The sequence below is a fragment of the Molothrus ater genome, chromosome 6 (genome assembly GCF_012460135.2).
Source record: "Molothrus ater isolate BHLD 08-10-18 breed brown headed cowbird chromosome 6, BPBGC_Mater_1.1, whole genome shotgun sequence".
In the NCBI taxonomy this organism is placed as follows: Eukaryota; Metazoa; Chordata; class Aves; order Passeriformes; family Icteridae; genus Molothrus; species Molothrus ater.
In genome coordinates, this window is record NC_050483.2 from 56550556 (window position 1) to 56790315 (window position 239760).

General features: G+C 45.1%; 3 protein-coding genes and 2 long non-coding RNA genes across 11 annotated transcripts; 1 reads left to right on the top strand and 4 right to left on the bottom strand.

Annotated features, from left to right (window-relative positions):
• Nucleotides 1-8222: 8222 nt before the first annotated feature.
• LOC118687093 (uncharacterized) lies at nt 8223-20784 on the bottom strand. Its single transcript, XR_004980291.2, has 4 exons — nt 20608-20784; nt 19272-19394; nt 13769-13885; nt 8223-13313 (listed from the first exon to the last, which is right to left on the bottom strand). It is a non-coding gene; the product is annotated as an uncharacterized LOC118687093 (long non-coding RNA).
• Nucleotides 20785-28657: 7873 nt separating this feature from the next.
• SYT16 (synaptotagmin 16) lies at nt 28658-142937 on the bottom strand. 6 transcript variants are annotated; one of them, XM_036384309.2, is made up of 10 exons: nt 142836-142937; nt 129931-130036; nt 109743-109813; nt 88314-88460; nt 76624-77160; nt 55448-55704; nt 51190-51633; nt 49960-50149; nt 38916-39031; nt 28658-37192 (listed from the first exon to the last, which is right to left on the bottom strand). In XM_036384309.2, the coding sequence occupies exons 5-10, from the start codon at nt 77087-77089 to the stop codon at nt 36995-36997; spliced, it is 1671 nt and encodes a 556-aa protein (XP_036240202.1). In that variant the 5' UTR covers nt 77090-77160; nt 88314-88460; nt 109743-109813; nt 129931-130036; nt 142836-142937; the 3' UTR covers nt 28658-36994. The 6 variants fall into 6 exon arrangements, with proteins under 6 accessions (XP_036240202.1, XP_036240197.1, XP_054371128.1 ...); XM_036384304.2 differs by having other exon boundaries at nt 76534-77160; XM_054515153.1 differs by having other exon boundaries at nt 76534-77160; nt 88314-88494.
• Nucleotides 142938-145621: 2684 nt separating this feature from the next.
• SNAPC1 (small nuclear RNA activating complex polypeptide 1) lies at nt 145622-155899 on the bottom strand. The gene is made up of 10 exons (XM_036384793.1): nt 155741-155899; nt 154839-154998; nt 153682-153822; nt 153115-153219; nt 152031-152189; nt 151563-151637; nt 150883-150945; nt 149816-149954; nt 149053-149133; nt 145622-147700 (listed from the first exon to the last, which is right to left on the bottom strand). Exons 1-10 carry the CDS (start codon nt 155866-155868, stop codon nt 147666-147668), a joined length of 1086 nt encoding a protein of 361 aa, XP_036240686.1. The 5' UTR covers nt 155869-155899; the 3' UTR covers nt 145622-147665.
• Nucleotides 155900-156890: 991 nt separating this feature from the next.
• On the top strand, nt 156891-219548 carry LOC118686882 (uncharacterized). Its single transcript, XR_008508432.1, has 2 exons — nt 156891-156979; nt 216679-219548. It is a non-coding gene; the product is annotated as an uncharacterized LOC118686882 (long non-coding RNA).
• On the bottom strand, nt 159520-194944 carry HIF1A (hypoxia inducible factor 1 subunit alpha). Of its 2 annotated transcripts, XM_036383351.2 has the most exons (15): nt 194738-194944; nt 179311-179501; nt 178221-178366; nt 178042-178126; nt 174689-174801; nt 173453-173655; nt 171714-171820; nt 171381-171528; nt 170276-170496; nt 169811-170091; nt 169166-169288; nt 168526-168947; nt 167605-167713; nt 164776-164902; nt 159520-164616 (listed from the first exon to the last, which is right to left on the bottom strand). In XM_036383351.2, the coding sequence occupies exons 1-15, from the start codon at nt 194770-194772 to the stop codon at nt 164465-164467; spliced, it is 2463 nt and encodes an 820-aa protein (XP_036239244.1). In that variant the 5' UTR covers nt 194773-194944; the 3' UTR covers nt 159520-164464. The 2 variants fall into 2 exon arrangements, 1 of the variants encoding a protein (XP_036239244.1); XR_004980262.2 differs by lacking the exon at nt 167605-167713 and having other exon boundaries at nt 164520-164616.
• Nucleotides 219549-239760: the final 20212 nt, after the last annotated feature.

The following is a 239760-nucleotide window of genomic DNA, read 5'->3' on the forward strand; positions in this document are numbered from 1 at the left end:
AGGGAGCACTTGGGTGGCCAAGCAGTGTCAGATCCCATCAGTGATTCTGAAGCACGCTGCTGTTTGATTTATTTATCAAAGCTTTTATTTTCAAAGGAGTTTAAAGGGAACCCAGTCACCTGGGAGGGGAAGGAGAGAGACACAGAAAGGTGAGTTCACATCTAGAAAGGCCTTTTCAGAATATGAAGTTCCATGAAAGATTTCTTTAAGAAATCCCCAAAAGCTTTCACTGAAGCAGTTACACACTTCCCTGCCCCACTCCTGGCAAGAAGCACAAACACCCAGGTGTAGAGGGATTTGTGTGCACATGCAACACCTGCAATCAATGCAGAAAACTTTTCTCCATGGAGAACTTTCCTGTGGTTTTAACCTGGCAGCCTTTCCTTGCTTGCTCCTCTGTCTTTTTAAGAGAGAGTACATAACTACATGGGGGGAAAAACAACTTTAAATATCACACCATAGTCTGGAAAACACAAAGCACAATTTTCCACCCCAGGTAGCTTCTACTGGCAAACACTTCCTCAGGAGTTTGTGGAGATGAGCCACAGTGCAGCAGCCAGCCTCGGTGAGGAAGGGACCCTGCTGTCACTTGGTCCCTGCACTGGAGCCCCATTCCTCTTGACTGCAGGGAACTTCTCCAGCAGAGCTGCTAAAATACGCATGGGGTGAAGCTTTTTGTATTCTGAACGATTTGCTGCCCTCTGTAGTCCAAGCAGAGCTTTATTCAATCCATGGCAGGAACTCTACTGCTTTTAGCTGAATTTCTCCAGCAGCCCTTGGAAGCGAGAGCCCAGGGTGGAGTGAGAAAAAGGTGATGGGTCCAACTGGACAAACAACAAAGTCACTCTGCCAAGAGTGACTCTTCACCAGGGCAGTCATCCCAAGGGTTTCCCATCCCCAAGGAAGCCCTGCCTGAGAGTCAATCATCAAACTTCACCACCCTGCAGTTAGAAAGGGGACAGGCATGGCCTAAGGCAATGCCTGTCTTGCTGTGTCTCCAAGCTACAGGAGCTCAAAGCTAGAATAGAAATCTGCAAACTCTGTGTGAAGCTGAAAAAACCCCACAACAGTCTGAGCAGAGAACCCTGGAGAGGCACAACTCTTCAGCACACTGTAACACATCTGCAGATAAAATATTTCACTTGTCAAGCTCCTGCTGCCCAACTGCACCTTTCAGTCCTGGGAGTGAAGCAGGAAAAGGGAGTCCAGCCCATTGCCAGGCTCTGCAGAAAGCTGATCCCAAGGAGACTGAGAAAGGCTTGGGTTTGGAGACCAGAGGGGCTGAGCCTCAGGGAACAACAATCCAGCTCAGAAATAGATGGCTGGGAGTAAAATCAGGAGATCAAGGACCTCTTCATCTCCAATGGCACCAGTATTTAATTTATGGAGGGAACACAGCACAAAACAAGCTAAAGCTTTATTTTCACAGTCCTGCTATCCTGAAAAATATTCCCCCCCTTCCCTCCCAACTCCCTCCCTTTATTAGAACTAACCACAAAGCTTCCAACAGGGAAAAAAAGCACTTTCACTGCAAAACAGTGAAGTTTACAGCAGATTTTTCCCAAAAGAAAACAGATTCTGCTTTTCAGTCTTCTCCAATTACACTGGCCCAACACATCTCCTGAAGTGACAGGTGCTCTGGGTTTAGTGTAACCTAAATAGAGCCTGCAGGTAGATGCAGCCCTCCAGTGGTGAAGAGAAAGACAGGCAGATAGGCATCTTGTGTGTGTGTGGATAGAGATAGAGCTATTGTAATGAGCAAAGAATTATTCTCTCTCTTGGTGGCCTTTGGGGGTGCCAATGCAAAGAAAACTGAAAATCCAGACCCAGCTCAAGACATCACTGCCAATTCACCCTAATTGCAGATGGTCTCCCATCACCTTTGCAATGAAACAGAGCCAAAATTGATGGTCAGACAACAGATCTGGGACACCTTGCTCATCCAGGGGTCAGGGAAGGTCATCATTCCCTTCCCGCAGGGTCTAATTCTTACCTGCACAAATTAGGGATCATTTGCTGCTTCTTCAGGTCCTTCAAGAAGTGAAGGGAAGGGAGAGAAGGAGCCCCAAAAAGACAACTTCATTCACAACATTTGGCTCTGGCCACTGCTGTTTTACCTGATGTCAGCACCTGGGCAGAGCCTGGGTCACACTCCATTCCATCTTCTCACTACTAGAGCAAGAAGGGAATTATTCCCTGTAAATTAGAGCAGCTCCCTGCATTTTGTCCTGCTCACATCAGACCTCTGCAGACGTCAGCAAACAACACACAAGTTACAGCTTCTTAAGAGAGCACTGGAGAGAGTTTACACCAATCTAGCAAGCTTCAGACACTCTCTGGGGCCAAAAGCTAAGGAAAAACTCTGGATGATGCTGCAAAGAGACAGCCTTGTTTGGGGGTGGCCTGTCAGTGGGCAACAGGGTCTTTTGAGCCCCAACCCACCACTGCATCCTCACCTGAGCCCCTCTCAGCTGCTCTGCCCGCCTGCTTTCCACGCAGCTCCACGACAGCAACTTTCCAGCAATCCTCCAATGTAGCAGTGCCATCTTCAGGCCCAAAACCCGCCCTGCACCGCTGGGGGAACAGGGATCTCCCGGGGAGGAAGGGACAAGGTGTCCTGGGGGCAGGCTCCGTACCCAGGGTACCAGCATCAGATTTACTACAGCCTTGTGCTGTCTGCAGCTTGACCTCACTTTCCAGGTGATCCCAGCCTTGAGAACTGCAAATTCAAGAGCCATGTGGGCTTTTCCAGCCTCATGACAAGTCTCCCTTCCATCATTGATTTTTTATCCCATGTGGAACCAGAGCAGACAGCTCTGAGCCAGTCCATCAGCCCCTGGTCATGTCTTCACTCAGACCCATTTCCCAGAACACAAACTGTAAGGTAAAACAATCCCAGGAGAAGAGGAACTACTTGGTAGCAAGTGAAAGTGTTCTGGGAATTGAGAACTTCCAGACCAGGTTTTTGTCCTAATTCTGGGGCTCCCAAACCTCTTGTCCTGGTTTAGGGCAAATTTGGGAGAGAATCTCCAAAGGGGTCCTCCAGAAAGCAAACCCACACAGCCCCTCCCTCCAACCGGTTCGGGAAGGATTCCTCAGAGAGAAGTGGAAAGAACCTGTTTATTTAACAGGCACAGCACCCCCCAGCACACAAAATGAACAATACTGGGTGACACCACTGTGTCACTGCTCTGAAAAAGATGACAAATTCAGAAAGTCTCTCTGGGGGTGCTCGCTCTGTTCTCAGTCCCTCCGGCGCTGGGGCAGCTGCTGCCCAGAGTAGGCCCCGCTCGGCCACAAGGGGCAAACTCTCGGTGTTTGCCAGGCCCCAGCCCGGAGCAGGCTCGAGTGGGTCCAAAAAGGGAAAGGAGAAACAGTCCAGGGAAAAATTCAGACTGCTTAGCTAAACTAACTAATGAGCAGAAACAAGAGCAAGCAGAAGCAAGAGCGAAAGAGCAAAGCAAAAAGCAAAAGCAGCACCATATACTGCCCTGTCTGTGTGTCTGCCAGGCTGATAAGAAAACCCAAACAAAACTTTCACTCTTCAGAGCCAGTCTTAAAGGCACAGAACATAATATCCAGCATAAACAGAACATATGAATGGGGATACAAGCATCATAACGTCACCCTAGGACACGTCTGCATTCTGCACCTGTCTGAGCAGCAGCCAGACAATCTCTGGCTCTCCTCCAGGGCAGATTTGTATTCACCACAGCTATCTGCAGATAGACCTGTGCTCCTAAAGGGTACTGAGATGCTCATTAGCCTTAGACACAAAATTTTGCAGAAAAAAAACAGCTATTTACACTAATGCAGTAAGCCAGTGACCCATCTCATCGGGATCATCAGGAACAGCACTCTGATTCCATTACCAAAAGGTGAGATATCCCATGGTGGGATATCACACTCTACACCTGGCCATGCAGGACCTGCATTAATGCCTGCTAACCCAGTGCAGGACCTTATGGCACTGTCACAATGGGTGCATTCACAGAGTCCCACCCTGAAATTCCATCTACCTGCAAAATCCCAATGTTTCCCTGAATAATACCACATTGAGATGCCACCCTTGCCTTCCCAGGAGCTCTGGGAGAGACCCTGTCTGCCTGGGGCATGGTCCATCCAGCCTTTTGGAATATCATCCCACAGTGCATCCAGCCTTTTACAATGCTTTCTGAGTGTGGGATTGATGGTCCCAAAACTCCTGTGGCTCCCCCCAGCATCCCAGCAAGGGCCGTGGGTTTGTCAGGTGCCCAGACTGTGCTGGGCTGCCCTACCCTGGCACTGCCAGGCCAGATTCATGGAGCAGCTGGCACAGAACCCAGGGAGCTCTGTAATGGGATGGTCCCAGCACACCTGAAATGTCTGCATGGCCCTGAGCCTCAAACACAGGAGAGCAATTACAGTTTCCCCACTATGAACAGGTGATTCTGGCACCTTACAGGGAGAAAGACCTGTTCCTCTCCAGCCATCCTTCCTCACTCCTGGCAGCAGATGTTTCACACAAACCTCCTTGCAGCAAATTGGCATTGATTTCCACTGAGCAGTTTATGTCCCAAAAAAAGACTCCTTCAACCAGTAAGAGCTACAATTTGGCACCGCTCAGCCTAAATGGGGACAATTTCCCATCAGTGGCACATCAGCCTGTGGGCAGCAAGGCAGAGCAGAGCCTCCACTGGACTGGGAGGCTGCAGAGCTCTGCTCAGCACTCAAAGCATCACCTGGCTTGGCCAGGCACTGCTTATCTTGGGGCCTGGATTAATTAAGCCCTGAAATGCACCCAGGGTGGGATGTAATGATGAGTTACAGCTCCCAGCTGGGTTCCCCAGGTCCTGTGCCAGGGCTAGCAGTGCCAGGGTAGGGCAGCCCAGCAGCTACTTCAATTCAAAGTGGCTGTAAAGAGCTAAAAAGAAAATAGAGCTGAGTGTAGAGCAAGCCCACAATAGTCTGGCCATGATATTTTCATCAGCTCCTTAAGCAGCAGAGGAATTGGCACAGAGGATCCCACCCTAAGTCTGCAGCTGAATTTGTTTTGTGGCAGGATGATCCACATGACCTTGAAAGGAACCATACCAGGAAAGAGTTTGCCTGTGTTGGACAAGCCAGTGCCTCTGTTCTGGGAGGTGGGAAGCTGCTCCAATGCCTTTGGTTTCCACACTAAGGCAATTCTCCACACAAATGGGCCAAGGAAGCCTCAGCACACCTTACCTGTGTGGCAAATCCTCAGAGGTGGCAGCTCCTACCAAGATGCCCAGGTGTCACAGCTGAGACAGCCACAATACACAGAGCAACGATATGCTCAAACAATTTCAGAAAGCTTCAACTCATACAGAACACCACCACATCACTTCAGAAGGCTGCAAGAACCTGCCCTTCTTGCTCTTTAGCCCAACCTTTTATCCCTCTCCTATTCATGCACTGCACCTGTGTGCCCTCTGTTCCCTTTGGTGGTTGGTCAGTGCCCCTGGGCACTCCATGGCTCGTTGCTGTCAGTGCTCTCACCTGCTGCTCACAGCTGGACCCACTGGGGATGAGGCTGGGCCATAACCCCACTCCCAATTATCAAACTGAGTACCTACATCCAGGAGGAATTTTGGGCATTTGAATATATTTATCTGTGCCAGAGACCCTTGGTCATTCACAGAAAAACAGGTTCAAACTGCTGACATGCAGCAAGCCCCTTCCTCTAAGTCATGCACATCCCCAGACCAAGGTCTAGGTATTGATTTTGGTTAAAAAGAGGAGTGGTTCAGAGAGAGGTAAAGGACTGTGTCTGATAAGGAACACCCCAGGATCTGAGTGGTGGCTGCTAGTCCTGGCAACACCACATTCAACATGAGGCATGTAGGGGGCTCAGGATCAATGGTTTCAGAGCTGCCCTCAGGTTGAAACATCCAGCTCTTGTCTCCTGATGCAACAGCTTCAGAGGAGGCAACTGGTGTGCTGCTGTGCCTATGGCACCTGGTTGGGATGTTCAGAGGAGGTGACTGGTGTGCTGCTGTGCCTATGGCACCTGGTTGGGATGTTCAGAGGTGGTGACTGGTGTGCTGCTGTGCCTATGGCACCTGGTTGGGATGTTCAGAGGTGACTGGTGTGCTGCTGTGCCTATGGCACCTGGTTGGGATGTTCAGAGGTGATTGGTGTGCTGCTGTGCCTATGGCACCTGGTTGGGATGTTCAGAGGTGACTGGTGTGCTGCTGTGCCTATGGCACCTGGTTGGGATGTTCTGTCTTTACAAAACTTGGACCTGGGAGTAACCAAGTTGTAGTTGGACACGGGGGCTGAAGCACCTGGCCCTAGAAGATGTTTCCTTGTGACTGCCTCAAGAGGCTCCTGCCCACAGGGGAAAGCCCATCCTTGTAAATATTTCTCCTTTTCAAGTATCTCTTCAATATGTTCAGTGTTTCACTTCAGCTTCTTCAAGAAAAGAATTCTAAAGAAAATTCCCGAGGGTAAGGAAGATGGTGATCTTTCCATCATAATCAGGATTTTTAGTAAAAAAATCCCATTTTTCTGAAAGGCTCCAAAAGCTAACTATTTTAGCTTTGACCCTTTGGCAGCATCTGGAACATGCCTTGCAGAACATTATTAGGAAAATAATTCCTTGCAGATTTTGGAATAAAATACATGTGGTGGTTTGACAGGAAATGTGTTTTTTGGGATGCTGTGTTTTTGGCCAATGGATATTCAGACTTTAATATTGGCATTTAACCTGACCATTGAGACATGGACACGCCTCTGAGAACACGGAGTTAAAAGCAGAACTCTCCCCTGGGAGGGTCCTCTTGGGTTTCCGGCGGGAAAGAGTTCGGGTCTCTCCCCCGGCCCAGCTGCTGGCTGGGCAGGGGGAGGGGAAAACCATGTGGCCAAGAGAGGTAGGCCTGAGCCCGGGGGTGGAAGGGTGGAAGAGAGAGAAAGAGAGAGAGACACTGGGAGCCATCGGGCAGCCCCCCCCTGAGAGACACAGAGAGAGAGAGAGAGAGAGAGCCGCTGCCTGGGACTGTAACCTTGAGACTTGATAAACATGGGCCTGCGCCGGCAGCACGGCTGGGACGGAGAAGAGGGGGGGGTTCAGCCGGCCGCTTGTAAGAGCTTTTAACCCCTTTTTGGAGAATGAGAACTTTACAGATCATTGACCTCTCCTAGAAGATAGAGTGGAAGATGAGGAAGGAAATGGGCCAGTGTGAGAGAGGTCTGGGCGAGTGAGAGATAGTAAAAGAATAGAGAAGAATCCTAGTGGGAAGAGATGATGGAGTGGCTTTTGCTGGACTCTTTTTGTATAGCCATGGACAGAACCATGTTCCTTGTGATACAGAGACTGCATTCTAGGGGGAGGCAATGGCCTCAGAACCAAGAGGGTTCAGTGTTGGTGCCCCTCGGCCCCAGGGGGTGAAAAATATGGGGGGGACAGGTGTCCCAAAAGGAGAGATTGTGGGGACAGGTGTCCCAAAAGAGAGACTGTGCCTTTTTTGGATCGGGACAGAGCATCCTTAAAAGACAACCCTAGAAGCAGCTCTGGTCCGTGTTCAGTGGTGAGAGCACTGGACATGGAAAGGAAGAAGTCACGACGGCAGATGTACTCCGGGCGGTGCCACAAATGACACAGAAACACACGGGGTTTCGACTGTGTTTCCAGGAGAAGCCCATGGCGCAAGAAGGACTCCTCTCCTCTTGATGAACTCAGGATTGATTGTCTAAAAGGTGCTGCTAGACTGAGAGTTGGTGATTTGAAGAACAAATGTATTGGGTTAGAAATTTGGTGGGGGAGGAGGAAATGCATTTGTGAAGTTTTCACTTTCCCTGTGTGTGTGTTCCTTTTTATCTGTAGTTGTAGAGTAGTTAATAAAGTTCTGGTTCTTTTCTTTCCTAAGTAAGAGCCTGCTTTGCTTATTCCTGGTCACATCTCACAGCAGCTACCAGGGAGAATGTATCTTCATGGAGGCACTGGCATTGTGCCAGTGTCAAACCATGACAATACATAAACAAGGAAAAGAAGAAGGGTCTTGCAAATCCAGAGGCAAGTTGGGATGCAAACAATGGGATCAGGGCAGGACAAGGGAATGACAGAGGAGTTACCCCAGGTTCACTCTCTGATCCAGGTCCTTCAAAGAATCTGTGGGTATAAGTTTTTTAGGAATTGATGGAGTTAGAAACTTTTCTTTAGAAACATTACATGTTAACTTGTAAACCAAACAACACACAACCAACAAGAGTCCATCTGGTTCAATAGAAATAGATCTTTATTAATAACATGCACATCATACGTATATTTAAAATACATATACATTTTTTCTACTATTCACTTTAGAAAACAATTTCATAAAAACCTTCAGTCAGGTCCCAGGTAATTTTAAACATTAAAAAGCTTTTTTTTTTTTTTACAGAACCAGTAGGTATTATTCCAATTATTTGGTGTATAATCACCACGTATTTAACATAATGCAGGCTCATGCATTTCAATAGAAATAGGTGTTCCCTTCTCTGCTTTGTCAATCGTGTCAAATATATGATGATATACTTGACATCACCTGCCACAGTTGCCATATGCAGCTGTGATTCCCTCCTGGGAGCATTCCACAGGTGGTGTTTAAAATCTGGAGACAATTTTTTTACAACTTTCTGAGTTCCTACGAGGGGCTCCTGGTGCTGCAGGTGGCCCAGAGCCCAGCTATGGCAGAAACCAGAAAAACAGAATTTCATGAATGTCGGAGAGGAAAGCAATCTGAATAAAGAAAAGAGGGAATTGGCAAATCCCCTCTTGTGTTCATGGCAAACTGAGGTCAGGGTTGGGTTTCCCAAGGTCCTGCCAAGTACCAAATCAGATCTGGAGAGAGTGCACAGAGATACCAACGATGGACGGTTTGCAGATTTACAGAACATTTACAGAGGCTCGTACGAGGGTGGGACTTTAAGGCACAATAGTCCATATACTCAACACATTCATTGGAAAACAGAAGTTCAATTTACAGTGCAAGAGAGATGTGTTGGAGAGCTGAAGCAGCAGCTCAGGGGTCACTGTCACCGATAACGTGGCGATTGAGGGGATCTGGCAGCCCCAGCCCCGCACAAGCTCATGCACATGCTGAGCATCAAGCACACAAGGAGCCTCTCAGGCTCCAGCAACAGGCTCTGAGTGAGGAAATCGGGTGATAACCCAAGCATTTAAAGGATCAGGACCCTGATGTCACCGAATCATGGAATGGTTTGGGTTGGAAGAGACCTTAAAGACCGTCAGGTTCCAACCCTCCTGCAGTGGGGACACCTGCACTAGGGCAGGATGCTCAAACTCAGTGTTGGGGTTCTGCACCAGACCCCACCCACACCCACACTGTGGACCCCACCCATGTCCAGCCAGAAAAGCAGCACAAAGAAAACTCAACTCATAGAAACACTCATTCCAGCCAAGTGTGCTGCTGTTTCCAGGTGGAAATGAAATGTCCTAAGCCAGTCATTTTCGAAATGATCAGCTCTCCTCACCAAGTCTGTCCTTGTTACCCAGCTCATCTATATTCTCTCTGATGAATATTCCATCTCCAAGGCAACTGAGTCAAAGGGAAGCAAGGACTTTCTTTACATCCAGTGCAAACATAGCCCATATGTAGGAGTTCCTAATGCAGTCATAATATAACATATATATATATATATATATATATATATATATATATATATATATATAAATCCATCTCACTGAAAGTTGACCACCTACGGACAGATTCTCACATCAGAAGCCAGAAGAGCTGAACTGTAGCTACAAACCCAAAAAGGAAAAATCACTGTATGTAGCTGTATTAAAATGCTGGTACCCAGTAACTTGGCAACTAAATGTTAAAATCAATATAAGTGTATAATTCAAAAAGTGTCAAATATTTTGGGAGTCACTTGCAATGTTATTGCACATTTTTACTTCTTTATCACCCCATAAACTATTTTTAAGCATTCAAATCAAAAATTTCAGACCCACTTTTCAGCAGCACCAATCACTGGGCAAAGCAGAAGGCAGTAAAAACTGAAGCAGACTTAAAGCATATAGAATAGTGAACCTTTGATTCAATGCCATATCAAAAAGTCAACCATAAAAAACTCAATTTGTTGTCCGGAAAGAAATAATCCATTTTAACAGCTCCTGGAGCAAGTGAAAATTAAAAAAAAATTAGAGACTATGTGTTTTCTTCAAGAAAACAGCGCATGAGAAAAACATGAGTAAATGATCATCCTCTGTCCTAGGTAGCCCAAGGAGTTTTGGGACCTGATGCAGATTTTTGTCTGTTATATCTGTTCAGTTATCACAATGTCTTCACAGAGAAGCTTTCAATAGGCAAGAAAGTATCTGCCTCTTTCAGCAGGCAAAGAACCTCTTCAAAGGTGAATCTGACAGGGCCAATGTCTTTTTTTGTTCAGGTGAGGTTAAAGACTTTGATCCTACTGAGCTTTTTTCATTTCATTGAAACGTTTCTAACTTTAAGTTAAAAGATTTGTTTATTCAAGTCAGAGCCATCCTATGAATATAAAAAGTCAGTCAGCGAGAGAAAAGAAGCATTTAAGCATTTCCTGTACATGCTGGGATCGTTATGAAATCAAGTGAAAATGGACACGAAGAGGGAAAAAAATGCATAACTCAAACCACTTCAGAGTGGAAAATTACATGGTTTGAAAAATCAGAAGACAGGAGCAATTTTCCTTCACCATTCCCCCAGCCCTGGGGTGGCACAAGGCGTTCCAGTGCCATGGAGGCCACAGAGCTCCTGGGGGATAAATGGCACCTCTGACAACAGCAAATGGGCTTCTTTTCTTCTCTTACTGGTCATACTGGGGCTGTCCCACACCCCTGACCAGCAGCCTGGGCTTTCCTAGCCCCCTGTTGAAGTGGGCATGGCCCCTTCCCATTGGAAATTTCTCAAACCACATTGAAACCATTTCTCAAATCATGCAACTGGACCAGCTGCGTGATTTTGGGCTGGTGCGAGCCCAGGGGCAGCAGGAATCAAACCATGCACAGCCAGGAAGCTCTGAGGCTGAACTGCACTGGCTGAGGATTGAAAGATAGCCTTTTCTAAGAGATAAGTAAATATGACTTGTCTCAAAGCAAAAACAGAGATCTGAACATTCATCATGACTAGCAGCACCTCCCAAACAGCACTGCCCTGTTTTTTCAGCCTTCCCACAGTATCTGAGATGTTTATATTCTCCAGTTTGCAGGTTATCCTTGTTTTGAATTACACTGCTGACATTAATTTTTTTTTAATTAAAAAAAAAAAAAATCTGGATTTTACTGCTTCCTTCTATCTCCTAAACCTGTACTGACTTCTAACTACTGATACCAGAGTTAACTTTGTTCTTCACACCTTTCTGCTTTTGCCTTTTCTCCAGCACAAAGACGTGCCTGGGAGCTATGATGGTATGTGTGACACACACAACCAGGGTGCTCTGAGCAGGGTGACAGGAGGAATCTGACACAAAAAGCACATTCCTGGCAAGCCACAGTATTTGTTCACACTATATAATGCTTCAGAGATAGCATCAGCCACATCTGCAAGAGCAAAGCCTTTCAAAACAAAAAATTTGGGTCTTAGATATATATGTATATATATATGTATATATATATATATCTGCCTCCAGCTGAGTGTGCACTATTATTTACTTTGTTTTAAAGCTTTAAAGTGGTGATAGCCAGCGAGGCAAAGCCAACAGACCTGTAGGACTTTGACAGGCTTTGAACCATCTCGTGTTCAGCAGTTCTGGGATGCAGGTCCCTGACAGCTAATTTACAGGCTCATTAATCACATTCCCCCAGATTATAGTGCAATCTCTGCTTCTGGCCCCATTGCTGGAGCTTCATCCTTTCCCTAATGTTACTCTTTGGTATTTTCATGACGTAGCTTTGGCAGCTGTGAAACTTTCCACTTGTAGTCATTCTGTTTGCTGAACATCCCACATGCCATAGCTTGTGAAACATATATATTTACATATTTTAAAGTTAATTCCCAGATTGAAGTTAGACATTTCACTTAACCTGAAACATTATTACTAATGCTGAGCAGTTTTATCAGGAGAGCCTCTGAGGTCTTACCATCATCTGTCAGATACATTCATTCTCTATCTATGAGAGTTATCATTGTTTTTCTGCCTTTTATAGTCCACATAAAAAGAAATTGCTGTCTATTCCCTAGCACCAGTGTGAACCTCGGGCCAAACAGCAAATTAGCATGCAAAGAAGTATTCAGGGAAACAGCTAGGGAAAGAGGCAAATGAAGTTAAGGGAACACTGATGATGGGCTGAAGAAACAATCTTTCCTGTGAGTCATTCTGGTTTGTATTAAAATAGCAAAGTAGATACCAGCTAAGAGATAATATAAGTAAAAAGTGAATGCAATTATTTTTTAAAAAAACCAACAACCCACAAACCCTTGCAAATCTCAGTACAGAGTGTCTGTAAGTAGCAAGCGAGTTCAGTCTCTGAAAATCCTAAGCTAAAGACTGATTCCTTTGGCACTGACTCCTTCATGGTCAAAGCAATTCTCAAAGAAACTTTCTGTCTATACTTTTACAGCAGATAACTTGTGTTTTGCTCCTCACTGTTAGACTACTCCACTGCTTCGGGGGCTCCCCTTGCACCGGGGATGGCGGAATTTAACTGCGAAAGGGAGTGGGAGCATCCATATCTACACACAGGTAACTTCAAGTGCAGCTCTGTTTCTACAAACCACCTTGCACGCAGTCTCTGCAGGTTTAGGACCTCTGTATTGCACCTCTCTGTGTGCACAGCAAGGGGCTTCACACCGGGGGTTAACAGAGCATTATCCAAAGCACCTTCCACTCAGCTCCCTCTCCGCCTCCCGATGAGCATCGCAAACACCTCTGCAATCAGTGCCTCACCTCAACACCTCAACAAGCAGTCCAAGCATTCAGAAACAAACATCAGTGGGTCTAACAGCTACTTTTTAATTCATTTTATAAATAAGCAACTGAGAATTTTGCTCCAGGTGGCTGCCCGTGTAGCCCATGCCGTAGACGGCGCTCTCTGCGGAGTAAGGCACGATGCGATACGAGTGCAGCTCTTCATAATAGAGCGACTGGGAACAGCACTCCTGCACCATCAGCTTCAGCCGTTTTCGTGCGTCAGAGTAGGCAGTCCTACAGCACGGAGCCTCCTTAAAGTATTCATAGCTCTCCCTCTCTGTCTCTAGGTGGATCTTCCTCAACAGATTGTTAATTAATACAGACCTACGGAGATAGGCCTCGGGGTCGTCCAGGAAGCGCAGTTTCTGCAGAGACAGTTTTAGGATACAAGTCCGGTCCTCTGGAAGTATCAGGTGCTGGGGAGTAAATGGGTGGGTCTTTAGCATCAAGGAATGAAGTTAGGGGGAGGGTGGGGGTCTGGAGTGAGGGAGATACTCACTTTTGGACAATACTCATGGTAATCTTTCAAGGAATGAAATTAGGGGAAGGAGTGAGGGAGATACTCACTTTTGTGCAATACTCATGGTAATCTTTCAAGGAATGAAATTAGGGGAAGAGTTGGGGTCTGGAGTGAGAGAGATACTCACTTTTGGACAGTACTCATGGTAATCTTTCAAGGAATGAAATTAGGGGAAGGAGTGAGGGAGATACTCACTTTTGTGCAATACTCATGGTAATCTTTCAAGGAATGAAATTAGGGGAAGAGTTGAGGTCTGGAGTGAGAGAGATACTTTTGGACAGTACTCACGGTAATCTTTCAAGGAATGAAATTAGGGGAAGAGTTGGGGTCTGGAGAGAGGGAGATACTCACTTTTGGACAATACTCATGGTAATCTTGATGTAAATGTTCTTCTTCTGCATATTTTCTCTTAAAGTAAGCTACTTTCGACGTCGTTAATGTCTTTGGTAGGCCCCGATCAGATCAGCTCTGCACAAAAGAGGAAAAAGAAAGTCAGTATTGGCCAGGGTGGCTGCAGCATCCCAGTCTGGGGTGTGCAGGGCAAGGAGGGATCCAGAGGGCGTCAACACACAGCCTCATCCTGCAGCCCTCAACCCGCTGGAATAACAGTTGAGAGGCTGGCAAATGTGAAGCTGTCTCTGAACCAGCCACCCTGAGGCTTGCCAGCACAGCCAGCCCCTCTCTCCTCTCTGGAGTGACCACCATAGCACTGTGCACAGGCAGGGTCTCCTGATCCTACAGCTGAGTGAGTGTCAGGGCCAGCCACAGCCCCACAGAGCAGGCAGGAGATGCCTGAGATGGGAATGTCCCTGACCGGGATGGGGCCACCTGTGTGCAGGACAGGGGACCCTGTGCCCTGCTGGGGTGTGTGGGCCAAGGATTGGGGTTTGATTTCCACCCATCACACACGGAGCTCCCTGGCTTCCCTGGAAAGCCAATGCAGGGTGCATGCACTAGATGGTGGTGTTGTCTCAGAAGAGCAGGAGAGTTCAGTGGGAAGGTGATGGAGTGGGTTTGTTCCCCGGGTGGCTTCAGTTTTTCAGGGCACAGAGGATGGAGGCTCAACATTTGGGATAAGAAAAGGAATTATTGGGCTTTTGTCCTGTGGCAAGAGCCCAGGGATGTCTGTTCCTCCAGAGCTGAGCCCTGCAGAAGATCAGGGCACTCTGGGCTGCCTGATCTGAGCTTGCTCATCTCCCTGGAAAGGTGACATGGTGCTAATTCAGCATCTTAATGAGGTCCATAATTGCAGTGGTACTCAGCCTGGTGAGCACTGGGTCCCTGTGAGAGCCAGGACTGGGCTTTGCTTGGCTATTCACCAGAAAACACGAGGAGCCCTGTGCCTTTCTGGGAAGCACAATCTCCTCTCAAGCCCTCCTTTTTATAAGAGATTTCTGTTATTTGCTTTTAAATGTACTTTTTTAAAATAAAAATTTAAAAAAAAAACACCAAAACTTTATTATACTGATGTCTAAAGGCAATCCTTTAGACATCAAAGGAGAAGAAAGTATCCAGAGACACTTCACAAAATAACTCAAAGTCAAGTCCTATGGAAAATATTTTATTCCCCAAATTGGGATATCTTTATGGCAGCATTTGAAACTTCGATTTTCTGAAGAAATGAAGGCTTTGGCTCCCTGACACAATAGAAAAGCAATAATGTATTGCACAGCCAGAACACAGACCTCATGTTGCTGGAAGGATCCTTCCATGGGGCATGAGGGGTTCCTTGAGCCTCAGCTGCTGCTGGGGGGTGCTGAGATACCCACAGAACCATTCCAGGCACTGACAACCATTCCTTCACTGGCAGGAAGGAGCAATGTGTCCTCCCTTCCTTATTCTACATCAAAAACCCACAAGAAGGGGCTGAAGAAGAAATCCTTTCAGTCAGAGGACTCCTGCATTTTCTCACTGAATTTTAAGTCTGTGGGGATGGAGGTTTTTCATGAAGGATTCTGCAGGTCTGTGCAGAAAACTGACTGGTGGGGTAAAACCCCATTTGGAGTCAAAACCCCTCAGCCCTGCTCTGGGACCCATCAGGACATGGATTGCACTTCAGAGCAGCATTTCTCCAGGAGCGGGACTATTGCTCTTACAGTGGGACCACACTGCCAAGGCTGCCCTGGACCATCACACACATCAGAGATGCTCCCAACACCCAGCTCAGCTCTCAAGGGCAAGGGCAGGGCTGTGGTCTTCACCACTCCACTGGCATAGCTGCAAACACAGGTTTAAATTCATGTGCAGCAACCTCCTCTGCTTGCAGGTTTCGTTCCAATATTTGAGCTACACCAGAGCCTGGGCAGCCTGGATATTTAATTACTCTGATATCGTGTTCTCCTAGGTGGAAACCCCACTGTGCTGTGTTATCTGAGCACAACAACAAATGCATTCACCTCCCAGTGCCATGGGATGGGAGAACATTTCAGCTTTCCTCACACTGCTCTGAGGAAGACAAAGGTACAGACAGATGAAGTGACATTCCCATAGCCACCCAGGCTGTCAGGGCTGGGAAAGGAGCCAAAGCCAGCACACAGGTAGATCCCTTCCTCAAACCAAACCTCTAAATGCTAAAACACACTCCCTAGTGCTTTTCAGGGAAAAGGCTGGAAGCACAGCCCTATCACTGCCTGTGTGCAGAGGAAGCAGAAAATCACCCTGAGTGCAGGGGCAGCACAGACAACCACAGCATGCAGAGCATCTCAGCTCAGTTCTGCAGCTCCCCCAGCCCCATGCAAAACTCTCCCTTGCTGCTCCAGGCCACAGGAATTCTGCTCCCTGCCCCAGAGATGGAAGGTGATGTGGAATTCAGCATCCCCTTGAGCACAGCTGGTGCAGGAGACATCAGGGAGCCAGGACAAGGGAAGGAGCTCTGGCAGCCTGTGGCTGGGAGGGAAGGAAGGCTGTGGGTTTGCACATGCCACGGGCTGGAGGCTGGTGCTGGCTGGCAGGAGCAGACAGAAAAATTGTATTTTGCTGAGGGACACACATGACCATCCTGGCAGAGGGTTCATTGCACACCCAGCTGGCATCCCCTTTCTGGGGTTAGGTTCAGCACCAGCCTGGGACACACCCCTGGTTGGCTGAATTTAAATTCCTTACATCAGGTAAAGCAGCAAAGTTGTCACGCTCCCCTCACCCCCACACCCACAACTTAGTTTAGGAGCAAGGAAGAGAAACAACAACCAAGCAAACACCAAGAGCATCTCTAGGCTGTAAGTTTGGCTTGAAATGTGTTCCCAGTTTTAAATGAAAGACTACATTTGAGGAGAAAAGTCGCCCCAAGCTGCTCAACACCACACCATCTGTCAGCAAATCCCAGCAGCTCCAAATCTGCAGAGCTTGGAGCACCCACTTGCCCAGCTCAGCAGCTCCCAGGGGCTGTCACAGGTGGCTCAGCTCAGCTCCCCAGGAGGGAAGGGGTGCTGCCTGCACACCTGCAGGGTGAGACAGGGAGCTGGAGGCACCCAAGTCCCATCCCAGGGCTGCTCTAGAGGAGTTCAAGGGCTGCTCTTGTGATCAGTGCAGCTGCCATCCCACCACCACTCATTTCATCACCATCGCCTTTTGTGGCTGCTGCTGGTGCCCACACATCTGTCTGCAGGTTCAGGGGAGCGAGAGCACCAACTGTGCCCTTGCACTGTGCCCTCAACACCAGCAGCGATGCTGAAGCCCTCCAGGGACCCCTCTCCATGCAGGAGGCTCTCAAGGACCCAGCCTTTCTCTAACCCTCGTTGGAAGTCAGCTCTCCACGGCTCTGTGCGTGCCTGGGAGCTGCTTGGCCGGGGTTACAGCCACCCGAGGCTGTAGTAATGCCGCAGTGAATCAGACCCTTGGCGTTTTGTTTAAATATAAACACATTGAATCAGTGCTTTTTGTGTGGAAGGCTATTCTCGCCAGCCAAGTGTTTTGACAGCTCCAGCGAGGTGCTGTGAGTCACTGCCTCTGCCTCACTCAAGCTCAGAGACAGATACATCTTAATCACATTACGTTTTCTCCAGCGCTACACCACAAGTCAAGGCACGGGGCCAAAAACCTCCCCACGGGGACCAACCAGCGCAGCGCTGAGTCCCGAGCCTGAGCTTTGTCCTTCCAGCCTGGATGAGCGTCGGGAAAGCGCATCCAGCATCCCGGCAGCGCTCAGCCCCGAGCTCTCCGCTGCTCCCCGAGGGCTCGGTGCAATTTGCACTGTGGGATCGGCAGGCCCAGGGATGCCCGGTGTCTGCATCCCGCCGGTGCCTGCTCGGAATGCAGGGCACACCGGCTGGAGCTGCCATTAGCGCTAATGGGAGCTCGCAATAGAAATCCCACTCGCGGCAGTGGGGGAATAGATAAAGGGCTACCTCTGTCTCAGGCTGGGAGCTCTCAGGGTCAGCTTCGCCGGGGTTTTAATTGTACTTTCAACAGAACAAAATGCGTCCGTTCCTGTTTGTTTCTCCGGGAATAATTGTGGTGCTCTGCGGTGTGGTACTCGCAGAGTTATTAGGCGTGTTTGGACAAAGGGCTGTCTTATCTAAATTGGGTTGGAAATAGATTTATATGGTGGCAACTTCCCGTTTGAACTGCAAATTGCAGCAAAGTTGCTTCACCTGCGCTCCTGCATCGCCCCGGTGACAGCAGCCCCTCCTCGGCATGAATTAATGCCGGGCGATTTCCACGGGGCTGCAGCCTCGCCGAGAAAGGAGCTCAGACGGAGTTTAAAAAATTATTGAACATCCAGGAAAAAAACACCTGAGCTTGTGCCTTTGCATCTCAAACAACAGAGAGGGATCTGCAAGCCCCGTCACAGAACTTGTTACGTGAGCCCTTGGGAGCATCCCCACACCTGCCTGCTCCTGCATCTCCCCTGCCTTTCCTCGGGAAGAAAATTCCTCCCTGCCTGCTCAGAGCTGCAGAGAAAGGGCTCGTTCGTCGGGATCGATGCTGTTTGGTTGTTGATGCAGACATCTGCAGGGGGTGAGCACGGAGCCGGCCCCGCCGAGCTGGTGACTCAAATGTGCCGCTGCCCTGCAGGGTTCCTATCGCAGCCTGAAGGAGAGCGATCAATATGCGAGCTACGGCTGCCTGAGCCGGAGACCTTCGCTGAGCATCCCTTACGTGCTCGAACACAAAACCTGAGGCTTCTGAGCACACAGAAACCGGCCTTTATCATCAGCAGGAGACGTGACTTTGACATGGCAGGACGCATCATCATGTCCTTGCTTCTGCTGTCAAACTGGGGTGATAAACTCCCCCGTCCCCAACCTTCAGAGCACTCGCAATTAGGGGGTGCTCAGCTGAAACGTGCTCCTGGTTTCACATGCTCCGCTGCTGCTTTTCTCCTCTCCTAGGGCAGCACAAGCAGCTGGTCCCACTGTGGGATTCCCAGCTGATCATGCAAAGCTACCAGACCACGGGCAGATGAACATGTGGATCGAAAACACATGCCAGCCCCGGGATTTCACGCGATGCCAATCGATGGCAGCCCTTCTAAGCATATCGAGCCTTATCAGCCAGAGCAAGCCCCCTTTCATTGCAGCACGGGGAGGTGGGGACCCCCAGCCGCACTCCTGTCTGCTGGCTTTGCACTTTAAAACCGCCTTGTAGTTTGCTGATGGCTCTGCAGACCTCCCTAATTGCAGATTCTCCCTGGGCACACATGTGTACAAGGCACAAGCATCTGAATGGCTCTCGTGAGGGCACGAAGGCATGAGACTTAATGGCTGAGTGACTATTCCTGTCTCCCTCCTCTGAGTCCCACTGCTTTCCCCAACAGAGTAAAACAATAATTCCAGGTTCACCCCCTTTCGACATTAATCCCGGTAAATGCCCTCACTCCGCCCAACCAGCTGAAGTTTGCAAACTTGTTAGTTACCTGAGGGTGCGGAGTCAGTCTGCAAAGGGTCGTTCTGGGGTAACCTCAGCAGTTCTGGTAAGATTTCCCCCTCGCACGGGCTCAGCGAGCATTTCTGGCAGCACGGCAGTGCTGAAGGGTCACCTGCCGTGGTGGATCAAGGAGAAACACTCATGGCTCAGGTGGCAAAATCAGGACAAACACGGCGAGCAGCTGGACCGCAAGAGGACAAAGTGCTATTTCAGCATCCCCACCGGGCTTAGTAACAGGGATAAATAAGAGTTCTGATGTTACACCCAATTCTCTAACTTTGACCTTGCTTTCTGGAGTCCCTTTCACACATCAGGAAAGCAGATAAAACATTAAGAAAAAAAAAACCAAACCAAAACATTTCAGTCTCTCAGTGGTGTAGCTATATTCCACTCAGAGCAAATGCTGCAAAAATACAGCTTGCTCCTCTAAATATCCGGATGTTTCTGGAGCTAGAACAATAATTCTGCCCCAATCACCTCTTAAAATGGCACATTATTTTCTCCATTAATTCTTGTCAACCTCAGAGGAAAGCTAAAGGGCTGCTATTAAAACCATGCCATTACTTTGAGTAGCAGCATTAATTCTCTATCATACACACTCACACTGCCTGCAGAGCAATACAGGTCTGGGGAAAGTCAGATTCCCGTTTCTCTTTAACAGGGTGCACATTTCAGAGTTTGCCTGACATACATTTTCCAGGCTGATGCCTTGCCTTCCGGGTGAAGTATTTGGCACGCTGTAGTAAGAACATCTCCCACTCTCATGGGGAAAAAAAACCCACTACAGATATGTGTGTACACCTAAATTCTGCTCTTTTACACGTGTGTGCCAGAGACACTCAGACTTTTTGAGCACATGAACGAAATTAGACATGTCTAAATGCTGCAAGAGAGAAAGGAAAGGAGAGCTGGTATGTGTGTGTACTCTTGTCTCGCAGCTATAAGACAACTAAATTTAGACAGTTGTGTCATCCCAGAGGATGACAGCATTAACAGGCGATGGAAAGAGGAGCTATGGTTACTTTTCAGAGTTCAGCTCTGACCGTAAAAAGAGGACTCTGATCGAAATGACCTTTTCTAGAGTCCGGCAGAGCAGCAGCACCTCTGCCCGTGGCACTGCGGGACGCGCGGAGCCTCCCCCCCGGCTCTTCCCTCTCCCGCGCTGCAGCAAAGCCACGAGAGCTCCCAAACAAACGCAAAACTTCCTCTCCACGCCAGCAGCCACCTGCTAAACCCTTCGGAGCAGATCCCACCAGCAAAGCCCCACACCACCTCCCTGACACCGGCAACCCCACGGCTCGCTGTCGCTGGGCAGTGTCACTCACCCGGCGAGCCCCGGCTCCAGAGGGAGGGAGGGCTGCTCCGTCCTTCCCTCGCTGCTCCTGGAGGAGGTGGCGGCGGTGCTGCTGGCGGCGGTGGTGGCAGCTCCTGCGGGTCCCTGCAGCCACTGAGGAGCGCATCACCTCCCGGCCGCAGCCCGCGGAGGTGGGTGCCCAGATGTTCCCCGCGCGGATTGGTCCAGCGGGAGCAGATGTTGCCCGGTTGCTAGGAGCGTTGCTAGGAGCGCTGCTAGGAGACGGTGACGCTCTCTCCATCACTGGCGCGACTCGAGGCCGCGGGGAGGGAGGGAGGAGGAAGAGGGGAGGAGGGAGGAGCAGGTCCCCACCGCCACCGGGATGCTCCGCGCCGGGCCGTGCCGTGCCGGGCTGCGGGGTGAGCCGGAGGATGGAGCGGGTGCCGTGGCTCAGAGCGGGACAGGCGGTGAGGAGCTGCAGAGGATGGGGACGTGAAAGGCCAGAACAGGGAGGGGGGAGCAGCCCGGGGAAGGGGGTGGGCAAGGAGGGCCATAAAACCTCCCGCCAGGGCGGGCTGAGGGATGCGCGGAGCGGGCCGGCAGCCGCGGAGGCGTCCGGCGCTCATTGCGGCACTGAGAGGGAGAGAGCTCTGCTCGCTTCAGGGAAAGACCGGGAGAAACACAACCCGGTGCCTGGAAGGGCTGGAGGGAGAGGAGTCAATTCGGTCCTGCTGGCAGAGACCAGCTCTCTTACTGGGTCATGTTCCTTACTGGGTCATGACCTTCTGCTCTCTTACTGGGTCATGTTCCTCTTCCCTCCTGATTTATGATTCTCCCTTTTCCCTCCATCAGATCCTGGCCCACTTTTTCCCCTGAGCTTTTGGGATGTTCCACCACGGTGCCCTGGGTCCCACCCTGGCACTTACACCCATGGTCCCATGGCCAGAAATTGGATGGCTGTAGGATAAAAAGCTGCACAGTAAAACAACCCAGACCTCCTCTCATATAAAAGAGCAGGTCACTGTGGGGTAGCACAACATCTCAGACAGACAGCAGGATTTTACTGCTGACCACAATCCTCAGGGCACTAGGTAGGTTACCAGGCTCAGTCTACCCTCACAACCAAGGGTCCACCCAGAAAAATATTAAAAGGAGTCAGTAAAATCTTACCTGTATAATGGAGTGTGCAGAAAGAGGGGAAAACCCTTCTCCTGAAAGCCTAGCTCTGTATGTAAATACTGGCAGATAGGAAAGTAAAAAAAAAAAAAAGTATTTTTTTTAAATACACCAGCTATGTGTAGGGACCTTCCCTGGAAGAGGTGGGTCACTCCCAGAGTGAAAAGGAGTTGCACAAGATGAGTTTTTCTGGACAGCCAGATTGGTGCCAATGGCTGCAGTGGAGTTACAAATACAGCACTGGCTCAGATCAGCCCCAGCACCAAGCCTGGGCATTGATCAGGACTCCTCTGCAAGGAGAAACATCTCTAGACAATAAATGTTCCTCTGCACCTGCCAGCTGTTGTCCATTTCCTCACAACTACCATGGAGGACACCACTGCTCCTGACAGACTCATGTTCATGGCACAGCCTCCCTATCCAAGCACTCACTCAGTCCAGCCCAGAGAATCTCAGAATGGTTTGGGTTGGAAGGGACCTTAAAGATGATCTTGTTCCACCCTCTGCCGTGGGCAGGGACACTTCCCACTACACCATGTTGCTCAAAGCCCCATCCAGCCTTACCTTGAACACTTCCAAAACAGCCACTCCCACCTCCCATCCTGGTACTAAAGGTGACTCAAAGGCTCAGACAGTGCCAAAAACAAGGCAAGGTGCAATGGGAACACATTCATTTTGACAGCATTCGAAGCTCCTGGGCAGCTCCCTGTTCCCCTGGGGTCTGTAAGATGTCTAATGCATATTCTATCAGGTCATGTCACTACTGGAAGGACACAGGAGTTCCCCTCCCTCTGGTTGCTCCATGAAGGTTCTGTAGAGGATTTTGAGCCAGGCTTTATCCTCTTCCCTCTTAGACAGTGGGAATGGAGACACACTGCACTTGGCATCCACCTGGATCAATATCTCACCCAAATTTTAACAAACTGGGTCTTGGCAAGCCCGAGACTCAGCTAGCACATGTCAATGCAGCAGCCTCAGATCAGTTATTCCCCTGACTTGGATCCCCTGGCTGCATTTGGTACTCATTGTGCACAAACATGGGCACACATGGTTCCCCTGGTCTCTGCAGCTTGAGGAAAGATCACTCAGGGCCACAAATTTACTTCAAATTATCTCTGAATCTCTGCTTCTTTTATTGAGAAGTCAAATGAAACTCCAACTAATTTCGAATTTGAATTTTCCAAGACAATAGGAAGGCACTAGAATTTAATTGATTTTGATTACCTGCCTTATTATTATGCTGTCAGTAGCAGTAGTTCAGGTTGGTGTAATGTTAAATTTACTGTGAGGTGAATCTGACATTTCTCTACTGCTGAATTGAGGACTTGAGCAATTCTTCAGCTCTTCACAAAGATGTTGTAATTAATTCAGTAACATCCCTTCTGTAAGCAGAGATAGAAAAGGAAGACACAGGAGCACCTACTCCATGCCTAAGAGCTGAATGAACGACAGCATCACTCACTCCAATCTCTGTGGAATTTACTGTATTTTTTTTTAACATTCAAGACAATTTCTGCTGCAAAGACATACCTTCCCCTCTCCTGTCAGCACAAAAACAGGACTTACTAGCAGGCAGTAATAACACAGCCAAAAGGTCAGCTGTGTTTCCTCAGCTGGATCCAAGAAGTGTTTCCATCCCCTGATCAGCCCTGAGGAAATTCTTCCACAATCCAAGTGTAGCTGCTTTTCCTTGCCCACTTTCTAAGGGGGCAGAGAGTGCAGGGAAGCAGATCCCCTGCCAGTGTAAACCAGCACTGCTCTGCTGGCTCAAAGGAAACTCCATCAGGAAAAAGAGAAGATGCCCCATCCCATCCCATCCCATCCCATCCCATCCCATCCCATCCCATCCCATCCCATCCCATCCCATCCCATCCCATCCCATCCCATCCCATCCCATCCCATCCCATCCCATCCCATCCCCTTCCTCCTGCCATGGAAGCTCGAGAAATCACCTCTCTCCTTGTCTGGAGAGGAGTTTTCCCCTCTGCCTGGTCAGGAATCACTGCCCAGCTGACTCACACAGTGTTTTAGTGCAGCAGAAATTAAACAGACCCATGAGCTGGGACCAAAGTCTCTATTGACAGGGATATTATTTGAGAAGATAAGATTTTAAATGTGTGCTGCACAAGATAAAGCCTGGACAGGCAGACAATAGAAGAGCAGCTTTTTCCTTTCATTTTAGTTTTTCGAAAGCAGGATTGCCTGACATATTCAGTGCTATAGCAAATACATGTTTTTAAATAATTTAGAGCAGTTGGAAATATAAAACCCTGGAACATTTGCATTTACTTTAACTGTCTCACAGAATTAGAAAAAAAAAAAATCAATTCCTTCATTTCAAAGCAGTTATGTCTTCTCAAGTCAAGTGTTTAAAGAACTGAATTAAATTAATGTGCCGTTTTGAATTCAAGCACCAAACATTCAAAAGATGTGTGTAGAAAAGCACCAGCCACCCCAGGCTGCATATACCTACACAGGTGCTGCATTTCTAAACACAGCATGCAGAAGGCATTTTCAAAAGATAAAATGCACCCAAAATGTTCTGCATTTGTACCTGAGAAGTTTCAGATGTGAGGAGCTGCATCCTGGGCCAGGTTTCATCCTTGGCCTGGCCCACTCAGACACAGACCCTCCAAAGCTCTCCCAGCCATTGGCTTGTCACAGCAAATGAAGATGAGTGGCTCCAGTTTCTGGACCCTGTTCAAGCCTCCCAGTGGTTGCCCAGCCTCAGAAGGACCAGATGCCTTGGGAGGCTAATCCTGCCTCCATCTAAAATGCAGACAGCTCTTTCTCTTTCTGTTCTTTCTGTATAGAACACTATTTTTCACCTCTATCTTCCTACTCATTGTACAAGAAAATATGTTGTTATTTAATTTTTTTTTCTTTTACCCTTTTTACATTTGAGAAAAAACTTTTTAAAGCCTTCTGAAACAAGCTGGGAAAGAGCAGAAAAAATGAAGTTCATTTTCCTACATATCTGTGCTCTTTACCCCCTACACTCTCCCCACATCCCCAGCCAAATTCCATCACATCCCCTTGGGCACCCCCAGCTCAACCAGAGGCAGCTGGAGCTGTCACAATGGGCCAGCTCACCGACCCTTGGCCATCCAACCCACTCCTTTCTGCTTCTCTGGAAATGATCCCCTGCCAGCTGACAAAATCTGTGGAAGCATAGCTGCCTTTGAGACAGTTACCCTGCTCTCAAATGTGATTGAAATTGGCCAACCTGCTAAAAAGTGATGGTGGTGGAAGAGAGACTGGCGAGGAGACAGATGGCAGACAGCTCAGCTTTAGCCTCCACTGAGCTGATTGAGAAGTGGGAATGCTTTCACCCTCTCGTGAAAAATGATATCACTCTTTTGCTGAAATTCAAAACTTAGTTTCCTGACATTAAAAATGTGACTTTTCCAAGTGGTCAAAATTAGGATGAAAAAAAAAAAAAAAAGGATGTCTTGACAAAACAGCACTTGGTGCTTTGCCAAGGGGATGAAGTCATTCTAAAGAATTAAAATGCAGCTGGAGGAAGGACAGGATAATCAGAACGATAAAACATAACACAGCCGGGGCCCACACGTGCTCGTGCTGAGCAGTGCTGTCCCAGCAGGAGCAGCAAGTGGAGTGCTGAGCCCTTGCATTTGCATGGTGTGCTGTACACAGAGCACAAACCTGAGTTTTTGCTCCCAAATTCATGGGCAGCCTCATTTGGGCCAAGCTGACCAAGTGCTGGCACCAAGACCGATGGCCCAGCCGCCTCTCCCCAAATTCAGTGCCAGCAGCTCCATCCTGGTGTGTGCTGGGCTCACATGGGGTCACAGGCAAGTCTGCCTGCAGGAATGAAACCAACCCTGGGCTGGTTAGCCCTGAACTGGGAATCAGCCTGGGAAAACCCTCCTGAGGCTGAGGACACTGCCACAAGGACAGGGTGAGGCTGCAGGAACAGCAATGAGAGCGTGGTGTTCCCAGCAGTGCCCAAATCCTCCAGAGCCATCACCAGCATCCCTCAGCACTGGGATGTGGGATTGACATTCTCTGAACCTGAGAGAAGCAGAGAAAAGAATGATCAAAACAATTCTGACCTCATTTACTGCTCCTGTTGTTTTGTGAACATGTGGAATGTGTTGGAAGATTACTTACCTGAAGGAATTTGGTAATTGGATTCTGGTGTGAGTGTTTTGTTTTCTTGACCAATCTCTGCAAACTGCGTCCTGAAGGTAGGTCAGGAGATTTAGTTGAGTGCTTGTGCAGTTTCAGTTTAGATGTAGTGTAATATAGAATAGAATAATATAGTATAATAAAGTGATTAATTAGCCTTCTGATATCAATGGAGGCAAATGCATCATTTTTCCCTGCCACAGGGGTCACCTTGAATCCCATACTGGGGTTACTGGGGAGGAAGGAGTAGGGTGAGCTGGTGGGAGAGCTGAGGCTGGTTGATTGGGCAGGGAGAATTTTTAGTGGTTTTCAGAAGATGCATGGGGTGAAGCAGTGTTGGGATAACCAAGCCAGGAAAATGATGTCCTGGTAATGGCTCAGACCCTGGCAGCAGCACCCACCTGAGCTCCCAAACCCCTGGGCAGGTTACAGACAGTGCCTGGCTCTGCAGATCCCCCTCTGTGCCTGGAGGAGCTGCTGGGGCACTGCTGCAACCCAGAGCAGACCCAGCCCAGCCTGCAGCCCCTGCCAGCCCTGTCACTGAGCCTGGTCACCCAAGAACAACAGCCCTTAGCAAAGCATGTATTTCATCCCCAGTTCACACCAAGGAGGGTGAGTTTTTCCAAACTCCCTAGTTTCTCTCTGAGCCTCCCATTTCTCCACGGTCTTTAAGATGAAGGGCCCTGGGCTGGGTTTTCTGTGTCCTCAGACATGTCTTGTATCAGCTGCCTTTGCTGAGGTTTCCAAGCACTGAAGCTACCAACTGTTGCCAGAAAAAGAAACTCTATTTCAGGGCTGGTCCTGGAAAGCCAACCCTGTGTGTGCCAGCAGGGCTGCAGAAATCGTGGTTTCTCATGTCTCCCTCAAATCTGGCACTGCTATTCTGAGAGGAACAAACTAACCCCAGTTCAAAGTCACCAATCTGGGAATTTTTTAGTTTCTATCACTCTCCATCTTAATGTGGGCAGGGATTACAACTGCAACCTGCCAGAAGTAAACCACTCACAAGTACATCATGACCAAAGGTAGATGCAAACAAAAGCAGCCACCAGACATTGAAACACCTTTTGTTGGCCCAATTTCACCTCTCCAGCTCATCATTTGAGCTCTTACCTTTGTTTCCACCAAGTGGCCACCCCAGCTTTGATGGGGGGATCCCTCCATGTCAGGAGCCAGGACATCCCTCTGGCTGTCCTGAGCAGCCAGGACCCCTGCCAGGGGGCTCAGAGACCCTGGCACAGAGCCCAAGATGCCCCTGTGGTTTTGATTATGACCCCTGGAGCAAGTTACCAACCTTAGATGAAGATCTGCAGGCCATGACAAATTAAGTAGAATGACAGTGAATTTATCACAAGGTCAAAAAGCAGATTTTGGGGTTTTTAGAATGGGGATTCAGGGGGGCAAGATGGAGGGATCTGGGTGTATCCAGCCTTTCTCCTTCTTCTTGGCCTCCATCTTCTGCTGTGATGTTGGCACTTTTAGATTGGTTTAGAGTAGAAGCTCACTGTCTAACATAGGTGATAGGTATTGGAAAGTAATTGTAAACATTGTACATGTAGTTTTTAGTATAAAGACATAAACACTGCCCTGGGGCAGGCAGAGTGCCTGGAACTGCCCTGCTGAGCTGATCTCGGCAGGACAGGAGAAAGAATTTTATAGATAAGATGCAATAAACAACCTTGAGACTGAGAAATGAAGAGTCCTGACTCCTTCTTCAAGCACCAAGCTGGGAAAAAAAAACTTTCCAACTTTTCTCAGGGTCACTGTGACCAGCGAGAGAGCCCGACACCTCCATGCCCCACACACGCAGCCAGGATGGCAGCAAGGCTGGTGTCTGCACACAGCAGGGACACTGGGGACACTGCCTGGGGACACTGACTCCATGTGCCCACACATCCCTGGTGTGCAGGAGAAATGCTGAGTGCAGGGAACCACCACAGAGGGGCTGGAGGGGCTTCTCCTCCAACTCCTGCCAGGGCTGGGTGGGACAGCAGGGAAGAGCAGATGTCAAAGGCACAGCCAGAGCTTCTCCTTCCCCACACAGAGCTGGCTGAATGGCTCTATGCAGAGGGAAGCAGAGACATGATGGTGATGCCTTAGGATTTAGCTTTCATATTTTTCAGGTCCTGTACTGCATTAGTGTGTAACTCTAAAACTCCACAGCCTGTCAGCTGCTGTTCTCCCATTTTGCTCAGACAAAACAATTCCTCTCTATGCCTGAACCCCAAGGACACCTCATTGTCTCAGGCCCCAAGAGATGCAAACAGCAGTGAAATGGGGGGACAAACTTGGAGTAAATTACTTCATTACCTGAAACTGTAATTGCAGGATTAACCCCTGATATGGGAATGGACCAAACTTGTAACTGTATGAAAAACTTGTGACCATTGTCCATCCTGGGTGTAGCCCCTCAGAGGCTTTCACTGCCCAAGGTGTCCCTAGTGAAGGCCTTCAATAAATACCCACTTTTATTCTCTTAATTTGGTCTAGCCTCTTTCAGACAGCCACTCCAGGGCACCAGTGGGAGATGGGAATCTCTTCAGCCCCTGGAACACCCCATCCTGCTGCCACAGAGCCGCTGTGTCCATGTGGATGGACAGGGGGACCAAGGGCAGGGCAGACACTTCCCATTCCTGCCAGTCCTGCATTATGCACCAGGCACCTGCATCCCTGCTCTGAACAAAGCACATCCCCCTCTCCTGGATGCATATTCACTCCTTTCTGCCACAGAGAGAACAAAAAGGAAGACAGGATGGGTTTGCATGTCTACATGAGCCATCTGCTTCTCTTTTATTGATAAACCTGTAACAGCAGCATTCTCCATGACAAAATAAGGCTGTTTCTAAGGTGTGGACAGCTGTGTGTGCAGGGCTAGTTTCAGCCCAGAATTCTGCAGAAGCTGGGTTCAATGCTGATTTTTTTTTTCCAGTCAGATATCATCCAGACATTAGTATTCCTAACACAGCATATAATTAGCAAGAGGCAATATATTGTATGATCATGCACGTTAGCACTTAAGTAAAATAAAAAATGTTTCATTGTCAAATTCATGAAAAGCTAAGAAATAAACCCATACCAGTTTTCCAGCTGAATATCTAAACATCTTTTCCTTGTACTTTTCATCTCTTTCAATCACATACCCAGCAAGTGAAACAATGCTCACACCATCCCAGTGGCCCCTCACCAGTCAATGCCAACCATTCAGCAATAGATTCAAGGTACAATTTTGAGTGCAAATCTTTGAGCTTTACAAAAATGAAAAGGACATATAAATTTGTTTCTTATAACTTTCACAGTAGGTAAAGTTCTCCCTTTATAGCTTTATTTACCAGAAAAATAATTCATCAATAAATGCAAGCTCTAGAAGCCTTGCCTTTGCACCAACAGAAGTTAAGGATGTGGCATTCATATTAATTTGTCTGTATTGTTATTTTTTCAAGTAAACAATTTATAGATAAATTTTGTGCTTGTCCAGAGTCGTTGTGGATGTGCTCAAGGCCAGGTTGGATGGGGCTCTGAGGAACCTGGTCTAGTGGGATATTACACATGACAGGGGGTTGGAATGAAATGATCTTTAAGGTCCCTCCCAACCCAAACCATTCAGTGCTTCTGAGATCTCAGGCTGGGAAAGGGGAGCTGAGATCTCCATGGTGCTCCCTCAGCCACGGGGCTGAATCACTCCAAACACCAGCCAGCTCTCTGTGCTGAGGAGATGGCAGCAGAGAAAGGAGAAATAGGAAATATTCTACTAAAGACCGGGTGGGGGGTGCAGTGGGAGGCTCACAACTCTGTCCTGTGGCAGCAAACCACAGGAGGGACATCTGTGCACCCACAAAGCTCCTGAGGGGAGCAACTCCCACCTCTTGGAAAACAAGGAGGAAACAGGACAAGGACACACCTCAGTGTCCAGCTGTGCCCACAACAGAGACAACAAAACCCTGCCAGAGATGGTATATTGTTCCAATATAGAAAGAAGTCAATACACACTAAAAATAACTTATTACATACTGTGTATTTAAATCAACAGTCAAATATACATTGAGATGTGCTTCATGCAAACGCCCCGTGGCACTCTGCCATAAAAACCATTTTTTATATATACACACACACATATAAATGTCACACAGTATTTAAATGCTAAGTCTACCAAATGATTACTTCATTTACTCTTCTTGACAAACAAAATTCTCTGCTGGGAAAAGTCAATGAAGTTACAGCTGGGAACAAAGCCCAGCAAGACACAAACCACAGCAATGCCAGCAGAGGAATACAGCAGAGATGTGATACCAGTTTAATTGGAAAACTTGTGCTTGAGGTGCCACAAAGTGACAAGGGATTGGAGGACAGGTTTTATCCTGAGCACCATGAACAAAAAATATTGCTACCAGGCACTGACCTGCCTTGGACCAGAGCTCTGCAGACATTAATGAGAGGGTGGGAGATGCAGTGATGGAGACAGCATGAAGGAAAAACACCTGGAAAGTGCTAACAAGACATAACAGGGATGAGGAAAGCTGGCAAAATTATATTATTTTTTTTCCTGGTTGTTAATGAAGAGAGAAATTTGCAATGTTACCCTAAGAGAAATGAAGAGAGAGGAAGTATTTGGCATGATGAAGTGCCTTCCCTGAAGGTCACAGCTAATTAATGGTTGTGGGGCTCAGGAAGAATCCTGCTTTTGTGTGAACCCTGAATCCTTGTTCCTCACCCATGGCCAATATCAGCTTTTTGTCTCTTGTTTCTCAGTAAGATCAGCCCATACTGGGAATGACTCTACAGGGGACAAACACCTCCAGAGTATTTGGTGTCTATTTGATGTCCCCCTCCAGAGCCAGAGGAAATAGAAAAGCAAGGAGGAAACATCCTTAGCTCCTCACACCTGCAGCTGCCAAAGCAGCTGTGATTTCTGTTACAGCAAAAAAAAATTACTTTCCAATTTCCTTGAGAGATGAGCAAGTAACAGTTCTGAATGGAGTTTCACAGCTCCTGTCTGGCTTTTGTGTTTCTTCCTCAACTATTTCCAACCCCAGCTGCCCAATACTGACTGTGACCCAGTGGCCATACAGGTTTTTGGTGTGTGAGTTCAGACTCTCACAGCCTTCCTGCATCACTACCTGCAGTTTCCTCCTGCTCCACCAGTGATACCTCAGAGGATTCAGGAGTTTATTGTTTTCCCGTGATAGGCAATACCCTAATCCTATGCAGGTTCCCAAATTAAGACCAAAAAAAGTCCCACCACTGGAATTTTGTCTGCCTTCTGCAAGAATTAGGTTTTCCCTGCTCTAGGTGTAAAGACCTGTCTAGTGGCAGAGCTCTGCTAAGGTTGTTCAGCTTTGCAGAGAGATCTCAAAATTCATCCACCCAGGACAAACTCAGGGGGAGCAAAAGAGGGAGAACAATCTCACCTTCAGCCTTCTGTTCTGGAGGAGCAGCACAGGGAGAGCCCAGCCCAGAGCACTCCTCTTATCCCTTCATTTGTATAGAGGGTTTGTGTGGAGAACAGAGGGATTGTAATGCCAAAAGAGATGAATGGCATCTACCAAGTTTTTTATTGAGGCTACAATATTGACCTATATCTGCTTTACAAAGGTGAAAAAACATGGATAGCTGTGTGGGTTGAGCAGGAGCATCTTCCTGCTGCCAGCTGGCAAACAGCTTGGGGATTACAGCATGAGGATTAATAGCCTTTGTCATTTGTAAGTGCAGATGCTAACCTTACTCATATGACAGACTGATCTTCTTTGGATTCTGTGCCTGTTTGCTGTTCCAGAAAGATGACCTTGGGCTGCTGTGAGAGACAAAATATTTACACATTCATTTCTTAGGGCCCACAGCGTAGGCTGCAGGAAGACACAAGCTCACTCTGCACTGAATAAAAAAATCTGTGTGCCTTCAGCAGAGCTGGAGCTCAAGAGTCAGGCAGAGAAACTGGGTTTCAGCTCAAGCTGGATGCCACTGCAGCCTGGCTGTGCTGCTTTCTGGAGTAAGGAGTGAGCAAATTCCCAGCTCTAAGCAGCACAAGCTCACCAAGAGCCTTCCCCTCCTGCCTCTCTCCCCCACCACCACCTTCCCACCACTGCCTGGGGTTTTCATTTCTTGCATGACAGCTTGTTAAATCCTCACCAGATCCCAAATAAACACCCAGACCAGCTCTGTGGAATTATCTTGGATGCCTTTCCAAGCTTTAGGATCTGTCATCTTCTGGCTGCTTGTATCACAGAGGCAGATGAGCTCAGAGCCAGCACTGCTTCCTGGGAGATGAGAATGTATTTGTTGGGGTATCACATGCTGGAGGGAAAAACCTGCTTCATTCAAAGTGTGAGCTTCTCTACAAACCCTGGCTGCTTTGTTTCTTCCCCTCAAACCATAGCTGCAAACATCACACTTAGCACATTTTAAATGGAAAGAGGATGCTCCTGCATACTAATTCCTGCAGGCTCCGTTGTCCTTTTGCAGAGCACAATGCCCATGAGAAAAGGAAGAAAGCAAATACAAACCAGGATCTTTCTTCTGCCATTAACTTGGTCCACACGGAGGTGAACAGGTGTCACTCTGTAAATATTTAAGTGTCACAGCCCAACCAACAAACTTCAAACTCTACAAGTGGACAAGAGAGCAGGAAGGCAAGGTCTTGATCAGGAACATCACAATTTTGGGATGAGATAATATGATGGAGAGGCCATATTCTTTGCTCAGCTTTTCAGTCTAGTTTTCATGCTGAAGGGCAGAAGGCATGAGAGATGAGAGAGAAAAAGGCAGAGAGATGAAGTGCTATGATCACACAGATTAAAAATAATGATAAATATGGGAGTGGAAAGCAAGCACTGCAGGCACACCAGCTCCAAGGTCACTGCCAGCTCCAGCTGAAGGGGAAAATGAAATGCCACCAGAGGAAAAGCCTGCTCCTCTGCCAAGCTGCCACCTTCAGCTTTATGCTGGGAAAATGATCAATAGCAGCTGGCAGCCTTTGGATCTGTGCATCCAGGAACTTCTAAGGCCATCCATGACTGAAGATCAGTCGGCTGTGTAAAGCACCAAATAACTCCTCGGGATCTGCAGCTGCTAAAAATACACCCCAGCATTGTCCACCTACCCGGGAGCTGCACAGCCCTCACTGCCCCTGGAGGGAAAGGAGACAAGGCAGAGCAACAGGAACAGGCAGGCCACAGCAGGGTCCAGCTAATTAAAGACACTGGCAAAAAGGAAACCCAGACAAATCAAAGGTTGTGGAAGATCATCCAGATAAAGCCTTTGCAAATAGGTACTTCACAAAGTGAGCAGCGATTGCTGCAGCTCAGTGGGCTAAAAAAGGAGCTCATTTCTGTGGGCATCAGCTGAAGATCACCGTTATTATGGGGAGTAGAAGCACGGTGAGATCACTCTGTTCTGTTGTCAATAAACATTAAAAAAGAAAAAAGAAAATAGCAGCAGAGAGCTTGGCAGGAGCTCTCTGGCCTGGACTGGGGCATGGTGGCTGGGGAGAGAACAAGGAAAGAACAGGCTGCAATCAGCTGAACAATGCTGTTCAAGATACAGAGATGGATCCAGGGCACTTGCCCATAATACTCTGGGCCAATGCAGTTAATCCCTTTCCATATTTTCAGGCCTCTTTTTTTTTTTTTTTTTTTTAGAAAATTCAAATAAACTATAAAGTGGTGTCAAAAAGGAACAAATTATCTTAGAAAACATGAGGGCATTAGGAAACATCCATAATCTAGACCTGTAAATTCCCAAGCATTCCCAGGACCAAGTTATCCATTCCTCTCCTGCTCCCTGAAATCCTCATGGCCTTCTCAGAGCTCTTCTCCCCACCTGGAACCCCACAGGAACAGAGAGCATCAGCACCCACATGGAGAAGGCCAGGGGAGCACAGGGTCTACAACCTATCTGCAAGTCAAGTGACAGTCAGGATTCCCAAGGAATGGAAAACCTCCTGGAAATTCAGTCTTGTCAGTCACTTCCAAAGGAAACAGGGGGTTAAAGCAGTGACTAAAAGGGCAGTGGTGTTTACATAAGAAAGACCATGAGCACAAGCCCAGCCTGTATCAATATTAGCAATGACTAATTCAATCTGTCAATGGGAAGAATTTACAGGAGCTTTGGAATATGCCAGAGCTGCTGCAAAGCCTCCATTTCACACACAGTCAATAATAGAAGGAAAAATAAAACACAAAAGCAATAAAAATCCCAAAATATAGCTAGCAAACATGAGCACCCCCAGCACCTTGTTCATCCCAAGATTCCTAAATTTCCCCATTGCTTTAGCATGAACATAAAGAACCCCACAAAAGCACTTCTTGGGATGTGGATGTGCCAAGAGTTTTGCTAGTAGCTCTAAAAACCCAATGGTCTCCCTGCCACAGCCCTTGCCCCCTCCCTCCAACATTTTTGACAAAATAGAAGGGTAAAATGTGGCAGCAAGGATGGAGCAACCTGCTTCCCTTGGACAGCCAAGTTTTAACACCTGCTTAGGAATTGACTTACTCTAAGTAAGCCATTTTCACTTGCTTTTCTCTGACTCCAAAAACTCTACAATGAAATTATATATTAAAATTCAATTCCCTTAATGCCATATCTTCAGAAAAGATCTGTGAAAACAGCATGGAAGTCCAAACCCATTGTACTTCATTGTTTTTTTAAATTATCTTTTTCATTAGGGTTTTTTTTTTAATCATGCCGTTATAAATCTGGGTTATCTCCAGTTCACTGCTGAAATGTATTATGAACTTACACTTTTTCCTTAGCTAATCATGAAGCATAGGCAAGGCTTTGCAGGTTCAAGAAGTTCTGAAGAAAATCTCAGTAAGTTTATTACACCCACACATTCCAGGTAATAAAAATTAATTATAAACACTTGCATATACATTTTATGCAGTTCAGGACAAAAAAGATGGAGAGATTGGAAAACAACTAGAATCAGCCTTTTGAATTGGGCTGTTTCCTCTACTTTTTTATTTTTCCCCAGCAGAAAAGTGTATGATAAATGAAATTTTATTCTGCTGGTTACCACTCAGATGTTCACTTTTCTTGCATTGATAATACAGTAGCTTTAACAGTGCAGTCAAGAACACATTTGCTGGATGAGCTGCATTTGGGTTAAACCCTGTCTGATGTTTCAAAGCCCCAGTAGTGCAAAGCAGATGTGCCAGCTTATCTAGACAGTGGAGGAAAACCCTCCTGCATAGGATACCCACCAGTCTCCCTGGAAAAATGATGCTCAGACAGGTGATAAGAAGATACAAGAGTGTGGTCTGTAGAGTAACTTGTATCACCTGTAGCAGAAGTGCTTCTCTGTGCAGATTATTCTGTCTGCCTCCCTGGCCAGACAGAGCCTCTGTGACACCAAGTGATAACCTGTGAGTGCCCTCAGGGCCTGTCTAGCCTGGATGTGACAAAAACCAGCACCAAGGACCAATTTTGGTCAAACAGCCAGTGCCAAAATTTGCATTAGTTAGATTTGCACAGCACCATTGAAGCAAAGGAAGTGGCTGTGGTGCAGGAGGAGGCAGAATTTGGTGCCAGGTCTCTGTAAATGGCAAAAACAAACCATGAAGTGACTCAGTACAGACAAACCTCTTCAGCAAAATATTTCCTGTGTCTTGCTGTCATCAGCAGGAATGGAGAAAAGACAGTCCTCTCCTAGAGAGTGTGGGGAATGGGAGATTGGGCAGCTGATAGCATTTGGAGATCTCAGCAGCTCACTGCCTACATTCCACTGAGGAGGAACATTCTCCTTTGTGTCACACTCAGCACTGCAACAACAACCACTTAGCCAAGCAGCAGACTGAGACACATCCTCCATCCATCATCCCCAGGACTTCAGCTCCCAGAGACAGGAAAAGAGATTAAAATGGAAAAGGACAGCGCAGTCTGAAAAGTAACCACGTGACAGTGTCATCACCTCATCCAGCAAGGCTGCTCCTTGCTTTGCTCTCAGTTGGAGGCAGGAAGCACAACTCTTTTCTCCTGTGCTAGTTCAGCAGAGCCAGCAGCCCCTCTGGAGCCTGTTCCTGGCCTGCAAGAGAGCTCCTTCCCCAGCTTAGGTGACATGGTCTGGCATCCTCTACTGCTCAGCATGCCAAAACCAGACCCTTTCCATATCCCAAGGAGATATTACAGGAGATTTGAAGAAGAGCCCTCAACAAACTGAGTAGTGCTTTGCTGAATCACAGAAAAACCCCAGGTCTGAAGCCCTCTCCTGCAATGCTCACAGGAATGCTTTTCTGAATGAACTTCACTTCTAAAAATCACATTAACACATGGGCAAAACAATGCAGAAAGGAGTGATTCAGGCACAAAGGTGGCTGTGCAGTTTGTTCTGGTCTTTTTTTTTTGGTATTTGTGATGACAGAAGCCATAACTTCAAGTAAACATCTAAACATGCATTGTATAATGCAATATAAAACTGATGCTTGTTATCTCTTGTGCAAACCTATGTCAATGCAGGCTAACAGGTGCACAGGGTGCCTAATTAAAAATACCAGTGGTATTTAGTCCTTATATCAATTGTTAGTACAGGAGAACAGTAGGAATGTCTAGGCACTTAAAAGTTGACAGAGAATTCAAGAGTGCTTTCTCATGCTGCCTGAAAAATATATCATCCAGTCTACAGTGGTATCAAATGCTTTTTTCTAGGACTTAGAAACACGATAATAAAAGGGAGAGGATGTGATCTGCATGCAGGTTAGCTTTTCTGCAAGCTATCTGCGTGGCAAGAATATTTGCAAACATCATTAATACAAATAAGGGAAAAGGGGGAAGTGAGAGTTTACCCCAGAAGAAAACAGCATCACATCAGAATCAGTCTGTGGTGATTAAGCCTATAGAAAAATGAGCAAGACAATGTCCAAGGAAAGGATTTTCCAAGTATTCCTGCTGCTTCTTACTAGGGTTATGTGGATGTAGAAAATGCAGGGCAAGCTGGTAAGGCAAGAACTAAACTTGCTTCCCAGGCCTTGCTATCTTTGATACCCACAGCTGCTGCCACTGGGGGGGCAGATTAAAGCTGTGTGCCCTGCCAGGGCTGGATTCTGCTGGCAGAGATCAAGGAGAGACAGCCCTTTGTGCCAGCACCTGCAGGCTGGTGCCCACTAGGACTCCAGCAGCGTGTGCCACCTGCAGACCTGTGTCCCCTGTGCCTCCCTCATCTCCTGCCAGTGGCTCTGCTCCTCCTCCCCGCTGCTGCTGTGGCCCAGGGAGATCCAGCCCAGCATCTCCTTGCGCTTCAGGCCGCGCCTGCTGTAGATGGAGATCAGCAGGGTGACCTCAGAGAGCTGGAAGAGGGCGACCTGTGGTGGGGAAGATGAAACAGGAAAGCCTTATAAATATGATTGGCTGGCAAAAGACTTTGAGAATATGGAAACTGTAGGTGAGATTGGAATGAAAGCAAGCTTTGAGATACCTCAGTTACTGAACAACTGGAAAACAATGGTGTGGCCAGCTGAAGGTAATCCCCTTTTGATGAAACAATACCCTCTGCCTGCAGACAGGCCCAAGGGTCAGAGCAGACACTACTAGCTTGGCAGAAGGGGTCCAAAGAGTCATTTTTAAGGTTTAAAATGTAACACAGAATGGTAATGTAATGGTTGTTATAGGCTGTTGGAAATGCTATAGGATTTGTATATTGTACTGTCACGGACATATTTTATGAGAAATCCTTTTGCTGGGATTTTTCTCCTGAGAAGCTGAGAGGCTTCAGAAATGAAATGTAAACAATAATTATCTGCTGCTGTGGAGTGCAACAGGTGCATCTTTGATTGGTCTCATGTGGTTGTTTTTAAGTAATGGTCAATCACAGTCCAGCTGTCTTAGACTCTCTGGTCAGTTACAAGATTTTATTATCATTCCATCTCTTTCCTTTCTAGCCTTCTGATGAAATCCTTTCTTCTATTCTTTTAGTATAGTTTTGATATATCATTTTCTTTTAATATAATATATATCATAAAATAATAAATCAGCCTTCTGAAACATGGAGTGAGTCAAGATTCTCATCTCTTCCCTCATCCTGGGACCCCTGCAAACACCACCACATTGTACTACATTGGTTAGTGAAAATTAGAACATTCAACATAGAAGAAGAATTGTTGCATTGTAGCAGGTGCCTTGCTCTCTGATCCTCTCTTTTACTTTCTCATCCCCTTTACCACACTCTTGCCTTCTCTCTCTTTACCACTGTTCCAGTTTGCAAGACAAGATGTGTTCTATTACCATCTGTATGGCAGTTGTCTTTTGTCAGTGGACAGTTTTCCTTATCTCTCTCTATGTGCTCACAATCACTCAGCCCTCTAGGGGGACATCTGCTGATAACAGCTATTGAATGTCACTGCATGGCTGATAAGAACTACAGCATCCCATTGGGAGATGTGAGCCCAGGGGGAGGGGCCAAGCATTCCTGCCTGGATATAATCTGGAGATCCTGGAATAACTGCACAGCTTCTCCACTGGATTTCCCAGAGGAACAGCAGCTGCCTCTTCTTCCACTGGATCTTTAGAGGATGACTACACCATTTTCTACAGGACCCCCTGCTCCATCAGAACCACCCCTGACACTGCAGGAGGGCTGAGCCACATTTCCAATGCCACTGCTACCAACACCCTGACCCACAGGGTGTCAGGTTGAGTTCTGACTCTGTCAGTGTTGTTCCAGTGTACTGCATTGTTTATTTTATCCTTTTATTTTCTTCCCTGTTAAAGAACTGTTATTTCCTGCTCCCATATTTCTTACCTGAGAGCCCCTTAATTTAAAATTTATAGCAATTTGGAGGGGTGGGGAGGGTTTACATTCTCCATTTCAGGGGAGGCTCCTGCCTTCCTTAGCAGACTCCTGTCTTTCCAAACCAAGACAAACACTCTCTTTCCCTCTCTCGGGCCTGCTCCAAGCTGTGGCTGGCAGCTCCCAGCAGTGCCCCTGCACCCAGGTCCTTTGCAATAAACCACAATTTCCATGACCTGGCTTCAGAGATCTCTCATCTCTGTCTGTCCTGACCATCCTACCCCCCAGCTCCTACAGACCTGGAAGATGAAAGTCTCCTTGTAGACAGGGTTGGGCTGTGCCCGGCGGAGGGAGGTCTTGCAGCGGGACATCTCCTGACCCACAGAGTTGCGCAGGCAGAGCTTCCCATAGGTGTCTAAGACAAAAAAATAAGGGAAATTACATGTTTGGGGCAGGTGAGAGGCTAAATGAATGACCCAAGCAGTCAAAAAACACCCCCAAAACCCATCCAAGCAGAGGTGCTTAGTCTGCAGTGAACAGCAGATGAGGGCTGGATGGCGCTCATGGTAAAATCCATGGGATGAGAAGGAGAAGATGAAAGCACCTCTGGGATTTTCTCATATTCAGCTGGGGAGAAAAGAAAACTGATGCATCTTTCAGCCCCACTCTGTTGCAGTATATATCACAGTTGAGACTGCCATGATACACAGAGCCTCACCGTACAATTCCAGAAGGCTTCAAGCATTCCCCCCAAACAGAATAACACCATACTACATCAGAAGGCTTAAGGAGCCTGCCCATACAGAGTAATATCCTATCACTTCAGAAGGCTGCAAGGGTCTACTCTTTCTCGTTCTTCAGCCCAACCTTTTATCCCCCTCATGTTGATGCATTGCCCTTGTGTGCCCTCTGTTCCCTTGGGTGGTTGCTCAGCACACCTGGGCACTCCATGGCTCATTGCTGTCACTGCTGCTCACCTACTGCTCACAGCTGTGCCCACTGGGGATGAGGCTGGGCCACAGACCCATTCCCAATCACCACAAACTTTGTACCTACATCACTCTCTTGGAAAGAATGGGATATCAGGTACCTAGTCCTAGCAAACCTGTGTAACCAAAGCTGTGAGCATCTCTATGGATTCTCCACTTCAAATAGTGTCTCCACCTTCCCTTCCTCTCCCTCACAATCAAGCTTCATTGGGGCTGCCTTACCCAGGCTTCCTTCAGCTGCCCTTGCCTCTCCACCACTATTTATTTTTTGGGATACTAAAAAATAAGGGTCTTGAAAAAGAGGGAAAAACACCCTGCAGAAACAGTGAAATTATTTGATCTCCCATAATAGTTTTCCAAAATCTCATATTACTTTTTTGGTGGACCCAAGTTGAATTTTATTTACAATTTAAGTGTATACAAGTAGTAAAACATGCTTAGCAAATACAAGGAAAGGATGGTCAATTTAGTGCTCCTGTAAATCTGCTCTTTAAATTCCTGCTGCCTCCTGTATTAATCAGTTCTCCTCTATTACATGGTTGCTAACACTGTGGTGTCAGAGCTCCCAGAGCTCCACAGACCCAGCTCAGTGAAAGTTTTCACCTTGCTCTGCACATGACAGTGACAGATTCCCTGGCTAGACAAGTCCTCTGCTAACCTCTTCATAATCTGTGCCTGGGTCCCTGCAAGTGAGTATTATTTCAGAGTGTGCTGAAGATAGGAAATAAATAACAAGCCTCCATCTCTTGTCTGCAGCATTTCTACCCTCTCCTGTTCCCGTTTGATGTGCTATTTTACGCACTTATCTACTGAGCAACACAAGGTGTGAAATTGCACTTCAGGTGTGAAAACACTTCCACGTCTCCAAAGCAGGGCTTCCCGCTCCTCTCAAACTGTTCCCCTGAAAAAGCTGTCAGGAGGCTGACAATCAAGGAGCAAATTGTGAGCCTGCACAGCTGTACAGCTATCGAGTTACTGTGGGGAAAGTTCAGCCCAGTCATTAGCTGGGGGTGCCAGCTTGGCTCCCAGCAGAACGCTGGGGATGGAGAGGATCTTGCCAGCAAAGACCAACTTGTCACACAGAAAGGGAAAGCTCTGATTCAATTTCCTGATTGTGTCTGGGAAGGAAAAAAAACCCACTTTACTGAAAGGTGTAATTTCCACTAATTTCCACTGTAATATTCAGTGTTGAGGGACTGAAATCTGTAACAACTTCAGGCTCATCAGGAACACAAAGCCCGAGAGAGGACCCTCTGTTCCAGCTTGACTCAATGTGAAAGCAGACACAACTCCTACAGTGTTTGTAGGGATGTCACTGTACTTGGCACTGACAAACCACAATGTGCACTGAAGCATTCCTCATGTGTAAGTCCTGGCTGCTGGTCTAGACTGCAGGCAGCTCCCTGAAAGAAAGATAAGTAGGGGTTTTTTGGATTTTTTAAATGTATTCATTGGGGTTTTTTTGTTTTTTCTGAGAAGGGGATTTCAAAATTTTGGAAGAACTCCACCAGACTGATTTTTAAATACAAACAAGCATGTAATTAGTACAATTCTCTGTTTGAACTTCAAAATTTTTCTTTCTTTTCACTACCATCCCAGCATTACCTTCCTATGCTATTTTAGGGAAAGGTGTCCCACACATGCCTGCATCTCTTTTTCTAAGAAGACAGGGAAAGCACTGAGGTCTAGATTTTACTTTCAGTAAACCTTGCTGTCATACTTCCTTCTGACTTTCACCAGTTCTGGCAGCTCAGGTGGGATTCATCACACCTAACTGCAGGCACATCCATCTGAACAGTGCCCAAAGGAGTCAACCAATTCATAATCCAAAAAGCAGATGCCATAATTCAGCACAGATCTAGCAGACAGTGATACCAGCACAGATGATTTAGGTGTTAACACTAAAGCAAGTGCCACAGCTAAAGCACCTCATGGGATACTGTTTCAGCATGTCCCAGTTAATTTTGCAGGCAATGAATGGATGAGAGTCTTACAGCCATAAACTCCAGGATGTCACATCCCTGACCGAGGCCTCAGCTTTTGCAAGTGAGGAATAACACAGCTGGCTTTGAGGAAAAATGACCACCACACCACCAATGAGTTAAAGTCGGAAAAGTTGGCTTTTTCTTTAATATATGTCAGATTTCTACATAATTCTGCACCAAGACCCCGTCTGTTCAGTACCAAGGTAGGTGAGAATTCTGTATGTATCCTCTGGATCAGGCTGGAAGGAGACTGTGCTCAAGGCAGAGCTAATACTAGGAGCCCTATTCACCCCCAAGAAAACACAGGCACAAAACCAGTGCAAGTCACAACTAAATCAGGCTGGAAATTCTCCTCAAGTTTATTCCACTGGGTGTATTTTACCAGCCAAACGAATCAAGCTTGCCTGAACAGAAATAAAAGAGTAGGTGTGGATCATATATTTAGCATCTGAAATTTGCTTTGCAGAGTTGGTACATATGAGGCTGAGCTGTTATTCTGCTTCACTAACTAAATTTTAAGATTGTAGTTTTGCCTTCCTGCATTGTGCTCTTTGCAGCATCTTTTTGGGTATCTCATCAGAAAATACAGCTTTTCTTGTGATCCACTCTGGTCCTCTGGGATGGAAAGCTCTCCCCTCCTGTTGACTTTGCCAAAGAAAATCCATCCCCAGTTACACAGTGAAATTAGTGTTGCTACAGCAAGGATGAACTTGACGATTTACTGAGGAATGTATGTGTAAGAGCATCTATTCATTATGAAGGCAAACATTTTCCACCTAATTACATGCTCAGGTTCAGTAATGGCCTCATTACCGTGTGTCTCAGCACTCTGTGCTCTTCACAGTGTTTACTTTTGTGCCACCTCCATCAAGCACAAAAGGAAAAGAGATTAGGCCTGACACTCTTTAAAGTGCCTAAGTACTCACCTTCTGTTTAGGCACCCGTCTCACTGAGTGAGGAAGAGTGAGACCTCTAAATATCTGGGAGCGTCTGAGACTGCAGCTTGCCCACGGTTACACAGAAGTCTGTGAAGATCCAAGAACAAAGTCTAATTTTGCCAAGACCAATTTTAGCACGGCATCTACCAGGCTCTCCTTTCCATGCAGGTTTTGGAAGAGAAGTTCTTGCTGCATTCAGAGCATTTTTGCTCTGAGCTCATCTTGCCTCTCTGGTATGAGTGGACTGTACGATGTCCACGTATACATAAAATACCAACATCTCAGCATTTAATACCAGACTGAAAAGCACTAAATCAAGAATGCTGTAATAAGCCAGACACATTTTGGGCTAGTGCTGCATCTTCTTACTCCAGAGGGTTGGGCAAACCTCTCCTCGTGCAGACTGCTCTGTCTCCATCAACCATCAAACACCTCTGGAGAGCTCATCTGCAAAGGCAATCAGTTTTTCCAGGATTCTTCTAATGACCCATTTCTGTCATGATTCTTCTGAGGGAACTAACTGATAATGACAACTCAGGGGAATAATCAACTGTAATTTATGCATTCCTGTTTTTGGAGCGGGGACCAGAGCGAGAGCGTTCTGCTTTCACTTACACTAAGCACCACCACTATTAGTAAAGCTGACCCGTGAGCAACAGCACTGCAAATACAAAAGCATCCAACCCCCCTGCTTGAATTTATATTTAGAAAGGAAGTAAACAACCAAAGACTCCTGACCCCTCACGTCTGAGGACTGCAGGGCACCGCACAGCGCCGGGCGGACTTTCCCACCCGCGCTCCAGGCGAGCCAGCTCATTTCCAAAAGCAGGATAACCATGTCAGCATGCTGCAATCCAGACTAATAACAGCCACAGCAGAAGAAAGCCTTGGGCCTGGAGCTTAATTTCCCCCAGCTGGCAAGCCCACGCTCCCAGCCTACATAATGAACGGCAGCGCTGCATGGCAGAGCAGCCCCAGAGCTCCGCTCTGTGCTGCTCTGTACAGGCAGCCCCATGTGAGCTCCGCTCTGTGCTGCTCTGTACAGGCAGCCCCATGTGAGCTCTGCTCTGTGCTGCTCTGTACAGGCAGCCCCATGTGAGCTCTCAGTCCAAGGCCCACAAGTCCATTAGTGCTGCCTTTGCCTCCCCTTTCAACCAGCAGTGGGGCAGAACACTCAACATTCACACTCTGAGCCAGGCTCACTGCAGCTGGATCAGTAAAATAGCCGGGAGGAGGATTAGACCCGAGCTTTTGATCCCAACCCCACGTCATGAAAGTCTGGATTAAGGCAGTTTATGGCCTATACTGTATAAATCATACAAGAGCTGGGAGCTGCCTACTGCGTTGCTGAGAAGCCAGCTTTCCTTTCCCTGTTCCACCAAGCCTCTTCTCAGGTTCCCTCTCCCGGGGCTGGCAGCTCTCTCACAAGGGAGAGGCTGGGAGCTGGCAACCTTCACAACATGTGAGTCATCAGAGAACAGACCAGCAGTGCCTTTAATTTAAAATGCAGTAGAAAAGAATGCCCTGGTCCCTGGAAGCACTGTTCCAGGGCAGGGAAATGCTGGCATCAGTGACATGCAAGAGGGGCAGGAGATGAGGGCTCCCTGGAAGCAACTGCACAGGTCTCTCGGGAAAGAAAGCTTCTCCTGGAGCACCTTGGAGCTCAGTTCTTCAGTAATCTTCCTCTGCTGCCTCAACAGCCCATGTCCACTCATTTCACAGCACCTGGGACACGTGTCAGCTGCAGAGCTGGTTCACCACCTGCCTGCACTCCCAGCCCTGGCGAGGTGCAGCTCCAGCCCAGGCTGACACAGCTACAGCAGAGCACAGGCACCTCTCGGGATGCACAGCATGGCTCTCCTCTAAAAAGGGCATTTCTACTCCTTCCCACATCAGTGCATTGCTGCTGCCTCAGAGAGGGGGCTGGGGCTTTACCAGAGAAAGCAGGGATGCACACCCCAGCAGAGCAGGGAGGACACACACCTGCCCAGCCACGAGAGCAGGATGTAAGGATGCTTAAGCCTGGCTTTTGTCACCTGCAGCAGCAGTGCCCACGAGCATGGCTGGATTACACAGCCTGTGATCAGATCTCCTGCAGCTCGGCAGTGCCACTGCAGATTCCCACTAAACATTGGAGTGAGCTGGTTCCACTCTGGTAGAAATTTGGAATGAGCATGGTTCCACTCTGGTGGAAATGGCTTTTCTCTTCTGCCTGTTTTGGGAGGGGAAGAATTTTTGTGTTCACAGCCATAGGAGTGGGAGAGCATCACCATCCATCCACTTTGTCCTTTGATTCAGAAAGATCTTGATTCCTACATCCAGTAACTGTATCATGGACTGTGCTTTTCACAGACCTTTCAGAAACCTAAAGCTATTGAAAACATTACTGGATAACCACACACTATCCCAGGATGTCTAATTATTATGGAATATCCCCCACAAAAATCTCACAGTTGCTCCTTGAAAGTCCCTTTTTCACTTGTTTTGAGTGTGACATTTGTTCTCCTAAGGCTTCTCAGTCCCAGGTGCCACATGTGGTGGGGAGAGCTGTACACAGCCAGCCCATCCACCCAACAGCACCCAGTACCACACACACATAAATCCATGAAAATATGGCATGTGCTGGTTCTCTCACAAATACTCTCAAATCTCCAGTGATTTGTGATTCAGGAACTTCCTCAGCCAGAGGCTTTGTATTTAACAGTCCTCTGTGGAACTTTCTCTGTGGATTTCTCCTGTGCTGCATAGAATTGAAGCAGGCTTCCAGCATCCATGGCATTCTCTAATTCTAGAGGAATTTGACAGCTCAGGTGAAGAGCGGTCTCCTCTTCAGAACCTGCTCCTTCCTCACTTCCTTTTACCATCCTTTGGTTTTGTATCAGGAGAAGACGGCAAATTTGTGTTGTTAATTCACTTTCTCAATGACACTTAGAGACCTCTGTGAGTCCTCCCCCACCTCCTTTTGCTGGAGCACTGTAGGAGGCACAGTCTATTCAGCTGGAAGCTGCTCCTCTTCCCCCTGATTGTCTCCAACACTCCTCACCACATCTTTCCAGTCCTGGCCATATTCTGTTTGAACAGAGGAAGACAGAACTGTACACGGTGCTCATTTACAATCAAACACCAATTTTCCATTTTGTCCACCTTTACTTTGGGGGTTTTTTCAGTACTATTGGTGACCCTTGAGTTGACATTTTCCTGCAGCTATTTACCATGAGCCTAATATTTCACTCCCAAGAGGCTCTGAGTCCATCCTGCTCACGTTTGAATTCCACCTGTGTCCCCATGCAATATCTTACACTCATCCACACTTCCTCTTCCACCTCACTGCCCAGCTGCTTGTTACTGAGACATCCTCCTGGGGCTCCTTGCATCTGGCCTCATCTTTTCCACCCAGAACAAAGCTTCCTCAGCTGTTCTTATTATAAGCTTATTCCAGCTACATTCATGGATGGGCAACAAGAATGTGCAGAAGGAGAGGTGGTTTTCTGCAATCTTACTGACACTGACTGGCAAGCAGTCGGCAGCAAGAAGCTTCCCAGCACATCTCCTGCTCTGTTATCCAATATCTGGAGGACTGAATCCATCCCAGCTTGCCCTGGCACAGATCCCTCTTCTATTACTGATGACATGGGAACATGAATCACAAAGCTTTAGGAGCTCAAGCAAGTTCCCTGTTCAGAGCAAGATATGCAGGTTAAAAGTTGATTTATTTTATTCAGCTTCCTGGCCTGCTTTGAAGTAATTAAAGGAATTAACCTGTGCCTTTGTTCTCCAGGAATGTAACAGGAATAATAACTTTTCTTCCCTCAAAAATAAGCTGATAAAATAAAATCCACTAATGGCTTTCAAGCACTCTGATCCCAGAGCAAATAGGATCCTAGTTTAAAGATCCTAATTTTCCTATGGGAATATTTTCTCTACTTGTTGACATCGTTACCTGTGGCTCAGGTAGATGTTTGTTTTGAGACAAGTCTTTACTTCAAGAATTTCTCCTGTTCCCCATAGAAATCCTGATAGCTTGTTCTCTCCCCTCCTGTCTTTTCCAGCATCAGTGCTATTGTATTTGTTTAATGGGGTTAATATGCTGCTGGTATAATAATGATCATGCACGGATGCAATTATTATGTGTGATTAATTCTGCAGCTGCCAAAAAGCTTGGAGGACTTTTCTTAGGCAAGGGAATAACTTCACAATAGTTCTTCTCACACTGCATTACACACAGACATAAACCCCAAAAGAAATGCAGAAGGGAACAGAAGGAAGGCTGGATTAGAGGAGACAGAGCTGCCCCCAGCAGAGCAGCAGATGAAGGTTTAGCATCACATGGGCAGACACATTTCTGTGCTTTGTGTTTATGCACTGGCTAGCTCAAATGATTCCTGGTCCATCACTGTGATCCCAAGGTATTACTTCCATGCACATTGTATGTAACCAGTTATAAATTTTTAAAGACATTTCTGCCAGTGGTGTAGCCTTCTCTTGTTTGTCTTGTTTTTTTTTTTAAATAAACATCCTTTAAATGAACACACTGCATTTTGTTCTAAGAAGATACAAGACCACAGACCAAAATATGAACTCCTACAAAATGCTAGCACAGGCTAATGATTTTTACAAGAAGCAAGGAGAATGAGGTGCACAGCACACAGGCCATTAGCACTAAAATACCAACAGTGTCCACATCTGACAAAGCTGTGGATGCTTTTCTGCACGAGGCTTTTTGGCACACCCAGATAATTTACGTTCCAGTGCTGGAGCCACACTCTTGAGTGCTCTTAAGTGCTCTGAGTGATAATGGATCTATTTGTGTGATCAGGGAATGTAAGCTGAGGCCTGTAACTCAGCAGGTTCCCCAGAACAATACCTGGACACTTATCTTTGACCAAACTATTCTTAAATCTCACATATGTGTCCTGAAGAGAAGGCACTGCCTGCACAATTTAGGTTTCTGTAAGCTGCCCAGCTGTTTTCTAACCCATTTATTACCCACATAAGCACCCATGACTTTGACATTTACCTGACTCAGTTGAAAGGCTTAAGTGAAGGAGAAGATGTGCCCAGGAAACACTGAGACATGCACCATCTCCCTTTTCCTCTCTATAAAACCATCTGTTCCAGCCTCTGCAGCCTTTAACACCTAAAATCACCAGTGGCCCAGTCCAGTTCCTTGTTCTGCACACAGAGAAATCCCTGTGCTTGTATGCCAAGAAGGCAGCACACATGGTGTGGGTCTACAGGTGGCAGAGAAGAGGGTCAAGGTGGGCAAAAAGCACAGCTGGAGACTTTGCTGTTGTTCAAAACTCCTTTGCCATTCCTAAAAGCTGACAGGACCACAAATGGGTCCTGCACAGGGTCTGTGTATCCAGGGCTGGGAATGGTGAGGAATTCTGCCCCTTCAGTCTTACCATAAATGGCTGCCCTGAATAGCAGTTTAGGCTGGCTGTTTAAGTGTTCCACAGAGCTATTATATCCAAAATTTCCATGATACTTTAAAGAAATCACTCCCTCTGAGCCTTGAACAGCAGAACTTCAAATAGCACCTATTTAAGAAAACACAAGGGCTCTTTGCTCAGCCTCCAGAAAGGGGCTCAGCAGTTTTAGCTTCACTTTGTGAAGGACTTATTGAGCATCTCATTCAGCCAGCAGCATGTTTGAGACAGTAACAAACTGCTCTGCAGTGCCTGGGGGTTATCAGTGAAGTGCTACTCCAGCACCGAGACAAGGGCTGGTTTCCTTCCTTCTTTTTAATTTCTTTCAGTTTCTGCTTCACTGGGTTTTCTTTTCTCACCACACTACTGGGGGCTTTACAGGCACAGAAGAACAATTCAGAAGGCAGAAGCAACAATGTGACTTGGAATAAAAGAAGTAGATTTTGATAGGTTCAGAGTTTGCCTCTGATAATTTATGGATTTCTGTGTTTCACTTAAAAGTTGATCTAGCAGTGAGAGACATTGGTTTGACACTGGTCTGTATCCTCTGGGTACAGAAAGGATGATATTTCCTGTATGGGAAGAGAAGTGGGCATTACAGTTGCCTGAAAACTTATTTGGACCTATATTGGGACTACTTTAATTTAATTTCTGAGAGTAAAACTTTAGGATGTATCTACTCTGCAGCATATATAAACAGGAGAGCTTTCCTGCTGGGGCATGGTTGCCTTAGTCTACCTTTGTTCTAAATTACTAAAGAAGATCCCAACTTAAAACCTTTTATTAAAACATGTACATGCCAACAAGAACATGCCTTTAAGTAACCCATGTGGAGAGGGATCCTGTCACAGCTAATAAAAGACAGTGAGGGCTGCACAGGCTGGGGTCAGGGGTTTTATTGTGGCACAGAATTTCTTAATTCTCAAGGGACTGACTGATGGCAGATTATTTCTGTAATCTGCTTCAGTATAGTTTAGTGTAAAACCCGAATTTTCACATCCATGTACTGAAATATTTCATCAATATTTTGCTAGATCTGAACCAAAGAGCAGAGCATCTTGCAAAAGCCATTTCAGTGTTCTGCAGCTTGAGATACTCTATCAAACCCAGAGAAGGCAAGGAGCTGCCAAAGGTTTACCTACTTTGACAAGCAGGCACACATCACAGACAGCAAACAAAAAGGTTGTTTCACATTGCCATCATCTGCTGGTTTCAGACAAGAGGCAAAAGGACAGCAGGAGATGAATGAAGCACTCTGTTCAACCCCTGAGTGAGGCAACCAGCAGCAAACTGTGCCTGTGACTCCATCTCTATCATGGACATTACCAGCACCATCCTTCTCCAGGACTTACTGCAGCTCAAGCACCAAGTAAACCTACTTTAGGCAATTTCCATTTTTTCCTTTAGGACAGGAGGAAAGGAACTCAGCTGTTGCAACAACCTTCAAATCTTCTTTCTGCAGAAGATTTCCCTGTGCAGCAGTGGAGGATTCAGAGCTGGAGGGTCCCCAAAGGGCCCAGAGCACCAGCTCACTCAGCACTCAGCAGCACAGCAAGGGGACTAAACCAAGTGTAGCCTTGGGAAACACTTAATGGCACCAGGCAGGGCCTCTGTGGGTCACATGGTAACACATTGGAAAGTGTTTTTTTTTAATAGAAAAACACTTGGAAAGTGGTTTTTTATTCACTTTTTTTATGGATCTGCTGAGAATTCTGTGCTTTGGGTATAGCAGCACTTTTGCCATAATCAGATGTTGTAAAGGTATGAGGACTAAACTAGATATTCAGGGATTATTGTCCCATCAGCTGAGCCTTCAGATGATTCCCTCCAATTGCCCTGTACTATTTATCAGCACATGCATCTGAAATAATACCTAATTTTCAATCAGGTGCTCTGCAAGGGAACCCAGCTCAGAAACGCTCTAGCTGAGTACCTTGAGGAAGAAAATAAAAAAGCAAATTTTGGCTCAAGGGTCCTATTTAATAGCAGTGAAAGTACTTACCAGGTGGCCTATTAATTGCAAGGTTTCTGAAATGGCTGCCTTTGATCATCTCCACTGCCAGCCTCCCTGTAGTGGCATTGTATGACAGTCCCACGAGCAGCTCTGGCACCCCTCCATGCGACAGGGATTGTGTTGAGGAAGCGCTATCACTGTGAGAGATTGCTGACAGACTCAGCTGAGAATCTGCACTCTGCAGGGAAAGAGCACTGAGAGAATCATCAGGACATTCATCACCCCTCCCCCCCCTCCCCTTAATTTGTGTCTCGTGGCCTTGTTCAGTAAGATCTCTGCTAAGAAATTACAATAGCTGAGAATTAATTATGCCGGGGCACCAGAAGAATCAGAGCGTCACTTTTGCAAAAACACATCTCTGAACTTTCTCTTTAAAGATGAGGAACTCTGAGTGAAGTGCTATCACGAGTGTAAATCAAAGCCTCTGAGATAAGCAAACATCCTGCTACACTAATACTCTGTACATCTCCTTGATAATGGCTTTTGGATGGAATACACTTTTCAGTTTGGCAGTTTTTGGCCGTGTACTGTGCATTTCATTACTTTCTTTCTTTGCTACCACAATGCTTTCACTATTCTCCACTTCACCTGAAGTAGGATGTTTTATTCATCTCACGTGCACAACCTCTCTCTGAGCTTTTGTAGACAATGAATCATGACAGAGCTCATCTACAGCAATTGATTGGCATAGCCAGAGCTGGATACAACTGTGATGTGTGTGGAAAATTAAGAAGCAGCACAGCCAGTTCCTCTTCACATGACCCAGCTCTCCACTTCCATCTGTCACGTAGAAGAACATTACTAAGCATTTCTGGCAAGATGGAAACTGCACAGAGGAGATCCACAAGCTGGTATCTAGGGCCAAATGAGGTATCTTCTGCACTGGCAGTACCAACACAGTGGTGCACAAGAACCACTGCCCTTCTTGGAATTAAGACTAATTATGCCTTGGTGGTTCCCAGACCAACCTGGGGTATCTGAATGGCGCGGCATGTGGTGAGTTGTGCAGATCCACACGATTTTGTGTTAATAAAACACAGCTTTGCACAGAGAAGAAATGCCCTGAGCTTCCCCTTCCTGATAACTTTTTAAGTGACAGCAGGTCAGATCCACCAGTCACACACTGACAGCCCTGAATGAATGAAGGACTCCAGGAACACCATATTCACCAAAAACCAAACAATTTTATGGACTCCATCTGTCCTTCACCAAACTTACACTCAGGTTACTCCGTGGCTCCAAGAGTAGTGTCACCTTCACCTCCCCTTCCTGGCTGATGCCCCTCAGGTAGAACAGCTGCTCCCCCATCATCTTCTCCCCAACCACCTTGTGCACGGCGTAGAGGCGGAAGCGAACGGCGTGGCTGCTCAGCTCCTCTGGTTCCAGCTTGCTGAAGGTGATTTTGTCCTGGAAGATGGGGATGGGTCCTCTCTGCACACTGGTCTTGCCCCTCTGCTTCTTGCCCGGCATCAGAACCAGGTGCACCTGCCAGGTGTTGACACCACTGCGGTCCTTGTCTGGGATGTCCCTGGCCTCCAGGACAGTGGCTGTCAGCTTTTGGCTTGAGGATTTGTAGGTGAAGATGACATCCAGGTCACCACATTTGCAGATGGGCTCGTGGGCACAAAGGTGAGCTGGCACACTGTTCACTTCGTTGTGCTCCTGCAAAGGGAAGGAAGGAGTAAAACCTCCAGTGGAGTTCAACTGCCTCTATGGTTCCAATTCCAATTAAAAATAAATTGTTCTCCTCACTTGTGCCTGCAAGTATAGGCAGTTGCTGTGCGAAATATGGATCCAAACTGTTTCTGGAAAGGCCAATGATAGTTAATTGCCTGATTTTGTGTAATAGTCCCCATACGCTCTAGTAAGCAGCAGCACTTGTTGAAACATTTCCAACAAAAAGTTTCATCAATATTTAAGTGTTTTGCAGGAGATGGTTAATTTGGCAAACATTCTACATAGAGAAAAACTAAACAAAGGGATTTTTACATTTAATTCATGTCAATATTGAGGCAAAACAACTTGACCTACTTAACCTGTTACTTTGAACATACACTGGAATTGCTTTTCAAGGTGGATTTTTTTTCATTATTAAAATCAAACAATTCAGCCAAACCTGCTAAATTTTTTGATATTTTGTTCTGCTAGAAATTAAAAAAAAATTAGGCACTATGTTTAATATGAAGAGGAAATCACCATGTCAGAATTTCTTGTGGAATGGAAATTCCATTTCTAGATGCTAACCCATAATTCAATAATTTTCCTGCAGCTAAAGCAATGATAATGGGGATAAGCAGTCTGATTAAATACATATTGATTCTTTATACCCTTCTAAAATCTCCCAAGAGAAGCATCTGTTCCTTCTGTTCAGTTTGGGTACTAATAAATTCAGAATAAAAATTCAATAAACAACCACAACATGTGCAGACCAATTCACACACAATCTTTTACCTACTTTTAAAACAAAAACCATCTTGATAAAGCAAGATAAAACCATGGATGCTCACCTTACCTTTTGCTGAGTGGGTGTGTGGGTTTCTGTTCAACAGTGCTTTTTTATCTTAGAGCTAGAATGTGCTTCATATGATAAAGGGGTTGCTATAGTGATCAATGGTTTGTATTTAAACATGAGTATACACTGTACTAGGGAAAGATTTTCAGTTAATAGCCAGAAGGTGAATTAAGGCCTGTCACCAGCATCTGAGTCACCCTCCTCCTCAAACATTTATCTTCTTTTCACATTTCAAGTAACACTTCTTTCCAGCACAGGAGTCTTTTTGTTCAGGGAACAGATGATGGGCCATGGGACGTCTGGTGTTAAGTCCCTTCAGAAGTGTCTGGGTGTCTCAAACAGGGCCTCGGATAAACATCAAATTTTTTGTTTACTTCCTGTCAATCTACTTTTGAAGTGCCCAGATTCATCTGCCATGACATGCAAAGCTCCAGATTTTCACATTTTCAGAGGTGTTTAAGACTTGAACACAAAAGTCCGAGTGTGCAGATTAGAGACCTGCTGTTGCATGTCTTGCAGAAGTAATGTCAAAGGGAGAACAACACACAAAATTACTTGCTTGGCTACAGAAACACCTTCTGTATAAACAGCAGGCTGCTAAAAACAAAAATGCAAGGCAGGCCAGGTTGCCTGGCGAGAGCATGGTGTTACAAAAATGTTAAGTGCTCCTATGTAGCAGTCAAATTATTTCTCTCTGGTTGATGAAATAATATTCAATATGTGATGGGGTTGGGCTTGACTCATATTTCCCTCCACACTTTTATCTGTGTGTTTGCTGTTGAGGAGATGGAATCAAGGCACATTTAAGGACTGCTGCTAAGGTCTGGAGACAACCGTGCTTGAGGCAAAACTTGGCTTTCATCTACATGTCTGAGCTGGAAAATGTGAACTCTAGTGCATCAGCACAAACCCACAGGAATGAAAATCCAAGAGACACCTTCCTGCCCCAGCAGGGCTGATATCATCACCTTCTGGCAGTGTGTAAGGCAAACTGAAGGTCAGATATCTGCATTTTGACTGAACAGCTAGAGAAGATTTGGATTTCAGGAAAGCTCAAATTGTGCTACTAGAGCAGAGGCCAGACCCACAGCAGAGAAAACTGCATGAGCTGGAGGCAAAGAGGGAAAGAGAAATGCCAAACTCCTTCAGTAAGCTTTCCATGGGAAACCAAGCTTTGGAGACCTCAGAGCCTGGCCCTTTCTGAGAGCACTGTGCTATCGAGGACTCACCCCCATGCAGGTTTGCTACACACCTACAAATCCTCCTTCTGTGGGAGTCATTGACAGAATTCCCCCCTGCTTTCAGAGCCCAGCTGGGCCACAAGTGATTTGTGAATGTGTTGGTTATACAGACACTTGAGCTGAAATCCAAGGAAAGATTGGGGTTTAGGTACTTCATCTGAATTTCTTTCTTTCCCTCTTCCCAGCAGAGTTATTGAGAGGCTAAGCCAAGAATCCTGATTGATACTGCACGTCTAACCCAGTCATTCAGGACAGCCAGCATCCACTTCACTAAGTAAAATAAGTCCATTTCTGCCAGAGAAACCTGAAAGAGCAGCTAATTATGGACAAGGCTTGAAATGGTACTTGTGGTTCCACTGCAGGGGCATAAAATTACCATTTCTGTCTGTAAAGAGAGGTCCTTTGAGTGGAGCATAATAACACTTGGGCATTTCTGGCATGTCAGAACATTTAGTTCCTGCAATAAAAAGTCTTTCATTAATCCACGCAGTACCTTTGAATGAGAAGCTGCTTGTAAGAGATAAACTGTGTCTTGGGCATTTCTGCTCCAGTATGCTGGAACTCTTCTTTGCATTTTTAAAATGTAGACACCAGGAGTAAAATGGGCCATGCATTCTAAAGAAACACAAGAGGACACTGGAGACACTGCAGCACACGTGAACCGTGGCAAAGCAAATCAAACATGGAAAAGGAGAAACGAGCCTCAGAAGGGCAAACAGTGTCAGAAACACAGCAAAGAGAGGGCAGGGCTGCTGCCACACACAGCTCCCATGTGGGGTGTAGTGTTTTGTGGGATTGGGTTGTGCAGAAAGCCAAAATGCTGCTCCAGACACCCCTTAGGGCTGGAGCATCTGCAGCAAGGAGCTGCCCTCCAGCTTTGAACTAGCTGCAGAACCTTCCCTCAAAGCCTTGCTGCTCACAGTCTGATGGAGGTATGGATTTCCACAGCTGTCTTTTAACTCAGGCAGAAGATATGACCTTTGTGCTGTTCTTTTAATATGTCTGATGCAAGCTGATATTTTTCCAGAAATCTAATCCTGCAGTAAGATAATGAAAATCAACACATCATGCAGAGAGGATAGAAAAGGGGGATGCAAAGTCATCGGGTGTTTATAATGCCTTAAAATCCAAAATGTTTCCTTGAGGATTCAAAAAAAAGTGCAGAACTAAAGGAAAGCAGACTCAGGTTCTCTCCTTCCCTAAAAGTTTGCCTGGTATCAATGGGGACATTATGGTCACTTGGGCAGGTCACAGGCCACCCCCAGCAGCTGCCTCCAGCTTTTCAGATTATTCCCATTGTCTAAGTCACAGAAAATACCAGGAGAAAGGACACAGATCTGACCCAGTGACCACATACTCTGTCCTGGGACACACACCCTGCACGTACAGCCAGTGACCAAGCCCTGGGATACCACTGAGAGCTCCTTAATAAATGTCAGTAAATGCTGCTGGGTAGCCAAAGTTCCAATTTCAGTTCAGAGACTGCAGTCAGAAATCAAGCAAGGAAAGCCTTTCTGTGAATTAGTGTTAGTAGCAAGGGGTAAAACACCAGAAAAAAGGGGAAACACAAAGAGGTGTATGGTCATGCACACAAGCACACAGGAATACAATTATCTTGTGCTGTGCTGATCAATTTTTCACTTCATTTCTCCTGTAACCTTTTTTGGCCCCCAATACCCTTCAAAAGCTTTCAGTGTGTGTAATAAATGACAATCCAGCATACCTCAGGGCTCCAAGCCGATGAGCTGTCAGTAGCATCATTTACTTCCAATCCCTGGTTGGCAAATGCTGCCTCCGTTTCCAGGCGTCCTTCCCTGTGTGACTGGCTGACACCATCCCCAGTTCTGGGCTCCATCCTGGGCCCTTTGTGCTGCCCAGTGCCCCTACTCCTGGTTGTTGTTCTTGAATCAACAGATACATGGTCATCTTCACGACAGGAGAGGTTGTCTTGGTAACTCAGTTGGCTTAGTCCATCCAGATCTAACAGTTTTCAGCAAGAAAATAATTTCAGAGGGATTAGAACAAATTCCTCCCCCTTCCAAAATGTGCCTTTCTCTCCTTTCTTTTATTTTTTTTTTAACTTTTCCCTAATCCCCAGAGTTTACAATAGACAGTTTCTGTTTCCTGCAGCTCTGAACCTATAAAGAAACCAATCCTGTTTAAATCAGCATTTGATGGAGGGGACATGGCTGTTTCTTGCCCCTTACTGAACTGAGAAACCCATTGCCTTTACTTGAAAAAGTTATCCACAAAATTCAAGTGGAGTGTCTGGGATATTCAAGTGCAGCCCCAAAGCAATCTATTCCATGAAAACACAAATCAAACCACAGAAAAGCAAGTAGGAATCTCCAAATCCCATGCTTGGGCTGAATTTTCCTCCCAAGGACAACAGAGGGGAGCTGTGTTACCTAATTTTCTAACTGCTTTTATTAGGTTTAATTCATCTTGTCCTACACACTTGTGCTCCATGGGCTAGAGTAAGCTTCATTAATGAGAATAAAATAATTCACACCACAAATTCCTTTCCTACACTACTGAATCTCTGTTATGAACACAGGGTGCTTTTCTCTACTTGAAAGCACCAGTGAGAGCTCTCTGGATGGAGCAGCACAGATAATTACATGTCCAGGGACACAGATGAAAATAACATCATGATTTGGCCTTGGATGTGTTCTGCAAGCACTTTCAGAAGAAAACCAGGGACATTCCTCCTCCTAATGCATCTCATGATGAGCCTTGCTTCAGGAACACGGAAAGAAAATTCTGCCTCCATCTCTTTCAAATAAGCAAAAGGCAGTCACAGTGAAAGAATGAGTTGTGCTTCCAGACAGCTGATGACAGCTATGAAAACATAACAATTCCCTTAGCAAACAGAGCTATTTGGGGTTTGAAGGTTGCACAGAAGGAGGTGAGGTTGGAAAGAGCCTCTGAAGGTCATCTTGTCCACTCCCCTGCTCAAGAAGGGCCACGTCTTTATTCCTACAAAGGTCACTACCAACGAACAAACATTTTTCTCAAATTTGGTCTCAAATTCAAATTTTAAAAGATAGTATTAATTACTGTGTTTAATAGAAAACTATTAGTTTGCTTTTGTTAAATGAATTAATGTTTTTATGCCCTGTCTGATAGATGAGATAGAGAATCTGGTGGCATGGAGGAGGCTGAGGTGCCCAATAACTTTTTCTGTCTCAGTTTTCACTGTCAGCTGCTTGTCTCACATCTCTCAAGTCCATGAATCTCCAGGCAGGGGTCAGAGGAATGAAGTCCCACCCATCTTAGAAGAAGATCAGGTTTGAGACCCTCTGAGGGACTTGAACATCCACAAATCCGTGGCACCTGAAGAATGCAACCCAGGATCTGAATGCAGGGAACTGACTCATGCAGGAGAGACATGGACCTATTAGAGCAGGTCCAAAACAAAAAAAAAAAAAATTGTCTGAGGGCTGAAACACCTTTTGCATGAAGACAGGCTGAGGTTTGAGGTTGTTCATCCTGGAAAAGAGAAGGAAGACCTTATTGCTGCTTTTCAGTACTTGAAGAGGGATTACAAGAAAGATGGAGAGACACTTTTTGCCAAGGCCTGTAGTGACAGGACAAGGGTAATGTTTTGAACTGAAACAGGTGAATTTAAATTGGATATAAGGCAGAAATTCTTTGCTGTGAGGTGGTGAGACCACTGGCACAGGCTGATCAGAGGAGCTGTGGGTACCCCAGCCTTGGATATGTTCAAGGTCAGGCTGGATGGGGCTCTGAATAACTTGATCAAGATAGGGGGATTGGACTAGATAAATTTCAAAAGTCCCTTCCAACCTGAGCCTTTCTATGATCCTCTACACATCGCTCTGTCTTAGAACAAAAAGCCCAAATCTTTCTGAGTAGAAGACATTCTTTGTTTGGCCTTAGCAGCAAATGTACTGTTTCTGATGTTATCTGCTCCACACACACAAAATTCCAATGAGAGGAGTGGGGATTATAGTCAGGAAACATTTCCTGCAGGTGAACAGAAGTCCTTGTTTCTGTCCTTTGCTGCTCTTTCAATTTAAGAACTCAGAAATTAGGAGAATAACTTTATCCCCTCTCTTCAACTAAGAATGATCTCCACTCTCCCTCCCAGTAAAATGCTTCAAGCACAGGCACTTCAACCAACAAGTCTGAGAGCATCTCACAGCTTCGTAATTATGGTCCTCTTCCTCTTGGGAGATGGTCCTTCAGGAGCAAAGAGGGATCCAAACTCATCTCTCTCAAATTCCAGGTGAGTGCTCTTCTCACTCCCTTCTGAAATGCAGAACCCATCTCTTCTCCTGCTCCTCATTCTCCCATCTGGCAGACCTAGTTCTGAACTGAGAGCCCTCATTGTCTCACCTCTGCCCTGAGCAAAAAGTCTTGAGCGAGGGTAGAAAGCAATTTTTTTTTTTTTTTTTGCCATTACTTCCCTTCTTCTCTACAAAGTCAGAAAACAGAAAGAACTCAACTTAGGAGCATAAGCAAGAAATAAAAGAACAGAAATTCCACGCATTTACTGAGACTGAATGGAACCAGGCACTCCTTAAGGCATTTAATTAGCAAGCCAATGTCTAATACACATTTAAACAGTGGGTCATCCATCAAAGCACACACCACACAGCAGGCTTTCAGAATAAAATGCTTCTGTAGTAAGAAATTATCCTCACACAATTGTCTTGTGGGTTTGACTCCTGCTGGGATAATATCTAGATCAATAATAGAGGAATTTTCAAAAACTACATTAAAGCCATAAAAGTCTACCCATAAGAGGAGAACTCCAGAAATATATTAATAGAGCAAGCCATCTCCCTGAGACTCAGGCACAAAATGAATGTGTTAGGAAAGCAAAAAATGTAGTATTCAGGGGAAGTAAAGAAAAAGGTGATTCACCCAAACCAATCAGTGAAACAGTCTGGCTTTTTCTTTAAATTTAAAGCAGTTTTGGTAAGAGATAATCACGTATAAATACCAGTATTAGATGATTATTACAGGTAATAGACCAACCATACAGACTAAAACAACTACACCTCTCCAATTACATCCCTTCCAACATTATATCCACAAAATAAATGTTGAAAACAAAAGTTCCTCCTGTAAAGGAAAAGGTCAGGGCAGTAAAATGCCTGTAATTTACCTGAGAGATCTTTAAGGAAGAAAATGTCAACCGTCTTATGAATACCTGACGTGAATAAACAGCACAGCATCAGGGACAGAGGTTGAGACAGCATTATCTGAACTTTAATTAGCCAAGACTCCCTGCAGAGCAATAGCAGACAGTTCTAAGATTAAGGACAGATAGTACTGTACAATGAAAAATCGGGATTTTTTCCTTAAGAATCCCATGTCCCAAACTTTCCCTTTCAGGTCACATGTTCACAATCCAGGAAGGAGGCAAGGGGGATACTGGGTAGCAGAAATCACCAATAAATCAGAAAAGCCTGTACTCAGGGTTGGAGAACTGGCAGTGAAGGAACTGTCAGATGAAAGGATGAACATGACCTTCCAATAGAACCCTAACAGGAACTGGGATATAGAAGCCTCTCTCCAAAGATACAAGGATACATCAAACACTGAAAACCAGGCTAGAAAAATATTGTGCAGTCCCTTCTCACACTGGCAGGCAAATGTTCTGGCTAATTTACAGTATCTGTCTCTTTTTTTCAATGACACAAAATCTCTCAATTCTATAAATCATTGTATTGTGCCAAAGGAGTGTCCTGAGAGGTCTCAACACTTCCTCCTAAAGCCCACTGCCAGAGTTAAAAGATGGGGACTGGTAGATCTTGCTAAATTAACACCACATAGTTCATTAACCAGCAAGAAACACAGATGAAGAATTTATGTGTGCCTGTTACCTGTGCTGACCAAGGGAGTGTTTGCTATGTGAACTCTAAGGAATGACTTTGCTTCCATGCAAAAAAAAAAAAAACCAAAAAAAATTACAGGAAAAAAAAAAACCAAAACCCATGTCTTTTCATTGAAAGAAATTAGATCCCTCCTTTAAACTGTATAAAAGTCATAATGAAAGTTAAGAACCTGTTTAAATATAGTCCAGGGGAAGAAAGAATCTCAGTATTGCCCTAGGTACTTCTGGACTTGAAATCCTCCTAGCTACAAGCAGTGATTTTTCAAATCCCTCTTCCCAAAAGAAAGCAGAGCTATGACTAAGTAAGCCTGAGGAATATTTGCCCCCCCACAGCAGCAATTCTCTTGCCTGTCCCCTGCTGCAGCCCCAGTTCCAAACCATTCTGCACCCTTGCATGAGATAAACACACAGGGAGACCAGGCAGTGCTCCTGCCCCTGGTAATTTGGAGATTAGCTACCAAAAGAGTGCTAAAAAACTTCCTAGAAGAGCCTCAGAGGAGCAGAATCATTGTGTAATTACAATAAATCTAAACAAAAATGGCCTGTAAATTTTAGGGGTTAAGGAGAAAAAGGATCTTAAATTTCAAGTGACATTATGCAATCAGGCCAAGATTGTTTAATTTACCACATGCTGGGTAATAGCCTGAGAAGGCTCCATGTTTCCAGAGCTGAAATAGGCTCTTTATTAACAGGGTGATTTGCAGAGAGGCTGTGGGCAGAGCTGGCATTCCAGCCCGTTCATCTCCCCAGAGCATCCTCCAAACACTTCCTTCATGCTGTGTGCACTCCAGGATCTATTCAGGTTACTGCAAAGATTTTTTAACAGGTGAAAAGTTAAAGCTAAATGAGTCCAAAGTGCAGACTGTCACAACAGTGAAAACAGAACCAGGGGGTCAAGGAAACTCTCCTGTATGAGCACAGTGTGAGAAGACTCTGCCCCATGCCAAGTCTGAGTGGGAGAGAAGTTCAGGGCTCTCCAAGATGCTCAGCTTTGCTCTGTGCCCCAGTTTGCTATAGATTTTGGATTATATAAGAAATGAAAACTACCAGCAATATGAGCAAAAGGCCTGTTAAGAGTACACAAGGAGAAGAGAAGCCTCAGGCAAAGTCTGAACATGCCATGATCCCAGTCTGGAATCAGCACTTCCTAAAGGTCCTACATCCTTCCCAGGCAGAGGATCTGCTCAGCTGGAGCAGTGTGTGATACACCCTTGGGGCACAGGGATGGCTTTACATCCACAAATCTTTGTTTTGGGATCGTGGCACCAGCTAGGTTCTTCTCAAAATAAAAGAGCAACTCTGCACCATGTTGTACCAGAAGAGCTAGATGGAGAGACAAATATTCAAATGATCTAATTGGAGGGTGCATTAAATTCAAGCAATTATATTTCAAAATTAAAACATTCTGTGGAACTAAAAACAAAGGGCACTTTTATGGCTGTTCCCTCTAATGAACTTCTCTGGGTTTTAGAATGTGTTCAGGCCAATTTTCTAAATAGCTATGTTTTTAAATGCATTTTATCTCTGTTTGTATAAAAGAGTCATTACATTAGTCCATGGAAGATCATAAAACTCTTCCCTTCTGTGCCATAAATTTTCTGTCATTGCCTGACATTTGGTGTATGTGCTGGCAAATGATACAGCATAATTCATCCAATGTTCACCTTGTGTTTGTGAAGTTGTTACAAAAGGAGATATTCAGCTTCTGCTAAAAGGCTTGCTAAAGAGATGACTTATGTGGCACAGATAAAAAATATTTACAACCAAGTCCTGCAGTCTTTACTCTGGAAAAATTTCCAATAAAAATCCATGGGAATCTGTGGGTTAAGGAAAGAGAATTCAATAACAATGTGCAATTAATGGAAAGATCTTAATGGACTTCAGCAAGGCTTGGACCTGGACACTTCCCTCTAAGTATTATAGCTGCAGGTAAAATCAGGAAATCAAGTTTAGTAAGAGAGAATGGAAGAACCAGGACTTGTTCTCCACAGCAAAAGAACATTTCTGTGTTGAGGCTACAGATCTCAGACTCCAGCTTCTTGAACTTTTTCCATACAAGCAGCACCTCTGCATCCAGACACCTCTGTCCTGTGCTCCTCGTGGCTGGAGGGCAGGTGGCTGAATTTGGGTCTGCACTCCACATCTACTTTTTATTCAGATACTTCTGATCAAAAACCATGTCACCATGGCACAGAGGCCTCAAGCTGCCTGACCACATCGTGGTTACTGCCTGAAGATGCTGCTGCCTGTTCATCCTCCCCCCTGTATCTGCTCACTGGGAGAAAAACAGAACTCAGGCTTTAGCCAGCTGCTGCTCCTGGCCAAGATGCCAGAGGGCACTTTTCTGGGGAGAAAAAGTCACCAAGGATTTAGGGAACACTGGGGCATGAACATGAGAATCACCTGCCTCTTCAAACCTCTGGAAAGCTTGATGGTGTCATATTCTATCAGCAACATTTACTTGTTATTAGATGCTGCTCAACTCTGCCTGTTAACCTATTTTTTTTTTTAATGAAGAAATTTAACAGAGCAAAACACAAAGTCACAACACACAGAAGTGTGGTGGTGTTTGAGGGTCCCCAGGACAAGGGAAGAGATGAGAATCTTGACTCCATGTTTCAGAAGGTTGATTTATTATGATATGATATGAAAATTATATGCTAAAACTACACTAAAAGAAATAGAAAGGAGACATCAGAAGGCTAGAAAAGAATGATGATAAAAAACCCGTAACAGACTCAGAGAGTCTGACACAGCTGGCTGTGATTGGCCATTAATTAAAAACAATTCACATGCTGGGTAAACAGTTCTTCAAATCACATTCCAGAGGAGCAAAACATGGAGAAGGTGAAGCTTCCCAGCTTCCCAGGACAAGAAATCCTGGAAAAGGGATTTTTCATAAAAGATGACAGTGACACAGAAGAACCTTGTAAAATCATTTACATGTGCTAAGACAAAGTAGTAAACAAAGACTCTTGAAAACTTTTTCCTGCTTCCATTCCCCTGCAGCCTCTGCTAAGGTGAGGAGAGAACTTTTGTGCAAAAAAAAGCAGCTCAGATGTAACCTGCTCAGGGTAGCACCACAAACACATAAATATGGCACGTGGCTAACAGGCACTGCTGGCTCCATCTGCCAGCAGCAGACAAGCTCTGGAGACCAATGTAAATTATAACCCTTAAAAATGAAGATAATGTACTTGAGCACATCCCTGTACATGGGGCATGGCTGTACCCTCATCAGTGCTCAGCACCCTGCAGGTGGGAGAAGGAGTGTGGTGTTTGTGAGGGTCCCCAGGATGAGGGAAGAGATGAATCTGACTCCATGTCTCAGAAGGCTTATATTATATTATATTATATTATATTATATTATATTTTAATACTATATTATTATATTTTAATACTATATTATTATATTTTAATACTATACTAAAACTATACTAAAGAAAAAGAAAGGATACATCAGAAGGCTTAACAAGAATGAATAATAAAAACTCATGACTGACTCATAGTCTGACACAGCTGGCTGTGATTGGTCATTAAGTAAAAACAATTCACATGGAACCAATCAAAGATGCACCTGTTGGTAAATGATCTCCAGACCACATTCCAAAGCACTCAGATAATGATTGTTTTCATTCTTTTCTGAGGCTTCTCAGCTTCCCAGGAGAAGAAGTCCTGGCAAAGGGATTTTTCAGAAAATATGACAGTGACAAAGGAGGGCTCAGGACATGCTCTGTATTCTTGGTCTGGCTTGGTCAGGATGGAAACACAGAGACATTTTGCTGATGTCCCTGCCAGCAGCACCAGGGGAGCACAGCAGGATGTTGAGGGCAGCAGCAGGGACCCAGCAGTCACTGTGCACACTTGGATTTGTGTGTGAACAGCCCAGCTGGGAGTGGGGTCAGGCCACAGCTCGTTCTGCAGCACCAAGGGCATGATTGGGTTGCCAAGACTCACTCTGATAATCTCCATGGCAAACCCCAGCAGCTGAGCAAACACGGGGAGAGGGAGGCTCTCCTGTTTTGGGAGGGAAAGCACCTTCCTCCACCTCAAACCTAACATCAGCCTCAGGTGAGGAGACAGGGACCTCCTTGTACACACTCTGCTAGATCTATTGAAAATCTGCAGTATAAATGTAATGGCAAGTGCAGTCAGAGCTCCATAAATGTGCCTGCTGCTGCCCAGGAGGCAGCTCTCCCCTCCCAGGACTCAGCACCCGGTCCAGCTGAGCCCAGCAGGAGCCAACTCCTTTCATGCCACCACACTGGTGGGTCTGACCCTCTGCTGTGCCACAGTTTGACCACAAGCCTGCTCTTCCTGCTGGAAAACTGCTCTCAACTGGAGGAAAAAAGCTGTGTTCCTGCTCTGATAGAAGTGTAAAACTTTTAAACGTTAGTTTGTAAATGGTCGGTGAACAGCTGTCATAAAATTTGATTACTTTTATGAAAGCTATTAAAATAACCTTCTTTGAAATTTTCTTGGATAAAAATTATTTCAAGCTGTAACAACCTCATGGCCTAAATGTGATCCCGTCAAATAATCAAAACACATAAAAATAAACATTCCTTTTCAGCCTAATACCTGCATTTCTACCTGCAGCTCATGTAAGCTCTACTAAATGTATCTAATTGCTCAGCAAATGCTATAAAGTTCTATTAATATGTGTATATCTTTTGGGTGATTAGGATAAAAATAAAAAATTACCCCAGTTTAACCAAAAGTCCACATTTCAACTTTCATTCTCCCATTTCAACACATTCTCAACTTTTCTAAAAATCCTGAATAAAGTAACACCTTTAGTAATTAATCCATACCTTTCACCATTTTCAAACAAGTGTAACATTAAAATCCTGCATCCATGGGCATGATACTGTAAATAATCAAAACACATAAAAATAAACATTCCTTTTCAGCCTAATACCTGCATTTCTACCCACAGATCATGTAAGCTCTACAAAATGTATCTAATTGCTCAGCAAATGCTATAAAATTCTATTAATATGTGTATCTCTTTTGGGTGATTAGGATAAAAATAAAAAATTATCCCAGTTTAACCAGAAGTCCACATTTCACTCAACTTTATAAAAATCCTGAGTAATATAACATCTTTAGTAATTAATCCACACCTTTCACCATTTTCAAACAAGTGTAACATTAAAATCCTGCATCCATGGGCGTGAGGCTGTAAACTTAGATAAACGTGGCTTAACAAAATGTGAAATTCTGATTATTACAAGAAATTTTGCAAAGGCCACGTGGATGCAGGACTCCTGGACAGCTCCTGTCGGGGCACTGAGCCACCTGCAGCCCCCTACAAAACACAGCAGAGCCCTTTTGCCAGGAGAGGAGGAGGAGGAGGGTGCAGGGATGGAGGAGAGAAGCCTGGCATGGTGTGATACATTATTGGCTGCTTGACTTTGATTTCAACTTCCCCAATCCCCAAGGCACGAGTGCATCGCTTGTTATGACAGAGGCTGCTATTCCTCACAAACATTTGGAAGCACACAGGCTAATTAAACTGTGGCACTGGGGAATCTGCAGCAAATCTGCCTGATGTGCCTGCTGCTGCTGCTGAATCGCTGCCTGAGCAGCGACAGCTCCCTGTCAACTTAATATCTCTGTATTAATAACAGTAACTTAACCCAGGGGAGAGGAAAACGAACACCATTCAAACACACAAGTGGCCTGATTAGCAAAGGACAAGGGGGAAGCATTTTCTACATCACCATGGAAACTTAAATAAAGGGCCTGTAATTACAATCTAAATTCTGGAAAGATAATGAATACATCTTGAGATCTGCAGATGTTGTGCAGCATATACATATTTCTAGCAACTTCAACTCAATTACTTCTATGCAGCATCTGTTTTACAAATCAACTTCCCACTGCTCATAACGAGGCATGTGGGATTTTTAATTTATTTTTTTTCCCAGAGGAGACAGTGGGGGAAGAAGAAGGGTGACCTCTTTTTTCTGGAAAGGTATTTCAAACCACCACTATTTATTTAGAAATTTCAAACACCCAGTCAGTTACAAAGTTAGCTTACAGGCATCCAAATACACCAAGCTAAAATGCATGAAATAAATAATTCAAGAATTTGCTGCAGTGTTACCAAGTAGAAAGAATAACTTATCATTTGCTCCAAGCTTACCCAAGAAAAAAAGAAATTACTGAATAAAATACATCATGTAGGCGTGAAATACAGAGGTACTGCACACATCCTGTCTGCCTGCTTGTTAAAAAACAACAACAACAAACAAGAGTCATTTTGTCTGAACAATGGAAACTTCCTAAACGCTAAATTTCTGGTTTTCCTATACATTTAATGCTGCCTTTGTGCATCCACTTTTTCTTAGAGACTTTTGATTCTGCTCTATGGAAGTCAGTGAGAGTTTCAATGGGAACATCACCAAGCCCTGAAGGAAGCAGGGGTAGTAACAAAAAAATGCATTTGATCACAAAACCAAGACAATATCAGTACATCTATGCATAATGCAAACACTCAGAGCATCCCAGGAGCACTCACTGCTGTGTTTTTTGCTTCTACAGAAGCAGTCACACAGGCCTGGCCTTAAAATTTTCATGATCAGGATGACAGAGAGGAACAGAGCTCCTACCTCAGCAAAACCCAGAACTGTGCACAGAAAGAAAAGATTTTCTTTGGAAAAATGGAAAGGTCTGTGGCAAACAAGGGACTTGTTAAAGCTTCTCAGAAAAAGGAGGAACATTTTGTACAGGGAGGAACATTTTGTGCAGCAGCACACATGGAGCTGCTCCTATCAATTCCTGGGTGGCTGCAGCTCTGTAGGAGTTTTCAGTCTGGAGCCTTCATCCTGCTCTTGCTGTCAGCCCCTTGAACTGGGAATTCAAATGTACAAAGCATCAACCTGCCTGATTTAGGCTTGAATAAGGAGGAGGGCACCCAATCCAAGCCATTCCCTTAGATCCCAAATGTGTTAAAAAATGCTGGAGCAAACCCAAGCTCCTGCACACTGGCAGGACACCCCTGACAAACACCCAGTGGTCATTTACTGCTGAGAAGGATTGGATTTCTCCTTGCACCATCCCTGTGTGTTCTCAGCCCTTCCTGCCAGGTCTAACAGCCAGGGAATATTTGGTGTCCAGTGCTGAAGGTGAGGATTTCCCCTCTCTGCTGAGTGTCCACAGACAGGGCCCTGCTTCTGCCTCTCCATCTGTCCTCACTCCATGACCAAACCAACTAGGAAGCTCCCCAAGGTGAGTTTATTTGGGTGTTTGCATGTGATAGAGGTGGAGAGCATCACAGCTTGGGAGCCTCTGTACCAGGAGATATCCGCAACAAAAATAATTTTCAAGAAAAGAGAGTGAAACAGCAAAAAAAGAGAGCAATCAGAAAAAAAAAAAAAGAAAAAAAGACATTTTTTGGCTCTAACCACCTCTACAGTGAAACAACACAGCAGTCAGAGCACTACACCCCAATTCTGTGCACAGCTGTGGAAAGAAATAGAGGACTGCCCACAGAAAACAGCATGAAAACCAGCATATTTTCCTGTTGTTTCTTTCCTACTCCCAAAATTGGATTTTAAAAATAGGAACATGGGATTCCACATCAAACTGGCTCTCACTGTGCTGCCTAAGGTTCTTCCATAGCTGTAAGAAATGGCAGCCAAGAGACTGAACCACAATCATCCCTGATTTTCCCAATCACCTACTTTACATCTTACATGTAGAGCAAAAATGAGTCAGGCTTCATTTATTCTACTGGGTTCTATTAGCACAGGCCCAGGATTTGTGCAGAAGTGGAAGAAAAAAAGGAGATTACACACTGCAGGAGACACTGCTAAGCCAGGAAAACTCCTGGTGTGGATGCAGTTACATCCATGAGTCAGCCTGCAGGTCCCTGACAGCTCAGGGTGGGTTGTGTGCAGGAAACATGCAGCTGCAGAGGCAGAAAAAGCACCTTCTGTCAGCAGATGTGCTGCACTGGGGACTCTGCAGGGCACAGGTGGAGCTGAGTGTGCCCTGGGGTGTGGGACTGGAAATGCTCATGGGCTCCGAAACTCAACACGCTGCTGGATGCCAATGGCTGGTGAAGTACAAAGCACTGTCCTTCCAATCCAACAAAAAAAAACTTTCCCCTCACCATTATTATTTCTATAACCATTTTCCTGGTGGTTTTCATACCACAATGGGTTGAATTCCTTCAGGTTACCCATCCATCACTTCTTCATTTTGTTTGTTTGGCTTGGACATGAACTTCCTCTAGTGCAAGGCAGTCAGTTCCTAAACCTCCTCCAGTATGTTTAAGGAAGTTTCTTTGGATTAGGACCCATTGCTTTCAGCTAGCAGAAATCAAACTGGCCAAGGAAACATCCAGAAAACTCAGGCCATTGATTTTGCTCCTCTTTAAAGCAGTTTCACCACTCCACACAAGACCCAGGGTATGCACATAGCATTTAAACCATCAGCTTCACACCCACAGGGCTTTGTTTGCTGATCAACAGTGTGGAAATGAACTCCCTCCAAAAGAGATTTGTTTGGATTTGATACAGAAAACAACTGCACTGCAACAAGGCAGATATTTATTTTCCCACTGATTTTTCTAATGGAAACTTTGTTTGCTGCCAGAGTGTTGATTCACCACAGTCCCCCTTTATTGTAACACCACAGCACTCTTGGGAAAATCACCAGCTTTGGGGGCAGCAGTGGGTGGGGATGTGGTGCAGCAAGGCTCACATGCTCCAGTACTAAAGCTGTCACCCAAAAGGGACAATCCTGTCCTCCTGCCCCTCCCCTCTTCCTTTTATTTTGGTTTCAGCAATCACATTGCCAACTCACCTGGCTCAAAAGTAACAGGGAAGGGGCTGCTGGCCCTTGTTGGAAGCAAGAGGCTGGGTTGAGTCATGGGAAGCAGCTCAGCTGTGTGATAGGGGAAGGATGTTGTATTTCATCTGCAGTTTTACTTCAATAAGTGGCAATTGCAAAACTCAGGCCCAAGGGGTTTGTAGCTCCATTATTTATGGCAGTAATTCTAAGCCCCAAACTGACCTTGAGACACAGAACTCCAGCAAACCACAGGGCTCTCATTAATCCAAACTCAGGGCTTTCTCTCCAGCACCACCAGTCTCATTATTTGCTAGCAAATACTCCCACCACAATTATGCTGTATGGACTGTACAGGTTTGAATCCCTCTCAGCCTGAGGAGGTAAATTCCTCCAAAGACCCAGCTTGGGGGGGCAAGTCCTCATGAGTCCCTCCAGGGAGGCTTCACCTCACAGGGGTTCTGAGTTCTTGAGTCAGAGAAGCACCTGCCTGGACAAGAGGGAACTTTCAGGTGGTGCAGTGATGCCATGAGAGCATCAGCTATTTTCATGGTCATGGGAAGGGATTTTCTGCAGATTTTTGCTATGGACTGATTTAAGATTCAACCCAAGCCGTTCTTGTTGGTCTGCAAATGGGTACTGATGAAGTGTCCCTAAGTCCATCTGTGGAAACTGCATGAGAATCACACAAACAGCATCTGTGGAGGGACAGCCCAGCCACACCTTCCTCATTACCTGCAAGACCCCCAAGCCCAACAGTGACATTCCCTGGCTTTAAAACTACACAGTTTTACCCCCATGACTGTAATCTCCATATTGCAGAAAATTAACTTTCCTCTTGGTTACTAAAATTACTTGAGGAGTCTGTGAGGCCACTCCAGGTCATTACAGCAGCCAAAAATTACCAGGGCACAGGGAAGTCATATCCACACCCCTGTCTGGCAGAGGGTGAAGATAAACACCAGCTCACCTTTTGGCAGAGTGATCCCATTTTATATAAGCTGTATGCCTCTTATTATTAATGTTATTATGAGTGGGTTTTGTGCTGTTAAGCATTGGAAGGAGGGAAGAGGGATGGATTACCTGAGCTTCCACCAAGCCCCTGTATGGTATTCACAATCTCTGAAGAAATCCCTTCACCCAGGATTTTTCTCCTGGGAAGCTGAGAAGCCTCAGAGAAAAGGAGAACAATTCTTATCTCGTTTGCTTCTCCTGTGTTTTGTTCATGTGGAATGTGTTTGGAGATTGTTTACCCACAGGTGATTGTTTCATTGGTTTCTGCTATGAGTTGTTTTTGCTCATTGGCCAATCAGGGCCAAGCTGTGTCAGGACTCTGGAAAGAGTCACGAGTTTTCATTATTATCTTTTTAGCATTCTGTAAGTATCCTTTCTGTATTCTTTAGTATAGTATAGCATTCTTTAATATAATGTAATATCATAAAGTAATAAATTAGCCTTCTGAGAACATGGAGTCAGATTCATCATTCCTCCCTGCAAATACAACACACCCCTGCAGGCCAAGCTGGCAACAACTGCAACAGAAAAGAAAAACCACACACACACACACACAAAAAAAGACAAACAGTAGTACTGTTTGTGTCAGCACACAGAAATACTATGTTCCAGCTCTGCACAGAGTGCTGCTAGTATTGCCTGCATGTCACCTCCACCACAACACAATGAGATCATTCACACCTGCCTCGCCTGTAGTAGGAGAGGGAAGGTGAGGAGGCAGGGTTTCTAGGAGAAAGGCAGCATATCCCAGATGCTGCCAAGATGCTGTTTATTGGTAAATGAAGTCTCTTGAGTCCTAAACAACCTTCCCAGAGGAAGATAGAGTCGCAACTGCCATATGGAGAGTGGGAAGAGGATGTCACTTAGCGAAATGGATCAGAAAATACATGCACAAACACACACGCTCACACACAATTTGTTCTGTAACTGCACAGAATGGCAAAAGCCATTTCATCCTCTCAAATAAATCCTTCTCTATACAGCTTATGCAACCTTCTAGATGACAAGAGCAGATGACAAGTGCTCCTGAGCAGAGCATCCTTCCCCATGCCCCCAGGGAGATGGGCATGAGGAAGCTCTGCCTACCAGACAAGGAACTTGGTGAAAACCCAAACCCCTGATCTCCTGTGGCCTGACAAAGACACTGTGTCTAAAATCAGTGACTGAGGATGAACAGCAAAGCTGACAGGCCCAAGACAGAGCTGGCAATGTTACCACCTTTGAGAAATTGTGGTTTGAACCACTGTTTGGCTTCACTTCCCCAGCTATAAAGCTGATATGCCACAATCCACTCTCCTTCTGGGGCTGTTGTGTTCTCTCATCCCCACTCACATGTGACATCCTGCATGAAGATCCTTCATAATCTGAAAATAAGAGACAGAACTGCAAAGAAATGCTCTAAATACAAGTAGGAACATTGTACCACCTTCTCAAGGACAAAAATCTGTGCACAAACACTTGGAGTGGTTCTGAATTTCCCAGAGAGAAAGAATTCAATGCAAACTCACGTCTGCACTTCACTTCAGAAAGCCAGGGCTTGCATCACATTCTTCAGAGAGCAGATGCTGTCCCCAGTCACGTTTGTGCTTCATCCCACTCAAGCTGCCAGGAGCATTTTCTCTGAAGTGTTTTTGTCCACTGTCTGCCTTTGCTTTCACTCCCTTATTCTTCATGGTGGTATTGATTCAGTGTAGCCTCTTTGAATGTCCTTCTTGGAGTACAGGCAGTGATTTTTATAGGGTTACATTCTGGCTAGGACACTGGCTGGCTCCATACCCAGACAGGTGATAAAATTCATAAACACTTCACTTCTCAATGTGGAGACTAGCCATCTATCTATTTTAGTCTCAAGTTAAAGCAGAAATTTAATTTATCACATAATCAACATCTTCTTCTTAAGGGTATTCTTTGCTATATGGGTTTATAGGAGCTAATGAAAAACTTACTTCTTGCCTAGGATTTCCTGCCTGTATGAAGGGTCATTTACTGAGGTCAGGAGTATTCATATAGAGCAGAAAGAATAATTTCCTTTACTACAGAAATTACTGGCAAAAATCAATGACCCCTGTTAAGCTGGAGGCCAAGGTAAGTAAATGCAATAGTGCTCTCTAGATTTAAAAACTCCCAGAGCCTCAGAGGTGTGCTTCCCCTCACACACGTGCTGAGGAAAACTAGCCAGCCATCCAGACAGGGTCTGTCACACTTCCTAGCATCCCAAGGCCACAAAAAATTATTTTAGTGCAACTGGAATGCAGCCTTCAGCTGGCACTGAGGTTGTCCAGTTGATGGAGGAGAAGAAATCTCTAAGGACTTTTTGCAGTGGAAGTGCTGTGCTCACCTATCCATTACAGCAGGGCTGTGAGCAGTGCCAGACAGCCTGGGAGACTTCCACCCCAGCCAGCACTCACTCCTGCAAAAATAGTTCAGCTCTCACTCAGAAGACTCAGCTCTGCCTGTGCCTTTTTAGGGCAGTTTGGTGAAAATGAGAACTTAATGGTCATTTGGTTTTTGTTTGCACAGGACAACAGCCCTGGGCGAGAAATGGGCTAAAGTCCTTGCTTTCAGTGCACACTCATTGCTGTTCTTCACTTTTTCCATTATTGCTGGTTTTTCCATTTTAGATTCATGCTGGAAAGCAGAAGCACTGGCCACCTCTGCCCTTCTACTTGCAGTGCACTGCTTTCACATGTGGCTTCTTGCTCCTCTGTTTGTTGGTTTGGATTTTTTTTCAATTCTCAAGCCAACTGTGCAATGATGGATCTGGCAGCCACCCCCAGTCAGCTGAGCAGCAGCATCCCAGCCATGGGGGATGCACAGCAAAGGCTGCTCTCTCCCTGCTCTGTTCTGTGAGACAGCTCCTCTGCCACAGACACTGAAGTTAAACAATGGACAAGGCTCTGAGAGACTGAGTTCATCTATTTCTGCAAAATTCACAGCTACAGGATTTGCCACTGGTGGCAGCAATCTGCACACACAGAAGGCTCTGCCTTGCCATCATTAACTTAAGCCAAACATCTGGCACTGCAATAATTCCTGCTGAGCCACCTTCTCAGTATTAAACTGTGGATCAAAAGCATACAAAGTAAAAAAAAAAAAAAAACAACCAAACCCCCCGCCCCAAAAAAAAAAACAAACCACCAAACAAACAAACAAAAAAAAGCCCAAAATTTCCTTGCATTTGTTTGAAAACTGCTACAACTTTACTATCATCATTTAATTCTAGAGCAGCACAGGGCAGCAGCCAAACCTGCACCCTGTGATTAACCTGCCTCATGGTTTCTGATGGACTTTTGACTTCAAAACCCAAGAATTTCATTGCTCAAACAATTCATTAGATCCCTAAGCCTAAAAGAGGTTTTCAGTAATGTATGTGCTGCTTCAGAGCTAAGAAAATCTACTCTGGGAGCCAGGAAACATTTCCTAAGAGGCAAAAATGGGATCAAAAACATATTTGATAAAAAGGAGAAGGAGTAATGATGGTTTTCAACTACAGTGTTATTTTATTTCATCTCAGAAGCATGCTGTCAGTTTAAGAGAAGGGAACATCTATTGGATTTTGTTTGCACCTCTTTTAACAGAAAATTATTCTCACCTAGGGCTGCAGGGCTTTTCCCCCCTAAACCAAATAAACTATATATTGGAATGACCTTGTAACAGGTTTCTGTGGCTCTTTAATCACCAGTGGCTGCTAAATGAAGCATATCTATTTTCTCTGTTACATTACTATTGGCAACCAGGTCTTCAGTAAGTGCCCAGAAATATTTCCATGGCAACAAAAAGCATTCAGCATTGCTACTGTTTTGTGCCAATTTAGCTTTAAAATATTCTATTGTGGAGAGAAATATAGTACATTAAGTGAAATAAAGTCAAGATGCAATGTTCTGAAAAGAATACAAGGATAAACAGGAAATACGTATTTTGCAGAAAGGGGAGGGGGGGGGGAACCTGCCAAATGGAAGGAAAAATGTTCAAAGCTCATTTTGATGCTACTGAACAGCTTTGCTGAATGTCAGCAAGTCCATGTGTCACTTACATTGTCACTTAGGGTTAGGTAAAAAGCTAACAGAAATAAGGATACCTCCAACATCTTCTCTTGATCATTTTAATCCATGACTGAAATTTTAAGTTGCCAGGGTATTACAGCCTCTCTGCATGTCTAGGTTACCATCAGAAGAGTTCACACTCTTGATGTTAGAGAATGAATCTAAAGGAAAAAGAGGAAATAAAGAGCTGAAAAATAAAACACAAAGAGCATGTGTGTTTTGGAAGTGAAAGTTCACTTAGAAGAGCAAAATGAGTTCTTCCACATCAAAGGGTCTATGGAAAATGTTTTCAAATCACAGTTCAGCACTTTCTCTCCCATTATACAACTTAGTTCTGAGAGAAAAAGGTATCAGTTTCCAGCCCTGTAACCCTCAAACAGCCAACTTTTGTGACTATGAAGTCTTGAGACCATTGGCTGGCCCTTTGTGCAGCACATTGCAGAGATAAAAAGATTAAAGTCTGTCTGAGACCATTTGGAATGACATTCCCTAAGGTGCAAAAAGCTGTGCAGTGCTCCCTGAAGTGCCTGGTGTGCAAGCAGAGAGCCCTAGGAAGCAGCACTGTAGGTGCTGGGGGCTCCATGGGGCCAACCTTCCAGCCCACAATGGCTCCAGGAAGGTTAGGAAGAAGGAAAGCCAAAAAATAGGGGGAGAGTCAAACAGCATCTTGACCAGGACCTGCTCTCATCTGGGAGAGATGTCCAGAGGGACCCTCCCTTGAGCTGCAGAGATGGGTCACTCTGGCATCTCAGTCTCTCATCAGGAAACTCCATCTGGTCCATCATCCGTCCCTCAGAACCCTCTTTCTCAGAGGTTCTGCAGGTGACAAAAGCTCTGACCAGGACAGCAGCTCCTTCCTGGGCCCCATTTCCCTGAGAGCTCACCAGCTTTCCTCCAGCCACTGTGAGCAAGGGACAGGGACAGGGAGCTGCCCTGGGAATGCTGCCTTTGGACCTGGCTGAGCCCCAGGATTTGCTGTGAGGCTCCAAGAGCCCCTCCTGAGGCTCAGGGCTGAAGGCTCTGCAGGAGACAGGTTGTGCCCTAGGACAGTGCCACTGTCATATTTTCTGGAAAAATCCCTTCACCAGGATTTCCTCTCCTGGGAAGCTGAGAAGCCTCAGAGAAGAATGAAAAGAATAATTATCTGATTGCTTCTCCTGTGTTTTGCTGCTTTGGAATGTGGTTGGAGGTTGTTTATCCAACATGTGGTTGTTTGATTGGTTTCATGTGAATTGTTATTACTTAATGACCAATCACAGCCAGCTGTGCCAGGACTCTGGAGAGTCACAGGTTTTTCATTAGTGTCTTGTTAAGCCTTCTATTTGTGTCCTTGCTCTATTCTTTAGTATAGTTTTAGTATAGTGTGTATGGTGTAGTATAGTATAATATAATAATAAATTAGCCTTCTAAGAACATGGAGTCAGATTCATCAATTCCTCCTTCATCCTGGGGACCCTGAAAATCCCACAGGACAGCACTTGTCCAGGAGGATCCACAGGCCCAGCACCCCCTGAATGGACACACTGTGCCCTGCTCCATGATTTCTGTGCCCATACTGGTCACACAGTCCAAGCACACACACAAACCAACTCTGCAGCACTGGCTCAGTGCCTATGGACAAACCCTGGGGCAGGATATTGCCCAGGCAATGCACAGAGGTACCAGAAGGGAGGGACTGGGCTCCAAGAGATACAACTCTTGAGATCTTTAACCTGAGAACTGGCAATTTTTCATTTGAAATACGAAACAAGCAGTCCCAGTTTGGGAGGCAGAACAGCTAGACCAAAAGAGCTTTTTAATTATTTACTCCCTGGCCATAACAGAGTGAGAAATAGCAATAAAGAAAAGAGCTAATTTTATAGTCATTAAAGAGCACCATCAAGGTTTATACCCTCAGTCTGATATTCCTGTTAAATACAAAAACAAACAGGCTGATCTTCCACAGTCTGCACAGAAAAGGCTAAATATGTAAGACTACCCTAGAAGCCAAGAGTGAAGAAAAGCTCCTGGTCATAATAAAACAGACATTTTCAAGAGCATTTACCACCTGCTTAAAAAAAAGAAAATTGAAGCCAAATTCTGTAGATCCTCAGTGAATCTCAACCTCTTCATCAGCTCCATATTGCAGAACCCAGTCCCCCCATCCTCTTTCCACCCTCATTCCCATTCCTAGGGTGTTTGTTAAGAGCAGCTTTATGCCAGCAAGACCCAAGGATGGTGTCAGCAGGACTGCAGCTTCCCTGGGTGTAGTCAGGAGCTGTGTCACCATCAAACCTCTGTGCCCCAGGAAATCTCCAGCCACACTTATGGTGACACTGAGAGAGCACAAGTCATGTGGCTGACACTCAGTCCTGGGCACAATCTCCTGAAAACACTCCTGCTGTCATTTAAAGATCAGAAGTCATAGTTAGGCCTATTTAAAACTGAAAATATCAAACTCAGTTCTCCTTCCCATAATCTCCTGCCTGCTGTCTCTTCAGTCTTGTTTGAAAAGCCTGTGGGGGCGGTGGGAGGGGAGGAAAGTGATTTGGGAGCCTTTCATCCATAAAATCATGAGATACGGCTGGCTTTTTAGTACAGCATTTCACAGCACATGGCACAGTAACATCTTGAGATTCCTGGCACAAAGAAACAAGGTTTGAGATTACATATATATATATCAATATATATATATATATATCTTTAATAGCAATGACGCAAAGGCAGATGGTTCTCAAAGCAAAGGCTTAAGGCTAAACATTCCCTTTGAAGGGTCCTGCTACCAGAAACTGAACAGGGAGGGAAGCAAACTCCTTGCTACAGCAGCAGGGCCTGATTGCCTTCTAATACAGAGAATTGTCTCCTAATACACAGCATTTCACCCTGGAGATCTCCAATTCTTTCAATGAGATTAGTCTCACAAACAAGGGAAGGGTTGGAAAGGTTAGATTTTTTTTTTTTTTTTACTTTAGGATTTGGGGAATTTTAGCTGTGGGAAACAGAGACAATACAGAACATACTGAGCAGATTAGCAACTAAATGAAACCAACAGCAGCAAGGAAAGGCCTGGGTGATGCAGTCAGGGTGGTGCCAGCTGCTTACCTGCACAGCCTGCCATGCCATTGGCACTGTGCAAGGAGCCACCCAAGCTGAGGCTGTGCTCGTGGGCTCCCATCCTCCAGGAGGGCTCACCTTCTTCCTCAGCAATGGGAGGAAGCCGATCAGGAGGCTGGAGATCTTCACTCATCCAGTAGGATCCATTGGCTGACAAGGTCCTGCTGCTTTCAGTGCACTGCTCTGGCAAGGTGCTGCTGTTTTTAACCCCTTTGTGCCTCTGGAGACCCGTGTCAGAGCCTTGAGGGAGGTTTTGTGAAGCAAGATCAGGGCCTCCAATGTAGCTGTCATCTCTAGGGTAGAAATAGTCCTCATCCCAAAGGTCCAGGTCTCGTTCATCATCTGATTCCTCAGAATAATCCTCATAAACTCCTCCATTATTCTCCAAGTCCTGGGTCCTTTCTCCTTCTGGTTTCCGACCCACTCCACTCAGATTCAGCAGAGAGGCAGATATGGAGTCTCCTGCTTGCTGGATTGCTTCATATACTTGAGACATCCAAGAAGAGAGTGGCTGGAGGAAATTGTGAGCAGCCTCAGAAGCCATGTTTAACACTATGCCAGTGTCTGGTGATCAGTTGTTCAGCTTTGCCAGCATGTCACTTACAATTCAGGGAGCTACAGAATAAGAAATTACTGTAAGTTTCTTGTCCATCAACACCTGTCGACATACTATCTATGTGCGATGACTAGAACTGAGAAGGAGAAATGGAAAAAGCACTTCTACCCATTCAGAATACTACCAGAAATCCAGAAATGATGGACAAATTGCCCATATTCCTGCAGAGATCTGGAAATCTTTTAGTCAATTGCTAAACCTTAGATAAAAATAAGAACACAGAACCTTGGAACACAAGTAACTTTTTGAAGTGCACACACTCTGGTTACAGCTGTCAACAGACCTGGGGAAAAAAAGGTATAAAACAACCTGTAATCAAAAATCTCAACCTCCTGGCCCAATTTCCTTAGCATTAGCATGAGCAGGTGAGAAAACTGAAGGGAGGAGAATTTGGGGAGAATTATGTTTTGAATGATGAAAATGACAGGCCTAAAGCTTGCAGTAGCAGCCCATGGCAGACAAACATCTCAATGCTTTGCTCCAGAAAAGCTATGAAGAAACTCTCTCTGCCCATAGCTGTTTTGCCATTCACAGAAATTAAAAAAAAAAAAAAGCCAAACAGAGGAGGTGCAATATTACAGGTACAAAATTACTGAGAACAGAAGCAAGTTAACAAAAGCACTGGTGTCATCTCTATATGATACTTTCTCAAAATTCATCTAAACTCTAAATAAAAACATAACTTGCAGAAAGTTAGCATGCCTTTTTGCCCAATATACATCTTCCCACAGTATCACAAGACAGATATTCTTTTAGGAGCTCTGAGAAGGAGAAACCTACAAATAGGATGATGGGTTTAGGAAGAACGAATTAAATAGGTGCAGATTTTAGACCAAAAGGCAACTAAAAGAAGCCTCAAAATAAATATAAATGTCTTGCTGAATTGAGAGGTCTAAAAGCAATCAAAGTATAAAAGGGTAAATACAGTGCGACAGCAAGAAAATAATCTCAGCAGCAATGTGTATTACCTTGTGAAATGATCTCCAGAGAAATGTAGTGGGAATCTCAGTGTTGTGGATTTTATATGTAGCATGGACTAAGGAAATCCCACTTTGCTTGGTGAGCAGCTCCTCTAGACATGACATCAGTGACTTAAGAAGACTTCAGCTTTAAAACACCTGTGCCAAATAATTTTGTTCAGTGATGTTGATTTATGCTGCAGACACTTCCAGCAGGTTTATTGTCAGCTTCAGCTTGTGCTATGAATTGCAGCCCTAACAAGGGCAGTAAATGAATGTGGGTTACTAAAGGCATTTTAAGAGCTGTGGCTGTCACAAATTCCCTGGGCTCAGGGCACACACTGTTCCAGCATCCATCTGGCAGCTCCAGCCCTCAGCTCAGCCCCTGGGATCCAGGTAAAGCTCCCTGCCATGCATTAAATCTTTGGCAAGGAGCAGACAGTGCCACAGCCTCACCTCCCAGGTGAGCTGTTCCCTTCCCTGACTCTCCTCTTTCCAATCCTGCCCTAGGCAAAGCCTCTCTGCTTTGTGCAACTGATTTTCTCACAGACCAAAAGAGATGACAGGCTCCAAACAATCCATTTGCAGCATAATGTGTACTGGCTACTGGTAAATCACAGCACCAAAGAAGTCACTGGGAGGAGATGGTACTTTAAACAAGGAGATTCTCCCAGGCATGGAAGAGCTCGGGTGGGTAAGTGCTAGATACTGGATACATTTTTAACCTGACATTTATTTACAGGCAAGAGCAAATAAATCTCTGGTTTTTGATGAAAGGAGAACTTCACAGTGCTCTCCCTGTGTCTCAGCAGCAAGATCCATGGCAGCAGTGGCCCTCAGAGGATGCAGGCATCCAGAAGTGATGGAGATAAAGCATATGGGTGCTGAAATGAAGTGCTGATCTGTTCTAAAAATCAACAGAACATAGCCTTGTAATATTTGCATGGGGAATAATTAGCTCCTCTTGTTATTAGATTTTGGAGCTAACACCTGATTGGTCCAACAGAGCTACCCCACTTCTTGTTGGCTGCATCACAGACTGACACAGGGAGGTTGGTACCACAGCCATCAAGATGGAGGGAGCTTTCAAGGCAAGATTTTGCTTCAGTAAGGGAAGTAGGGCAGTGATCTAGACCCACCTGCAGGGCTTGGATGTGGCCACTCAGTCATCTGAAGCAGCAAACAGAACTTGAATGTGAAGTTTCATATAGCAAACAGCTGCCTGTAGGTTGTGGGGAAACATGACACATACACATGTACACACATGCACAACTCTACCCAAGCCTGGGACATTTCATTGAATCCTAGGAACCACAACAAGTGGTTTGATTTCAGTTTATAGACAACAGATGTGTATTTCACTAAAAAATCTAAACCATTTTGCAGTAACACCTGCAGCTTGCAATCCAGTGCCTACACTATCTCTAGAGGTAAAAGCAATGTCTTTTCCAGGGTGCCTGACTCTGCTTCACCTTTGCTTTGCTTTTCCTACGTAGCATCCTCTAACTAAAGACTCCACAGTCAGTGATATGCTGAACAACTGGAGTTCAGCTGAATTATAAATGGTTTATTTTTGTTCTTGCAGCAGATGGGTAAAATGTGTAACAAGCTGCAGACAAGTTTAGGCGGGCAACAATTTTACAAATTCACCAGAGGATCAAAGGGGGCTGAGCTGTGTTACAGGCTTGCTGTTTCCCAGGAGCTCTCTCCATTAATTAGGAGACACTGCTCTAACAGCATGCTTATGATATATTTCACAACGTGGCCTTTTCAACATAATGGATTTTTACTTTTGATTTCTCTAACAGTTTTGACTTGCATTAGAAGAAAAAAAAAAACCTAAAAGAACTGAGAGAAGCATAACATGTGGGGGAAATAGGAAAAAAAATCCATTTCTTTTTAAAAGTATTCATCAAACAAGAGAGAGGGAAAAAAGCAGTTTAGCAAATTTACTTCAAGTTCCATCTTCTAAAACCACCCATAAGAATTTTCACACCAAGTCACATGCAAAACTCAAAGTGGTTAGGGTTCTTTTTTTTTCCTCTCCTGGAAAATCAGATAGCTAAAAGGATCAATGTTAAGCCTCTCACAGAAACCATCATAACCTTTACTACAATCTATATTCCCTTGTCTTGATAAGATCATTATTCCTGAGAAGCATTCCCATTGAGAGGTGCAATTACTATATTGCTAAAAAAAGTAGACTATTACCAGAATTTCAGACACGACCACAATGCAGAGGTTTGTAATATTCCCATAGTGTCTTTCAATCTTCTTGATATGTAGGTTCCTAAAAAAGTGCCATCAGTTGTGCATTTCTTAATGTTTCCCTTATTCAAGCTGCTGCAGAGTGTAGGCACAAACTTCCTTTTCTTCCCTCACTTTTGTGTGGCCCTTGGAGAAGTTTTCTACCAAACCCCTCCCTTACAAGCAGAACACAGGCTGAAAATGGGTTATATCCATGAGCAGAAGCTTTATTTGTGTGGATATTGAAGAAGAGCAGTGTGACTGACCCAGCATGAAGCTCTGCCCCAGGTTTAGGGGGAAAACCTAAAACAAGTTGTGAATCTAAGCTGATGCCCAGAACATCAAGGATCTGTGCCAAAGGTAAGGACATTTTGCTGTTCACAGAAGGGGGAAATAAGGAAGCCTTGGAGAGAGGAGTTTTTTTGAGCTACTGAAAACTGCAATTAGCCTGATCTTCCTTTCAGGCTAGAGCCCAATTAAAATACACACATAAAATAGCAGAGGGTAGATTAGAAATGTACTCAGATGAAGGCAGGCAGCAGCAACACTGGGCCAAGAAATCCTCTATCCTGGTTCTGGGAACAATCTGGACTCTGTGCTCCTCTTACAGTTGCCAGAATTGTATCTAACAAGATGCCTGCAAAGCCCTTACACTCTCACCAAACATTACTATGATGAAAATGTATTTCCAGTTGAAATTGTCACAGTGCCAAGCCCAGCCTGTGCACTTGAAACTGTTCAGAGGGTTGGAGCCTCTTGCAGAAGTGTTATGAGAGAAGTTCACAGACAGTGCCCAAGGTTCACATCAGCTGTGAGCATCACTACTGACCAAACTGCCCTAAGGGAAATACAAAACAGAAATGCAGAACATCTGGTACCTTTTTGGCCTATTTTGGGCTATAAAATTGCTATTTATGTGGTTGACTTTAACACACAAAGAAAGAGAAGACAGAGGCACTTTCCAAGTGATTATGTGCTCTGTGATAATAGTTTTCAGCTGGTGAATCAGAAACTCCAGGGCACTGAAGGAAAATCTAATGGTTTATGCCAATAAATTAGACACATCTCATTGGAAACATTCACGGGTTACAAATCAACACAACAATAAAGCCACTGCTGCAGAGCCCTGGTCCTGCAAGCCCCAGGATGGGGAAGGGAAAACAAAGATGAGCTCAGGCAGACAGCAATGTACCCGACTGCACGGGGCTCAGCCCACGCACAGGAAGCCTGCAGACTTATTTCTCACTCCCAAATCATCTCATCTCTTTGCAGGCAGCTCGCTAGTGATGCTGTGCCAAATTAGTTGTAAAAATTGATGCCCAAATGACAAAAGTGGTTTTGATCAGGATATTTAGCCCCACGTTTTCTCCTACTTTCTTTTCGTTCCTTTGTTCAGTGCTCTCCTTTTGTCAATAACAATGGCAAAAATTTACTGATCTTCACTGCTTTAGTGGGATGGGGAGAAGAGGAAAGAGGTAGAAGAAAAAAAGGAATTATGCAAATGTGACATTTATCGTTCAGAATTGTGAAGCTTTTTTTTCATAAACCCAAGTCTCTCCATCATACAGAGTATGTGATGACAAATTCAAGCAAAAAAAAAAAAAGTTTCTGGAAGACCAGGATTCAAATATTGTGCTCAGAAGCTCCTAGAGCAGTGGGGCTGAGGAGCTGATGGTGATTTCCTATGATTTCCTATGCTGACCTCTTCATAACTCTGTTTTGACTAGATTGTAAGAACTACTGAAATCAGAGGTGTTCATCTCATGTAAGTCCAGGACACCCAGAAAGCAGAGGATCTGTGAATGCACAGATAGATATTATTGCCACCAAAATATTAATACAAAACCTGGGGGAATTTCAGGAGAGAAGGTGGCAACACCTCCCTGGCCACAATATTTGGTTTGGATATTCAGGTGAGCCAGATTTTGACTTGGCACTGGTGATAAATCCAGAGTCACTCCATGAAGGTAGTCACATCCTTCAAATCAAAATAAAGCCCTTTGCATTTAAAGAGCTACTTGTCACCAGAGGCACAAAAAAGCCCCTGTTCCATGCCAAATGGCTGCACAAAAAAGCAGCAATGAATAACTTCATTTTTACTTCTCCAGCCGAGGGTTACATAAAGGGCATAAAGAAATTCACAAATCATTGGAGTATTAGGAAAGTGGTGTTAGTAGTGGCAACTGTGCTCTTTCAGGCTGAAAGAGTGAGAAACGTCTGTAATTACTGGATTAGGGGAATGAAAGAAGAAACCTGCAGTCAGAAATTACAGCAAGTTCTGTAATTGAGCTGCTGCCATTCTCCAGCTTGCATGAAGACAGAATAGCCAAAAGGAAATCACAAGTTCAAAGGGCTGGAGAAACACCAATTTACACCAGCACTCCAACCCACTCACCTGTTCTGTCAAGCTGCTCCCTAGAGCAGATCCCATAGACTGCACCTTGCCTGCAATTGTGCTACCCAGTTTGCAGCAAGTGAACAAACCAGGGTCAATCAGAGCAATTACTTGCATGAAAATGAGCAGTGGGAGAGCATGTCTAGCTGTTTAACAAAATGAAGTTATTTTAGAAACATTTAGAGGAGTCACCCAGTTCCTGTTACTCCTTCCCCCACGCACACACTCCATCCTTAGAGAGCCTGTGGGAATTGCTCTGTGTGGACCACCAAGAGCAGTGCAGGCAGTGCTGTTTGGGAGACAAAAACACAGAGGATGATTCCTGGTGATCCATCTTTGTGTGCACACATGGCTGAGTGTCCTAGTTTAGGGCAAATTTGGGGGAAAGCCTCCAAAGGGGCCCCTCCAGAAAGCAAACCCACACAGCTCCTCCCCCCAACCGGTTTGGGAAGGATTCCTCAGAGAGAAGTGGAAAGAACCTGTTTATTTAACAGACACAGCACCCCCCAGCACACAGAATGAACAATACTGGGTGACACCACTCTGTCACTGCTCTGAAAAAGATGACAAATTCAGAAAGTCTCTCTGGGGGTGCTCGCTCTGTTCTCAGTCCCTCCGGCGCTGGGGCAGCTGCTGCCCAGAGTAGGCCCCGCTCGGCCACAAGGGGCAAACTCTCGGTGTTTGCCAGGGCCCAGCCCGGAGCAGGCTCGAGTGGGTCCAAAAAAAGGAAAGGAGAAACAGTCCAGGAAGAAATTCTGACTGTTTAGCTAAACTAGCTAACGAGCAGAAGCAAGAGCAAGCAGAAACAAAGTAGAAGCAAGAGCAAAGCAAAAGCAAAAGCAAAAAGCAAAAGCAGCACCATGTACTGCCCTGTCTCTGTGTCCTGCCAGCCATGGGGGAGTGGCTGATTAGAAACCCAAACAAAACTTTCACTCTTCAGAGCCAGTCTTGAAGGCACAGAACATGATATCCAGCATAAACAGAACACACGAATGGGGATACAAGCATCATAATGTCACCCTAGGACACCGAGTCTGTAGTTTCCACCTCCTCTCACTTCTAAGTCAACCACCAGTCCAGCCAGGAACACTGGGAGGCTGAGGGGTCACTGGGGAAAGCTGAAATTTAAAGGACTTTGGAGCCACAGATCTGAGCAGGCAGTTATCCCTACTGACTTAGGGACTGCTCCCTCAGCTGCTCTAATCCTGCATTTAATTCAGCCTGTTGCAAACCAGGCTCATCCAACATCAGTAGCAGCAATCCCACTGTCCCATGGCCACTCACTCCTCCTATGCACCTCTGTCGAAGCAGTTGAGAGAAAAAGCAATTTAGAAGAGCAGCTTCATGTGGGCACTGAGAAACTTCCCTTTCACAACCTTCTCTCCTTCCTGCCACAGGTTGGTCAAGGAATCTGAGCCACGTACCCCAGCTGGGTGACAGAAACAGCCTCAGGCTCACTCTCAATGTGCCCATGCTGAGGACAGGGGAGCTACTGGTCCATCAGAAAAGGACCAACCACAGTTGTGTTTCTCTGGAGAAGTACACCCCTGGGTTTTCCACAACTTTGGAGGAAGCCAGACTGGTGCTGTCACACTCACCCACGTTTCTTATTTCTAAACATGAATCTCTGCCTCTGCTGCATGTGACAGTCCCACTCACCGCATGTGACAGGTCCCCAGGGCCCGCCTGGCCCCGGGCAGCACTGACAAGGAAAGGCAGCACCCAGGCAGCCCTGCTAACATTCCAGCCCCGGCTGAGTGTTTGAGGTGTTGATGCCTTCCTCAAAGCCTTGGCTAAGGGAGATGAGTGGTTTATATAAGAACTGCATCTCCATTTTTTTATTTAGTCTAAGTGTGCAGCTAGCCCTAAAGGCTGGAACAGTGGCTGTGCAGAACAGCTTGAGAACATGAACTGAAAATGCTCTTGAGGCTGATAAAAGAGAAGGAAAAATGAAAATAAAAAAAAATCTTCCTTCCAACCTCATCATATTTATGCTGTTTTCACACATCAAGAGTATATCTTCAACAAGTGTTCACGGCAAGGCACAATTGGAATATTTTCATATAAAGCACAGTGTACTAAGCTACAATTTCTTTCCCAGTCTCAGGTGACATCATTATGAAAAGATTGCTGTGTAGAACAAAGAGGAACTTTCACTCTCTTGAGCCACAGCACTGAAGCCTGTGGTTGGTTACAGCTCTTTGCATAAAGGTTTGCCCAGCATTGTCACAGGTACCTGTGAAATTCACTTCACCCATGAACCTTTGAAGTAAAGGACTCCCCAACTCTATAAACACCATGTATAGGAACATCACCACCTCCTCTTGGTCCCAAAATCCACACTACACACAGGGACACCAAACCATCACAGCACCAAAAGGTCTCACATGAGACCTCACTGACTCTCTCAAGCCTCTGCTCAAGGGAGGCTCCTCCTTCCTTGTGTGGAGAGATGATTCAAGAGGCAATTTCCCATAAACACTCTCCCAGTGCTTGAAAGACCCCCAGTGCTGTGAAGAACCACTCCAGCTGACTCTAAAGTTAAGGCAGCTAATCTTTCCCTCACCAAGGAGTTCTGCACATGACCTCTATAAAGGCTCTACACCACTCTGGAAAGACCAGGACTGCTTTGTGCCATCACCTCTTCCTTCTGCACATTCTTGTGTGTAGCCAAGCAAGCCTTATATGCCCTGTGCTGCCTTCCTACCTGGTACGTGGTTACCAGCTTCTCTAGCTTTTCAGCCTGCTCTGAGCAGTGCCAAGTGCATCCTAAATACAGGCTGGCTGTGTCCAGATGAGCTCCAGCCCTCCCAGTGAAGGGACTCCTGAAGCTGAGTGAGAAGAAACCAAGGCAGCACATCCCTGCTCCAGAGATGAACTCATCATTGAGATCAATGAACCAGTCAAGAACAGGATTCATAGAAGTCTAAAGTACCAAAAAGCTGCCATCCATTTTGTCCCAGTAATTAAGAGTCTTTGTCCTGAAGTCTCCTAAAAGGTTTTCAATGAAATCTTCATTTTCACAATGATCTTTTCCTTATCTTTCTCCCTCCATAGAGACACAAACTGTGCAATTAAAATCAAATCAGGAACAAACCAGCCAGATGTATCCTAGAGCCACGTTGATGGGAGCACCTATTTCAATCTGTCATTTGCCTTGTTCTGGGGCCAGGCTCTATACAGGAAAGCAAAAACAACAACAAAAAAAGAGGCTCTGACATTTTACAGTAGATTTTCTAAATGTCACCCTACACACCTGCAAAAGTAGACAGATTTCCTCATGTTTCTCTACCAACTCTCTTCTTCATTGGTAGATAACTCAAAACTCAGCTGGATCCAAGGGCAAGAGGGGCAGCTCATGGGCTGAACCCATCCACCCCTTCCCAGGCCACAGACTTCATTCACCTGTGCTATTGCATGTGGGGGTTCATCCTATAGCAGATGTCACAAAAAGTCATGCAAAATGCCTTCTCTCCTAATTAGATAGACATATTCTAAGCACTCTTCATTCCAGATGTGGAGAATGAAAAATCTTTCCACAATTTGAGAGTTTAGGACTGGGAAGAGCAACCCTTAGTGGGCTGCATGTTAAAGAGCAGCAGAGTCCTTGGAATCAGGATCTCCTTGCAACGTACACAGCTCAGAAGAAAAGAGTTGAAAAGAGGAAAAGTGAGTGCTAACCAATGAACTGCATGTTGCAAGTGCTCCCCCATCCTGCTCCTTCCTACCCACCAAAGCCATATTTCCAAATCTGAAGCAAACTCTTGCTTGTCAACACTCCTCTTGGGAGAGCTCCCTGAGGGTGCTGGAAACAGCCTTCCCTGGCTTCCCTGCCCAGGCTCAGCCTCCAGGTTTCTACATTCGCCATATGACACACTGAGTTAGCCCAGGGTTTAATATATTCCCTCATGCTGCCGTCCTTTAAAAGCATTGGCATTTCCTACACACAGATTCCATATTGACTTTACAAGTACCAAGACACCACGGTGAAATTTAAACTAAATATAGAGGTGATATTTTTAAATAACTCTCAGCTCCAACTCGCCAAGCCGATTTTATTCGAAGGGGAAAAGCAGACTCCAGCTTTAAGCTTCCATTATAATTAATGATTACAACACATTCCTCTGCCTTATCAGATTTAGCACCTCATTAAGGTACGTGGTATTTTTCTTGCACTGCACAGCTGTAGTTAAAGTTGACTTAGTGTTTCCATTATAAGCCCATGTTTTCAAAGCTTTATCACTCAGACACATGAGATTTAGTCTGAAATGAAAATTGCCATCGAGAGTGTCAGCTGGGAAGCAATTTCTTGTCCTTCAAAACCTGGAAGCAACAAACACCAAAAAAAAAAGCAAGCCACTCTGTTTATTAATAATTCACATTTTAAAAAGCATTGCAAATACATGTTTACATGATAGCCTGTGACAGCTCCATAGAATGTCAACACCCACACGCTCCTGGGAGATGTGTCATCTTAAAAACTGAAATAAAAGCCACATTTTTACACCACTTGATGGGAGGCGAAGGGAAGGGGAAAAAGACTTTAAAGTAATATTGATGAAGGAAACTTATAAAAAAAACCCCATAGTCTTTGTTTAGAAACACTGAAGTTAGGACTTTCAGTCGAGAGGGGTGTGGGAGGGAATCATTTCAAGTACCACTTGTACCTTTTTGGTGCCTGTCCCTGGCTCACTAATGAATTTCGCAAGAATTAGACCCACTGAGTTCCTGCCACAGATGGCATCAAAGCTTTCAACTGTCCATGAGCCCTGGAGTCTCTAAGTGCAGCCAGATCATGTCCTCAACCAGGCTGAGGCACAAGGCAAAATGAACAGCAAAACAACCTTGTATGAGCTCTATGTTTTGGGATTGTGTTCTTATGCCATTGGAGTTAAGACTGAATCACTGAGAAGCAGACTCCTCAGTTGGGAGACTTCTGAGGCCTCTTCTTGGCTGACTAGCTCAGTGATTGTGCACTTCTGATGTGCAAATTTACAAACAAATACAGGAAGAAATTACCAAATTCACAGTGACCACCATTACCAGAACAGATGCATTTTTGATGGCTGAAAAAAATTAAAATGTTCTTTTTCTAACATAGTAAAATTCCCAGCTGTTCTGACTCCAGGACTTGTGGGTTTACCCAAGACATAACATTTCCAGAACACAACAAACACGTGAAGGAACATGTAATCGCTACAAGGAAAGCAGGACAGGCATATCCTCTGTGAGCAGAAAGGCACAGTTGTTACTCAGAAACACTCACATTTTGCTCCTCACTGGATAAACAAAACACTCCCAAAACAGACAGAGCAGGGAGTGGGCTTCTTTCCCCAGAGTTGACTTTCATTTTTCAAGACATTACTCCAGACAACAAGGATAATGGGAACACAGTAGTAATTGCATATCCTCATGATCAAATTTGGGAGGTTTATTACCCAAAACCCTACGGTTTTCCACACAAACCTAAGAAACAGCAAGTGGGCCTGTGTCTGTCCTCCCAGAAGACCCTGTACACCAAAGGCAGTGTAATAAATACTGTGACACTCACCAAGGCCTTCATGAGCTCTGGACTTTGCTTTCCAGTGTTTTCTTTGCCCTCGTTGTTCCAGGCATGGGAGCTCAGCTCTCTCTTCACAGCAGAGCTTCTTGTTGATCAAGTGAAAGAGGACTGCAGGGAGGATAATGAAGGCTCCCACTGCAGACAAAAAAACCAGTGGCATCAGGAGTAACTAAGGACAGAAAGTCAAAAAAGAAGTCATTGGCACAACCAGGAAAAACTGCCCAGGGAAAGGTGTGGTTTAAGCACACCTGTATCCATGGCTCTGCTTCCCCATCCTCTCCACAGAAGAAATGGAACTGAAATCTAGCATAATTTGGGTTTGGATATAATATCCATTTAACACATTGATCTGGCCTGCTAAGGATGTGCATCACACAGACTTGGTTCCAATTTAGGTCTTCATTTCTGTCACAGGATGAATTCCAACACAGGAAAGACACCAGCTGATTTTAATAAACTTTTGAAGGAATGCAGAATTCCACCAGCTCCAAGAGAGACACTCTCCATCTGTACTGCAACAGGGATCCAGCCAAGAAAGGGTAGTTGGTCATTAAGGCCCCTACACCTCCTTTGCAATTTATGTATTTTCTTTAAAACAATCAGATTACACATAATGGTACTCACTAACTTCATTACATTGACTAAAAACCAGATTAATGTATAGCCTATGATCCTCATTCAACAGCTACTTCACCCTTGAGTAAGAAGTACATTACTGTTCCACATAATTACCATTATTTTCTAGGGGAAAAAAATAATCATCAGCCTCCAGCCCAGGTAATTCAGTTTAGCTCCTTGGGTGTCAGGTTTGGCCACAGGTGATGAGCACAGTGGTTTTGCACTAGCAGATGTCCCAGCTCTGTACATCACCATCTCTATGTCAAACTGTAAAGAAACAGTCTGGATTCAATTTATCATGTTCTGCCTGTACCACTGGGTCTGCAACAAACCACAGGCGCCAGCAAAAAGCTTTTAAAGCCATTTCACCTCTCTCATACATATCAAAATGCCAAAACAAAGGACAAACACTACATACATCACTTGATGTGGATGGCAAGGGCACACATGTCAAAAACTTTCAGTGTCATTTGCAAAAAAAAAAATTGGTTTGTTATTCTGGTAATTACTTCACCAAGAAGGGGTGAAGTTCAGCTGCTCAATTCAAGTCAAAGACCCCATAAAAATGAAACATCAGCAGCATCAGTGGCACACCAGGGATGCCTGTGATTACAAAGCTGCAGCTCACAGATGAGCAGGATGAAAGGATGTAAACAGAGCACTGCCAGTGGAGCATCCAGCAGGGAATTTATAAGACTTGACTCAGCAAAAGACTTGGGCTAGAAGAGCTACACTGACCCCAGTTACAGCCTTGACAGTGCACTGTATGACTGCTATCAAGGAGATTTAAAAAACTTAAATTAATACAAGCCAGCATGTCTCAACTGGAAGCAAAACTCAGCAATGCATAGCAGCAGCCCACATGCAAAACAAACGAGTGGCTGGGAGTGAACCCAGAGGAACACGTGATACACAGACTCTGGAGGTGGCTCTGACCCTCCTCATCCCAGCCTGAGGAAGGAGCAGAAATATTCACTGAATCACAGCAGCTCAAGGGACAACAAGGTGAAGTTTACACTTCCCTTGCTCTATTCTGCATGAGCACAGACAATTCACTGGATGGTTTGGGTTGGAAGGCACTTTAAAGATCTTCTAGTTCCAATCTTCCTGCTATGGACAGGGACACCTTCCTCTAGGATGCTCAGAGCCCCATCCAACCTCTCCTAGGGCCTGCCAGTATTTGGTGCCACAATTTCCCTAGATAATTTGGCCAGCACATTGTGACTGTGTTCACAGGGGTCTGAGGATGAGGGAAGAGACGAGGATCTGACTCCATGTTTCAGAAGGCTTGATTTATTATTTTATGATATATATTATATTAAAACTATACTAAAAGAATAGAAGAAAGGATTTCATCAGAAGGCTGGCTAAGAATAGAAAAGGAAGGAATGATAACAAAGGCTTGTGTGTCTGACCAGAGAGTCCGAGCCAGCCGACTGTGATTGGCTATTAATTAGAAACAACCACATGAGACCAATCACAGATCCACCTGTTGCATTCCACAGTAGCAGAAAACCATTGTTTACATTTTGTTCCTGAGGCCTCTCAGCTTCTCAGGAGAAAAATCCTAAGGAAAGGATTTTTCAGAAAATATCATGGCTACAGCACATCTCAGACCCATTTTCCCCTCACACTTCAACCCAGGGAGCAGGGCTGGGGAGGTGAGAGTGGCTGAGTGAGACATTGACTCTGGCTATTTTCAGCTGCTGAAGTCACCATTAAATGGCTGCTGGAGCCAAGGATAAATAAAAGGAGATGGGTATAAATCAAAGTAGCCATAACCCCAGAATATACATGAAAGCTTGGCTGCATCCCATCACAGACTTGCCCTGTTCTTGAGCATAGAATAAGCAGGAAAAAGGATAATGCTCTACCTTATATATAAAACACATTGGATTCCCCCCCCCCCCCCCCCAGTACATACGAGGGCGTGTGCAGCAAGGACACCACTGTTACCATTTATTTTAGTTCATAAAAACCTCTGTGAGCCCAAGGAGACACCACAGTTTCCCCTTCTCAGACAGGGCACAAGCAAGCCACCAGTATTTTAAAATATAAATTATTCAATACATGCTCTGAAATGCTACACAAGCCCCAGCTAGAGAAAATCCTCAAAGTGCCCCTTTTCCCCAACAGACCTTCAAGTACCTTGCAAAACCACAAAAGAAAAAGCAGATCTTTGACTAGACAAGCATCCTGAAGGAAAGCTTGGAGACAAATAATCACCTGCCATCTATTTGCTCTGAAGTAACTCAGACTGGCACAACAGTGTTATTGCCCTTCTAATTCTTGCTTCCTGGTCAGATACAGAGGAACAAGAGAGTAGTAGCTCAGTGACACAGGACTTGGGACAACTCTTCTGGCTTCACCTACTGCTTGGGGCAAAAATATAAAAGGCACCACCTATCAGAGCTCACCAAAGGTCCAGCATCAACTTCCAGGAGGAAGTTTCCAATGTCAAGTACTAAAAACTGTCCACACAGAGGCAGAGTTTTCGGGAGCACAGGCAAGAAGGGACTGCACAGACTCTTCCTGCATGGAAAAGAGCAACAAGGCCTCAGATCCTTCACCTCCCTTCAACATGGGCCCCAAGCAGCTCTCCTATCCCTCCCAAAGTCAGTCTGTCCACATGCAAGGAGGTGACTGGGACTCCTACAGCACAAGGCAACACAGCTCATGTATCCTGTCCCACAGCTTTATGCACAAATTCCCTCTTTTCTCAGCCACAATATTCGTGCCAGATACCAGAAGTTTGTGCCACAATGTCTGTGAGGGAGGGCTGGGTTTGCACCTGAGCACTGCCTCACACACTGCAGCTGGCTCCAGCTGGAAGCTCAAATCCCTCTGGAGAGGGGGCACATGCTGGCAGTTTGCTTCTCCATCATCAAGAGGAAAACACCCTGCACCTGCCTACAGTCCTGATGATACCTCCCAGCTCGCCTCCCAGCCCTCAGCTGAGGGGCTTTCTCTGCAGATTTGAAATTCTCAACTAAAGCTGCTCCTGGGAAATGGCTGTAAAACTGATTTGGAGCAGAGCTTTGTTCTGGCTTGTGGTGCTGACTGGGCCTGAGTGGTGCTGAGGAGGAAAAGCAGCAGAAATGCACACACATCCCTTGTGCTACAATATTACTGGAATTTTCACAGGTAAAATGTCCATCCTCACACCAGTGCATGACAGACTGTGCCTGGAGTGACAAAATGTGACACAGTAAGGCATTCAGCTCTTGGTCCTAACCCTGGGAGGTGCTGATCACCACATGCTTTGGGACATGAACATTCAGCCAGGATCCTTCCCCATTTACCCATTTTTAAGCCAAGAAATTAATGCCATGGACACCTTTGTGCAGTGCCACAGTGGGTCCTCTCATTCTGCTGCTCTGGTTGAGAGCACAAGGCAAGAAATGGTGTTTGTGCTCCTGGCAGGTTGAGGCCACACACTCTTTGCCCACTGCTCTAGAACAAACCAGAGGTGCAGTGGGAATGGCCCCAAGGTAGAAAAGGGATCAGAAATGGAGGTGAGGTCAACAGAAGAAATCTGAGAGAGGACACAGGGAGCACAAGGCATCATAATGCTGTTCCTGCTCCAACCTTTCCTCAAAGCCACATCCACACTACAAGATGAATTCAGGGAGAGTCTGTCCAGAAGAACAAGAGAGAAGTGCTGGCCACAGCGTTACATCCTTTGAATCCAGCTGGGTTTTGGGCTTGTAGCTGGTTTCACAGCAGTCCTGCTACCAGCGCTGGCCTCTTCTGATGGACTAGGGCCAGGGGAATGAACACAAGAAGCTCTACAGTAGATTCATTTGGACCTGCAAATAGCAAGAACTTAATCCATTCTGCCATGCAAGGGTTAAATTCTGCATAAAAGACTATTCCAGACAATAGTTCTTTAATTTCATTTGATACCAAACTTCCTGAAAAAGGAATGTTTACTGCTACTTTTTAATTACAAAAAATAAAAGAAACCATAAATTGTCTGTTTTGCTGTCTGTGCTAATTACATTTCATTATATATTTGGAGTAAGCTATGATTTTCCTGCTGGTTCCCATGACATTTTTCATTATCAGCCACTAATTGTCTAGCATGCACATTGCATTGTGAACCAAGTAGGCTGGTGGTGCGTGGGCAGAAGTTCCAGCAAAAGCTGCAAGGCAGTACAAGTGTACGTTATTATTATTACTATTATGATGTATGAGAGAGTTTCCACCTACTTGCATATCTACATATCCTCATCCCTATCAGCAGTGTCACAGCAAAGCCCAGGAGTCCATCCTTGTGCTTGGCAAGGCTCAGCAAATACTGAGGGGAAGTTATGTAGGATGGAGTGATGGCAGCAGCCCCACTGCAAGGACAAGTTCCCTGCTGGGTGCAATGGAAACACCAAGCAGCTTTCTCAGTCACTTCCTCTACTCTGTGCCCAAAGCACGTGGGGATCAGAATCTTGTCACTTTGCCCACCCACAAGCTGAGGTTATCAAGGAAAGCAGTGCCTTATGTGGATTCCTAAAGGAGCAGGATAACTTATGGGATCTTTCTGAGACAGCAGGGCAGAAAAAAAAAGTAAGAGGTTTTCAGAAGCCATGGCTAACACTGTGTCCATTATAGAAAAACCTCCAACAAATCCTCATATATGAAAACCCAGAAAGTGCCACAAATGGTGAAGCAACTCCTTGCATGCAGCATTTCGTAAACTCGGGCTGAGGGAGGCTGTAGGTGCCAATTCTTCACACAGCAAACTGCAAGAACATGACCACTGCTTGTCCTTATCAGCCTTGGACAGGTGGCAATTCTATTCATGTGCACCACACACACAATACACAAACACTTCAGAAATAAATGTGTGCTTTCACAGGATTGCAGCTCTCTCCTGATATCTATTTCAAAGGAGACAAAGCCCGACCCTTTCCCACAGCACTGTGAGGGAACAGTTGTATAACTCCCCCTCTTCTCCTCAAGGTGATCCACAAATACATTATCAGAAATGCAATCAGACCACATTCCCTGCTGTAGCAGGAGTGAAATTCCCATCCAAGGCAGGAGGATTTGCCCTGCATAGAGGCTGGGTTTCACGCACTTTATTTTTATATGCTGATTTACAAGATAGCAAGAATGAGGAGGTTCAGCAGTCCTTTTATATAAGGAATATGAAGAACAGAAAGGCACTTGTGACCTGACTATGCCTCTCTCTACTTTCACTGCCAATTTTGTCTGCTCAAAGGGTGGAGGAATGGGCCCACTTGTAGCTGCTGCTGATCTATTTGCAGGTCATCTTCAAAGATTTAAGCTGCCCTTATGGCCTCTGACATAGGCATGCAATTTCAGAGGTCTCAAAGACAGTAAATCAACTTCATTTCCCTCTCTTCTACCACCCCCAGAGCCATCCAAACACCTTGGACTTTTCAATGCATTTATCCCCCCAGCAGGTGTCTGAAGCAGGGAAACACCAACACAACTGCCCCACAGAGCAGGAGCCATGGCACAGGCACAACCCCAAAGGGTGGAAGTCAAGGTCCAAAAGAACAATCAAGAAAAGTTACATCCATCTGTACAAGCATTTCAGTGCTTAGAATTACCTCATGTTTCACCCCAAAGCTCAGGCTTCATCTGGAGATGACACCATGGTGACAGTCACAGGACTCCAGGCATCTCTCCTCAGTCACCCTGGGTCACACAAAAGCTGCAGAATTGGCTTTTTTTCCCCCCAAAACTGGGAGCTGCATCCTCTGATTCTCTAAGGGATGCAATCCAGTAGAAATGCTCAAAACCTTCAGGACAGACTGAATTGAAGGCACAGCAGGAGACACAGAGGCATTTAGCAAGTGCTCTCCCCTTAGAAATGGAAGGCCTGAGATGAATTCTGCCTTAAACTTACATTTTCCTTTTCCCAGTACCATGTCTAAGGTGCAGACTAGAGGAGGGCAGCCTCTGCCCTTCAGGCTCAGCTTAGTTCACTGTGCAGCCTGCACTGGGGCCAGAAGTAGCAGATTTGATTTTTCTCAGCCTGCTCATAAAAGCCAGGCTCAGACTTGAATCCTCAAGATGCAGTCTGGATTTCACTTAGAACCTGCTATAGATAAATGACCAAAACACAGACACTGGGAGGGCAAACCTCAAAGCACCCAGCAGCCAACCTGTGAGAGCCACAGGCCCAATTTCAAAAAGCCTTTCCCTGTGGCCAGATATTCCACCTGACAGAGGCTGCTCTGTGTTTTGCTGAGTATGACCCTGTAGCAGCTCTCTTTTCCCAGCAGCAAAAAACCCATCCTGGCCTTGAGCGGTGCTCTTGATGACATTTGCAACTGAGCACACATGGTTCTGTGAAACATTCTGCCTTCAACAAAAGGCACTTTTCAACTAGAAAAGATGAAGTATTCGTTTTGCTGGGTGTGTTTCAAACGAGTGTGGTGCACTAGTTCAAGTCCACAGTCTCTGCAAACAATGGCACCTGAAATTCTGCATCCTGAAGAGCCCTGGCTCTCTCCTCGTTCCTCCATCTGCGAGCAAACACACCACAAACACAGAGGGAACAAGGGAACAGAAATGTGTCCTGATGGACAGGGACAATTCACAGTGCCTGGTGAAGGTCCAGGGTGATCCAGAGGTTCCACCTTCAGTTTTAGTAATAACCATAAAAATGGCTCCAGTTCACCACAATAGTCAAATTCTTTGAAGTTAACAGGGCCAGGGTGAGAATTTGAGTAGCACAGAACTTGAATTGTCATTCATGAGCTGAAAGCTGGGCCCCTCCATGTTAGGGCTGGACAGATTTGATGGGAACACTGTGAGGAACTTTTGTATTTGCGGCGTTCCCCAGATGAAGAGGAATGATGAATCTGACTCCACATTCTTGAAGGCTAATCTATTATTTTATGATACTATATATTAAAGAATACTAAACTAAACTATACTAAAGAATACAGAAAGAATACTTACAGAAGGCTAAAAAGATAATAATGAAAATTTGTGACTCTTTCCAGAGCCTTGACACATCTTGGCCCTGATTGGCCAAACAATTCACATGAAACCAATGAACCAATCACTTGTGGATAAACAATCTCCAAACACATTCCAAAGCAGCAAAATACAGGAGAAGCAAATGAGATAATTATTGTTTTCCTTTTCCTCTGAGGCCTCTCAGCTTCCCAGGAGAAGAATCCTGGGCAAAGGGATTTTTCCAGTCCTTGTAGGACTGCCACAAGGAACCTCACACCCATCCAAGCCTTGGTCCTCCTGGCCCAAGTTCCCTGCCAGGATTGTTCCCCAGGGCTGGGCCCACAACTGAGGCCATCAAAGTGAAACCCGCAGCCTCACAACTGTTCATCTCAGTTCTTCTCCAGACAGGGGAAGAAAAACTAGAACCAGGTAGAAAATTACTTTCCCAGCCCCCAATCTATGGCCTCAGACTCAAAAGTTTGCTCTGCCATTTCTTCTCCATCTCAATATTCACTCTGATCTCTGAGCTGTGCTAAAATTCTCAGTTTTGCACTCTGGAACTATTTTCCATTATAAGAGCAGCTATCACACAAAGCAGTGAGCTACCTTGGAGGTCAAAGCTTTCACCTAAGGCATAGAAAGGCAAGAAAATGGCTGTGGTGATAATGATAAATACAACTTGAATTAGAGCAAATGAAAGAATCTAGTCCCTAAAAGCCAAACTCCTGCTGCTCAGGGCTCTCATGTTAGAGATGAGACCTGTACTAAAATGCAAATAAATCAAACAGGACAGAGGTCTCAGCTTGCCCCTTCCAGACATCCTTTGACTTTCCAGCCCCTGGAAAAACTACACAGTAGCAGGGGACAGGCTGTTTTTTCCTCACAGGCTGCTCAGAGGAGAATTCCATCCTGAAAGAGGACACAACCTGAGTCTGAGAAAGTTTTTTCAAGATGATGCACTTCTTAGGAAAATTTATAATTTAAACAGAATTTAATTGTCCAACAGGAGCCCCTTTTCTCAGAAGGTTCTCAGCCTGCTCTTCCTGTAGGTTTGTCTTTGATGGTGTCCCAGGTTTGTTTTCAGTTACAGTACAACACAGAGATCACAATCTGATACCTTTTGTCACAGCTGACACCAAGACTGCCTTGCTGGTAGAAAGGGAAGACTGGGGCTGTCAGTCTGCCACCTTTCTTGAACACTGAAGTCACGCCTTTTTTTTTTCCCCTTTTCTTAAAGACAACTTCTTTGTTGCCATGGTATCACTAATGCAGTATTTTGAGACGGGAAAGAAGATAACTGTGCAGCATCACAGTGACACATCTATCAGCTGCCATCCTCTCAAAAAGGATAAATAAATAAGGATGCCAATGCAGACTTTTAAAGGCTCCTCCACCCTTTAAATTTTTCCCCTCTCACATACAAGTCACTGTCTATAAAGTTCATGCCTCAGTTTTATTATAGAGAAGGTCAGAACTTTTCTCACAGCAAGGAGTGTCTAGAGTTATTTTTCAATTCCTTCTCTTCTCCCTATGCTACATGACACCAGCTGAGGTCCACACTCAAGAGAGAACAGCACCTACTTGTTCAGAAAATGCCAGCCTGGCTCCCCATGTTAAACCATGCAGTGGCTCTTTGCAAATCTTGCTTGTACAATGATTTCTCCTTGAGCTAACAGGGTATCCACTGGTGAGAGCAACTCACATTCCTCTCAGCAGTGAGAGAAACAAAAAGGGGCACTCTGGTGGTGTCTCCTACACAACCACCTTTAGCTCCCTGTGATCCTGTTGTTCTTGTAGCCTTCGAGTCTTTCCTATCACTGCCAGAATTATTTCAAAACAGAAACCTTTACTAACTTAGCAAATTAAGGCCTGACACTCAGCACAATGGCACTTCCCTCCTTGGCTTGTGAGAACATTGAATCAGATCCTTTTCAAAACTTCAGAGGTGGCTGTGCCCACCACTGGCACAATTCTGCTGAGTGAGTAATTCCAGGGAACAGCCACAGGGAGAGAGGCCTCCTGTCCCCATGCACTCCCTGATTTGGGATCCAGATCAATTAACAGGCAACAGGAGACACAGTGACTTGATGAGATTTTCATCTCCCAGCTGATACAAAAGGAGGAGTAATGAAATGGAAACTGTCACAAGCTGAATTTACCAGGGCTTCTATAGCAGAGAAGGGAGCAGAGAGCAACAAGCAAAGCAGTGACAAAAGGTCAAACTGGAAGGACCTCTGATATGAGTCAAGAATTAAACAGTGAGCACAGAGTCCTCTAGAGAATAAAAATAAGTATTTTACATTTGGGAGAGAGAGGAAATGGGAGGAGAGGGGGGGAGAAAGGAGGATCTCTGTTGCTGTTTCACTTACTTGGGGGGATAAAAAAGAATAAGTTGTCTCCATTCAGAATTGAAGCGCTCTCACCTCTTCAAAGAGGAACCTAATTGGGACCTTTATGCTCTCATGTTCTTATTTCTCTCATCCACAAAACCTTTCTCTTAGTTTCACCAATTTGACCCAAGGCACAATGACTCATCACAGCAAAAGGCTGGACAGCAGCTTTGGGTTTTTTCCAAAGACCTAAATAAACCCTACTCCATCAACTGTCCAAGGACAGCACCACAGTAAACCTCTCACTGAAGGCTGCGTGTTGCCTTGGCAACCTGTCTGATCTCCACTGCTCCAGGGACTGGAAATGTGCTGCCAACAGGAGAATTTAGCTAATCAAACCAAATCTCTTAATATTTAGATGATTTCCCATCTGTGGAGAGTGGGCCAGGTGCCAATGGAAAGCAGGGCACCCTCTGGACACAGCCCTGGCTCCTCCTTGACCTGTTATTTGTTGGATCCCTGTAGGCCACAGACATCTCCTGGCAGGTACCAAAGGAGCAGAAAGATGGCAAGAGACCACAACCTCACACCTGCACTCAACACATCCAGGCAGGGTGCAGAACCCTCATTATATCCATGTCTCAACCCCTGACCTCGGGAATTAAAACAAATTTTCCAATATTGGCATCACACGCCCCCTTGGTGCTGCTTGTTTTGAGCCTTCTGAAGCTGCTCTGTCCCTTTTCCAGCTCCCATTAAATACACCCAGGCAGCAGCAGTGGCAAACTGCTGACCAAAAAGAAAAAGAGAGACAAGCATGTGCCTCTCAACCTTCCTTGATCAGGGGCTGCTGTCAAACTGCAGCACAGAACACCTACTTTTTTCTAAAACTTCTAATTGGCAGTGCTAAAGGGGCAACTTTGGTGGCTAATTTTGTCTTGAAAGCATGACCAGCCATTGTTTGGTTTTTTTTAAAGGAGTAGCCAGGTCAATCTTTATAAAGTTCCACTAAAGGTTTCTGGCCCCTGCATTTAAACCCAGCAACAAATCCAGATGATCAGTCTGGCATTTAGCAAACCAAAGGGACCCAAAAAGAGGCACGAGCAGCAGGGGGGAGAGAGGAGTGTTCCACAATCCTGCTGAGACAAGAAATTCTGTGTGGTGGTGATGGGATTCACACCCATGAACAACTAAACCAGTTTCCATCTAACAACCACCAGAGCTACATCACCAAAGATGGCCCTGACTGTGACCTTTCCATGCCATTCCCAAAAGAAATCAGGGTGTTTGAGCAGCAGATGTAGCTTTGGCATTCAGGTTCACCTTTCCTTCCTGGATCATTCTTTACAGCACCTCAGAGACACAAATCCACAGCTCTCCAAACCCAAAAGCCAAAGATTCGGTATAGCTGTGCTGAGAAACCCTGACAAAGGAGGAATGATGAGGAGGACTCCATTGATACCAGAAGGCTATTAAATATTTTATTATACTATATTATTCTATACATCTAAAACTGAACTTGCCAAGTACTCAACTCTGCACACACCCTGCTCTGAATCTCATGATTGTCAGCCAACAGTCCCAACACACACACACTCTTGGCCCTGATAGGCCAAGAACACAAAACAAAAACCCATCACTTTGGGTAAACAATCTCCATATTGCATTCTACTTTTACACAAACACAAGCTCAGCAAATGATAAGAATTGTGTTTTCTTTCTCTGAGGTTCAGAGAATGTGAATCCCAGAAATATTATTGAGAAGAATTGTGCCTTGCTTTTCTCTGTGAAGAGAAATGTGGCTACAGTCCTGCCTGGGGCTTCATTCCACACAGGTTATTTGCTGCCAAGTTAACCTCTGGTGTAGCTACAATTGGCATGAGGGATCCTCAGGTGGTATTTGAGCTGGTACAGAGGGTGTAGAGGATGTCTACACAGTAGAAGCTGCCCCACCACAGCTTCCTGGGATGTAGCCACCAGCCTCTGGCTCCTGAGGAGCAGGATGGAGGAATTGTTGGCATTTAACAGGGAGGCCTGAAGCAGAAGGCTGCTGCTCATAAAGCAGGGTGTGATTGCAAAGAGAGAGAGTGCTGTGGAAGACTTCTAGGCCTCTGGTATCAACCAAGTGACCCACACCCTGAGAAAATATGTTCCAACAATAACAAAAGGCATTAAACAAATGCTTGGGGGGGGGGGAATGTCAGCAGTTTCTAGAGTCATGTATTTAATTGAGTGAAGAGCTGAGCAATGACACCTTCTACCATGGCCCTGGGAATATTTCTCATATTTTTCTCTCCACATGGGTATAAACCAGTTAACCAGTTACTAGGGCTGCATGGAGAAAGGGAGGAACTGAAATCATTGCTCAGCTAACCCAGGGCTCTGTGACAAAGGAGAGGCAATGAAATCCTGCAGGCCTAAGGAAGAGGGAAGCAGAGCTCATTTTAAATGGCCAGGAGAACAGCTCATTCCCTGTGTCTGCCTTCCCAGTTTATTCTTTCCTACATCACACCTCCTTCTAGTCCAGTCAGTTTTACTGAGCCTGAGTTCAGCCAAAAACTGGAAAGCTCAGCCAAACTGAATGAAAGATGAACCCTGGTACTTATGCCTGAAATATCTGTCCCTACAGGACATGGAAAATCAAAAGGAGAGTGGTCACTGATTAAATGGGGAGCAGGAATGACCTCAGAGAAAACAGCTGCTGTAAGTCACCCTCCATAATTCCCTTGTAAAAACATGCAGGGCAGGACCCCAGCACTTCAAAACCTGGGAAAGGGCCTTCTCCAGATGGAGGGGCCTTCTCTAGATGGAAGCAGCCACAAAGTTGTTTCAGAGGTTTCATTTGCATCAACAGGTTTCAAAGCATCTACCCAGAGTTCCTTTCAAGCAAAAGTTGGGATGCCATTCTCAGGGATAAATGGAGAGCTGTGCCTCTTCAGAGCCAGGAGAAGGGAAGAGGGGAGGCAGAGCAGCTCTTAGCCAGAAGAGATGCAATGGAGATGGACTAAAATAGATTCTGTGCGCTCCAAGGGCTTCTGCAGCACCGACACTCCAGCCTAGCCCATGTGAGCAAGCATCCACACACACACTCTGCAGAACACTTGACATGAGGGACCACAAGAATAAAGTGCAGCCTGTACCTGGGATATTTTCAGCCACACTGAGCCAAGCTATGGAATCTATTTACTATTTTATTGGGATCCCTTCAGCTGTTTTCTCCCCAGCCACCATTAAGTTCCTTTTTTTTCTTTGAACCTGTCTCATTCACAAACACCTGCCAGCATCCATGGCTTCCCTTGCACAGCAATCAGGTGTGCCCTCTGCTTAACAGGAATGCAAATACTTTGCACTTTTGTTACTCATTATGGATCTAGAATTCCAGTCTACTACTGCCTTAAAATAAAGTCTGGAATGACAGCAGGAAACAGAACAATGTCAAAGTAGAAAACAGAAGAAAAGGCTTACTCCTATTCAATTCCTTGCAATTTCCAAGATCTTTGTATTTTAAGAAAACCAAAGCAGCATGAAAATCCAAAGTTAGAAGTGAGGGTAGCATAGGATTTTCTTTTCAAACTGCAATTGTCTCAAGAGTTACAAACTAGGGAAGCTATCTTCTCACCAAGAAATAGCCCCAAAGCACTCCAAACACGAGACTTACCTAATCACACTTACATAAAGCAGCAAGATGAGTCAAACCAGAAGTGGAATTTCCCAAGAAAGCTTTGAAATGTGTTGTTTATGAGAAAAGTCTTTCCTAGGGCAGTCTGCTAAATCCTTAGAATCTGTAGTACTCACATGAGGTGGGCAAAGCTGGAGAGGCACAGTCCTGAGTCTGAGAAACAGGAGTGGTGCTGGTGTTCTTGCCCTTTTCTCCGCATGTGCTTGTTGATTTAACATCCCAAGGAAGAAGGAACTCTGCTGGCTGGTAAACATGTGACAGCCACCAAAGGAATGTGAGCCAGGGAAACGAGATAAAGCAGCTTATGCCACTTCCTAAAGGGGATATTTAAGTACTACTGCCTCACCTTTCCTACTGCTCTCACCTTATGAGTGCTAGGTCTTTATTCAAACAGTTATCTTGCTGACAAATTTGCCTAAAAGAATAAAAATTATTCATGTGTCAGGAAATCAGAAATTGTAAATTATTTTCTCTCCTGTACAGAGATATCATTTATTACTTGGCTTAAATTCACAGTCTGGTAATAAGTATTCTGGATCCACTTTGGAAATGTACCTTTCCCATCCTGGATTCCCAGAGATTTGCAGTAAAAGGGTAAAGTAAGGATCATTCATCCAAAGCAAAAGGAGCAGCCTGCCCCTTGCCATGCTCAGCCAGCCATTGCTTCCCTGAACCCTGCTCATCCTGGGGCCAGGCCCTGCTCCATCCATCTCTGGGGCATCCCAGGCTGGAAGGGCAAAGCTGTGCCAGCAGCTCTGTGCTTCCCAATGGGTTTTTTCACAGAGGTAAAAGCTGGTTTTGGAGCAAAAGGTGGAAGCACAGCACTGATCCCAATGCATCCCTTGGTAACCTTAATTTTGAGGAAGGCTCTGTGTAAGCCTCATATACCATGAGGGCACATTATCTCTCTTCACTTTCCACACAACTGCTACTTTGGATGTGTATTTTGGATGTAGTTTTGAATCCCAGCATGAGAAGGGTCATTTTCCCCCAACATTCAGGGCAAATCTTCCTTCAGTCTCTGGTTGCAAAAGGTCTTTCTGTAGTGAAATTGAAGTTCTTCCCAACAATTCACTTATTGGCGTAAAAAAATTGTTTCCAGCTTCTGGAATATCTGATGTTCCTCAAAAACAGCATGGAAAAGCTATAAAATAAAACCACACATCTGAATCCAGCTGCTCACAATGCTCAAAACATGAGAAAGGGTGGGGAAGGTGGACAGAAAATGAGGGAAAGGAAGGGAGTACACAGAGGTGGCTGCTCACAGCCAAAAGGCTCCTGGCCTCACTGCCTGCAGCAATTTGTAAACTGGCTCTAATCTGCTCTCAGCAGTATCTTGCCTTTCTAAGGCAAAATGCTCCCTGAGGCAATTTTCTGCAGGTGTTCCTAATGCAGCTCTTTTTTTCCAAAAAAAAAAAAAAAAAAGAAAAAGGTGTTCTGATGATCTTGTGGCTAAAAGCTGCTGCCTGGCAGATCCCCCAAAAGCAGTCCAGACTGGCATCTTCAAAATAAAAGCTACTTAGAAAGAGCTCAAGAGGAGGAAGAAAAGTCCTTGTTGGGCAGACCTCAATCCCCTGGACTTACGTGAGTCTGGCCATGGCAGAATCCCAATGGATCCCAGCTGGAGAGGGTGTCTGGCTCCCTGGGCTGAGCCCTGGTGAGGAGCCACATGTGCCTCCATCAGGGCTGTGCCCAGAGTCTCAGGCTGTCCCCTGTCCCCTGTGGTGACACTGTCAGGCCTGGCTGAGTGGCAGCGCTGATGAGCCAGAGCAGGAGGTGGTGGCCGTGGAGTTGTTATTGGTGATATAATGCCCAAGTCTGGGAAGAATAATTGGTATCTGACTCCATGATATCAGAAGGCTAATTAATTACTATATTATACTATAACTATATTACACTAACCAGAGCTATCACTAAATAACTAAAAAACTCATTACTTTCTGCCTGAGAGTCCCAACACACACACACGGATCAATTGGTCAATGAATCCAAAACACCATCACCAGAGTCCAACCAAGAAATGACCTTGGGTAAACAATCTCCAGAACACTTTCCACATGGGCTCAAACACAGGCACAGCAAACGAGATAAGAATTGTTCTGATCATTCTTTTCTCTGCTTCTCTCTGTTCAGAGGGCATGTGAATACCACAGGTTGGGCTAAAAATATGTGGGAGACACCAAATCTGGTTACGTCAGACTCATCACTGGAGCCAGATGAGTGAGCCACTTCATCTATCCATTGCCCAGGAGGCAGCTGAGTGAGCTCCATCCATCCATCCAGGCCCAGGAGCCTTGTCTCATCTGCTAAGCCAAGGGGAAATTTCCCTGCTGATTTAGAATGAAGATGTGCAGAGCTAGGCTGCCTGCACAGCTGGGCACACAGGTCTGTGGGTGCCTCATTCTCTGTACTTCCAATGCTGCATGATTGAAAATAAGTGTCCACCTAGAAAGTCCAGAAGGGAGGCTGTGAAACGAGTTGCCAAAGAGAAAATAAGGTCTCAAGTTCAATCAGGTTTGCCCAGGTTTACTGCACCAAAGAAGTTGCTTACTCCAGACTTCTTCCCAATGATTGTTCTGTTATTCCCTTACTTTTGAACCCTTCCCTGTGCAACTTTCTATGGAGACCCTAACGTGTTTTCTGTGGAAATAAGATGCTTATCCACTTCCATTCAAATATCTCCAGAATTCATCAGGAGTCATGAATACATCAGGTCACATTTATGGAAGAAAATGAGAGACCATACAAGACTCCCACTCTTGATTCCCATGTACTCAGCTGCCTTTCTCCATCTCCCACATCAAGTTCTTACTCTCCTTTATTCTTGAAACCATCCTTTACAAAGTTGCAATGGGTAAAAACCGTAATCCAGAAATAATAGCACAATGATGTTAAGAGAATAAACTCTCATCCTTGTCACCTCAACACTGCCCTTTCTGTGGTTGTTTTTTTCCAGAACTGTTGTGCTAAAAGAGCTAGAGCACAGTTGGCAGGAATTCAAATACATTTTCAGATGTAGTCAGTTTTTATTATTCTTTGTCAACCACCAGCTAAACTGTAGATATATTCCCTTTATGTCCCACTAAATGTCAAGCTGGTATTTTTAAAACCCAGGAAATGTATTTCACATAAACCTTTACACTATTATTCCAAAGATGAAGCATCCTCTCACCTGGGAGCCACTGGAATGGCTGTTCCTTCAGCAGCAGGATGTGTTTCTGGCTTGGCCAAGCAGTGAAATCCCTTTCAGGCATCTCCTGCCCTAGGCCTGGATGAGAGATCAACCCTGACATAGCCCAGTTATGCCAAGAAAAAGAGGTTTCATGCTGGTGTGGCTGATTTAAGTCCCTCACAGAGCAGCAGCCATGGGATACCTGCCACCTGCCTGATATTTAGCAGGCACCACTCTCATTGTAATTCTTTGCAAAACAATTATTGCTGCAGCATTTACTGGAGGTAAACTTGGCTGAACAAAGCATGAATGTGCAGGGAAGGCAGGATGGCAATAAAACTGCACACAAGCAGCAGCAACTCACACTTCCACTTTGTTCAGTGTCGCAGATATCTTTTGTGAAAATCTATTTCTTTAGGATTTTTTCCCTTCTGAGGAGCTGAGGCCTCAGAAACAAAATGTAAACATTGGTTATCTGCTGCTGTGGAATGCAACAGGTGCATCTGGATTGGTCTCCTGTAGATGTTTGGAATTAGTGACCAGTCACAGCAGGGCTGGCTCTCACTCTCTGTCCGAGACACAGATCTTTGTTATTGATTCCATTCTATTCTTAGCTAGCCTTCTGAGGAAACCTTTCCTTCTATTTCTTTTTAGTATAGTTATAATGTAATATATATATCTATCTCATAAAATAATAAATCAAGCCTTCTGAACATAGAGTCAACATTCTTGTCTCTTGCCTCATCCAAGAACCCCTGTGAACACTGTCACAATTCAGTACATTAAACCTTCCCCAACATTCTCTAGACTTGCAAAAAAACCAAATACATCTCCTACTGCTTGAACTTTATTCTCCCAGTTATTATAGTCCAGTTATTCTCCCTTCTCAGCCCCAAGTCTTATTCAAAAGAAATAAGAGTAAAGAGCAAACTGCATGCAACAGAGTCAGGTCTCTGAGTCAAGAGCCCCAAAACTACAAAAGCTTATGAAACAGAGCTCAGGGCAGTGAACTCCTCTTCCCAAGGCATGAATGTCTGAGTGAAACATCTCTGGCACACCTTGCTGAGGTCAGACAGGGTGTCCCGGTACTCCACTCCTCTGGGCCAGCTGGAAGGAATGTGCTGGAGAGGTGTGGAGGCAGAAGTATTTGCACAGCACATTTCTGCCTAAAGTCACATTCACCTGCTGCCAGGTACAGGTGACAATGCCCTGAACTCCAGAGGAGGATGAAACTGCCTTAGCAGAAGCAGTGTTTCAATTAAACGTTTGTATGGACACCACAGCATTTCCTCACTAAAATTTCCATGAGCAGCACAGACCAAGTGCCTGAAACCACACTTGAAAATCAACTGAAATGAGGCTGTGAGCCATTAGCCAAAAACAAAAGGGTTAGCTTCACCTAGAGTTGAAAATATCCAAAAAATCCATGTAGCCACTAAGCCTGTAGTAGAGAAATCTAACCTGGCTTGTGAAGTGTGCAAAAAAAGAAGTTGTAGATTATCAAGCAGTGATTTGGTCAAATCATTTCCCTGTGACTATTTCAGTAGGTGCTGCCTGATGGCCAGGCAGTCACTGTCCTGTGTTCCTGTACACTTCACAAATGGGTTTTTGGATCCAATTCTGACTTTCACACCAGGCTTGGACCTCACAGCTCACTTATTCCAATCAAACAGCTTCCCACTAATTTAACAACCTCTGAAGTGGATCTGGGAAGTCCAGTTCACAGGAACTTGCAGAAGTTTCAGGAGAACCCCAGGGTCTCTCTTGCAACCTGCATTTATTCTGCTGGTGGGAAGAAGGAAATCCTGGAGCAGCACTCAGTTTAGTGTGATGCCCAGGAATTACAAATTCCTGGCAAATCAGCCCCTACAAACAAAGCAAACAGGCCAATTCAAACTCCACATGAGGCGTATTTCCAAAAAAATATCAGTGTACACAAGGGTGGTTCAAGTCTTCTTAGAAACATCAAAATCAGCGGCAAGGTTTTTGACTTTCTAAGGAAAGCTGGGTGATTATTTTTTATATATATAAAATAAAAATCCAGCATTAAAAGAGATTGTTGACAGAAATGCAACCAAAACCATTACAGTTGCAAAGGAGATGAAGGAAAACTGGAATTCTCCAGGGAAATTGTAGGTTTTGATCAAAAATCAAGGAAGAAATGATCAGTGCTCTTCACCTTGCAGCTGAGCTCACAAACTGCTGTATCAACATCAAGCTAAATAGAAACACTGTGGGTTACACAAGACCAGCTTGCAAGCAAGAGTATGGACAAGAACAAACCTAAATGTCCAAAAATGCAAGCAAAGTCACAGGCAATGGCTGTATTTAGAGCAGGAACCCAACAGGAACACAAATACTGAGTCAGCACATGGGCTTAAGCAATGTAGCTTGAGAGATGTGACAAACAGAGCTAGAATACAGCAAAAGCCACCATGGAGAGTGATACAAGAGGGAAATACCCTCCTGACAGCTCTCTTGACAGAGATGAGGGAGACAGACCCAAATACCCCAGGAACTGAAAAACAAAGGAGGAGCCAGCAAACAGCAACATGTGCACCGATTGGGAACATTACCAAATATGAGAAAAATGCCTCCAGAGTGGCTTTAGCTAATTAGAACCCTTGCCTTGTACAAACACTGCAGCCTAATCCCAGCCACACTGATAAGCAGCAGTATCAGGCTGGAGGAAAAGGAGCAGCTGCTCCAATACACAGTGAAGCCATTTGGAGATGCAGGAGCAAGCACAGGCAGCCAAGAGGGAGCTCAAAGAACCAGGACTGTCATTGCAAAACCCTGACATGGCACAAGCACTGTCACCTGTCCACAGCTCAGCACTCCTGGATGGCAGCCAGGGATCTGCCTGGGGCACACCCTGGGTGCTGGAGCTCTGGATGCTGAGAATTTTACACTCTCTGTGCTGACAGACTGACTCCCAGGAGAGCACTGCATTTGACCTGAGGCTGTGGTGAAGGCTTCAAAAATTGAATGATAGCACTGGGATTGTGGGCGTGGAGTTGACTGGAAGTGTGTAATATCACAGGGTGGAAAACTTAGAGTTTGGGGTTTTAGAATATAGTAATATATATGGAGCAAGATGGAGGTTTTAGGGTAGTGGCTGGTCCTTCTTCTTCACCTTCTTCATGGGTTTGGGTGATTTTGTGGAATAGGACCGTGTAATAGAAAAGTCCAAATCCCAGAGTGGGACATAAGGGATTAGTTATTGAGTTAAAAGTGAAAATAATTTAGGTGTCATTTCTTAATTGGACAGTTTAGCCTTAAGAGACCTTGTAACAAGAGATAGCCATTTTGTGCCTTGTTAGTGAAAGACTGCAGAACTCACTGCTGTGAGACTATAACATAGATAAGAAAAAATAAACATCTAAGCCTGAATGTGAACTATTGTCTCAAGTGCCTCCAATCCCAATCTCGACAGAGGCAGAAAAAAGAAGTGGAAAACTGGAACCTGGGGTGGCGGGGAAAGGAGGATGGCAACCCAGCCCAGCTCCAGCCTGCTCAGGAACAAGACAGGAAGAGAGTAGGGAAATAAATACCTTAACAATGGATTTTAGAAGAATGGTCCTTGAAAACTTTCAGGAATGCTGCAGAGAAACTCAGATGCATTGGGGAATGTTCACATCCCAGAAAATGCAGGGAGTCCTTGTGGCATTCACATTTTATGAAAAATCCCTTTGCCCAGGATTTTCTCCTGGGAAGCTGAGAAACCTCAGAGAAAAAGGAAAACAATTCTTATCTCATTTACTTCTCCTGTGTTTTGCTCACATGGAATGTGTTTGGAGATTTTTTTACCCACAGGTGATTGTTTCATTGGTTTTCTGTGAATTGTTTTGAATCTTTGGCCAATCAGGGTCAAGCTGTGTTGGGACTCTGGAAAGAGTCACGAGTTTCCATAATTATCTTCTTAGCATTCTGTAAGTATCCTTCCTGAATTCTTTACTACAGTATAGTTCAGTATTTGTGCATATAATATAGTATCATAAAATAATAAATTAGCCTTCTGGGAACATGGAGTCAGATTCACCATTCCTTCCTTCATCTGGATGGAACCCAAATACAATAAGTCCTCACTTTAGAGAGACCAACTACTCTTCCAGAGCTGGTGCAATATTATTATCTAACAGCATTGAAAATAAAATAAAACAGTGAAAAGACAGCCACAAGACTAAGAGTGCAGGAAAACATGCAGGGGGGATTCACCACCAGTTGAACAGGTAGTTCAGTTCAGGATTTGACTGGACGGCAAATAAAGGTTGTATTTTCAGTGCTAGCAACATGCTTTAGGTCATTGGAATGACAGAAAGGACACAAAAGTCTTTGAGAGGAAGCTAAGCAAAGCAGGCAGCTTCAACAATACAGGCAGCAAGGATCATAAACAACAAACACAGCAGAGGTGAATGTGTCTGGGCTCCAAATACCCAAACAATATGGAAGCAATAGAAAAGTCAGCAGATGATATCCAGGGTGGTGAGAAAAGGAACTAAAAGAAAGTTGGGGTACATTAAGAGACAGCCAACATTGCCCACAGCAATTTGGTTTATTTAATTGAGTGAACACTGGTAAATAAGAGGTTTGAACATTTGTTACAAGAAAGAGAACAGATGTGATGTTCTGGAGCATCAGAAAAACTCAGCATCAACCAAACAAGCAAAGTGCAGTTTGCTTACCCCCTTCCTGCAGAAAAATGAAGTCAGAATGAGGCTCAGAGGACCAGCAGAGAGCTCATAAATAGGCCTGGCTGGAGAAAAAGAAAAAAACAATCACCCCCATGTCACTCCTGACAGGATGAGAGCAGTGGCTTTGTTGCCCTTGGGACAGTGCCACAGTGTCCAGCTGCATCCCTGCACTGCCCTTTGCTTCAAAACATCCCAGCACAAAACACACTCACTTAAATGAGTTTGGCTGTGCAGGAGGACTAAGTGCTTGCTGATGTTTATTCTGCTTTAATTTCATCTTATTTCACAGTGCATCTTCAATTTAAAGCTCTTAATAGATGTCAGTTTATCAACATCACTGAATGGCTGTTAACTGCTGCAGCTTGGCAAATGAGAACCTCAGCTCAAAAATCAGGTCCTACATTTCAGCAGTATCAAACTTCAGAAGTTATCTAGATCAAAATGAAGCGCTTTGAAAATAAAGTACTTTTAAACACTGAAAAATAAGTTTAAACTCTCTTGTTTAGCCAATCAGTTTTCAAGGTATTTAAATCCAAGGAAAAACAGCAGATTTCAGCTAAATTTTAATGCTACGGTCAAACTCCTGAGTGGAATTAGTTAAAGGAGCTACAAAACTTAGTTTTTAAATTATCATTTAATGTAGCTAAGTAAAGGAATTTTTATTATGTTTCTGAGTTTATAATAATTGAAGTTTACAGTAAATCCACAGAGTTCAATAGAATTAACTGGCTGTAAATCTCAGAGCCTAAAACTGGTTTGCAGAGTAGCATGTAAGTGATTCCCAGACTCTCTGCAAGGTGCCAGCCATGGAGAGAGCTGATTAGTCAGCCTTTGATTAATTGCCTGTTACATTAGAGCCAGGGTCAATCTACTCAATTAGGTGAATGTCTGGTGGAGATCAGAGATGCGAATCAGAACCTGCAGCAAAGGCTTCAGCACAAGAGGAGAATGTTCCAGCAGCTTTTCTTCCCTGCAAGGACCTGTATCCCCCAGGCAGCTGCTCTCCAGCCACAGCTGTGGATCATGGAATCGCAGGCTGGTTTGGGGTTGAAGGGGCATTAAAGATCATCCCATTCCAACCCCCTCCATGGGCAGGGACACCTTGACTAGACCAGGCTGCTCAAAGATCCATCCAGCCTTTAACACTTCCAGGGGTGGGGTGTTGTCTTATACATCAAGAGTTTTATTATCATTATGGTGCAAGGGTTCCTATAGCACCACAGTTTCATACCTCCTCAATGTTTCTCGTAGGCAGCTCCTCTAAGCACTGACTGTTCCTGTCCCTTGCAGCAGTCATCTGACTCCAGCTCCCACCAATCCACTCTTTTACACCACTTGTTCTTATTGGCTACAGGTGTGGCCTGCTAAGATCAGGCCTGCTCCTAATCTTTAGTAATTGGTCCAGCTGCAACTCGTTGGGGGATAAGATTACATTCTATACTACCTTCACTTACCCATACTGTATCCCCCTACAGTGGGGCATCCACATCCTCTCTCAGCAACCTCTGCCAGGACCTCACCACCCTCACAGTCAAGAATTTCTTCCTAAACCTGCTTTCTGCCAGTTTGAAGTCATCCCCCTCCTGTCCTGTCACTACATCCAAGGCTGCACCCACTGTGCTGCCACCTCCAAACAGGAGAGGCTGGAGCTGCTGTGGGATAGGAGAGAAAAAGGGGGGATGCAGCAAGAAGAGGCTAAGTGGAAGACAAAACCCAGTGGGAAGCTGTAAATCCCTGAATATGAGAAGCAATAGAATGTCAGAAATGGTGCAATGTGTTAAAAAAACTCCACAGATTAAGATTAGTTTAAAACCTACCAGATTGTGACACTGTCCACAGGGTGACTGGGTATGGAGACAGAAATAAGGAATGATTTGGAACTAAAGTTATACCACAGAGACTGGGAAACTGTCTTGACAGGGTGCTGAAAACACTGCATTTTTATACATTATAAATAACTAGTTAAAAACCTGTAATTGAAGAGCAACTCGTCCCCAGCAACACATGAGAATGGCTATTCTTCAACACCCTACGGAAAAAAAAAGAAGCCCACACAAATCTAAGTAATAAACCTGGATTTGAAAAAGGAGAACTACATAAAAATCAGTGTAGCGTTACGATGAAGTAGGTGGAAAGGCAGAAACACTTCAGGAGATCATGTACAGGTACTATAGGAAAGCATCAAGACACTTATTAATTCAAAATATTATAAAAGGACCAAAAAAATCAATTTGTTGATTGGGATTGAATGGTTACTTAAGGCAATTACTGGTAGTAATGCCAAAACCAGGGAAAAACTATCTTTCAGAATGTGAACATCATGTTCAGAGGAGGAAAAGAAAAACAGATGGTGAACTTCTGTCAAGTTCAATGTGGAATCATAGGAGGACAGACCAAAAAAACAACTGTGGTCAGCAACTTTCTAGTGGCATAAAAAATTAATTACAGCTCCTTTTCAAGTGTAGCAGAAATTGGACTCTTTTCTGAAAGCTGGTGAGGTCACCAGTGATGTTGGACAAGGAACATTGAAGATGATAAGCCTGGAGTACCAATTTTTGCACCAGTGTTGCCTGCAGAGAAGCTGAAGGATGTAATTCAAGACTATTTTCACCCAGAAAAGGGATCTTGGTGACTGCCCAAATAGTTCCTTGAAAATAGCTCAGTGCTCAGGAACAAGGCAAATAAAGAAACATTATGAAAACTAGTAAGACCACAAAAAGCATTGCCATCACAAATTCACACTGCTCCCCTTTCTTCACTGGAGTGTAGAAGTCTTAAAAGACTTCCTAAAAGACTTAATAGTCACACCACATTATAGCACCATGCTGGTACAGGCAGCTTGGGTAATGAGGGGTCTGCAACAGCTTCTGCTCAAGGAAAAAACTTATTTTTGTCAAATAAAGAGGTAATCATGGGATCAGAGCAGATGGAGGGGTAATAAAACAGGGGAAATAAGTGTTATGGAGGTGGCAAATAAGGAATGAATTGTAGCTACACCTTTCTAGAAAACAGCTAGAGGGCACACAAAATGAACAGGTATCAGGTACAAATCTCAATGCACAGAAATAATGTTTCATGCAACACAGGACTATGGAGCTCACTGCTGCAGGTGCTGCACAGCCTGGAAACAAAAGTATTTCAAAAACCAAACAGATAAATGGGTTCAACATAGGCCATCAAACATGACCTCTGGGTTAGAAAGTCCCAAGCTGCTGATTGGCAGAAACTGGGAGCACAAAGCCAGACTCTGCTCTTAAATATTCTCCCCAGGTACTTGCTACCAGCCAGCATCAGGGATCTCTGCTTGGACACAGCACAACCACTCTTCTGGCACTGCACCACAGATTGCTTTCTTGTTTCACTTTAAAAATTATTTTTAAATTTAAAAATAATCTCAACCCATAGGATTGCGAGCTGTTAACAAACTGTAAAAAATTAACTGCTTGGTTTGAAGCTTTCACTCAATAAATCAAAGAAAATAACTTTCTTCAGTAGCTTTACTTGGCCAATAAGCCTTTCTGATCATTTGCTTTAGGTTCAGGGGCAGTAGTCCCAGCAGGAATGGTATCTGAAAGTTAATTTCCACTGCTAATCACCCAGCAATAAACAGAGGACCACACCACCCAACTTCTGTGCAGTCAGTACCAGTCCCCTGGTCCTGCAACTCACTTTTACAAGTTTATCATGGATATTCCATTGTCACTGTTATATTTTATGAAAAATCCCTTCACCAGGATTTCTTCTCCTGGGAAGCTGGGAAGCTTCAACTTCTCCATGTTTTGCTCCTCTGGAATGTGATTTGGAGAATTGTTTACCCAACATGTGAATTGTTTTTAGTTAACGGCCAATCACAGCCAGCTGTGTCAGACTCTCTCACGTCAGAGTCTGTCACGAGTTTTTATTATTCATTCTTTCCTAACCTTCTGATGTCTCCTTTCTCTGTCTTTAGTATAGTTTTAGTATTTAATTTTCTTTTAATACAATAAAGTAAATCAGCCTTCAGAGAACTTGGAGTCAATTCTCCTCTCTCACCTCATCCTGGGACCCACAACAACACCACAACAATTGGCAACCACATTCCATAATTCCAGATCACCCCTAAACCAGGGTGAGGCATTAATCTGGGGCATTATCTTTATTCATGCTGGTTTTCCTGAGGTGCTCTGAGTTTCTGCCAGGCAGTACAGGGACAGGTCACCACCCTGGTCATGGATCCTCTGCCAGGAGGGCAGAGCCAGCTCTGGGCTCTTCAGCACAGGAGAGACAAGGAGCTGCTGGGGTGGTTACGGCTCCCAGGGAGCTCCTGGGGCTACAAGGATGATTAAGGGACTGGAGCTTCTCCCTTCTGAGGAAAGGCTGAGGGAGCTGGGCCTGCTCAGCCTCAAGAAGAGATGACTGAGAGGAGACCTCACCACTGTACTCAAATATCTTCAGGGTGGGTGCCAAGAGCATGGGCCAGGCTCTTCTCAGAGCTGAGCAACAGGACAGAGGCAACAGGCAGGAACTGATGCACTGGAGTTCCACCTGAACATGAGGAAGAACTTCTCTCCTGTGCAGTGACTGAGCACTGGAACAGGTTGCCCGGAGAGGGTGTGGAGATATTCCAGAACCATCTGGACACAATTCCATGCCCTGTGCTCTGGGATGGCCCTGCTGGAGCAGGAAAGTGGGACAAGATGACCCCCTGAGGTCCCTCCAACCTGACCCATCCTGTGCTCCCATCTACCAGGACACCAGAATCCTCTCCTCCAGTCTGGGTTTCCTCCATCCCAAGGATAAACACTTAATTTGGTTTTTCTTCTGGCCTTTCTTTTGGTCTTTCTTCTTCTTCTGGAAGGTAATTTCACTCCAGCTCTGGCAAAAAAACCTTCCTTCTTTCAGCCCTTCCATGTGCCTGTGAGCACTGGGACACTCAGGAGACACAGAGAGTTTCCTGGATGGGCTTTGCTGCCTGATGGAGAGGTCTGGGAACCAGTTCATGGAGCACCAGCCTGTCAGAACCCAGGACATTCCTCTGGCTGCCCTCGGGGACTCGAGACCCTGGCAAGGTGCTCAGAGACCTTGGCATGGAGTCAAAATCACCTGTGCCTTGGATTTTAGCCCATGGAAACAATTACCAACTTTGTGTGAAGATTTACAAGCCACAAGAGTTTGAGTAGAATGATAGTTAATTTGTCACAAGGTGAAAAAGTATAATTTTGGGGTTTTTAGAATGGGTTTCAGGAGGCAAGATGGAGGAATCTGGGGGAGTCCAGTCTTTCTCTTCTTCTTCTTGTCCTCCATCTTCTGCTGTGATGGTGACACTTTTGGATTCGTTTAGAGTAGAGACAAACTGACTAACATAGGTGACAGGTATTGGAAAATTATGGTAAATAAAGTACACTTAGTTCTTAGTATAAAAAGCCAACACCACCCCAAGGGCAGTCACTGTGCCACAACCCAACCTGCTGGGCAGATCTCAGCAGGTCAGAGAAAGAATGAAACAGATAAGAGAAAATAAACAACCCTGAAAAGCAGAACCGACGAATCTTGACTTCTTCTTCGGTCATGGGGCTGGGAAAAAGAGACTTTCTGACACCTTTGGGGTCATCTCGACACCAGAGACCTCATCACCAGCCCAGCCCTGCCCCACTGGCTGGTACTTGCCCTGATGGGCATGGAAACCACAGAAGCCTTGGTCCATCTTCACTGGTCCTTTGTGGGTCTCATCCATCTCATGTCGTTCTATGATTCTGAGGCAGAAACCAGCCCAAGAATAACCATTGAATTTGGGGGGAAGGGAAGCTGGAAAACCACTGATTATTTTTTGAATGAAAAACACTCAACTTGGAGAGAAAGACTTCGTGTCAGCCTAGATTCCTTTGACCTTTCTGGCACAAGTAGGGAAACGCAGCCAAGTAGGGGAAAAAGAGATGGGGAGGGGAATAAGGATGGAAGGAAAAAGGGTGAGAAGGTAAACTAGAAAAGGAAAAGCAATTGGCAATGTATTCCCCCTCAACTGGGTGACAACAGTTCAGCTTCCAGCTTTTAAAAGAGAATTTCTCCCAGAAAAATGACAGTATATTTTATTTATCCTTTTCTTTGATGCTGCCAAGCTTGGCTGCCAGCAAAATAAGTTTTGAATAAAAATGTTTTGACCAGCTTTGCCTGAAACACTCAATTAGTGGTGAAGGGCAGAGCAGGAATTGGTGGGGGAAAGAAAAGAGGCCAGCAGCTGTGCAGCAAACAAAGCCAGGCTGACAGAGAGGCTGGCAGCACTCAGGTCACCAGGCACCTGACAAACCTGTGTTCAAGCTAAAAAATCACCCTTTATCTCAAGCAAGGTTTATCCTTTCAAGGATGTCCTGTACCATCTTCTCCAGGGTGCCAAGGTCCCTCAGACCCTGCTGGGTGCCCTGGTGAGGTCTGCAGGGCCTGGGTTTAGCAACAGGGATGGACAGCACTGAAAATAAATCAGGAGGCTCCTTAGGAACCAGTCATCACAATGACAGTCACCAGGCTGGCTTAATATGACTCCAGCCACGCTGCATGCACTCAAATAACGGCTCAGATACAGCAGTAGGTCAGTCTCTTTTCAGTCCTCAGATTCACCCTCTTTCTAATTCTCTCTTTTATTACATAGCACATCTTTCAGGCATCTCTAGCTCGATGCTCCGTTTGCTGGCTGCCTGACAGGTCTCAAAAAGCACATCGTTCCACTTCCAGAGCAGTTCTGTTTAATCTTGGATGAAGAAGGTGTATCACTTAAGTAACTTTTCCCACCCCTCCTTTTCTGCAGGAAAAAGGGAAGAAGTTGGAAAGAAGAATGACAGAAATGTTTCAACCTAAACGGGAGCAATTTGCATGCAAATGAGGTTTTTCAGGTGCCACAAAAGATGTGGGTGCCCTGACAATCTGAAGGGAAGGAATAAAAGGAAGGGTGAATTTGACACAAACACTGTCAAGTGATGAACCTGAAACTTTTAGCTTCCTCACTGGGGCAAAGTGTCCTGGAGAGAGAGAGTTTCTTCTATTCCACCCACGTGTTTATTTTCATTCTCATTGGCACTACCGTTGTAAGAAGAAAAACCTATTTCTTCTCGTGTTTATGCACCTTCTCAAAGCTCCTTGCACACAAGAGCTACAAACACAGTCAACATCAGAGCAGGGACAACCCAAGTGGGAAGTGGTTTAGTTGCAGAACTTGATGAGAAAATGAGTTATACAATCCATAAACGAGCACCAGGCTGTAGAGGAAGAGAGAATCTTGTGATGTACCAAGCAGCAGCCAGGCATTATCAGCAATAAATCCCAAAACTGTGGGGGTTAGCAGGGGCACAGCAGGGGTGCTGAAGCTGCTGAACACAGAGGAGCTGCAGGACAGACAGCCACGAGCCCTTTAGCTCTGCCAGCTCCTCCCAAGGGGGTTTCTCCCCCAACAGGTAGCATTTGTTATCCATAAGGAAAAATCTTCATGCCCCAGAGCTGGCACTCCCTGCTCTAAGTGTGGTTATTTGTACTGCTCAGAGAGAAGCCCTTCAGAGACTGACTCCCATGGACATTTATATTCTCCTGGCAGCACTGAAGTAATCTTTTGGGGAACCTGAAGGCACAAACCCTGTGGCAAGGGATGCCATAGCACCCCACATTTGGGACCCCACATTGCTCAGCAGCAATGCAGTTATGCCATCAGAGATTGGGTTAGCTTGGAAGGGAACTTAGAGATCATCTTGTTCAACCCCCCCTTCCATGGGCAAGGAATCTTTCACTAGACCATCTCACTCAGAGCCCCACACAGCCTGGTCTTGAACATTTCCAGGGATGGGGAGTCCACCACTGCTCTGGGAAACCTGTGTCAGTGCCTCACCACACAGAGAGTAAAACTTTCCTAATTACATTTACTCTAAACCTACCCTCCTTCTCTTAAAATCCATTCCTCCTTGTCATGTCACCCATGCCTTTACGAAAATTCCCTCTCCAGCTCTCTTGGAGCCCCTTTAGGTACTGGAAGGGCCCCAAAGGTCTCCCTGGAGCCTTTTCTGCTCCAAACTGAACAGCCCCAACTCTCTCAGCCTGTCTTGATGTGCTCCAGCCCTGTGATCAACTTTGTGGCTTCCTCTGAGCTTATTCCAACAGGTCAGCACATTTCTTGTGCTGGGATCACTCAAACCAGGTCTGTAGCAGTGCCATACACAGGCAGACAACATTTTCACTGCAGCCTCAACATCACATTTAATAGTTTTAACTATACCTGAAAACACAGAGAGAGAGCAACAGAAGAAAACTCCCTGGCTTTGCCTTCCCATGGATTCTGCACAACAGACCTGCTGCACCAGGAGACCAGCAATCAGGTTAGCAAACATGCCACAGCTGCCCTTCGCTAAAACAGACACACATCTGGTCTTGGAAAACTTTTACTGAGCACATGTTTTCACAAGCGTTCATTTTTCCAGCTCTACTTCCACATTCCCGGTATTCTAACGCAATTTACCATCACTGCTCTCACAAAAGAATTACACCCTTTCTAAAATAATACCAGGGCTGTGTGACAGATCAAAAACCAGCAAAATGCATCAGAGCAATTAGTGGTTCTGCTGCCTTTATGGCTCTGATTGGAATTCTGATCTCCGGTGAGGAAATAGGGTGGCTCTGCATGCGGGCTCCATCTGCCGGCACGCTGCTCTCCCGGCCCTGCTCGAACATAGTAAACTGAAACAAAAACCTACACAGCCATCAATTACATCTTCTTCCCTCAGCCTATGAATTTCAATAAATACACCATCTGTTCATCTTCTGTGTGGGAGTTCAGTCATCTTCTTGGCAGCAATATTATTCTAGAGCAATTACCTGTGTCTTTATCACCTATCATTGTGCTTCATCATCTTTTCATCATGTGTAAAAACCAACCACTTTATTACTACAATTTCTGTAGGCAGCCCGGTCCTGTTAGTTACCATGGAGATGATCTGTCAAAAGAAGTCTACATTTAAAGAAGTAAAAGCTGTGAAAAGGAGGAGGAGAGAAGCACAAAGAGCCTGAAATGAACTTGTTTCTCTAAGTCAGAGTTTAAACACAAAAGGCACATCTCAGGCAGCAAGGCTGAGATGCCACTAACAACCTAGTTAGGGATCCATCAACCTGCCAATAAAGAGGATGAGTCAATGGCTCACAAGCATTACAATATGCCCAGAGGTCGGAGACTTGGCTTTAATCCCTCAGCCCAGCCCCATGACCCGCTCTTAGCAAAGCTGATTTCTTATTAAGATAAATCAAAAGATAAAGCCGGGGGAGGGAGGACAGGCTGGGACAGGCCGGCGGCAGTGGCAATTCCCCCCTCCCCACTGGCAGCCGCAGCACCACAGTGACTCTTACATCAGCTGCACTACACTTTATGCCCATTCCTGAAATCTCATGGAATTAATATCTTCCTTCCCCAACTTCACTCTGGTTTTGCCCCATTTCTCTCTTCCCTTCCACAGATTCCTGCTTAGCTCTGCTCTTTTGCTCCTTCCCTCACAGGCTGCACATTGCTCTCTTCTTTCCATAAACCATACACACACTTGCAGCTGTTCCACCTCTCTCTTTCCAGATTCCCACATATTTTTTAAAAGCAGCTGTCAGTGCCAACTATTTACAGATGCTTGCTCCCTCGCCCACCCACATACACTCCCTGCCTTCACTTCATGAAATCCTGCTCTTCCCTTTGAATTTTTTCATCTCCTCCAGCCTTCCAACTCCCCATCCTTCCAAGCTGTAATTGCTCTCGTGTTACTGCAGGAAAAATATTAGCAAAGGACAAAGGACTTGCTGATGCTCTGTGTTTCCAGGATGCGTCATTAGCAGCCTTGAGCTGAGACACGCCGGGCTGCAAAACTGCTTTGGCTCAATTCATCCTCCTAGCCCTGGAAGAAATAAGCAATCTCAGAGCTATCCAATTTGTTTAATATCAAGTACACATGCACTGAGTTTTAATGGTGGGGATTGTCATTCTGAATTGCAAGGGAACAAAAAGTGACCACCTCTATTCGCTGTGCCCACAGCTACCTCCTGTAATTGAATTTCCACAGTCTTGCAAATCACAGAGAGACAGCTAGGGAGGGAGATAACATTTTCTAGAAGTTTTCCAGATTTAAAAGCACTTTAATTTCTGTCTGCCCACCTTGAGACTCAAGTTTCTTAAGTTCTAAGTGCCCATACCTCCCATGGATTTCTACCTGCAGAAAGCTTTCTATGTTAGGTAGCTGAGTCTAAAGAGCCTCAAATTAGGGTGCTGCAAAATAAGAGGGGGGATTACAATAAAAAATTAATCAGGAAAAGAGAGAGAGTCATGAAAATAAAAAAATTAATAAAAAAACCAAACCAAAATAAACCTCACCTAAGGCTGTATAAGGAATGTGTTCCCGGAGTTCGAAGCAGAAATCTCATGGACAAAACCAAAAATATCAAATCTGGAAAAATCAGCATGTGGTGACAAAACCAAAAATTTCAAATCTGAAAAAAATCAGCATGTGGTGACGAAATAGGAACTAAACATTAAAAAAACACATTCTGATCTCATATCTCATCTCCCTTGAAAATTTATTACGGAGCAAAAAGTTCTTCCCAGCTGCCCCTTTAGCAGAAATGCTGCTGAACAGAGACTGAAACTACAGACAGATCAGACGCTGCAACAGCTTCAGTTGCTGAGGAAATGGCACCCACACACACTCGTCTTTATCTCTAAAGATGTGGGCCTTGTGCTTCCTCTCTCTCTTCAGATACCTTTTGCAGGCAGGTTGAGCCATCAGCTCCCATATGGTGCTTTACCTTCTGCAAGACAGGTCCAGGGAAAGTCACATTCCTGCTCTTTAGCTGTGCTGCTGCACAGATTGGATGGAGATGGAGAAGTGCCCAGGCTAAAAAGTGGTTTCCAGCATCCTGGGCCAACTTGGGCCGTCGCTTGGTATGCAAGCTGTAGAAACTTCTGCTTCTGCTAACCTCAATTCCTCCAGCCAAGCCTTCCAGACAGGCTCAGTGGATGCTGCACAGGATCTCTGTGCCCTTCCAGAGCAGATGCCCTCCACCAGCAGCATCTGTGCTGCCTCTGCCCTTGGCAGGTGCTGGCAGGAAACCGGGACAGGCGCTGGCTGCGCTTTTCCCTCTGCTTCCCCCACAGGTCTGCAGGGACAGGCAGGGAATGCTGCCTGCCCTGCTGCTGCTGGGGCTGCTCTGCCTGGGGCAGTGACACCCCAGAGCACCCCACACAGCCACCATGGGCCACTGAGAGCAAGGTCCTCATCTGCCACTCCCATTCTCCCGAACCCTCGGCAGCTTTGCAAAAATTGCTGTTTCTGCTTTGCTTGAGCAGAAAAAAACTGCTCATTGACTGTCCCCAGTCAGGGCTGTGTGCTTGCACAGTGATTCTGCCTCTCTGGGGCTCATGCAAGGGCATGCAGGAGGAGACAAAGGAAAGTAATGTGGGGATTGTGGTCCCAGCCTGGCCACCCACGGTTTGTGAAAGACACATGGAGTGAGCAGCAGAGGATGACAGACAGGCAAGAATGAAAACAGAGTATTGGATAAAGAAGAATTTCTTCTACTCTTTCCATTAAATCAAATGCACATGAGCCAACCCGTTGCACACCTGACTTATTAAAATGGCCAAGACACCCACCAGGAATGGGCCTTGCAGCTCCCTTGGCGGGGCAGAAAAGGAGGAACCAGTACGAGCCCTCTCCCTCCCCTGCAGAGAGCCAAAAGCACATTTCCCCAGTGACACCAGGAGCTGCTGCAGACACAGGCCAGGTCACTGCTCAGACCAGGCAGGAACTGCTCTGCTGGCCAGGGTGGCACAACTCAGGGTGGGGATCTTGCCAAGGGGATCACTGGGACCTACAGCAACCTCAATAACACCAGCAGCCCCTGCACCTTCCCCAGAGCAGCCTGCTAGAGCCTGGAGCACTGCAGAGCCCTCACCACTGCTACTGGCCAGGCTCTGTGGGCAGAAGTTATCAGTTCACCCCTCAGCAGCAGCACACATCTACAACCCCCCTGAGAGCCAGTGTGACCCTCCAGCTGCATGCACTGCCATCACCTCCCAGGCTGGCATGGCAGCAGACAGAACATGGGCTTTGGCTGCCTTCAGGTGACACCTGCACCCCAAACCACTGCCATGTCCTGTAGGATCAGCCCTGGGCATGGGACCTGACACATGGGCTCAGCAAACATTCATGGTCTGGCCTTGGCAATCCCAGGGTAAAACAAGCAGTGGCTGCACAAAGGGATGGGATGTGGCATGCCAGGTGCTCATCCAGAACAAGGTCAATATTGCTTGATTTTTCTTCACCAGGACCACCTAAGCTGTGCTTTTGAACTGTCATAAATTTATTCCATCCAGTGACCCAGCATCACTCACTTCCAAACCAAAAGGTAGCAGGAGCACAGGAAGAGGCTACACACCAATGCTGATGGCAGGGACAGAAACCAGGACCTATTTTGCCAGTCTGGAGGATTAGGTTAATGAAGAGATGCCATTAACACCTTTCACTTTTTCCTTTAACTTTGTACAAAGCCAAAGACAAAGCAGTGCCTACTTGTGTGATCAAAGCTGTGTTAATTATTTCAGTTCACAGCATGTTTCTACCCTCAGTTCAGCAACAGCCTTGACTTGTTCCTTAAAATCTTTAACAATTCCTGGCCTCACCCTCGGGCAGCAATTTCCTGGCAGTGCTGGGCAGAGTGTACAGTCAGCACTACCCACAGCAGCCTGCCTGGCAGAGCAGCAGAGCTGGGCTGGACTCGATTCAAAGGCTGAGGAGATGGTGAGACAGAAACCATCAATTCTGCCAACAGCCAGGTGGAGAAACAGGAGTTCCCACAGAGATTTGGGGGTAAAAAGGTCAGAAGATTTCAGGTTATCACATCCCCTGTTGTTCTCATGTCACTCTGGGAGTGCACACGCTTTTTAAATGTTCCATACACATTGCTGATTTATTGGCTGTTCCACAGGGTTTTACAGCTTTTTCATTAAACAGCAATTAGAGCAGGCAGCCAAAGTCAAGTCAGACCTGTGCACTGAAGAGGCAGAAAGTCCTGAGCAAACATTTTTTCCTTCCTCATTTTAGGCTTGGGGAAGAAAGTGACACTGGATCTAGCTGATGCTTCACCTTGTGTCTGCAGGTAGCTGCATGCAATCTTAGTGAAAATTCTTGAAAATATCATTGGCAATTCCCTTCATGTGGCTTCCTGCCCTTGTTACATACAGATATTTCAAGAACAGAGTGAAGCTCTGTGCTGACTTTTGCTGATATTGATGCACAGGGCCAGCAGAGCACCTCAGGGACACCTTGCTTTGTACCCCTCACAGAAATGCAAGCACACAGCACCTGAATTTCAGCCAAACACGCCAGCAATCCATTTGCACACTTCATCACATGGCCTCCTGCACCAGGCAGATCTGGAATCCTTCAGCCTTAATTTGTCATTTTTTTTTCCTTCTACTTTAAAGCCCAAACTCAAGTTGAGATTCCCAGACAAGAGGCTGCAAGTCCTTAGGAAGCTCAGAGGAATTATCCTCTCCAGGGAACAGCTCATCACACGAGTTGCTGCCAGCATTGAAAAGACAGTTAGGATTCTCCTGACTAATACAAAAGTACCAAAGTAGCACATAAATGCTTCCATCAAAAACCACTGTGTCTTATTTTCTAGACTGGGAGGAATCAAAGTATTGTGACTACATCTCATGTCTGGTAACTTAGTGGGGGTAAAAAAAGGGGCAATTTAAAGGCCTAGTAAAAAAAAAAAAAAAAGAAACAAAAACCAAAAAAATCACCAAAAAAAACCCCCCAAAAAACACCAAACCAAAAAAAAAAAAAGCCTGTAGAAAACATGTGACACAAAGAGATACAAAGAAAGGGGAAATAAAAAATCACTATGGATAGAATGGAGATTATCTGATCTCTGCGCTTAAATTGCAGCAAGAAAATCTGTCAGCAGTGAGCTCGATACAATTCATCTGGATGTGGGGCAAAGGGATGGATCTGTGGTCCTGCCCAGCTTTATTTTCTGTGATTATCTGTGCTCCTCAGCACTCATAATTCAGGACACACTCCTGGTGCTTGGTGTACAAAGCCAGGCAAAACAGGACTTGTTTCCCATTTTGCTCAAGCTGTAGAGCTTCCTCATGAAAAAACCATGTCTCCATTTAGCCTGGGGTCCTAAACATCCAAACAAATAAGAGTAAAAAATAACCACAACTAAACAACAAAAAAGAGAGCAATTCTACAAAAAGAAAGTCAGTATTAAAACCCATTAGGCAGAGGAACACAGCATCTATCAAATTTATTGCTTGATTTCAGGAGTTGGGAAGAGTCTCTTCATTTCCTGTACCTCTGGAGTATTTACTATGTCCCCTATGAGCTAAGTCTTCCAGAGTCATTTTAATGTCATGTTCTAAGCACTTCAGTGTTGTAAATCATCGATTTTTATCTTCTCCTCCCAATCAATGCAAAGATATTTATGCTGAACACATAAAAGCACTTGACACTACAGCGAAACCAATTACACCCTGCGAGACGTTTGCTTCTGGTCGTTGACATCATGGAATTATCCATTACACTTTGCACATGCCTGCCATTTACAGGAAAGCAGTGTGACCTTGCCTGCCTGCAGTTTGCATCCCTGCATCCTGGTGGAGCAGCAGGAGCTGGAAGCAGAGGTGTGTTGCCCTGATTTTTTTAAGTTTTTCTAAGCCTTCTGATGTTGACATTCTTGCAGCAAACTTTCTTGCACACTTTCCGTAAATAACTTATTGTTTTGCATTCTTTTATGGAGGAGGAGAAATTTGATGGACTGCTGGTTTGTCCAGTGTCATTGGAGAGGTGGCACTGTCACCCTCCAATCCGCTGTCACTTTTGGAAAACTATAAATGTTGGAGTCAGAAAATAAACTTCCCCTTTTTCTTCACCTTGAGAGCAGCGGTGTGTGCGCTCGTGTTCTTTCGTGTCCTAGGGTGACAGAGGTGCTCATCCCTGCACTGCAGGCTGTGAAAGTTGGGTGAAATCAGGAAATTCCAGCAGTTCTCATGCCAGCCCTGCTCCTGTGCTCCTACCAGGCCCTGCTTGCTGTCAGGGATGAGGTGCTGACCAGACTGTCACCGTCATATTTTCTGAAAAATCCCTTTGCCAGGATTTCTTCTCCTGGGAAGCCTCAGAGAAAAATGAAAACAATAATTATCTCATTTGGTCCTCCTGTTTTTTGCTGCTTTGGAATGTGGTTTGGAGATTGTTTATCCAACAGGTGGTTGGTTGATTGGTTCCATGTGAGTTGTTTTGACTTAATGACCAATCACCATCAGCTGTGTTGGACTCTGGAGAGAGAGTCACAAGATTCATTAGTATCTTGTTAAGCCTTCTGTAAGTATCCTTTCTCTATTCTTTAGTATAGCATAATATAATATAATATAATATAATATAATATAATATAATATAATATAATATAATATAATATAATATAATATAATATAATATAATATAATATAATATAATATTCACAAAATAATAAATTAGCCTTCTAAGAACATGGAGTCAGATTCATTCCTTCTTGCCACCGTGGACCCCAGAAAATACCACACCAGAGAGATTTACTTCTGGCTGCAGTCACCCTTCCCTCCACAGCCCCAGGGACAGTTTGGAAAACTTCATTATGGCTCTGTGTTTGCCAGTGCTTCAAGGATGGCTCCCGCATCCCCCTTCTGCTGAGTGCCAGGCAGGTCCTTCTGTCTGTCCCCACTCCCACACACCAGGCTGGCAATGACTGCATCAAACTGCAGGGCAGGCAGGCACTGAAGCACCTGCGAATTGTCTAGAGCACCCCAGGATCCCCTGTGGCTCCCATACTCCCTGGCACTGGCAGACAGGTTCAGGGATGAGCCAGCAGCCAGCCCTTCTCTCTTGGCAAAACTGCAAGAGACTTGTCAAGTCTCAGAGAGATTTGCATTCCTGACGCCCACCAGTGCCTGTCTTGCACTCTCCAAGGTAGCAGCAGCAATTCACACCATCCCAGCAGAGCACTGACAGGTCTGTGCTCCCTGGAAAAGGACCCAGCCCCAAGGGGTCTCCCAGCAGGTGCTGCTGTCCCATCCTCAGCATCAGATTCTCCCCCATGTCCCCTGCTCAGCAATGGGAAGGAGCTTTCCTGCCACGCTGTGACTGGCAGTGATGTGCCCTGCTGCCACACAGCTCACTGCTTGCTTTCTCACAAGCTGGACAGAAAAAAGTGTTTCCCTCAGCACTGACACAGCCAGCATTAGCTGAGGAATAAGTGTGCTGAGCGGGACCATGCAGGAGTGCTGTGCTTCCCCTAGCACTGACAACTTTGCTGTGCTTTCCCCAGGCACTGCTGCCAACTTTGCCTTTCCACCTCAGGTGCTCGCTCAGATTTTCTCTGAAGTTGGTACATGCCTGTAGCTCCAGCAGGTGAGGAGCAAGCCCTCACAACTTGCTCAAGTGAGCTGAAATTGGTTTTAAAACCTTGCTAAGATCTTCCAGTGTCAAAAGTAACGCCAGTAAAGTTGGGGAGCTGTGATGGTTACATCAGATCCAGACTGAAAGCCATGAGCACAGCTTTAATGAGAGCACATAAAGAAAGGGAGTATTAAACTCCAGATCGTTCTCTCTCCTTGCAAGTGCAAGAATTACAAAAGTAGTGACACCAGCAGAAGCTTTAGGGCCCAGAGTCATCATGTTTGCTTTTCTATACTCCCAACTGACCCAGCTGAGTGAGGCAGAATTATCTCTCATTAGCAGAACAATTAACTTTCTGTGTGCCCAGACACTGCTTACACTGAATCTATTTTAAGTTTCTGGACTTTTCCTTAGAGAGTGTTGAGGGCTTTACCTCTTGTTGTTAAAACAGGCAGAATTCAGCCAAGTTCTCTGCAGATCACCCCCATTAACAGGAGGCCAAATCACTGAGGGGGAAAAAGGGCAATAAAAAGCACCACTGTATTTAAAAGCCAACAACCATATTTTGACTCTCAGATTTTAGGAAGAACAAAATCCCTCCCCCCTATTATTTATCCACTTCTGAACACCTGGAGCATCAGGCAGGCAAAGGGATTGTGTGAGAACACCAAGCAGAAAAGATGTCCCTTATCTTAAAGGAGCTGCACACAAAAGAAATGCTAATGACAACAACTTGCAGCACATCCATTCAATGGCATTAAGCCCTTTGGCTATCTCCCTTCTCCAAAAAATCAAAGCAGTCTTAAATAATAACAGTATGAAATTAAGCTGATTTCTTGCTCTTTAATCTAAATGAAGACAGCACACATGGCTCAGTTTTAAACCATAGAGGAAATAACAAGCTTCATTCAGAAGGAGGCTGTGTAGACAGGAATTTGGCATCGTTCTGTTAATCTGCTTTACAGTCATACCTTATTTAATTAGGAAACACATAGGGAAATTAATTGGTACAAACAAAAATTAGCAGTAATCTCTACTACAGTAATAGCTATGCAGCATTCATCAGACAGTCTGATTCACAAAGTGTTACCAACAGGTCTCCTACTTGAAAATTCTACATTTTGGTGTCTGAAAACCAGGGTGGTCTGACAGGCAGCTTGCTCAATTCACCTGGACAAACACCACCAGCAGCAGCTCTTCCAAAAACCATAGAGAATGTGGATAGGTACTGCTGAAAAAGAGAATTAAGTCACAGTAGAACTGTGGCATTTGTAGGTCTCATGTACCTTCTCTTTAAAGGCAGAACTGGAGAAAATGAAGGAAGCAGAGAGAAAGGAGAGAGGAAACACTGCTTTCTTTGTTTGAAAAAGGATTCTTCTGGAAGTATGTATAAGCAATTTTCCTTCCCTCTGGTCCAAATGAGAGCATCTTATTTTTCACCTCAGTTATGTAAAGTTCTCTCTGTTACCCACAGCCCCTCCCTTCCTCTCATCATCTCTCATTTGCACAGATGAACAAGATGTTCTCTACTTAGAAAACAAACAAATAGGTATTTCAGAAGCATCAGTTACCTAATGCTGAGCCCACATACAAATCCTTTGCATTCACCCAGAGGAACTGCTTGGGGTAATCTTTTCTGTCACTGTGATATTTTCTGAAAAATGCCTTTGCCAGGATTTCTTCTCCTGGGAAGCTTCAGCTTCTCCCTGTTTTGCTGCTTTGGAATGTGGTTTGGAGACTGTTCATCCAGCATGTGAATTGTTTTCATTTAATGACCAATCCTGGTCCAGCTGTGTCGAGGCTCTGAGGCATCACGGGTTTTTATTATTCATTCCTGTTAAACCTTCTGGTGTATCCTTTCTCTTTCTTTAGTATAATTGTAGTACAGCATAATATAATAGAATATGATATTATATGATATAATATAATATGATATAAGCCTTCTGAGAACATGGAGTCAAACTCTCATCTCTCACCTCATCCTGGGGACCCTCACAAACACCACACTCCTCTTTCCTGCTGTGAAAGGCAGTCGAGTTTAATTTGGAAGAAGTGTTGCTACCTTGAAAGTTGATAGAAATCCCTCCTGTGCTGCCTTACAAGGGGGTGCTGGTGGCACAGTCCTGGCTCAAACACCTCTCTGCAGGATTTCAGCCCTGATTCCTCCATGCCCAGCCCTGAAAGACCTCATCCACATGAGCAGAACAGTCCACACAGTCTGGAGACATGAACTCTCTCACAGAGCAAAAATCCCTGCCAAGTGCTCATTAAATAATCAGCCAGCCATATATGAGCTGTTTATGGGGTAGCAAGGAGCTCCTGAGCCCTTCTGACAGCAGGAGCAGGCTCCAGGCTGTGGCTCCACACCCTGAGGACCAGGCTGACACCCTCAGTCACCCTCCTGCCATCCTGGATGCTGCCCTGCAATATCATCAGCAGGCAGGTGTGTGTGTGTGTGTGTGTGTGGCACATCTGAGCTCCCACCTGAAGGGAATTCAAAACATTCCAGCACAAGGAAATGTTGCTTCAAGCTGTGCTCTGCTGGCACAATGATTTATTGATTTATCTCTCTACAAGGGAAACAGGAGCACATCCAGTCAAAGGATGTGTTGCATTATAAGGCTGTGCTGGAGAAGGGGAAAGACAATGTGAAAACAAATAGTTCTTATGTGGACTCTGCTAGGTGCACAGGAGGGGTGAGCTTTGGTGTGCTTGTTTCCTTAAATTGTACAAAAATATCATACTTTTTTTTTTAAAGAGAGTAAAACCTTTTCAAAATTAGTACAGCCTGTCTAATGTTCAAAGCTCCTCTAAAAAGAGGGCTGAGTCTTCTGGGTGCAAAAAAAATTTCATCAATCAAAACTCCCTGTGAAATAACAAAAACTAATGCATAATTCTACCTTCTTTTTATCTGTTTTAAGCACCCATCCTGCAGAGTAGGATTCCTGTGAACGGATCCGGGAGGCTCTCCCTTCACAGGGATGCTGCACTGCCCTCTAGAGCCCCCTCTCACTTTCTCATTCCAGCATCGAGGCAAAAATTCTTACAAAATCGGCTCTAAAGACACCACAGAGGGGAGTGCTGTCTACCAGATATGAGGCACGGACAATAATTAAGACAAGAATTTAGGTTCAAACTCTTCAGGTGGCTGTCAGTGTATTTTGGACAATATTTCACCTGCTCCTGCCTCTATTTAGGAAGGCAACATCTATGAAATAAGGTATGGCCTTTTAGGAAGGACTTTCAATATCAAATAAAAATTTGATAATAAAATTTTAAAAAGAAATAGAAATAAATATTCTAACAAAGAAAAAATAAATATTGTATTTTTAATTACTTGCTCCTTTCCCCAAAGCCACAACTCTTCCTGTATCTTAGATCACAGGATGAAGAATCTACCTGGTCCTTTCAGGATGGAAAATTGCTGTGCTCAGACCTGCTGCATGCAGATTCTGTGTAGTGCTAGAGAAAAACGGATCTTGCTCCTACGAGTGCTTTGCTTTGATTTAAAATTAATTTTAGTTCCTTTCTCTCAGATTCATAATGAAAGATCCTCCAACACAGCTCACTACCATACCTACATACCTTCAAGCAGCTGAATGTAATAATTTTTTTCCATTCATAATCCAGCAAGGAGAGGATAAAACACACCTTAACCCTGACATATCAAACTACATCAAATGTCTCTGTCAATATCACATCCTAACAGCCACATGGACACATTTGCATCACCCTTGTAGCAGGAGGTGGGCTGGTACCTCATCCTTCTCCTCTGGCATTGGCAGAGCATCTTCTACACATCATTCCAGACCTCCTGCTTCACACCCACACGCTGTCCCCACAGGTGATGTCTGCCTTGATGTCCTGAAAGACACAATTTTGCCCACAAAAAGGTGTTGGTTTCTCTGGGCCTGGATTGAAGGCACTCCAGATGTAGTTCCTGTTCAGACTCAGGTGTTTATTATTTCTTATCAGCCTCACAACCATGAGTTCTGCAGCTTTTCATTACCAAGGCACAAAATAGCTAACTATCTCTTTGTTACAAAGTATTCTAAGACTAAACTATCCAATTAAGAAAGGACACACAGATTATTTTCCCTTTTAACCCAATAACTGATCCCTGGAAGCCTGCAATGTGGACTTTTCTGTCCAATTACAAAACATCACCCAAACCCATGGAGAAGCATGAAGAAAAAGGTAAAGAACAACCTGCCTGCACCCTGAAACTTCCATCTTGCTTCATATTTATTTCTATATTCTAAAATCCCAAACTCTAAGTTTTCCACCCTGTGATATTACACACTTCTAACCAACTACACACCCATAATCCCAGTACTATCAATCAATTTTGGAAGCCTGTTCCACGACCTCAGGTCAAATGCAGTGTTCTCTTGTGGGTCTGAGCCTTTAAGCACAGAAAGTTTAAAATTCTCAGCAGCCAGGATTCCAACAAAAAGGGGATGAAGTAAGGACAGGACCTTTTTGGTTTGGTTTGTCACTGCTCACATCAAACTGCACGAATGCTGTGGGAGAGGATTCATTTCAAGCACATGACAGGACGTGTCTGAAGGGACACAGGCACACAAAGTGCCCTTCAAAAGGCACAGAGATGTGGCTGAGCCACCCTCCTGCTGTCCTCTGCAGCACCTCAGCAACACCACTGAGATCAGGTCTGGAGAAGGAGGGCTCTGCTTCGTGAGCCACGCAGGGAAACGGGAGCGGGAATAAGGAGCACTGAGGAAAAGGCAAAAAAGAGAGAAGAATGGCTGCCCAGTTGCTAAAAGACATGCTGGGAATTACAAAGCCAGGGCTGCTGGGATGCTCTCAAAGAGGTTTGAGTTTATATTCAGACTTACAGAGCCACAGGAAATGCAGAGTCTCTAGAAGATGCTCCTGAATCCAGATCAAGTGCTGGATTACAGTGGGTGCATCAAGGACTGCATTTTGTGCATGCCATTTCTAGTCTCAGAGGAAGGGAGCAGCACAGGACACATCTCTTAAGAGTTTTTCTGGCTACATGCCAGTGTCTGGAAGAGGACTGAGGTCTCAGGGAGGCATCACAATCCCTTAGTCTCTAGCAAACATCATAAAATATTCAGTAAGTCAGAGATTTAGGGTTATTCTCTGAAGTTTAGCTGTTTTGCTGAGCTCCACATCATCTCTGCTGCACCCTGTCCCACCAACCTTGAGCTTGCACAGAAATTACAGCACATTAAACTCACTCCATGGCCTAACCAAAGCACCTTGAGTGGCACTGAGCCTGCTCAGGAGATCCTCCATCTCCTTTTCTATTAAAGTAAGAAAAGATCACCTGTCTGCTAGAACAAACTCTCTCCTGGATGTCACAAACATGGCTCTGAAATCTTTAACTTACCAAGGCTCAGTGTAACCACATCCCTGCTCCCTCTCATGACACAGGGACTTCCCAAAGGCAAACTTACTCTGCAGCTCCTCTCCCTGCCCCTCTCCTGCAGGCTGGATCCCCAGGAGCACCCTTGGTTCTCTCAGTTTGGGTCTGAGCTTGGCTCCTCTCAGGTGGAAACTGGAAGGAATTTGCACTCCCTTCCCTGCTGCTCTGTCCTCAGAGCTGTGCTGCAGTCTCTATCCAAGACAAAGTTGGAAAGATTTTAAGTTGGCCAAATGTACATCACACTGAGTCACACTCAATTAACCTAATCAAGAATTTCTCTAATCAAAACATACGTTTCTGGGCTGGCAGTTTCTGACTCAACCACAATTCATTCAATCTTAAGGAAAAATCATTAGAAAAACCATCTGTTCTCCTGAAATAGAGGAGCTATTTTTGTGTTCATAATGAGCCCAAGTAATTATAAAACAAGTGGAGTGGGTTTCAAAAAGAAAAATAAAAAGAGCGGGTAAGATAGCTGCTACCTTGTGATTATCATGGTGCTAACACATTTCCAGCCATGTGGAGTTCAGGCCTTACACTCCTCACCTTATTATGCAACATGTGACCCATTGTCATCCCATTAGCACAGTAAATGCTACAGGGAGGCACTGGGGGCAGAGTGCAGAAGAGTGAGATTTGGTGAATGAATATTTACATACTAGAACTGAACAGCAGCAGAATCCCAAAGTTAAAGTTCTCAGAGGAAATGGTGACAAGGTCCCACGCAACTGCTATTTTTATGTGCCAAATTCAAGACTTCATTCCTCAAAATCATCAGTCAGTTGACACCTAATCCTAGGGGATCTGACATTTTTTGCATTAAAATTCCCTGGGCACCCACCTGCTCACAGAAACCATGACAGCATGAACCAAAACAGCAGAACCCTTTCATACCTAATCCTCCCCATAACCCATAGCACAGAAACTTCTGCCTACGTTTCCTGCTGAGATCATCCATTACTGAAGAGATGAAGCACCATGTGAGATCATGTGGGCAGCACTTTTCCTTTCCAGCATGGCTACAAGGTGGGCCAGTGCAGCATTCACATTCTCTGAAAAAATCCCTTCGCCTTGGATTTTTCTCCTGGGAAGCTGAGAAGCCTCAGGGAAAAGGAGAACAATTCTTATCTCATTTGCTTCTCCTCTGTTTTGCTCACATGTTTGGAGATTGTTTCCCCACAGGTGATTGTTTCAGTGGATTCTGGTGTGAGTTGTTTTGATTATTTGGCCAATCAGGGCCAAGTTGTGTTGAGGCTCTGAAAAGAGTCAGGAGTTTTCGTTATTAGCTTTTTAGCATTCTGGAAGTATCCTTTCTGTATTCTTTAGTATAGTTAGTATAATATTCTTTAATATATTATAGTATTATAAAGTAATAAATTAGCCTTCTGAGAACATGGACTCATATTCATCATCCCTGCCTTTATTGGGACATTTCCCTGCAAATACAACAGGCCAGCCCTGAGGGGAAGTCCTGGCTTTGCCTAGAAGGATCTGAACCCCACCATCCTCACTGCCCCGGCCTGTGGGACCCTCCTGAAGAATTCTCTCTCAGTAGACCCTGCTGGAGCTGCTCCTTTCAGAGGTTCAGTGGACCAAAGAGAAAGGCCAGAGGAGCAGAAGCCCATTGTGAGGGAGCCTCCTGACCCTAGGCAATCTTGACTTTTTGCTCATGCTGCAGTGGTTGCTGCTGCCAGGCACAGAGAACATGGGCAGCAGCTCAGGAGTCTGAAGCTCCTTTTTCCAGCCCAAGAAAGGGGCACATTCTCCCTCTGTGCTGCTCTGCCTCTCACATTGATTGACTTAGAGCAGTCCACACAGGCTGCAGGGCTTCCCAATGTGGTGGTGTTCACAAGGGTCCCAGGACGAGGGAAGAGATGAGAATCTTGACTCCATGTTTCAGATGGCTGATTTATTATTTTATTATATATATTATATAAAAAGAAAATGATATATTAAAACTATACTAAAAGAATAGAAGAAAGGATTTCATCAGAAGGCTAGCAAGGAAAGGAGGAATGAATAACAAAAGCTTGTGATGCTGAGAGTCTGAGCCAGCTGACTGTGATTGGCCATTAATTAAAAACAACCAACCTGGACCAATCAAAGATGCACCTGTTGCATTCCACAGCAGCAGATAATTATTGTTTTTCTTTTCCTCTGAGGCTTCTCAGCTTTCCAGGAGAAAAATCCTGGCAAAGGGATTTTTCAGAAAACATCATGGCAACATCCCATGGAGACACCTGGCAGCTCATTGGGTCTGTGGGACTGCTCTATTTCAGGTCTGACAGAAGTTTCCCATGGACCTCACTGCAGGGTCTGGGAAGGAAACCTTCCCTCAGCGTCCCCAGCTCTTGAGTGAGTAAGCCAACACAACTCCCAATTTTCCATCCTCCTGGAGGGAGGTAGGGGAAGTGAAGAGGGTAAAGAACTAAACCAAAAAAGCAAGGAAGCAATGGGAAGGTAAATGGGGAGGAGAGCAGCTCTGGAGATCTGTCCTTGTGCCTTCAGCAGGCAAATAAATGACTGCACAGCCATTGCTGTGGAAGCACTGAAAACAAATGTGCCCACTACAATCACTCCTTCCCCACTTTGAGATTTCCTGTTGGGAATCCTTAAATCCATTCCTTTCCTCTAAAAGGGGGACCTGCAGCTCTGTTCCCAGTGTTGCTAGCCCATTAAAGTTATTTGCTGTTTTTCTTGACTCTGTAGCACTTGGACCCAAGTTAGCACAAAAGAGAAGGTCAGCTTTGTTTTACATTTCTGTTTCTAGCTCCTGGTTTTGCAGGAGAAATATCTGGAAACCAGAGGTGAGCAGAGTAAAGGTCAGTCATGGTGTGTATGCTTTTTGAGACTTAAAACTAGTGATTTTTCAACATTAGCTTGCAGGGTTGGGAGCAAGTGGCAACAATGTCACCTTGACATCTTCACAGAGCCTGAAGGATGTAATTCTTGATAGGACAAGGAGTAGTGGCTTCAAACTGAAAGAGAGAAGGTTTAGATTAGATATTAAGAAGAAATTCTTGTCTCTGAGGGTGTTGAGGCCCTGGCACAGGTTGTTCAGAGAAGCTGTGGCTGCCTCACCCATGGAAATGTTCCAGGCCAGGTTGGATGGGGCTTGGAACAGCCTGGCCTAGTGCAAGGGGATGGCAGGGGAGTTGGAACAAGATCATCTTTAAGGTCCCTTCCAACAGAAACCATTCTGTGACTCAGACATACCTGAACCAATTTTCAGAGTGGCAAGGAACAGCACATCCCCTCTGCCCCACCTGACCTCCACAGCACACAGCCCAGTGATAAAGAGAAAATCATGAGCAGCACCAGAGCAGGACACATTGAGTTCTGCCAGCATAGACAGGACAGTTTGAGGGCTCCTCCTGCAGGGACAACTTTCCATTTGTCTTTGCTAAATTATAGTAAACTTACTAAATCTGTCTTTACAAAATTTTGTCATTTTGGACAGATCAGGTCCTGTGGCCTGGGTTGCTGGGTAATGAGAAAGGTGAGGTTGCCAGAATTTGGGCTAAATTGAGAACATCATCAGATACAGTCAAGACTCTGTAACTGGGTGTGGGATGTCATGGACATATTTTATGAAAAATTCTTTTGTTAGGATTTTTTCTCCTGAGAAGCTGAGAGGCCTCAGAAATGAAATGTAACCAATGGTTATCTGCTGCTGTGGAATGCAACAGGTGCATCTGTGATTGGTCTCATGTGGTTGTTTTTAATTAATGGCCAACCACAGCCCAGCTGTCTCGGACTGTCTGGTCAGACACAAGATTTTATTATCATTCCATTCCTTCCTTTCCTTGCTAGCCTTCTGATGAAATCCTTTCTTCTATTCTTTTAGGATAGTTTTAATATATCATTTTCTTTTAATATAATATATATAATAAAATAATAAATCAGCCTTCTGAAGCATGGAGTCAAGATTCTCATCTCTTCCCTCATCCTGGGACCCCTGCAAACACCACCACATTGGGATCACTGTTTTCCACCCCTGAAGTGTCCCTTACATATGAATAAATGTGTAATTAATGCACATCACATGGTTCAGCCCATGACAACACTGGCTTGTGGCTCCTGGAGCCAGGCAGGACAACCACTCTGATACACAGCAGGAGCAGCACAGACAGAAAAACCTGCAGGTTCTCAGATCCCTCACTCTGAACTGCCCCAAAAAACACAGCAGAGCTTCCCAATAGCAAATCATGGCACCAGAAACACACTCCCATTTGTTTACAGGCTGTCTTCCAACTTCAGTACAAAATACATTCTGTTTCCACTGAAAAGTCTGTGGTACAACAATCATATAAAATCCAAGTAAAACTGGGTAAACAATTATTAATGTTATACTGAAATGCAGGGAGCGAACCAAGCAATTCAAACTGCAGAACAGAACCCAAAGCACTGCTGCAAAATGCTGTGAGCATTTGTACATCTCACCTCTTACAGCTTCAGTAAAAACTCAACAAGCTTTTACTCTGAAGTACAGCAACAGAACCTCCTGGATTAATTTTTCAGCAGGGCTCCCAGCACATTTGTGTCCCCCACATGATGACCAATGAATATAACTGCAGTGTTGATGCTATAGAAATTATTGAGTCATTTTTGCACCCAGAAAATTAAATAATTTGTAACTCTACCATGTTTCATGGAGCATACACATCTTTTTAAGTCTTTAAAGGCAAGTATCACAACTTTACCAACTAAAATCTACACCTCCATCAAACAACAAGAGGTATTTTACCTAAATGTGTAGGTCTGAAGTAAATAATGAGGCAAAAATATCAGCTGCTATAACAAATCTAGTCCTTGTGGCAATGAATAAAAATGCCTTCTTTCCTTCTATCTGCTCCTCTGGAGAGAAACTCTGAAGATTTCAAGCGCTGCAAAACAAGAAAGAGGACAAAACCCACCCACACATGAAGCATTTTGTGTGATTTCTATGGTGATTGTGTTGTTCTTCAGGGTTGACTCAAAGGTTTTAAGCTCAAAGCATAACCAAGGCATGTTATGCAAAATGGCTTTCAGACAACAAACCCTCTGAAGTATTTTCAACAAAAGTTATTGATGGAAAATGTTGGTTCCAAAGAGCCACTAGGAAACAAGAGAGAAGAAATACCCACTCTAGAACAGTGCTTCATGCCCCCCTGCCATTGTCTGAAAAATACATAACAAATTCTTTTCTGCAGACAACAACCTCAAGATGCCAATAACTGCCTTTAAAAAGTGGCCCAAATATTTACCTTGAGATCAAATTCACATTACCAGCAGGAATCAGCATTGTGTAGATGCCTTCTCTTTGCAGAATCCCTCTCCCCACACTGGTAGAAATAATGCCTGGGAAAGGAGAAAGTGCCACACCCAAGAGCAATAAATTCTTTTAGAAAGCTCTCTTCTTTCAATTGCAGTGAGACACCAAAAGGACCTGAGTAGAATTTGTTACAATTACTGGGTTTTTGTTCAGCCACCAAACACTTTTGTTCCAGCAGAGCAAGCCTTGGTTGTCAGGATAATGTGGTGGGAAACGTTTGGGGGAATTTTTTTTAAATTTATGTACATTATCTGAATATGCTCCCTAAACACTTCTGAGATGTAAACCACATTTTGATTTTCCACATTTTTATAAGAAGTGTTAAGTGTTTGAAAACTCTTGTTTTAACCCAAAATAAGTAGTTCTGGCTTCTGAAAACCTGTTGGTTTTTTTGGTTTTTTTTTTTTCCTAGAGTAACAACAATCTTAAAAACACACCTGCCAGCTGTAGGAGTAAGCACTATCTGCTACTCAGGGTCCCTGCACTGCTCATTTCACCAGGGAGCACCACAGAGGTGATTCCAAGGCAGAAATGGGGACAGGGTTAATGAAGAGATGCCACCCAGCTGCCCCACACAGGCATGCAGTGCAGTGCAGCTGTGACCCCACAAGCAGAGGGATCACCAGTGTCATTTTGTGGGTTTGTGTGCAGGGTGGGCTCTGGGATACCCTCCCAGTGCCCCTTCTTTGGCCAACACTGTGTCTGTCCTCCTCAGCCTGTCAGCTGATGCAATCAGAGACTTTGTTTGGGGTCTTGTCTCCTCTTGGCACTGCTCTTCTCAGGACTTCACAAATGGCATCTTGTCCCCTTCATTCCCACTGAGAAGGCTGCCACAAGGTCACTTTTCCTTGTTTTAACCAAGTCCTGCATGTGCTGATGTATAATTATATTCATTTGTGTAAAATAATTAGTGTTAATATAATTGGTAAAATTTTTATGAAAATTTAGTAAGGTATGTATACACATTTACTTATATATGTAGTGTAATTTATAAAAAATTTCATGTATCTTTTCTAATCTGTTCCTGTACTAACAGCCTTGTCTTCTTCCTTGCTATAAATACACTCAAAAATGATCAATTATTATTTTTTCTATCAACTCAACTTTACTTACAAACCAACTATCACACCCCTCAGTTTTAACTGACTGTTTACCCACCCATTGTTCAACCCTCCAACACAAAGCCAATCTCTCTGAAACATAAAAAGAAAGTATCCAAGGAGTTCATTCCAGACAGCACAGATAACTTAGCACCCCTGATTGATTAAAGCATGCCTAATTGGATTTGATTACAGCCACTGTCACAGGCTGGGTGTATCTGGTTGATAACCATATTCTCCTCTGCTTGGGAATTCATCTCCCAAGACTGCACAAAGAACACTCTGAGCCAAGTCAGAGTGCCCAAATAAGAACCAGCCACACCAGTCTGTAGAGGCAGTGGCTTGCCAGCTCTGAGGCAGCTTAGACTCAGCCCTTGCTGAATAATTGATCAAACTTTCTGTGAGCCATCAACAGCAGATCACACAAAGGGGACACGAACACAAAATCTCCTTAGTGACTACTCAACCCCATCAGTCATGACATCAACCTACCTAAGGCACATCTGAGGCTGCTTTTTCAAAACAAAGCTGCCTGGTGTTTTTAGAAATGTGCCCTGATAATTATGACTGCTCCTCTTTGTTTAAGAGACGTCTCTACAACTGAGCAGCTCCGTGGAAGGATGTACCCAGATGGGACTCACTTGTTCCCCGCGTGCCCAGGAAGATAAAGAACACTCCAAGAAGGCAAATAAACATCCAGGCTCCTGCAGATGGCTCCCTGAGGAGGGGTGGCATCATTACTTGGAGCAAAGGCAAGGCTCAGTGCTGCACTTCCCAAAACCTGACACAGCTGGAAGAGCTCTGGCTGCTTCCAGCGCACCCTCAGCCACCCCACAGCCACAGCACTTCCTCCATAATCACCCCTCTGCACTCAACAGGACCCATTTCATGGTGACAGGAGCAAATTAAACCAGGGCTACAGCCCTCAGTAATGAGGCTACAGGGATGCATTCAGCTTAAGGTGCCTTGCAACCTCAAAAGTATTTGGTTTAGCATGGAGGTGTTTGATAGTTGGTTTGTAAGTAAAGTTGAGTTGATAGAAGAAATAATAATTGATGATTTTTGAGTGTATTTATAGTAAGGAAGAAGACAAGGCTGTTAGTAGAGGAACAGATTAGAAAAGATACATGAAAATTTTTGTGAATTAGACTACGTATATAAGTAATGTGTATATGTACCTAATTAAATGTCTATACAACTTTTACCAATTGTATTAACACTAATTACTTTAAACCAATGAATATAATAAGAACTCACTTTTGCCTTCAAACCTCTAAAAATGTTATTCTAAGCCTGGCTGTAGGATTCACAAGACCAGCAGCTCTTTGGCTTCTGAATGCTCTCTGCACCTTTGTAACTGCAGCCCAGTTCTTCAGTGAAGCCCTCTCCATCCTCTCCTCCAGGACATAGAAAGGTGCCTATCTTTGTGAAAAACCAACTCTTCTCAGAGAATATAGCATCTCAGCATCCCTGGAGAATATCCCCCCCACCCCTTGAATCAAAACAGGAAGGAAACAGATTTTGAATATTCTCCAATTTACTTTGAGGTCTGACTATGTGCCTAAATGTTCTCTCCCAGGGACAGGTGCATGGGCACAAATGCAGGCTCTTTGTGGAAGCACCTGTGTTTCACATGTTTAGGAAAGAAGATGCAAGTGCAATCAATATTTTCTACAAAGCAGACATTTCTTAAGATTTGCTTTCAACACAGCCAGATGTGATGCAGGTCTATTATTAGCAACAATTTAGGCAATGTTGCATCAAAATGAAACAATAATCAAACCAAACCAAGATACAGTGATGTGAACTTTCAAATGGAAGTCAATATACTTCCAGTATTTAGAAACTACTTTGAAGAGTCACATGTATGTTTCCTCTTTTAAATATATTCTCTTGGGAGATCTTTGACTTTAAAATATACAGAATGGTCTTACTATTATGAGGAGACCGTCAAACAATGAAATCATTTAGGCTGGAAAAGACCTCTGAGATCACCAAGCCCAACCAGCACAGCCAAACCCATCACTAATCCGTGTCCCCTAGTGCCACATCCACACTTCCTTTAAATCCCTCCAGGGATGGTAACTCCACCACTGCCCTGGGCAGCCTGTTCTGATGCTTGACAACCTTTTCCACTATTTTTTTTTCCCTAATATCTAATCTAAACCTCTTCTAGCACAGCTTGAGGCCATTTCCTCTTGTCCTATTGCTTGTTTCCCACACAGCCTGACCCCCACCTGGCTCAGGGAGTTGTAGAGAGTGAGAAGGTCCCCCCGAGCCTCCTTTTCTCCAGGCTGAGCCCCCCCCCAGCTGCTCCTCATCAGATTTGTTCTCCAGACCCTTCCCCAGCTCTGCTCCCTCTCTGCACATGCTCCAGCCCCTCAATGTCTCTCTTGACATGAGAGGCCCAAACCTGAGCTCAGGATTCGAGGTGCAGCCTCACCAGTGAGAGCACAGAGGGACACTCACTGCTCTGGTCTGGCTGGGCACACTGTTCCTGGCACAGCCCAGGTGCCTTTGGCCTTCTTGCCCACCTGGGCACATCTGGCTCGTGTTCACTGCTGCCAACACCCCCAGGGCCTCTTTCTCCAGGCAGCTTTCCAGCCACTCTGCCCCAGCCTGTGGTGGTACATGGGTTCTTGTGATCCAGCTGTAGGACCTGGCACTTCACCTTGTGTCTCATAAAACTGGGCTTGGTCCATCAATCCAGCCTTCCCCATCCCTCTGCAGAGCCTTCCTTCCCTCCCAGCAGATCAGCACTCCCACCCAACCTGATGCTGTCACCAACACACTCAATCCCTTCATGCAGATCATCAATAAAGGGCTGAACAGCACTGGCTCCCACAGCTTTAATTAAAACTGCATTAGAAATGGAGTCAAATGATCCACAGCTCCATTTGGCCCTGACCTGAACTGTGTCCAAGCTAAACTCATTTCCAGTTGAGCTGAAGCCATAGTGACTGGAAACCAAACTTCCCTCACTTCTGATCCTTGAGCCAGCAGGAACAATGAATTATTCAGCAATTAAACCAGGGCAGACAGCTGTAAAATGGATCTCTGATCACCTCAAGTCATCACTGCCACCTCTTCTGGCAGCCCAGAATCACAGAGGGAGAGAGAATTTCTGGCTCTTTCTGCCTTTCTCAGAGGAACAACTCTGACACAAGGACAGAAGTGGGCACTACCTGAGCCCTCAGGATGCCCTTGCTCTCCTCCCAGAGCTCCCCAGACAAGACAATCCCTGGTCCTGCTGATGGTGCCACTGCTCCATACAGGTACAGGAGAGGCTGGCATCTGCTGAGGTTGGATATAAAGCCAAACAGAACAATACAGATTTTCCCACTTCAATAAAAATCATAGTTTAGATCTAAGTGGAATTTAATACAAGTAAACCAAGTCCAAGGAATGCCAATTTATTCATTTTAACATCAGGCTTCCCTCCAGTCTTTTTCATTTCAGGTTATTATTTCTCAATCAAAACATTTAGCAATTTTCAAACAGGTGAGGAGTCAACTGTCAGACATGGATCCCTGCTGTAAAATCTAAATCATGGAAGGACAGATTCTGCAAAAGTGTACTAATACTACTCTAAACAAACCAGGTTAGTTCCTAATTCTGCTAAGGCCACGCTGAAGCACCAAATGGCTCCATGCTGTGGAAAATCCACAACTCCACCCGTCAGCCTGGGCCTTGCCTGGGATGACCCTTCCTGAGGGACACAGCCTTGAAAGAAAATGAGGAACAGCAAACACAAAGGAACATCACCAAATGGCAAAAGGGGGAGAGAAATTAGACTCCTGAATAAGTCCAATCATTTTAATAAAAAGCTCAAGCCTAGGATTTTTTTTCCTGAGAGCTTGCACACTGCTGTATGGCATCCTTAAAGGCTCATGTGATTATTTTCCCCAAAGCTGGCAAAAGATGTAGCAAAATCAACCCAGCAATCCTCAGGAAGCATTGGAGTTGTCATTTTTATAGTAAATCAGGAGGAGACTGCCAGGGCTGTGTCTAACAGCAGCAGTTCAGGTTCAGCAACTCACCAGGGATGTGATCTGAAATATTAAGGGAAATACCTGGCAGCAGCACCACTGTCACAACCATGAGCTGAGCCAGGGTGGGTCAACAACACCATCAATCAAAACAGCACCCTCATCACTCAAAAATCCTCCCTCAAATCATTTCTATTATGCTGTGGTAAGAAAACCCAACAACTCCCAGGCTCCCAGACATAGACAAGTCCCCCATGATTACAAGAACACCTGTTCTTCGTCATTAGCTCAAAAGCCAGCTTTCCTGTTCCTTTATTCTCCCTGGAATTGGTGTCTGTGCACAGGAACCCTTTCGGTAGGAAACACACGGGCGGCACAGCCCGGCCCCGCTCGCTGTGAGACCCGCACCGGGCAGCGGCCGAGGGGCACCGCCCGCAGCCGGCCCGGGGAGGGGACAGCGACCCCCGAACCTCCTCTGCCACCCCGCCGGGCCCCACGGCGGAGGCTCCTCACCGTCCCAGGGGCAGGGCCACTGGAGCTGGGCCCGGCTTCCCCCTCCCAGGTCCGTCAGCATCCCTCAGTGCCCCGCTTCCATCAGCATCCTGCATCCCGCAGCATCCCTCTCCCGTCAGCATCCCGCTTCCATCAGCATCCCGCATCCCGCAGGATCCCGCTTCCATCAGCATCCTCCTCCCCGCAGCATCCCCCTCCCCGCAGCATCCCACTCCCACTCCCGCAGCATCCCGCATCCCGCAGCGTCGTGCTCCCATCACCATCCCGCTCCCTCTCCCATCAGCATCGCGCTCCCCGCATCCCGGGCCAGCACCGGGCACCGCCCGCCCGCACTCACCGTCCGTGGCCATGGCCGGGCCCGGCTGGGCGCGGAGCGGAGCCCGCGGGAGGCAGCGCGGAGGGTGCGCGCCGGTTCGGCCCCGCTCGGTTCATCCCCGCCCGGCGCGGGCAGCGGGGGGAGCCGGGCGCGGCCGCGGGTCCCGCGGGGCTGCGGGAGGGAGCGGCGCTGCCTCTGCCGGGGCGGCACCGGGAAACGGGGCTCTGCCACATTTCACCCCGAAATGCGGCCGGGGGGCTTGGCTGCGCCTCCCAAAATGCCGTGCCGTGGCTATTCACGGTGCTCAGGACTGGGCTGAGCGGCTGGCAGCACGTGTGGATACCAGCGGGATGGACAGTGACAACTCCAGCCCCGTGTCAGAATCACCTGCTCAGCAGGGTGCACCGAGCCTGTCTCTCGGGTTTAATTGCTACCTCACTTTTCAAAACCCATTTTTTAAATAACAAAATAGCAAGTTACTCCCCATCTCCAAGAACCCTTAGCAGCTGAGGGTTATGTCCTCTTATGTCCTGCCTCATTTCCCATATTTCCCAGATTTACATTGCTGTGACTAAAGAGGAAGCAGGTTGGTGTCTGTTGGCTGTAAGGTAATGTTCCTTTGATGGTTTCTCTTACAGCCAAACTGTGTCACAGCATAGAGATTGACCCGGGGCTATGATGATGGTGAAAGGCCCAGAGGTGAAACCACACAAGAGCAGCTGAAGTCACTTGGTCTGCTCAGCTTGGAGGAGACTGAGGGGAGAGTTTATCACAGTCTACAACTTCCCCTTGAGGGCAAGAGAGGGGCAGGCACTGATTCTTCTCTGGTGCCCAGTGACAGGACCTGAGGGAATGACCTGAGGCTGTGTCAGGGGAGGTTTAGGTTGGATATCAGGAAAAGGTTTTTCCTCCAAAGGGTGCTCAGGCACTGAACAGGCTCCCCAGGGCTCTGGTCACCAAGGCTGACAGAGTTCAGCATTTGGACGAGGCTTTCAGGCACAGGGTGTGACTCCTGGGATGGCCCAGGCTGGGCCAGGAGTTGGACTTCTATTTTTGTTGTAGATCCCATTCATCTCAAGGTCTCCTACAACTCTAAGTGCTAGGAGAAAAACAGAGCTCAGCACATTTTAAAATTCCTTGTAGCTGATAAATTCCAGGAGTTCTATTTTCAAACGTTGGGCTGCACATGGAGGAGGGAAATATTCCATTATCTGGCTTAATCATGTGCCCAGATTTGAGGACCAAGATGAAAATGGGCTGAGGAAGCCACTTAGCAAGCTTTGTAAAATCTGAACAGGAAACTCCAGATGCAGAATGAGCTTCAAAATGAAACATTCCAGACAAGAAGGGATAAAATACCAGTGTCATTTGAAGAAACCTGCTCTGCAGGGCTCATGTGATGAGAGAATACAAACACTCTGCATAGAGTCCAGTTACATAAGATATTTAAGTAAAACATCAGAATAAACCTTGAAGTATCTTTTAGTCCTTTAGGATCAGGTCTACCTTTAGAATCCTAAAAAAAAAAAAAAGAAAACAAAACCAACAACAAAAAGAAAACAGACTGCTTTTGATTTTAGTCTGAAAAAGAAAGGGTTTAGAATGAGTGGAACAGTCTCTCCAGCTTTGTAACTTGTCTTTATGCAGATGGTGATGAATTAATTTTTCTCTGTGCTCACTACAGTAGAGATGTGCATTTGGTAGCAACACAAATTCACTTAATAAGAGAATTTCACAGTAAACAATCTGGCCTTACAACAAACAGCAAAATCCCTTTTACTGTAGGATTCTCCAGTTATTCTGGAGGTGATACCATTGACACTAAGCTGTACCCACAGAGATCTCCACTGTCACCCATGGCATTTGGAATTTTTTCACATCACTCCCATATTGCTATTTCAACTTCAGTTTGAAGGCTGCAAAAACCTCCAGGTTGAGCACAGCTGCTTACAGGAGCATTCCTGAGCTGGTATTTGAGCTTCATTTGTCCAGTATTTTGCACTTACTTTGATTTAATTAGATCTTGTTGGTTGCTTTAATAATAAGAATAAAAAATATATTGTACACTTTCACTTAAACAGTTTCCAGGTATTCAATAAAAGACTGGACATTGTACTCAGGGCCATGCTCTGATCAGTCAAAAGTTGGACTCGGTGATGCCAGAGGTTTTCTCCAAGAGAATTGATTCTGTGATTCTATAAACTGATGTCACCTCCAGGTGTTTTAGTTGTGTTTTGTTTTTCATCACCCACATTATCCTTGCAATCACTGAGCACTGGCTCCAGCCTCCACTAAGAGGATCTTTCACCTTTGCCAAAGAAATTGTGATTTTTGGATGAACAGTTGGGCATCTACCGCAGAGAAGCTGCAGCCAAAACATATTTATTCAATTTATTTCTGAAAACTGTAACAACATCCAGATACACACTGTCATATGGCCTCACTCCTATCCACCAGCACAGCTGGAAGTTAGGCTGGCATCACAGAGATTGAATTTCCTTGCAGACTTTAACCACTGCATAGCTGAGACTACAACCAGGAGAGAATTTAGATCTCAGAAAGTCTACTACTACTATTACTATTTGGATTTCCAGAATTATCGTTGAAGGGTTTTTTTTAATGACAGCTGCTTGCTTCAATGAAGCATTTTAGGAAGTCCCTGTCCTGTTTTTCAAAGCCTGTAATTGCCCATCAGACTGCAGCAAGGGATTTTTTCTTTTAAAGATTACACCACCATTGTGAATCTCTGCTTACAGCTGCCTCTAAATTCTCAGGATTACTGTTTTGAAACATCACCATGCATATAGTCAGCAGTTTATTCTAAGTTTATTCTTAATCATGACTTCCATTTTCCATCTATGTAATTTTATAAACAAATTACAGAACATTTGTTTTCATGATTACAATACGAAAACAATTTCTTGATAGTTGAATGCACCCATCCTTGTGCCTAGCCAAGCCTTTGCATGCTTTGTACATCATTTGCAGAGGAGTGCAGAGAGGACTCATATCACTGAGTATCAAAAATTGTGACAAATTCCACCCCTTACTCAGCTCTTGGGAGGGCTCAAAGGTATAAGGAGAGGCAAATTAGATGGTCATGTTATGAAAAAGTGCCACTGCAGGGAACAGTATTAAATATGTTCCTTAAACATGTTACTGAGCAAAGCTAAGGCTGATTAAGCTTCCCTTTGAGGCCTCATCTGGTTTTTTTTGTACCTGCTCATCAAAAAGTAGAAGTGCACAGAGGCAGGGTTTGTGCAGGTAACAGAAAAGCACAGGCATTGTCCCTGCCAGAAAACCCAAATAAAACCAAAGTGTGCAAACTTTACAGAAATGATACCTCCAAAACATTCATAGCCATAGATGAGTCCTTTTAAGACCACATTTGAGCCATCCACAGCCTTAGCCCAACCTCAGGCCAAAGAGGAAGAGTGAATGATAAACCAGAAAAAAAGAGTAGAAACTAAATTTATGTATGATTACTTTAACTGTGTTGTTACTGCTATAGGGGTTTATACTCTGTGTAGAAGTATTCTTTTTCTATAATAATTAGATCTGGGCTAATAATGACTTTTGGATTAGATTGTCAAGACTTTGGTTATTTAACTGAGTACTTCACTGTTCAGTTTACAGTACAGTAAGGTTTAGCTTTATTACAAAGTGTTTCCTCTTTTCTCATTAACAAGGTTGAGGGCACCTCTGGCACTTCATCATCAGCTTTTCCAGTGTCCAACCTCATTTTGGCCCATTCCTCCTTGCCAATCAACACATTTAATATGGAAACCTTTGATAGTAAAACCATTTGTATCTCCATTTAAATGTTTTTTCTTCTAGGTAAGAGCACTTCAATTCATCTGGCCTTTTGACAGTCATACTACCAAATGAATTAATTCAAATTAGGTTCTTTTTGTATTCAAAATCTTTCAAAATTCTAATTTATATTTCTTCTTGTAGAAAAGGACACTTAACTCCTTTGCCTTTCTTGAAAGAACAGCTGTGATCAACCGGAGAAATTCCAAGGAGAGTAACTCCACATTCCTCTTTAAACTGTTGTGGTCAGATGGGGATATTTAAGGCTACAGCCTTCCAAGGTTGAGTGACACAAATTCTACTGGTTTTAGTGTTTACAGAAACATTCCAGCTGATGATTCTCAGTCCATTTGCTTCATCTGCTGCACTGTTGCCAAGCAAATATTTCCCCATGCTGTGCTTGTTCTCGGTGCTCAGATCCATGTTTATTTCTGCACTCACTTCTTTCACTCCCCTCCAATTTATAAAGATCATTTTGAATTCCAGTCCTGCCCTTGTACAGTTTAGGGTTATCTGCAGAATTAATGAACACCCTTTACCTCCTTCCATTTTAATACACAGTAACTCCAGATCTACTGGAGAGAGGGCACAACAAAAAGCTTATCAGCAAGTTCATTTCCACATGTGTGGCATCAAACCATGACAAGCAGTGAAGTTTACACACCATAAAATGCAGCAAGTCAAGCATGAAAAATAATTTATTGCACTAATTTTCAACAGTCAATAACCCTTATGTTCAGAGATAAAGGATTATAGACATGTCTTACATGGGTAAATATTCTCTGAGCCTTCTCTTTCCAGCTCAGTCAGGACACAGCAACTTCAGTCTCCACAAAAAGCGTTCACCAGGTGAATAAAGGCTCCACAAGACAGCTGAAGTATCCCAGTCACTACCAGCATCCCTTCCAGCATCATCTCTGCTTCTGGTCCCAGACACTTCTTTTATGTTCAAAGGTACCCACACAAGCACTTGGTATTACCTCTGACATTTTCATTTTGTTATTAAAATTAAAATTAGTGCTTCTCCAGCTGGATCCTCTAACGTCGTTTTCTCCTCTTGGGGAGAGATACTTCTGAAAGAAAATAAAGAGAAAGGGTTTTCTAAAAGCTTTTAAATCCATCTTCCCACATGGGAGTTGTTCAAGTAGAATGAATTCTATCCAGCACAGGAGATTAACTAGATAAGCTCTTAAGATCCCCTCCCAGTCCCTCTCCACATGATTTTCAAATATGAAAAAAAATCTTTCTGGATTCTAGAGCACACTGTCATTCAAAGTATCAACTGAAATTCCATTGATGAATATTGTACTTCAAAACTTACTTCATCTTAAAAGCTTTCTGCTCCTCACCAACACCTTTCAGATTTTGCTGTGAATTTGACAAATGGAATACTCACAAAATATCTGAAGAGAATGCTTATGAGTATTTTTTATGCTTCAGAATTTACTGGAAAATTCTGAGAAATGGGAGAATATTCCTAATTTAGAAAGAAACTTTTTATCCACCACAAGTGGACAAGTGAAGGGAAAGTAAACAAAGTACAATATTAAATGCTCCATGGCACCTTCAATCTGACCATTTAAAACTGAATGAATTCCCACTGTCTACAAATAAAAGTGACCAGAGAATGTAATCTCATTTCAGTACTGAGGGATGCTCCTTTGCTTCTAAAAACAGCAAATATAAATATACAATGTCACTAAAAATATATTTTAATATATTTAAATGTATTAAAATATATTAAATATCCCTTGTATTACATATCCTTCCATTACATACAATTTTGGATAGTAATTTACTACAGAAGGTTTTTTATACTGTGCCATGTTCTCAAGCAGCTGAGAGCAGACCCTGAAGCTTCTGAGTTATAGAGCAGCTCAGTATCAGTATCAGCAAAGCCATTCACTCCCCTGCTGCAGTTCCCAGAGTCCTCCCCTGACAATGTCAGATAGCTTCCAGCACAGCAGAGGATGCCACTGCTGTGCTGGAGCTCAGTCCATGAAACACTGCCCAGCTCAAAGTAAGGCTAGAGAGGAACCTTCTCTCCCCTCAGCAAAGGTGAGGGCAGCAAGGGCTCTTCTCTCCAAAGTTCACAGAGTTACCAGAACACTTCTGTAAGTGGGTGACTGACCAAAAAAATCACTTTTCCCTACACCATGGAACTCCTCAAGACAAACTTGTATTACAGAAGAATGACACTCTTTTAAACTGGACCAGTTTTAACTTTGAATACATTACGATGAAATCTACGCAGAAAAAATTTACTCTGGGGACTTTGTCGTGGCATTTCAAGGTTTCAATTTTCATGCAACAATTTGCAGGCTAAAACCAAACCTGGCTTTTGCAAGGCAGCAAGACATGATCCAAATATTAAAGGGATATTCAAAAACAAGTTACTAGTTTGCTGGAATTGCAATCATTGTACCTCCTTCCTCTGAGTCCTCTTCTATGATTACTGGCATCCCGATATGCCGAGTTACAGTTTCCTCTGCCGCTTGCATTTCACCTGCACACAGATTTTAAGAAAAAACTGTCAGCTTTTTTTTGCTTCTGCATCCCTCATCCAGCAGTTAAAACACTGTTCACTGCTGCTCTCCTAAGATGCTGTCAAATGCTGCAGACAAACCTACTTTTCACAGTACCTTCCATATGGCTCACTAAGAAACCTTCAATAACAAGTAATTAACACTATCAATTTAAAGCAAATTAATCACCAACTCAGTTCAATAACTCACAATGCCCTTACTGGTCCAAAACACTTCATTTACTTTTTTAAAGTCAAGCAAAGGCAACACTGCCTAATGCTCATCTCTGAAGAGGGATTCATTTCCTCAGTAACTTTTTTTCCCTAGCAGAGGCTAAGCAAGTCTGAAAACTGAGTTTGGAACTTTGAAATTAAATTCCCATCTTCAAAATAAAAACAATTCAAAGAGTCAGGAAAACTCAAAGAGTCGGGAAAACTCAAAACCATTTTGCTGTTTAGTTTCATTTAACCTGTAACAAATAAGGAGTGAAGAAAAGATTTAGACAGCAGAGCAACTTCTATCAGCTGAAGAGTTGGATATCAGAAAGAGAATTTCCTCAGGAAAAGTAATTTCTCAGTGATAACAGCAAAATTTAACCCAGCTAGCAAAGCAATGAATAAATTTTGCAAGCTCCCCAGGTTCATGGATTCAATAGAGAAGTACCTCTAACTTCTGAAGAACTTCTTCTTGCTGGCTGTGGTGTCCTGCTGGCTTTTTTACTTCGACCTGGAGACTTCCCACAACTGGGCCCTGATTCAGAGGATTCCAACTGCACTTGCCGATGTCTCCTGGATCTGGAAACCTGAATGACACAAAGAAAGCTGAACTTGTACAGCCAGATCTTGCTGTGGGTCACTTGACAAACCAGCAGGGACCAAAGCATCAACTTGATGTCAGGGTGGAAAAGGGACAGAAGGGGAAAGAGGGAGGGAGGACCCTCACTAGTTGCTGTTCTTCAGTTTTAACAGGACAATGCCCTCTATGATTTAACGGGTGCATAAATTAAAATGCAAATAATGAAACATTCATTAATTCCCAATCCATTCTCTGTTACTACCACGCCATGCCATGCTGCATCCCCCTACACAAAAGAAACACTTCCAAAATCTGCTGCTCTGTAAAGCCTCCTGACCATCATACTTTGCTTAAGTGCCTAGAAAACATCACTGCACATTCACAAGTCTGGACTGTTTGAAAATCCAGAGCTGTGTTTCATTCAATGACACATTTTTCGACGTGAGATTTTAATAAATAGAGAAAGGTGAGAAGTTTCTCATAGGACTGCTAAGAAAAAGACAAACCAACAATACTCTTTTAAGGGAGAAGCTACTGAAATGATGTTTTCAAGAACTTGCAAGTGACTTTAAACTCCCAAGTCCCATTTTCACAGGCATGTTCCAAGATTCCAGTATCTAAGATGTAAAGAATCTGACCAATTAAACTCTCATGTATTTTTATTCTTAAAATTCCAAACAGAGAGTAGATATTAAAAGATACCCTGTGAAGGAAAATCCCCCAAGCACAGGCCTTATCTGCATTGCTCCATAAATCTAACAAGAGTAAGAGCTTTGGGTTTCCCTATTGTGTTAGGAAAACTAAATCATTCAAAAACTGAATTACAGAGTGCAGTTTTAACTCATTCCTTTTTGACCCAACATTTACATTAAACTGCTACTTGAAACTGTTCTTGAAAAATAAAGACATTTCCCATTATCAATTTTCATACTCACCTCAACAACTGCAGAATAAGATTTGTATTTGATTCTTGCCAGGGCATTTGCTCTTTCAGAACCCTGTAAAGAAACAAGAGTCCAGTCAGAAAATATTCTTATTCTATTCTAGAAATACTGAAATATTGCATCAGGCAACCACGTGAGCAATAGCTCACTACAGCTGTAACTCTATAATTAGTTCTACAGAATTTCCATGCCACCAAAATGGTACTTCAAGGAAAAAAAAAATCATTAAAAAGACAGAGCATAATTTTGGTTGCTTTCACTGTAACAAAGCCCAGGAGGAGAAAATTCAAATTTGAAACTTAACATCTTACCCAAATTCAAAGCAGATAAGTACAACATAAGACAATTTTGTAGCATAAAAAAATGAATATTGCCTTGAGCTGAAACTCCAGGAGGAAGTGTAAAGGAGTTTGGCCAAGAAAACACAGTTCTTTTCCCTCCTCACCTGAGAGAGACTTTTTATGGTGATCATCTAAGCAGTCACAGCAGTGAATGCTCACAGCTCAACAGAAAACAATGAGAGTTAAAAACAAAACCAAGCAACCAGCACCACCAGCTGTCCTTGGACTTTATTCTGACACTATCAAACTTTGATGTGCACTGCTTAGCCTGAGATCTGAAGTCAAAAAATGAACAGATCTGGCCTGTGCAACGCAGCAAAGTTTCTTTACCTCTGATTTTAGCAAAGTCTCCTCTTTCTTTTTGTCTTCTGTTTCAGGAGCTACTTTAGCATTTTGGAGTAATTTCTGTGGGGAAGAAGAGTGTTTTTCTTTAAACATCTGTGCTAAACAAGACAGCTAAAATCCAAGAACTGTAAAAAACAAGACAAGTATTTACACACGTGCCCACATCTCCCTTACACTGTGGCCTTTCTTTGATCCAGGAATGTGTTACAGAGGTATTTAATGAGGTCAGACCTTCAGGGCTTCCCTCTCAGCAGTCAGTTGTGGTATCCCAGAGGCAAGACCAGCCACAAGTCCTTTCTTCCATACCATATCCTTGCCTCAGGTTTCACACACTGAAAGCCTTCACAGTTCCTTCTCCTTCAGTCTGAGATGTAATCACACCAAGAAATGCAGCTCTTCTATGTTCACCCAACCTGCTAAGGACCCCACAGCACAGTGGTTGGTAGTACCTACCATTCTGTTCTGCTGCCATTCCTGATGTTCCAAGGTTATGTCTTTGAGATTAACCACAAAGTCATCTTTTATCAAGCTCAGGGCCTTGTCTGGCTGGGATTTGTCAGCTGAAATGACACACTTCATTTTCTGGTAGTGGTCGTGAATATTCATCAGTTCCTGAAATTAATTTTAAAAAAGTGTCTTTCAGGAAAAAAAAAAAAAAGATTCCAGCAGGAAAGCAATATTGGTCCTCAATGTACAAACCCAGGGTTATAGAAACCATTTTAAGGAGACCATTGGACCAGGAGGAATGTTAGAAACTGTTTGTGGTTAGATTATTTGAGTTTTAGAGCCAAGGAATCATGCTAACCAGAACTGACCCATCAAATAAGCTAAAGAAGAAGAGTATCTTATATTATTTTAACTAAGAAGGTGATTCAGGACCACTGTGATTCTGATACTGTGGTGCATTTTCATCTCTTTGGAGGAAATATTTTACTTCACAGATGTCTGTACCACTGCAGTCAACCTTACTGATACACATTTGAATGAAAAAGCTGTAAAAAAAGTTCTACCACTGAGTGATATAAGAACCTTTACCTGCTTTATATAAGAACTTTTACCTCATTGAATTACTCAGGTTTTTATCAAATGCATCATATAATAAAAATCAAAAACATTTCCATATAATAAAAAACCCAATGTTTGAAAGGAGAAATAAAGGTGGGAGAAGAAGTATTGCAGATAAGTAAATTCATATTATCACAAGTATCAATCCTCCAGCTGCAACCTGCAGATATATCAAAACAAACATCCTTCCCCCCTTTTCCATTTTTCTCTAAGTGACAATTAACCATTTACACCCTTTTACATCCTACTGAGGCAAAACCACAGAACATTAAAGCATATTTCAGTATTGAAAAAGGTACCACAATTCTTCCAAACTAAATGCCACAATTCTGAGTGTCTGGTAAAATTACCTGAGCCTGCATTCCACAAAAGGACAAGACTGCTGATTAGAGAAGTTACAGCTCTTGGACAGCAGAGAAATTAAAACAAAGCAAACCCCATTGATTAATCTGTATTTTAAAGGTTACTGTACCTCCAATACATCATTAGTGATGAGGCTGTTTACTCTATTGCTTGGGTCCTTAAATTCTTCTTTAAAATAATTTTTCTCAATCTTCTTCTTAGTTCTGTAGGTCAGCTAAAACAAGAGGAAATGTTTGTAACATAAAAGAAAATTTTAAAAGGCACCTCCTCTTAAGAATTCCTACTGCATATCCATCAATCAGGAGATGGAAGACACTGAAAGGCATAAAACCACATAAAACAACAGCTTTGCTATCACATGCTCAGAGGCAGCACTTTTCACAAATTATTGTCTAGTTAAGAATTTAATCCAGCATTGACTAGTTGACTAATTTCCCCAACTGGTAAGACATCTCAAATCCATTAGGAACATCAGAGACTGAAAAACTAAACTATTTTCAGGTGAGAGGCATTCAAACATCCTCTAAGCTCTTCATCACCTACCTCTGTAAAGCCACAAATATTGCATTTTAACTGGCCTCAAGGCTGAGCTGACCATGAGAGCTGTTGAACTGTCAGGCACTGAAAGATGAGGGTATTTTGTTTAAAAATGTAAGTCATCAATGTAATAACTCACTAGCTTTGGCATTGCTGTGAAATGGAAGGCTCTGGCAAGTCGCAGTCTCCTGAAGATATAGACTGCATCATAGTGCTGGGCATCAAGCAGATCCAGCTGAAATTTCTGGATTTCAGGCCAATGCTTGAGTGCAATTCTGATCTGCAACACAAGAGTTACATACTGTTAAACCAAGATTTCAACCATAAAATTAACTGAGCTGACTACTGTGATCTACAGTCTACTGTGATCTGACTGCAGACAACACCTGCATGTCCAGAGCTGCAGAAAGGATCCCACTATAACATCTGTTACTGCTATCTTAATTTTATGCTCCTAAGATCATTATTATGTCACTTTCTTTGACAGTGACATGGAACACAAGTCCTTTCTGACATTTGAAAACATTCATTCTTCACATTCTGAAGTGTGTTTAAAATAGTCTGCACCTGGGACATTCCCCTTCACTAGTGATTAGGAAACAACACTCATACCAGGTTGTGCTGCCACTGAAATGCTCATAAATGTTCTCTTTCCCTTATTTCTTCTTTCTCCACTCTGCCCACTTCACTTGCTCTCTGCTTAACTTTCTGGATAAGTCCTGTCCCCTCTTACAGCTGTATCCAGCAGTGGCTTTAAAATTGCCTAAATTCATCGTCATAAAAAGTTACTGATTCCTCTGAGGTCAAAATATGAGCCATCATGGCATCACTGCAGACTACTCCAAATTCAGTTATTTGAAGAATTTGGACTCAATTTTGCATTTGCACTCAACATATATCACAAAGTTCCTAAGCAAGCCACTTCTCCTTGCACTGAGTTTGTAATTCCTTCAGATATTGGTCTCCTACCCTAAAAGCAGCAAGGAGGGTGTCATTCACCCTCTCAACCTATTTATGAATTCCTTTTCTGGTTAACAGGAAGTGGAAATAATCCAGTCTCCATTCTCTTGGAATTCTGAAGAGTAACTCAGGCTGTAATGGGGTTCACCCTGCAGCTGATGAACACATTCTCTGTCCCTGCATTTTCCAGTAGCTTCCAATCTGGCTTTAAGTATATTTTTATTTTGAGAAAGCGAGAGGAAATGCCCTAACCACTTATGATGACAAAGCAGACAGCAGTGTACCACATATCTTATGCTTAGTATCTCCTCAGAATAAAACCTCAGGAACAATTACCTTTTGTTTTGGCTGACAAAGCTGGGCATTATAGAGCCCATACAGAAGGTACAGAGCACCAACTCGGATCTGGAAGGAGTAGGGGGGAAAGAAGTACTGCTGAGCCACATCTAGAGTCTTCTTTGTGATCTTATTCCTCTCCAAAGCTCTCATTCTACCACTAAAGCAAATAAACAAACAAACAAAAAAAAAAAAAGCAGCATGTTAAAACAGGTAAATATAAAACTACAGGCTTTAGGAAAATTCATAATGCAGAAACAAGCCTTAGATGTTTTAAAAATAGAGAATCATTGAATGTCCTCAGCTACAAGGGACCCACAAGGATCACTGAGTCCAGCTACTGGCCCTGCAGACGACCCCAAGAATCACAACTGGCAGAGTTCAAGAAGAGTCTGGACAAGATTCTCAGCACAGGCTACGACCCTTGGGGTGACTTGTGCAGGGCACGGATCCATGATCCGTGTGGGCTCCTTCCAACTCAGGATATTCTATGGTTCAGTCAAACATGCACGCCCAGCGATCACACTTTTACATCTCCCGAGGATTGCACCAAGCTCCCCGTGGAGCCAGCGCTCAAACCACACACATTCCTAATGCACGAAATACCCTGAATTTAAAACTCTTCCATCATTACAGAGTGACCGATGCTCCACTTTCTTTAGAGGCCAGCCAGGCAACCCTCTCCCCGAGCCAGGCCTGAGGGGGCACACGGCTCACCCACACCTCCTTTAAGACTGGACTACCCCGGGGGGAAACAGCACTGGGGGCTGCAAGGCTGGTGAGGGGCAGGAGGGGAGAGGAGAAGGAGAGGAGCAGGAGAGGAGAAGGCGAGGGGCAGGCGCGGCTCGGCCTGAGGGGCGGCCGGGAAGCCATCTCCGCCATCCCCTCCCTCCCTCACTCACTAGAAGATGGTGTGGAAGCGGCGCTCCCTCCACAGCTCGGCGAAGCGCTCGAAGCGGACGGTGTCTGCCTGCTGGAAGGCTCCGAGCAGCTCCTCGCAATCCTCCTTCAGCCCCGGCACGGCGCTCATCGCGCCGGCTCCGCGCTCACCCCGCGGCCGCTCCGCGCATGCGCTCCCGCACCACAGCAGCCGCGCGGCGCCTGCGCACGGCCCGTGCCGGGAGGAGCTGCCCGGACTGTCCCTGAGGGAGTGGGGTTGTCCCATCCCCGGTACCGGGAGGAGCCGCCCGGGCTGCCCGTGTGGGAGCGGGGCTGTCCCATCCCCGGTACCGGGAGGAGCCGCCCGGGCTGCCCGTGTGGGAGCGGAGCTGTCCCGACCCGCTCCCGCCGCGGTGCGGCCCCGGTGCCGCTGTGTGTGGCGAGACCCCATCAGTGACGGGCGCTCGCTCTGCCCGCCCTGGGCGCTGTCCCGCTCTCCCTCGCCGTGGAAGGCGAGCCCGGTCCGCGGGCAAAATGCCTCTCCGAGCAGCGCATCCCTGGGTGATCCCGGGGCGCAGCCCGCGGGGATGAGCGGCTTCGGGCGGGATGAGCAGCGGCGGGGCCGGCGCCGCTCTACCACAGCCCAGAGATCCCGGGGACGCTCTCGAGGCGCGGGGCTTCACATCCCCGCCCCAGTCCCCACAGGCGCGAACAGAGATGTGTCGTCCCTACGGCCGCGCGGCGCGGGCGCCCTTCCCGCGGGGGAACCGCTGCTCCCGAGCCCTCTGGGTCACGGCCCCCGAGCGTGCTGCCGTGGGGACGTGACACACCGCCACGCTCCGGTGAAGTGGCCGCTGCCGGCCCCCTGCGCCGGTCCCCGCTGCTCCCCCGGCTGTCCGAAAACCCCGACGGCTGCGGGAGCCCCGTTGCCGCCTGGGCGAGCGCGGCACGCAGGGCTAAGCCGGCTGCCGCCCCCCCCGAGCGGCGGGATGCCCTGCCCTTCCCTGCCCCTGCCGTGTCACATCGTGCCGTGCCGTGCCGCCCGCTCCCCGCATGCACGGCCACACGTAGGCGGCCGGGGCAGCGGGGCGGGCGGGGAGGGGGCCGCGGCTGCCGAGCCGCACGTAGGGTGGGTGGGTGCGGCCTCGCCGGCGGCGCGGAGCGGGCGGCGGGGGCTCCCCTGCCGCACGTACAGAGAGGGGCCAGCGGCCACCGAGGCGGCTGCCGGGACCAGCGCCGGCGTCGGAGAACCCCGCACCGCGGTGAGTACGGACCCGCGGCACCGGGCACCGCTCGGGGCAGGGCGGGCAGTGTCCTGGGGAAGCCGGTTCTGATGCCCGGGAGGCTCCGCAGCCCCCCGGGCGGGTCACCAGAGGGTTTGAGGACGGGGCTCAGGTTTCAAGGCGGTGTTGCGGTGATCGCCGCTGCGGTCGGGGCTTGGCTGCGGATTGTGGGAGCGCGGCTGGACAGCGGCACCTGCGCCGGGAGCGCTCCCGGGCCGGGCGGGAGAGCGGCCGGGTGCCTGTGCTCCCACGGGATGCGGCGCTCGGCAGGTGCGGGATCCCCCCTGCGCAGGGGAAGCCACGCTACCCCTACAGCGTGTAGGGGAAGTATGGGTTTGGGATGGAGCCTTGTGTGGTGTCTTTGGGATGTTTAAATCTGCAGGAGTTTTCCCAGCGACCGGGTAAAGAATTCACATTTTGCTTTCTCAAATAATCATGCACTGTGAAATGAGTGTTGAATTCTGCTGGCTACGGTACCGTGATGTTCTCCAGTTCACCAATAGCATCAACTAATTGATCCAAAGGTCGCTCCTTACAGCGAGACGCATCAAGCTGTCAGCTCCTACAATGTCAGGAGCTCCCAAAGTGCTCCAGGCATGCAAGCATCTTTCTATATTTATTGTATTTCCCAAAAGGTTATTTCCCAACCTTTAGCAGCCTTCATTAGGAGGTGATTTACCATCGGCTGAACAGCAGTTGCCTTTGAGCACCACTGGTTGCCAATGTCATTGACTGTAGGAACAGAGATGTTTGCAGAGCTGTTGCATATGAACTGTACAGGGTTTAGCAGGAGAGCTGCACCTGCCAGGGTTTGGTTTGCATTTTTTCTCTTTTTTTTTGAAAAGACACTTTCATCTATCATTTAGATTAATTTTTAGAGATGTAGAGCAGTGACCCTGTTCATCCAGTAGATGACCCTGACTTCAACAGATTGTACTGATTTTGGAACAGAATGCCAACCCTGTTAGGAAAACAGATATAATGTACTACCCCCCTGCAATGGATTTAAGGATTCAAAGCACAAGTAAGTCAAGAGTGACACATCATGGAGCAAGTTCACTGTTACATACAGCTCAAACCAAGCCCTGTTTAGTTACAGGACTCATCCCTTAATTTAATAGGAGCAGAGGAGCCTGGCTCTGGAGTGATTCGTGAAGCTCGGAGTGTGTTTTCTGATTTTTGTTTTTTAAACATGCAGTGAGTGGGGTGATTTCTCAGGGATGATGTTTCAAGGAACACTATATGGATTTTTTTTTTTCCCTAAGGCAGATGGGGCTGCATGATGCAAGATGTAGTGAGGATGAGGCTGTTGTGCCCATGTGAATGTGCCCTAAGTCCTCCCTTGCAGGAAGTTTGGGTACAATGTAAAGAATGAAAATGCAGAAGAATAAAACCAAGTAACAGGGCCTCTTCATACAATTTATCTGGTGTGGTATATAAAATTAAAAGCAGTATCAATTTTTAGACTAATTAATACTCTTCTTCATCACCTGTGTTTTCAATGCTCCTTCAAATTATTCATTAATACATTTTAGAACAATTAACGCCTTCAAACTAAAAAAAAATAATAAATAATTAGATGATGTAAGGAAGAGTGTGCTGGTTACTGCATCTTCTTTATATTCAACTGCTAAACAAAAGGATAAAATCCTATTTGCTCTATTAATTCCTAGTTTATAAGTTGCAATTTAAAAGCCATCCTGCACTGATATAAATAATGGGGTTTTCCAGATGCATGTGGCACAAAACAATTTTTTTACTACTTGATATGGTTGCATTAGAACACATGTTCAGGTTGAAAATATGAAAATAAATCATGAATATGTTTTATTAAATAGCTTATTCCACCTTCAGTATCTACAAACCTATTGCTAGTAACAGGATCATGCTCTACTGCGCATGCCTCCTGCTTTCAGACTTCCCAGCAAGCACAGATTTTGCAAAAGCTTTTTAATCTGTGCAGAAGTGGCATTGATTTAAGGGGACAGCAGGAGTCACAGGTTCTTGAGCTATTTGTGTGTACTGACAGCAACTGAAATCACCTGGGGACATGGCCATGGATTCAAACGAGTTTGTGTTTTGTTACTAAGGACATTCCTGGTGTGATTAATCAAAGAGGCTCCATAAATGTCCTCTGTCCCTCTGGCTCTGTAGCTGTTGCTCTCTCTTTGGCTTCCTCCAGGAAAAGCTACTCCATCCCCGTATTTGACTTGTTAAATTGTATGTTTGACCTCTTTTGTTCACACTCTGCTTAACTCAGGTAGGTGGGATAACCACATGTGAATGGGATTCAGCTTATATATAAATATTATCTATTTATATTATATTTAGTAGAAAATGTATGTTTTTGGGGACTGTGACCATGTCTGCTTGATGCCCTAGTTACTGACAGCGGGCAGTAAAGTCTCAAACCTGCAAGGAGTTTGTTACTCTGCACAGTGGTTTAGTTCACTTTAAAGTCACCTCTGCCTATTACAAAGGGGAAAAGGGATGGACAGAAAGATCACAGATGTCACAAATTAGAAACAAACCCTCTCTTTTATTGAATTTTATACTGGTACACAATCAAAAAGAAATACAGTCACAAGTACGTCAAAATGTTTCAAGAGAAATATCAATTGCAATACGTTGTACTTGGTTCCAAAAAAGAATTCCATTAAAATATACCACTTCTTCATGAGAGAATACTGCTATTATTCACAAAATCTACTGTACTGTATAAATCCAGCAGCAAACTCTTGAACTTTTTGGTAACTTGCTCAAGGTAAACAGGGAAGCAGAAGGAAAATGATAATTCAATTCTAGAATTTGGATCAAAAATCACAGTCCTCCAGAATGGAGCTTTTCAGGGAGTTAAGTCATAATGGTATTTTTAATGAAGGCTGGATACCCAACTCATGTGGAATTCCTATGAAAATGGACTTCCTACAAAGTCCTGGTGGCCTGTGTTTCTTTTCATGCTGGACAGTTACAGTTTGAGCAACGTGCCTTAGTGCAGTGACATTGGAGTGAGATGTGTGCTCAGGTCAGGAGCAGGGCAGCAGGGGGAAGGGGACAGATGGCTGACCTGGGGCCTGGCCAGCCCGGCTGACAGGGGCAGGATGCTCCCAGATCCCACCACACTGCCAGGAAAGGTTCACTCAGCAGGGAACAGGGGAGAACACTTGCCAACAGACACTGCCTTTAGCTGCCAGTGCTTAGCTGTTTCATTAAACAGCTCTTTAAGTAATGAAACATTACTATTAAATATGCAGTAGTTTAACCTGTAATCATCAGAATTACCTGACCCAACAGTTGTATTTCATTGGAAGCAGAGCTGATCATTCCATCCAAACTAAGCTTTGAAGTCCTTAAAACCCTCATCAGTGTTAAGTGGAAATGGTTCTTTTGTGCCCTAATCTGTGATTCTTTAATTCAGTAATTTGGGAGAGTTGAATGTGTGAACACAGATACTATTAAGTGTTGTTTCTCAGGTAAGTTGTTTCCATTTCACCCAAAGGTTTTCAAAGGTCACCAAAGTCCAAGCCAGTCTCACTAGGTGGGAGGAAGGTATGTTAGCAAGAGGTACTTTGGACTTGAGGCTACCTTCATTTACTCATATCTTACACCCAAGATAAGTTACTGCACACCCTATTTAAGTGATTTCTGTGGAGTTACAGCTGTAGTTTATTTTAACTACTTTCAGGTAAAGGAAGGAATTATGTCATCGTAAATACTATAAAAATTCCTTTACCTTTTAACAAACCATCACTGTTGATGATTAAAACATCAATAAAATCTGTATGTAAGAACAGTAATTGTACTATGCCCTGAAGAAAGCCTGGCTTGACTACTGCTCTAGTCAGGAAAACTTGGAAAGTAGAAAGTAACTCTGTTCTTCTCCTCAGTTTACCATTTTCACATAATTAGCATGTTCTATATACAGGAGAAAATACTGTATTTACCCACAGTTTCTTCTTTACAACAAAGAATAAATCACAGAATTATTTGCGTGGGAAGGGACCTTAAAACCTGCCTAGTTCCAAACTCCTGCCATGGGCAGGGACACCTTTCACTATCCCAGGTTGCTCCAAGCCCCATCCAACCTGGCCTTGGACACTTCCATGGCTAGGTTCTCCACAGCTGCTCTGGGAAACCTGTGCCAGTGTCTCACCACCCTCACAGACATTAATTTCCTCATCATTTCTAATATGGTGTCTCAACGTTTTAAAAAGGCAGCAAGCTGTAAAAAAAGCATGCAAGAAGAACACTAAGAAAACACTTAGAAAGCTATTTATTCTAGAAGCTTTTACTCCAAATTAGCTCCAGCATCAGACTCTGTGTTCCTGGAGTCTAAAGAGACCAAAAGCAAAAACTTTACCGGGGTGGGGGGGGGGGGGGGGGGGAACCTTAGTAAAACAAATTTGTAAAAAAAGCAACTGAAAGGTGAACTAGGTTTTGCAAACTGGCATCTGCACTTAGCAAAGCTCTTACAAGGCCAGAGCAATTACTGCTCTTTTTCTGTGCCTTGTTCAGTGTCTTTAGGAGGCTTGGGGGGTTTTGTTAGGTTATTTTTCCCCTCCAGTAAACCAATACAGCTACAGCAGTTCATCATAGTAATGAAAATATTATTATTATGCATACTAAATGTTGTTATTATGCATAGTAAAAATGTTAGAATTGAGATTTTTAGATGAAACATGGCTCAGTTAAATCCACAGCTGCTGTCACTAAGATCAAAGATGATCAAGGACAGGGTGGATGGGGCTCTGAGCAATCTGATCTCATGGAATGCCCATGACAGGGGTGTGGGAACAAGATGATCTTTAAAGTCCCTTCCAACCCAAGCCATTCTCTGACTCCAGTGGGCTCATGACCATAAATCATATGGGGCACTTCAGTCTTCCTTCTCTTTTTAACAGAGATTTTATTTTGAAAACTTTCTGCCCTCTTAGTGCACCGAAGAGGACCTGACAGATCCAAACAGGTCAGGCTCCTCCAAAACACAGCCAAGAGATCAGCATAACACCTCTGACCTGTCTCTTGGAAGTGCAAAGGATAACCCACCCCAAGCCAGCTCAAAGTTTGGTGGGGCAGTTCAAAAGCAGAAGCCAGCTGCACTTTTCACCTGCCTGCAAGACTCTCACAGAGGCACCACATCAATCCATGCAGGGCTAATAAAGCAGGAGGGATGCCCTGAACAGCAGGGGCTTAACCCAACTTCACTATTTAAACCTCCTAACTGCTGACAGAGGAAGAAAAGCCATAGAAAGAATGCCAGCCCAGACACAGCAGGCAGGGAGGAGCTCTGCTGCTTTTAGCCATTAAAAATGCATTTAAATGTTCACTAGTGAAAATGTTCTCTGCACGAAGCTTCAGCTGCAGCTGACTGCCCCTACCTTCTCCTCTCTGTGCAGCCTCTACTCAAAACTTTATCAAGTGTGCAACTATCTTCTGCTGCCAGTACCTTATCATCTTTTGTTAGTAGTGTCCCTTTAGTTTCATAGACTTGTGGCAGTTTGGAAAGTGCTCCTTTCAGTGGAACAGTAAGTTTAGAGAACAGGTTATGCTTACGTACGATGACATTGATTTCAAAACAGTGCAATGAAACCAGAAAGTTTACAATATAAAACCAAAGTAACTCCTGTGACACTCCACAACTGATTACTTATATTGAGATAAGTTTTGTACAAATAGTTTGGAGAATGCACAGAATATCTTGACCAACACAGGGTTACCAGTAGCACTGTGCTTTATGATAGCAAAATGAGGAAAGTCACTGGGTCAACAGCACAAAAATGTGGAAACAAGTTTCATCAAGTATCAGCTTAATTTTTTAATCATGGAATTTTGTGATAGAAATCCATCTCAGATCAATCACTGCTGTGAATTTTACCTTTTCCTGCTTTCCTGTGTTACCTTGATAAAGCTTCCAGAGACAAGCCTTTAAGCTGTTCATAAAGGTGAATTCTTTCTGCTCTAAAGTAAAACAAAGATGCTGCCTCCTTGCTGCCAGGTTTGCTCACTGCTGTGATTACAGGTTGAGAAGTGTAACGTCTTTGGCGAGTGGTACAACACTGTCTGGGAGACTTCAGGACTGAACAGGCTCAAAGAATTAATGCAGAGATGTTACAATCAAAATAAGGAAGCAGTAGTTTCCAATCAACTCTAAGTTAAAAAGGGAACACGGATGAACAATAACCACTAACAAAAATATAAATTATCTCATTTCTCTCAGATAACACACTCCCCAAGGGGGCCTGGTCCACATATAGTTTATTGATGTAAGAAAACAATACAGTTAGTGTTAGATCCAACCACAAAGAGCAAAAAGAATGAGTGAATGAAGGTTTTGTACAGTACATATAGGAAAATAAGATGTTTGTGACAACTATATATTTCTAAATAAAAAGGCTTCTAAATATATTCAAGTTATTGAAATCTACATGAAAACATATGGATGTTAATAGCAACAAGGTGCATAAAACCAAAACATCAAAATATTGAGCAACTCAATGATGTACTAGATAAAAGTTTGCTAACAATGCAAGATGTTTTACAATCTGCTTGAAATATCACCTATACCACACAGGGTAAGCTGAACATTTAGATTTAAGATCATACACAATATTAGCATTAACTTCAACAACTACAGGCAGGGATTTTTTTTTTAAGCTGGCAAAGTGACTACTTTAAGAACATCAAACTTTCTCTAAATTGAGAACGTATCCAAAGAAAATGCTGCTAGCCCTTTCCAGATAAAGCCTTTCCTTTGACTAACCATACCCACTGAAGTCAAAAGCATAAGACAGCATTTGAGAACAATTTATATTACAACGTGACTAAAATAATGACATAATCCAGGTTTAAACATGTTTTCATAGGCAAACAAAAGATTCTTCTTAAAAACTAGTTTTTATAAATGCAGAATATATTGCATGAGGAACTGCTGGTATTTTTTAAGAAAATATATTGTGCGATTGTGGCTACAATGCACCGCTGCAAAGCATTGTTGTTTCTTATAAAAACTATTAACATAAAAAACTTACTTGAACATAAAGAGTAAGAGAGCACAAGTCTTCCAACTACCTATGAAAAGCAGGATGGAAGTATTGCCAGTTTTTCCTGTGTTGACATTTTACTAATGATAAGTTTTGGTGACCAACTCCCCAGCCAAAAAATAAATATTTTTTTTTTAATCAGGTGCATATTTCAAAGCTGCTATTGCAAGTGTGTTTTAAATGTAATGGACTTAAAAGTGTATGTACCAAAGAATTATAAAAATGCACTAGAGTTTGAGTTATTGTTACATAAAGAACATATTAAAAAGACTGTCAAAATAAGTAGAAAGGGGATCAAAACTGAACTAACTGAATTAGTGCAGTACTGTAGCCAGGCTTCTAAAATCAGATATAGAAAATATAAATAGACTGCTTTAGGTGATGATTCACCAGTGTCCAAAAAAGGAGCAAGTTTTGTGAAAGCTCAGTTAACTTGATCCAGAGCTCTGAGCAGTTCTTCCCCCTGTAGCAGGTTTCTGTTGCCCTGTATGGGAGCGTTTACTTCGCAGTCGTAACTCGTGAGTTGGGGGAGTCCACTCTCATCCATCGACTGCCCTAGAAGTTTACTTGCTATGTCTAAAGAGGGAGGGGAAGGAGAAAAAGTGCACTTTATTCACCATGCTTAACCTCTCCTAGAGCTGTTCACAAGGAGCTATGTCTGGATAGTTTTGGAGTCTCTGTTCTCTTTCACACAGCCCCCTCCACCCCCTCTGCCTAGGAAAGGAAGATACCAACCAGTTGATAGTAGAATGATTGTCTTTTGCTCCACTCCACTGTGACCATTTGTTTTGCATCCCTTTACACGTTTCCAAGCAAGTGATGCATTTCCTCCACGGTCACCTGTCTGCTGGAATAAAGACCCCTAGAAAGAAATAAAAATAATCTTCTTTAGTGAATACTGTAGCTTTATAACCCTTCATGTCCCTCTTCCAAATTAGCAATTCATGTCACTAAGTACTAATATGGTATTGTTACAATTTAAAGTGGATTTGGTTCAGAATTTGGGGAGAAATATATTTCCAAGTACACTAAATTGAAAATTATTTAACAGAAAACTGAATCAGGTTTCAAGACCTGACTTCCCTTAGAGAGAAAACAATTACAAAATCCTGGTTATCATCAGGTACCAGGCTCAAGATTAGCGTGTACAAGTACACAAACACACCCATTTAATTACCACTGCTCTGGGGTGAGTAAGCATCAGGTTTTCACTGCAGTCTCTAATGGCTTTCTGCAATGGAATTAACAGTGGAGGCAGGAGAGTCAGGAGCCTCAGTAGGTCGATTCTAGCTACACATTTAGGATGTAAATTCTGCTTGTACTCCAGTTATTGCCACCAAGCCACCCGACCCAAGCCTTGTGAAAAATGCAGTCCTACACCAGTCTAGTGCAGATATGGCTCCTTAGCATATTGTTTTGACAGCAGAACAGAAGATATGGAGATTAGGAAGCTGTAAGGGCTTCGTATAATTGGGATAAGGAAGAAGAAGCTGCCACTGAAACAGATGGGATGGAAAGAAAAAGCACCATCTTAGTATCAAGTCTGCTGGCAAAAGTACTTGAATCTGCAAAGTTTGGTCTTGTTAGTGACACTGACTGCTGCAAAAAGAGGAGAAGGTGTTTCACAACACTGCCATTATCCTCAAAATAGTGAGGAACATATGTTTTCAGGTTATAAAGCACCTGTGTAAGTCAAGGGAGCAGCTGTATAGTAGAAGTTATAGTTAACTCAGAGCTGCAGCTCATAGTGAGATTAGTCACCTACAGTGCTGCTGCTTATTTTTTACCAAGAATGCATTCCAGCCCTACATGTTAAGAAAGATATGGCTTGTAACTGTTCCAGTGTAATGATTTATATCATTATTCTATAACCTCACTATAACACAATATTTTATAATCTTACTATATCTTGTCCTTGTCTAATTCTCCTGTTTTCTTAGGAAGCTAAAAGTAGTATTTTACTTTGGTCTTCATTTATTTTCACTCTTGCAAAATACATCCCACTTCCCTAGAGCTAAAAAGTTGTGGCAAGTGTTTGTACAGCCCTAGAACAGCATGTATTTTAGGCTTGGACTTAACATTATTTTTCTTCTGCTTGTGTGAAAGGCCTGTATATCCTCCCAGAAATCCACTGTGGAGAGAGAAGCCAAACAACAAAAGCACTTCTTAAAATAACTCCACTAAGACCCAGCTTCATGGAAATTCAGCTTCTGGCTCTGAGAAACCATCACAATATTTGTAACACTTTTGTCAGATAGAGACAAAAGAAAAAGTTTAGCAAAAGATGAAGTCTGAACCTGTAAGGATTAAACTGGCACTAAGCACAGAAGCCTGAACTCTATTCCAGCAGATAACACAAACTGCTTGTGTTCCGTGCATTTAATAACATTCCATGCTGTTTTGAATATTTTATCAGCAACATTATGAGCTGTAGCACCTCTGCATGAGAAAAGGGCAGTGGAAAGCAATAACATTTCTTGTAGAGCTGTGAATTCTTGCAGGGCTTCTGGAAGCAGCAGAACAACGTGCATGGAAGTGCAAAGCATTTAACAAATGAAAACAACCACATAGAAAGGGCATAGAAAAACTGATTTGTCTTATGCTCAGACTAGAATGCTAGAACAGGAATAAGGAGAGTTCAGAGGAAAAATAATCCTGCACTGTAAATATGGTAGATGACTACAACTAGGAGGTGGCCCAGTAGAGAAACAAAGAAGCTCACAAAGAAGCTCAAAGGCTACATTGCAGTAGAGGAATTAAAACTAAGAGTTTTTAAAACTTGACAAGTGGGAATTTGCAGTGAAGATGAGAGAGAAAAAACAGTGTGCAAAGGCAAAGCTCAAGGTTTCAAAATACTGAGAATTGACAATGAGACACAAAGATTATGAAGACAAGGTACCCTTGCAGAAAATAACAAGCTGGACAACCCCCAATCAAGTGACACAAATCTAGGACTATCTACAAAGTTTCTTTTGAATAGCTGGGACAGATGAGGATGAGCTACTCCCAAGTGCCCACACTAATACTAGAGAGAGCGTGCATGAAAGGGAGTGGCAGTAATAGACATCAGCTAGGTTATTATAGGAGCTCTCTTCCCTCACAGTTCAGATGGTCTTATCTGATTAAGTAAAGGAATCTCAGACCCAATGGAAAAATAGAAGCATAGGAAGAAGCATAAGAACACTAATCTTCAGTGTTGACAAATATGAAAACTGAGTTTGAATTCAAAAGTTAAATCAATAGAGCAATTACACATTTAAATGTGATGTCTTACATTTGTGCATATTTTACTAAAGAAACACATATGTTCACAGAAGAGTATCTTCTACCTAATCAAGAAATGCACACGGGTGTAGAGGGCACTTTTGAAAAGGTGACAGTAAAAGAGAACTAAAAGTGGAGTATCTGCCTATAAATATATAATTAAAATTTCACTATCAATTATCTCTCATCCCAAGATTCCACTGCTTACCAACAGCTTAACTCAGGAGTCTGCACTGATGCCTCATTTTAGAAATTGCAAGATTAAAAGTGAACATTTTAAAATGGTAAAACAAAACTCACAATTCCAACTGCCTGAAAAAGTGAACCATCATGTTCCATTTTTCGTTTTCTCTGAGCATTATGCAAAGCTAGCATCTTTGGATTTAGTTCTTCATCCAGTGCAGTAGATCTAAGAAAAATTGATTCAGGCTGTTAAGACATTTCTACTTTCCTCGAGCCATTCTTCTTTCGTGGACACTTTTATAAACAACATCACAGAACTGAATTTATGAACTCCACTACTTTTCGTTCATAAATTGACTTATTTCAACAATCATTTTCTATGAGCACAGCAAATGTTAGCCTTTAATCTTGCTGTGAAGCTCAGAATGAGTTTTAACAAAAAAATTTAAATCTGCAGAAAAAAAAGCATAAAAGTTCAGCAGTTCACTATCAACAGAAAAAAGGGAAGAAGGGTGAGGAAAAGTCTATTCGGAATATTTCAATGTACAGATAAATCTTTTACATATCACAGATCTCATGTTTGACTTAATATAGTTTTCTATTGTGATAAATATGTACTACAGGCACCACAGACCATCACAAAACACATTTAGTTTGAAAAGCAGTATCTATTGCTTGTAGATATCGGTACATCTGATATCTGCAGCACAGACTGTAGTTGCCTCTTACCTCTAACACAGTGGACAAGGATGAAAGCACCAGAAACATTGTGTGGGTGTAACTACCTGAATTGCCTGCATTTTTATAAAGGCTGCACATCAGGTACAAGAGCAGAACAGAATTTTTACATGAGGGGCTTAGGTAAAGGCCACCATGAAATTACCTTTAGGGGAGTTTACTATTAAAAAAGGACTCATTTGACATGTCCAAATTTAAATGTCTGTGAAGAACGCTGAGGATGAACACACAACAGCTGGCAGAATTTATATCTAATTCCTCGAGCAGAACCAGAGCTTAAGCTGCATTTTTTTAAAATACCTTTCATTGAGAGTGACTGTCAGCAAGCTGGGTGCTCCTGGAGAAGGCTTTTCCACCTGCTCCACCGTTCCTTTCCCTGCCCTGATGGGTGAGGCAGTTCGACTCCTGCTCCCCCCGTAGGGCGAGGCGGGGGCGCTGCTGGGCTCGGTGCCCCCGCGCGGGGGCGAGGAAGGGACCACGATCGGCTTCACCTCGTCCCCGCGCTCCTGTGCCTTCAGCTTCACCTCCTCGGGGCTGCCCGTGCCTGCCTGGCCCTGCTGCTGCTGCTGCTGCTGCTGCTGGAACAGGGGGACGCTGCCTGCACTCTGCGAGCTGGACGAGCTGCTGCTCTCCAGCGGGGACAGCTGATCGAAGGAGCGCAGCTGGAAGTCGTCATCCATCGGGATGTAAGGAGCCAACATCTCTAAATCTAAATCGGTTTCCTGGAATGGACAAGAGGGGGAACTTAGCAGTGTGGAAGAAAGCTCAGCTAGGACTTCATCAAGGTTTTTCCTGTTACCAAATCCTTACAAATTTTTTTTAATTTTATGTTTTAATCAAAATATTACATAAAAAGGGAAGGAGGTGCCTGAAAACATTCTAAAAAGGAAAAGGACATTCAAAATTCTCTATCATCTTTTTCTAAGTCACTGTACATTACCTGAGTAGAGAATGGATTTTTTGCTTCTGTATCTATGGCAAAGAGTTTCTCCACTAATTCCAGTTTGAATTCACTGGCCATATCATTATCCACATCAAAGCAGTAGTCGTTGGGACTACTGGGCTGTGAAAACATTTTGAACACAGTTTTAGGTTTCTGTCACTGCATCACTTGCCATTGTTACCTACAGATTCTCTGCAAAATACTCTAATGTAGAAACTAATCCCAAATTGTAGCTGCACAAAATTAAAATGGGAAAGGAAAACTCTTACATTTACCTGTATACACTCAAATTTACCCCACCAGGGAAGCACTTGCTTAACTGAAACCTGGAAGTAGCCTCTACAGTAATTCACTGCAAATACTTTGCTGTTTAGGGAACCTGTATCTGAACCAACTGAATGAAAAAGATCAATCCCAAGCTCTCCTTGGTTCTGTCAGATAGTATTGCAGACATTTGCAAGACTCACTTTAATGAAAAGATATGACAATTTATCAGTTTTCTCAGATCATAGTGTGAGCTTAAGTCATAAGGTAGAAATAATTTCCCATTCCTGTCCTGGCTGCATCCTTAACCAGATCTGCCCCACAAGACCCAACAGCACATCCATTTTAATGACAGCATAACCAAATGATGAAACTCACCTCAGGGGAACTTTGGCTGGTACTTGCATCAGAAGGGCTGGTTGGTTGTTCTTGCACCTGAGGCATGGTAAAAGAAAGTTCAAGTGGCTCTGTGTTTGGCTCCAGCTTTGATACAACTTCTCTATTGAGTGCAGGATCAGCATTGCTACGAAGTGGCTTTGTAGTTTCAGAGGCAGGTAGTGGGGACATTGCCATATTTATATTCTGCAATTTCTCACTGGATGAGGGGAGCATTACATCGTTATACAAAGGAACTTCATCACATTGTTGTTCATCAGACTCTATAAAAATTAAAAGAAACCATCAACCTAAGTAACAGTACTGTGTGTGTCTATGGACCTCATTAAATTGAAACAGCAGCTGAAATACCACTGGACAAGTGGTACTGGGAGGTTATTTTATGAAATCTACTATAAAAAGTAACTTTGCTAATTAACATGCTCTCCAATTTAAACACACACCCACCATTACTGCTGAAATCTAGAGAGATAATTGTGTCTCCAGCAGCTGGGGCTAGCACGGTTAAAGCATCTGGTTCCTGTTTAAGTTTTTCAAATAGGCTGTTGGTATCATCCAGGTCATCTTTACTGAATATTTTGGTCATTTTCATCTCAGGAGACTCCACTGGTTTCAGCATACACTCAGTTTGTCCAAGGGAAAAAATTAAGTCCTTCTGAACAATTCCACTGTCAGACAGAGAAGAAGATGACTGTTAAAGAACAGCTAAAAGGAATAAGTTCTGGCCTAATAGCTTTCTAGGTTGAAACTCACCCACTCTCCCCACCAAAAAACCCCAAACCAAAACAAACAAAAAACACCCCACCACACATTTCCCACAAAATTACCAGGATAAGAGCTTTAAGATTTTTTTTTGTTACTCATTCTTTCCTCAAAAGTAACAGACAAAGCAAGCACTAATTGTGGTGCAATCATAAAAAAAAACATAAATATGCTTTTCTGAAAGCATTGAAAAAGGAAAAGATGCTTAAAAAAGAGAAAAAAGTTAGACATTTCCTAAACTGCTTTTCTTTGTTTTAAATGAACGGGAAATATCTTGATAGACTATATTGGGACATTCACTGAAGTTTTGAAAAACTAATTTAGGACTATTAGACATTTGCAGAAGAATAGTCAACCACTCTGCTCTCAACTGAAGCTTTCAACTAAAAGAGGAGTTCTAAGGAATAAAAAAGATAGATGGGATTGAGAATGACACCACTACTGCTGCTCTGACTCCATGACAAAGTTATTGGTGGAATTAACTGCTCCAGACTTGGGACAAAGATTAGAGAGTTGTCTAGAATGCAAATGCTCAAGTGCTTCCAATCATACAGAAGAGGCTGGTTCTACACTCACTTGCCCGCAGAGATCATCTACTGACATCACTAGACCAAAAAAGCATTTTGTTCTCAAATACAATTTCTAATCCTAGGACTGGCAGTATTCTAAGAAAAATTTCACTGGTAGGAAACAGCAGCATCATAACACACTCAGCAGGGGACCAGCGCCATCAGAATCTGACTTGGTCTTCACTAAAAATGATGACAACACTGAAGTCCACTCAACTTACCTCAACACATAGTTCACACACACTATGCACTGTGGCTGAGAATTCTTAGTGTTGTATATAACAGTTGCTTGAGTTTCAACCCAGACATAGCCACCTTGTTTGGCCAGCATTCTGTACTGTCCTGTTGTCACCTGCCCTTTTGTGAACACTAAAAGCAGAAAGAACACCAGCTTCAATTACAGGCAGAAAAACCCCAGCAGAACTGTTTGAGGTCAGTATTCATTGCAGATTCCTATCTGCAACTAAAAGAAAGCCCTTGTTCTTCTGCTGCTTTCCCCCAGGGCTGTTTCCATCTCCTGTAGTTTGAGGGCTTTAAATTCAGTTTTCACTTACTGTCATGGTGTGTTTTGGTCAGATGATCAGAATCCAGTGCGTGATAATACTCATAGATTGAGCGACCCAAGAGCTCCTCTGGCTCATACCCCATCAACTCTGTAATTCTTTAAAACAAGAGAAAAAATTGCTATGTGAAAGCAGACACTGGCCAGCACAAATACCAGAGCATTTGGATGCTTGCACATCTAGAAAAACCTTAAGAATCACTTCCACACATATCAGCAGCAAATTTGGTTTACTGGAACTTTTCATTTTGAAATAAATTGCTATTTTGATGCTTCTTTAAAAGAGAGATTTCAGCAGGCATAGGATTTTAAGTCTCACTGAGTATTTATAAATCACATAGTGGGGATAGGATTTAACAAATCCCCACTTTTTAGACATTTTTATCTTTTTGCTTCAAGGTAGACCAGCTACTTACAGACCAGCTTAGGCAAACATGAGAATTTAACAAAATACTAAAGGTACACTTCAACAGTTTTAATCCTGCAACTAAGAGAAATTAGGAATCAGATTTACTCTTCCCACTCAAGCACTGGCCTGCTTTTAAGGCAAGTGGGATTTCTTTAGTCTCTAGAGGGCAGTGCTAACCAGGGAAGTGCTTCTATTTTGCCCCATTCTAGATGTGGAAAGTGACCAAGTAAGTACCTTCTGTGTGTACCATCAGTCCTAGAAAGGTTGTTACTGCAGAGGTCAGAAATTACCATGTATCAACCTCTTCCTGCATCTAACTGCAACAACTAACTAGAAATTCACTTTTGTTATAAAATAAACGGGTAGTAACAAATGACACCAAATTAAAAACAAAAAAAAATTAAACAAACCAAACCCAAACAAAAAAAACTTGAGCTATTTCCTTCATTTGCATTTATCAAATTTATCAAGCTAAGTTCCCAAAGATAGGAAAATCAGTCTGATGTGTCTGACTACACCCCTGATTTGCACCAGAACACAGAATCTCATTTTTCAACAGCAGATGTATTACATTAAAAGTACAGCTGAACATCTGGGTATTTTTTGACAGAAGAAAGCAGACACTGATCCCCTGAGGAAGGGAGAGGAGAGGAAGCAGTAGCAATAAAATACATCTGACAAGTATTACACACATACTCTTTTCAGTCACCAGAATGCCCCATCTTTGACAAACCTAAAATTCTGCTTTTTCAGTGTCTGGAAGAATCCTCTCATTTCAATTTAAATCACTGCCACTACAGTAAAGACCAGTTTGAAGAGGGAGTTAACTGAAGGCAAAGGATTTATCCATAGAATCACAGAATGGCTTGGGTTGGAAAGCACCTTCAAGACCATCCTGTTCCAAACCCCTGCCATGGGCAGGGACAGCTCTCACTAGAGCAGGCTGCTCAGAGCTCCATCCAGCCTGGCCTGGAACACCTTCAGGGATGGGGTAGCCACAGCTCCTCATCAAGAATTTCTTCCTATTATCTAATCTAAACATGCCCTCTGTCAGTTTACAGCCATGGTCCTGTTACTGTCTGCCTGTAGAAAAAGTCCTTTTCCCTTCTGTTATTCTAAAGTGATAAACCTGCATCCTCCTTAGATCTAGAAATCTGGCTTTTGAGTCATCCTGATCAGCTAGGAAAAGGCCAAACATGCCATCAATGATTGCATTGTCAAGATAAATCAAATTACTGAGAAGACAAACATTAGCCAACATGTACCAGCCCTGCAAATCTTTCAAATGAATGATTTTTTACAGTATAAATCATATACATTACCTTTCATCACAGTAGGAAAATTTCATGTCAAGACTGTGACGACTGAGGAACGTTTTACTATCCAGGGGGACCTCAATGTTTGATGGGTGAGGAATAGGTTCACAGATCAACACCAGGCAGGTCATGGGAGGCTTTTTGTAGCCACAGTGAGTCTGGTTCCCACACGTGTCGTACACACGGATGTGGCCAGTGCAGTGCAGCACCTGCAGGGGAGGTGGGGTTTAGAAAGAGAAGATTTGGTCTGTCAGAAAACACAATCCTATTTCCATCAGCACATCCAGAGCCAAGTCCTTCCCCTCCCCACCCCTCAGGGATGGCTGGAGGAGAGCAGTGTCCTCCCTCCTCCTCCTCACCCCGCACATGCTGGGATGGGTTCACAGCCCAACTCCTTCCTCAGCAACAGCAGCCATTGCTGCATTTCTGTCAACTCTTCTCTCTAGTCACTGTAATGACACCTCTGATGAGCAGCTGCCTCAGCAAAAGGCATCCACAATTTAAATCTGAAAGTTATGGTAATAGTAGAAACCCCCATTTTAGATATTCTGCAGAGCTGATGACAGAGATCAAGTACATTCTTCAACAGACAGGAATGTTTGCATTTTGTGGGGCTTTCTTTTAACCATTCTGAAGTAGAAATAGTTCACAGAAACCAGCAAAGTTGTTTGATCCAGAATAATCAAATTCAAATCATAAAAGAGAACTGTGAGCCATAATCCACTGGATACAGTAAAAGGCTACTTTGTCCAGAGGAGAAAATGCATTCACTGCAGAAAGTTATCGGGCTGGCCTCTTTTTGTTCCAACTGTTACAAAAGGGAGAGCCAGCAGCTTCAAAAGAATGGCATTGAAGTCCTTCAGAGAGACCTCAACTACCACATTTTCAGTGACAAATCAAAAGAAATCAGGGATCAGCATAAGTGATGTCAAGTACTTTTTTCCCAGAGAAGGCTTTATACAATCATATTTGGTAATTATAATTGTTTGTAAGTAAATGACCTCTAATTTAAAAGGAAAATTCATTAAAAGAGTTTTGAAAAACTAATTTTAAAGCATTGTTTCAGTTACCTCTGTGATGTAGTCAGCATTAAAATTCAGCATAATGCAGCAGAATTAATTAATTATAAAGTACTTAGTGAAATTCAAGCTTGTTACATGAAGCAAAAATGTTGAAATACAGTGTTATGACATCTGAAGAGGAAGCTGCCAAACTATGCAAATATTTCTTTGCATTAGTTACCTTCCATGTAGCAGACTTTATATTCACTGTTCTTCCCCTGCTAGTCAGTGTACACTTCATTCTGAGAAAAAAGCTGCGCTCCGTGTTCTGCTCTTTGCCCTTTTTCACAGGACCTAGCAGAAGCAAAAGCAAACCAATTTTTAAAACACTTGGATCATCTTCCAAAGGCATTAAAAAACCTCCACAAACACCTTATAGAACTCTAAGACTAAGGGAAGACTCAAAAAATAAACTAAGAAGATTCATACACCTAATAGCACTTCTAATAATGGTATTTTTCAGAGCAAGTTTTACTATAAAGTAGATTAAAAAAACCTGAAGTTTCATAGAGTTTTAGAATGATTTGTGTTGGAAGTGACCTTAAAGAGACCATCTCATTCCAACCCTCCTGCCATGGCCAGGGACACCTTCCACTATCCCAGGTTGCTGCAAGCCCCATCCAGTCTGGCCTGGAACACTGCCAGGGATGGGGCACCCACAGCTCCTCTGGGCACCCTGTGCCAGGGCCTGAGCACCCTCAGTGGGAAGAATTCCTTCCCAAAAACCACCTAACCCTGCCCTCTGGCAGTGGGAAGCCATTCCCCCTGTCCTATCACTCCAGGCCCTTATCCGAAGTCTCTCTCCAGTTCTCCTTTTAGCCCTTTTAGGTACAGAAAGGGACTTAAAGGTCTCCACAGAGCCATTTCTTTTCCAGAGAGAACAAACCCAGCCCTCTCAGTCTGTCCTCACAGGAAAGGCTTTTGATGCAGCCCAGTTTCAATAATTTAAGATCAGGATTGTATTTGTAGCCAACTCCACACTCCCAGATTTCAGGAAAAAGGAGCGGGAAGAGAGAGAGACCAACTGGAAATTTAATAATTTTAAAATTGTGACAGAGGACAAGAAAAACATATGTAGAATAAGAAGCCTTGATGAGGTGGTTTCCACTGAAATGCATCAGTAATTCACTAAGAGGAGGTTCAAACCAAGCACCTTTTGGGCTCGTTGCTCTTCAGGACTGCAAGTTTTTCAATTCAAAACTAACAACTCAGCTGTTTATATGCATCCAAGTATTTCCACGGTGATTTACACTCCTGGAGTAAACAGGGACCAAGTTTTTAAACACATTATTAACATTCTTGGGAGGAAAAAAGTTGAGAAGCACTAATACAAATCAACATTGGCAGCACTTATTTTTTCCTTGCTACCAGCAGGCTTTAAGTTAAGTTTCTGCCTGTACAGAGGAGAACCTTGCAGAGTCAATTACTAGTTATGCTCTTGTGGGCAAAGAAAATGTAACTGATGCTATCAGGAGAGCTGCAAGCAGCTCACAATGTGTGCAAGGAGGAAATGCAGCAGCCAGGAGAAGGAGCAGTGGAAGAGCCAGTTTGCTGAGGCCTGCTGAAGAGCAAGGATCAAACCATGGCAGAGGGGGAAGTTTAGAACACATGAGCTCACTTCTGATACAAGTTTATACAATAATTTGTTCTCATCCTCAACAGACAATAATAGCTATGAAATTCTTCATGGTGGCTTGCATTGCAGTTACTGGCTTGAAAAAATTAATTAGAAAAATGTTAAAGCCCCTATGCAAACTTGTTTATTGCTTCTAGCAGAGGCAAAGACTAAAGGGCTCAAGCATATTTTATGCTACTTTAAAACAATCTTTATAATGGAGGAAGTGGAGGAGAAACTAAAACAGAATTCACAGAAGCAGCAAAAACTTATTTAATTCAGTAAGTTTTAAGAGTTAAACCAATCTAGAAATTGATAGCTGAAGATGACATAACATTACTGTTACCAAGTCCTGATGCATGAGGCTCTGCTTCTAGAAGCAGCTGTAAAAGATGGAGCAACTTTCAAGTCTGATTCAGCACCAGACATTATTTTTTAAAATGGCCAGCTTTGAAAGTTTAAAAAGCAGCTTCATAAAATGAGAATGCAGTTCTGTTTCTGCCAATTGCATTTATATTCACTTGCACTTGTACAGTCCCAAAGGGGAATATTTAATACTCAATTCAAAACCAAAATAATTCCACTGATGTAAGAGCTGCTGTAGAAGGCAACCTGGGAATACCAATAAATATAAAAATGTACTATTACTACTGTAATTTAGACTTCTGTCTGCCAACATCATTTGCAAAACAGCTTTTGTAATAATGGTTTCCAGACATCTGATTCCAGGCTGGCCAATTTAGACATGCTTGAGATGGTTTGCATGAAACTCAGTGCTAGGACATTTTTAAGAATAAGCTTTTGCAACAAAAGCAGGTTTTTTACACTGCTTTAGGGAAATTGCTCCCCCACCTCCAAGATGTATTACTGTATTCCAAAAGGGGAGGTAGGGGAGAAGTCTAATCTAGCCTTAGAAATATACTTCAATTCTAAGGGCAGACAAATTTACAAAATCCTACAAAATCAAAGTCAGGCCCTTAATGCTATGGCATCTTATCAGGTCCTTTCCACTGAATTAAATAGGATGACAACATAAGACTTACACAAAATTTACAGTGCCACAAGAAAGCAGAGGTCAGGTTTATTAATTTATCACTATCTGAATTCAGAGTCCATATAAACCTCATTTGATGAAAGAGAAAGTAGAGGTCAGATTTTAGGCTTCTAACTACTGAGTAAAGCAGATTTATTTGGAGACATGCAGGCTGCCAAGTCTTTATAGCCTTTATCAAATCTTTAGAAGACATAAAAGCTGTAATTCATGGGCAATTGTTAAATTTCAAAGCACACAGCACATGCAAACACGGTGTTCTGCTCCCTCAGATGGAGAAAAGAAGAGCCAGAAATCTGTGAAAAGATACCAATTTCATGCACCAACTAAAAGGTGCAGAGAAGCGTCAACCCCAAAGCCCTTTTTTGGGCTGTTCAAGTATTCCCAGATCAGCATTTAAATACAGTATTTTTTTTTGTCTTGGGTATACCATCACAGATTGCTGGAAGAAAGCATTTGTTCTCAGCTGTCCTGTAAAGACAAGGCCAGACCAAGACAAATGCACCAACTGAGCTTCTCCATGTCCCTCTACAGCAATAGCTTAAAATCCTTCTCATTCAATCTACCTCTAATTTTATTCCTGTAGGCACTTATTCTTTCAACTCTCAAAAACTCCATTTTAGTAATTAATTTTGTTAGATTAAAGAATCCCAATGAAATCTCATTTCTTCTATAATTAGGATATAGCCAAAACATTTTGGTGATTCCTGTTGTTAGTGTCTCTCAACAAGGTTTCATTTGAGATTTAAGAAATAAAAATATATTAGCTTTTGAACTCAACACCATTTTCTGGCAGATATCCAACTGTATTAATGCCAACAGAAACTATCAATAAGTAAACGAAATTGATTTTTTTCTTTTTTCTCACCATTTCTGTGTGTAAGCATTTCTCTCAGCTCCTCGTGGTCACATGGATGAGTGAAATCAAATACACTGTGCCCCGTCAACTCAAACTGCAAAAATGAAGAGGTACATGGGTGTTTAACTTCACACACACAAAAATGGAACAGCTTTTTGAAACAGTCTTAGGAAGCGTCAGTATTTCACCTGAGTGAGTCCCATACACTTGTTCACGTTTTCAGACATGTAAATCATGTCCCCATCTTCAGACAGAACCATGACAAAGCCATCAAGAGCTTTCAAGTAGAAACAGTTCAGTTCCTTCTCCATTTTGGCTTCTGTCTCCAGCTCACCTGCAAGCAGCCACACATTTTTGTTTAAGCAAACACCAGCCATTCTTCACTTACCAGCAGGAATGACTTCTGGCACCAGTCTGCAAGGAGTCAATCTTGCAGGACCATTCAAAGCCAGTATAATTCATTTAGAGAAATGATCAGTTCAATTCTTCAAGCTCTAGTAAAGGTATCAGAAATCACAGAAAATCAGAGTGAGTTAACCCTCTGTGCTGTTATGTATTAACCAATAAACCTTCCACCTTAAGGAAAAGGTCTATGTGGCTAAAAATGTATTACCCATCTAAAAAAGGCATTCTAAACCTCTCAGGGGCTTTTCTGGGAGAGCTTTCCAAGTCTGGCTACAAAGTTACTCCTCCACACAGTAGAGGCAGACATGCATGAGCACAAATAACCAGTATACTGCCCATGGCAGGCTATCAGCTACAGGCTACAACCTGACTCAGATATTCCTGCAGTTGGAGCTGCAGACACAACACATCCTCAGCTGACTTCACCTCCAGAGGAGCACATCACACAAACACAATTTACAAAACTATTCCTTGCAGTTTATTTTAAGGGGACACAACTATAGTTAGCTCAGTCAACCTTGAACCAAGTACCTACAGCCAAGAAAGCACAGCTGGAACAAACAAGTTTAGAGGTAAAAGAGGTTTAAATAAAGGAATATAACTTTGGGAGAAGGGTCAGATAAGACTGAAAAGGGCACTATAGCTGTGACGAGACAGCCAGGATTCACCAGAATAGAAAGGGAAAAAATGAAATCCATTGAAGAGTGGATTTTACTTGTGTCATTGCTAACAGCTGATTTCTCCTGTAAGGCCTCCCACCTTCCCAGAACAAGAACACATCTACTAACACATTCATTTATTTTACTGCTGACAGGCCTTACAAACACATTCCTCCTCAATTTCCCTCCCAGAGGATGCCATGCTGTCCCTTACCGGCATCCAGCAGCTTCCTCATGCGCAGGTAGCTGATGGTGAGCCTCATGATGGAGGCCTTGTCCAGGTGTGCACTGACAGTGTGGGGCAGGGGCAGCTGGTGGGCCAGCTCATAGAACACCTCCGACTCCTTGCTCCTCCTGCACCGCGCCGCATCCCGCGACTTCTCTTTCCTGCGTTCTGAGCTAATCCTAGAGAAACAAAGTTTAGAGTTAATACAGGGAACCGAGCTCTGCAGGATGGGTGTCTTTGAAACTAAGTTGCCCAGCAGCCAACTGGAAGTTGAATAACGTTAAGATTCAGTTTAAAAGTGCAAGTGTAATTCTTTGTATCAACTTCTGCCCCGGTTGGGCTCCGCCAGACCTAAATTCAAACCCACAGTCTTCAACGAGATCAGTTCTTCAAAGAGACACTTCCATACCCAGAACTTGTGGATCTGTGCAAAAGTCCTTTTCAGTTAGCACACATCTTGTGAGAGGCACCACAAATTACAGAGCAAAACAATTCACAAGCTAATGATCCCTGGGACATAATGAACCAGATTCAAAGAACCAGAGAATGCTTTGGGTTGCAAGTGACCTTCAAGATCAACCAGTTTCAGCCCTCCTGCCATGAGCAGGGACAGCTTCCACCATCCCAGGTTGCTCAGAGCCCCATCCAACCTGCCTGGAACACTGGAATGGGGCAGCCACAGCTGCTCTGGGCAAGCTGTACCAGGGCCTCACCACACTCAGAGTAAAGAGCTCCTTCCCTATACCTGACCTGTATCTCACCTCTTCAGTGTTACCAAATACATACCCAAAAAACACATTTTCAGTCCTTTACCTGCTGTGCTACTACCCACAGTGGCCAAAACCTTGCTTAGTTTGTGCAGAAACACAGGTGTGACAATACTGTGTTGGATGTTGGATGTGTTAGAGAATCTCTTCTCCCAGCCCAGCAACCAAAGGAGTCAGGATTCTCCTGTTCTGGTTTTCAAGGCTGTTTGTTTTCTGTTATCTATCACATTCTTTCCCTGACCTGCTGAGGTCTGTTCAGCAGGCCAGTCAAGAGGCACACCGCCCACTTTCAGGGCAGTGCTGTCTTTTTGTACTAAAAACTACGTGTACTTTCTTTACAATTATTTTCCAATACCTATGTTAGACAGTCTGTCTCTACCTTAAACCAACCCAAAAGTGCCACCATCACCCAGAAGATGGAGGCTAGGAAGGAGGAGAAAGAAGAACAAAGCATGCCCAGATTCCTCCATCTTGGGACCCTGAGCACCCATTCTAAAAACCCCAAAATTCTACTTTTCACCCTGTGACAAACTAACTATCACTCTACTTAAACTTTCATGGCTTGTAAATCCTCATATAAAGTTGGCAATTTTTTCCATGGGTCAAAATCAAAGGCATAGGGGTCTTGGGCTCTGTGCCAAGGTCTCTGAGCCCCCTGGCAAGGGCTTGAGCCATCCAGGACAGCCAGAGGGATGTCCTGGGTTCTGACAAGAACCCTTCCAGCTTATCTCATACCTTGAGTGCTGCCTCTTCAGCCTCCAAATCCTGACCCTTCAAGCCCATTCAACAAATTACACAGTAGGTAATTTCCCTCTCCATGCTCCAGCATGATGGATCATGTACATTCTCCAAGTTCTTTCTTTTTTACCATCCTTACAAAGCCCACCTAACAGGTCAGACAAGCAAGGGTACTCATTTTACATGAGATATGCTGCTTTTCAAGCAATCCAAAAAGTCCCTTCCCCAAAACTATTCTATGATGATTCCATGATTCACTCTTTCTCCAGAAAAGCCCCTTCCAGAGTCTCCCCTTCACTGGAAAACAGACCTCATTCTCCTTCCAAGCCTCTGTAGACCTGCCTCATCCAGAACATGAGGTAAAGAGCAGCTCACTGGGGGAAAGCACTGAAACAGTTAAGACTGTGAGTAACAGGGAGAATTCCCCCTTTTCCCAACACCCACACCAGGTCACTTCTGCCTCGTGCATTTGGTCAGATGAGTTTTGAACTAAACATTTTCACATAGGAGCTCCAAATTTTTCACACATGCAAAGAACTCAGAGGTGCTGTGATCCCTGAGGAAATAAATGTGCTTTTATTTTTAAATTAACAATACAAAACCACACACTATTATTGTATTAAAGTTTTCTTTTTATGCATTTAAATCTTCTGAAGGCACCCTGTCTTCATTTTGTATTCACCTGAGATATAAAAGGCAGTTCCAGTTTGGGAATTACCTTTTTTAAGATTTCACAAGACTTAAAAGCCATCTACTACCGCTGCCAAATTCACATTGCTAAGTCTGTGGATCTGTGCAAAAGTCCTTTTCAGTTAGCACACATCTTGTGAGAGGCATTACAAATTACAGAGCAAAACAATTCACAAGCTAATGATCCCTGGGACATAATGAACCAGATTCAAAGAACCAGAGAATGGTTTGGGTTGCAAGTGACCTTCAAGATCAACCAGTTTCAGCCCTCCTGCCATGAGCAGGGACAGCTTCCACCATCCCAGGTTGCTCAGAGCCCCATCCAACCTGCCTGGAACACTGGAATGGGGCAGCCACAGCTGCTCTGGGCAAGCTGTACCAGGGCCTCACCACCCTCAGAGTAAAGAGCTCCCTCCCTATATCTGACCTGTATCTCACCTCTTCAGTGTTACCAAATACATACCCAAAAAACACATTTTCAGTCCTTTACCTGCTGTGCTACCCACAGTGGCCAAAGCCTTGCTTAGTTTGTGCAGAAACACAGGTGTGACAATACTGTGTTGGATGTTGGAAGCACAAATGCCTTGACACATGGAAGAAGTTTCATAATCCATGAAAAAGACAGAATAAGCTATCAGAATCTCTTTTACAATTACCTTCCTTTCTATCAACTTGATAAAACTGTATGCCATGCCCACCATCCTCTCCTCCTCCTCCTGCCACTGCCAGCAGAGAAAAACTATTTCTGTGGAATGAGAAACATTAATGGATTGACATAACAGTAATAAAGACCTGTGGAAAACAAACTTGTGGGACTTATAGTTGTAAAAAACTGTGGACATACAATAGTCCCATTGATTCCTATGAATATAAGCCCACGTCCCTCAGAATGGCAGCCTAAAATATCTGGTAATATTTCCCTATATTGCAACATTGAATTTCCCTGTGACAACAAATGCTCCTGTTGTAGTGATGGATATCTTAGTCTGAGAAGCTTGATGCTCCTGACATACAGGTATATCTGGAAACAGCCATTACGAAAAGTCTGACCTTTAACAATACTGCAAAAATATTTTAGCTATGTAACCTGACTGATTAAATATTTATTACTGAAGACAGGCCTCGAATACCTTTTCTCTTGGTGGAAAACCAAGGGTGGAGGGGAAAAAAGCATCAGGATTCTCTTTGTCCTCTTCCTTGGACCACAGATTTCACTGGAACTCTATTTTGTCAAAGGTATTTCAAGGTAACTGTCGTGGTTTAACCCCAGCCCACAACTAAGCACCACAAAGCTGTTTGCTCACTACCTGTCCCACCCTCGTGGGATGGGGAGGAAAACTGCAATGAAGGTAAAACCCATGGGTCAACTTAAAAACCGTTTAAAAATTGAAACAAAATAATAATTGCAACGACAAGGGAGACAATAAAGAAAGAAACAAGACTCAAGACAGACAAGTGATGCTCGATGCAATTGCTTACCCACCCTCTGACTGATGTCCAGCCTGTCCCAGAACAAGGACCAGCACTCCCAGCCAGCTCCCCCAGTTTACCCTGTGCTTTGGAATGTCTCTGTGGTCAGTCCAGGTCAGCTGTCCTGGCTGTGTCCCCTCCTGCCTTCCTGTGCACCTCCTCACTGGCACAGCAAGGGGAATGAGGAGTCCTTAACTCAGGGGAAGCACTGTGCAACTACAACTAAAACCTCAGCGTGCTGTCAGCATTATTCTCCAAAACACAGCCCTGCACCAACTACTAGGAAGAAAATTAACTCTGCCCCAGCTGAAACTGTAACAGCAGCACAAGAAATTCTGTTGCCTTAGAGAGATTCACCTTTATAATTTTGATTTTTGTTAGCCACTCATTCAAGATCCCTTCAAAGGCAAAATGTTCATCCTACAATAAAAACTGAAGAGAGAATTACTGGGAGTAAATGGCTGCTACCCACCCAGATTGCTGCAGTTTTGTCACTGCTTCCTTTTCAACTGCAGACACTTTTAACTTAAAAACTCCCCTGCTTTGGCAATCAAGCTGAGCACTTCAAGTCCACAGGTTTGTCAGGCTTGTGTGAATCACACAGGGCACTCAAGAGATGAAAATAGACAATAACCTCACAAGCTGGGATTTCAGCCCTTGTATTTTCTTTCTGACAGCCTAATGTTCTTGAAAATATTTTGGGTAGTTTCCAGATTTTTGCCAGGTTTTAGCACCCTTGGCAGCAGCCTTCAGCAGGAACAGTCAAAACTTCTCCCAGTCATTGAATTATTAATTATCAACTGAAATGCTGCTCAAACCCAGCCCATAGTGCTTTCTGTTAAAAATTAATCCCAGAGTAAGATCATCAAGTGCTGCCAGCTGGAGCTGATGGGCAAAACCCAAGGAAAAGGGGATGTTGGAACCAACCAGTGCTGCCTGAGTGGCAGCATCTCCTCTCCCTTTTACTACATGTTTCCTTTCTAGAAAGGCTGCTACTATAGATAAATGTTTAAACTGTACAGCACAACAGTTGGCTATTTTTAGCTGCTATTTAAACCTAAGCTGTAACCAATCTGAGTAAAACCCAGCCATTTAAATAGGAAGATTAACTACCAGCTTCAAAGAGCGTTTCTTTAATGGATCAAATTAATAGGGAAAAGGTCTTTCACAAATGAGGTTTAATTACCAAGTGAAGTCATTGTTGCCTCAACATTGAAATGCCACCAAACTAAAAAAAAAAAAAAAATCTTTGCTATTGCAACTACTCTAAGCTTTGTTACAATTGCATAAAGTAAATTAAAAAACACACATCAGCATGTATAGCTGCTCACAATTTTCTGTGTAGTCAATTAAATGAGACTGAATTCCTGTAAAGAAAACCTATTTGCAAAGTGAGCATTCTCCTCACCAGAGGGAAAGGGAAGGGGGTTTTAAACAGTGAGATGTGAAGTGCCACAAAACCAGTTTAAACAAATCATATCACTTCTCTTATCTGTTCTATTGGAGCTGCCCCTGTGTAAAGCTCATGATCTTCTCGACAGAAAGAGCATTCTGCAGAACAGGAGACAGAAAAAGCTCCATTTAACACAAACACCAAACTTCAGAGCTGTATTGCAGCCTTCTGCTCTCAGTCTGGCAGGAAACAAAAACACCTCAAGAGCCTGAAGAAAACCTCAGCTGCTGAGGGGATTAAACATGCAATGAAAATATCAGAAATGCCGGTGCTGGACAGGAAATTGCATGCATTCGCAGGTCTGATTTTTCCTGCACAATTTCAGTGCCAGACATTCATTTCCATTTTGTATTCTACCAGAGAATACAGAAGCAGAGAATCATAAGCACGTTATCCATGAGAGCTCACTGAAAGCAGTTTCACTGACCCCCTTAAACCCAATAGCACTTTTATATATAAGAGATGTTTACATGCAATAGCTGAATAAAATCTGAGCTCCAGAAAATATCTGAGTTACAGACCCAGAGCAAAAGGGTATTTCACAACCAGGACTCGCTGCAGCTGAACCAAGAGCTCAGCTGAAGGATATAACCCAGACTCCCACTCCCTGCCTCAAATCACGGTGAATAGAAACAAAGTTGTACAGCAACAATTTGCCCAAGAGCCTTGAGAGCAAAGCACCCCAGCAGCAACCCCGTGCCACCAGTTAGAGATGTTAATACTGGCCTCTCTACTTGGAGTGTGCAGCTCCTGTCCTCATGGTCATACAAACCACGTGGGCCACAGCATCTCCCAAATAACACATCATTCATTCCCCATACCATCCCAAAGACCCCTCCACAGCAGAGTCCTACAAGTGAGCCCCTAATTCTCTAAATGCAGCCCCAATTTTTCATCTCCTTGAGTGAAAAACTAATCAATCTCCACATATAATTTGGCTTGTTCCTCCTTATTTACCAATGGCAAATAGACCAAAAAAAAAAAAAAGCCATGGAAAATACCACCAGTAACTGGTAAATTTTGGTTTAAAATAACTAGATAAAAAATGGTCAGTGATAGAACTCAAAATGTGTAGCAGTCAACTTCGTCTCCTTCTAGCTTTTAAAATCACCACCCAGCATTAAATTTTTATACTGTGTACATATTATTTGATTTAAAAAAAAATCAAGGTTTCCTTTATGTCACTTTGCTATGGTTACAGATTTTCTCCCATTCAAACTTACTATTTCTCTAATCAGATACATTTCACTCTAGAGGTGTTTTCAGTTCCCATATAAAATAACTTGTGCATGATTAATTAACTCAGGCTCATCTTTCTTGATACAGGTTGTGAGACATTCCAAAATATAAACATTTTCCAATAGCAATTCACATTTTTCTCTTTAGATTTGCTTTCTTCAAGTGGCTTTGTATTTATCACATTATTTGTTCCTAAAGTTTCATAGAAATATCCATTGTAGGAAACAAGAAATCCTAATTTGTAATGTGCCTCAAATCTGGTAACATCTTCTTGAGCTTTAACTAGTTTTCAGTTCTGCCATTAACTGCCATCATTTGCCAGTAAAAGATTAAGATAATATTTCCATGTTAGTAACAATCTCTCAGACTGTAAAATTACTCTAGGAAACACCTGGCTTAGAAATGGAGTCACAAAAACTATATCGACTATAACATAGCTGCATTTTTTTCTTCATTACACCAAAAAAAGATGTAAATATTACAATATAGCAATATACTAAAAGTACATGGCATCAGGATGGTGCTGGAACTTTAGAAAGTAGACCTGCAAAGTGGTCTCACATTTAACTTTTAAGGCTGAACTCATTCCTGAGGTTGGTATAAAACTTGGTCACCTTTCCAGGCCCAGCCTAAGCAAGGTATCTCTGGCAGCACAGCTGAACAGGACAGAGGGGCAGCTCCTGGTTTGCAGCCATACCCTGCAGAGCACCCAGAATAACCAGTTGTGTCTATGTGGAGAGCACATGGCTTGGCCACCAACCACTCTCAGCTACAGCCAAAGAGTGTTAGGACAAAGTTTACTCTCCTGACTGTGCTGAATACACAATCACTTGGGTTTTTTCACTGGTTGCAAGATCTGTGTTTTGTCCAGAGCTGCTAGCCAGGATACCTGCTACATTATTCCTCCATGGAAAGGAGACACTAAAACAGTGGAACTGCTCTATCGATGACTTCATATAAAAAACTGGTTTATAGTTTTTACCACTCACATCCAGTTATTTAGGTATAGGGGAGTTAAGGAGCTGATCAACTTCAACAAGGAGGGACAGAGCTGCAGTGTTAGCACCACCAATCAAGACTTGAGACAGACCCACACCAACATGGCCCCGAGAGCCCCATTCCCTCTCCCTCCCAGCCCTGCATGACACACTTGTCTGTCCTGACCAGCAGCCCAGGCTGTTCATCCCTCAGCAGGCAAACTTTTTCCAAATTGCTTGGGAGGGGTGCTCCTTCCTCCCATTGCAGCCCTACAGAATTACTGCAGTCTCTCAGCTGCCAGTTCTCTATGGGTTGGAGTTATTGCTTTGACCCACCTTGCTTTGACGTGATTTCCTGTTAAAGTATTATTGCTTTATGGCTAATTTCATTTACTAGTTCTTCTTATGATCTAGTCTGTGTAGAGAGGTCTTGTGAGAAAAAAAACCCACACCCGAACCTCGTGTGTAATCAGAAGCATGTGATTATACAGAAGAAAGTCTTGCCTTCATGAATTAATGAACATCACAGCCCACTAATCCAGCTCAGGAAAAGAACTCAGAAATTCCTTACATACAGCATGAATGATTCAAAAGAGATTTAACTGCAGAAATTATTGTAATATCCAAGCAGGAACAACACCACTGTACGTAAACTATTAGAAGTCATTCCTTTGTATATTTCTTTCTAACACAGCAATTCAAACCATTTTCTTTACATGAGGATAGTTACAGGCACTTCCCATAGCCTGACTACCACCAAAAAAAAACCCCCAACTGATAAAACTCTAACAAATCAGGAGAGCAAGCAGGCAGGTCAGCCTGGATTAGCTACAGCAGCACAAATGCTCTGAAAGCCACCAGGGTTTGCAAAATGAGTGGGAGAGGCAGTGAGAGGAGACTCACTCAGCTCACCTAGAGAAGCCTTACCCCACAAAGTCCAGATAAACACCCATCCTACAGACAAATCCCAGCACACAGGAGCCAGCAGCAGAGCCTTAATGGCCTGAACCCACTCTAGCACCACACTGACAAGGTTATCCATCATCTGGATTTGGCCTTGAATTGACCTGAAACCCCAACTGCCTCCCCACATAGAAATGTGAGTAAGAAGGGAAAAGCTTAAATATTGTCATTTCTAATTTAGATCATGGTGAAGTAATTCCATCATGACTTACTATACAAAGTAACCCAGCCACAGTTTACCTTTGCATTGTAATATACTCTTTTGAAATAACCACATGGGATACCATGGTGGCAGGCAAGAAAAAATTTTTTTTTCAGCTACGTTATTTGGCTTTTTCTTGAATATTTTTTTTCCTTAATTAGTTGTGCTTTACCCTTCAGGATTAAAGGTACATGGTAGTAAAATTGTGTTTATTATTACAGAAAAATCAGAGCTATTCAAAAGAGGTATCTGAACACGGCCTTGACAGAACTAGACACTAAGTGCTCTCCTCCCTTCAGCCCTTCTGCTTTTGCTTCTACCAAGCTCACAAAAAATAATGCAAAACATATCCCCAAGATATCTGTCAGGCTCTCAGTTAACAATGTTTTAGCTAAGAACTGGTCTACCTTCAGACAGATGCAGACTCTTGATAAAGTAACTAATTTTAGTCTAAATCATGGCAATAAAATATATCTTCTGTTTTGTTCACTGTATTTTGTTTTCAAGACTGGAGGCTGGACATTTTCCCTCATTGCTTCCATCCAAGTTTCTACTCCTCACCTCAAGTTCCTCAACTGCTTTCAGTTAACAGGGTATTTTGTAATCAAAGGTTTTAAGAACAGGGTAAAAAAAAAAAAAAAGAAGAGAAGTAAGAGATATCAAGTTTTATTTTTCTGTATGAATAAAGAACAGACCCATAAAGCAGTCAAGAGAAACATTTACAACAACAGCTAGGACAAAAAGCTTGCAGCAATGTCAGCTCAGCATCCAACAGACTCAATAGGGTGCAAGGAAAAACTCCTTTCTGAAGGACTGAGCACCAAAATTCCCATCCCCAGCTAAACCATTCCTTTCTTTAGTGTAGCTAGTGGAGGCTGCAGCCTTTATATTTGATGTGGATTACTTTATGTCTTCCAAAGGAGGTGAACAAGAAGCAAACATGAGGAGGTAAGCCTTTAGTAACTCCCATTCTATCATAACAGTCCATTTACTATTCTCATTTGTGAGCAAAAACACGAGGCTTGGCCTCAAATCCTTTTGCTTCTTGAAATGCACAAATTTTCATAAAGTGACATCAGTCTAGTTTTGGTTCAGGATTGACCATGAAAGAACTCATTCTGGTAAACAAAACAGATCATCTTTTCCAGGTAACATTTCCAGGATTACTGCAAATCGAGTCAAAATGTTTATTAAATAAGTTGCTTGGTAAAACCTTCCACTGTTGTAATTATGATCAGTGCTGCTGATTCAGTATCCTCAATTCTTCACTTGAAGTTCAGGCTCTATTTTAATGCAGTGAGTTAAAAGATTTGTTGTAACATTTCTCAAAATGCTTAAGGAGCATTCATTCACACCAAATTAAACAGAAGCTGCACAGTATCTCTGCTAACACACACAGTTATGCTTTGGTGTCTTTAAGGAACAACTAGTGGACCATCTTGAAGCACCAGTTCTTCTTCAGTGCCAGCAAAGCCATTTTGAATTTCTTGGTACTAAAACATCTCAAGCTTTTAAAGGGCTACATTTCTCTCCAAGTCCCAGTGTTATCAGACTTCAACAGGAAGAAAGGACAGATTATGCACTTGATGCAACTGCTCTTTATCAATGCACTTTCTCTGAGTTCTCAAACCCAACCCCCAGGCTGGTATGAACAGGCGTAGCTTCAACCCAGGCTGCAGCTCCACATCAAAGAACCCTGAAGTGTTCATCACCTACATAAACTGCATTCAAAAATACATATGCTGGCATGCATTCACTTGATTCCATGCTCCTAATGATTTCAGAATGTAATTCTGTAGAGATTTTTATTCCAAGCTAAATAGCAGAGATCTCAGTAGAGAAAAATCTCAACAGGCTTCATATCCAATGGTAATTTGGAAACCTGTATCTTCCTTGAATTTTCAGTCACTAAAGTGTAAGGGCTCATCTTCTCTCCTGTAGTCCCCAGCATCACAAAACCTCCCTGTGTCTCCCATTTCAGAGCAGCCCTCAGTGGAAAACTCAGATTCTCTTGCATTCTCTTCCATCCCCTCTAATACAAAGGAAATTTCTCAGGAGAGGCTCAAAATGCTCAGATGCTCTTGAATTCAAAAGGGAAAGGGCTGTTATAACATGAAAAGATGATCAAGGTCCAAGTTTTTTCCATGCATTACCTAGGTGGTTTTTCTGAGGCATGTAAACACCTGCCCTTATAACTGTGTGTGTGAAGATGAAAGGTGCAGTAATCTGGAACATTCCTTCCTTTTGGACACCAGCTTGCTAGGAACAGGTATGGGTTACTGTGCCTTCTTGTAAAGCTCTTGCAAAATTTTTGTTTTGAATCTGCTTGTTTTTTAAAGAACACATCTTGTAATTGAATTGGTATTTGCATCTCCTTGGAAGTATCATCAGGAAAAGCTTGATGCTCTTGTACACCACCACTAAACCATGTGGGACTTCCCTCATGGGTTGACTTAGCCATGCACACTCCACAAACAGGTAAAAATTATTTTGTTGGCATATCCTAACACCAAAGCTCTTTAGGAATAAATTAATACTATCAAATTCTCTTTGGCAGTACAAAAAAAAAGTATTTTTAAAAATCAACAGATTCTGTCATTCAACATCCCCTTTAATATCAAAAATCTCATGCGAGCCTACTTGAAATCCAGCATATTACTATTGAGCAACATGAACACATCCAAGAATTCAATCCACTCTGTTACACAGGCTCAGCAAGAGTCCTCCAGGCTTCCAGGCTGGAAGCACACCAACAGGAACATGCACAATCTTAGGAGTTTTGGGTTTACACTGCAATGCCACTGACATTTAACAGTGTTATTAATATTTATTGACTAATTTTTAAATTCCACTTCACCATCAGCAATCAGTCTTGGAACCAGACACATAAACTCGAGGCATTATAGTTCAAGGACAGGGAGGAATAAAGTCTATGGCTGCTTGCACAAGGTGCAGGGGAGGAAGCAATCACCTGCAGGTGAATTCACGCATCGCGCACATGACAGCAGCGTGGTCTCCTCTGGTGGCAGCAGGAGGACACCGTGGCACAGCTTCTCAGCTCCTCAAGGCTTACAAAGGGCATGCCACCTTAGCCTAACCTAAGTAAACCCTTGATGGGCACTTCTGATAAGAGAGAAACCAACCAGCAGATGGGGATGGCAATTAAATGAGAGAATAAAATCGATTATCCACTTCACACCTCCACCTTTAAACCAACAGTTCACTTAAGTGCCACACTTAGGATGCTGATAAGAGTGTGCAGCTACCTTTGTTCCCCCCCACACCTTCCAAAAATGGTCCAGCAGGTACTCCAGGAAAGGAAAAGCATTTCAACAGAAGGTTGAATTGCTAGAAAAGCTTGAAAGGGCTTCAAAGGAAAACCTCTTACTATCACATCACCCTGTTACAGACCCCTGACAACCTGGACCATCTGATCACAGCTGCACCAGCCCTCCTAGCTAAGTGTGGACTCGTTGTTGGTATTTCAGGCACCCCAACCAAGAGACCCAAGACTGCAGACACTGTGTTTTAAAGGGCAAAGCAAACATGACTGTAAACAAAAACCAGAAAACCCTCCTGCTGCTTCCATCAGCTCACTGGCAAATTATCAGACGTTCACTGATAAATGGAACCAAAGCACCAGCAGAGCAACATTATGGAAAATTTCTGCAGCAGGCAAATCCTCCACAGCTATTCTTCCCTGATTTTCAGTGCCTTGATGCTGATGAGGACGGGCAGTAGCACTATGCTGTCCCCTTCATCTTTAGTGGGCACTGGAAAACCATTTCTGATCTTTTTTATTAAAGGAATTCACAAAACTTTTCACGTTTGAGGCAGTGCAAAGAGCAGACAACACAGGTAAGTTGTATGGCAAGGCAAACAATCCAGAAAACTCCAGAAAGCAGAAAAACCACTGTTCTGTGAGCCAGAAACCACTCAGCCTTCCCCATACCTGTGGGGAGACTCTACAGGAGATTTACTGAAAGATTCCTCCTCTTCTTACAGCCCAGATTATACAAAAGGGTTTTGTATTCACTTTCAACTCCAGCAACGGTGGCTCAGTTCCCCCAGCGCTGAGAGAAATTAACAGACAAAAGCGGTGGCACTTACAATCCTAAAGACCTCACACAAGTTTAAGAAAAAACAGGGGCAGCCACTGCCCCTCAGAGCCATCAGCACAGGGCACAGGCTTCTCAAACAGATTCTGGAGCTGGACTTGGGTGGCAAAAGTCCAGCAGAAAATCCCTGATCTTCCAAATCATCCCCTTTAGACACTAAAAAATAAGTTTCAAGGCCCAACTCTGAGAAATTGAAAAGCTGAAGTTCTTCTGTGAGGCACTCAAGTCAGGATATTAAATTTCACTGGCTTATACCATCTTAAAACCCAGAATGAATACTCCAGAAATCGCTTATTTTTATTTCGCACCTATGGCATTAAAAATATGCATTTTATGCTATAAAGACTTACAGCACACCAGAAAAATGAATCTGGATTACCTACCAGCTGCAAGCCACTACCAAAGTAACGACTAACCCATAACCCTAAATGGCTCATTGACTTAAAAAGGCACCAGAATTCCTCTGCTAATAGTGAAGTATCACAGCACAGACCCGAGGAAAAGCTTTTCATTGCATCAGCCATCTGCACGCTGGAGTTTGTTAAAGAATATTGAGAAAAATCTCACACTTCTCACCAAAACCTTCAATTTGGCTCAAATGAGAGACGATGAGCAAACAAAGCTCCCAACAACTCTTTCACCCTCTCCATGCACTGAAACGCTGTCCTTGCAGCACCTGGGGGAAAACCCAGGAGCACATCGAAGTGATACAACTACAGAAGAATGGCTAAAACCCAAATAATTCAGTATCTAATCATGGTGCTGATACTTGATTTCTTAGGGAATCTTGACCCCTCTGCATATATGAGAAGCTTGGAACCACATCAAAAAATGGACTCAACAGGCCAGTAGAAAAATCCACACCTCCAGATACTGCTATGACCAAATTTCACTTTAAAGACTAAGACATAAACTTGGGCAAATTCCATATTTTCTGAATCTCACAGCATATAATTAAGTAAACAACAAGCTTTACATTAACTATCAAGAGATAAACACTATCCACATACAAGCAGAGGGAGAGGCAAGGAATAAAAGAATCTTAACCCATGCCAAAATTGAGGTGCACTGTATATACAATTAGCCAAAGTTTTATCATCAAAGATGATAAAGAACAGGACATAAAGGACTTCTCCCTTCAAGGTATTCTGAACATGGACACTATCAAACCTAAACCCTTCAAAAACAACCCAGGTTTTTGAGAAATGCTTGATATTTCCATGAAGTTCTCTGCTGAGCTCATATCCTTCCTTTTTTTGCTTAGCCATCTTCGCTCAAGTGTACATCCACAGTCCCCAGGATGAATGTACCACAGACACAGCTTTATGTTTTCCATTAAAACCTTAGAACAGGAGTAAGGGGAATATTCCTTTATAAGAAACATCCCGACTTTGAACTTTGTCTGCAGGAAACAGAAAACAACAAATTCTCTTTCTTAAGCCCTGCCTTTAGGAAGGAAGGATAAGCTTTGCATACTCATTCTTGCATTCTGAAGAAAGCAGATTACATCCAGAATAAGGGAATTCCAAAAAAAAAAAAAGAAGAAAAAGTCCTCCAGTGGGGCAAAACGGTAAGTAAAAAATAACAAATACTCAAGGGCAAAAAAAAAATGAAAAAAAAAAAAAAAAGAAGAAACAACAACAAGGAAACAACTAAACAACTCAAGTCTCAAAGCCCCTTCCTAGACCTACCACCTTCCTAGACCTGCCACTAAATTAGGGCATCAGAGCAAAGCGCAGATTAATCATTTTGGTTGCAACATTTTCTCACAGGCTTTCCAAGAGCCATCCGGCAGGAGTAGAGAAACTGGAGGCTGAGTGCCACCCCAGGGTGCCCCCCTGTCGGGATTTCACTGAACCCAGAGGCGCTTCTCCCCCATCCCAGCGCGGCAGCGGCTCCCAGGGCGCTCCAAGGGAGCCGGTGCTGTCCGGGCTCTCCCGGTGCTCCCGGTGCCGGTGTTCCCGGTGCTCCCCGCTCAGCACAAAGCTCACCATCCATTTTACAAGCCGGCCAGGGCTCCTTCCCGACACAACTTACACGCCGTAACACTTACAGCGCTTAACCTGCTCAGATGACCCTTGGATACAAGGGCAGGCAAAACCCATCTCGAAGAATTAAAAGCCGAGAAAAGGTATCGATAGCCATATAAACAAACCTTCTGCAGATGGCGAAGACGGCAATTAATCCCCCCACAAAGCCCCACCGCCGGGACTGGCTCACCCGAGCCCCCCGGCTCCTTAAACTTCACCGCCTAACAAAGGCTTTTAAGGCTTTTATTCCCCCCCTCTTTCCTCTAATTTGCGCTTACAATCCTCGGTGAATTATTCATACTCCTCAACTCACATTGTCCATCCGCCCCCCCTCCCTACCCCCCTTACACCTCCCCAACGCGACTTTTGGGGATTTATTTTTTAAAGCTTAATATCTCCAGATAGCGAACCGGCCCTTTTCCGCACAAAGCCGGGGCACGGCGGGCTCGGAGCGCGCCGGGCACGGGGCACGATCACTGCCTGCCCGCTCATTTCCCGGAGCGGAGCAGCCCCGGGCTCGCTCCCCGGCACCGCGGCCGACAACGGGCTCTTCACCCCCGGCCCCGCCGCCAGCCCCGAGCCCCGGCCCGCTCCCCCCGCCGACAAAATGGCGACGTGGACGAGAAGGAGAAGGAGGAATGGAAGAGCGGAGCGCTCCGAGCGGGGAAGAGGCCGAGGAGGGGGCGGCGGTAACAAAGCAAGGGGGCGGCGGGGGCCGGCAGCGGCGAGCGGGGGGGAGGCGGGGGGCGGGCAGCGCGGCATCGGTACCTCTTCTTGTCGGTGACGCCGCCGGGGCTGTCCATGGCGGCGGGATGGCTTCTCCTCCCGCCGGCTCCCTGGATGCGAGGCGGCCGCGGCTCCGATGGCCGCCAAGGGGCGCGGGGAGATGGCGGCGCTGGCCGGGTCTGGGGCCGCGCGGGCTCAGAGCATCGGGGCACAGGCTGCGGGGAGGTGCGGGCGCGGCGGCGGCGGGCGCGGCGCGGGGCCCGCGCTGCGCCAGTGAGGAGCGGCGGCGCGGCCCCTGCGCGCGGGGTCAGCTGAGCGCTCAGCTGGGCGGGGGCCGCCGCCTCACGTGCGGCGCTGCGTGCGGGGCGGGCCCGGGCTCGGCCGACCCCACAGCGCCCGCCCCACAGCACCGGCCCCACAGCGCCCGCCCCATAGCGCCGGCCCCACAGCGCCCGCCCCACAGCACCGGCCCCACAGCGCCCGCTCCACAGCACCGGCCCCACAGCGCCCGCCCCATAGCGCCGGCCCCACAGCGCCCGCCCCACAGCACCGGCCCCACAGCGCCCGCCCCACAGCACCGGCCCCACAGCGCCCGCCCCACAGCACCGGCCCCACAGCGCCCGCCGGCGGGGGTTCGTCCCGACCCAGTCCAGCCCGGTTCGACTCGGCCCGGCCCGGCCGGCCCCACACCAGCCCCAAAGCGCCCGCCCCACAGCGCCTGCCGGGGGAGCTCGTCCCGGCCCAGCCCAGCCCAGTTCGGCTCGGCTCGGCTTGGCCCCGACCGGCCCTGCCCGCTCCGAGCGCAGCCCGCGCGGATCCTGCCACAGATCGCACCCCCGTGGGCACAGCGCGAGGAGTTAGTCCTTTCTTTATCTCCTTCTTTTTTCCTTTCTCACGTAACTTTGTTCAGTGCTTGACTCTGCGGCTTCTCCCAAAGATGTCGTAGCACAATAAAAACCCAGGATGTTTAGAGTCATGGAATCATCGAGGTTGGAAGAGACCTTTAAGATCATCCAGTCCAAGGATCCACCTGGCACTGTCCCTGTAGCCCCTAAACGCATCCCCCAGTGCCTCTTAAACACCTCCAGGAATGGTGATTCCACCACCAGCCTATTCCAATGCCTGACCATCCTAACAGAGGCATTTTTATTTTCTAATACCTAATATGAATCTCCCGTGTCTTGCATTAAGAGCATGTACTCCTGTCCTCCCACTGCAGCCACAGCAGCAGAGACCTCCCTACGACCTCCTCTCAGTCCGTTTTAGACAGTGATGAAGCTCCCCCTGAGACTCCTCTTCTCCAGACGAAGCAAACCCGGCTCCCACAGCCACTCCTCAGAAGACATTTTCTAGTCCATTTCCAGTTAAAGGGTTCAGAACCTCACATTAATTAAAGGGAGCAGTCAGCTCCACAGCCAGGCAGCCCAGAAGGAGAACTGACAGGTAATTAAGCACATTTCGAGCAAGTTTTACAACTTCCCAAACCCGAACGAAACCCAACAGCAGAGCCAGGAGGCTGGACCAGGGCTGTGCTGAGGCACTGTGACCCCTCTGCCTTCCCTCCCTGCTACCCACCCAGGCTGGCCCAGATCCAGTGCCATCATCCCAGTGCCTGTGTCCAGTTTTCCTCTCCTGCTCCCCCCATGGCAATCCTGGCCTCAGGCACTGCTCACCTGAGAGCCCCAGGAGCTCCTGCTAACCTCTGTCCAGGAGGGGCTGGACAGTGTTCACCTGGCACTGACATGGCCACACAGGCGAGTGGCCTCCTGGATTAGGAGCCAGGATACAGCCATGAGAGAGCAAGGAGAGGAAACTGGGGGCAGAGCCCACACATTTAAAGTTAAAAGCCTTAGTTCTGTCAGGGTCATGTATGGGTGAGCACTCTGGGGAGACAGGAAAGGTACAGTTCCAGGTGGAGTGACCCCACAGAGCTCAGAGGTTCCTTTACATCTTGTGGGCTCCCTCTAGCAAGGACTTCAAGTGACCATCTGGAGCTGAACCTTACGAGACTACTCAGTTTGCAGCTCGGAAGTAATGATACCTTTAAAAAAAAGCAGCTTTGACAGGCATAAGTGACATTCTTTAGCTGCTGTGTGCACGTGTGGTGACATAAGAAACACCTGCAGGGCAAAGTAGATGATGCTTCAGTACTGCACCTTCCTAACACTTGTGCTGTGGATTCCCAGCTCCCAGGAAACAAGCAGTTGGTTTAGGCATACAGTCATGGATGTTCTGTGTTTGGGGGAGTTATTAATTTTTTTATTATTATTTAGAAGAAGAAAACGCAGTGACTGTGACATTTGTTACAATCACAAGGAGTTCCTGTTTGAAAAGGATTGCTTCTGCCCACAGCAGTCAGATACATGGAAGAGGCACAGGTGCTTCTGACTATTTTTATTCCTTCAAGGTTTTTCTATCCAAACACAGACAAAGCCCAGCTCTGCTTTGCTTATGAGCTGTGACAACACAATAGCCCGTGGCAGTGTGGCTATGAACTACTGATATTTCTGTTGTTCTGTGCTCACTGGAGCCTCGAGAAGAAAAACAATCTAAGCAAGACTCAACCTCAAGTGTCTTGCATAAGTACCAAGAAGCCCTCCCCAAGGGCTCACAGACAACTTTATCTTTCAAAATGAAGTTTAGGCAGCTCAAACATAGGAAGAAATTTAGTTGTGCACTGCAGCTGAGCAGGGTTTTTTAGTCTGTTCACAGAGTCACCATAACAGCCCCTAGAGAATTTTCTGGTTAAATGGGAAGGAATCTCCTGGTGGATGCAGAAATGACAAGGCCAGCTCAGTGCCACCTTCCCCACCAGAGCCCCTGGAACGCATCTGGGGAGTTTTGGTAGTGAAGTGATGATAACAGAGGTACTTCCCATGCCTTAGAGGAGACTGGTGCAACTCAGAGCAGCCCTTGCAGCTTCTCTAATCTCTCAGACTGAGGTTGAAGTGGTTCCTGGTGAGCCTGGCACACTTGAAAGTGAAAGCCTCTTCTTTACTTTGACTGCAATCTCAGTGCCCTTCAAAGACCAAGAAGCACTTGATGCAGTCTGGACCAGGGGCTGCTGAGTTGTAACCTACAGAACCCACCTTACCCTACCCAATAAGGTTTTATTTCCACTCTTGTCACTCTTTGAATGACAATTTTAGTGCCTAAAAGTATGGATGTCTTAGGATTCACTTGTGCACCTTCATTACTACTATCCAAATTCACATAATGTGCAATACATCAAAAGGGTTTCTCACTGAGTATTCTTAAATAAGGTTCTGCTCATTTTAAATCACTTAGACACAGCAGCTTGAGATGTGATGGTGACCCCTGAATAAAAATCACTGGAGAAAAATCCCAGTCCACACTTTGCTAATGCTTCTCAAATGATTATTCAAAGAAATCAGAGTTCCCAGCATGAACTGTCTGGGGAGCTGTGAGTAAGTGTTGTGGTCTCCTTATGAGACACATTTCTTTCATGCCAAACATGCTTACCCCGAGCTCACCGTAAAGAATAATGCTTCAAAACCCAGCTGTGTTTCAGAAGGGTGTTAGTGGAAACTTGTTCTGCAATTAAGCATTTCATACTGTAGCAGCTCTTGAGAGATGTTAAGCAAATGCTCTCCCTCACACACATCCTTCCCTTTATTAAACTTTTGCGTCACTCCTCTAACAGCCTGCATTTACACTTTCTTTCCCGCTTTCCCAGTGGCTGATAACAGAACCTTATTCCAGTACATGATGCCTTAGTCACTTTTCTTGACCTTTATTGCTGCTCTAAGTTCACACTCACGCTTACGTTAGAGAACTTCCTGAACACAATGGTGTTTGCATATGACTAATTAGGGCAAATGCACAAGCTGATGAGTCAGCAAACGGCTCGGGAGGACAGCGGCAGCGGCTCGGCTGCAGACCGAGTCGGGGTGAAGATGTCAGAAGTGCTCCTGACTCTGCTCTCGGATCTGTTTGCTGATGGAAACACATCTGTCACCGTGATGGGCTCTGTAGGCATTTACCAAATGCATCCCCATCAATAACGACTGGCAGAGCTTCTGATTTCGGTGGGAAGAAGTCAGGGATTTAATTAAGGCATTTTACCTCCCAAGAGCTCTCACCGTTTCTGAGCAGGGACTCACCGGACGGGCAGGGGATGTTAAAGAGAAGCTCCACGTATCTCTCTGGAGCTGGCAGCTCACATCACAGGTCATGTCACAAACAACCTGCCCTCAGCACTGCCTTTCCTGGGCTTTTGCTTCATTGCCCAGCCCACTGTGATGCCTTGAGAGGCTACCTAGAACCTAGAGGCTATACAGTGTTAAAGGAATAAAATATTTATAAATATTTATTAAAAAGGTCTTCAAAGGATACACTTTGGGCAGTACAAGAGCTCAGCCAAGACTACACCCAAGATGGATGACGGGTCACAAGTTTTCACACTTTTTTAAGTTTTGGTCCATTTACATATTGGGGTTAATTGTCCAATTAGCGCTTCAGGTTATGAAGTCCCATCCTCCCAGACTGCTCTCCTCAATTCACTGTTGTTTACACTTTTTGGGGCTGAAGCTGCAATGGTGTCCTTGGTTCTGGGGCTGGAAAAGGATTGTTTTGTCTAACTAAACTGTGAAGAGACCTTGCTAACAATTTTTATGAAGTTCAGAGCTATATACTAATGCAGTACAGAATCTGAAAAATATGAAGGCTAAAACTTAAGGCATCACCTACATGTAGGGAATTAACACTCACTGGTTCAGTAATTGAGCTATAATGAAGGGTACATTCTAGTCCATCAATATTTTGACCAAAATTTTGACCAAAAAAACCTGTCTTGCACACAGCACCACTGTGGAGTGTTGAGTTGACAGAGGAATGCCACAAGGTCTCAAATGCTGTGCAGACCCAGGGCTCTGTAACACAGGCTAATAGTTGTTACTACAACTTACTGTGCTTAACAGTGCAAGAACCCGAGAGCTCTGGTGGTCAACTCATTTCACAATAGAAAAATGAACTGAAATTTGAATCTAATTCAAACCAAACCATTGGCATTGGAAGCCTAATGCTGCTGTTTCTCAAATCTGAAATACTTTCTGAAATGAGAGTACGTGATGGGAGACACAATCTCCCTTTGGCAACTGCTGTTTCCTCTTCTCTTTTCTAACCTCAGTGCTTCTTTTTTCCTTCTTGTGCCAAGATCTTGTTTATTTTTCCTTTTGCATCTACACAATCCGCATTTTTTAAACTATGACCACCTCTTAAAGCCTGCTTGGGACAGTGTACACTTAGGCATTTGGAAATAGTCTCTGGACTACTTTTTCTACACAGGTACCCCAATATGGTAACAAATTCTGCAGTGTAATAAAAGCACTATGTCCTATTCAGTGCAATTAGAATTGGGGAAGGATTTTCTACCCATGAAAGGAGTTTAACAGACAGAACTGTAAGGCAAGCAGACACTCGGCAGCCTACACTGTACAATTTCACCAGCTGGCTGCATCCTGCCTATCCCAGGTCCTTCCTGAGTAGATACTACCAGTTGTACAGTGTTTTTCCTGATGTGGACAAAAACCAGCATGGAATTTAAAAATTGTCCTTACAGAAAAGATGGGTTTGTGGTCAAAGCCCTGAACAAAGGCTCTGGGGGCCGAGGTTTGGTTCCAGGCTTCCTGTAGGACTCTACACAATTCAATTAGAGAAAGACTTTCTATTTTCAGTGCTGCAATCCTTTGCCACAGTGCTGAGGGGAGGAATCCACTGCGTGCCCTGCATGAAGTCCAGCTCCCCATACAGCAAACTGGCAGTTCTGGAGCCCTCAGGAACCAACTGAGGAGGGAGCAAGGGACAACCACAATGTAAATATGGGGAAAAAAGGACCTTGTCAAAGCCAGGTCCAGGTTTTGGCTTTCAAGATATGTCTGTGCTCAGGATCCTCATCTGGTAATTCCACCCTGCAGCAAAGCACAGCAATGGGACTTGGAAAGAGCAGCCCAAGTCTGGGGCATAAAGTGCTCTCATGGAGGTCAGAGATGCTTCTTCAGCCTCTATCCTGTCCAGCTCAGAGCAAGGTTTGGCAACAGCTTGGTCAAAGCTTCCCTTTGTCTCTCCTCTGGGAGCTGTTTCAGTTTAGCCCCTTAACTGCAGTTTCCAGAGGAACACTGGGGACAGGAAGGAACTGGGTTAAAATCCCCTCACCAAACCAGGCAAAAGAGATTTGGGCAGAGTTTTCCCCACTTAGAGTGCCTGAATAGTGTGTTTGGTGTTCCTTGGCATGATCCTGAGTACTCCTGAGCTCACCAAGTGCTGTTTTCATGGCCACTGGTCTCACTGTGTTGAGCTGGAGACACAAACACCTCCTTTTCCTCCTCTGCTCTGCTCACACACTCCAAGCACAGCTTTCTTGTGAGGCTGTGGTAGCCAGGGCAGCACAGCCTGTCATCACACTGGGAAGCAGGACACAGGCTGGCTCTCCTTGTGACCAACTCAGTGGTTTTAACCCACATCTCTGGAACCAGCAGGACACTCCCCACATGCCAATCAGCTCGTAACACCTCAGACCTACCAGGCAAGTTTTACTTTCTTCTCTGCACTTCTTCCCTTTTGAAGGCACTATAAACACAAGTGAAGCTCTTTGAGGACAGGGGAGGGAAGGCAGATGAGCAGCCAGCAGCAGCAGTGTGAATGGGGTGACAGTCTTTGCATAAGTTATAACCCAGAGCAGAGGAATATGCCTTTCTCAGAAGGAGTGGTTTCAATTTCATGCAGATTTCTGACTCCTACAGCTAGTTATGATCCACAGGAACATTCAGAAAGAGGCTTCTTTTTCCTTCTTTTGATCCTTTTCATCCCTCCTACGAAGCCCTTTGTTATTTTACAGCCTGGACCACAAGCTTCTCACACAGAGCAAGAAAGAGTCCAAAATAAATTGAAAGATGAAATTAAATGGGCTGCACTTGTAATGAAAATGTAAAGGTGACCAAACTCTTTTACCTGATCCAACATAGAAAAGTTTCAAATTCTGATTGGGTTTTTTTCCTGTTTTGACATTAAAACACACTTTCTTTCCAATTATACAGTTTCTTAAGTGTTTTTGCCTAACGTTTCCCCAACTTGGATCTAGCTAAAAGACAAAGGGCTTGAGGTTTTATTTGTTTGTTTGTTTGTTTTCCCAGCAACACATTAGAAAATGCAGTGCAAGCTTTAATGACTATGTCTGTTTTAACATGCCTTTTGGAGGACTGTAGGCATTTATGGGGGAATGAAGTAATTAACATATTATTTGGGCATGCAAAGACAAGTTCCAAGCAGCTGCCTTTATTCTCTTGATATGGCAACACAATTGTTAAAACAATGCCTTCTTAAATCTTTTTTTTCCTCTCTGTGTTCACAGACCACTCAAGTTGCTTGTTTAAGCCAAAGCTTTAAGAGGTTGCCAGATTTTCAGGACCAGTAATTTTTCTCTCAAACACACTGTTCCCTCTTACTTATTTGAAGCAGCAAAATAAAAATCAATACCTCAGTCCCTTTAAGGGATGTTGAACTCAAGAGCTCCCATGTTCTCATTTCAGCCTCTAAATAAATGACTTTTATAGTACATCCATTTTTCTCCCAGACTTTCCAGATTTTCCACCTATTAATCTCAAACCTTCATGGTTCTTCACATTGATCTCACCTTCACGTAGGTGGTGAGAGGTGGGTTTAAGTGATCCAGGCCACTGTGAGAGGTGTCAAGTACCCCTGAAGCATCTGGGAAGCACAAGAAGATAGAGGAAGGATCAAGCTGTGTTTCTTCCTGCCTTGCAGAAATGCAGGTGGGTAGGTGAGGGGGGATGCCTAAACAGGTGTTTCTAAATCACAGGGTCAAGGAACCGATCGTTGCTCTAGGCAGAAAGAAGCACTTTGCCAGCTTGATAACAACAGAGCTGAGACACAGATTACAGTTCCTTTAATTTTCTTCCAGTTAATTAAATGATCAATTGCAGCGCTGGCTTTCAGCCACATCAGTGCCAGCTGAAATGAGCTCTCCAGCTTCTGAGAGGATAATCAATAGGCATCATCTGCTGCAGCAATGTGGGGTTTTATTTTAAAGGCAAATATTAAAATGCAGAGGCAACATAATGCTGTTATTCCCAGCAGACAGAGATCTTCTCCAGCTCCCAAAGGATTCCCAGTGTAGGGAAGAGTGGCACAAGCAGTTACAGCTTTAGCTTGCATTGTGTTTTCACTTCTCTGCTTACCATAGACTTCCTGCATGACCACAGACAAAACACTCAAGTCCAGATATGCAAAGGTACCCAGGCAGCTGAGATAAAAATCAGTTGGACCTAGATACATAAATAGTCTGTGGATGTGGTCCTTTGGAAGAAAGACTGAGTTCTCCACTTAGGAAAGGTGTAATAGGTACTTTCCAGCAGAACAACTCCTGTCACAGAAAGCCAGGGCCAGGTAAGAGCTGAGGATGGATATGAGCAGCCCCAGGTATTTGGCCACAAAGCATCATCTGTGCATTCTGCCTGGTGTCTTCTCCTTGGTGCCACCCACCTCAGCCAGCAGCAAGAGACCAGCATCCCCTTTGATGGCTTTCCAGCCATTTCTTTGTTGAAACTCCACCTTCCTTTAGCTGGAGATGCTGTGGAGTGCAGGAAGGGTGAAGTGTAGGGCAGTGAAACAAGGATCTGGGTTCTTAGAGCACTTTGGCAGGTGGGAAAATCAGGAAAAGCAATAAAATGGAGGCATGGAATGGGCTGAGGACATTTCTATATTGTTAATGAAGACTTTGGCATGGTTCTGGTAGGAACTGACAAGCCCAGCATTTCAGAGCCCAGGAAACCCCTGGGTTTATAAGATGTCAACAGAGGATAGAAGGAGTTTGCCAAATAACTGAGTAAGCAAAATTCAGAACCATAATGACAAAGTTGGTGCATCAAACCTCACTTTGCTATCTGAGATGATGTACTAAATAATGAAATGTTCATCAATAAGAGGCAACTCATGAGCGTGGGAAATGAAGATCTTGTAGGATAAGATAAGAATGACCACAGACCTCATCATTTTCAGAACCAAATGAAAATTTATTTATGCTGACTGCCTTTTCTCAGGGCAAACCTTTAGTACATATAGGTATTTGTGCATACAACAGAGAGAGACACACAAGCTGATCAATTTTTGGTTTTCCTGTTGTCTTGGAAAAGAAAAAAAAAGTTTGTTCATGAATGTAATTTTCATTTTTAGTTGGGAAGCTCTTGGTTCATCATGAACAAAGCACGTCATCAAAAAACTGAATGGCGAGGTCAAAACCCAGTGAAATTTCATCACAATTTCAGGATTTTCTTTTTAAAAATGCAAGAGGATTGTAGCAATAGCATCTCTACTACTCATTTATTTTACTGGAACTGTTACGCAAAAGTGAGAGCAGGCAGCACTGCTGCAATCTCCCCCAGGTAAAAGCAAGCATAGGCCTGAGCACAGCAGCTCCTGGATTATTGATAGGACCAGCAGCTGAACAACTTCTCCCAAAGCAGCAGAAAAGAAATCTAATTGCAGGAGTAGAGCGTGGGTTTCCGAGAGGGAAGGATCCATTCTGGTGTAACAGGAACACTTCTGAAAGGTTTTTAATTGATATAAGCTTGAAAATGAGCAAACAAAAATCAGTCCCTGAGGGAATCACCTCAGAGAGCTCTGAGGCTCCTCTCCAGCCAGCCTGGCTGGCTGAGCAGTGCCCCTGAGGTGGCATCTTGGTGTGACCTTCCTTCCCCACAGGTATGTGCAGAGGAGGGGGCAGAGCCCATGTGAGGTGTCCCCAGTGCACTGGGCTGCAGGAAAGGCAGGGACAGGCAGCCTGCTTGGGTTCTGTGGCTTCTCAGTGGAAAATCAGAGATGAGAGAAAACAGCCACAAGCATAAAACCCAACAAACCCACCCTTTTTCCCCTCAAAGTAGGCTTGGCTCAACCCAAAGGTTATTGTCAGCCCACTGACTTCTTCTAGATCACGTAGACAACCAGTCAGCTTCTCAGGGATTCACAGTTTCCAAATTCACAGATCTCTGAGGTAACCACAATCATCCTAACACAGATTTTTTACAAATAAAAAGTCCCTCATATGTTTTTTACCCCATCAAGAAAAAACAAGTAGCTTGCATCATACAACTTTTATTATTTTTCCCCGCTAAGCAAACTCATGGTAAAACATGGCTGAAAGTGACCTAAATGAACAAAAACTATCCAGGAGCAGTGTTTATTTTGCAGAACAGAATTCTGTTCAGGAGCCCTCATTAATGTGAAAAGTTTCCACATGACCTCAGAGTTTCTGTAGCCTGTGAGTGTCCTGCAGCCTCTGCTGAATGTCATGGCAAAGAAATTGCTGCTGCAGCCCCGTGGAGAGAGTAATAAGTTCTGTCAGTCATGTCTGAGACAGCACCACTGGTTTATTTTTTAAAATAAATTATGAAGCCACACATCTCAGTGCAAGAAGGTTAATGGTGCAGATGGATAATCACCTGAAAAGTGCTGCTAAGAGAGGCAGCTGCTGGTCCCAGGGCTGTGGCCAGTGTCAGACACATCCTCAGGTTGGATGTGGCCACCTTCAAAGTGCTGAATATCAATGAAATCAGGCCAAGCTCTTGCTGGCTTATAGGAAGGGTATGAGGAAAAAAAATAATTTCCTGGAATTAGCCAATATATCAGACCAGAGAAAGTCCATCATCTCATTGATTAGCATCTCTTCTTCTGTTGGGCCTCTCTAATCTCTCCTGTCTGGGCAACTCCTCCCAAACACCTCATTGCTAAATAGTAATTAAAGCTAAGAACATTAGTAAGTCCATCTTGTAAACTGGCTTGCCAGCCACACAGTGCTGCCAGCCCTCTCCGTGGCAATGGGACTCTGCCTCATCTCTGGCCACTTTCCCATGTCAGGAGTATTGATCCATCCCTCTGAAACAACACCAGGGTTCATGTCCTGCTCTAACACCACTTTGACCTTTAGGAAATGACTGCAGCTTCTGCAGGGCAGCAGGAGTTAAATGGTTCAGGTCATTGGCTCTGTTCCCTTCTCCTGCTCTCTTCTCCACTTGGCCAGGCCAGAAGTTGTCCTTTCTCTTTTCAGATGATGGGAAATGTTCATAGTCAGTCATAGATGCAATGGCATTTTGCAACTCTTCAGTCACTCTCTCTGTAGCATCAACAGTTTCCCCCAGAGCCACAGGACAGGGAAACTCAGGGCTTTCCCCTTCAATATTCAGCTTATCTCCAGGAATATGGGGACCAGCCCTGGAAATCCATGTCTCCATTTCCCCTGCTGGAAGTGCAGGGGAGCTGGGATGGGGTTTTGTGAAGCTGAGGCAGAGGGGTTTTGATGGGAAACCATTGTCTGGGGAGGGAAGCAGGTGTGATAGCCCCTGGAGATGGGAACTCTCTCAGTGCCAGTCTGGGGGGATGTGCAGGGAAGAGGGGAGGGCAGGCAGCAGGAAGGCATTGACTCTGTATTTCCCCCATACACAAAATAATCTCAGTTTTCCTGAGTCATCTCTGTGATGTTTTGCTGTGGTAGGTCATAAGCAGCAGTTTCCCAGGAATTAAATGGGACAGTGCTCCAAAGCTCTTGGAGCTTGACTCAGTTTGCTGATGCTGCTGAGCACAGGATCTTCCAGGCAAGCTGTACCCCCTTTGCTGCTCTGCTCCTTCTGCATATCAGCATGGGCAAGTTCACTTCCCCTGTGGTGAAACAAGGAGATAAAGAGTTATTTTAGAGTCCTGGGGACTTGAGTGAGAGCAGCATGAGGGCCTCCTCATTTTTTCCATGCCATTTTGGTGGAGAAGCAAATAGCCTAGCCTAGGAAGAGGGAGGATTTCCCAGGACATCCTTGGAAGTCCCTGAGCTCCTGAAGCACAGAGGGGATGAGTAAAAGAATGGAAGTGGCCCTAGAGCACAGGGATTGTGAACACATGACTCAGGCATGAAGTGGTTTCAGCAGAGGGTTGGTAATGCACGAGCAGCAAGATGGGAACCACCAGCACAACATTTCCTGTTAACCACACACCAGACTCGCTTGGCTGTCCAAGGAAAAGGCACCAGGAAGGGGAAACAGGGGTCTGCTGAGTAGCCATGGCTTGGTCCATGCTAAAACCTTAAACATAAAAGATAAGAGGGGCCTTGGTGCACATAAGAGCTGCAGCAGCAAATGAAAAATAGACAGGGGCAGAAGCAGAGTGAGCCCTGGAGAGAGCCCACAGCCTGGCAGAGGTCTGGGCAATGCTGGGGAACAACCCCCCAGCCCTGAGCTGGGGCTCAGCACACACCTCCAGCCTGAGCTGGGGCTCAGCACACACCCCCAGCCTGAGCTGGGGCTTCCCCAAGTGGGGCTCTGTTTTTTTTTTCCTCCAGCAAAGGGAATTTTGGCTGGGGCAGTGACCCTGTGCAGTGCTGGCTGTGGGGCAGTGCTGCCATGACTGTGAGTTTCTTTAATAAACACTCTGTGCCAGCAGCTTTTTAATGGGAGCTTTGCCTCGGGAGGATGTGACGTGTGCTAACAGTCTGTCTGCAGAAACACTTGCCTGTCTGTATGCAGAAAGAGGCCAAAGCAGGAGTTTTCTCCCTATTCACACACACCAAAATGGTGTGGTTTTAACCTAAAATTCACATGCTTTCATGGAGCATGGGCACAGCACTGTCAGATACTGGGAGAGAGCTTTTCTCTCCATCACACACAGCAGGATCTGCTGCCAGGCTGCCCCAGCATAGCTGCTCTCAGTGCCTCTCTTTATCCTGGTGGAATATATTTTTTGCTTCCCAGCACTTGGATTTACTGAAGTCCAGCACTTGCAGAAAGCCACCAGATATTAAAAAAAAAAAAGGCCCTTAGATTAAAACTGTGAAAATGTACAATGTTAATAGCAGCACTGATTTTTTTAAGGAGTTAACATGTGGAAAATAGAGCTGACCACATTTAGTTAATGTTTAAAGGATGAATGGTATTTTGTGGCAAAATGTTTTTTTCTGACAGGTGGGGAGGGAGCATCTGAGGCAGAGGGACTAAATGACATAAATTTGTCTTCCTGTGTATTTTGGAACATGATTTATTTGTGTCCATTGACATGACAGCTTTTTTGGTAATTTATTCCTTTCCCAGCAAAGAAGCCTTAATCTCCTTACTGGAAATTGTACTATTTATGCAGAAAATCCTGCCCCTGAGATTGCTTGAGATCATGAGTTATGTAACCTAAACAGATGGAGCTGGAACTTTTTTTTTTGAATGTCAATTCATGTTATAATCCCAAAAGGCTGGAATCATTTATCAGTTCATTTGTAGCATAGAAAAAAAAATAGATTGAGGATTTTACATGGGCATTTAATATATGCTTACATGGGAACACCTATGCCAGTGACAAGACTGTCACTAAATACCAACAGTAATAAAGCTTATTAAGGATTTTCCTCATTCTTATGAACACAAGGACTCAGTGTGACTCACAGAACTGTATGGACAGGACATTATGACCCTCACCCTGCCACAACATGTCCATGGGTGTATTTACCCATTGGATAGATGAGTTTATCTGCAGTGATGCTCTGAAGCCAGATCTGGGAGATCAAACTGGTGAATAAGTGGGAAGGGAGAGGCAGAGGAGAGCTGGGTTGGAGCAGTCCAGGGCAGGGCAGTCAGTGTGGAGAACCTGATTAATCCTGCCTTGTCCAACTCTTGAGCACTACTAAGCCTTGTAATGATGAATCACCCATCCAGCTGATCACATGGGTGCACTGTAGAAGCCAATATATCATACACAATACCTAGTTTTAAATTTCACATTTGCTTAATAGTCCTTTTGCTAACATGGTCAGGCAGATAAAATCCTAAAAGGCTCAATTACCCTTGCAGAAACCTTATCCTTTTATTGTTACTAATGTGGCTGCTCTCATTTCATGGGACTTTAAACCACAGTGAATCTAGACCACAGGAAAAAGAGGATGAAAAGGGATGGGAAGGAAAAGGTAATAAGATTATTGCAAAGGGTAATTAATATAAATGGATTAGCTTAGTGTTCTTAAAACTGACAAGGGTTTGATCAGATGAATTTGGGAGAAGAAGAGGAAAAAACAAAATATTAATTTGAACCCAAATATAATTTTATATCAAGGTGAAGCTTACAAGGGCTTAGGGGAAAAAAACCAGAAACTACTGCATTTGAATATGAACTTAGTCCAACTACATTACTTTTACTCTATTCTGTGGGAATTCCCAATGTGACACACTTGCATATTTGGGCCCAAACTGTAATCCAAGGCTCAAACCATGACAAGAAGCGTTGTTAGAGGAGAGATTTCAGTGCAACCACAGAAAGCTGAAGAAGAGTTCCTGGAATGATGCAGAACTTTCTGCTAAAGCAAAACCAGCATGGAGGAATGCTGCTGCTGCTGCCAAGGCTGGGTTCAGGGGTCTGTGCACTGAACTTGGCCCCTGTGTGATGTGTTCTGGTGTCACTGCACAACAACTTCCATCCAGCAAGGGGTGTAAGGCAGATGGAATGGGCTCTGGGCCAGGAAATGTAACAGAGACCCCAAAATCTGGTCTGCCTCCAACACCCTCTGCTCTCTTTTCCCACATCTGTGGGGGCATTTAACTCCATTTAACTCTTCTTGAGACTCTTGTGGTGCTTGCCCTGTGGGCTGTAATTCCCAAGGATGTGGCCCAGGATGATGGCAACAGCTCAGGCTCAGACCAACCCTTCCTTACTTTGGATCCCATCCTTCATTTTGCTGAAGCTCAAGCACTTCCTCTGGGGAAAGCTGAGCCAGAAAGCTGCTGGCAGCCAGGCACATCAGCATCAGCCCTTTTCAGGCCTCACCACTGACAATAGATCTTGCACTGAAAATATTTCTGAACAGGACAGTAAAAAACAAGTCAGCAGGGGTTAAATGTTTAAATCCAGATGTGCTTACAGTCTCTAAATTCCCTGTCCACCTTAATTTCATTTTTTCCCCTTCTCATATTGCATTTAAGACTGCAGAGAGAACAAAATATTTTAGTGCAGCATCAAGTGAATGAGATTGTTAAAATATGGTCTGACAGTAGAAGGAATTACAGCATTTCAAAGATAGACCCAAGATAGCCAGGGAAGTGCCATTGCTTATACACAATGCTAAGCAACACCTTGATCTCCTTTCTCCTGGATTGGGGACTTTACCTACTTAGTACTGCTAATGTGAGAAAAATTGTGATGGGTTTTTAAATCATTCTGGATCTTGGCCAGTTAATTAATTTAGTTAGATGTTTTTCTATTAGCCAAAAAACTTCAAAGATCCTATTTTTATTTTTCTTTCTTTTATTTTTTTTTTTTTCACAAAGAAAGCAATGAGCTTCTGCTTGTAAATATATGTAAATGTTTACCTGAGCAGGATTTTGCTCAGGCTTATGCAGCGTGAGCTTTCTTTAGAATAGCTTTTCCCTGGATGATGTAATTTACTTGACTGGATATTTTCTACCCTTGCACAACTGTGTTAGTCGATCTAAGCAGATTAACCTAAGCACCAACCTGGCACTCACTTTGCCAAACGGTGCCCTGCAGAGAAGGATTGTTATTTTGGGGAGGCAAAAGGATCTTTGTGCCTGAGATGACTTTCAGATGGGTGTTAGTCTGTTTGTGTGTAAATAGGTCTGAAAGCCCCAAGGAGGATGGGCAAGAGGAGCCAGACACTGTATTAGCAGTTATGTAACAGCAGCAGCTCCAAGAGGAGGGGAAAAAAAGTTTTTTCACCATTGTTACAATGACAGTTGAGAATCAGATGATTTAAAGGGCATAGAGATGACTTTAAAGGGAGTATCCACTTCTCTGGCTATGCTTCCTAAATCCTCAGCCCCACAGAACTCCGGGTATCAGAGTCTGGGTTTGTGGAGGACAAGGGGAAAATAGAGAGAGGGGAAAAAGAGGGAGGTTTATTTTTAGCAGAAATGATTCTCATACAAGGGAAAGGTGACAGACTGATGGCTTTCAAGAAATGCTTTGTTTAAACTGAAAGCACAGAATGCAGGAAGCAGATTCAAGCCATCTCCATAGCTCCAAAATGCTGCAGCATCACCCGGTCAGTCGGCCCTTAAGGGCAAGATAATTACAGCTGTGCTGTCTGAATGAGGGAACTTTTGGTTCACTGATCAAATATTTTCTTTGAATCAACCTGAGATGAAAATCTGATTTCCTGTTTTTGTTAGGGTTTTGGGGAGCTCAGCATTTCCTTTCTTTCTTTTCACTTAAAATTATTAATGTAATTCAGGCAGTGTTCAAGAAAACACAATTTTTCATTAGTACTAGGGAGATTTTAAGACAAAAGTGCATCATGGACAATTTTGTTATTGTAAAAGTACTTCCAAAATTCAGCTCAGATACTTGGTCACCCCAAAACTGCAGGCTCCTGTGGTGAATATTTTTCCTGGATTTCTACTAAACTCTGAGCTAATACTCAATTTCTCAAGATTCCTGCCTATTAAAGACATACATTTGGCACATCCAATCACATCTCCCTCTTGTGGCTATTTCCCAGGACTAAAATGACCTGCTATTTACTAGGCATTATGTAGGATTTATATAGGTTATACTTCATTTTCCAGCCCTGAGCCCTGCTGATCACAGCATGTGGGTGTTTGAGGGGCTGCACCACCATTTCCAACCTTGTGCTTCCCAAACAAATTGTCTCCAACCCCTCTTCTGAGCTTGGGGACATCAATACCAGCCTGGAGGGTCCCACCAGCCCCGTGACAACCAGCTCATCTTTTAGACAAGCCAAGAGAGATGTTAGGAAAGAAAATGCTTCTGTATCTGAGTGATGGGCAGCTGAACAATTCTCTGTTTCATCACACAATCCTGATGAATCTTGGGCTTTATAAGGAGTTTTGCCCTCCAGAGCCCTTGTGGAGATTTTCTCCTAAATTACAGCATTTTGCTGCTCCCCACTTGGGTTTTACAAATAGCTGCTTTTATAACTACATTTATCCTCCTGCTAACGGTTTCACAGCAAATGATATTTCATTTTGATGAGAAAGCTTTTGAGCTGAAGCCAAATCGCTCCAGGCAAAGCAGATTTTGTTTTCCTACAGTTTAATCAGTAGGAAATTAAGAGGCCAATATTGTTCTGCCACAGACATGGAGGCAAGCAGCTGCCTTTTACTTGGGTGAGTTTTTCCTCTCTTGCACTCCCCAGGAGTCAAAAGCCACAATGTCTAACATAAATCCAGTGGTCTCAATCCTCAGCCCATGTAAATCAGTGTTGCTCCATCAGGAGCAGGTTTACAGCCTCCATCAGTCAGCAGGTACAGAGCATCCATCACAGAATAGCCAACCTCTCTCACTTGTTTAAAATTCAATTCTACATTTTAAGAGAAAACTGAAGCCATAGCACAGATTCCTGTTTGTGTCCTTGCCTCCAGGGAAGGCAGCTCCTAAGCAGCTGCTGGCAGCTGGTCAGACAGTATGAAAATCTACTGGAACTATATATATATATATATGTATATATAGATATTTTCATGCTGTCTGGAAGGGTCAAGGCTTGGCTGCTCCAAGGGAAGGTGTTTCAAGGAAAGCATTCTTGCCACACTCTGTTTACAAGGGGGTGACTCAGCCACAGAAATATGTGACTTTTATCACACATTTCAATTCTGTAAAAAAAAACCAAACAAATTTAGGGGACTTCGGCCTGCTTATTCCACAGCTCAAATTCTCAGTATGAAAGATGTTTATCTCAGAGGTTTTAGCAAAATGGACTAAATGTTTTCCAAGCATATACATTTTCTGTGTGAAATACAATGCCTGTGTGGCTGTAAAACAGACCCTGCAGTGTGATTTAGGTTTCCCAGCACATGCGTGAAAAACAATGAGGGGTTTGTAAATTCTGCAAAGATGCCCATGTAAATTCTACAGAGATTTATCCCCACGATGTCTCACTCCTCAGCAAAGGGCTTGCCGTGCATCCCTGGCCCGTGGTCGGCAGGGAAAGCTGCTCCGAGGAGTTTCCAAAGGGCTTGCCGTGCATCCCTGGCCCATGGTCGGCAGGGAAAGCTGCTCCGAGGAGTTTCCAAAGGGCTTGCCGTGCATCCCTGGCCCATGGTCGGCAGGGAAAGCTGCTCCGAGGAGTTTCCAAAGGGCTTGCCGTGCATGCCTGGCCCATGGTCGGCAGGGAAAGCTGCTCCGAGGAGTTTCCAAAGGGCTTGCCGTGCATGCCTGGCCCATGGTCGGCAGGGAAAGCTGCTCCGAGGAGTTTTCTGCGGTCGCACAGGGAGCGCTGCCAGCGCTCGGACTCTCCCCGGGGTCATCCGAGGCTGAGAGCAGCGCTGGCTCCGGCTCCTCCTGCCCTCTCTTAATCAGGATCAAACCAAACCTCATCCCCCCTCCACCCCTGCTCCAGCTCCGGGCCGGGGATTTCCACCCGCTTTGCCGGGTTTTTAAGGGGTTTTTAAGGGGAGACATCTGCGAGCTGCAGCTCTGCCCGGCTCCCTTGGGTTCGTGTTGGAGCAGGCTCAGCCTGGGATACCCGGCAGCCTGGAGCCGAGGAGATAGATGGAGATGGATGGATGTGAGAAAACCCTCTAGGGAGGATGGCACTGGATGTGGCACTGTCCTGGTTTAGGGCAAATTTGGGAGAGAATCTCCAAAGTGGGGCCCCTCCAGAAAGCAAACCCACACTGCCCCTCTCTCCAACCGGTTCGGGAAGATTCCTCAGAGAGAAGTGGAAAGAACCTGTTTATTTAACAGGCACAGCACCCCCAGCACACAAAATGAACAATCCTGGGTGACACCACTGTGTCACTGCTCTGAAAAAGATGACAAATTCAGAAAGTCTCTCTGGGGGTGCTCGCTCTGTTCTCAGTCCCTCCGGCGCTGGGGCAGCTGCTGCCCAGAGTAGGCCCCGCTCGGCCACAAGGGGCAAACTCTCGGTGTTTGCCAGGCCCCAGCCCGGAGCAGGTTCGAGTTGATTCCAAAAAGGAAAGGAGAAACAGTCCAGGAAGAAATTTGGACTGCTTAGTTGAACTAACTAATGAGCAGAAGTAAGAGCAAGCAGAAGCAAAGCAGAAGCAAGAGTGAGAGCAAAGTAAAAGCCAAGCAAAAAGCAAAAGCAGCACCATGTACTGCCCTGTCTGTGTGTGTCCCACCAGATGTGGAGGAGCAGCTGATAAGAAACCCAAACAAAACTTTCACTCTTCAGAGCCAGTCTTGAAGGCACAGAACATAATATCCAGCATAAACAGAGCACACGAATGGGGATACAAGCATCATAACATCACCCTAGGACAGGCACCAAGCAAAGCCAGCTGAGCTGCCTCCCACCCAAACAGGTCCCCCCAGCCACCAAACATCCCCTGCCCAGCATCCAGAGCCCGTGGTGGGGATGATCCCTGTGTTCCACAGGGAAGGAGCATCTCCCATCCCTGCCCCTGCATCCCGGGGAAGGCAGCTGCAGGTAGCTCCTTGTAGGACAGGAGGGGTGGCATGGAAAGCCCTGTCACCTTTCTCAAGGCTTCCTCACCTTGGAAGGAGAATCAGCACTTTATCACATCACTTTAAAGCTCCTTAATTAGCCTGTGGTATCAGGCAGTTCCTGTGCCAGAGGCTGGCTGGGTCTGGGTGACACCATAGCCTTGGTTTTGTCACATGGAAGGAGTTTTCATGTAAACCACAGCAAAACCAAGTGTTTGCCTGACTACGCAGCAGGATGGGGGCAGAGGGGATGTGGAGAGGGGCACTCATGGCACACAGGATTTGTTTGTGGAATGTCCTGACAGGCTCTGGACGAGCTGGATTTCTGCAGGTCTCACCTCCAAAGCATTCTGTGCTCCCAGCTCCCTGTGCCACAGCTGGTGGGAGGAGCAGGATGGGAATTCTTCTCAGAGAAAAGCTCCTCAGCATCTGAAACAACCATTCCATGTTTTGCCCACCACGTCATGCTGCACAGCTCACAGCCAGTGAAGATGGAGTTTTCCTCTTTTTTCTCTACCTGAAGTCTCACAAAAGCCTTTTTCTGTAAGACTTTCTCTTCTGCTGTGGGCTGTGTCTCAGGCATCACCACCACAGCAGATCCTCCTCATCCTCCTGCCTGTACCAGGGCTCCCAGCCACATCTCTGGGGCACTGAGGGTCAGATAAGGACCTCTGATCCATTTCATGCCAAAAGTAGAGGCTGAGTTAAAGTTTTTAGGCACTAAAATTGTTGTTTAATTAGGTGGCTAACTCAGCTGTTTACTCAGCTGAGAAACCTGCTTTCCATCTGTGAAATGAACCTGCTTCCCCCTAAGCCAAGCTATGGCTCCCCAGTTAGGAGAGGCACCAAAACCAGAGGCTCAGGACTTCTCCTCACTGCTCCCCTCCTCAGGGCTGTGCCCCCCATTCCTTGTTCAACCCCACCTACTGCTCATCCCTCCCAGAGCTGCTGATCCTGCCTGAGGCACAGCTTCCCCCTCCTCTCTCTCAGCCCCCAGCACATCTCCCCTCCCAGCCCCCAAAATCCTGCCCCTGGCATGAATATGCATTATGCAGCTTGGGGCTTTTCCTTAAACACAGGGGTGCCCCTGAGTGCACCCACAGCTGCTTTTTTTATGGATTTAAAAGCAGTTGTACAGATGTATGTGCACTCATGTGAATATGGTCATGTGTTATTGCAGGGAATTGTTTCTCACAAAAGTGTCCAGAAAAGGGCAATCTGGGACTGCCTGTTGCTGATTTTTGTCATCTTTACCCCCACACATGCAGAGGAGACTTCCACAATAAAAACTGAAAATAGATTCCTGATGAAGTCTAAATTAAGAATATTTTCCTCTGCTTAGGCAGGCATTTGACAGTGTAATTCTTAAATAGACTTTATTGCTATTAAATTTAATACCCATGAAGGATTACATATCTGCTTCTTTGCAAGTCTGACAGGATTAGGAGAGTGGTGTCTGCTTAGTGTTCTTAAAACATCAAACACTGACTAAGCCCTGAGCAAGAAACCTTTTCTGAGGGCTGTAAAATGCCAAGGGTCCAGGGAATTGCACGGTGCCAGGAAATCAGATGGCGTGCCCTTTGAGGAGCTCCACATTCCAGCTGCCAAGGCACGTGGTGACAAAAACACAGCCACTGTGTCTGCACCCAAATATTCCAAATTCTGCTCTCTGGCACTGTAAAAACACTGGCTTCAAGCCAGGCAGCTGGCTGGAGGAGCAGGAGCTCACACCCCTTCTCCACAGGCTGAGGAACTCTGGGATTTGGGGACAGGGTGAAAACACTTTGTAATACTTACGTTGCAAGCAATTAATTGTTCAGAGCTGCACCGTTTGTAATGATCTCACTCTCTCTCAGAGATATATATGGAAAGAGGGTCAGCTCCTCTCTGGATTTGTAGTGGGGATGTTAAATCCTTGTTAGAGCAGGAGGCACAGGCCAGGATGGGATGAGCCAGGTTGGCTCCAACCTTCCTGGAATGGTGAGGGATTGGCACAAGGCCCTTTGAGGGATCTGTCTCTTTAAAATGATCCTCAGTTTCTCAAAAGAGGCTGAAAGTCAATATTGTTTGCTCTAATTAATGGCCTCACCAGCTCAGGCACCAGCCCTAGGCAAATCCACCCCAAAAATCCCCTGGAATAAACACTAGCACTTTGATGATAGCTAGGAGGTGACTTGCCTTGCATTACAGTAAATTGGCATGTGGGAAGAACAAACCAGCCTTGCCACTTCCCAGCTCCCTCTGGAAAGCTCCTGAGCAGGCTGGGATCCTCCCCCCTCCATCTCCAAGGGACTGGGACCGTGTCCTGCAAGTCAGAGCCATCCCTGCCAGGCTCTGAAGCACAGGATATAAAGGTGCAGGGGCAGGGAAGCCTATTTTTGGTTCAGCTGCTGTTCAGGTGACTCCAGCATTTACAAAGATGGATTAACTCTGGATATTTACAGGCATAAGAGTTTGGCACTGGAAACCCTAGGAAAAAAAGCACTTGAATTAAAGCAATTGTGGGGATTCTTATATTAATATTATTTTTTGTGTTTTCCCTGTTACAGCTCCAGGGAAGACAGCATGCATGGCAGGAAGGCTGGAGGCACCTCCACAGGCAGAGCTGATCTGCAGAAGGTGAATGACAGCAAAGCAGCAACTCCTGGTGGGCACAGAGAGGATTTACCCACCTCCAGCACGATGTGATAGCCAGGAATCCCTGGAAAGCTCATTTTCTGCTACAAAGGGGGAAAAAAGAAGAGATTAGAAAAGAAAAATTACTCTAAGAGTTGCCTTCAAAACTCCAGCAGCAGATTGAAATGCAATCTCCAACTACGTCTTCACCTCCACCGCTCAGCTCAAATTCCTCCTAACTGTTTCCTTTACATCAAAGACACAGAAACTTGAAAAAAAAATCAAAGCAGCAAACAAATCATGAAGGAAAAAGGGCTTCTTAAGCAGTGAGTGAGCCAGGCCTCCATTTGCCTAAGGAGAGCCCACAGACAGAGCCTTGCAGTTGCTTATTAAAAGATGGGGTCACATGGGAAGGCTCTTGGCTAAATGCTCTGCCCCAAAACCCACATCTAGGCTCAGGTAAGCCTGGTTTAAAGCCTCACTTCCAAACCAGGCTGCTTGCACTGAAAAACAGCTGAGGGCACAGGAGAAAATCTGGAGTCATTGCCAGGGGCTGGGAAAGGGGTCAGGCACCTTGCCAGGGCTTCCCAAGGGCTGAACCTCAGCCACAGTTACCCAGCCCCAGTTAAAACCCCAATTTCTGGTGGGGAAATAAGAGTTTTCATGAATAGACTCCAAGTTGGGAGGATGTCACTGTGTCACAGGTTGGAATCATCTGCTCAATACGAGATCACAGCATCAGTCAAGAATAAATATTTCCATCCTCATCTCAGATTTATTGTCACTGGAGGCTGATGTGGGTGCATGAGGAACCAGGCATGAGCCACCTAACACAGGATCACAGAATCACAGAATGGTTTGGTTTGGGAGGGACCTTAAAGATCATCTGGTTCCAGCCCCCTGCCACAGGCAGGGACACATTCCACTATCCCATGTTGCTCCAAGCCCCATCCAGCCTGGCCTGGAACACTTCTAGAGATGAGGCATCCACAACCTGTTTGGGCACCCTATGCCTCACCACCCTCACAGTGCGTGAATTAGAATTAGGTTAGAATTTCCTCCTAATATCTAATCTCACCCTGCCCTCCTCCAGTCTTAGAGCCATTTCCCTTTGTCCTGTCACTCCATGCCCTTGTCCGAAGTCCCTCTCCAGCTCTCTTGCCAGCCCCCTTTACACACCAGAAGATGAAATAAGGTCTCCCCAAAACCTTCTGTTTCCCAGGCTGAGAAACCCCAACCCTCTCAGCCTGTCAATATGGGACCCAGGAGGTTTTTCCCCATATGGCTGAGTGGGAAGCAGCCCTCAGAATGAGAGGGTAATTCACTGCCCAGCCCTCAGTAACAAACACTGAACACACTCCTGATGCAGGGCTGAGGGATCTGGCAGGGAGCAGAGCACTCCTGGGGAGTTTCCTTTGCATTAAGTGCTTTTGACACTAATGTTGGTGCCTAAGCAAACACATTAGGATGACTAAAACCACCTGGGCTGCTAGGAATCACAGAGCACACACCGGGAATGCATTGGCTGAGAGCAAAGCAACGTGCTTTTGTTTTCAAGGCATCGGTGTCTTGGGTTCTGTGAGGTGCTTGTGGGTGAGACAACTGCACTTCCTCACAGCACCCCTCTGCTATTTATGAAGCAGACCTAAATAGTCTGCATTAAAAAGTCACATCTGTGGATTATGCTCATGTGAAGTGTAATTGGAGTTTATTGTGCTCTTTGCAGATACAGGAAATAAACCCACAGCCTGCACTCAGTAGAATTAGTGTTGCAAGGATGGCTAAAAGGGGAAGAAATTCAGCTTCACTGCCTGTATTTCCCAGTGCTGCCACACAGCACTAAAGGTTTTGTTGCTCAGATCTGCAGCCCAGATATTCCTGTTTGGAAGAACCTGAGATTCCAGGGATTATAAAGGATGCGTGGGAGTACTAGGCAGATCTCCATGCTGAAGATGAAAAAGACTCTCATAGAAATACTTAATGGCCTTTGAAGCAAGAATAAAGCAGGCAGGATATTTTTAGCAGCCTGCCTGCACTTGCCAACACCTGCATCTGCTGATGGCAGAGGCTCCCCAGGGTTGGCGCTCAGCACCTCTCTGCCACTCCACTCTGGAGAGCAATGCAAGAAAAGCGGGAAACACACGTGCTGGGCTGAAAGAGGCAGTGTCCCCTACTAAAGGACCCCTGAAGAATCACCTCTGAAATACGTCAGGGATGATGGTTCCCCTTCTGCCAACCTGTTTGGGCTTCAAAGATGCCACCCTGGAGCACTGAAGGTTGCATGGTTGGAATATCCCTTAGGACATGAGAAGGACCAAGGTGGGACTTATCCATCAAGACTTCACAAGCTCCTTCCTTTGCCCACCTCTTTTCTTGGTTAAGGACGTGGTATCTCCAACTGGACCCTCTGTTTTGGGCTTCTTTCTGGAAATCCAGATGGTGGCTGTTGCTCCAAGACACCAGCACTACCCAGCTATGGAAATGCTGAAGTGATGCGAGTTGAAATTTCTTTGGAACTCACACTTCAAAGCATCATAAAAATACAGAGTGGTTCAGTGTTTTGCATGTTTGCTTACCACTCCAAAGAGCACTTAGGAGCAGGTTGATAAGTGGGGCTTTGTAATTATCCTGTGTGTTTTTCCTCTCACCCCATCTGCCATGAGTTTCCTTGGGAACAGGCACACACAGTGGAGTGAAGCATTTTCCCATGTAAAACTACCAACACCAGATTGTGTATGTTCTTAGGAAATTACTTGTTTTCACTTGTTTGGTTTTTTGACATTAAAAATTTGTAGTGTCAGAATTTTCCAGTAAGAGAAACTTAATCTTATTGTACAAGGAATTCTCCCAAGCCAGTAATAACATTTCTGAAGGAACCAGTCACGGAAAACATGTTTCTCAGCACTGTTCTCAGGACAAGAAATTTCCTAGGCAAATCTAAAACTCAAAAATAAAAAAAAAGGAGAAAAAAAAAGGAGAAATTAAAGCCAAGGGTTTTGGATAGAGGGATGACTGGAACCACTATTTAAGAGTGATAAATGGGAATTCAATAACTTTCTGCTCCTAATAAGAGGATTTTCCTGCTTCACCAGGATAGCCAACCATTGTAGTTTAGATTACAAAGGGTCATCTCACACTGGAATAAAACTATCAGTTTATAGGGGCTGGGCCATGCAAATCCACACACCAATATTCATCAGCTTTCCAGCTTGATGAGAAAGTCCAGGATGAGTTTCCTGGTTGCCCAGAGAAGCTGTGGTGCAGAGTCCCTGGAATTGTTCAAGGTCAGGCTGGGTGGGGCTTGGAGCAACCTGGGATAGTGGAAGATGTCCCTGCCCACGGCAGGGGTTGGAACTGGGTGATCTCTCCCTCCCTTCCAACCCAACCCACCCCACTCACATGAGAAATACATTTTGCTGACAGAGTCCCATCTCTCCATTCTCCTGTTAGAAGGGGAGACATGAGTTTTGTCTCTGCTGAGGCTTGTGTGTGCAGCAAAAGCCCTTCTGTCAACAGGCACCAAGGAAACCAGCTGGCTACATCCCAACTAAACCATGCAAGATCCAATCCACCAGCTCACAGCCTGTGGGATTATTGCCTGCTTGAGCTGAGGCATTCAGCTGGAGCAGGGTCTGTGACCAGGGCTTGAGGAAGAGAGGAGTCACATCACCCTCGAGCCCTCCTTTGGGCTTGCCTTTGCTTCTGCCACTGTGCTTTGTACTTACTGTGCTCCTTTCCATGGAGTGAGAACATCCCTCCTCTCATCAGGGCATCCTCACTCTGCACTCTGATGAGCCACAGAAAGTTTGGCTACACAAGGAGAAGAAAAATTTTTTTAAAAAAATTAAAATATTTCATACTTACCAAGGACTGTAAAGAGCATCAACTTGATGAATACTGTTCACTACTAACAGTAATGATTTATTGATTTTTTTTCAGGAAACAGATTAGTTTAGAGCCAGTCTGATGTAGATCTTTCTTTTCCCTGTATTTATTGCTGCTGCTCAAAGTCTTTCCCTGTGATCTGTGGGCATGTTGCAGGGCTGAGCACTGCAATGAGCATGGTTGTGCTGGATTATTCACTTACCAGGGAGGATCTTTGTAACAGGAGGCCAAGGGCAATTGCAATCCCATTCTGAAAAGCTGTATTTCATTTTTTATTCAGGCATCCTTTGAGGAGCCTTGAGAGTTTCTCCATCATCTGAATCTATTGCCTTAATCTAAATTGTTGATTCCATTGCTTTCCATGAATTTAGCACTTAAAGGGATTAGGGCAGAAAAAACTTCAATTTTCTTCTGACCTTTTAACATTACCAAATGAAAGTTGGGACATCAGTGAAGGGATTTTAAGTCAGTAACTGTTTTGTAGTAACTGTGTTTGTGAGCCAAACACTATCCCTGCCCTAATCCTTGCTCCCTGTATGGAGCAGAGTCATCTTCTGGGTTTGGCTTCACAGCAGCCTTGCCAACAGGACAGAACTTGCAAACAAGGCAAGAGAGCAGTGATCCAAATAAAAATTGCAGAGACGAGGCTGCTCTGCTGGAGCCCCAGCAAGTTCTCTAAATGGGCTGCTGCTGAAATCCTGACCTTGTTTGCTCTTGGGCTGCCTGAGCTGCTGCCTACCCTGTAGCCAAGATTAATTAATTCTCATATTGATGTGTCGAGCCGCTGCCATGAAACCATAAAACAGGCAGAAAGCTGTCGGCATCCTGTAAAACTCGAGGAGGAGACAGGGAATCAACACGTAGGGATTTACAGAGTGACATGCCAAGCTTGCACAGCTTTCATCTCAGGTTGTGCTGCCTGAAAAGAGGCAGATCAGGTACCTCATTCTGGGCTGTTACCTTGGGCAAGAGTTAATGGATTTGCACAGGCACAAGTGAAGGGACAGTAGCTGAGGAAACCAGATCCTCGTGCCTTTGATGTCTCTTCTCTTGCACCAGGTAAGAAGCTGAGCTGAGGAGGCTGCCTGTGGCAGACAGGTTTAGTTACAGTGATGGGCTGTGGGTTTAGATTTCCTTTTGGCCCCCAGCCTCCTCCCTGGCCCTGTTTTGGTTTCCAGTTCTGTCACTTCATACAGTTGCAGTGGCATTGCTGGAGCTAGAACAACAATTTTAGAGCAGGGTGGTTCATGCTTATGGAGGAGATGATAGAGGGGAAAGCAAAGCAGCTGTGCAAGAAGCAGCAAGGCTGGAAGGAGAGCAGGAAGGAGCTCCTGGGGCAGGAGCATTCCATCCCCATCCCCTCGGAGAAGAAGGCCCAGGGGTTTGTGCAGCCCTTGGCTGTGCTGGGGTCAGGCAGGTGGCTCAGCCACAGTGGGGCTGTGACAAGGACCCACAGGCTGCCCACCAGGCCAGCTCCACTGCCTTCCTTCTGTTCTCTGCCTCCCTGGGAGAGAACCAGCTCTTGCAACATCCCTGCACTCTCCAGCACAATGAGCCCCTGTCAGGAGCCTTCACTTGCTCCTCTACCAAAGCACAGGGAAGCCACAGACAAGAACTGTGGTGTTGCAACATCATTGTGCTGTCACAAGTCATCCCAGCTAAAAATAAACTGCTGCTAAACAACCTTCAGACTCACTTTCACCAAATGCTGCAAGGATGACACCCATCAAGAGCACTAACTCAGGGCACAAATAGCTTCAGAAACTCTGAGGAGATTTTGGTTTTTTTTGTCTCTCTTCTGACGGTAAATCCCCCCAAGCTTTCTCCTGATCCTCTATCTGATCAAGTACCCTGGAGCACCTGTGGCTTCTCCACAAGCTTTATTTCAATGTGAAGGCTTTTTTCTCCCTGCTCTCCTCACTTCAGGGCTCTCACAGAGGCCCAGGAGGGCAAATCCCCACGTGGGGCCAGGAACAACCCTCACCTTTGCTTTGAGCTGAGTAGAAGTGCCCTGTGAGCTCTGGCTCTTAGCTCACCCTGCCACGTTGTGTGGTGATGTGCAGGTTTAGCTCACCCTGCCATGTTTTGTGGTGACATCCAGGTTTTTCTCACCCTGCCATGTTTTGTGGTGACATCCAGGTTTTTCTCACCCTGCCATGTTTTGTGGTGACATCCAGGTTTTTCTCACCCTGCCATGTTTTGTGGTCCATGCAGGTTTTGCACAGCTCTGCAGGGAGTGGGATCCAGCCTTGCGGAAAGCCGCCCGCAGACAAAAGCTGGCAACAAATCCCACTGAGTTTTTTTGTTTTGTCTGAGCCTGGACTGCTCCATCTCTGGCTTCTGCTGGTGCTGGCAGCAGTGCAAAGCCAGGGCCAGCTGATCTTGCCTCAGTCTTAGCAGGTTATCTGAAGTTCAGCTCTCCCCTGCTGCCCCTGTGTGAGAATGTGGTGTGAGAGCTGCCCTGAGTCGCAGCCACACATTGTCCTGCTGCTGGAAAAGCTGTGCTAGGCAGGCTCCTCTCAGCCCCTCACCTTCTAAAACCAGCTAGAGAGAGTGAATCTGCCCCACGGTGCTCCTGAGGACACTTTTGCCAAGTGGCTCTGTGCACATCAAACCCAGTCCCATCTGCTTCCCCTGTGATGGAGACAGCAGCTCTCAGCTTCAGAGTCTGTCTCATTCGCACAAGATCTTCCTTCGCTGTCCCACACACTTTCTTTCCATTATTTTCCAGCTCTGTGAGAAAGACAAAGAGCCTGGAAACAAAAAGTTGGATCTTTTTCCCCCTCCTTGTCTCCCAATTGCAGAGGTGAGCTGCAGCCCCACAAGAGCCACCAGCCTCTCCCGCTGGGCTCAGTGGAAGCCTTTGGTACCTCCTCAGTCCTGCCATCCTACAGACCTGCATGAGACACCAGATCTGGTCTGGAAAGTTTTGGGATTTTGCCAATCTAAAATTGATGAGGGGGAGAGCACAGCCCATGCCCCAAATCCAGCTCCAGCTCATGAACCCCACTGCTGGCAGCAGAGACCCCATCACCTCTCACCCTGCCTGCTTGGTTTCAAAATAGCCACATGCTTAACCCACGGGGTCACAGAGCCATGCCCAGGAGGAAATTCCCCACCTTTATCCTCCTGCTTTGCCTTTTGGCCTTTTAAGAAGACTTGGACTAAGTAAGGGACAGGACATGGAGCTGGAGGGCAGCTCAGGCAGCCAGGAAGACTTAAACAACGTGCCCAGGTGTGGGGCCAAGCCATGGAAAGGTTTTGGTTCAGAGATACAAAACTACTTCTCAGTAGAGCGAATTTATCTTTGATGCTCCTTCATCCAAGGGTTAAATTTTTAGAGTGGCTCAGCTTGACACCTCCCTGGGACAGTGCTGAGTGAGGGCAGAGCATTTTCCAGTGCACAGATCCCTGGGGCAGGGCTGTGGGGCTGCCACTGGGATCATTTGCTGCTTTGCCAGAAGGGTTCATCACAGAGCCCCTCTCAGGACTCCTTAGCAGGGAGCAGCACCATGCTGAGGAGTTTGGGGTGCCAGAACAGGGCCAGAACTCCTCCAAACACTGCTCCAAGCCAAATCCCAATTGGAGCAGGCACAGGCATGAGCTGAGCCCCTGTTAACCAAATCTAAAGGAGTTTTGACTGGGGTCTAGTGAGTGGCAAGCACAGGATGCACTCCAGCTCCTTGTAACAAACCTTATCAGCTTCAGCCCTGTGGAGAGGTTTGTGCTCACAGCAAGTGCTGAAAAGCCCCAGGCACAGAAATCTCTGGGCAGATCAGTGTGACCAGTATGGAATCATAGAATGGGTTGGGTTGGAAAAGACTTTAAAGATCATCTTGTTCCATCCCCTGCCATGGGCAGGGACACCTTCCTCTATCCCAGGTTGCTCTGAGCCCCATCCAGCCTGGTCTGGAACACTGCCAGGGATGGGACAGCCACAGCTTCTCTGGGCAATCTGTGCCATGGCCTCACAACCCTCATAGTAAAGAATTTCTTCTTAATATCCCATCTAAACCTACTCTTCTTCAGCTAAGGGCTTGGGTTTATGTATTTTTTCCATCAGCCTGATTTTCTCTGTTTCTGCATAAATGCTTAACATTCTTCTGAAATGGCCTTTTAAAATTTTCCATTTTGAATAAAATCTGGTGGGTAAAAGAATAAAAACGAATAAAAAAAAAAAAAGCTGCATGTGGCCAAACCAGACTAAATTGCCAGTATATAGGATTTGTGCTGAATCATTGTTACATTTGGCTCTTCCTTATGTCAATACCCCCTGTGCTTTTAAGGCTGCATTAAACACATAAAAAAGAACCCAGACAAGGACAAGGACAGTTCAGGCCAAACTTTGGTACCAATGAATTGGTCAAATATACAAAGCAGCTGCTTCAAAGTCCAGAATCAATATTTTCACATCAGATCGCTGCACAAAACACAAACCAGAGAAACTGGGGAGGTTTTGACAGGATTTTCTTTGGAAAGTCCTGGCTGGGCTGAGGTGGCCTTGGAGGCTGAGCTGGCAAGGAGTCAAGGCTGCAGGAAGCCTTTATGGGACCTTTGTGCAGGGAGAGATCCAAAGCTTTTATGGCTTTGCAGCTGTATGGGGTGAACTGGAATTTGCTGAACTACAACTATTTTCCACTGGATCTACTGGGAGCTGTAGCTGCCATTCTGCAGGATAAATTTGGTTATGTGGTGATGGGAATTTCCTCACATGAAAAAAAAATCATTTCCCTGCATGGTTTATGTGTCCTGAAATATACCAAGAAGGGGAAAGCCATGCCAGATGGGGCAGAGCAGACAGGAACCCCATGGTTTGCACCACACCTTCTCCTCCTGGCTGACTGCACTGCTGAATAAATGGTGCTGCAGGGATCATAAGTTGGGATGCTGCTGCTGCTTGGAGAGTAAATTACTGCTTTGTGAATGAAAGCAGCAAGGCTGTTCATCAGATATAACTTGTTCCTGTTAGGATGGAAAAGCTCAAGCCAAGGAGCTTCTCTCCACAAAAGCAAAATTTGTGAAGCAATTCATGCCAGGCAGTCATTACTTTTCTGATCAAAGAGTGCTTGAGATTAATAGAGGATCTCTCCATATACAACATGTAGATGCACATGAACACCATGTCTCAACTGCTGGGGAGAGGAGAGGAGAGGAGAGGAGAGGAGAGGAGAGGAGAGGAGAGGAGAGGAGAGGAGAGGAGAGGAGAGGAGAGGAGAGGAGAGGAGAGGAGAGGAGAGGAGAGGAGAGGAGAGGAGAGGAGAGGAGAGGAGAGGAGAGGAGAGGAGAGGAGAGGAGAGGAGAGGAGAGGAGAGGAGAGGAGAGGAGAGGAGAGGAGAGGAGAGGAGAGGAGAGGAGAGGAGAGGAGAGGAGAGGAGAGGAGAGGAGAGGAAGGAAGGAAGGAAGGAAGGAAGGAAGGAAGGAAGGAAGGAAGGAAGGAAGGAAGGAAGGAAGGAAGGAAGGAAGGAAGGAAGGAAGGAAGGAAGGAAGGAAGGAAGGAAGGAAGGAAGGAAGGAAGGAAGGAAGGAAGGAAGGAAGGAAGGAAGGAAGGAAGGAAGGAAGGAAGGAAGGAAGGAAGGAGAAAATGCTTGAGGTGCTGAGGCACTGGCCCAGGTTCCCCACAGAAGCTGTGGATGCCTCATCCTTGGAAGTGCTCAAGGTCAGGCTGGATGGGGTTCTGAGCACCATGAGGTGTCCCTGTCCATGGCAGGGCAATGAAACAAGATGGTCTTCAAGGCCCCTTCCAACCTAAACCATTCTATGAAAATTCTAAATAAAACCAATATCAAAAAAAGAAAGCCCTGAGATGTGAAGAGGATGCTCAGTGATGCAGTGCTGGGCTGGATTTGTCTTTTGTTTTTAGAGAGCCTCTCTCGTTAGTTCAAATCACAAATTGAGAGAAGACCTTGAAAATAAAACTGGAGTGACCTCTAAGCAGCAAACTCACTTGACTGTGGCTCTCCAGGGTTGGCTTTTGCCTGGACATGTAGGGCCAGGCCCTCCAGCTGCTTCAGTCATCCCTGCCAGTGAGGGGAGACACCAGGAACAAGTCAGGGACAGAACCAACCCCCCAGGCCACTGCTGACCACCACAAACATCTGCTGGGAATCACCATGAAGGTGATCCAGTGGCTCAGGCAGTGCAGGGAAGGCAGGAATGAGCCACAAATGCACCCCCAGATGGTCTCCAAGAGGAGAGAGGAGCTCATCTCCCCAGCACCTCCTATTTATGCACCCTGTGTCCCAAAATTGCCTGGCTCAGAGCTTTAATCAGCAAACAAACACAGGGGTGCAGTGAATGATGGCACAGGGAGGGAGCCTCACCCTGCTCAGGCTCCCTGATGGCTGTGTAGGGCAGCCAACACTTTTGTGTGAGGCAGGGGGAAGAGTGGGGACCCCTTCTCAGATCCAGGCCCCCCTGGCAGTTTTTGGGTGCTGCAGGGGTGTGAAACAGCCCTGGAAACATTTGCTCCACACCCCAACCTTGGCAGCCCAGGTTGCACCCACCCAGCTGGAAGCTCCCTGTGTGGTATCACCTGGTTTAGAGCCACATCCAGAATTTGGGCATGCTCCAGCTGGGATAGCCTGGAGAGCTGAGGAGGACAGCCATGAATTGTGCTCCTGGAGACCCCATCCCTCCTGATCTGCAGGGAGGAGGGAAATGAGGCACTGGGCATGCCCAAGTTGATGGTGTTAAGGATCATTTCAGGATGGAATGAGCCTCTGGGACACTCTCACCTCACTCCCCAGGCCCCAGTGTGACCGTGGTCACAGGGGTCTGAGGATGAGGGAAGAGGTGAGGATCTGACTCCATGTTTCAGAAGGCTGATTTATTATTTTATGATATATATTACATTAAAACTATACTAAAAGAATAGAAGAAAGGATTTCATCAGAAGGCTGGCCAAGAATAGCAAAAGAAAGAATGAATAACAAAGGCTTGTGTCGACTCTCTGTCTGAGCCAGCTGGACTGTGATTGGCCATTAATTAGAAACAACCACATGAGACCAATCCCAGATGCACCTGTTGCATTCCACAGCAGCAGATAACCATTGGTTACATTTTGTTCCTGAGGCCTCTCAGCTTCTCAGGAGGAAAAATCCTAAGGAAAGGATTTTTCATAAAAGATGTCAGTGACACCAGAGCACATTGGGGAGCATCCAGGATGCTGTGGGGGGCCAGAATATGCCAGGACACATTTAACCCAGATCCTGGTGTGATTTAACCCAGAAATGTGCTGGGTGCTGCAGCTCCATCCCCTGGGACAGTGAAACAGAGCCCTTAGTCAGCCCTGAGGAATGCCTGGGGAGGCAGTGGGGATGCTGAGCCTGCCTCTCTCACGGGTCAGGATGGAAACCCCAGACTGGAAACAGAGCTTGGAAATGCCCAGTGGATCAGGAGATGAACCCTGGTGTGCCAGGAAGTGGAAGGGTGAAGTAGAAAAAGGTCTGATAAGAAGGGCCATGTAACCAGAGCAAATATTGGGTGATTCAGCAGCAGCAAGTGACCCAGGAGGGAGTGAAGGGCACTCCTTGCCATGTTTGATTTGTCAGCTGGGATGGTGCCAGCCCCAGACAGGAGAAGCAGCACAGGGAGCGAGCGGGCAGCTCCTCCTCAGGGCAGCACCTGCTTGGCTTCTGTAGCCCCAAAAGAACCATCTCTGGGCTTCTCTCAGCTGAAAAGATTCCCCTTCCTGTGGTAGGCTTGGGTCTCCATCCCACAGGGAAGGCATCAGTCCTTGGTACCAGCTGCCAGGCAGGACTCACAGCTGAGTTTGCTGTGTGTGCTGGTGGACAAACCCTGCCACAGCCCATGCGCCTGCACCTGCAAGAAACACAGTCCCCTCCCAGGCAATGCCCTGCCAAGAGGCAATTAAATGTCCCCACAGCCTGTGGTACTTGTGGCTGGAGAGCAGGTCTGCCTTGAGCCCTCCTTTCAGAGCCAGGATCCACCCCCACAATGTTCACACCACCTCAGCCCTGGGCTTGGCTGCTGGGTCAGTGCCAGCATGGCTCTTACCCTTTTTTATCCCCTAAATCTCTGCAGCAGGCAGTCAGGAGAAGGCTCACTCACTCTCTTCCCATGGGATGCACTGGGATGGGTCACACAATGTGCTCAGGTTTTGGAAAGCTGATGATGTTTCAGGTCACAGGCAGGATTTCCATTCCATCACCAGGAATACAGGCCTGGAGTCCAGGCTGAGCACCCACCTTCAGAAACTCAGCAATGTAAGATAACAAACAGGAAAATATCAACCCAACCCCAGCACCTCCCAAAAACATGATCCAAAGTTTACTTCTGAAAATCCAGGCTCTCACCCCGTATCTAAACCACAGGTGTGCTTCCTGCTGGCTCCACCTCTCACCCTGGGCATGGCTGCTCTTCCACAATACCCAGCTGGGAGACAGATCTTCACCTCCCAAGCAGAGCCAGGTGCCAGCTGGGGGTCTCTGACATGCAGGATCCCCATGGTTTCAGCCCTTGGCTCTCACAGATGGGCCATGGCTCAGAGGAAGGCTGGCAGGACACCTCTGGTACCTGTGGAAAACTGGCAAAGTTCACAGGAAAAACAGGCAACAAAAATGGTGGTGGATCCCATGGGGAAGAGGAGGAACAAGTCCCTGTGCTCAGAGTCTCTTTCCTGTCCCTTTCCATGGAAAAGGAGAGAGTGCCTGGCCCCATGTGCTGAGCAAGGGGAAGCACTGCTCTCCCTTCCCAGCAGTGATGGGGAGGTGGCCATGCACCCCCAAAACTGACATTCAAACCAATGGCAACACTGCCCACACCACAGCAAAGACACCCCTGCCCTGCTGGGCAGAGCTGCGCTTACTTATGTGCTTGTTATTTACACCACCTCCAAGTGCTGACTGAGCACTGGAGCAGCTCAGCAAACCAGGTGAATGAACAACAAAGAACCCCCCCAAAACAAAACACAGGCTCAGAGAGTGATAAAATCAACTTTTCAGAGGTCACATTGATGATTTTTCCTTGGTACAATGCTGCTCCTCCCCAAATGGGGAGCAGTGGAACATCACAGATGGGTAAAAAGACAAAGGGAGGAGGATGAATAAGACAATGCACAGCTCCTGCAGGTACAGAGAGAGGTGTGTCTGTGGGCTGGCTGGGCTGAACATGGATTTGCAAAGACTTGTCCAGTGATTGGCCAACCTGCAAGTGCCAAGGTGCAGCTGAACATGACCTGCTCACAAGGCCAGATGGAAAGTCCCTCGAAGACCTGCATTACTGGCTGAGAATCAGGGGGCCAAAAACAAACAGAAGATTTTAGTGCTGCTGGAGAGCACATGCATGGGGCAAAATGCTTCTCCATCAGCATAAGGGAAATATCCTGGGGGTTGGATGAGGGTTGGAGCAACCTGGTCCAGCAGAAGGTGTCCTTGCCCATGGCAGGGGATTTGGAACAAATGATCCTCAAGGTCCCTTCCAACCCAAACCATTCTGCGATTCCATGAAAACATGAAGTGTTTGTCACAGGCTTCTTGCCACGGGCACTTGCTGCTAATTTAACTCCACATCGAGGTTCTGTGCTCCACCTGCAGTGTCCCTGGCCCTTGGGAACACAGGAAACAAAACACCAGGGACCTGCCAAGAAATCCAGCAGCTTTGGCTGCCCCTGCAGAGGCTGGTGAAGAGCAGCTGCCATGTCCCAGCACCCTGACCACCCAGCACTGGCTCTGGACACCACGGACACTTTCCCTGCCCACACCCAGCTCTGGCAGTGCAAGAGCTGTGGCTCATTGCATCATCCCCCCTCCACCTCCCTGGGCCAGCTCTCCATCAGCCCCAAACCTGCCAGCTTTCCCTGGGGGATCTTCACCAGCTGGCTCCAGCCAGTGCTTGCCCCATGTCCTAGAAAATACCCAATATTTCAAATCATTTCCTGGTCACAGGGAATGCCAAAATTAAGATCTTTTCCAGTACCTGGTGAGCAGACCCAGTTCCTGGTGTTCTCTTGAGACAGAATACCAGAATCCCTGCTTCAAGCCCTCTGTGCCAGCTCCTGCCAGCTTGCAAGGACTTGCCCCAGAGGGATGGGGTTGCAGGGTTTGGAGGTGCATGGAAAGGGCTGCCATGGGCAGGGATTCAGCTTTACCCACCACAAGCAGGATGATCTTACTTGGAGACCAGAAATGAAGGCAGGAATGGAGCAATTAACCTCTGAGGAAAGGATGGAGAGGGGAAGGTTTGAGGCAGGGTGGTTGTTTCTCAGCCCCAAGCTTGACAGAGCTCAAGAAACATTTGGACAAGGCTCTCAGGCACGTGGTGGGATTGTCCTGTGCAGGGCCAGGAGCTGGACTTGGATGATCCTTGTGGGTCCCTCCCAGCTCAGGATTTTCTATGCTTCTATGAAAGTGGAGCCTGAGTGCTCCCAGGAATGTTTCAGTAACACTGTCAGAGAAAAGCTGCTCCAGAACAGCTGCTCCCCTTGGGCTGGAGAGCAACCAGAGCCATTGCATCCCATTTCCACAGCCACCCCTGCCTTCCTCCTGGGCTGGGAAGCACTGGAAATCTCCCTGTTCTCCTGCCCTCTGCTGCAGGGTGGCTCTGCCACCATCCTGACACTGTAAAGCCCTGAAAGCAGATGCAACTGCACATTAACATAAAGTCATCAAGAGCTCTTGGCCTGAGGGACCCATGAAATCTGAAGAGAAGGGGCTGGTGCCAGAGCCAGCTGAGGACCTTGGACATCCACCTGTGTCTCAGGGCATGGGGGGGAAGGGCAGGCATCACTGGGCATCACTGGGCATCCCTCCCACAATTTTTTCAACCCTTCCTTTGTGGCTGTTTTTGACCTTCTGCCTAATCACATAAGCTGCTTTGCGGAGCAACTACAGCCTTTGCAGCCTTTACTGACTCCCTCTGAAAGCATGACTGAGGATTGCCAGGAGGGAGGTGCCAGAGCCACGCTCACTTTGATGTGGTTTATTCACCTGGATACTTCATGGGCTTCAAATCATGCCAGGCAGGCAGCTGGGCAAGGGGAGGGCTGGCAGTGCCCAGCTGGCATCTTGAGACTCGGACCTAAAATTCATGATTAAAGCAAGAGCTGTGTGCTTACAGCTCTTTCCACACAGCAGAGACAGAACCAGAAAGCCAAATCACCCCCACTTCACCATAAACACTGGGTATTGGGTTTTAAGGAGCATCTCACAGTCACCTCAATGGCCCATTTCACGTGTGGTGGCATGGAAGGGAGCCCAAAGGTGAAAAGGCTTAATTAGTAACACTTCAAGCTGATTACCATGGTCCATATATAGGGTGACCTGCATCTACTATCACTTAGCATGGTAATGACTAAGTACAGTATGTGGTTTAAATATCTCCCTAATGCTAAAGCTAAATGCATCTATAACCCCAACCCTCTAATTGACTGATTCTAAATATGATAGATTAGCTTTCCATCTCATTATATGCATCTAATCAGGGGATGAGGGCTCCTATACCCTTGGATACTTGGTTTTCAACTCTACTCTCCTACAACAGCAATTAAAAGAAAATCACTTCTCTACTTGTGTTGTACCCTGTCTCAGGAAGACGCTGGATTTAGTTTATGATGGTCATAAAAACAAGCTGCAGAACACTGCTTTCTGTCTTGGTGGACACCAAGATTGAGAAGCTTAGATGTTGTCTGTGTGACCTTTTCCCAATGACCCCAAATCAGCACAGGGATCCTGCTGCGTGTGGTCATCACTCCCTGAGCATCTCTCAGGGGCAGCAATGCCCAGGGGGGAAAGGCTGGGAACAAGGAGCAGGGAGGGTCTAGGCACCACCAGCAGCTCAGGGTTCAATCATCCTTTATCAACTAAAATTCTCATTTAAATATTGCCTAATTGAGGGTGGCCCTCTGCAAGGCCAGGAGTTGGACTCAATGATCCTTGTGGGCCCCAACACCTCAGGATATTTCTGCAATACTGTGCTTAAAAGAAGCTTCCTGATTCCAATCTCAGGTGCCTTTTCCTGCCCTGCCCAAGGTCCTGCACATCAGGCAGGCTCCTCTCCCCCAGGAGCTGCTCACCATGGCCCCAGCCCGAGTGCACAGGTGGGTGGAGGACTAAGGTGGCCTCAAGTGCCTCTTCCAGCCCAGCTGAGCACTAATAAGCTTTGAGCATTAAGGCTTTCACTCCAGGCCTGGGTAGCTCCAGGCAACTCCTTGCTCACACCTTGTCCCTGCCTAGGAACAGTCTCCAAGGCAGGACACTGTGGGCCACATGCCTGGTGTGGAACTGCAAACCCATTTGTTAGGGCCCTAAATCAGCTCTGGAGGAGTCCTTGGGGTACACTCCACCAAAACTGTGAGACACTTAAATCACCCTGAAAATTTGGCCACCACCAGCAGGATCCCTGGTACCTCCCTCTGTCCCAGGAGAGACATCCCCTCTTGCTGAGGGGAGAGGGCATCCATCCATCCATGCACATCCATCCATCCATCCATCCATCCATCCATCCATCCATGCACATCCATCCATCCATCCATCCGCATCCATCCATCCATCATCCATCCATCCATGCACATCCATCCATCCATCCATGCACATCCATCCATCCATCCATCCATCCATCCATCCATCCATCCATGCACATCCATCCATCCATCCATCCGCATCCATCCATCCATCATCCATCCATCCATGCACATCCATCCATCTATCCATCCATGCACATCCATCCATCCATCCATCTTCCATCCATCCATCATCCATCCATGCACATCCATCCATCCATCATCCATCATCCATCCATCCATCCATCCATCCATCCATCCATCCATCCATCCATCCATCCATCCATCCATCATCCATCCATCCATCCTCCATCCATCCTCCATCCATCCATCATCCATCCATCCATCCATGCGCATCCATCCATCCATCCATCATCCATCTATCCATCCATCCTCCATCCATCCATCCATCCATCCATCCATGCGCATCCATCCATCCATCCATCCATCCATCCATCCATGCGCATCCATCCATCCATCCATCCATCCATCCATCCATGCGCATCCATCCATCCATCCATCCATCCATCCATCCATCCATCCATCCATCCATCCATCCATCCATCCATCCATCCATCCATCCACCCCCTCTGCCCAGGCCTGGATAAAGAGGAGGTCAATGCTCTTTGCCCAAGATGCTCCCAGAGGAACTGAGGAGCACCACCTTAGGCCATGGGTGTTCTGTTTGCCCTATGTTTAACCAAAAACAGAGGCCATGGAGCCAAAACAAAAGCTGGATACCTTCACAGTCATCCTGGCTGCTCCAGACTATGTGTAGGCACAGAGTAATTGACCACGGGGAGATGAACTATGTTATAATTTCATCATTTTCCACTCAAGCATCCCGGGCACTGATTACAGCTTGGGGATTTTCCATGTCAGACAAATTACCAGACTCCAGCAAAATAGCTGAGAGAAAGCCCCATTTTGGGTTACAACATCTCCACCAGATGGGCACCATCCATTGTGTGTGCAGGAGACTTGGGGCCATGGTAAATTGGTGCACTGGAGCAAAAATTAAAGGAGTCAGGGTAACAGATGAGGGAAGACATCCCAAACTGGCAGAGGAAACTCTTGCTCATGGTAAGGAGAAACGAAAGAGCCTTTGGTTGCCAGGGTCTAATTTAGACAGAGGCTCTACGTGGCAATTTCCATGGTGAAACTTGGGGAGGAATGTTCCCACAAATGCAGGGATTTTGCTGAAGTCCAGGCCTAGCTGAATGTGCTTAAAGGTCCCACTTGCCTTTTTTTCTCCAGTTATAATTGGGTTTTAAACTACTGAGATTAGCATTTGAGAGGGAACACTATCCTGTGACACAGGGCTCACCTGACCCATTTCCTCAGGCAGCTGGAGGCAGATTTTCCCCACTGTCCAGGGAAATGCAGAAGCACCAAGCTGTTCAAATCCATCACCCAGCCTTCCCCTTGGAGAATGGGCTGGTGATGAGTGAGAAGAAAGGGCCTGAGAAGAGGCAAGCAGAAAGGCTGCCCCAAGGAGAGCAACATGCCCAGATGTGTCTGTCAGATAACAATACCTCAGCTCAAGCTCTTCACAGAGCTTAAAAATAATGATGACTTAATTCCAGGTGAAATACTCACCTGTAACGCTGCTCTCCTGCCTCAGTCAGGATTGAGCTACTGATGGTGCTGTCCTTGTCCCAAAGTGTGGACACAGCAACACCCCAGAGGCTGGAGGAGACACTGGCCAGAGTAACCTGCAAACCCAACAACCCCATTCTTGGGATAAACATGACACTGTGCTTCAGTTCAGAGGAAAACTGTGCTTAGCACCAACCTCTAACAAAGCTCTTGATGCCCTGTTTCTTCCAGACAGCATTTGGGAAAAGAAAGCCAGACTTTTGTGCAGGAGGCATCTCTGGGCAGCAGACAGGCCTGTAATGACTGGGAGGGCTGGAACTGCTTCCTGTCTGGGTCTAGCAGCAGATAAGATGGAGATACATGAAATTGCCTCTCACTCCCAGCTGAACTACAGCACACCTTGGCCAGGCTCCAAAAACTGCTCATTAACAGCTCCTGTAATGCTCTTCTCCTGGAAGATGTGGTGGTTATAGTGGAGGTGTTGAAGTTGTTGCAGTGGTTTGAAGATGTGGAGATCCTGCTCCTGGAATCAAGTGAGGTTCCATTTAAGAAGAAATGGAGTTTTAGTTGTCACTGTTGTAGAAAAACTGAGGCCCTGACCCGAGTTCACATTAAATGGTTGGAAATGAGAAGCCAGGTGATGAATAAACCCCTCATTTGAAGGAGGGGGAAGGAGGCATTGGAGGAACTGAGTCACCAGTTTTGAGCAATCCTGAACTCATGGCTAAAATCTCTCAACTCCACTTTTATAAGAACTGCTGCCAACAGCAGCTGTGGGAGCTCAGAGCTGGAGCAGAACTGACACCATGGGCAAGTTAAAACTCTTTCAGGGATACCTTCACACTGACACATTACCTGGGGGAGCCCACACAGGGAAGACTTTGCCTTTGTCTGACCCAAGCTCCTTTCAAGCTTCCTTCTTGAGATGAAAGGGTTTGGGGATGTTCCTTTGCAGTTCTGCCCCACAGCCTCCTGCCACAGCACCTTCTAACCCCCACATCCCTGAGACCTGTGGTCCCCAAGTCTCTTCACTCCAACTGCCCTCATGGAGGGTCTTCCTAGTGTGGATGGGGCAGAAATGATGATTCTTGTGTGCCTTCACTGCCTGCAGGGGCCTGAGGCACCTCTAAAACACAGAGAATCTTCTCAGTCACAACCCAGAGCTGTGACCCCATTTCTTGAGGACACTGCCCTCTCTCTTTTTTAGCTTCTGTTAAAGGCATGAGAGGGGAGGGAGCCTGACCCTCTTCCTCAGCTGCCAGTGACATATATGGACATCACTGGGACACTGGCTGTACCAAAGTCCCCATGAGAAGACACCGAGGCTGCCAAACACCAACACTGCTCCCTTTCCTCCATGCTTTTTGACCTCCTGCTGTCCCCTCAGGCCTGGCTCCATCAGCAGGACACTTCCAGCCTGAGGGATGATGCTGAGCACTGTGCCCAGGGGAAGGCAGGATGGGATGCAGAAGGTGACAGCTTGTGCAAGGGCTGATGCATGTGCTCAGAAATGCTGCTGGACAAGCCCTACACACAGTGACTACACAGCACATAAACGCCTTCCCCAGCCTTCCTCCCTTCTCCTTCCTCACTCCTGTGCCTTCTGGGAGCCCTGCTCTGTGGGTTTGGAGACAAGGATGCAAGGGAGCACACTGTGGTGACTGTACATAAACAATAGGAAGAGATGGAAAAATACATAAACCCTGTGCCTGCTCAAAATTTTATCATCCACCTCTTGGTGTTTGGCATTTTTCTCCATGCTCCAATGCCTGGCTTCACATCAATTCACAGACCTCAGCTTTCATTTAAAAAAATTACAATTGCACAACATTCCTGCTCCTATTGATGTGGAGAAGTGAAAGTCAGGAACTAAAATATTTGTAATGCAGATGTTTAAAAAAAAAGGGAAGAAAAAAAGAAAGAAAAGGAGACATTAATTATTTTGGAAAGCTCTTGATTTCTGAGTGAGCTGCGATTTTCAGACAACCTGACTCATCATTTCTGAATGCTTTGGTTGGGCAGCCCTGTATATATTTAGTAATACAAACCCTGACTTGCAGCTTCCAATGAGAATCCTAATGGCATGATAAGACAGATTTTCATCTCATTCACATCATTTCCAAATATCAGGACATTTACTTAGCGGGAAGAGTTGTAAAAGCTGTGAAATGCTCTCCCTGGGGAGCAGCAGAAGCCTTCTGGCTCCGCTTGAGCAGCTCAACAAAGTGAGGGAGAGCAGGCAGCACGGAACAGCTCTCCCCTCTCTGGCCAAGGGACAGAGCAGATGATCCCAGACTGTTTTCATTTCACTGCTCCTGGCTCTGGGCTTTGCTAACCAAGACCATTGCCACACCACAGCCATGGGAGCTGCTCTCAAACCTGACTGGAGAAAGAGCAGCTTCTGTAGGAGGAGCACGCAGCTCCAAGGGAAAAACTACTCTTGCAAAGCATTCAGGACTTCACAAGGAGTGAGGAACCTGTGCCAATGCTTGGGAATGCATTCAAAGCATCCTCAGCCAGCAGTTAGAATTGAATTTTTTACCTTAAAATCCCTTGGGCACTGGAAGTCTGTGAGATTTTTTCCATTGCCTATCAAGCAGCGGTATTTAAAATGATGTCTTTGGCAGCACTGCCAGCATAGAGTAGTTGCACGATGATTTTCATCTCTTCATCCCAGACCATCTGCTTCTTACCATCAACTTTCAAAGGCCTTGAAGGAGACGCAGGCCACTGAATTTTATAGCTAGACTTCATGAACCTCTTTGAAAATGAAAGGATTGCACCGAACACAAATTTACAGACATCAAAGGGATCTTCTTTTTTCATGCAAGCACTAAAAGCAGTGCAAAGGGAACTAATTACAATTTGCTCAATTGCCAGTTTTCACACTGGAGTGAATACAAGCATTTTAGGCTTTAAACCTTACAAACTTGTGGCTGCCAGCTTAATATACTTCTAATGCCAGAAGCAAATTAACAGACTAAAACCATCTTGCATCCACTGAGGCAAGCAATGAAACCAAAAAAGCTGGCAAGGTAGCTCCTGGAAAACTCATGAGTTTTGTGCTCTTGCTTGATTTCTTCTTTCTTTAATAAATCAATATTTATTTACATATTCAATGGCAGGGCAAACACTAATCCAGCTTTTTCAAAAGCAAAGCCATTGCATTGATACTTTTTATTGAGCTGATCTCATCCATACTGCTGACAGAGTCTCAGGGAACTCAACTGAAATGGCAGCTCCTCATAAAAAGTATGGGAGAGTTCAGGGAGCTTGGCCAAATGTGGCTGACTCAGGATCTGCTGACTCCAGTGGCTGAAAGCATTACCCAGACACATGAGTTGCAGGCAGGCAATGGAGGGGAAGAGCTGCCCTAAATTACAAATCAGAATCCAGGTGAAAACTGTGAAAATCAAGAAAATTCCTACATAGCAGAACCTTAGGCTTCCAAGTCCAATCACAGAATTGACAGTGAATTTGCACCAAGGGTGATGCAAGGGTGCAGTGACCACTTCAAATCAATGAAAAGTGAAGCTGGGGGAAAAACTCCCTTTGTCACTTGAACCCTGCCCCATTAAGCCACCAAGCAGGTACTGGCTAGCCACAGTGAGAGCTTTCCTGCTCCCCAAAATACCATCTTAGAGCCTCCAGAGATTCACAAGCTTTCTGGTTTCCAGTTCACAACAGTCCCAACAGACCACCTCCAGACATGACTTAGTTCTCATTCTCCAAGATTTTAGGACACAGATTGGTGAGCACTGATATGAAATATGATATGATGTAACATTGACACACAAATAAAGCACTCCAAAGGTGACTACTGCACATTCTTCATGCTGTCAGCAAGGTAAACTCTCAGATCCTGGGGCTGTGGAAATGGTACCACGTTTTGATGCTGAAGGCAACACTGTGGCAGGAGCTTCTCCAGCAGGAACTATTCCATAAGGTCTCCCAAAGAATAACACAACCAGTGAAACCCTGGGATGATGCCACTGGGCTGACATCACTTACTGCTCTCCAGCACTGACCATCAGGGAAGGAGAGGCAGAGGTTGCTCACAAGAGTCAAAAGCAGGAGACTTTATTTTTTTTTGAGTAGAAGAGTCAAAAAGCCATCAACATAAAATTCAGGCAGTTTGGGGGCTCCCACTCTTGGTGGCCAACTGAGCTTCACTTACACCTTACCAAGCAAGCACTGCTGCAGTTGTAACCCCACAAAACTGAGAAGGAATTGGAGTGAGGAATTGCCTTGGGTCACATCTGCACCAGATGGGTGAACACCACGAGTCATTCACACATGCACAAGGTGCCACAGTGGTCCCCTCATACAAATACATCCATCCCTGAACGGCTTCTTCCTATATGGGAAAGCAACCCAACCTGCATGGCTGGTTCTGCAATCATTTTTCTGGAAATCTGCTCTTTTTCTCCCACTTATACAACACAACCTGTCGTTCCTCTCTTTCCCCACTTTGGAGGAGCTGGGTACCTACACACCAGCACAGGGATGGGCTGCAATGTGGCCAGAAGGTGCCCATGGGAGGGAAGGGAGATCGGATGTGGGTGAAACTGTGCTTACTGGAAGAGGAGACACAGGAAAGAAAGAGGGAGAACTGCTGGAACACTCAGGCACAAAGACAAGAAGAGCCCAAGGGTACCTGAGCCTCTGCCCCACCTGTCAGACAGTTCAGAGATGCTTTAGAGGTAGAAGTGACTCAGTGGAGTAGAGGGGACTGGAGTGGGAAGGAATAATTCCTGCATGTACATCTCAGCTTCTTCATCTCAGATTTCCTCTTCACAGCAGGTGAGCCCATACAGACCAGTGGGTCTGTGCTGTCATGGGGGCTGTACCTCTGTAATTCCCATGTCCAAGGCTCCAGCTCCCCTACACAACTTTCACAGCTGCAGTGGGGTGAGGTCTGTGCAGAACTGTCCCTCTCTGCTGCACCTCACCCTTTTCTCAAGTTAAAGCATGTGAGGAGCCCAATACAAACATCATCAGTTTTGCAAGAGGT

What these genes read in the sequence shown, in the direction of transcription:
- SNAPC1 (XM_036384793.1), bottom strand. Translation starts at nt 155,868, where the DNA reads ATGAGCGCCGTGCCGGGGCTGAAGGAGGATTGCGAGGAGCTGCTCGGA. An exon ending in CGCTTCCACACCATCTTCTA is followed by an intron (nt 154,999 to 155,740) that starts GTGAGTGAGGGA and finishes TATTTGCTTTAG; the next exon opens with TGGTAGAATGAGAGCTTTGG. An exon ending in AGACTTTGCTAAAATCAGAG is followed by an intron (nt 150,946 to 151,562) that starts GTAAAGAAACTT and finishes GTTTCTTTACAG; the next exon opens with GGTTCTGAAAGAGCAAATGC.
- HIF1A (XM_036383351.2), bottom strand. Translation starts at nt 194,772, where the DNA reads ATGGACAGCCCCGGCGGCGTCACCGACAAGAAGAG. An exon ending in GGCGTCACCGACAAGAAGAG is followed by an intron (nt 179,502 to 194,737) that starts GTACCGATGCCG and finishes TTGTTTCTCTAG; the next exon opens with GATTAGCTCAGAACGCAGGA. An exon ending in AGTGTATGGGACTCACTCAG is followed by an intron (nt 178,127 to 178,220) that starts GTGAAATACTGA and finishes TCATTTTTGCAG; the next exon opens with TTTGAGTTGACGGGGCACAG.
- SYT16 (XM_036384307.2), bottom strand. Translation starts at nt 77,089, where the DNA reads ATGGCTTCTGAGGCTGCTCACAATTTCCTCCAGCCACTCTCTTCTTGG. An exon ending in AGCCACGGAGTAACCTGAGT is followed by an intron (nt 50,150 to 51,189) that starts GTAAGTTTGGTG and finishes CTTTCCCTGCAG; the next exon opens with AGTGCAGATTCTCAGCTGAG. An exon ending in TGCAATTAATAGGCCACCTG is followed by an intron (nt 39,032 to 49,959) that starts GTAAGTACTTTC and finishes TTTTTGTCTTAG; the next exon opens with ACACCTATGGGAAGCTCTGC.